This window comes from Adiantum capillus-veneris, chromosome 13 (assembly GCF_014529385.1).
Source record: "Adiantum capillus-veneris isolate H3 chromosome 13, ASM1452938v2, whole genome shotgun sequence".
NCBI classification, from domain to species: domain Eukaryota; kingdom Viridiplantae; phylum Streptophyta; class Polypodiopsida; order Polypodiales; family Pteridaceae; genus Adiantum; species Adiantum capillus-veneris.
The window spans coordinates 59617139-59905496 of record NC_140943.1 but is presented as its reverse complement, the minus strand read 5'-3'; the positions used below and the strand labels follow the sequence as shown (position 1 = coordinate 59905496).

The 288358-nt window shown below is 42.6% G+C and overlaps 2 protein-coding genes and 2 pseudogenes across 18 annotated transcripts in view; 3 read left to right on the top strand and 1 right to left on the bottom strand.

The window, feature by feature from the left end:
- Window positions 1-11321, top strand: part of LOC147444093 (serine/threonine-protein kinase UCNL-like) — a 13206-nt gene extending 1885 nt beyond the window's left edge. The window contains exons 2-3 of one of the 2 annotated variants that reach the window (XM_086526825.1): window positions 8596-9496; window positions 9604-11321. In XM_086526825.1, the coding sequence (XP_086382951.1) occupies window positions 9063-9496; window positions 9604-10960 (1791 nt within the window). In that variant the 5' untranslated portion in view covers window positions 8596-9062 and the 3' untranslated portion in view covers window positions 10961-11321. Of the gene's footprint in view, window positions 1-8520; window positions 9497-9603 lie in introns of those variants that run through there. The other variant, XM_086526824.1, reaches the window with a different exon arrangement.
- A 75954-nt stretch (window positions 11322-87275) lies between these two features.
- Window positions 87276-198044, top strand: LOC147444092 (uncharacterized). 16 transcript variants are annotated; one of them, XM_086526822.1, is made up of 8 exons: window positions 87276-87450; window positions 110585-110703; window positions 119716-119851; window positions 120788-121057; window positions 132693-133446; window positions 133560-133716; window positions 133899-133994; window positions 195504-195867. In XM_086526822.1, exons 5-8 carry the CDS (start codon window positions 132762-132764, stop codon window positions 195544-195546), a joined length of 981 nt encoding a protein of 326 aa, XP_086382948.1. In that variant the 5' UTR covers window positions 87276-87450; window positions 110585-110703; window positions 119716-119851; window positions 120788-121057; window positions 132693-132761; the 3' UTR covers window positions 195547-195867. The 16 variants fall into 16 exon arrangements, 7 of the variants coding, with proteins under 7 accessions (XP_086382948.1, XP_086382947.1, XP_086382945.1 ...); XM_086526821.1 differs by having other exon boundaries at window positions 119709-119851; XM_086526819.1 differs by lacking the exon at window positions 119716-119851.
- A 4394-nt stretch (window positions 198045-202438) lies between these two features.
- LOC147444091 (uncharacterized) lies at window positions 202439-203036 on the bottom strand (annotated as a pseudogene).
- Window positions 203037-203358: 322 nt separating this feature from the next.
- LOC147444090 (uncharacterized) lies at window positions 203359-203990 on the top strand (annotated as a pseudogene).
- The last annotated feature ends 84368 nt before the right edge of the window (window positions 203991-288358 follow it).

Below are 288358 nucleotides of genomic sequence, written 5' to 3'. Positions count from 1 at the left end.
TGCTTGGAAAAGAATGTGTCAGTATGTGCTTACAGCTCCTTATTTGAAGTCTGGCATGCCTAACAAGAGCCACAACCCTTGCTTTCCTTGAACGATGACATGGTAGAACTACATATATAGGCTACAAACTGGTTCCCTTGACACCTTCAAAAAGGCTTACTACATAATGTGTATAGTAAATCCTTGGATTTTCATTAGAGTCTATTGATTGAAACCATTCAAGAGCCAAGTGTGTTGTGTTTTATATTGCACATGCGAAGTGAGTGAGTATTGAAATTCCTTTGAGAAGGTTAGAGGCTCCCCATAGGCCCAAGTAGGTCCCGAAACAACTTTTTCACAAAGGCATTAATTAATTAGTTTTGGGGAGGGGGGGGAAGAAAGGAAAAGGGAAGGGTGGGCGGGGGGGGGGGGGGGGGGGGGGGGGGGTAGGGTAGGGTAGGGCAGGGCAGGGGGTGTGTGTGTGGGGGGGGGGGGGGGGGGGAAGGGGAGGTGGGGCATATTTGTTTTTTAGTTCTTAAGGGAGACCTAAGGACAAGCAAGGCGTATAGCCTAGTGGTTTAGCTTGAGTTTCATAGTATCTACGTGATGAGTTCAAATGTTACTCATTCAGATTGGTTTTAGATGATGACGTGCATGAACATGCTAATTGGAGATCCTAAAGGATCTTGAAGAGATTCTAAGAAGGAGTAGTAAGTAAGCGTCCCCAATTTTGAGCCCATTTGTTTTAATGAGAATCTTGGGAGATGCTTTGGTTTTGAATGAAAGAGGAAAGGAAAGGGAAGGATAGATTTTAATAACGCTTATATAGTTACACTCAAAATAGTCACTTTAGATATTTTTAGTGATAGAATTTGGTCCTTCACTAGCCCAGGTATCATGGAAAGTAGGTGACATCCTTAGAGAACTAAGGAGTACAATATTATGCACAGTAAAAACTAGCGTCCATAAATTGACCTTTACAATCCTTTGGAAACTTCTATGAAACATCCAAATTAGTCATTCATCAATGAAAAAGAATATTCTATTTGTCGCATCTTTAGCTATGCAGGATTTTACATGCAATAAAATCAAGAGACAACGTGTTGTCAGAGAGAATCTATGAGGACAAATTAACAATGCATTTCAATAAACATGCATAATTCTTCAAAGTGTATTTACTATAATGTTGTTAAATTTGTCAATCAATCCCCGTGCAAATGTTTGTATTTAAGTCGTAACTTGTAGTTTCGAGGGGCTTTTAGGAGGGTCACTTAATAATTATGTGATTATCACGTGAATGCAACAGAAGGGATAATTTATTTTATTTTTTTCTCACATTTTCACATGCGAAAGAGTAACGTAAAAATGTAATTAGAAAACAAATTACATATTGTAGGTGTAGTTTATTTGTCAAAAATTCACAAATAAAGAGTTTTATAAATAGTCTTTGAATGCATTCGACACACACAATTTATACATAATGACCGTTCCAAGTTTATAGTATGAATATTCTCTACGTCTTATAGCCAATGACACATGTCCAAAACTACTGGACCAAAACATACCACTATAGGGTAACGGGGTCAGTAGCGAGACAGTCACCAAAATGAGGATGGATATTCTCTACGTCTTATAGCCAATGACACATGTCCAAAACTACTGGACCAAAACATACCACTATAGGGTAACGGGGTCAGTAGCGAGACAGTCACCAAAAGGAGGATGGACCTAGCCCCAATTTAGAGGCAAAAATATGGAATATGTTGAGAATTTCGTTTATGTGTTCATTTGTAATTTGCTAAAAATCATACTATATTTGGTGTTGGTTCGTCTCCATGTCTCAGACCTATTTTTTTGCATTGGGATGCACGCTTCTTTGTCAGACGAGCGCTATGGTTCAATGTTGGAGGCGTCGTCGATTTCGTTGAGAAGAGCTCACCTTTGCGTCTCTCAATTGTCGGAGCCACCAAGGATTAAGCTTCTGTTGCTCTGCACATCTTATATGGCCCGCTAGTGACCCTTCACCTTAAAACATGATGGATTTTTCTTCTTAAGGTGGTATAATTTGCAAATCTATGAAAAGTGACAATAAATGAGCACTTTTTTTTTTTTTTGTAGAGAGTAGAACTTTGAAATTACAACACACACACCTAACCCCTGTAGGTGGAGGCAACCAGACTCTTAAGGTGAGTCATCCTAGCTGGGTTAGGGTGGCCAATCCATCATTTGGACTAAGGGTACAGTCCCTAAGGGTTACATGTCATACGAGCTGTAAGGGGGTTTGAACCCAAGACCTTTGACACAAGGGGCTCTTGCTCTACCAAGTGAGCTAGCTCTTGTTGACAACACTTCTTTTTTGACACAACAGTTGGTTGAATTGGTTGAAGGTGTAATTCATAAGCCAAAAAAACAAAAGCCCAGGCTCATTTAGATTTTAGGCCAACTTTGTGATTAATATCCAAAACTTCAAAAATCATTATGAGATCTCTTACAATAGAAGTGCAAAGCATCTCCCAAGACTCCCTCTAATAGAAATGAGGTCACAATCATTATTATGATCACCCTTACCAAAATTGAGTGCCTACTAGGGACACTTCCTCCATTAATCCGCTTTTCTCTAAATAAAAAACAAAAAGATGAGGGAGAAAACCATTTCCATACATGTGTTTTGCTTAATATGTGGGACATTGTTCCGTTATATGACATTTAAAATACTTTTTCTCTAAGATATAAAACTTTTTGTGTGATTTAAAATTAGAATTGATTTATTTGTTTAATCAATGTGTTGTGCATGTCATAGATACGAAGAAAACAAATTAAGACCACGTACATTTTTATCAAAGTTATTTGTAAAAAGTTACCAACTCTAGTTATCGCTTTAATTTGCACACTAAATTGAGTTTTTTAATCAAGAGTATTCTAAATCAATATCTCATGTCAACGTATCAAATTTATATAATCATAATTTTTTAATATAATTAGAGATATAATTTATTTTAATTATAAATCATAACTATAAAAAGTGACTAGAGTCATATTTACTCTATGCAATTATAGATGGGAGTGTTTTGAGGGACTCTTTTTGTGAGTGACATGTCCTTTTCTATAGAGAGTGAATCTCCCAAGCTCCTAACAATACTTGAAGTTGGCTGGTCAACGTAAGCATTCAATTATGAACCTTGAATAAGAAGGTTGACAATTGTGATGATTTCCATTTCCAATATTTTACAAATGAAAGTTTACAATCACTAACACTTAAGTGCACACATAGCCCCAAAGACATTGGAAATGTGGCACTAGTGGGCACTCTGGTTGTCACTACATATATTGATGCCACCTTTTGAGACCTTAGGCTATGATCGGTACCAATAAAAAAGAGTTTTCTTTTTTTTTGCTTCAAAAAGGCCTTAGTATCCATATGGATGAAGGTAGTCCAATTTTTGGTGTTTGAGAAGTGTCCCTCAAAAAGTTTTGAAAGCTTTGAAGAGCATTGAAGAGAAACCCTTTCCCATGATCTTTTCCAATGCTACATTTACTTTATTTTGAAAAGGATGCAATAAATGATTTGAAGTTTGAACATAATATTTTTTCAAAAACTTTTTGATTTTTTAAAACCACAAATCATTTTAAACTTAAGAACAAACCTTGTCAAAATCATTTTTCCTAACCAAAGAAATTAAGGGCACACTTGAAAGTTTGCCGGTTATTAAGTTATTAAATTTGTCGATTTTTACATTAAAACTTATAAGTGTTTGTTAAGGCCATCTCATAATCTAGCTAGGATTTTTACAAATCTAGCCCGTTAAAAATGCAATAAATTTCGATTTTTTTGAACGCTGCTTAAGAAGTAAACTGAATTCCACAACTTTACATTAAGGACTAAATTGAAGGTTTCTTTTGAACAATACCTTCTCTCTCTCTCTCTCTCTCTCTCTCTCTCTCTCTCTCATGGAGATCATTATGAACTTTGACCTTTTTAATATAGATTTTAAACTCTGATCATGGCCCCTCAATAGTCACCTTTTTACCTTTTGAAGGCCGCTGTGAATACTCCACCTTGCTTGTATAGAGAGTACATAAACTTTGAACCACACGCACACATCTTATGTACAACAGTTTCACCGGTGAAAAAAGAGACATCCCATCACTCGCACACATCCAACCCCCATGGTAGAGTCATATCCTATGTGTCCAAGGTCTTGGGTTCAAGCCCCCCTTGGCTATCCGAAGACTTTTAAGAGTTGGTATGGTGGTGTGCATGATAATATGTAATGACACATAACTCACTTCAATTTTGGTTATCTAGAAGCCTAGGTAAAGCATTTGAGGAGCTCAAGAGATCAAGGGCTAATATTATTTTATTGCCTCACAATGTACAAGTACAAGTACATGGGTTATTTTAATATCATTTCAACGCATATGATACAAATAATTTCTTATAAGTGCACCCTCACGTCCTATAGCCCCTCTTCCTCTAGCCTTTATTGTGTCCATAGAGTGGGTATTAATTTCCCCAAGTGTATGTCCCCACAACCCACAATTTTGCTAAGCACATGAATTAAGGGGCATCTTGGAAGATCCCTTGGATTGCTTGGAAGGGGGGGGGGGGGGTTTGTCACGTGGAAGAGAGAGAGAAAAAGAATTGCAGGCAATATGCCATGTGCAAGCAGGGCTTGATATTTTTTCATGTGATTTGGTGGGGCGCGAATCAGTCGAGCGAGCAAGGGAAGCAGGCGCGATGGAGAGTAGGTCTTTGGGAGAGTCGTCCACGAACATGAGTAAAGATGTGCAGGTCTGTCTCTCAAGCAATGGATGTGCACGTATGTCTCTCTCTCTCTCACTCTCTCTGTCTCTCTCTCTCAGGCAATGTAGGCGTAGGTGTCTCTCTTCGTCTCTCTCTGAGGCAATGGAGGCGGAAAACTCTGTCTATCTCCCTGAGGCTAGATTACGATCGCGGGAGAAGGATGTCTGCATGCACAGGAGAACAAAGGAGGACGCACGCAAGAACCGGGACGAACGCAGATTGCTTACTTTGAGAGCAGTAGGAAAAAGAATCTCGGGTTCTAATTAATTAATAGTATGTCGATTTGATCCAGTATGACAAATATATAAAGTACTAGTGCCATGTTGATGCCTTTTTTATGCGTGTACGACATAATGTTCATTAAAATAGTCTAATTCCTTTATTAGAGAGTTTTTCAATTGCTACTTTTACATTGTCAAAAACATGAACCTCACACTGATGGAACATGTTTATAGGAGTGGGCTGCAAACCGAATCACAATATATATGGTTGTCATAATTGTTGTCTAATGGTTTGTAGCAGGTGGGTCTACTATGTGTGGCCAATTTGAAAGCATTTCTTTAACTAAAATCTCTAGAGATGCTTTCTTTAAGTTAAAAGATAAAAAAGACATACACGATTCGCGAGGGGTGCGAGCAAACCTACAACAGAGAGGTGGCGTTGCAAGAGACAAGGGAAGTGTCGCGAGTGCCATTGAGGGCCGCAAGAGGTGGCGGCAAATCAAACAGGTTTTGCGGCACAACATTGGAGGGGGAAATGTTGGCATTTTTATATTTAAGGCCACATCTAGTGGGCATAGATGTGCGATCGTCTAGATAAATTCTTGTTGTGCTTTGCTCGGATGGAGCTCCACCTCGTGTGGGAGATGCAAAGTAGAAGAGGCGACACAAGAGATGGTGTGTGTGTGTGTGTGTGTGTGTGTGTGTGTGTGTGTGTGTGTGTGTGACAACACACCTGCGAATGAGCAGGGCATGAAGGTCGCACCCGAGCAGGACATGACGAGGGGCTGACAAGAGGGGTGTTAACTCATTTGGGAAAGGGGGGAAACGCTAATGGAGAGATTTGGCACAAATGTCAAGGGGCCATCACTCTGTAGGCAAGCTGCAAACCAGGTCAGGGCGGGACAAAGCAAGAGGGTGGACGCACAATCTCTCTTGCCATGCTACCCTCTGTAGATCACTCTCTTTGTTTCTTACGTGACATGCAGCAAGTGCGAGCAGTAAGTTGTATGGGCCAATCGACAGAGGGGGAACTAATGGAGACGAGGGTCGAACGGAGGAGAGGGGCGACGAGGGGAGGCGTCGATGCATGCCAATAAAGGGCGGGTCGGGGAGTTCAATTTTTTGGAATTTGCAATAGATTTCGTCTAATCTATAGAAAATAGAGCCAGTACGAGTAGGTAGTTTTTATTTCTTAGAGTGAAGCAGTTCTTAGTTCTTGGGCTTGGGTTTCATTAGGTAGAATGTTGGGAGATTCGATGGCCAACGGTCTCTTGTCCCTAATCATACCAAGCTTGGTAGGCGATCCTCAACACTAAAGGGCACGGGAGAATAGAGATGGGATCCGCGGTGGGGGTCCAAAGGGGGGATCTCGAGACGAATGGATTGCGGAAAAAAATGGGCACCGATCGCAGGCACAGAGACTCGAACCCTCGCCACGACCATGAGAGCCCAATGCTCTAACCGCTACACCCACGACAGGGAAGTTGACATATGGGCAAACTATATAATGATAAGTAAAGTTGAACAGTTCCCCCCTGCTTGTTCAAGTTTACCTTTTCGTGTCCTAGTTTACCTCGGCATCGTACGGTTGCGTGCGTCTCAATCGCCGTGTCTTGGCTTCGCTACGTGGATCCCACTGCTTGGGCTTCAATAAATCTCCCGTGCCCTTTAGAGCTGAGGGTATGCGATGCCTCCCACACAGAAGCTCATGATGTTATTCATTATATGAAAAACACTCGAAAAGACTTTGTTTTCCTACATTATAAAATTTCTAAATCTTCTTGTGTTTAGGGAAGGGAAAGGCAACTCGTGAGCAAAAATTAAAATCCAACTGTTGAGTTAATTTATGTTAGGATAAGGCATGTGTCACATATGGGTGTCGGATAAGCTCAAAGAGAGCATGTGTGGACGCTTGTAGTGTCACACATAGGCGGATGTTTAATTATATATAAAATTTCCACATTATCAATCACGAATAAGACGTGCTATATTGGCGGAAGTTAAATGCTGTTAACGATCGTGTGTCCAACTCAAAACCTTTTGCGTGCATTTTTTGCGCATGTCCGCTACTTTTTCATGAAGGGCGAGGGGTTGATCTCGGTTGCCTTTGCACTTTGACGGACACTGCAACCAACCAATCTTCTTTTGCCAACTCATTTGCACACATGTCAACACGGATGTGTGTGATAGGGTCCTAAGTAAGTGGTGAGGCAGGTCGTGGCAAGTATGGTAGCCCACAACCTCCACACACTTGGGATGCCATGCTAGAGAAGGGTCATGCATTGCACTCACGGGCTCTCCCGTTGGAATGGTGTAGGCCATGGGATCTCTCTAAAGCGCGTGATGATGGGATCGATTGTTGGCTTCTGCTGCAAACTTCGCTCAAGGATGAATTGACAATGAATTTAGTTCATCAAATAGGCATTCAAGAACAGATAGAATCTTTAGAGATTCTATTTGAACTTGGAACTTGGCCTTAAGGTGAGAAATTGTTTAAACTTCATATCGTCAATGATGATATACATGAAGTCAAAAAGTAACTTGAAAATTTAAGTGGATCTACGGTTAGATCATGGGATGAATGAGCATTGTGGATGCCACCCCCTTGCTTCCTCCTAACCACCTTAGAGGATTCAACCCATACCTTGGGTATTGCCAGAAGAAGATTTATAAATTTTCTCATCTAAACAAACAGCCATCGGGATGGCGGTCCGCTGTCCCCAATCTTAAGCTTATGGGGTAGCCGCGTGTTCGAATCACTCCACTACCACCCACAGGAAGTTTTGGACAGATTCTCACATTGTGACTTACCTCAATATCATGAGCTTCTGCGAAGGAGGCACCGCATACCTAGCTAGGTACGATTGGGGGCAGGGGACCCTCGGGCCCCCCAATCGTACCTAGCTAGGTATGCGGTGCCTCCTGAACAGAAGCTCATGATGTTATGCATTGTATGAAAAACACTGAAAAAGACTCCATTTTCCTACATGAAAAAATTTCTATACCTTCTTGTGACCAGTGTTGCTTGCACTTAAAGCTGTGAAGGGCTTGCTTGCATGAAGCAGAATATGGAGCACGCAAGAATATTCCTTGGCCTGCTCCAATTATTGTGAATATATATATACGTACAATTGCTCCACGCCCTTTATTAAAAGTAGTAGTCCCCTTGAGTTAACTCAAGTCATGAGCCCAACGCAACTTCAATAAGTAAATCGCAGTTGCAGGCAAGCCCTCGTGTGTGTGCACTGCCGTTAGGGTACTGTCAGAATGTGTGATGAGAGAGAGAGAGAGAGAGAGAGAGAGATCTCCCCTGCGCCCTCAGTCCTGATTTTACCGCTAGCTCATCACAAACGTAAAAGTAACGCGCCGGTATTTACCTGCTAACTACTGTGGATTGTGGAATCGTGGATGCCTTTTTGGCTGGAGGAGAGTGAGTACCCACGACGTCGCACTAGTCAGCAGCAGGAACATTATAGAGAGGGGGGGGGGGGGGGGGGGGGGGGGATGGGGGGCGTACGTGCGTGCGGCAAAATGAAATGATCACAATTTTTAACAAAAGAGAAAGTGTGATTGATGTTTTTTGGTGTGCAGAGCCTTCTGCAGACAGCAGCTGCAACGGCCGATCATTTGATGAGCCACAGGAAAAATGAGCGAATGCTGGCGTGGGCGGAAAAGGCAAGGGCCCTTGCTGCAGCCTACGCAGACTCATGAAGAGTACAGTACTGTACTACAGTCGCTGGGCAGAGACCTAGTGGAGGCTCTGCAGGAACATTATGATGCTCTGCACTCATGAGCAGCGGGCGTTAAGCAGCAGCAGAACACAAGAAGTCCTACTGGGCATCTGCTGCCGCAGCAGTACAGTACAGTCACAGATGCAGCATGAGGAGGGGGGTCAATGGGTGCTCCTAATTATAAGCTGGCGTGCCTACAGTGGTCTTCGCCGCTGAACGCTGAAGCTGTCTGATCAACCCTCCGCTCTTTCTTTCTTGCAGTCCGCCTCCTCCTCGACGTCACATGCGTAACCCAGACGCTACCTCTGTAAACTGCTGACGTCCACCATGCAAGTCCCCCACCTTCTGCTGTCTTACGAGGAAGAAGAATTAGAAGAAGAGGAATTATTTCCTACGCCAGCCGCCGCCGCCCCCTTGCCGCCGCCAAAAATGCTGTCGCCCACCAAATTTCTCCACCACTTGGACGATTTCACACCCCTTGGCTGCCTTGGCCGCGGCAATATGGGCACCGTCTTCCTTGTCCTCTCCCACTCCAACCCCTTCGCTCTCAAGATCACCCACTCTCTCCCTTCCAAGAAGCAGCGCTCCCACGTTGAGCGCGACATCCTCGCTTCTCTGCATCACCCTTTTCTTCAAACCCTTCATGCCCACTTTGAGTTCGGCAACCACTCCTTGTTCCTCTTGGACTTCTGCCCCGGTGGCGACCTCAATGTGCTACGGCACAGACAACCGGAGAAGAGGTTCTCGGAGACAGCAGCAAGGTAATTGTGTGTATGAGAGTTGGTTTTGAGTACTAATTTAAGCTGGTTCTAATTTGATTAATGTATAATTTCATCCATGAGAGTATTAAAGATGGAACTTTGTGTAGATTCTATGCTGCAGAGGTGCTGGTGGCCTTGGAGCATCTACACAAGCTCAGCATTGTGTACCGAGATTTGAAGCCAGAGAACATTTTGGTGCAAGGCAGTGGCCACATCAAGCTCACTGACTTTGACTTGTCCCTCCCCTTGCAGCAGCAGGCAGCAATTAAACCAACAGCCATTAATGTGTGGCCGGTAGCCACTGGCACTTTGCGGCAGCATATCCTCGCAGAGGCCCACTCAGATTCAAAGGCTCAACAGTTATGCCTGCATCCACTTGCTAAGAAATTATGGAAACTCAGGAAATCAACAGAAGGTTCTAAAGAACATATAGTGTCTGTAGGTGCAGCTGCTCATGAGGGCAATGTAAGTATAAGAGCAAGCACTACAAAGCAAACCTGTAATTTGTGTAGATTGCAATGCCTAGGCTTGAATGGAACTGTGAGCTTAAGGAGAAGGAAGAAATGCTTTAGTAAACAAGGGTACTTAAGCAGAGGATCAGGAGACAAAAAAGCTTCTAAAGAGAGATCAAAAGCAAAGAGAGTGAGCAAACTGCGACGGCGCACACATAATTCGGTACTGTGCTTTCCCCACTTGAATTTGAGCAGGCCTTGCAAAAATATGGAGGAACGGTATGTGTGTGTAGTGGGCACTGATGAGTATGTAGCCCCAGAGGTGCTAAGGGGAGAGGAGCAGGGTTTTTCTATGGACTGGTGGAGCTTTGGGGTCTTCCTATATGAGATGATATATGGTGACACTCCATTTAAGGGGCCAAACAGTCAAGAGACTCTGTGCAACATTCTAGAGAAAGAGCCAGAGTTCCCAGGCATGAAATCTCCTGCAAAGCATCTCATAGCTCAGCTCTTGGTAAAAGACCCTGCCGCCCGTCTCGGCACAGTCCGTGGCGCCCTTGACATCAAGCAGCACCCATTTTTTAGTGGCTTGAATTGGGACTCTCTCCCTTACATATGCAGGCCACCCTTCATACCGCGCCCTTTATGTCTCTCGGAGCTTGAAGAAAGATATAACTCTTCAGCATGCAAGCTGAAGTCAGATCAAGGAGATCATGATCAAGGTATGCATAATTATGAGGGTACTGAGCAAAAGCTGACACCCAAATTTTGGCTTGATGAGGTGGTAGCTAGCATAGAAGCAGCAGCAGGCAAGTATAAGAATGGGCAGCATACATCCTCACAATACAGTCCCTCGTCGTCCTCGGCGGGGTTTCAGAGCAGTAGCGTGGATGGAGTGGATCGCGAGCTGCAAAGAGATGGTGAGGTGGACCAACGATTCAGCAGCGCGGACTGGAGTAGCGAGCTCGAGGCTGCTGGCAAACGTACGCCACCAGCCAGCAGCCTAATGTGATCATGTGCAATATCGTCACGCAGCTAATTAATCAAATTAACCTAACATAATTATGACATGCATACATATTGATTAACGGCGCTAACCTTAATTAGTGCAGGCATAATTATTGTGAACCAAAAGGAAAATTGTACATTACCGAAACAGCTGAGACTCGTGAGAGAACTAACCCCACTGTGATCTGCAGCTGCAGTACTGATCTTCTACTTTGTACTCACTTTACTATTTGCAGTACTTACAGTAGCTGCGCAGTGCGATCACTCGCGAGTCCCTTCCATCATTCCTTCATTTTACTTTGTAATTGTGCTCATGTACAATCACACGGACTTCACCGTTTAAACGATGGATGCACTATTGAAAGCATGATTGTTTTTTTTTTTTTTTTTTTTTTGAGGAAAGTGGAATAGTATTAAAAAAAAGAGATACAATGGGGAGAAGAAGACCCACAGGTAGGGGGAGGGTCAGCCCCAACTACTACAGACAATTACAAGAGGTAGAGCATTCGGAATCTGGCAGGGTGGTAAAACATAGGGTCTACTGTACTCCATTTTTGCCATCGGGTAGACTTTAAGACAAAGGATAAAGATAAGCCTTGTGGTAAAGCTTCTTTAAGTTTATTGCACAGCTTGAGGGCAGACTGTTTGAGATCAGACTTAAGGAGCCATAAGGGATAGGCTGATGGGCTATTGAACAAAACAACATTCCTATGGTTCCAAATAAACCAAAGTAAGTACCCTCTCCAGATGGACCATAGGGGGATGTCAAGACCCCTGCAACAACCCAGTAACAAGTCTTTGAAGTCCAAAGCTTTGAGATTTATTTGGCTGGTTACATTCTGGATGGCTCTTAGTATCCCCCCATTAGCTTTACAATTAAACCAAAGATGTAGATTGTCTTCCACTGCTTTATGGCATCTGTTGTAAATACCATCACTAACTCCTGCTTTGAGTGCTCTGCTACCAATCCAGATGCCATTATGGATGATTCGCCACATGATGGTGGAATGTTTAATCTCCAAAGGAAATGCCCAAAGACATTTAAACCTGTAGGTCCATTGCTTCTTACTCCAGCCAATCTTCCAAATTTTGTTGAGTCTTTTCTTTATGTCCTCTTCTACACCTGGCTTAGGGTAGAAGTGCTTGTAAACATCTTCAGTAAGCTTGCCAATCATGATTGCTGCCTGGTTATCTCTGAGAGCGACAGTGAATTGTCCTAGCTTCAAGTTGGAAGACACCAGACACCACTTGGCAAGGGAGATTGGGATTGAGAATTGAAGGTGAAGCTGTCTTTCAGTCTTCAGTTTGCCCTGGTGGAGAATGTCTTCTCAGTACCTAATGCCAGCTTTATGACATTTGTGAGCTTTTTTGCAAGGTAGTACAAAGGATTTTCCTGCAAAAAAAACAAACCATATAGATTCTTGAAGAAAAAAGGACTGGTTAGAGAAGAGTTCAGTTGAGGGATTGCACTGAGCTTTGACTGTATTCCGGGCCAGCCACATTCAGCTAACTAGCTTAGAACCTACTGGATGCAGATTGATAGTTGACAGCAAGATCTCCCTGAGATGAAAGTTTGACCAAGATTTATAGTTAGCACATCTGAATTTCTGAATATACCTTTTGATAAGTGCAGCCCAGTAATCCTTTGAGTTTGAAGATTTGAAGATCCACTTGGCTGCAAGCTTGGTGGAAAGTCTCTCAAGGTTAAGTAGTCCAAGCCCCCCTTTATCTTTTGGGAGACAACAGATTTCCCATGAAACTTTGGGCAGCCTTTTGTGAGCATTATCACCTCCCCACAAAAAGTTCCTTGCCATAGAGAAGATTTGATTAATCTGGTACTTAGCTGGAGACCAGCAAGACAAAAAATAAATGAGTGAGGGAAACAAGTAGTGCTTTAAAATAAAAACTTTGGCTGAAATGGAGGAGTGGGCTTGCTGCCATTTGCCCAGCTTTTGTTTGAATTTATCAATGACCCAATCCCATCTCTGAGCAAAAGAAAATTTGAACCCCATTGGAATGCCAAGCAGCCTAAAGACTTCCCCATTCTTAATTTCTTGGCAGCCAGAGGTAGTAATTACCTGAGGAGTAAAACCATTAGAGCTTCTGTAACCTGTTTTGTTGTGGTTAATTACTAATGTGTCCAAACACAACCAGAACTGAGTAGCTGAAGCACTATCATTAGCAATTATGGAGTTGGTGTCATCTGCAAACTGTTGCAGTACAAGATCTCTATCCATCCCTGGGATCTTCAAACCTTGCATAGTACCTTTGTCTAGTGCATCTTTCACTAACCATCCAAGAGAGTCAAAGCATATAGCGTACAATAGAGGAGCTATAGGACAGCCTTGCCTGATAGACCTCTTTAATGTAAAAATCTCAGATAAATCTCCATTAATAGCAATTATTGCACAGGCATTACCAAATAGAATTTGAACAAATTTGATAAAGGGTTTCCCAAAACCAATGTCAAACAGGGATTGAAAGATGAAGTCCTACTCAATTCTGTCATAGGATTTATCAAAATCTATCTTAAAGAATAAGAATTCTTGATCACTGTCTTGGGCATATTCCATAGCTTCCCATAAAGTAATGATTGCATCCAAAATGAACCTGCCCTTAATAAATCCCTTCTGCTCTGGCAGAATGATGTGTTTCATGTGATCACTCAGCCTTCTAGCTAGGGCCAAAGAGAAAATTTTGTAAATGGAAGTCAGATAGGTAATGGGTCTCCAGTTGCCTAGGTCCTCCTTTTCCCCTCTTTTATGAATGAGCTTGATGACACCAGTGTTCATAGAGGTAGATATAGCTCCTATCTTTAAAGCCTCCTTCCAAATGGACAAGAGATGGGGCAAAAGAAAATTCTTATAAATTTTAAACAACTCATAAGGTATGCCGTCAATGCCTGGAGATTTACCATCTTTTAAAGCATCTATAGTGTTTCTCAGCTCCCCCTTTGTTAGGGGCTGATCCATCACTTGAGCTGTAGCCTCAGGCACACTTTTTTTCCTTGCCTTAGCAATAGTGGCTCTGGTAGCTGTGATATCAGCCCCTCTTTTGGGGGGGGGAGGAGAAAATATCACCAAAATATTTCGTGGCAAACTTTAAGTTATCCTTATGAGATGATGTCTAAAGACCATTCTCATCCTTGAGTAGTGGGACAAACTCTTTTATTTTCTTTTTCTTAAGAAGATTAAATATTTGTTTATCAGGTTTATTGATTTTACCTGCCCAAAATTCTCTTGTCCAATGGAGTGAGGCTTTAGCAGCTAGGAGCTCCTATTCTCTAAGAGAGACTTTGAGCTCATCTAGGAGGGGAGATGGAGGACTACTAGGACCAGACAGAGCTTCAAGATCTTCTATATTTTTCCTGATCAGCATCCTTCTTTTCTCTCTAATGGCCCTAGCTTCCTTTTTAAATCCAGTAAGAAGAGTCTGAGTCTCCCTAACTGCTCTATCCCAGGCTTTGAATGCAGAGACATGAGAACATAATGCAGATTCAAAGATATTCTCAACTTTACTTTTGACAATGTCTAAGGCAAGCAGAGATTGATCCAGATGCGGCCAGCCTGCCTTATAAGTACATTCCTCTTTCTGAAGTTCAAAGATAACTGGCAGGTGATCAGACAGAGCAATAGAGTTATCTTTATAACAAATGACCTTCCAATATTCCTGCATGACACTGGAGCTCATGTAAACCCTGTCCAGTCTGGCAGCTCTATAGAAGGAACCTTTTTGTTTATTGCTCCAAGTGTGACCAGTGTTCTCTGAGATATCAACAAGGTTGTGCTTCACTAGGACTTGTTCCCATTTGGCTTTTTCACAGCATCTCAAAGGAGGCCCCAATTGATTCCATCTGTCAAGAGAATACTCTACCATATTAAAGTCTCCTACAATCATACAAGGCCCTGAGAGGTTAGAGATCTCTTCCCAGGCATTAGCTCTTTCCACATAAGAATTAGAAGCATAGACAGAGACAAGAGTGAAATTCAAAGGTTGGCCAAGGGATACAACTATCCAACTACCTTTTTGGAAAGAGTGTTGAGCTATCACCAGATGGTTGTACTTTTCTGTAATGTCCAAGGCTGCACCACCTTTGCCTTGTGAATGTTCAGTGTAATACCATTTATAACCAGAGCCAATCCTGTGAAGGTTAGAGATAAGGTTTGAACCAAAGACCTTCAGCTCCTGTAGACAAAGGAAATCAGGATGGAGATTAGTATCAAAAATCCATTTTTTAATGATAAGGGCCCTTAGGGGATCAGTGAGCCCCTTACAGTTGTAGGTGAGGGCTTTTATGTTGGGACACTTCATTTTTTGCTATTCTTTGCAGGTTTTGACAAAGAGACTGAAGTCCTTGTGAATCCTTGGAGGGTTCCTTTTTCCTTTTATCTTTTAGGGACTGAGCCATAGGAAGTCTCTCCTCTTCTGCTTGGGTCATGAAGATATCAACTGACTTGTCAGGGTCACAGCTCAGTTGTGCTTTGGCAGCCTTGTCATGTTCCATAAGCTGAGCTTCAAAAAGGTGATTGTCCTTGAGTTGAGTACTAGGAATTGAAGTCCCCTCAGAATCAGACGAATCTGTTGAGGATAAGCCCCTGGCTTGACTCATTGGACTTTCAGGGGGAGTGGGGTGCCTTGTGCTAGGGGCTCCATTCTGATTTGTTGGAGGGAGTCCTTTCTCCCTTGGATTCTCTCTTTCAACATTTCCCTCATGATGTGGTGAAGCATTAGCTTCTTCTTCTTGCACGTCATAGTTAAGAGGGTCAAATACTTCTTGCAGAAGGGAGATAAAGCTATTTTTATTTCTGTTGTTAGGCTGTCTGCTATTTTTAGCATTTCTGGCAACTTTTTTCCTCTGGACAGGCTGAAAAGCTTCTTTCTTCTCTGGCTGCTTTTCTTCTTGAGGAGGATTGGGGGGGTTGAGGTCAGGGCAGTCTGTAATGTAATGACCCTGTCTCATGCAATGAAAGCATGCATTAGGCAGGTTCCTGTAGAGGGTAGTTTGAAGGTGTAGAAGGCTACCTTCTAAGTCTTTGATGGGGATAATAGATTTCAGCTTTGCCTGCAGATCAACTTCTACTAGAGCTGAGGGTCCCATTTGGGATGGATTCCAATCCTGGCTCTTTGACCTAAGACTCTGCCCACATTGGAACATATGTTTTTAAGCCAAGAAAAAAGCTCAATTGGTAGATCAAGGAAATCAATCCAAACAGGGGCTTTGGTTGGTTTAGGCCCTCTAGGGTTAAAGCCAGGAAACCAATTAAATACTGAAAGGATAGCATTTCTGATGAGCCATTGACCTTGGCTGATAATCTGAAGTGCAGAGCTAGGGTCATCACAAAAAAACAGGTAGTAACTGTTAGGTAGGTATTGGACATGGGAGACCTTGATGTCTCTATTAGTCCAATTGACAGACATCCAATTTTTAAGGGATTCCACAGAAGGTCTAGAACCATGGAGTAAACCTATGACAACCGTTTCCTGAAGTTGTGAGTGCCAGAGCTCCAATTCTTGCTTAGGGATGATCACTGCCTCATCAATAGGCATAGCTTGAGAAGGGTCAGCAGTGTTGACCTCAGCCTCCTCTTGAGGAAAATCACAAGGAGTAGGGGAATGCTGGATAGGGGTTGGTTCCCCTGCTATATAAGTATTATCTTGCATCACCTTATTAACAGACTGACCCTGTTGGAGCTTCCCAGAGAAATCTCTAACATTTTCTGACAGAATACCCACCATAAATTCTGCGTTAAAGTGATCATGAGGGTGAAAATCATTACCTGAAAAGAGGTGCGGCGGGTGAAGTAAAGACATTGGAGGTTTGAGTTCTGACATTCCCACTGTAAAGTAAGCAGGGGTTTGAGGTTTATTAACCATATCCGCATATGAAGGAGGGTGACGCCCCAAGGAGGCACCACTGAGATTCGTGTTGACTGCGCTGGCATTCGGTATACCTCGAGGTAGAAACCGAAACAGAGGGTTCGGTACAAGGTTAGCCTGTGGAGGCTGAGAGGTAGGGCCTTCTTGGAGTGACTTGCCATGGTCATTGTGCAGGGCTTCACCCCCCCCCCCCCCCCCCCCCCCCCCCAGGAGGAGGGGGCGAGTTCGAAAAGGGGAAGAGTAAACAGAGGATAAAATTCAGAGGGGGGAGAAAGGGGGAAGACGACGACTGAGCATGCAGACCATACGGCACATGAAAAGGGGAAAGATAGAGCTGTCCCTTCACCTCTCTGCTTTTCCTCCTGAAGACTCAGTCTTGAGCAATATCGGGAAAGCCTGATTGTTACCTTGGATGCTTGAGTTCAAACTTGACATTGAAAGGTTGAAAGTTGAAACACAAGAGCACCTTGTCTATATCTATAATATATATCTATATTGGTCCTACGGTTGTGGAATCATGGATCATCTATATCTATACTAAGGATAATGGGGGAGGGAATTCCGGTTCCCTCCCACTGCCATGTGTCAGAAGCTCCTTCAAGCGACGGGTGTGGCCTGCAGCTCCGGGAGCACATCGACGCAAAGAGAGAGAGAGAGAGAGAGAGAGAGAGAGAGAGAGAGAGAGAGAGAGAGAGAGAGAGAGAGAGAGAGAGAGAGAGAGAGAGAGAGAGAGAGAGAGAGAGAGAGAGAGAGAGAGAGAGAGAGAGACGCCGGCCTTACTAGTATATAATTATGTTTGTGAAAACTTAATCACACGAGCACTAAAACATACTTGATTACCTTGGGGGGAGAGAGAGAGAGAGAGAGAGAGAGAGAGAGAGAGAGAGAGAGAGAGAGAGAGAGAGAGAGAGAGAGAGAGAGAGAGAGAGAGAGAGAGAGAGAGAGAGAGAGAGAGAGAGAGAGAGAGAGAGAACTGAAGCACTTATGACACTAAAACTAATACAAATGACTAGATGTGCTCAATGTTAGAATGAGCATGCTAGGTGTGAAGCTCAACAACCCTTATATAGAATGAATATGATCAATCAGTACCTAAATTATGGGTGATTGCTAAATCTATGGTAGGTAGCTAAATTTGAGGTGTTGATTGTTAATTTTGTGGGAGGTTTTGAATTCACCCTAACAAGGTTAAAAATATAATTTTCCTAACATCCCTCCTTAAGGGTGAATGAGCTATTGCCAAAAAAATCAAAAATCCCCCAAAAGTTTGTGTGTAAGGTGTGAGGGATAACCTCGGACAGGAAGCAGTTTGCTTTGCAACAGCCATCGATTTTATAAGACAAACGACCCAATGTTTGGGGGTAGGCAAATAGTGGTCACAGAAAACCTTCAACAACGATTTCCTTCAAAAAGTGAAAGCTAATGCGAACATGTTTGAGCTTGGAGGAGAGACCGCACGATGTAGTTGTTAAGGCAATTGTTGATTGATTGTCGTAGTAGAGTAGCAATGGTTTGTCGAAGATAGCATAGGGCAAGCAAAATTCTTGAAGAAGTTATTTCGGATAGCCAAAGTGCTTGGAGAGCAACAAGAGCAACAAAAACATATTTTTTCTTGGTAGATGAGAAGGCAATAGAGACACGACACCTAGTTTACCATTAAATTGAACCTTCGATAAGTAGAAAGATGTAGTTGTCGATAGAGAAGCAGCATGGGTCATTTCCAACCCAATTTACAACCACATAGCTAAAGATTGAGAGTGACATAGTAGGATCAAATTGATATGTGATGGCGTAGTGCTTAGTGGTATTTATATAGCGAAGAGTGTGCTTAGTAAGTTGCTTATGAGCTTTGCAAAATTTAACCACAGAGGGAAAGAGAACGTGTCTTGTGTAGCAAAGATCAAAGCGAGTGCAAGAGATTAAATAACGTAATTTTCCATAGAAGCGTGGGAACTAAACACACTATAACATGTTGCAAGAAAGCCATCGCTAATACCGACAAAAATAAACGACTTCTAAAAATCTAGGGCATCGGTATAGGCATCGATAACATACTGTTGATATAGACATTGGTATATATAGTGTCGATATATGCACTGAAATCGTAAATACACATATTGATGGACATATTGACTAAGGATGCATATACCGACACCAAAACTTGCAAAAAAAAATTGAGCAAAGAGGGATGGGGGCTAGTACTGCATGCACTGCAGCATCAACAACAATCCTCTTTACTCAAAGAAAAAAGTGTAAAAGTAACCACATTCCTCCTTCATTTCGCCTAAAAATTGAGCAGATGGGTGAGTACATATTGACCATGTCGAGATTCAAAAAACATAACCATAACAATACTCGTAAACCATAACCATAACCATAATTTTAACTATAACCATAACCAAATTTTGAAACCATAACCATAACCTTAAGCGGATTCCAAAAGCATAACATAACCAAGTTCTCAAACCATAACCATAACCTTAAGCGGATTCCAAAAGTACAACCATAACCTTCAACGGATTCCAAAACCAAAACCATATCCATAACCATAACACTAGATTTGTAACAAGACACTTTATCCTTAGACACTTTTATGTCATGTAACATGTTAACCAAGCAATTTCCTAGAATTATTGTAGGAGATGCTAATTTGATTTTTGAATGTTTGATATTCACAAAGATAGCTTACATTGAGCTGAAAAAACTTGAAATTTTTTTGGGCTATCGATTTTGGCTCTAACATTGTGTTTAACAAGGATTTGTCAACCTAAACTGTCCCAAAAAACATATGTTGTTTTCTATTCTTCATAAAATTGGCCATAAACCACTCTAAAACGCCTCTAAGTGGATTTTAGGGTACCACATAATTAAGTCTTTGGTATTCTAAAGGTTTTCTAATGCTTCTAAGGCATGACAAGCGAATATATTCAAAGTTAGTGCCTAATTATAAAAGAATTATAACCATGCAGATCTATGGATAAATTTTACACTTTATGATTTTTTTGGATATGTTTATGCCATACAAAGGTATTTTTGATTGTGCATATAGTCTCATAACTATGTTGTGTCTAGAATAATAATAATAAGACATGTTTGCATGTCTTTGATAGTTTTTGGGTCTCAATAGGAGGGTGAAGTACCAACTTATATCTATAGACAAGTTAAATAGTGTATAATATGGGTGTGGGCAAGCAAACATGGACGATAAGTTAGCATAATGCAACAAATACTACTTTTTATATCTAATTCTACACATAGTATAAGAAATTTTGTGGCTATAGCAACCATATACTAAGACTAGAAACCCATTGAAGTTCATGGGAAAAATAGGTTTGTAGCATGAACAATTTTATATATGGTGTATCATGGGGGTAACCATGAAAGTATGTTGTAAAATACAGCACTACCTTTGCTTTGGAAGCTTCTCATGACCAAGAAAACAAGAGATATAAGACATGTTTCTTATTTCATGTTTCTTATTTCTCAAAATTGGAATAGGTTCTTTACTTGAAGCTCATATTGTAAGTATTTTTGAAAATTCACATATATACTATGAGTATTGGAATTTTTTTCAAAACCCTGAAAGGACACTTTTATGTCCTAGTAGGTTACTAAATTAGTGTTAAGCGGATACCAAAACCATAACCATAACCAAATTCTTAAACCATAACCATAACCTTAAGCGGATTTCAAAACTATAATCATAACCAAATTCTTAAATCATGACCATAACTTTAAGCGGATTTCCAAACCATAACTATAACCAAATCCTCAAACTATAATCATAAGTATCTTAAGCGGATTCCAAAACCAAAACCATAACAAAATTCTCAAACCATACCCATAACCTGAAGCAGGTTTTAAAACCATAACCATAATCATAATCAAATTCTCAAACCATAACCATAACCTTAAGTGGTTTTCAAAACTATAACCATGAACTAAGTTCTCAAACCATAACTATAGCATTATAAGGGAATGCCAAATCCATAACCATAATCAAATTGTCACAACCATAACCATAACAACTTTGACCATAATCAAAACCAAAACCAAAATTGAACATACTTGATTATATCTAGAACCATGACTACCATCTAAAAATATAGATGAGCCAGAACATAATTAGCTATATATCAACATGTCTCGATCAAAATATATACATAGAACATACTAATAGGTGAGAGAACTAACCCACTGTGATTTGTTGCTGCAGTATTGATCTTCTACTTTGTACTCACTTTACTATTTACATTACTAACAATACTGATCTTCTACTTTGTACTCACTTTATAATTTATACATTACTAACAGTAGCTGCACAATGCGATCACTCGCGAGTCATGCGTCATCATTGCTTCACTTTATTATGTAGTTGTGCTTGTGTCCAAGTTTCCCTCTTTTTTTACCCATTTATGAAAAAAACCCCAAAAGTTAAAAAAAAATAAAAATAAAAATCAAATCTTATCTTCTTAATAGTACCCCTCTAAACTTATTTTATGGTCAAAAAAACATTTTTTGACCTTTAAAGTCAATACCTGCACCAAAAAAACCTAAAATTCAAAAAAATCAAAAAAAATTGGAACGTCATTTTTTACTATCCAAAGGCCCCCCAAAACTATTCCATACCTAAAAAGTTATTTTCTCTCTCTAAAATCGCTTTTCTAATCCATCCTTGGTTGCAACCATCACACTCACTTTCTACTACAACACTCTCTCTTTACTACAATCTTCATTGTTGTAGCAAGGAAGATCCTCTCTCCTCCCCTCCCACCTCTCATTGCCACACCAAGCAAAGGTCTCCCACTCCCCCCCATGCCACCACTATAAAAATCTTAAATTGTTTACCGCGGTCATTTTAGCGCATTTTGTAGAGAGAGTCCAAAATGGGATGACAGGGAAGTGAGAGGAGAGCGCGGGGGGGGGGGGGGGGAGGAGGGGGGGTGGTGGGGGGAGAGGGGGTAACTTTTGTATTTCAAACATTACTACAGGTATATCCGCTATTATTACCACGTTTATTACTGCTACTATTATCGCTATTATTATGTGTTGTATTACCCAACCTAGATCAGGTGTTCAAACATTCAAATTTTGGTGTTTCCCCCAGTTTTTTTTGTGAAAAAAGTTTAAAGAACATTATACAAACTTTCAAAAAAATGATATTAACACATGAAACAATATCTATGTGGATATACATGAAACTACGAAGAGCTTGGCTATCCTAAAGTTATGTACGTGTCTCCATGTAAAGCAAGCAATGTGAGAGATGAGAAGCCAAACATAGAGGACATCTTCTGTTGAGGCATAAGGATGATAAAGTGAAGTGTGTCCCATATTTTACCAGATGGTAGCACCTATGTTAGTTTCTTGAAGCATTAAACATTCAAATTTTGGTGTTTCTCCTTGTTTCTCTTGTGAAAAAAAATAAAAAACACTATATAAACTTTCAAAAAAATGATAATAAAACATGAAACAATATAGCTATGTGGATAAACATGAAATTACAAAGATCCTGGTCCATCCTAAAGTTAAGCACATGACTCCATGTAAAGCAAGCACTATCAGAGATGGGAAGCCAAACATAGCCGACATCTTCTGTCGAGGCATGGGGATGATAAAGTGAAGTGTGCTCACATTTTACCAGATGGTAGCACCTATGTTAGTTTCTTGAAGCGCTATCTTGCAACAACATGCATGCTTGAAGCCAAACATGGACGACATCTTTTATGGGGATGATAGAGTGGAGTGTACCTACATTTTACGAGATGGTAGCTAGCACCTATGATAGTTTCTTGAAGCTCTTGTTTAGAGCACTCTCGCACTATACACAACACAAAACACGCGGTTTCACTTGCACCCATAATGCTTTATTTCATCAATAATCACCTCAAAAAATTATAGATATTTTGTTATCAATTAAATTAATCACTCCCACTTGATTAACTTAATCTAGCATTCTTCGAGAGAGAAAAAGAGGGGAAAAAAGAGGTGAATGGACGACACAACAAATTTGTTTCTAACTTAAAGTACAAAAAATGTTTATGAATCATCTTCCAAAAGATCTCTACAAGAAGCGTCATCCAATTATAAGCCCATGGCTCCTAAATTAATAAAGAGAGCAATAGAATTGTCGTTTGTGGATGTGTTGGCTTCATCATCTTTGAATTCGCCATCCTCCATCTCATCATCATCATCATCATGCCAATCATCCTTGCTAAGACGTGTGACCAAGGGACTTGAATCATCGATCTCTCTCTTCTTTGTCTCTCTTTCATCAAAAGTAGTTGGTGGAAGAGGGTCGAAGATGGTCTCCAATGCAATAGTGGCAAAAATGGTTCTCCTCCGAGGTGTTATGGGAACTACAAATCAAAGTTTTGGTTGGCGGATTGCTGGGATATAGATGACCTATAGAAGAGAAGCTCAAAATGAGTAGCATTAATTGGTATAATTAATGCGACAAACAAATAAGGGTAAAGAAGGTATTACTCACTTGCTCACGATTACTAAATTGTCCTACCTCCCTGTGTGATGCACACTGGAGTCCACCATGTAGAGGCCATTCTCATGCAGTCTAGACTTATTTGCAAACCACTTGCACTTGAAGAGAAGGTATGAAAGGTTCTAAAACTAACCTTTAGTATCCTTTCAATAGTCCCACAGTACTTGGCGTCATCAGCATATGTGTCAAAGTTGCCCATGGTTCCACAGTCCATGGTGGTCCGCCGCTTGCCAATGTGGCATGTACGAAAGTGTCGAACCTTTGATCACATACAGTTAAAGGAAAGGCCCTACAAAATAAGATATATATTTTATCATATACAAAGATAAAATCAAGAAAAAACTATACAATATGGTTTAAGTATATGAGTACTCTACCTTTGGTACGCAACCTTGTGCATACTCCTATTGTTTATCGGTGATGGCTTCTCCATGTGCTTTTGCTTCAGTCATGCTCTCACGAATCCACTCGGCACTAATGAGAGCTAGAAAAACATGCAAGGGGTCTAGGCACTGGTGGTGCCCTCTGGCCTCCATGCACTTGCTTCCATGCTTCTCTCTCTTGCAAACACCTTGCCTTTTCCATTTTCCACAAGTCCACCCACTTGGTCATAACCTTTACATTGAGGATACTAAAGTTATTGACCACTCAGCATAGATTTATATCCATGTTAAATAAATTTTCCTTTCCACTTGGCAAGTGTGAAGTCATCCTTGCATCCTCCTCATCTGATCACATGCGAGGCATTGAGGGATCAACTTGTGCCAAATACTTTGAGATGTAAACAAACTCCTCTTGCACGATCCACCCTTTGGCCATACATGCCTCTGGCTGGGACCGTAGTTGTAAAGAGTATTTAAGAACCTCTTTAACAATAACACACTACAAGAGGTTGTGTGCACTTGTGACGCTGTTAGCGATGGAAATACATTGGGTTTTTATACTCCCTGGCGTCGCTAAGATTGTCACTAAAAGGGTTGATACGAGATCGTCGCTATGAGTGTTGCTATAGACATCGCTATATAGCGACGCCTATAGCGACGATCATAGCGACGTTTACACGCCACCTATAGTGACGTTTATAGCGACGCTGCAGAACCTTATCATAGCGACGCCCGAGAGATTTTTTTTTTGGTGGAAGAGCATTGAATGCCCTACCACCCATCAACCATATTGAATGTTTCATTAATTGATTCACTTTTGAAAGAAAGTGCAAGCTTAGATATAGACCCAAAGTAGTCACCCACAAGACAATATAACCATTAATCTACATCATCCATAATATTGTTTGCAGAATAAAGATATAAAACACCATTACAACACCATTGTCATTATTGAAACAATATACATGGTTTTCAAAAAGACGTATAAATATCATCTCATGATACATATGCTATGAAAAAAGGAAACTAATGCTATCTAGCTACCGCTAAACTGAGGTCGTCTAATCAGACGTCTCATCGCGTCCAGGCAACATATCTGTTGAATTCTGCAAAAAGAAACAGTAAGACAGCTTTCTGTAAGTATAAACATATAGCGACGTTTATAAAACAATACAAAAAATAGAAAAGAGTAAACCCTAATACTAACCATGCCGCCACGAGAACTCAGAATGTCCATCAGGGCATTTAAGCCCTTCTTGCCTGCGTACTCACGCTCGTACGGTGTGGGGTCACGTCCTGTCATCGACCACTGTCAAAACATACAAAGAATCCATTATGTTAGAACTTAAAAACCCTAATACTAACCATGCCGCCGCGAGAACTCAGAATGTCCATCAGGGCATTTAAGCCCTTCTTGCCTGCGTACTCACGCTCGTACGGTGTGGGGTCACGTCCTGTCATCGACCACTGTCAAAACATACAAAGAATCCATTATTTTAGAATTTAAAAACCCCTAAACCCTAAACTATCAAACCTACAGAGCAATGCGAAAACACTTACAAAATCGTTCTCAAATGATGCCCACCCGCCACTCCCCAAGTGGTGCGAGCTCCCTGCCTCTGCTCGCACTCTCGCTGCCTCCTTTTGTTGCTTTCACTTGTCGAGATTCTCGTGCGCTGCGTTCTTCGCATTCTTCCAATTTTCTTTGGCCAGCCAATCTGGTCTGTTCCACCCATTCTTAGTTTCTTTTTGCATTTCGGAACGCTTGTGCTTGCAGTATTCGCGCATTCGAACCTTCATCACGTCTTCCTTGAAGTGGTCATCCCGTGTTGGAACGGGAAACTCGTCATGAAGCATGCTGATGACTCTGTCTTTTAAATCACTTGGTACTTCACTCTAGGTGTTTAGTATGTAGTGTTTAAACACCTGAGAGCAAAGACCGCGCATGCGCAAGATCACCTTCTTGCCTTCATCATCCAAGATGATGCCGCCGTTGAAGTCGATGGAGTAAGGCAAGCCCTCTCACCGATGACGCGTGAACCTGGGTGTCATGTAGGGGTCTCTAGCGGTGTGTCGATGGGGGTACGGACGTCAGGTGTCTCCACTGGAGTCTGGGCACCGAAGCGAGGAGTGTCAACTGGAGTGACTCTTGGAGGAGTAGCTAGTGGTGTGTAGCTGCTAGGAACGGCTGTCAGCCGCAAAAAACTTGGTGTAGATGGCGATGCCGTGGTTGGTGTCGGGGCGGGCAAAGAAGGGGAGGGTTAAGAGCCTCGTCGAACATGAGGCGGTGTTGAGGCATTGGCGGCAGCATCCCCACAACAACCGCCGCCGCCACCACCAGAGCGCCGGCGACGAGACAAGTGTGAAGATCGTCTCGTCGACACTGAAGTTTCGGAGCGTACTGAATGCTCCGAAACAGAGGGGGATGTGGCAGGAATAGGAACACGCAATGGTGCATCAGAGCGATGACGCTCCACGTATCACTCTCTCTGCTGGGGTGACAAAGAAGAAAGAAACTCCTCATCATCCATACTTGCATTAAACACACGAACATTTAAACTTAATATTGAATGAATGGAGAAGAAAACATGGACAAGTAGAGAGAGAGAGAGAGAGAGAGAGAGAGAGAGAGTGGACTCATAAAGGGGGAGGGATTCTTGTGTAGACAATGACGCATATAGGCAGAATGGACAAAAAGCCACGTGAATACAATATACATTATAAAACGGAGCTAGATTGTTCAAATACAATATTTATGGCTTTAAGATGTCTCTCTTTCATCCTCGCAAAGCTCAGCATAACTTTCTATATCTATATAGAGCTCTCCGTTTAAACACATGTACTCCGTTTCATTTTGTAGATCCTCTGCATGTATCCCATAGAGAGTAGCAACTTGATGCTCGTCTGGCACCACCTCAGTGCCTTCTGACTGAACATCTCTCCGATCTCCTCCATTGATGCCACTGTGATTGGAACATGGTAGCCTTTATACGTCCATGCACTACGAGGGGCTACCTCTATGACGTACCACCAGTTTGATGCAGACTTTGTAGGATGAAATATCACCTGCAGAGCCACATAACTTACATGAGAGCTTCCAAGCACATAGCTTCTAAAAATGGATGTTAAATATTTACATACTTACTTGTTCACAATGCTCGGGTAGTACGAAAGTGTCTCTTAGTTCAGTCCATTTCTTAGTTGAATCCACCTCAAGAAAACCAGACTCTCCTCTACAAACAGTGGCGTTGCAACCCTCCATGATTATCTTGAACCATTGCACGTCGAACAAGTCGACAAAAAATCCTCTATAATCAATCCTCAAAATCTCTTGTAGCGTGCCGAAGTAAGTGAGTTCCACCACCACAGGATCTGCATCAGAGGACCGTCGTCGACTAGACTGTTCACATTTTTCCATGATTCCACAATCTTGAGTAAAACGCTTTTTGTCGATCCATTCCATCCTAAAATGTTGACCTTTACACCATGCTGCTGTGTATGACTTATACTACGACCAACAAGATTATGAGTGGCCGTTCAAACATCTAAAAAGTCACTAGTCGTACATTGCAAACTTACCTTGGTTGCGCAACCCCGAGAGTACTCCCACTCCTCCTCAGTCACTTCTTCATCGCACTGTTGTGCGCTTTTCAATTGGTTGTGCAACCATCTTAAGCTCATGAATGTTGGTAGGCTCTCCAGACCCATCGGATAGTGCATCGACGGTCGTCTTCCCCGTCTCCACTCGATTCGTGCCCTTTTTCGCTCTTGCTTTGCATCCTCATATTGTGAAATCCACTTTTGCATCATTACATTGTGAAGCATGCAAAATCGGTTGATTTTAGCCTCTAGATCTTCCATCATCTTCTTCTCAACACCAAGATTACACATGACAATCTCAGATATACGCTCATCATCTATGGTTCGCCATAGCGTGTCCCGGGCTTTATCAAATCCGTCTAGCCACTCTCCAATGTACACTAGGGACTCTGATACCAGCCACCGTTCTTCCATGCTACCCTCCGGACATGCCTTCTGACGCACATATCCCTTGAGCGTTTTCATGAAACGTTCTAAAAATAACATCCATCTGGAATGTACTGTGCCAGCTATTTCCACCTCATCAACTATGTGAACAAGAAGATACACCTGAATGGTTAGCATGGTAGTAAGAAAGTGTTTCTCAAACATGCACACAACCTCCGCAGTGTTTAGTTTGGCGAATGGTATGGAGTCTACATTGATCTCCTTTTGTGAGATCCATTGCACCAACTTCGTAAGTTTATAGATTTTGTTACGGACGTCAAGAGACAAACATCCCTCAATGGCCACCGGTAGAATAAACTGCAAAACACGTACAATAATGATATTAAAGTCCACACACGAATTTGTTACACAATTCCCACTATGATAATGATTCCATTATGAACATACCTGACACATTTTATGCCAGTCGTGTGACTTCAAACCGGTAAGCTTTCGTTCTTTAGTAAAACACGTTCGGAGCGAGTGCATTATGCCAGTGGGGGTCCGCAAAGATCAAATGGTCTCTTTTACTTTGCGTTCTTGGGCTCATGTGAAAATCCATGGCGCTTTAGGGAGTTTTATTGATCCATCGGATGCTGTCTGCGGCCAATATTGCTCCATACGATCCACATTTCTAAGGTTAACCGTGGCTCCCAAAGTATCTTTCTTGCCGGTCAGATGGTCCCATAGTAGATTACCCACATTGTTGAATATGTGCATTGGATCGAGCAAGTGATTGATCATGAGTCGGGGCCAATATGGTAACTCGTACCATAGAGATAGTCTCTTCATCCCTACGGACAAACCGTCATCACACATCTCCTTCTGCTCTAACCATGCTTGTGTAGACATCCTCGGTGCCTCTCTTCCCAAAAAGCCGTCGCGTAACACATGATTCTCTGGAAGATACGCTTGATGACCTTCTTAGATTTGCTTCTTCAATGAGGGCACCCGACGTGCATTCAGTCTAGGTCCACATGTGACACATGCTCTGTATCCGCTTGTTTGAAGCCCTGCATGTATACACATGATAATTGATAAGCTTGAGAAAACCAAGATTTATAGTGTTTGAGTTTAAGTGTAAATCACCTGAGCATTCTGTTAGTCCGGGATAGTCATGCATGGTCCACATTAGCACTTCTATGCCAATCCACAATTGTTCTAGCTCTTCTAATAGTGGATGAAGATACACATCCATATTCTTCACTTTATACCGCCCGGGCACAATCAAGCTTAGCCATAGGTGCCCCTTCATAGTCAACCACGGGGGAATGTTGTAGTTGACGATGACAACGGGCCATACACTGTAAGATGTTGATCTTTGACCAAATGGATTTACGCCATCCATAGCCAGGCCTAGATGCAAATTTTGAGCTTCCTTGGCAAAATCCAACCATGTTTCATCTATATGTTTCCAGGCTGCGCAATCTGTAGGAATTCGTAGCACACCATCTGAAGATTTATTCTCCTCATGCCATGATGCTAGGGTGGCCATGTACTTACATTTGAAGAAATGCTTGATGCGAGGAAGCAGAGAAAAATATCGCAAAATTTTGTGGAATTTTTGTTCCGTGGAGATCTACTCGATATCTCTCGGAATCACATTTCGGACACTTCTCCATGTCTATGTATTCCCCTCTGAAAAGAATGCAGTTGTTAGGACAAGCGTGGATCGAATTGTAATCCATCCCCAAGTTTCGCAAAATCTTTCTTGCTTCCTCTTTGGAATCTGGCATCACATTATCAACTGGCAGTATGTGCTTTTTGAGCAACCTAGACAACCAAAAAAACACGGTATAATTGTGTAAAAATCTATCAGATCATTATACATCTAGAGTTTGTTATTAAAGTAAACTAATTGTAATAGATCACCTGAAAAGCACTGTGATGCTAGTGTCACTCCATCCAAACTTTGTCTGCATGTTGAGAAGAACCAGGAGTACCTTCAATCTAGACACATGTGTTGCATCATACAATGGCATATCGGCTTCACTTTTCATATCATCATAGATAAGCCTTTCTGAATCCATGATCGTCTCGATCATTTCATCGATCTCGGGCTCAAACATTGCCTCGTTGGGAATGTGGTCTACATGATCATCCCCTGAGCTGTCAGAGGCTACATCTTGTGGATGTGACACATATGCTGCTTGACTAAAGCGCCTGCAAACACGTCTATTGGGTTGCAAGATTGCTTCCTGTTGGCCAGCGTCAGAGTCCGACGAGTTATAATTGGCAACAACTCGATCTATAATAGATGGATCGAAATCGCAAATTCGCAAATGTGCTGCAAAGAAACGTGTCTTGTTTGTCGCACAGCGTGCTTGCATTGATTACAAAGACATAAGATCCTCGTTGAGAGATAGGTGTTTCGGTTGGACGGCCCCACATCCTCGTCACTACTCATGATAATGAGGGAAAAAACCTTATAACTTGGACAACAAATTTAATCTTCTATTGGCATTCTTCATCTTTTCTCTCTCTCTCTCTCTCTCTCTCTCTCTCTCTCTCTCTCTCTCTCTCTCTCTCTCTCTCTCTCTCTCTCTCTCTTGTCCACACTATAAAGTACCTCACATTCTCTAGTCATGTCCAATCCCCGCACACCTCGGTCTAGAGGTGCACGGAGATCAGAACCACCGGGTTATAATCTCGTCTTTATTGGTCAATGCCTATATTTGTGGGTACAAGAAATCTACACACCCACGTCTACATGATAGTGCATGTAGTGGACAAAACCCCTTTGCCTCTTCTCTAGCTATAGCATTTCACAGCATCTTAACATCTTTTCACAGTAGATATTTTCACCGTTCATCTAACTCAATTTTTTAAACCGTAATCTTGAAGTTAGACTCTAATATAAAAACTCAATCCAAAATCTAATCTTAAATCTAACCTAATTGAACATGTGGTGATTCGCTCCATTGAAGGGTAAAAGACATACCAATGGGGCTACTAGCTGCGTAGGTGTGAATGGACCTCATATATACAAATACTTCAATGCAAGAGTTTAATAATCTCACCTCTCCACCCCATCAATCCATGACCCACTCCTCTCTTTCAAGCCAATCTGTCATCCATTTTCTCTTTGTACATCTCAAAAGAAAGAACTCTACACCTTCTGCATTGCCAGCTTCTGCATTGCCAGCGTCTGCATTGACTGCAAAGTTATCACCTTCAATGAGATACTCACTCAGCATATCCTGGGATCCCTCAAACATTGCAGCTTCATCTTCTAGTACCTCAGTCTCTTCTGCTACCTCAGAGAGTGGTTTCAATGCCTTATGTGTCCACTTGCCTGCATATGATTTGCTGGAACAAGTCCTCCAATGGCCCTTCATGCAAGCATCACAAAAACAAGAAAGCCGCCTGGTCCTTAATTGAGTAGGATCATGACGACAAAATCCTGAAATGCAATGGAGTGATCGAGATCCTGGTACTCTCTCACAACCCCATAGATTAGACCTGTCCACTTCTGTCTCTTTTACTAGCCAAAATTTCCTGTTTATAGTAGGACCTGCTTTAGTGGATTGTGCATAAGAGCTACATGTAGCATTGGACATTGTTCTCATAAAAAATGCAACCATGTCTGCAGCTTTCCTAAGAGCAACTCCATTACTCTTGAGTTGTTCATGTGTAAGGGCTCTCTTTATCACAGCGCCAGCGCCATCATGCTCCCCCTTGCCATGGCCAGAGCCAAAAAAATTCCATGTCATCTCTGTACCTGTTAGTTGGTAATATCTAGCAACAAAGTAAAATGGCCTTGCAGCCTTGAATTGCGAGGCTGCACCGTCTGACCACACCCAGTGCTTCTTGAAATTCAGCCCCTGGTCTTTAAGCCACTGGTCACAAAGAAGAAAACAATGCTAGACAAATAGCGTATCATGTTGCCTATCATCGGAGATGTAGAAATGCATATGCTTGATAATACTGTCATCTTCGTTGTCACGCATGTACGTTATGTGAACAAGGATGGTGCATTGATCTGTATACCAATGCATGGATGGTACTTCATTTTTCTCTTTGAACGAGTAATTTTCAGCAAAGTCTACTACAGATATAATGGTATCTGAAGGAAACACCTTCAAACATTCTCTGTATTGATGTGCCTGCCATCTGTAAGTGAAATTGTGCTCGATGAAGATTCTGATGTCGTCTTTTATCCTCTCTGTCAGCTCACTTAAAGCCACCTATTTGAGTGACAACATATTTCTCTTACTTAGACCATGCTTAGTTTGAACTTTAATGTCCTCGAAGACTTGCAGTGGAACTGTCTTTGTCATCTCTGCAAGTTCTCGTGGACAAAGGCTGAGCTTTTCCACACCACAGTTTTTGCATTGGCCCATCAAGCAGGTGTGTTTATGGAACATATCCCCCTCAGCCTTTGTACATACGCATGATTCCCACAACTTCGTGATCCCTGAAAACGAGTGCTGAACGGCAAGACATTCTGCATTCACCCCATCTGATTTGCAAACATTGCATTTACATGTACATGACCTCCCATGAAAACCAAAAGCAGATGAGCGCATAACATTAAATGCATCTTTGAGATACATCAGTTTGATATGATAAACACAACAGCAAGTATTTCGATCTTTCAACTTTTGCACGAACCAAGGCTTCAGCTTCTCAAAGAACCTTTGCCCAATTGTCACAAGTGGGTGGCTATCTTTAAACTTCAAGAAATACTCTGTCTGCTTGAAAAAAAAAAGCATTAGAATTACATTTTTCTATATATCACACATAATAGCATAGCTACAGATGCATTGGTATAAATACACATAGCTATGCTACATAGCATAGATAGATAACTCAGCTTTCATTACATGCTCAATTTTGTTATATAACACATAATAGCATAGATAGGGATTTTTAGCTGTTATTACACACACATCACACACATCTGCTATATAGCACACATAGTGCTCTCATATTATAACACAGTTCTTCTACATAACACACAAAAGAGCATAGACAGGGATATTGTGCTATTATTACACATATCACACTCTGCATAGCACACATAATAGCATAGACATGGATATCGTGCTACTATTACACTAACATCTGCTATGTAGCACACATAGTGCTCTCATAATATTATAAAATCTGATAGCACACATAATACCATAGATAGGTATATTGTGCTATTGCTATATAGTAGACATGATATTGTCATACTTTGATAGAGTCCTGCTACATGGCACACATAATAGCATAGACAGGACCATCGGGCTATTATTACACATAGCTATGCTATATAGCACTCATACTGTAAGAAATACTATGACATAATAGCATAGATAGGGACATTGGCCTCTTATTACACACACTAACGCTATATGGCACACATAGTGCTCTCAATATGTAATATAGCTCTTTCACATACCACACATCATATAATAGACAAGAACATTGTGCTATTCTTACACACACTTTTACTGTATAGCACACATGTTGCTATCTTACTACAATAGAGTCCTTTTACATGGCACACTTATAGCATAGATAGGGACATTGGGCTACACTTGTGCAATATAGCACACATAATAGCATAGGTAGAGACAATGGACTATCTTGACACATTACTTGGCTACATATCACATATAGTAGGATGTACACAACTCCATAACACGCAATGGGTAGCTATTCATAAGAGTGAGATGTTTCACTTGAGAGTTATTCATTGTAAGAATGAGACATGTTTACCTGGGATTCATCAATTAAGTGTATGGGATGCTCTTGATAATGTTTTCTGCCTAATCTTTTCCGACAAATATCTTTCTTGTTTGGAGACACCCTACTGTGCTCTATCCAAAATGTAATAATTGTCTGCTTCAATTCCTCCGATAAGGACCCAGCATTTCTAGACTTCCTTTTGCATAAGTCGAACCTCAGCGTACTTGACATAGGATCACTGTCAAGTCTACCCAAAGTTGAATATAAATTCCTTGGATGAACATTTAATAGCTTTGCCACTTTATGTAGAGTAACACCTCTACCTTGGCTCCCATTATCATGCAGTAATCCATTCACCAGCATGCTGAATGTGCTTAGTTTTAAAAACATCTCGTCAGCTGATTTTGGAATCTTTAATTCCTGTAAGGAGACCTTGAGTGCAGAAATAAGGCCATTTGCAAGAAGATACAAATCTTCACAGAATGGCAAGATTCTATCATCATTGAAAACACCTTGAAGAATTGCATTCTTATCTTCTTTCCCGTAACTATGCAACTGTCTCACAATGTGCTGAACAATATTCTGAATACTATGTTGCTTCTTGTCTTCCTTTGTGTGTACATCGACGTCCTCCCTATGACAATATTCCGCTCCAATGTTGACGCTTGGCTATACTTGCTTTCTTGCACGACATCGCTTTCTGTACTCATGTTTAGCCTGTGCTTCATACTTCCTCACTGCAATAATTTCATCCTCATTTAGACAAGACTTTCTCTTGGAGTGCACCTGCATATGAATGGTGTCTATTCCATGTGCCTCATCATAAAATCCGTCGTCCACCATCCTGGAACAGTCTGCAGTAGTTTGAAATGAATGAAGTCGTACAAAACTTCCTGATTGTAATAGTGAACTGAAATCCAATTGTGCTATTCAAGAAGCTCCATTGCTGCTTGTGAGGAGGTATGAGCTGGAACCAAAGCAAGAGGAAGGGAGTCTCCATCATCCATATTCTGAACAGGAGAGTAGGAGAGAGAGAGGGATGGAGATGGGCATTGGAGGCCAACTGAGAGAGAGAGAGAGAGAGAGAGAAAGGGAGAGAGAGGGAGAGGTCCATGCATGCTAACCGCTCCATGTCTTTCAATCCGAGTAGTGGAGTTGTGAAGTCAGTTATCTTACCTATTCTTTTAAAAATTATTGACTTAAAAGCCCAGCTATGGTGCCATCCATAGCATCTCACCATTCTATGCTTTCACCCTGGCATCTGTGCATCTGACCTCCGATGCTTCATGTAGTCACGCATGCGTCTCCTCATCCAAGCATCGTCAAATGTATTCTCCAGAGAGGGAACTGGAAACTCCCGATGCAGTGTAGCAATAATATAATCCTTGAAGGCTTTATCGTGAGCCCTCCAAGAGACCATGACAGACTAAAGTGTGTCAGAAAACCTGTCTACACAACTGTCGTATGCGGCCCATCACCCGCTTCCCCTCAGGGGTCATAATGATCTCATCGGACGTACGATTGATGAGGTAGGCGTATCCCTTTGGCATGTCCCTCCCGTGAACTATAGCAAACCCTGTCCGGTGAATGCTCATCGTCCAGGCCTATAGGCGACCGCGATGCAATGTTCGGGTCACTCCTCATCATCTTCGATGTAGTGGCCGGGACACCACTCACAAATGCATAGGCAGTATAATCCTTCGTTGTAGTTTGAGCAGTCTCACAAGCAGGGACACTCATTGGTGTGTCCTAGGGACTCTGCAACACATGAGCTCCAGGAACGACGTGCTCCTCGCCACAACAACCACCACCGCTAGACTGTCGTGGAATTGTTGGTCCGCATGGTCCATCGAACATAAATCTAGATCTAATTTAATCTTAAACTCAAAATAAACCTAAATTTAATCTAATCTAACGTAAATCTAAATCTAGCGCGCGTAAATAAACCTAAACTAATCTAACATAAATCTAACTCACAATAAACCTAAATCTAATCTAATCTAACCTAAATAAACCTAAATCTAATCTAACGTAAATCTAAATCTAACCTAATCTTAAACGATAAAAAGAGGAAAATGGTATAACCTTTCTATCACCCAACTGTGGTAGATTGGTTATGCCATTTCCCTCTTGAATAACAGGTCTTGAGTTCAACTCCTCATCGACTAGATCTTTAAGGTCTCTTGGGATAGTTTCCTACGACGTTAAAACTTTCTTCTTCTCGGGTGTGTGTGTGTGTGTGTGTGTGTGCGCGCCAATAAAAAGAGGAAAATGATATAACCTTAAAGCTTAGATATGAGATCTGAGTTCTCGGACGCTCTCGGTTATTTTTTTACCCCTGTCGGCGTTGCTATAGGCGTTGCTATGAGCGTCGCTAAGTTACAAGTAAATTAGCGACGCCGTGGGTTTTCACTTTTGAGTGTCGCCCTGCGAGCGTCGCTAATATGAAGTACCTCTTGTAGTGAACATCCATTATGCATGCACTACTCCACATATAGAGATCTCCTCAACCACGTGAACCAAGAGGTGGATTTGGCTAAGAAGAACTGATCGAGGAAATGCATCCTCAATGACACACACAATTTCCAATGCAAGTGTCTGACGACCATGCAAGGAGGTTTGTATCTCTCCGTAGGGGTCGTGGTCTTAATAGAGAAGACGTTTATTTGGTACTCTTTCCATCTACCTTGGATGCATGGCTTAGAAGATAAATGGTATAGCCAGTTTGCAGAGAACCATTTTGCAACTTGGGTAGCCTTAAGACAACAATTATGTGCAGCATTCAGGCCAGGTGACTACCAGGAGAAGGTTTTGGATGAGTTGGCCAACATGGTGCTCCAGCCAGAGGAGACTTTTGCAGAACTTATGACTAAAACCAAGTCTCTGGTTGCCAAGCTTATCCAGCAACCCAGTGAATTTATGGCTAAGAAGTGGGTGGAGAAGGCTCTTCCCAAGACTTCTCAGCAAAAACTCCAAGAGAGTCTCTGACCCGACGCCACTCTAGAGGAGTTCATCGCATCTGCTACTAGGATAGAGGGGGCTAGGAAGCTGTTCAACAACTCCCCTCACATAGAGACCCCCTCTGTGTTTTTGGAAAGTCCTGCTGATCCATTGACTTCTTTACGTAGAGAACTTGAAGCCCTAAAACTACAATGCGCTCTTCAAGAGGAGAAATCAATCTCTCTTTGCTAGGAGACACCACCACATCTTGAGGCTTTGGATCAAATCAAGAGAGAGCTAGAAGAGTTTCGGTCTCAGAAAGAGACTAAGGCTATGGTATGGTGCAGCTCGTGTCGCTCTCCAGGACATCCTCCACAGGACTGTCCCCTTCGGGCTTATTGCCACTTTTGCGAGAAGTCTGGGCATGAAGACAAGGATTGCTACTATATCAAGGAATTACGGAAAATACAACAAAGTCTAGGTCCTTCTCTCCAACTAGGACTAGCACCTGCATCCAACATGGTGTCACCCTATAGCCATCAAAATCCGATGCCACCTCTGCTGACAACATCTCCTATGCAAGGTATGCACAGCAACTTTGCATCCCCTAGCTTTTATCATGCTAGTACTCCTTCAGTTCCCCAAAGCTTCTACATGTCAGCATCCGGTCCCATGCAGCAAGGGTCGAGACCACCTTGCCCCTCCAATAGGCCAATTTTGTGCTACAAGTGCGGGGAGTATGGACATTATGAGAGAAAATGTCCATTGCCAGAAGGGTCCCCTCCTTGCCGCGACACTGTCCTGAAGCTAAGGATCACTATAGTAAGGATTTCCCAAAACAACGAGCATCCACATCTTCAAGCACAAGCCAGAACCAACAGGAGTTTACATTCCCAAAGCTTAACCTCATCACAGTAAGCACCATTCCACAGGCCCCGCCTTCCACTCTTGTAGTTGCCTCTCGAGATGGGTTGAAGCAAGTGGAAGAGCCGGCTGGTGTGCTCACACGGGCACAGAGAGCTACTCCTGGTCTTAGTCTCCTTGGTGGTCCAATTTTTTCATCTCCAATCACACAAACGAGTAAAACTCCCTTAGTAGCTGACAAACTAGCAGGTAGTTCCAAGAGCCAACCTACCTCTCTTCTATCAGATATTGATGGTGCTTTCATAGAAGCAGTAGAGGACTTGCAGAAGCCTAAGATACCAGAGCAATATCTGATCAAAAGAGAGAAGCCTATAGTAGAGTTTATCTTGACAAACACCTTTCAGCAAGTGTCACTGCACAACATGCTTCGACTTGATGCAAATTTTGGAAGTAATACCCTTTCCATCATCCAGTCTCTATATCCTGGTGCAGGGCCTAGTGGCAGGCACCTACCTGTGCAGCCCTTGGATTCCTACATGATTTCTTATCTAGCTGCTCCCCTCACTGAGTAAAAAAGTCCTTGTCTCATGGTGTCTATTCTTGGGCATCATTTCTCAGGCGTCATAGTGGATGGTGGATATGGGATCAAACTGATGCAAGAATATACTATGTTGGCCTTAGGTCTGCAACCTACCCACCCTGCTCCATTCACTGTTACATTGGCGGACCAGAGGATAGTCTACCCTGTGGGCATAGTAGAGAGGGTGCCTCTGAAGGTACAAGGATTCACATTTAACTTGGATTTTGTGGTGGTCAGTCTTCCTCAGGTGGAGGGAGGATTTCCTTTGCATATTGGTAGACCATGGTTGCAGCATACTAAGACACTTCATGATTGGGGAAACGATGCCATGTGGATACATACTCCTGGATCCCCCATGCAACCAATTTGTCTTGAAGGAGGTATGGATCCAGTGGTTCATCACAACTCATTGTCAGTACATTCCAATCCCGACCCGGAGCAGCCCATTCCACCTGGCGGGTCTGACGAAGACCTGCTGCAGTGGTTGGAAGCTACCACCTCGATGCCATGCTATGTGGTCTCTATTCAAAACCCACCTGTGCCGGTAACACTCTCTCTCCCAGCTCCTCAGGCGGACGCCAATGTCCCAAGCCCTACAGCAGAAAGTGTACCATTCGAAGAAGTAAGTGTGTTAGTCCCTAATTCCCATGATTCAAATGTACCTCTAATGGAAGCCGTCGGCCTTGGTGAACCTATAACACATCACCAAAGGGGTAAGAAATCTCCTCTGCATGAACTCGCCAATGATTCCCCCCTTTCTCTAACATCTCCCAGGTCGGACGTCCCGCCCCCTCAAAAGAACTCTGCTATGTCTGTGTCTGAAGATTTACCCTTCGAGGAGCTTCCACCAGGATGGTTACAAGAAGAGTATGCAGAGTTTCGAATCGATCAAACACCAGCACATGATGTCTCGAAGCTCCAAGAGGCAACTCACTTCTCACTTCTGAAGTACCCTCCACAACTACACCTCCTGTTCCAGTCAAAAAAGTCAACCTAGGTGACCCTGACAACCCTCAGTACGTCCTCTTAGCAGCTTGGTTATGGGAGCATCCCGCATTACTTGATCAGGTAGTTTCTTTTATACACTCTTTTAAGGATGCTTTTGCTTGGTCCTACAAGGATTTGGAAGGGATCTCACCAGAATTGGGTCACCACACTATCCATCTGGTTGAAGGGGCTAAGCCTGTCAGAGGCCGAGCTTACAAGCTCAACCCAAAGTATGCAGAGGCTATCAAGTCAGAGCTCAAAAAAATGCAAGAGGCAGGGATCATTGTACCTGTGGAGCACTCTGAGTGGTTATCACCCATGGTGATAGCACCTAAGAAGCAGTCCACTAAAATCCGTGTGTGCGTAGATTACCGCGCTCTGAACAAGGTAAGTATCTCGAATGGTTTCCCAACACCTTTCTCTGAGCGTGTGCTCGAAGATGTAGCAGGGCATGTATTGTACAGTTTCATGGATGGGTTCAGTGGATACAATCAATTGGGCATCCATCCAGGTGATCAACTTAAAACGGCCTTTGTGACGCCCTGGGGTATTTTTATCTACACAAGGATGTCATTTGGGTTGAAAAACGCTCCACCTTCCTTCAATCGAGCAGTATATCTTATATTTTGTCCTTTACTTATTACGGATCATCTTCGCATCTTCATGGACAATTTTTCAGCCTTCTCAGGTGCCCAATGTTCAACCCCATTGGAAAATCTAGAGGAGCACCTCGCTTAGATCTCTGTTGTCTTCCTCAGGTGCAGAGAAGCACGGCTAAAGCTCAATCCTAACAAATGTCACTTTTTGGTCATTGAGGGCACACTTTTAGGCCATGTGGTGTCTGCTAAAGGTTTAGCACCTGACCCAGAGAAGATTGTGGCCATCTTGAAGTTACCACCTCCCATCAACCCGAAAGGTATTCAGAGCTCTGTAGGCACACATGCTATCATCACAGGTTTATATGAATGTATGCACAGGTGGCTCAACATTGACCCGACTCACTAGTGCTAATGTACCCTTCAAATGGTCAAAACCTGAGGCTAAAGTATTTTCATACCTAAAAAAACTCCTCACTGAAGCACCTATCTTAGTAGCTCCAAATTGGTCACTCCCTTTTCATGTGCATACCGATGCTAGTCAACTGGCTGTAGGTGCTGTGTTGACTCAGTCTAGTAAGGAGTACAACCAGGATTGCCCTATTCACTATGCAAGTCACCTGCTCACCAAGGCAGAGCGCAACTACAACACCACAGAAAGGGAAGGTTTGGCTATGGTGTATTCTTTACAAAAGTTTCATCATTACTTGTTAGGGGTTCACTTCACTATCATCACGGATCATCATGTGCTACGCTATCTTCTGAATAAACCCCATTGCAGGAAGAGTCTGGAGGTGGCTATTGATATTCCAGGAATTCCACTTCAAAGTAGTTCTTAGTCCAGGCAAGCGGCATGTCATGGACAACCATCTCTCTCGCATACATACAGGTGAGCTCGATAATGAGGTTGATGATGACTTCCCAGATAGTCATCTCTTTAAGGTCGACACTACCCCAAAATGGTATGGAGATGTGTTACATCTTCTCTCTACTGGCCTATATCCTGAGAATGCTCCTCCCTTGCAAAAAAGAAGACTCCTAAAGTGTAGACTCTTCTCTTTGATTGGGGGACAGCTCTACAAATCTGGGCCAGATGGTGTGCTGCGTAGGTGTGTATCTCCTCATGAAGTAGATCACCGTTCTGGAAGATGCACACAGTGGTCCTACAGGTGGCCATTACCCTGGTCACATCACGGTGCAAAAAATTTACAAGCAGGTTTGTGGTGGCCCTATATATTCAGAGATGTTATTGCTCATGTCAAAAGTTGTGATGTCTGTCAGCGATGTGCGCCCAAGCCTAGCAAGAAATCCAATCGCCCTCTGCAAGTATCTATGGCATGGTTGCCCTTTGAGCGATGGGGCTTGGACTTTGTTGGTCCAATCACTCCACCTGCTCAACCCGGCAATCGTAAGTATCTCCTGGTAGCAACGGATTATGCAACAAAGTGGGCCGAGGCGGTGGCTACCATGGACTGTACAGTCGCCACTGTCGCAAAATTTTTTATGAAAATATTTTTTGCAGGTTTGGGTGCCATCTGGAAATCACCAGTGATCGAGGTAGTCATTTCATCAATGAACTAATCTCCACACGGGTCTCCACACTCCTCACGAACTACAAGATTTTTCATCGCAAATCTTGCTCTTACTATCCTAGAGCAAATGGGCAAGCTGAGAGCACTAACAAAGTGCTAATCACGGTTCTCAAGAAAGCTTGTCACCTGCATCCAGCTTCTTGGGCTCAGGCTATCCTCAGCACAGTTTGGGCTTATCGCACCTCCTTCAAGGCAACCACTAACTACTCCCCATTCCAGTTAGCTTTCAGTCTTGAAGCAATTGCACCATATGAGTTCAACTCAGGTTCAGCAAGAGTGGGAAGTGTTCGCGTCACAGCGGGATTGCTTCCGCAAACCTCTCTCATCTCTCACTTTAGAAGAAAGCAGGATGTTAGCTTCACATGCTCTCCAAGCCGAGCTTCTTCGTCACAAAGCGTGGCATGATCGCCATCTTAGGAAGCCGAAAATAGCACAGGGAACACTGTTGCTACTCTATCAAGCTAAATATCTGAAAAAAGCTAAAAGCTGGCCCCATCTTGGCAAGGGCCATTCAGGGTACATGAAATTTTGTCACAAGGAGCAATCTAGTTAATAACTTTGGACGATGTTCCATTGCAACTAGTAAATGGCTCCAGAATCAAGTACTATTACTCCTCTGAGTAAACAGTCTGCAACTATTTCGCCGTCTGTAGGTTCTAATCTGCCATCTCTCTCCTCCCCACTACCTTCCCACCAGAACGGGTGTTTTGTCCTGTCTCAGTCTCTGCTATGCATGTAGAAGTTTCCACCTTTCCTCCTAAGATATCCTTTCTCCACTCAGTAAACTCGGTAATTGGGTATTGTCTTGAACTTCTTACAATCCAATCACTCTTTCGCTAAGTGTTTCTATCATCGATGTTATTTGACGTTATTACTAAGGTCTTTCAAGTTAAACTCCTATTCTGTTTTGTGATAGTTTCTTTAAATTTACACGCTACAGAGTCTGTCTCTATTGTAGGCCCTTGCCATCTCTACTCTCTAAAGCCCAAATCAGGTGCCTTGGCCTTGGTGTTTTCAAAGCACATCCTCGGCTGTCTTTAAGACAAACTTCACCTCTACTTAGTTCAAGGTACTATAGTTGCAGTCTCATCCCAACCGACTAACAGGCTCTGATCCTCCAGAAGAATAACCACACCTGCAAGTTTATCATCCAGTCTACCTCTACCCTCATATGTATAGCAACATATCCACTATCATGCCCATCAACAGGCTGCTTTAAGCTCTCACAATGATGGCCAAGCTCCCACAATTATGGCCATCGCATTCGTGGTTACAAGTAGCATTTTGAGCAAGAAGATGCTACCTTGCATTCACCTCAGTGAAGTTCAACACCTCCATAGCACGGGTAGCGTCTGGTATGTTGCTGTAATTCACATAAGCATAACCAAGGGATCTCTTTGTTAACAAGTCCCGGCAAACCCTGATAGACAACACTTGCCCCTTGTAAACACGTCATACAATTGTGCTTCATTGACATTGGGATCAAGGTCTCCCACACATAAAGAGTTTTTCATGTAAGGACTTGGGGCAGGCATTGCCATTGCAGGAACTTGTTGTTGATTTTCCCCGATTCTTCCTTCTCCCAATTCGTCCCCCTTCTCCTCACCAATTCGCCCAGCCTAAAAACTATTCGTCCTTTTTCCCCTTCCTCCCAGCTCCCCCTCCCTCCCAATTCGTCCCTCTTCCCCTCTCCCAGTTCGTCCCCCTCCCCCAACTTGTCCTCTTTCCCTCTCCAAATTCACCCCCACCCCCAATTCGGCCTAGTTTTCCCCTCTTTCCAAATTTTCCCACCCCCCATTCCCAAGTCGGCTTTTTCCCAACCCGTCCTCCTCCCTCTCACAAATTTGCCCCTCCCTGTCCAAATTCGCCCCCACCCCCCACTTCCCAATTCGGCCTACTTTTCCCCTCTTTCCAAATTCGCCCACCCCCCATTCCCAATGTGGCTTCTTCCCAATTCATCCCTTCCCCCCTTTCTCTGCCCAATTCGTCCCCTCCCAATTCCCAATTCACCCTCGGCCAAATTCGTCCCCTCCAACTTCCCAATTGGCCCTCGGCCCAATTCTCAATTCACCCATCTCTCTCCTCTCTCTCTCTCTCTCTCTCTCTCTCTCTCTCTCTCTCTCTCTCTCTCTCTTAATTGTCATTTGGTGTTTTGCCCACCACCTCTTCCACATGGATACAATGGCTGGAGCCTATATGGATACCCTAACTATCCGGCTAACCATCCCCCTCTAGTTTTAGACATTGGTTTCAATGCTTTGTTATTTACTCCAAGGTGCAATATTGTTTTGTATTGTCTGAGACTTTACCCCCTACTCCTCACTCACTCACTCTCTCTCTCTCTCTCTCTCTCCCCTCTCTCTTCCTCTCTCTCTCTCTCTCTCTCTCTCTCCTACTTCAACAAACACTTTAAAAATACCTCTCTTGGTGGAATTAAATTGAATGAAAACGCTTTAAGGAGCTTTGCACCTTGGTTGCAGAGGTTGTCTCGGAGGTAGGTCTTTCTCTCTCTCTATCTCTCGCAGAGGTCGTCTCTTTCGTTATCTCTCTCTCTCTCTCTCTCTCTCTCTCTCTCTCTCTCTCTCTCTCTCTCTCTCTCTCTCTCTCTCTCTCTCTCTCTCTCTCATCATGAATCCAAGTGTGATTTGTTACCATAAATAGTACACGTATTTTTTGGTTGTTAAAAAATATTTGTTGTGGTCGTACCACCCATTTAATGCATGTCCTTCTAACACATGTTCAATAATATTCGGCTTGCTTTGTTAAAAACGCTAACGGTAATGTCTATTATTGTATGAAAAGGGGGGAGAGAGAGAGAGAGAGAGAGAGAGAGAGAGAGAGAGAGAGAGAGAGAGAGAGAGAGAGAGAGACTTAAAAAGGCCTTTGCCTCCTTCAAGGTGCAGGAATCAGAAGCTTGAAGTCCAACAACAACATTCCCAGTCTTGAATCTTTACTCCAAGAGCAATGTCTAGTAAATTCAATCTCTTCACTTTCATTTGGTCCATAGTTTAGTTGTGTCTAGGAATTGTGCTTCAAAATGTAAAAGACCATTTAACATTTCCCCAACCAATATTGGATCACGGCCCACCAGTAGTGTTGTGGACGTTCGTTTACGTACTCCGCACGCTGTGATCCACTTTTGAAATCGTATAAACATTTTTTTGTGAGAATAATATTCTTTGATGTTTTGGTAGCTATTCCATTGTATAAAAGCCCATCAAGTGGATCACCGCGTGCTAGTAGCTCTGTGGATTTTGGTTTATGTACTCTGTGCACCGTGATCCACTTGTATGGCTTTTGCTCTTCACAACTATAAAAGCCCATCAAGTGGATCACCGCGTGCTAGTAGCTCTGTGGATTTGATCCACTTGTATGGCTTTTGCTCTTCACAACTATAAAGCAATTTTTCAATATATCCATGCTAATCATCTTATGTTATTGTCTATATGATTAGGTCGGAATAATTGTGAGATACCTAGCTATAGTTTGTTCAAAACTTATATGATCATGTGGTGCTCTTTTTTTTATTTATGTTTGATGAAACTTATATTTGTGAGTATGAAATAAATGGCAGGATTAAGATCACATAGGAGGAAGAGGCAGGAAATAGATCCCGAGCGTATCGTTGGCCAAGCAAACGTTCCGAGAAGACTGTCGAAGCTGTTAAAAACTTCAATGAAGAGGAATGCAGACTTCACAGATACCATTGATATATCTGGTGCAGAGCCTGCCATGAGTTTGGAGGAGCTTCCCTGAGTTTGGAGGAGCCTGATACTGATCCATCTGTCAAAATGGAGTCCCCTTCTACTCCAAAATTTACTTTACTGAACTCATTGAAGAGAAATGTGGATTTTTCAGCACCTACTTTGCAGAGTGCCCAATGTGTTGCAACAATCCAAAAGAAAAAAGAGGCAGTTATTTATGAAGACCCTACAGTGACTGATGAAAGGCTTTTAGATTTTGCAGTTTCATCTGGGACTGGTGATAAGTTTGACTTGGTCTTCTGCATTTTTAATGCTCCATTTAATCTTGATGCGTTTATAGCTGAACGGATTGAACCCTTGAAGCTAGAACGACAGAAGTTTGAGCTTCACACTAAAGAGGGCATGGTTAATGTTGGTGAAATGGTGGTAGTCCATTTAAAAGACTATGATCCTGAAAGACAGTGTTACAAGAAGCACAATCAGCTGCCTCTTATGTACATACCCTATTGGTGCAGCTTACACACATTGAATCTGCAAGTTTCTTGGAACAAATGTCTCTACGCTCACAAGATCAATGTAATATGGCAAGTAGAAAATACAGCTCATGTGGTTCTCCTCCAGTGCCCCACAGGCCGTATGAACCCTGTCACCTTGCACCAGGCAAGATATCAAGCCGTTTCGTGGCCCTGTGTGCCATGGAGCGACTTTTGGCAGTTTGACCTAGCCGTGTTCATGCGTGAAAATTTTCAAATAAGCATGTACGAGGTATAGTACGACCCGACTCATTAGCATCTATGTACATGTTCTTTTCCCTGTAGGTGAAATAAATTCTCCTTTCAGGGCATTTCATATTGGCAGCCATGCAGTTGAACCATGGTGCCCCTAAGATACATCTTCATGTTGGAGAGGGGAGATGAAAATTTCCTCTTTGTTCATGTAGCTTTGGAGATGAAGCCTCAATTTTCCAATTAAGGGAGTAACGAAGGCTTATTGTCCCTTGAAAGAACTTTGAATGATGCACGCACTACATCTAGCAATGCAAATACATTGAGGACAACACCGATACAATAGCAAGTGAATATGGATCATCTTGCTAATGAACTTATGAAGAGAATGGACCAGACTTTGAGAGTTCAGAGTTAGACTATAGCCATTGCTTGACATGTAGACGAGATCATCCGATGAAAGTGTTACTTTTACTCTAATCATATTTCTACTTAAGGATAGGTATGCCAGGTACTCTCAAATGACGTTGACCTCTTGAATCTTCCCCCAGAGGTGGAGAAAAAAAACACAAGTTGAAGCACCTCGTACAATCACCTGGCTCCTATTTTATGGTGAGTTTCTTAGTTATTGTGCTATAGGGAGAGAGATACTGCATCGATTTCTCGAGAAAAGAAAAGGAAAACATGAAGGAAGAGATGGCCAAGAGAATAAACAAGAATAGAAAACTAACTAAAAGCATTAACGTACTATTTTTTTTAAAATATGAGCTATTAACTTCAATGCCTAACTAGGTGTGGTCGAGGTGTCAACACTCCCCTGCCCCCAACCGCACCTAGCTAGGCATGTGGTCCCTCCTAAGCAGCGGATCATGAGGTTGTTGCAACATGTAATGTGGGAATTTTTTGAATACTTCTTGTGATTTAGAGGGTAAGTACATGCTTAGAGCAGAGCTAGAAAGTGCAACCCTTCCCGTCAAACTGCCAAAAGTCACTCCGTGGCACATAGGGCTAGAGAACCACTCAATATCTCGCCTGGTGTAGGGCGACGGGGTTCATACGGCCCATGGGGCTCAAGAGGCCAAGAAAACACCATGTTAATATGTAAATTTCACGTGACGCACATGGATCAAGACAAAACTTCATTTAAGCTGATAATTTTATTAGTTTTAAAGATACATCGAGACGTGCAATGCACGTGGCTAAGATAGCCTTATTATAAGCTCATTGAAAGCATCTTGACCTAGGCTCCTAAAAGCTGGTTTTTCACCAATGCGTGATACACTATCTTCCTTGCTTGTTATTCCTTGCCCAAGGCAGAGGCCGCAATATCCTAAATGGATTTCGGCCCCTTTCTCACCAAAACTATGGATTGCTCCCTCTCTACTTACAAGAATACATTTGTGGGCATTTAGGGCTATATGACACTTGGCCAAAGTATAGCTTGGCGATCTACACTTGTACATCTCTCTTGATACATATTCCGTATACTCATTGTGGATGACTCAGATGAAGGAGTACGAGCAGGAGTGCAACGCGAGAGAGAGTGCGAGAAGAAGAGCACGACGATATGGTGAACTCGCTCTACTGTAAATGTGTAGAGCATAGTGAGTTCTTATTAGGTTTTTACAAAATAATATGTGTACATACCTGGCGGCCCACCCACTTACCTGGGCGACCACATTGGGCTTCATACCCCAACAACCTCCCACTTAAAGTCCAATGTGGTACTTTAAGTGTGAGAGAAGCTACTATACAAGCTAATATACAAGAGATGTAGAGAAGTGATGTACTACCCTACACCTAACTGCTTGCGAAAATGCGCAAAGCTCTCTGAGGGAAGTCCTTTTGTAAGTAGATCAACAAGATTTTCTGTGGTGTGAACTTTGACAAGCTGAAGTTGCTTATCCTCGAGCATTTCCCTGATGAAATGATACTTCACATCCACATGCTTTGTCTTTGAGTGATAAACTGTATTGCGAGCCAATTGTATAGCACTTTGACTATCACAATATAACACAGGCATCTCTTCTTTGATTCCCAAATCTGTTACTAATCGATTAAGCCAAATTGATTCTTTGCATGCCTCTGATGCTGCAACATATTCAGCCTCTGTAGTAGATTGAGTAACACAATCTTGTAATCTAGAACGCCATGATACTGCTCCACCAGCCAATGTAAATACATACCCTGACGTAGACCTTCGGTTGTCTAAGTCACCTGCATAATCTGAGTCTGTAAAACCCTTTACACTTAGCTCCTGAATCCCATAGCATATACGCATACTCTTTGTAGCTTTCAGGTATCTCAATATTCCTTTCACTGCCTCCCAATGTTTCTTGCCTGGGTTTGACATGTATCGACTTACTACTCCCACTGCAAATGCAATGTCTGGGCGAGTAGCAATCATTGCATACATCAAACTACCCACTGCAGACGCATATGGAATCTTATCCATTTCAGCCTGTTCTTCCTCAGACACAGGACAATCTTGTTTGCTAAGTTTCACATATGGTGGCAATGGAACACTCAGTGCCTTTCCCTTCTCCATATTGAAACGTTGCAAAACCTTGTCAATATACTCTGTTTGAGATAACCAAATCAACTTCTTTGATATGTCTCTCTCAATGCGCATACCAAGTATATGACTTGCCTCACCCATGTCTTTCATGTCAAACGATTTTGCCATCTTTGACTTCAAAGCTGAAATTTCTTCCAAGTGCTTGCCAGCAATCAACATGTCATCCACATACAAAATAAGGATCAGCCAACTACCATACTTAGCCTTCTTTGTATATAGACAGTGATCGAACTCACTACGTTTGTAGCCTTGAGAAAGCATAAACTTGTGGAATTTATGGTACCATGCCCTCGGTGATTGTTTTAAGCCATAAAGACTCTTTAACAACTGGCATACCCAATCTTCCTTGCCTTTCTCAACAAACCCTTCTGGCTGATGCATGTAAATTTCCACATCTAAATCACCATGCAAGAACGCTGTCTTGACATCCATTTGGTACATTACCAAATCTAATATGGAAACCAATGCAAGAAAGAATCTCAATGTAGTCATCTTGACCACCGAAGAGAAGACTTCATCAAAGTCAATGCCCTGTTCTTGCTTAAAGCCCTTGGCAACAAGCCTTGCTTTGTACTTTGGCTGACTATCATGAGCGATGATCTTATACCTGTAAACCCATTTACAAGGTAGAGCCTTTTTGCCCTGTGGTAATTTAACTAGCTTCCATGTCTTGTTTTTATGCAGAGCTGTCATCTCTGAGTGCATGGCCAATTGCCAATTCCCGGAGTCCTTCATTTGCATTGCTTCCTTGTAACATGAAGGCTCATTGCAATCAGTCAACATGACATAGTTCATAGATGGAACAAACCTATCCGGAGGTCGCGTGACACGTCCAGATCTACGCACAATAGGTGGCTCAGGCTCAGCCACAACCTGTGGTTCCACTCTATCCTGTCCTTGCTCCTCTTGAGCCCTGACATTTTGTCTTGCACGTGCAGGTCCATCTTCTTGGAAGACAACTCTTCTAATCTCCTCAACCCTCTCTGGTTTAGAATGATATTTGGATTCATTAAAGTGAATATCATTGTTGCGGACAACCTTTCTGGATTCGGGATCCCAAAGTATGTACCCCATCTCACCAGAATTACCATAGCCTAGAAAGATGCACTTTCTACTCTTTGGCTCAAGTTTGTTCCTAAATTCCTTTGGAACGTGAGTATATGCCTCATAGCCAAAGACTCTAAGATGCTTGTATGAGGGCATTTTGCCTGACCATACCATCTTTGGCACTGAATCCTTCTGCAAAACCTTGCTAGGAGATCTATTTACAAGATGAACAGCTGTTGATACAGCTTCAACCCAAAACCCATTTGGTAGTTGTGCATTAGACAACATACTTCTGACCTTCTCTTGTATGGTCCTATTCATCCTCTCAGCAACACCATTTTGAGGAGGATTGTAAGGAGCAGTAAGTTCACGTTTTATACCTTTTGACTCACAAAAGTCCTGAAAGGCCTTTGAAACATACTCTCCACCATTGTCAGTGCGTAAGCATTTAAGCTTCTTGCCACTCTGATTCTCCACAAGTGTCACAAACGTTTTGAAAACACTAAACGCTTCATCCTTGTGCTTGAGAAAGTAAACCCATACTTTCCTCGAGTAATCATCTATAAATGTCATAAAGTAAGAAGCTCCCCCTAGAGATAGGTTAGTCATAGGTCCACACAAATCACTATGAACAAGTGCCAACTGTGTATCTCTTCTACTGCTTCTATGCTTATGTGGCTGCTGTGTTTGCTTACCATACATACAATGTTCACAGAATTCAAAATCATTATATGACAAGCCAGGCAAATAACCAGAACGAGACAAGATTTCCATTCCCTTCTTGGACATATGTCCTAACCGGCTATGCCACAAAGAAACGTTCGGCTGCTCGGTTACATTGATTACATTTTTAGAGACATTTGATACATAAATCAGGTAAAGTCCTCCATACTTTACTCCATGTGCTACTGTCATAGAACCCTTGGATATCTTCCACATGTTCTGTCCAAAAGTGGTGACGTAGCCAGCATCATCAAGTAAACATGTGCTGATCAATCTCTTTGTAATTGCGGGAACATGTCTCACATTCTTCAGCGTGAAAGAAGAGCCATTCTGAAACTTCAATTGAACATCTCCAACACCTAAGATCTCACATGTCTGCCCATTGCCTAGCCGAACATGATCTTTAGTGGTCACATAACAGATAAACCACTCCTGGTTTGGAGACACATGAAGTGATGCCCCTGAGTCTATAATCCAGTCACTCAGTGCATTTCCATCAGATGCTGTAAGAAGATCTGAGACCATTGTATTCTTCAAGAAGTAGATGTCTCCTGACACTAGACTGTCATCCTCTGCAACAGTGTTTGTCACATTTATTTCTTGAATCTTCACTGAGGACTTGTTCTTCTCACCATGGTCTTTAGCTTTCTCTTTGCCTTTTTTTGCTTTCCATTCTCTGCAGTCTCTTTTCATGTGACCCTTCTTGCCACAATGGTAGCATTCTATGTCATTCTTGCCTTTAGCACTGCGGGACTTGCTACGAGACTGATTCCTCTTTCCACCTTTGTACTTTTCTTTGGTCCTTCCCCTGACAACTAAGGCTGTTCCTTTGCCTTTGTCCATTGTCTTTCTATTGGTTTCTTCAGTAAGCAGACTTCCTTCTACACCTGCTATGTTCAAACCATCTGGAGGTGCAGAATTACTCAAAGCTGTGCGAAAAGTGTCCCAACTTTTCGGCAATGTGATCAACAGGAACATTGCTCTAACAGGTTCATCAAACTTGACACCTTGAGCTGATAGCCGACTATAGATTGTGTTGAATTCATTCAGATGATTGGACATAGGTGTCCCTTCTTTCATCTTCAAGTCAACAAGCTTCTTAAGCCAGTATACCTGTGAAGCTGCACTCTGCTTCTCATAAAGATTACTCAGCTTTAACCATGCTTGATAAGCCGACATCTCGTCTGCTACATTGAAGTAAACGCTTTCTGCCAAAGTCAGCATAATGGTGAAAAGTGCCAATTCATCCATTTCGCTCCATTCATCTTCGTCCATATCTTTTGGTTTTATCCCCTTGAGCTTTATAGGTTTTATCTACTTCTTTTGTACCAACACGTGCCAAATCTGCTGCTTCCACAATGGGAAATTGGTTCCATCCAGCTTCTTGATATTGTAAAGAGCAGTGTCCTGTGATCCAACCATAGCTACGCTTCACAGTAGTTTACTTTCCTGGGAAAAATTCGGCAGAGTTTCCCTTGTCAACTGACCTCTGAACCAATATCAATATGTCAAATGAACCAAGAAAGCTTCAGATTTTGCATAAATTTCGGCAGAGTCTCCTTTGTAAAATGGCTCTGGTGTACTCAAAAACAGACCAAAAAACAGCTCAAAAACACTGTCTCTCTGACACTGTAAGCTGTGGGTAAACCTGTCCTGCACCTGTACTGTCTCTGACTGTCCTGTCACTATCCTGTAAGCATAAACTGCGACAATGCCTCAACGGCAGTAAAGCAAAGATGCAATCCCAACTGTCTAACTCACAGTCAATACATCCTAGCTGCCTATCTAAGAGTGCTCGAGGGATCGCTCCAAGACCTGTATCACCGAAAGGATCTCAACATTCGAGAATCCCCCAGCTCAATAAAACCTCACTCGACCCTCAACAAAGGCTGCAGTAAATCTAACAGTACATAGACTTCCCACAAAGTCATACATCCACAAATTTCCCACTATATGTTGTAACCGTTGCGGCGGTGGTTTGCTGCGTGACTCACAGCCAGCAAACCCTCAACAGACATACATCATCTCTGACAATACATCCCATGTGGAAGTACCTGCAATGTCAGGATGAAATTTGGAATATCAAGCAGCAAACACAAGCTACCTGATGAACTAGTGGATGTCGCCTACAGTCTGTGTGTAGATGCGCCCGTGTCGTATGTGACACGCCTCCAAGAACTGTGAGCCGTCCTTCGATGTGTAGACAGCCACAAATCAACACTCTGGGAGTGTCGATATCCTTAGCACCTGCAGTCGTAGGCCGAAAACCCCAAATTTGCAGAGTCGGATATGCACCCGCTGAGACCACGTAGTCGAAAATGGCCTGCGCAGAACTTTGTCGAAGCCGAACGGTGACCGAGATGACCTCAGAATGAAATTCTGAGAACACCGAGTCCTTCGGGCTTGCCCACGAGATTTGGGGCCGTGTCTTCGCCTGTCGAATTTCACTCCAATCTGAGTTGGTGACTCTAGCCTCCTGCAGTGCTGCCCCGAGCCTCAATCTGAGCTCTGATACCAGTTGAAGGAGTACGAGCGGAAGTGCGACACGAGAGAGAGTGCGAGAAGAAGAGCACAACGATATGGTGAACTCGCTCTACTATAAATGTGTAGAGCATAGTGAGTTCTTATTAGGTTTTTACAAAAGAATATGTGTACATACCTGGCGGCCCGCCCACTTACCTGGGCGACCACATTGGGCTTTATACCCCAACATCAGATTGGCTGTTCATTGAAGCTTGGGAGATATGCCACAGGGCGGCATCCTTTGAGTCATCCTCCACGCAAGATCCACCTTTTCGTTGGGCAAACTGATTCATCTCCAAAGTTAACTACAAGGAAACATCGTTGGATTATGATTTTAAGAAACAATAATGATAATTGAGAAGAATTAAGTACTTACTAGTGTCGCATTATCTTGCTCGCAAAGGTTTATGTTGGTTATGTCAATTGTTCCAAGATCAGTGCACTCGGAGCACATTAGCCGTTTGTGGGGAGCAAAGCTACTCTCGGGAACACTCTCATAGAAACCTTTCTCTTCATCAAAGGTTTGTAGAGCTATTGCCACAAGGGAATCCATGGAATTATGTTCCTCTAGCAAGGCTAGCGTGTTGATGAGGGGAGCAGAGAAGTAGTCCACTTGGAACTTGGTCTTCTGATTGGGGTTCTTTGTATCACAAACCACCCCAATATATATTTCAAGAATAGAGAGGCCTTCATCTTAATGCATTTCAAGTAAGTGGGTAACATTGTCAAGGAAGAGAAATTCTTAACCATTCACTATAATTGGATGCAGGGTGCACAGAGCAGCGCTGGGATCTCATCTTTTACATCCTCCCCTTCTAGGTCTTGGTCACCTTCTTCCAAAGGAGGCTCCCCTTGAAGACATAGGAGGGCCAACGAAGCCTCTTCTTGGCTAGACATCTTCTCCTCTTTGGGCTCTGCCTCCTTTACAAGCATCCTCGAAGACAGCTTGTTACGGTCACTTGCTTTACCTTTTCCCTTGCTGTTTTCAATTGCCTCCATCACCATCACAACAATCACCATGTTCCACCTCATAAATCCCGTGTTCATACCTAGGTCTATGAGGTTGTCCTCCTCTTCCTGTCGGTAGTGTGCCTTGTTGAGCCCTTTGATCACCCTACCCAATCTGAAGTGGAAACTACTAACTTCTTTGAAGGTGTGCTTGAGGAGATCTACTGGCACCCACAAACCTTCTTCATCTTAAAAATTGATGGATCACTTTGCTATATGTGTCTCCATGTAGGATGTAAGCACTTTGCATGCATCAGCATGCAGTGCAATGGGAGCCTCCATGTCGATGGATATCTAGAACATGGCACTAAGCTTCTCCATCATGTGTCCTAGGTCATAAGCAAGGAGTTGGGCAATGAGGGCTTGATTAGCAACAACCATTCTTACTGGCAAAGTGCAAGGGACAATGGCATGTTCTTGGGGATGGATATAGAAAGGAAGCAACAGAGAAGAAGAGAGAATCTCAAAAACAATAAAGTGACTTCAAAATGGGCCTTGCAAGTCACTTATAAAGGAGACAATTAAAAATAGGACACTTTTAAGAAACTTAAGACCTCAACGATGATGAAAATTTAAAAGTTCTCTTTCGCAAAAATTCCGAGATATAATGCATAGTATTGATATCCAAACACCATAGCTTGAAACACCATAACTTCACCACCCACTTCAACTTGAAATTCACTTAATGCCTTTAAAATTGATAATTACACATTCTCAAATCACAAAAATGAGAACTGTTAATATGAGAGTATTACATTGCAACCGTAGTTGCTTGCTTGATATGGATACATCTAGGGAAGGGGATGTTAAGTATGGAGCCTGATTTACCCCTTGTAAGTTTTTGTGGTAAAAGCATACATTTGTAAGGCCCCCATTATGAGGAGAAGCCATCGTGCGTGAAGGAAAATCACTCGCCGAAAACCAAAATTTTCACGGCCAAAAATCAGGGACAACTTTAGGGGCCTCGGGGGCAAAAGCCCCCGAGACCTTTTTTTTTCCCTTTGCCGGAATATTCCTTTTTACCGGAATATCATGGCCGGACGGCGGCCGAAAAGTGGTCGGAAAACCACCGATCGGTTGGCCGGTGACCGGTAATCAATGGCCAGTGGCCGGTGGTCGGAAGTCAATAGCCGGTGGCTGGTGACCGAATTCAAAACTGGACTCGTCTTCTCAAAGGCGGCCACACATGGGCGGATTGGAGGGTCCAATTTGGACTTATCTACACAAGGGTAGCTACACATGGCTGCCTCTCATGAGAGAGGGCAACCCTTTTGGCCTATAAAAGGAGGCCATTTCTACACACATTTCATGGTGTGAAGTTGATGGAACAAGGTGAGTGTGAGGTGGTGAGAGTGAAGCAAGGCGGGAGCTCTATTAAGGGTATAATCCCTTTGTAAACTACTTCTTCTTTTGAAGTACTAAAACCATTGAGTGGCTGCTTTCCCATGGACGTAGCCCACATTGGGTGAACCACGTATACCGTGTGTACTCTCTCTCTCTCTACTCTATAATCTCGTGTGTTTGAAATCTATCTCTCTCCATTAAGTAATCTACTCAAATATCTATTTAGCTACGTCATATTTCCTAATAGGGGATGCTCTTACGCACAGGGTTGCTACCAATTACAAACATGTAGTCCATCTTGAGCTCAAACCTAATCGCCAAATACTCCCTTAGATTTGCCATATTCCAATCAGCATTGACAGCCACGTCTCACACTTCCTCTTGCTTTCACACATGCACTTCAACTTGCTCCATATCAGTGATTTCTAGAAGGTTGATAAAGCTGAAAAGTGGATCGAGGATGCAAAGAAAGGGAAAGATAAGATGCCTCAAGTCACAACGACATGACAATTGAGGAGGAGCAAAAGAGAAAGACTAGAGCCCTTAATGTGCGTGTTACATGTTGGGTGCGGGCATTGTTGCACCTCAAACCCATGTGAAAACCCTCTTCATGTCATTTACTTATGTGGCAGCCTTGTTGCCAATTATGATGATGTGTATGCATAGGTAGAAAGTTTCCTAGTCTCATCAATCCTAGTTGGAGGATAGGATTCCATGATGTCATCTATGCTTATGTGGATATGCTCTTTTTTTCTACTTAAGAGCACTCTTGTACTCTTTTCTTTGTGTGCAACAATCAAGTTATTTTGCAACTACATTGCGTATTGGCTCTCTCTCCTGGTGATTAATCTAGTGCTACAATTGTTAGTCTCCCTAATTATGATTATTCCATGAATGGTTCATTGGTGCATCCACCATAAAACCTTTCATTACATGTCTCAAAGACACTGGAAAAGTAGAAGAAGAGGTGCAAGAGCTCTTGAAGTGCATAGGTGTTTCTGAACCCACACACACAGGTACTTGGAGAGTTGGCAATAAGGGAAGTGATGAGAAAGGAAGGCCCAAGGAAAGAACTCTCATTATATGTTTCCCTATGCTGGAAGCTAGGAAGGAATTCCTAAATAAGAGACCAACACTCCAACAAACTGGGATATTTTTGGGTGATGACCTCACTATAACACAGGTAGCACACATGCACAAGTTGATGCCAGAGAGCAAGGCGGCAAGGGAGAAAGGGGAAATTGCTTTCTACAGGCGAGGGAGAGTAATGGTGTTGGAAAAATGCACAACATGACGGTGTAAGACCTATGGGACCACCTTGAAAATGGTAGCATGGAGCTATAATAGATCAATGAAGCTAGATGTAGGTGCATTTGAGGATAGCTTTAAGAGAAGAGACATTATTTTTACTCGGGAACGCATCAAATTCTTGGCGGCACATTACCTAGAGTGATGGGATACCATTGAGAGACTACTTCTAGGCAGGATGTGAGATCGACGCATAGAGGATGTGGGTTAGGAGGTGTGGCAATCCTATTCAGGAGGAAGCTTCAACCCCTTATTCGTCTTGTTTCAAGAAATGAGCAGGCTAGATATATGTGGGTCAGAGTGAGAGTAGAGACAAGGAGTCCATTCTCATTGCAATATGCTATTTTGCCCCCATCACATCTCATTATGCATCACCCAAGGTGTTGAAACGACGCCCTTTTAACAACGTTTCCATAAAGATTCCATTAAAGATTCCTCAAAGATTCTGTAAAGATTCCACGTGAAGATGGTGATGAAGTAATGAAGATGAAGATGGATGTTGCAACATGAAGATACGAGTTCATGGACGCCATCGAATATCCCGTTATTATTATTTTGAGCCATTACAGCCACTTTTGTAATGTTTATGAGAACCTCATATTTTAAGTCGGCACTTGTATTTTGGCCGCAAATGCTTGTATAATGAGAAAAGCCAACTCAGTTTCTTGTAATTAAGCTCTGTAGAAGCCTAGGGACAATTCAGGTCATTTGGCCGGACATTAGGTTTGAAGGCTTTGTATATAAGCTGGAACCTAAGGCTTTGTAAAGAACACATTACGTTATCTCAATTAATATACAGTCGTGGGTTCTGTAGCACACAATAGTGAGCTTCACACACACACACACCGTCTCGCACACTAATCACATTGCAGAAATGAGAGTAGGAGCGTGTTAGCATCGAGGAGCTCTCCGCATCGACGCAAGCAATGCAAGCCGAGGACCACATCGCGAACCCGCCTGCTACGAGCTATATTTGGTCGTAAGTACCACAAACGACATCCGTTCTGAATGATCGAGTAGTCGTTAGAATCAGGGCGAGAAGCGCTTCGTATTGATGTCTTTGTATATCAGTTTCGGACACTTTGGAAATTGCTGTTTTTAGTCTATCGCGACAGCGATTAGAGGTCTTACAGTTATGGTTTTCAGGGTTTAGGTGTTTGGCCACATAGGATATGTCCTTGTGAGTCTTGCCCTCTGATTTCGAGTCATTCCGATATGATTTGAGACTGCTTCGAGCTTGTAGTGTTTCGTAGGATGCATTGTCTGTTTCTTTGCTTTATGGTAGTGTTGTGGTAGGATTAGTGACTGTAGAGTGTTGTTCGTGTCTAGCTCAGGGTTGACAACCCAGAGATTGCCTCCATGCCCTAGTCGGGTCAGCTACGTCCTCGGATTGACAGTTTGTTGGTCTGTGTTCTCGCTGTGCTCCATCGTTCGTCCCGGCGTACCTGCTAACACAAGGGTAGTCACCCTACATGATATTTTCCTAGAAGCAGAAAAATTAAAGAGGATACAGACAGGTGCTGCTGATGAAGAGGCCCAGAGGAGAAATTATGGGCAAGTTACCATAGACTTAAATGAAAGAAACAATGACATTTTACATTCCATGAAAGGACAATTAGCAACCATTCCCCTTGTTGATGGTACTAGGCAATTAGCTCTAGTTTTTGTTGATATTGGGATTTTGAAAGATCCCAATGCACAAATTACAGACTCTATTGTTTATTTATGCATAAAGTAAGTGCTCTTCTCTACCTTTAAGATCCTTTTATTTTTGTATTTGGTCTCTAATTAAATCCTTGTTTCTTATTGTAGCTTAATAAAGAGCCAACTCCCTCAACAAACCCATACTGAAATATATGTTTTAGATCCACAGTTGTCTGTGTTGCTCAGAATAAAAAACACCCCTCATGGCACATTGGAGAGATGGTTTGTCCAGTGTCCAATGCTTCAGGTCACAACTCTGGTGTTTCCATACGAATCAAATAATCATTGAGCCTTGTATGCATTGGACTAGAAAAACAAGTGTTATGGACTATCAACTCCATACAAGGAACACATTCAGAGATAAGAGTGTGAGTGTTGGTAAAACCTTGAGTGTTTATTTGGGCTATGGTTGATGACCTAAATATTGTTAATAACAAATAACTTTCACTGTTCATAGATGTGTAAAAAGATTGCTTTATGTCTATGGAAGGCTTTGTGGAAATCATGAACTCTACAAGGCAACCTTTAAAGCTGTCAAAGTGCCTAATCAGACAGATCCAAATTAGTGTGGTTGGAGATGTCTTCTCCATGCAAAGTACATACTACAGTGTTTTTTTGCTTTGAATCCATTTATATCAAAGGTATTTTCGTGGTATGGTTTGGACCAACTTGGTGCTACTATTAATTAAAGTATTGACCACAAATTAACCTAATTTTACACAATGCTATGGAAAATTATACCTTGGAATATTTACAAAGGTACTGTGCTTCAATGATTCAACATCTACTATCTCTTTTAATTCCAAGATTTTTAGATGCAGAAGACAATTTTGTCAACGACCATCTAATAACTTTAACAATGACCGGTGATAAGAAAGTCATGCCAATTTCCACCACTGGAAACCAAATCCCTAAAACTGACCCCATAGTAGAGGAACAGACACCGGTATGCTTTGCATTTGGAGCGGATGAAATGGAAGTTGGGGTTGATCAATGTGAAGTAGACCAAGCCCTTGAAGATGCAGATGTAAAATGCTCCTCAGAGCCGAGGAATGCAACAGATGTTCTAGGCCAAGTAGAGGAGGATAAGGGAGTGCCTATTATTGTGGCACAAGATGCAGCACATGATCAATATGAGGGAGTCCAAGCTCCTCAAATTGATGATGTGAAGATCTCTTCAGAGCCGAGAGAAGATACATAGTGTCTTGACCATGTAGAGGATCGAGGAGGCCAACATTGCAAATCAAAGCCAGGAACAGATAACAAAACAAGTTAGCCATTCGGCCATGGAAACACAAGAGTCCTGTACTGCACAACCACAAGAGGTGGATACCCTTGGCAATACAAAAGGGAACATCGATACTCAACAATAGAATGTGAACATTAGAAATGACCAGTATGGACTCTTGCTTTAAGTAGATATGGTTGTTCCGGTAATATCCATTGTACTTAAATAATATACTCTTTTTTGTTTCTAACAACTTATATGTATGCACACAATGATTATAGAGACTAATTATCTTGGATCTCAATGGATTGTTGCTGCTACAATTACAATGTACATACATAGTTATCCAATTTATGTAGTTTCTGTTTGGGAAATCTCATAGTAGTAATTCGACCAAGCACAAAAGAATTTTTGAATTTTTTGATTCCATGGTTTAGGGTTTCTATCTGGTCTTCAATGCAGGCCCAAAACTTGAATCCCCTTGTTACCATAGTTTGCAATTTGTGTATAGTCAAAGAAATTGTAATACCATTGCGGGACATTTCCACCCAACTAAAGCTAATGTCCCACTTTTCTACAAGCCCTTTGAACAGATCAATGTGCCTTATGCTCTCAATAACTTGTTGATTGATGACATACCACATAAGGGCTTACTTAATCCACTCGGCACTACAATTTCCCCACCTTCATTTGAAGGGCATCTTTACGATTTTTACCTAGAGGACATTTTGGTCCCATACCTGGAAGGAATGTACTTAAGCCCATTGAGCACATCGGAATTTTTACTTACAAATGTACTTAGTAATTCATTATTTATACCTTAAATTGATACTATCTACCTGTCTATGTGTTTCAAATACTCAGAAAGGGAGAGAGAGAGAGAGGGGGGGGGGGGAGAGAGAGCCTTGAGCAAACACTTGATATTAAGATTAAACTAGTCAAAAAAGCTACATTTCGTTGAAGCCATTCAAGCTAGATTACATGGGCACAATTTGAATACGGACAGAAAGATCTCCACACAGAAAATGCTTCTCCCTTCGTTGCATTACTCTTCGTCCGCCCAACAAGAAATAAAAGTTTACGGAGTCAATGTCGGCAGTCTCGTAGACTATGTCATGTCGAAGTTGGAAAAGATTGCATTGCTGCCTTATTGTAATTATTGTCATAAAATTTAGGTCTTTGTCCACCACTTCCACCTCTATGACATCATTGTTTGCCAAACTTACTGCCTCTTGATCCATAGGCACATAGAAACCTTCAACAATGTGAGAACACTTGTACCAAAAGGAGATTATTAATGTCTGTGTCGCAAGCATATACTTGGCAATGAAAGTGTCAAGAGCAATCTTGCAACATATGCCATCTGTTTCTTTCACATACCACCCTCAATCAAGAAGCTTATCACACAAGAGGGAATCAAATGATTTGCAGAGCAGCATAGTTTTAGCAGCATGTACTTTGCAGATATGAAATAACTCAACAAAGAGACCAACAGGATAGAAATTTTCAAGTTTCACCAATTCAGTGGGTACATAGTTTCGGAGAGACCTCTGAACATCCCTATAGAGTCTGCTCCTCAATGCGTCACTCAATGTTGTGTCAGGAACGGGCCAATCCACCGAGTTCCAGTTGGTTGGTAGTGAAATTTTCACCAACACTCCTCTCTGATTCCTTTGAATGAGTTGGTAGAAATGGTCATAAAAGAATATACCCTCGTTTGCAAGGCTTTTGCTAGTTCTGCCTGCATATTGCAAGACCCCAATATGATCATGGGTCACATAGATGAGACCTATAATGCACTCCAGTGGCTCCCATTCCTCATATGAGGAAGGATAAACATCTGTGAATGTAAGAGAATATAAATAATACAAAAATCTATATAAGCTAATTAAATATCTTTAAAAAGAGAAGAAAAAAACAGATTCACATTTGAAATGTAAGATAACATTTATAAAGGAGTGCTAAATAATTAACTCACTTGCACCATGGATTATGCACCATGGAGACATCGCCGCCATTAGCAATCACATCAGAGTGAGTGCAAAAATGTTGAACAAGGACTTCTTTCACTGTCTTCTTACCAACCTCGACTTTGAAATCCAAAACTCTTGCTTTCCATGCTTTCGAGATTTTTCTCCTTCTTGGCTACATAAGAAACCAAGAACCTTTGCTTATCCTCTACTCTTGCCACCTATTATCTGTAGTAAGAGAGTTTGAGATTGAGATAGTGCTTATGCTACTACATGGTCTTCTTGGCACACTAATGGTGAGGTCAGTTGGGGACAGTGTAGAGCAACCTCTAGAACTTCTTGGGCTAGTAGAAGATGAATCCATAGGTATAATGGAGGGAGAATGAGTTTTGAAAGCCTTTCATAAAGGTAGTGGATATCTTTTAATGAAGGGAGAGAGTTAGCTATCAATCAGTAGTCAGGTTTCAGCAACTTGAAGGCTACTGGCAGTGGGCCCTACTTTGTGAGACGAGAAAGTTACCTTATGAAAATGGGACAAATTTCAAAAAAAAAAATCTTTAATTTTTGTGTTATTTTCCATGCATTTCTCATTACGTAAGGTTGCTGCTCATTGGTTGAACCTACTTTTCTCTCTCTTCAATAAGGCCCTCTAAATTACCTCCAAAATTTCCTAATGGATTGCTTGGTTTTTGTGGTCCTTTGAGAGGGTCGCTTCACCGGAGTGAAGCCCCACTGATGACAAAGTCGTTTCAAGTGCGGGAATGCACTCCTGTTCCCACGACTCTAGCTCCATGTTCCATGCATAATTTATGTGGAGCATCAGCAAGTTGTTCAAACTTCTAAGTCTCAAATGCAAGGAACACACATACATTATGATTAAGGGAAATTGAAAGAATGGGATACCCACGGGGGATTCACTAAGGGCTACCATATGGTATCGCGTGAGTGTACAATAGGGGGGTTTTCTAAGGCCAAATTGATAGATTTTACATAGGAGGGTCCCGTATGTAGGGGTTAAAAAGCCAATTTTGCTACACGCAGGTGGCGTCCCCCTATTACTACTAGTGAATCCCCCGTGGGGATGCCAATCTGGATCCTCCTCTGCACGAGATGGTGGCTTGCGTTGGTCGCAAGTCATGATGCCATTGAACCACATGTGCCTCCCACTTGCCTTTAATTATCGTTCGGGCTCTTAGCCCCTGCTTGCTTGTAGAATTTTGATGTCTTGACGCTTGTGCCCTTCCCCAATCCATCGTTAGGCATCTTTGCATGTCAATAGAAAATGCATGGAAATAAAGTATTTGCACCGCCCTTAGTACCCAACATGCATTTTAGGGTCTTCAAGTCGCCACCAAGGTACCACTCTATTCAAAGTCACCAATGCCAGAAACATTGAGCAGTTTCCCATTGCATTGTGGATCTATTGCCACTTGAATACCTAAAAGGTTGAAATACCACCTCAAACTATCATGGTCCTCGTGTGGGAGTGCCCAGACCGCTTGCCACCATATGTTATTCTTTGATTGCACCCCATAAAAATCTTGCCTTTGTTGTCTCCTACCAAGCGACTTGGTCGCCTCTTCACATTCTAACCCCTTTCCCACCAGTGCCCTGCTCATTAATGTGAGGCTTGTGCCCTCCACCCTTTGGAATTTGACAACCTGACATTCATCTAATTCTAACACAAATATAGCTTTTCCACCTGTCTCCTCTATTGTGATATCATAATATTGGATCATATCTTGTTGCATGGCTTCTACTTCAATGTAAACATTCTTGAACCTTTTGTAAACAAAACTTGCTAAGGACATTGGCAATTTGCTATCCACCCACTTGTACCCACCTAGCAGGGTTGAAACGTCGTTGTTTGCGGTTTTTCATGCGATATCCATACTGTATGGGGTTGGTAATATTGATCGAGCCATTCCCTTGCTGCATAGATGCTCTGTTATGCATGTATACAATGCTTTGTACCCCTTATCTCACTAATGTTGCAAGGGGGAATAATATTATGAAACTCCTTCAACAGTATTTTTTGAAGGGATTGTTGCAATGTAGCATGCGCGGGCTTAGAGATCATATTCAGAATTTCTTTCTCATCAACCATGTGACAAAGTATGGACGCTTTGACTGACTTCTCAATATTGTTGCAAACTAGAATTTATTCTGCACATTCTCTGCAAAAAGAAAATAGTAAAGGAGTCAATCACTAAATTCTACTAACAAGTTACACTCTAAAACCAACAACTACCTTGTTTGGAACACATGTCTCTTATGAGCACCTCCAAGCTTAACAAGGAGCCCCATAGCCCTGCGCTTTTGTTGCCTCTTTTTGAAACCCATAGGAAGGTGAGTAAAGTGGTCATCGTTTCCTCTAAGATTTTGAGTAGAATGCCAAAGACACATGTAATTTTTACTTTTAACCAAATCATTGTCAAGCTTCACCTTCTGCTCTACAAGTTGCTTCCTTAATTTCGCTATTTGCACCTTGAATTCTCACTTGCAGTCAAGGTTGATGCTCGAAGTTGTTCCTTTCAGCTAACCTTGCAATTTGCAGCATGTCTAGGTTTGTTTGTATCTGATTACGGGTCGAGAGCTCTTGCAAGTACAAAGTGTAAAGCCTCTTGCCATAGCCTAACAATCCGTCGTATCTGTCACCCAAAAAGCATAAGAGCTACCTGATGTTGCAAAATGGTGGAGATGCACCTATCTAAGGATCAAGGGGATAAATTGCTCCATCCATCCAAAGGTCAATGGCTTTCCTCCCCTACAATCATAGCATGTCCATCAAAATAGACCCACTGACTCGATTACTTTGCAAAGTTGAATACTCTTGCCCAAAATTGACATGTAATTTGAACTTTGAAGGCTTGTTGGTGATGTCTCGGATAGCCATTGTAGCTGGAGATGGAGATAAAGATGGACATGGTGATGGAGATGGAGATGGAGGTGCAGGTGCAATTGGAGATGGAGATGGATGTGGAGGTGGAGCTAAAGATGGAGGCGGAGGTGGAGATGCCAATGGATATGGAGATGGAGCTTGCAAGGATGTGCAGGTCTACAACAATGCACATTAGATAGAGAAGCAACTATGGTGAGCTATTACGAGAGAGAGAGAGAGAGAGAGAGAGAGAGAGAGAGAGAGAGAGATAGATAGATTTTATTATCGTCCTCGGAGGTCAAATATGACCTATGGGACCAAAGTTACATGTGATGTAGTATGTGTATGGCTGATGAGTGACTGTCGATGCTCCAAAATTGTAGTGATGAGAGTCGCAATGGAGAGCCCACACTTTGGTTGGGAGAGGAAAGTGTGTAGGTCTAAGTTATGGCTGAAAATGTGAGAGAAGCAAGTTCGGATGTGATCAAAAGCTGAGCACTCTAGTAGTGTGTGGTACTCAGACTCTCGAACTTGCAATGAGCATAATGTGCACAATCTATTTGACTCTTCTCCATTGCCCCAACGCCCTATCTCGCATCGAAGGAAATGGGAGCTAAGCCGAATTGCTGCGATAGTGCGTATCGCGGACAAGGGAATAGGCTCAAGCATGTAAGTGTGAGTACGGTTTCCTCTTTCAACGAAGAACACGGTTTTGTAGTTGGGGGCAATATAGGTGGTGTAATGTATGAAGCGTGACCCACCGGATTTCTCCCAGGCCATAATACATTGGCGTTGTAGAAAAGCTTCATTCACTTGAGAGTCAATTGAAGCATCATGTAGCAAGTGTAATGCATCCCATCTCCCAAACCACTTCTTTATGTCTTGCATCCATCCCGTGCTCAAGATCTTGCTTTTATGCGTCTTTTGAACTTTTTTGCTTGCTTCCCATGCAATTGTAGGAAGTCAATGTGAGGGGTTTTGACGCATCTTTATCATGTACTCCACAACCCTTTCCATGCCCATAACCTCAATTGGAAGAGATCCCGACTCAAGAAGTAGGAGCATATATGGTGTTTGTGTCTTAACTTGGAGAAAGTTTGTAAGAAAACGCTTTTGGACATTCTCAAACTCTTTCCAAGTAGACTTTGAGATGCTCCCACCCCACACTTCAACTCCTTAAAGAAGAACCGGTGTCACCAATGCATCAAAAAGATACTTCTTGAGAACCCAACACTTGATGTTTCCCGCATTACACATGTTCTCAAATGCATTATATGCTCTCTTTCCCGCTTCCAAACGACGCATAGCACATTCATGCCACTTGTGATTGGATGGAACCTGAAGGCCAAGGTACTTAAAGCTCTCAACAACTTCAAGTGTCTCGTTGTTGTACACAATGCATGGCTTCTCCTTATGTTGGTTTTTACAAGCATAACCTTTGTTTTGGATTCATTTACAATCAGCCCACTATGCAAGCAAAAGTTCTCAAGGACAACCATAAGCTTTTGTGCATCTTCTAAAGTGTGTGCTAGAAGCACTACATCATCCGCATACAACAAAAGCATGATTACCGCATTACAAATAGTGACCTCTTCAATGCCTTCTTCTTGCATAAAGGATAATCTTTCGCTTGGTCTCATCCGACATGGTGCATACAATTGGCCGTTCTCCCGAGCGAGGAGCTCCTTGCTTCCCCACTCTATGTGCTCCATAGACCATAACTCCGGACATGCCAAAGTGGGTTTTGAAGAAATCTTCAATAACAATGGCAAGAGAAGGAGGTGTCTCTAACTTCTCTTCGGGAATTCCACGAATAACAATGTTCTTGGAACGTCGCTCCCGTTCCTTCAACTCCTCCACATCCACATTCTAAACATTCTTTGTTTGAACCATAGCTTGCATGAGTGAGGAATTAGAAACCACATTGCTACCACATACATCAGCCCAAAACTTGTTTGTGCATACATTTTTCATGTCGCATACATCCCGACTCATACTGTCAAATTTCTCCTCTTTCAATACATGGTCATGCTCGACTTTGCTCATCCGCTCCTTCAAAGCATTCAAGTCCACAAGAGAGTGTTTACATTCCTTGACTTCCTCTTCAAGTTGCATCAAACGTGTTTTTTGCATCTCAAGTGTCCTCTTGAGATTCTCATTCTCAACCACAAGTACCCTTAGTGTGCCATTCTCCATTGCAAGTGCTCAGAGAGAGAGAGAGAGAGAGAGAGAGAGGGGGGGGGGGGGGGGGGGGGGGGGGGAGTGAGTGAGGGAGGTAGAGGAGCTTCATGTCTGTAGGCTATGGCTTCTAAAGAGGAAAAAAGAAGCTTAAATCTAAGCATAACCACCCAAACTTGTTTTAGAGAGAGGATGTAGAGAGAGAAGGGCATTTGTAGCACCTCCAAAAGAGAGGAGGATAAAGTGACAAGAAAATTCCAAATTCAAAAGTGAGGCAGTGGTATGTGGGGATGCACTAACACCAAAAAAGCTGAGAGGATATGGTGACTAGATATGACTAAGACCTATTTTCTTTTTAGAAGAAATGCAGATATGTATTTTCAGGCCTGTACCATTAGCTTGGTCAAACCTTCATTAGCATTTTAAGCACTTCACTGAGCGTCCAATTTAAAGGGTCCAAGAATACCCCAAACAAGTCCTAATAAACAACAAGCTCCGTCAAAAAGTGAAAGCTAATGTGAACATGTTTGAGCTTGGAGGAGAAACTAGGCGATTTAGTTAAGGCAATTGTTGATTGATTGTTGCAATAGAGTAGCAGTGGTTTGTCAGAGATAGCATAGGGCAAGCATAATTCTTGAATAAGTTAATTCGAATAGAGCCAAAGTGCTTCGCGAGCAACAAAGAGCAACAAAAACATACTTTGCCTTGATAGATGAGCAAGCAATAGAGACATGATGCTTTGTTTGCCATAAAATGCGACTTTTGATAAGTAGAAAAATGTAGCTACTGGTAGAGAAGCAGCGTGGGCCATCTCTAGCCCAATTTTCATCCATATAGCCAGAGATTGAGACCGGCATAGTAGGATCAAAGTGACATGTGATGGCATAGTACTTAGTGGTATGTAAATAGATAAGAGTGTGCTTAGTAAGTTTCTTATTTGCTTTGCAAGGTTTATCCATGGAGGGAGAGAAAATGTGTCCAGTGTAGCAAAGATCAAAGCGATGCAAGAGATTAGATAGTGTAATTGCTCGTAGAAGCGTGGAAACTAGATTCACTACAACACGTCGCACGAAAGCTGGTGTCTATATAATAACAAAAAAAAATGGCTCATAAAAATCCAGGGCATCAATACCATTTTGTCAATATAGGCATCGATACATATATCGGCAGTATATGCACTAAAATCATAAATGTGTATACCAAAGCTTATATCGACGGGCATATCGAGGCGTATAAGGATGCATATACTGATGCCAAAACCTACAAAAAAAATTTGAGCAGAGAAGGCTAGCAGTTGCAGAACCAAAAGCAATCCTCTCTACTCAACGGAAAGAGTGCAAAAGCAACCACAGTCCACCTTCATTTTACCTTAAAACTGAGCAGTACATACTGACCATGAGGAGATTCACAAAACATAACCACAATAATACTCGCAAACCATAACCATAACTGAGTTCTCAAACCATAACCATAACTTTAAACATAATCATAACCATAACCTTAAGAGGATTCCAAAAGCATAACCAACCAAGTTCTCAAACCATAACCATAACTTTAAAGGGATTCTAAAACTACAACCATAACCTTAAGCAAATTCCAAAACCATAACCAAAACCAACTTCTTAAACCATAACCTTAAGTAGATTCCAAAACCATAACCATAACCAAATTCTCAAGTTTTTGAGTCTCCACTAATCTACTTTGCATCCTATCTCTCTCTACTCTCCCCGCTACTAGATCCTTATTGTATTCTGCATTTCTTACAGTAATTTCTCATGAGAAGTTTGAGGCTTTTCGCAAAACTTTGGGCTTACTCCCCTTTGTGGACTTATCATTTTCTCAAGGCATGGCACTTCCCTATACTCTATGTTCCAGTTCTCATTCATCCCATCACTCCTAGGGGGATTTGTTACCATATACATATGGCGGTGACGTGTGTGAACAAACTTAGGAATGTGCGGGATTTTTTGCCCTCACTAGGAGGTTATTTTTCCTGTGCATTGTATATATGCCCATCTATCTTATCTTTCCATTGCACACTAAGTAATAAAATCTCTGTTGTGTGCCTTCAGCTTCCTTCATCTTCTTCAAGTTGTGTGTGTTTCCTTGCAACCCTAATTCCAACAAGCAGGCCCCCACATCACACCATCTATGGATCTGGTGTTTTGATACCATGTTATCAAAGCTACTATAGAATTGCACTTAAACATGTTCTTTATTCTTGGAATGATTGGAAAGTGTCACAGAATCTTTGCAAGGACAAATTTCCCTTGTGTGTTCTCTCTATACCTATTTGATCCGCATTTGGGACATTGTTCCAAATACTCATACTCATTTCAAAAGAGTCCATACTCATTAGTACATGCATGGATTTTATTATAATCCATCCCCAACTTCATAAGCACGACTAGTTGGGTAGGAGACATGTGATTGCCTTCTGGTAAAATCTACTCATTGAGTAATCTGTCAAAACCATTTAAACAATTTAAACAAGAACTTTTTCTTTTTAGGTAAATTAGTATGACAAATATGTATTTACTTGAAAAGCTTGGTAGAACTTGTGCCGGTCCATCCATATATAGATTCTAGGTTAATCATTGCCAAAGTTGGACACATAACATAAAATTTTGCACCGTTGCAAAGCAACATGCAAGATTTGATACTTACATAGCATACAACGGCATGCCATCTTATCGTCCATTAGTAATCTAAAGATTGAAAAAAAAATCACAAGTAAGTGAGTGCACACGGCGAGACTTTTATTAGAGCTTATAACATGTGAGTTAACACATAAATTTAAACAAATGGCTATAGCTAGCTAGTCCTAGCAGACCACCAACCAACCATAAACGTCTTTGCACGGCCACCCCTTATGGCCATACCAAAAGCTGCTAGCCCTAATCATCCAAACCATCAACATCTTTGCACGCCAAACTCTAAATCGGCCAAACCATTTTCCACTAGCCCTAATCCTCCAAACCGAATAGAAATAGATAACAATGTAAACTACTTCACATTCTCTAGCCATGCCCGATCCCCGCACACCTCGGTCTAGAGGTGCACAGACATTATGACCACCGGGTAATACTTTTGTCTTTATTGGTCAATGCCTATATTCATGGGTGCATGTAGATCAAGGACAAACCCTAATATTGTAACACTCTAACCTAAAACTTCTAGTGGCTTGAAACAACCAATTTAAAGCGGCCAAATCAAAAGTAAATCAAAAGCAACACTTAGCCAATTTAGAGCAAAAAAATCAAAAGCTGCTAACCCTAAGCAATTAGCATTAAGCGGCCTCAAATAGCCAAATTACAAAGAATTAGAACCTTAGTGTCTAGCCATAAGCGGCTAAACCTAAGCGGACTGAAACAGCCCAATATCTTATACTAAGTGGATAACTCTAAGTGAATCACTGAAATGGCTAAACTAATGCGACACTAAGCCGATTTAGAGTGGCCAAATCAAAACCACTAACCCTAAGCGGCTTGAAATAGGAAAGTTGCAAAAATCTAAAACCTAAGCGTCTAGCCCTAAGCAACCAAACATGTCCAACCCTAAGCGCCTTTACAAGGCCGACTCCGAGTGGTTGGCATAGCAAACGTCGCTTCATCTAAGTAGTTAACCCTAAGAGGAATAAAACAACTCAACCACATTACCCTAAGCGGATTATTGAAATGGATAAACTAATGCGACACTAAGCCAATTTAGAGTGTCCAAATCAAAAGACACTAACCCTAAGCGAATAGCCCTAAGCGGCTTGAAATAAAAAATTTTACAAAGAAGTAAAACCTAAGTGACTATCCCTAAGCAGCCAAACACGTCTAGTCCTAAGCGCCTTTACAAGGCCAACTCTAAGCGGTCAGTAAAGCAAACATCGTTTAACGTAAGCAGCTAACCCTAAGCGGACTGAAACAACCAATTTAAAGCGGCCAAAGTGGCTAACCCTAAGTGGATTACTAAAATGACTAAACTAATGTGACACTAAGCTGATTTATAGTGGCAAAATCAAAAGCTGCTAATCCTAATTAACCTCAAACAAGAAAATTGAGAAGAACTAAAACCTAAGCAACTAGCCCTTAAGCGGCCAACGCTACAATCCGAAATGGCCAAACTACATAAAATTTCCTAAATTGGTTTAGAGCGTCTTTATACGGTCAGTTCTAAGCGCCTTTATAAGGCCAAATACGAGCAGTTGGCAAAGCAAACATCGCTTTATCCTAAGCGATATAATACATATCGTCATTTATTAGCGGCTAAATCAAAGGCGCCTTATCCTAGGCCTAAGCAATCTAACAGGGACCTAGCGGCCAAATCAAAAGCTCCTAACCCTAATAATCTAACTTAAACGTATTAAAACGACCAAACCCTAAGAAAAAAACCTAAACCTAACATTATGACCTAAACCTAAACCGCTAACTCTAATAATTTAACATAAATATATTGAGACAAGCAAACATATGATAATCAAATCTAATTAAAATCTAACACTAAAAGCTAGCTATAACATTCTAACACTAACATTTACAACACTTACAATAGGCCACAATTTAAAAGTACAACATAATTTTTAAATAAGATTGCATAAAAGTTTAATTTTTTTATAAATTGATCTAAACCAAAATAAATCATGCTTTAAAAAAAATTTGTTTGATTACCAAATTTCATTATGTTTGTTTGTGAATGATAATATTTAATTAAAATTTAAAAATTGATTTTTTAAAAAATAGGGGTGTGTGTTTGTAATGTCTTTAATTATGTCTAAATTTATGTGCATTTTTATTTATTTACGTGTTTATGTGCATGTGTGTGATTATGTGTGTGTGTGTGTGTGTGTGTGTGTGTGTGCATGTGTGTATGTAAGAGAAGAAAAGGATAGGGCACTCACATGTGGCCTATGTGAGCATAAAACACTTCAGAGAATGCTGCCAAATCTGCACCAAAAAAAAAAAAACACACACACACACACATACACTATGTCACACACACAGACAAAAACAAAAAAATCTACCATAAATCTCAAAAAAAATCTTACCTTCTTGTTGCAGGGGAGTGTGTGAGTGGTTTTTCCAAGCTCGGCAAGCCCCCAGAACAGCAGACCTGAAGCAAGTAAGAAGGAAGAGAGCAAGAGAAAAAGAATGGGGTGAAAATGCAGAAGAGAATCCACGGTTCTATATTTGCAGGTGACATTGGTATGGAAATCGGTGTCACCATCGGTATCACCGTTGGTATGTGTGTCGTTACCAATGTCGGTATGCGCGTTGGTATCATTGTCGGTATATGCATCAGAATTCAAAAAATTGATTTTTTTATAAATGGGTCTCCCTTTAAATTTAGCAATGCATATACTGATGCCCACAAGCAATGGCGGTAATTTGCGTCGATTTTGAATTGATCTTTTGTACTGAAGGAGGGAAAAAAAGATGAATCACATTGTGTGTAGGCGTGATATTTAGGGGCTAGGTTATGCTTTAGCAGAAAAGGAGTGTCTTCAAAAGAGCATGAGCTCATACCATAATAAATTCCTTGATGTATTATAGTTGAGAAAGCTTTATCCACTTACCTACGAAGTCCCTAATTATCTCAATACCAAGAAAGTACTCCATAGGGCCTTTATTGGTGATGTAAAATTCTTGTTGTAGGAAATCAATTGCATGAAGGACCATAAAAAGGTCATTGGTACATGTACATGGAATGTCATCAACAAATAAACCAAGTAGAGAAAGGCCTTCAGGACACTACCATAGATGAATGTTGTAATCAACAGATAGGCATTTTCATCCTCCACAACTCAAAAGATATTCATGTATGTGATTGTATCACTGATGAGAGGACTACTTCAAACCATAAATTGAGCGCTCCAATTTGCAAACCTAATGTGGATACTCCGAATGAGAAAGTGATCAAGGTGGCTGCTTCATGTAGACAACTTCAAACAAATAACCATGTAAAAATCTTCTAATGATATAAAGGTAAACTAAATTTAGCGCCAATGGCCACAAGCAAATGGAAGGATTCTATAACTAAAACTGGTGAATAAGTGTCAAAATAATTGATGCCATGACACTGAGTGAAACCGCGAGCAACGAGACGCACTTTGTAGTGGTCAACGCATCCACAGGTTTATATTCTTCTTGAATGGCCATTTACAAGTGACAATATTAAAGTGTTTCGGCGGGGGAAGTAGATCCCACGTATCGGCCATATGTAGGATGTGAAGCTCTTCTAATATGGTTGCATGCCATAATGAACGCTCATAGGAAGACATAGCATCACCAATTGAAAGTAGTAATTTGTCTTCAAGTGGTTGTGTAAACGGATTTGTCGAGAATTCTTCCTCCATCACTACGAAAGAGCTAGTAGCAGCATAGATGTTGCTAAGAGAGTGAGTGCGAGCGTGATGACTTGTAGCAGAGCTGTCAAGGTGTGGATCCCTCAAAGAAAAAGCAATGGAGGATATTGTAGCCGAGGAAGTGACTGATTGAGAAGATTGGGATTCAACTTTATCAATGTCGCAGGGGATGCCATAGTTGATGGGTGTACCATGGGAGTTACCATGGGTGAGGTGCATGCATTTAAATTTTTTACAAATATTTATGAACTTCATAAAATAGCTCTTCACTAGAAATTTCTAAATCTTTGATGTCCTTGAAGGTTCTTTGAAGCAACTTTTTTTAATGTGCAATTTTAAGGATACTTAAAGCTGAAGATTATATTGAAGGGCACTATTGAGATCCCACATCTTTGTTTGATGCCTACACTATGCTAGTAATTCAAACATGCATTTGTATTTGAGGAGTTGAATGGACATTACAAACATTGTCAAGGCATTTGTTCTTAGCTCATATCAAAGAGAGATTATTAACTATCACAAAAAAACCATTATCTTTAAAATTGTGGTTATGGTACAAATCTCTTGAGACTAAAATCCAAGTTCACTCATGATCGATAACTTTTTCCTTTTTTTTAACATGAAAATTGGCAAGCAATAATTATATCTTTTAGAGAAAAATATGTTCCCAAATTTTCAACTTTCTAAACTAGTATAAAGTTCCTATACAATTTTAAAATGGAATGTTGCTTTTAATGTTGCCACCTTTTGACCTTCTAAAGGCACAAACTCATCATTAATGTTTTCAATCAGATCTTAAAATCAAAATTTTGTGTAGAAAATGAGCAAGATCTTTCATGAAGAACCTTGTGTTTCTCCCGTGTGATGATATGGATATTGCAAGCCATATGATTAGGATCCTCTTTGAAAATATGAACAAGACTTTTTATTTGAAATGTGATACAAAAGTTGTTTAAACCTTGTTGAATTCAAGTTCTTGGCAATCATGATTACCAAATTCCTAATGGTAATATAAAAGATGTCAAAAGGATTCCCTAATCTCTCAAAATAATGAGTTGATCGAGGTATACAGATCAACATGTATACACATTACGTGACCAAGAGATTGAAAACTTTCTTCATTTAAATTTTCTCAAACCGTATTTACTCCTTAGGCTTATAGCACATGTAGAAGACTCATGGTTTTTTTTAGCCCAAGCTAGACAATGTTGCTTTAAAGGTTTATCTTGCTGAACAGAGTGTCCAACTTCTCAAAAAGCCAATGGTTGCTTGCTGACATGGTTTTCCCTTTTTGTGTGTGTATACAAAAGACTTCCACCGGAGCTTCAATGGACCTTGTGAGCTTTCATGGGACTTTCATATAACCCCCATCTCTCTCTCTCTCTCTCTCTCTCTCTCTCTCTCTCTCTCTCTCTCTCTCTCTCTCTCTCTCTCGTTGTTGGGGAGAGAGAGAGAGAGAGAGAGAGAGAGAGAGAGAGAGAGAGAGAGAGAGCTAGAGAGCTTTTCGACACCCATCTCTCTCTCTCTCTCTCTCTCTCTCTCTCTCTCTCTCTCTCTCTCTCATTGTTGGGGAGAGAGAGAGAGAGAGAGAGAGAGAGAGAGAGAGAGAGAGAGAGCTTTTCGACACCGTAGGAGCCGTCCCAAGAGACCGCAAAGATCTATGTGACAAGGCTTGAACTCAAAACTTTTTATTCAAGAGGGAACTGTGATAACCAATCTACCAAACTTCAGTGATAGAGAGAGTGAAATCAAATGAAATGTCATATTAAAGTCTTCAAAAGGCCAAAATGACCAATGAGACCAAATGGATACATCCATTTGTGAGGATACTTAGAGCGGGTACGTATGTATGTAAGCCTACCCTACATCCTCATCATCAGCATCACATAATATATCATCTCCAAACATACAGGGAGGGGTACAATCAAAGAGGGCTATAGAAGTGCACAGTGGCGCGTTAGCATGTTCGGTTCTGGTATATGAAAACCATGACCAAAGAAAGGCATCAAGGCCTTCTACACTTGCTCTGGACTCATTCTCAATCTGGAAGACGTCTATATTAAGAAAGAATAATAACAACATTTATTGAAAGCTTGTGTGAAAGGCTTTATGCTCCCACAATAGAGACTCTAAATCAGCACGTTATTAATCATGTAAAGTGAGATGGGTAGATATGCTCTCTCTCTCTCTCTCTCTCTCTCTCTCTCTCTCTCTCTCTCTCTCTCTCTCTCTCTCTCTCTCTCTCTCTCTCTCTCTCTCATGGCCATCTAAGAACAAAGTAGACACACAAAATTGCTGAAAAGAGAAAAATTCATAAAACCTTGACTGATGAGCGTCAAGCATAGTTACAGGTCCCCGATTCAAGTATCATGTTCAAATGAGTCTTCCCAAGACCTTGGAGTCTATAACCATGCAGTTCGGTCAAATTTCTTCGGTGATCGTCAATCTTCGGCCCCATGTAGGATCTCCGAAGTTCCAATACCTGCCAATATTCAAGCTATGAAAACTCTTGTAGGGAAGCAAGTTTTGTATTTCGCATTTTAAATGCCAACGGGTCTCAGTTTATGAGTTAAAACATCCAGAAGCTGGACTCACTGCTACTACTTAAAGCGCCCCCTCGTTTCCCTTTGATCTCTTCCTACAAACCCATCCGCTGCCCCTCAAACCAACCCGTAAGAGTCCACTAATTAACTTCCAACTCCGTTGGAAAAGTGCAGTCAATCAAAACAACTGATGGAGGTCTTCCCTCCACACTATCTCGCACGGGCATGCTCAAATGGGATCGAAGGCTGTGGTGATCCGGGCCGTTAGATGCGCATTTGGTGAATTCGGGATGTTTGGTAAATTCGGGTCAATCCGCACCCCATGTCTTGAACCCCGACCTCCCCACCACGAGCCATGTGCACTAACCACTACGCCCTCATGCGTACGTTGAAATATAGGGGATTCAAGTATGTCATATTGTAAATGTGGGTCGATTAGTAAATTCGGGGCAAATTTGTAAATTCAAGCAAATTGATAAATTCGGGACAACCTCAGATCTGACGGTCCATGATTGACGCGCCCCGCCTTTTCCTCCTCCACCATTGATCCCATTTGACCATGCCCGTGTGATATAGTGATGAGGTAAGATCTTCCCTATTCTGCCTAGGTTGATAGTGTTCTAGCAATAGATGGTTAAGGCTCACAGACCGACGGGGCCCCCAACCCTCTTATCTACCTCCACCGGCAAGGTGCTCTGAGGGGTCGCACAAACCTGTAAAGCAACAAGGAAGATAGTCTGTGTCTCTGTGGGACTACTAGAACTATATCCTTATGTAAGTATAGGAGTGTGACCAAGGAGAGTCGGTAGTGATCACATCTGAGAGCGGTACGAGGAAGATGCCAGCCCCTAGCATGGTGAGCTCGAGAATGTCGCCCTTGATCCCTCTGAGAGCAAACTGGATCCACTCTCGAAGGGATGAGCGAGTGGGAAAGTGGTCGACCAATGTTCGAGAGCCGAAAGTTGGGAGAGAGTACTCACATTGGTTGGGATGCTTGGGACCACGGTCCTGCTATTTTGCTAGCTCAAGGGCGATAATATTGCATTGTAGATGCTCAGTTTAAAGCTGACAAGTTCTTGGTTTCTCAGGGTATTGTTACACGGATCACGGAGACTGATGGCACTATTCCCCAGGCTTGGAGTGATGCCCTACATGGTCATGCTGAGCTTCCGGAGCATGAGGGCTGGTGGGGATCCTTTGAGGAATAGCTCTGGCCTAGAGCGGCACGATTTGGTAGAATGTCGCTTATAGTCACTAGAGATGGCCCTCATATGCGGCTGGTCTTTGATGCCTTATAGCAGGTGATCTCTTTGGAAGGATGGGGTTCAATCGGAGTAGTTGGTTCTTCAAGCCGACGTAGAGTTGTTGATCCCAACTTTTCCAGCGATGAAGTTCATGCATGGCACTGCTTGTGGATGTGGGAGTCCTGTACCGTTTCTGAGATATTGTGGGACCTTGGAAAGTGGTGTTCACCTTTTGGAGGTGATTCTTCTGACGGTTTGCTTCTTTCAGTACTCTGCTAGAATTGGTCATCACATCTTGTTACATCAGCAGAGCTATGTGTGTTGTCCCATGCAGCTTGACCATGGGTTGGGCTCTCATATCTCCCATGCATTGATGTCACAGTATTGGTCCTTCAAGATTTGAGGATCAACCGCAGGATATTGTACTTCATATGGATGCTTGTGCATGTTGGTTTGCCGGTTGGGACTTCAATAAGAAATGTGGGACATGAGTGCTTCTCAGCTGGCTGCCCCCCTCACCCCAACTCTCTCCCTCTCTCTCTCTCTCTCTCTCTCTCTCTCTCTCTCTCTCTCTCTCTCTCTCTCTCTCTCTCTCTCTCTCTCACACACACACACACACACACACACACACACACACACACAAACATCGTGAGAACAAAATGATAAATGTGGTTGTGCGAAGCACCCACTGCAACAATGAGCTAACCTCTAGTAGTAGCTCCTTCGTCGTCGTCAACCATTCCCTCGCCGTTTCCGTGGTGAATGCCCGGGGTACCATCAGGGGATGGCCAATGGGGGACGTCAAGAGAAGGGACCGTATTTGGGCTTGATGCCTCAGCGGGAGGATCCGTTGGGAGGACATTTCCTTTCTTCCAAGCTTCCTGCATCTGCTCGGCTAGGCCCTGGGGCTGCACAAGTTAGAAAAGTAGAAAAGGACCTGGAAAACAGGGCGCTCATCGGCCTGGTGACGGGACCACGACCAACTATGGAAGTGCTCAGAGCATGGGTTCGGAACCAATGGGGCAACAGGGGGTGCAAGGTGGAAAGCATTCAAGCCCTACCTAAAAACCACTACCTCTTAATGTTCAAAATCACAGAGATGGCTTTCGAAATTCTGAGTTTGGGACATTGGGTGCTCAAATCCTCACCCATCTGCTTATTCAAATGGTCTCGCAGCTTCAACCCTGAGAAATTTGCCCGAGAAATTTGCCCTCGAAAACTACCCCGTGTGGGTAGAGCTACGCAACCTACCGCTCCATTTTCAGCATCACCTCAGGCAAATCGGGGGAAGGATAGGTAAAGTCCTGGGGGAAAGCCCCAAAGGGACTTCAACCCCTCATGGCACCCCCAGATGCTCATAGAAATGGACCTCTCTAAACCCCTTCCCGATGCTATGACCATAGCAACTGATGAAGGAGACTGCTGGGAACAACCCAACGTTTACAAGTACTTGCCAAATGCTTGCTTTAGTTGTGGGGGAACATGACATTTTGTCAGGAACTGTCCAGCTAAAGCTACTCCGACGCCAGCCCCTAGTCAATCTCCCCCTCCCAACAAGGAAGGGGCCAAGCAGAAGCCCTCCCAGAAACCTGAAGCTTCTATAGCCCCTCCTGCTCCCCCCCCTAGCAAAGTGTCTAGGGACTCCAGAGGAGACACGAGTAAACCAAGGAATCACAACTGGTCTGCCCTACTAGCCGATATTCCTGACTGGGTGGAATCAGACGTCTTCGAATCGGAGTCAGACACCGAGGTGGAGGATATAGGGACCACTCCAAAGGAGCAGGCCAAAGGCGTCCAAGAGGAAGATAGTCACATGCAAATTGAAGTAAGAAACAAGGTGCTTGACCTTAGCCAAACCACGCAAGCTCTCTTGCAGGCAGGTGATCTCCCCACTAAGCCTATGGAAACCCAGAAGCTCAACAAAATAACACACGACTCAGTAGCAAAGACGCCTACTAGGACCCTGCAAAACAAGGGAAAAAAAAAGACCAACAGATGAAGCTCATCTCTTGGAATGTCAAGGGGATCACTGACCCCAACAAAACAAGGAAGCTTAACAAATGGCTCAAAGATCAAACATGGGACATCTGCGCTCTTCAGGAAATTAAAGCTGAAGGAGATGATCTCCTCAGAATACTCAAGGAAGTACACCCTGAGTTGAGGTGGTACTCGTCTTCCCACAACAGGGACTTTGGAGGGACTGCCATTGGAATCAAGAATCATCTAGCAGATGGGATTTCAGCTAGTCGAAGCCACCAGTATTGGTGCTCGGTGCTCGGTCCAGCTTCCATCCCCTTTCAACTGTGAGCTGGTCTCTGTCTATGCTGGAGGAACCTCAGCCGACAGGACTCCGATTTGGGAGGAAATATCTGCCATTCCAGGGCCGATTATCCTCCTAGGGGACTTCAACATGGTCGAGTCCAGGGAGGATAGATTTCTCACGAAGGGGCAAACCCTCCAAGGTAACGAGAAAGCAAAATGGGAAGCATGCAAAGGGAAGCACGACCTTTGGGACTCTGGCACTAAGGGCTGCTTCACCTAGCAGAACTACAGCAAGGGGGATCTTGCAAGGAAGGCTAGATTGGACAGGTGCTACTTCTCCCTCTCAACTGGCAATATGTTCAACAGAGTCAAGTCCAAGCCCAAATTCACCACATGTGCCTCTGACCATTATCCACTGGTGATCACATGTGATGACAAGTCTTCCAAAATGAGGAACAGCTGGTTCCACACGGATCCCCATTTGTTTGCTCTCACTAAAGTCCAAGCAAAAATGTCAGAAATCTGGACCAGGGCCTTCACCAACAAAGACACCCCGGCTAAGAACTGGAACAAGGCCGTGAAAGATACTCAACACTTTCTCATTGCCACCAGAAAAGAAGCCACACAAGCTAGAAGGGTAAGGGCAGAGGAAATGTATGCAGAATTGGGTCAGTTGGAAAATTCTCACACCATGACAGCTCTCACTCAAAGCAGAATCTCCTCCCTCAGAAACCAGTTAAGAGTTGAGGAGGACAAGGCCTTGCAACACACCAAGCTTTTCTTCAAGGAATGGTGGGCAGGCCAAACAGATAGACCCTCAAAAGAAATGTTCAGAAGCCTCAAAAAAAAAAACACGAGAGATATTGTTCCCATGCTCAACATCGACCAGGGGAAAGCCATCAATGAAGCATAGAACTTGGACTTCGTTAGGTGCCACTTTGAGAAACTTTTTAGCCCAAAGGAAGTCCTCACCGAGGAAGTTACCACCAACAGGGAAACCATCTGGAAGTTCAGAAAGAAGGTCATCCCACAGGAAGACCTAGCACTCCTCGATTGCCCCGGAGGTCCTAATGCATTCACACACATCACTACCACATGTATTGTAACATGAAGGGATGCACACACACACACACACACACATTTTTTTTTTTTGTAAATCGATTGATTAATTTACTAGTGGGAAACCTCAAAGCAAGGAAAACCCACTGCAAAGATCATAGACAAGGGGAAAAGCACATAACTACTCAACTGTAGAGAGTAGCTAAAAACATTCATATGCAAGCTGATGCATCTCTAAGGTGATATCACCAACTTCCAAAGCAAACTGTATCGATTGCCTAAGAGAAAGCCCGAAGAGAGGGAATGGGTCCGCATGAGTACGATGGAACATATAAGCATTACGCTGACTCCACAAGGTCCAGTAAGCCCAGTATCTGACCCACATAAAGAAGACCGCAAAACGCTGTAGTGTCGGGGAGAAAATGCCAAATGCCCAGAACCTTTTGTGAAAGACAACCCCATGAAAACGGAGCCGCATACAGGCGTAGAGGAGGTAGACATCCCCATCTTCGTCTGATTTTCGGGTTTGCGGAGGGAGTACTTACCACTTTTGTCCAGGATGGGCTCAGCCATTGGGACTGTCCTGGAGACACCTCGCATGGCAGCCTCAGTAGCTGCCAAGGTGGCTGGCATTCCCTTAGTTCGCGTTCTGGTTAGGGACACTCACACGCTCCCGAAGGTCATTCTTCTGCCTCGGGTGAGTGGGGGTTGGTTTAGACAGAGTGTGGAGTATTCGGGCCTCTGGAACCAGTGCTTCATTTGTCGATAGATGCGCCATCTTGCGAACGCCTGTCCACGGAGGAGGCCTTGACCTACACCACAGACTTAGCCCCAGCCTGCAAGGGCTGGCCAGCAACCAGACAGAGACACAGCGCACACATGCAGAGCCACCCCTGAGCCTGGGGCTCCAGCGGAGAAGGGATGACAGCAGGTCTGTGGTCGACGACGGTAGGGGCCACAACGACAGCCTGGCACTCAGAGTGGTCCTCAGGCGCCTACTCAGCAGTAGTGGGTTCCCATGGGAAACGGGTTCGGTCCTCTTGAGCAGGATGAGGTCCTTGCTCCAACCAGCCCCCACAGCTTCACCCTCGACAGCCCCTCCCCCCCAAAGTTCCCCCCCTCCTCATCATCCTCCCCCCCGCCTCCTGCTCCCGCCGCCTCTTCCCCCTGCCCCTCTACCTCTGCCGCTTCCCCCCCCCCCCCCCCCCCTTCTCCACCTCTTCCCCCTACTCCTACTCCTCTCCCTCCCACTCCAGTTCCACAGTCGACCCAGGGGGCAGGGCCTTCTCCGGCTGCTAGGAGATCTCTTGGCAACACCTTTGCCACGAGTCGCTTGGCGAGAGAGGGATAGCCTTTCTTGCGACCCCCTCTGCAGGTACAGACGTCTCCCCTTGCAGCTATCCCTTGTGGTCTGACGAGCATCGACATCCGGCGCCGATGGGACTTCTTCGACTACGACTTTACCCGTTTTCTCAGTGACCCCTCAACAAACCATGAGGCAGCCTACTTCAGGGTCCATGTTCTGTTCCTTGCAGCTAGGGGGACAGAGGCCTTGGACTCAGCAGTTGTCTTCTCCTTTCCCCTTTGCGGCAAGGACCAGACTGAGTGGACTCTCGACTCAGTGTTGGGATGGTTGCACACACAGGTCCTAGAGTTCTCTCACGACATGGGAGAACTAGGAGTTACAGACATGCTTCAAACTTTGTGGCCATTGGCCAAGTTTGCGGTGACACCTCCAGATACAGCAGGATGTAGACACATTGTAGTTTACTTCTTTGCCGATACACAATGCTTGCCATGCTATGTACACATTCATGAGGACTCCTGGACAGAGGAGATTGCTTTATGTACAGCTCGCTCTGCTTGGGCTTGGGCCAGGCACTCGTTGCAGTCACACCTATCTAGAGGAGGCTCGGATGCGGATTACTCCCCATCCAAGCCAACCTCGAAGATAGCCCGTTTAGCTGCTGCGGCAGCATCTGTTCTCTCTCGCTCCCCATGAGGATCGTCTCATGGAACGTGCAAGGACTTGGTGGGCCCCAGTTTCAGCGTCAGCGGGGCCGACTGCGTCAGGAGCTTCAGCACTGCCTTGTGGGAGGAGAGATTGATCTCCTTATGCTTCAAGAGCACCATCTTTGTGAGAGCCGCATTAGACGTTGTGGTCAGCTCTTGCGTGGATGATATGATACTTTTTGGTCAGCTGCTTTTGGACCTGGAGGCATCCAAGGTGGGGTATGTATGACTATTGCGGACTCTTTGCAGCAGGCCATTGTGGGCAGAGGTATTATTGTGCCAGTCAGGGATCAGTGGATTACTATGCAGGTTCAGGGTTGCCTTGTGGGTTTCCTGAACATCCATGCGCCCAATGTGGCGAGTGGTCGAGCAAAGTTTTGGTCACAAATAGTTGGGTTTCTGCCGCAGGTAGAACACTGGTGCATAGGGGGGGACTTGAACATGTTGGAGGACCCTTCTGACAAAATTGGTGGTAGCCATGCTATTGTGCATGGAGTTGAGCTGGCAGCTTAGGAGAGGTTTTGTATGACTATGAGGGTCTCGGATGTTTGGCAACGCTCTAGTTTTGTGAGGGCCCCAGACAGCCTTGCCTTCTCTCGTTCGGACTGCAGAGTGGGAGGAGTGAATCTATCGCGGATAGATCGCTTCTACACTAGTGAACATTTCAGTGACTTGGGAGGGATAGTTGGCATTCTGGCAGGGACTTCCTTCTTGGAAAATGCACCAGTGATCCTCACAGTGGTAGACAGGCAGAGGAGAGGGAGCACGATGCTTCGCATCCCAGAGAGGGTCTTGCTGGACTCTGCACTCAATGAGTGAGTAGAGGCTCTCTGGACAGAGAGCTTGGACAGGCAAGATTCTCTTGCTGACAGAGTGGCCTCAGGACTAGCTCAGATTAGTCGTTTCTTTCTCCAGGAGTCTTTGGCTCGCCGGGCTGCAGCGAGAGAGGAGGAGCAGCGTCTCAGACGCGACATTGCTTCGTTGCAGAGGATGCAGGAGCAGCATCCAGACAGTCCTTGGTTGGAGGAGCAGCTACAGCAGGCTCGCCAGGAGCTTGCTAGCACAGAGGAGCGACGACATGAGTTTGCTTTCCATCGACAGGCATCTCAGTGGACACAGGTGGGCGACAGAGTGACTGGTGCTTTCTTTGAGGCAGTGGGACTTCGGTATTCGCATGCTAAGGTCAGTCAGCTGAGGAGGCCCGACGGGTCAGTTGCTTTTGAGCCTGAGATATGCGTGCATTTGCTACTGACTTTTACCGTTAGTTAGTGTCTCCAGAGCCTCAGTCAGAGCGTCAGGATGCATATAGGGAGGAGGTGTGGGCACAGATGCCTTGCCTTGTGACTGAGGAGATGCGTCAGAGGCTTGAGCTGCCACTTCAGCTTGAGGAGCTGCACACGGCTCTTAGGGCCCCTCCCCCATGGTAGCTGTCCAAGTGAGGATGGGTTGACTCTCAGTTTTTTCTTGGAGTACTGGGACCTGCTTGGCCCAGATCTCTGTAGTGCTTTTCATTACATTTTGCACACAGGAGTGATGCCTGACAACATGAGTGAGGGCTTGATCTACCTCATTCCCAAGGAGGGTGGCTCCTTGGATGAGATTCGATAGTGGAGCCCCATCACCATCCTCAACTCAGCCTACAAAATTCTTGCCAAGGCTCTGAGTTTGAGGATTAAGCCACTTCTAGAGAGCCTTATACATGGGTCTCACACAGGTTTTGTCAAGGAATGCAATATCCTTGACAACATCTTTACTTTTGGGGAGGCTTCTGCCCTAGCGCGGCTCTGTGGTGAGGACCCGGTGATTCTTCTTCTCAATTTTGAGAAGGCATATGACAGAGTTGACTTGGACTTTCTAGAGGACACTCTACGCAGGAATGGGCTTCTCAGATGCTTGGATCAGAGGGGTGTTAGCTTTGTACAAACAGGCTCACAGTCAGGTACTTTTGGCAGGAGGTAGAGGTAGAGGTGATCGCTTCATGCTCACACGTTCGGTCAGACAGGGCTGTCCTCTTGTCCCCTTCCTCTTTCTGTTCTATGCGGAGGCGATGAGCAAGTTTTTGGTGTCGCAGCAGGTTGCTCTACGGGGCTTAGCACTCCCTATTCGGGGAGATGAACTACTGAACGCTGAGTTTGCCGACGACTCAGCCTTGTACTTAGATGGCCAGGAGGCCAACCTTCACAGGTGTGAGCAGGCTCTAGAGACCCTGTTGTGCATCGGGCGCACTGATCAACTGGAGAAAGACAGTGGCTTTCTCGGTTGGTAGTGCTCCTGTGCCCGATTGGATGCCAGGAGAGGGTTTTAGGTGGATTCCCCTAGGGACTGCAGTTCGGTACTTGGGTTGTCAGGTTGGTTTGGACTTGTCTCCCGAGCAGTAGATTGCTCCCCTCCTCCTGTCTATCAGAAGGAAGTTGTTACAATGGAGCTCAGCACGACTTTCTTTGGTTGACAGAGTAGTAGTGGCCAATCGGGTGTTGTTGGCAACTATGTGGTACATCACTTCTTGGTGGATCTTCTCGAGTTCTTGTATCAGCCAGGTAGAGAGGCTGATCAGGAACTTCCTTTGGTCAGGACGTGACACTCAGATAGCCCAAGCCAAAGTGGCTTGGCAGGTCATCACTCTTCCCTATTCACAGGGAGGGCTTGGGATCATTGACCCCAGCACAGCAGAGCAGAGCAGAGCCCTTCTTGGGAAGTTCATAGTCAAAGAACTTCTCCAGATGAGGAGCCCTGGAAGGAGTTCTTGCTACAGTGGCTTCGTGCTAGGGTGCCTCAGGCTGGAGGCCCCTAGCAACCTTCGACCAGATGGATCTTCACAGAGATGCGCAGAGTTGGTTTGAGCAGGAGACTGGAGGACCGCTTCGCTGTGAGTTTGCTTCGATCTTGGGAGCTCTTGCGGAGAGGCCTGGAGCAGCAACAACCTACTTGCACGGAGGAGCGCCTACGGCAGCCCCTTGTTTGGAGTCCCATGGTTAGCACTCAGAGAGGCCACTTGGTTGGTAGTCGGTCTCATGTTTCCTGGGGTCCCATGGCAGCGGGTCCAGTGCGCTCTTTAGGTGACTGGCTAGAGTTTTTAGGCTTGTCAGAGGAGGTGCAGGGTTTCCAGCTACATGGCATGAGAGGGGTGCAAAGCATGTGCTAGGACATCTCAGAGGCAGTTCCAGCTGAGTGGCTCACGCCTCCCGAGCCAGTAGCACCCAGGTGGATGGGAGCCTTCACACGACTGGAGGTTCTCATCTCAGTCCGGGCCTGCTCAGAGACTGTTCCATCCCTTTTCTTCGAGCTACAGGGTGAGGGACGCTTACAGCGAGTTGCAGTAGAGGCCCCGCAAGTGGTAGAGTGCTATTTTCAGAGGATCCGAGTGGTGGGCATCTGTGGGAGGACTTGTGTCAGCGATCCTGACCCAGCAGCTCTCGAGACTGGACACTAGAGGCTGTGGGCTTGGGAGTGTTATCCACTGGCACGAGTACAGTGGGATCCTGGTGAGTGGCTTTGGAGGGACCCTTTCTCTTCTGCAGACCACCCAGGTGTTCCGTTCTTTCAGTACACTGTTCGACTGGGACGTCATATACTAGCAGCACAGAGAGAGGCCCGCCTCGCTGCAACACCTCATTGGAAGGAGTGTCTCACAGCTGAGTTCTTGACAGCCTTATGGGAGAGGTTGTGGGACTCGAGACAGTCGGGGTGAGTCACCTTGTTTCAGTGGCTGGTCGCACACAGAGCTACAGCAGTTGGGAGCTGGCTAGTGCATAGTGGTCTCTCGGCCGCATGTGTAGCTTGTGACCATCTTGTGGAGAGTCAACGTCACTGTCTTTGGGACTGTCCTTTGGCACAGCAGGTGTGGCTTCGAGTTCTTTGGCTGATGCCTGCTCTTTCCACGGCTCGATAGTACACTTGGGGAGCAGCGGCTTGGTCTACCCTCACGGGCCCGGCACTTCAGTTTGAGCTATCTTCCACCAGCAGGATGATAGTGATGCAGGAGGGGCGACCTACACTTCAGCCTGCCACAGAGCTTACTCCACAGGAGTGGTGCAGTGAGAGAGAGGAGTGTTGGGAGCTCATCAATGGCCTGACACTCTGGTTTATCTGGCGGGCCCGTTGCTTCCGCATCTTTGAGGCTCGCCCTGTGCCACCAGCAGAGACTGTTCGCGATCTTTGGCTAGAGCTGATCCACACTCTCAAAGGACAGCTCGAGAGACTACAGGGCAGCTCCGACCGCATGCCGGAGCGCAGAGAGGCTTTCCTTCGACTATGGCGTCCTGGGCCTTTCTACACCATGGTCCAGGGTGTACTCCGATGGCACTACCGACCACCTATGTGGATTTTCCCTCCCCCCATTTCTTGATTTAGCCCCATTGTACATTTGCTGTTTTTTTCATTCGGAGAGTCTCCCCATCATGGTTGTTGTAGCCCTCTCTTGAAGAGGTGGTTATAGCCCTATGGGCAGTTTCATTAACTAATAGAAGGAGCTTTTTCTCGGGAAAAAAAAAGTCATACTGGTTGGCTTTATAAAAATTCTTCTTGTTCGCATAAAAGTTGCCATCATCAGAGTCTGAACTGTCTGTAGACGAGTCCTCTGTAGAACTATCACTCACTGGACGAGATTTAGACTTCTTTGCCTTTTTCTTGCCCTTTCTGAAGCGTTGTTTCTTGCTTCGCTTTTTGCCTTTTCTGTCTTCTTCGCTCCAATTTGAAGAGCTAGAAGAACTGTCAGAAGAAGAAGAAGAAGAAGAAGAGCTGAGTACTCCTTCAAATTGAACACGCTTCTTCTGTTTCTTTGCCTTATCAAATGTCCACTGACGACCCAAATAACCCGGGAAGTCAGTGCCTTTCTTCTGCTTTTTGCTGTGCTTTTTAGCTTTGTTCTGCGCGTCAAAAAGCTGAGCAATCCGTGCATCAACCACCTCTTCTAATTCCTTCTCTGAATATGTCTTGTGAGCAGAAGGTTTCTTGAGAGCGGGTTTCAGGGGTGGTGTTGTGGTTTTTTGCCACTGCTCATGCACTTCCTGAAAAGAAGTCTCGCTCATATATTTTACCAATTTTGGGTCCTTCGCAAAACTGATCAATTGTTGCACCGCCGATCAATTGACGACGCTTCATCTCTCGTTGCTCCACTTGAGTAGGCTGAGGCGGACCATACTCTCTACCGGAATCTTCGTTGTGATCCCTACCCACATCTCCGGATGCAGAGGGAGTCGATTGATCCTTGCGTGAAACCATAGATGCCGCGGAAAAAAAATTGGGATCGGATTTCCCATAGAAGAGAAATCGGCCGTGTTCTGATACCGCTGTAATAGACTTGGACACTCCAAGTCAAGAATCAATCGCAACAGCACCAAATAACCACTTCAAAATAGTTCACAGTTCACAATAGATTTGCACTGACCCGGCGGAGTTCTGTGCCTAGAGATATTGGCCCCAAAGACTAGCGCCCCTTTCGGTATTTCTTTTTGTATTAATCGGTTTCAAAGTACAAGCGTGGTTGGGTCTCACTCTCAAACTCTGCGTCCAGATGCTCTGTGAATGTTACCTGGGGCGTCGTCACCCTGCACATCCGAGCTAGAGGAGTCTATGGCGAAATCTGGTGAAAAACTGAAAATTTCACGCGAGAACAGAACCTTTCTACACTTTTCGATCACGAAAAGTTGAACTCTAAGGAGCTGTACGCGTCGGTGTGAGCGCGTCCGAAGACGAGCAGCTGATGGTGGGAGCACAAGAGCGCGAGCGGGTGAGAGAGAAGGAGCAAGCTTGAGAGCAAATTCTCTACAAACTTATTCACTCTCTGTAAGAGGTTTTTATCAACCAACAAGTTTCATACTTATTTTTAAGAAAACCCCAAAGTGACCTGGCCGTTAACAATAAAAAGGTCCTTATCAAATAACTTAAGGTAGAAAATCGACCTGGCGTTTAGAAAAAAAACCAGCGAAGGTCCCAATACTACAAAACCGTGGAAATCTTGGGCTCGTGGACGCTTGTGTCCAGCACGTGAAAGGGACGCCAACTAGGAGCCAGGCTAGAGAGACCAGCACACGCTTCTTCTCCTCCCTAACGCTTCTCTGCAGACTGCAAACAAAGAGGTAATTCTCTCTCTCTCTCTCTCTCTCAGTCAGATTTGGATGGGATCAGTCATGTATTTGTACATATTCTCTGTTTTAGCTTTGTAGATTCAAACATCACTATGATGTTGAGTAGATCTTTTTTCTGTTTCAGTAGACGAGAGATGTATTACCAGATGTATAGTTTCTTGTCTCATGGGCCATTTTGGCTCTTTAGAGACGTTAAAATATCTTTCTCTCTCTCTCTCTCTCTCTCTCTCTCTCCACACCATGATAGACATTTGAAAGGATCTTCCCCTTTTTCTTTTTTCCGCGATCCGGAATGGCCTCCCGCGCCATCAAGGCCTCTTCCTTGGCGAATAGGGTGAACAAGGCCACATTGATGGCTACCAACAAGCGTCTCACCGCCCTTGAAGAAGAAATGCAAGCATAGAGAAAGGAGATGAACGAATGGCAGAAGGAGAAAGCGACCATCCTCGAGGAAAGAGACATCATGAGGCAAGAGATTAGCATCCTTAAAGTGTAGGTCGCTTCTTTGCGAGACCGGCCATTATGCGAAGAAGGAGAAATTGTCGAAGTGAAGGAAGCAATGAAGGAGGAGCTCACAAAGACCATCACCGAAGCCATCAAGATAAAAACAAAAGCCATGGCCGACTCCATTGAGGGAAAGATGGATGCTAAGAAGGAGGGATGGGTGGAGGTAGTGCATAAGAACCTCCGGAGGGAAGTCAAAGAAAAAGCCCAAAAAGACGAGCATCTCATCATACAAACAACAATTGAAGAGGAAAAGATGAGACAAGCACAACGTCTCAATGTCAGAGTGACAGGCAGTATGGAGACAACAACCTCTACTCCCGAGGAGGATGCCAAAGCGCTATGTCTCAAGCTTGGCTACAAAAGCGAATCTCTCCCATTTGCCAAGGTTTGGAGAGTAGGGAAAGATACAACTAAGAAAAGAGCTCTCATCCTCCACTTCCCCAACGAAGAGGAGAGGACCACTTTCATGAGAAAGAGGGTAGCATTGCGTACTCTACAAGGGCCGCCTATATACCTTGATGACGATCTCACACTCATGCAAGTTGAGCATCGACGAGCATGCATGCCTCGAGTGCTACAAGCCCGCAAGGAGAGCAAGAGAGCTATCTACGGAGACGGCCGTGTCATCATTAATGGCAAGGCTATCGACTAGGGATTCACAACCTATGAGACACCTCACTCAGAGCTACACATGGCGGTATGGAACTGCAATGGTTCCTTGTGGACGCATGTGGGGAGACTAGAGGAGGTGATGGAGGACCGATATATCATACTTCTGACAGAGACACATGAGAGACCAGAGAGAGGATTACCGAGGATTCAGAGATATGTATGGGAGTCATCGCGTAGAAAGAGCATGCGTCAACATACTTCCAGAGGCTCAGGAGGGGTAGCATTATTATATAAACGAGAGCTACAGGGAAGGATACAGATTGTGGCTAGAGATGCGGAGGCCCTCCTCATGTGGATCGGAGTGGAGCTACATGAGGGGAGTTTTATCTATATTACCTTATGCTATTTCGCCCTATCAGGATCGAGGTTTGCCACAGTCAGTGTAGACACAGAGTTTCAAGAGAGAGACGGAGAGGCAGGGAGAGATACAGTTTTGCCTTATGTATGCCTCACAGAGGGGATCACAGAGTACTCTAGTCTTGGCGAAGTCTTTCTCATGGGAGACTTCAACGGACGGACACAGAGCAGACAATGTGAGACCTATGACTTTGAGAATTCTGAGCTTCTACATCCACTAGATGAGGCAAGAGTAGAAAGGACATCAGTAGACATAGCAACCCCCACACTCTATGGGAGACATCTACTTAGACTAGGCTCACAGCATCATCTCGTTATCTACAATGGGATGATCCAGTGGCCGAGCTCAGGAGGCCTCGCATGCATCCTCTCATCAGCACCTCAGGGAGGGAGTACAGTGGACTATGTATATCATTGAATCTAGAGAGGCCACACACTAATCACATCCCTTACCATCCCACCTATACCCATTAGGACGGACCACACTTACATCTCACTCTCATTGGATAGCACACCCCCACCACACACACTAGCCACCCGGACACCTCACACCACTATCTACTTCACACATAATCTCTCTGACATATATACTCAACACGTTTATAGTGGCATATATCAGCTTGATCCATCTGCACCCCTTTACACACTTACTGTACAACTCTCATCTGTTCTACATGGCTCATCACTCATCAGATTTCCACATCACACACACTGGTAGCACCACTCGATCTGGGACCATGCCCTAGAACAGATGGTATGATGACGAGTGCAGAGAGCTATACAGACACCTACGCGTGCAGCAAGCTAGAGGCAAGATCACAGAGAGGAAGGCTCGCAGACAGATGAGGACCCTCACCCGCCGTAAGAAGCGAGAGTTCAAGGAGGCACAGGAGCTAGATGAGCCAGGATTCAACACTAGCCTGGCGCCGATTATGGGAACCCCGCCCATCCACCCCCATTGAGGATCCCCAGAGATGGCATGATTATGCTCAAACGCTGTATGAGATTCTAGGGCAACCACCCATAGCAGAGCCCCCAAGACCACGCCCGATAACATCTACTTTCTTTATAACAGGTATAGTGGAGAGAGCTATACGCCACCTACAACATGGGCGCTCCATGGACCACACAGGTATGCAGAGTGAACACATCATATATGTTGCAGATACACTTGCCCCTTTCATCGCAATGCTCTTCAATAGGGCATTAGCAGAGGGATTGCCTTCAGAGTAGACTATGCACACTATCATGCCTATCCACAAGTCCGGGGATCCATTTGACCCGGGCAACTACAAGACTATCATGATTGGCAACACGTTGGCCAAGCTTTATGGAGCAATATTAGAGGCAGAGCTGAGCTCATATGCCGAGTGTGAGGGTTTACGAGCACTAGGCCAGGCTGCTTCGAACGAGCTTTCTTCACCATCAACCACATCTTCACTAGGCAAAGGCACGGAAGAGACGACTATAGTGTTGCTTTGTGGATTTCTGCAAAGCTTTTGACACAATCCCCTGTGTCATGATTGTGACATATTCTTTGTCTTGTATTACCTTCTTCACTTGATTCTTTTGCAGATACGAAGATGCACCAGATCCGAGACCCCAATTCTCCAAAGAACGTCTCTTCGCCCAAGAGTCGAACCTGTTCGATGAATAGTCATGCTTCTTCAACAAATGGCTGCACCTTTTCGCCAAAGGGTCACGACTCTATAGCAGAGGGACACGACTATTGGTTGAGATGCTCTCATAGAGAGCGAAAATTCCCCAAATCATCTCTGGAGGAACTCCTAGTATCTGAAGGCTCTGGAAGAGTCTATTGCAGGGTGTAAGAAATCTAGTTGTTAATCCTTTATTAATTACTTAAACTCATGATTAAGACCTAAAAAACTTGAACTGTACTCAGAAACAAGACTCAGCGTCCGAGCATGTAGGCGTGCACTTGTAAGACCGAGCGTCCCATACCACCCGGCCTCACCTCCTCAAGGTGACCTCACGTACTCCTAGCCTCACGGGTGACTACTGGCACTCTGCTAGTGGGGCTCGATAACTACAAATGAGGCCTTGGCCTCCCTTTTATAATAATGGCCAGCCACAATGGTTGGGTTCAGACTACGTCCGTCGCACACCCATCTCTACGGCGTCTAGGCTAGATCCTCTCTCCTGTTAGCAGGACATAACATCAGCCCAGCAGCGTTTTCTACACCCTAGATGGCCATCCCTCAGCCAGTAATTGCGATCCTGTCTGCTATCCCATAGCCTCTAACTGCTGGTCCTTAGCGTCCCTTTTCCAAGTCCATGGAAGGGCTAAGGGCTGCCCAAGCATAGGCAGCCAGGACAGCCCCCATTGAGAGACCATCGGCAGCCCCGACTTGCTGCCCATTCTAGCCTCTACATCACACCCATTCTGGCCTTCATCAGAGCCAATCCCTGGTCTCCACATCAGGCCTTACTCAGCCAGGTTTACAACCTCTATCAGCGAAGCAAATTCACCCCGGCAATTCCCCATCGGCGCCATTCCCGGCCCTCTCCATCGACTCATGGCCTCGACCATTCATATCAGCCCCAGAGCTACTTCTTCTCGGAGAATAACCAGTGCCATCTTCCCAACTCTCTTCCCAACTCTCAACGTCTGGAGAGTCTATGCATATAGGTATCTTTGCATATATTCTATACATTGCAATAGAAAGCAAATACCACATTGGCAACGGTGTGGGGGGGCCTTGGGAGGGTTGGTTGAGACCCAATCGGGTGTTATTCTCTCTCTCTCTCCATCTCCCACACACATACACAAACCTGGTACGCATCTCTAATATACTCTAAATTCTCAATAGCATCTCTCCCCCATAAAAGAAACATAAAGAACCATAAAGGAATCAACCAATTGCACAATAAAAAGGATTCACGGATTGGTCAAGAGAAAAAAGGTAGATCTTGTCAGCTATTCTATCCGTTGCGCCTGACAGTATTGTAGGTCAATCCCCCATGCGAGCAGATCGACGTTTTTGGCATTGTGTTACAATGGTATTAGAGCATTGTAGGTTGAGCGCCCGTGCACGCAAGCGGCTTTTTCGACAGTTTTCGGGGAGAAACTAGTTTTGTGTCACTACCCCACACTAATAAGTGTTGCTTTCAATTAAAAACCACTCCACCCTTTCATCCATCAGGCATTGGGCATGCTGCCATCTTCACGGCCCACTGATCCTCAGTTTCGGGAAGACGAGCATTTTTGGAGTATTTACTCTGTAATGCCTCCATTAGGGCCATCTTGGGGATTATTTGCATCCCACTACATAACAAATTTATAATGCACTATATATAACAATCTCCTAGTCGCCACTGGATCTACGGGTGCAACCTACGTTTTTCTCCAAGGGTGCCACTCTCCTATGGCAATTGCGATGGTTTTGCAAATTTCAGTCGACAAAACCCCACATCAGCCTTTGTTCTCACATTGTACTAAGACTCCGCATCGAGATTCTAGTTGACTACGGGATCTACTGTGCGACAGAGGGGGACATACCATGACGAGTTGCCTTTGAATATCTGTTTACACCGCTTCCTACATGAGTTCCACAATTGACGACAATACAATGATATCTTTTTGCCTTACACACTGATTTCTCTCCATTTTCAGCCTTCCAAAGCTGTGCACACAAAAGTCTTCCTTTTTGACGTCTGCACCGCTCCAGTATGGTTCGGTAATACAAGCACGTCAGATTCAAATGTTAAGCAGAGTTTTCAACACCTCAGCATGTGTTTCTTAGGCAGATAGCGGGCTGAAACTTTACCACCTTGTCTTCCCATCGCCACATGCTAATAGGACACATTTTGATGGTGGTGGTCCGTGCAGTTTATTGGTGACCACTCGGGTATAACTTGTGGTTTGATCAGCAGATACCATATAGAGTCACATTTGCTGAGAGCTATGGCCATGTATTTGGCGTAAGGAATTCTTACATCATCCCAGAGACGACACCACCGTCTGTTGATGGAGAGAAATTGATCATCATTGGACCATTGACAAGTACATTGCCAACAGAGCAGGTTATCATTACCTCGTATACGCATCAGAGTGGAGCTCATGGTCTTTGGCCTTCTTCTATGGAGTTTACCTCCAAGATGCAAGGGATCACACAAGTTTAGACAGCATTCATGGTTTAATTGCTCTTGTACACTCTTTAATAGCTTGATAGCTTCCCCAATTACCCTCGGTAACCTTACAGCGTGCTACATCCCTCCGCCTAGGCAGCTCTATTCTCCTGGCTTGGTAGGAAGCTTTCTCTCAGCAAGAGAGTCAATCTAACTTGCAATCTCATGGCATTGTTAGTGTAGATCATGTTTTGGTTGATACCGGAGGATTCGTGTCACATGACACATCCAACCCTATGTGTCCGTGGACAAGCTACTTCATGACTAGGGTTCTATTCAGTTCAATTAGCTTAGGAAGTGTTCTGGCATTTTTGTGACTCTGTTCGCAGACCGTGCATGTCCAGACACTTAGATTAGCTGCATATCCTTTGGTTGCACACGGCATGATCATCAGATTTTCATCAGAACCCATCAAGAGCATTTTTACCCCTACTTTTGACATTTTTCACTTATTATTTTTAAGTGACTTTTGTTGGAAACTAGGTAGGGCAATTTTGCTAAGTTTGTATAAATAGAAACCTAGCGCTAGCACTTTCTGGTAGAAGAGGCAGTAGGAGCACTTGCTCAACAGGCACCTTCTCAGCAAGACCCCCAACAAAGAAACCCTAGCATTTTGCAACAGGCAAGACCTAGCGTTTTTAGCAGAAGACAAATCAGCCAACGTTTTGCACTTGCAGTTTCCTGGCGACAGCAGTATCCAGATCAACCTGGCGTTTTTGCATTGCAGAGCAGCCCGGCAACAGCAAGATAGCAGATCCCTAGTGTTTTTGCGACAAGGACAAGAATTCAGTCCCTAGCGTTTTTGGTTTGCACATCAACCTTAGCGTTTTTGCAGATCTTCGCGATGGAATCAGCCCTAGACTCAGCGTTTTCAGTTTGTAGCAGTCAGACATCGCAGAAGAAGTCCCGAACCTCGCAGATCTCACATTCCCGCAGCAGATCCTCACCGCATGATCAAATCCCGCAAGGTTTGCAGATTCAGCCCGGGAAAAGCAAATTTCAGCATCTGCGTTTTTAGCGAATCGTCGTCGCGTCGTTGCCACCGACATCGTCACCGAGATAAAGTCAGAATTCAGCAAATAAAGATTTGCAGATTTTAGCCCTTAGCATTTTGAGATTTCAACCCGTCTCATCGTCGTCGACATTGTCGGCAAGTCCAAGCATTGTAGAGATTTGTGCAATCATAAGTAGACCGCTTTCGCCATTGAGAGTCGGGCCTTCGGAGGAGGGTTTGACAACATTCTGGTGTCGTATTCTTCTCTCTATCTCTCAGTCTCATGTACCTTCATTCACAGTGTTCATCCACTTTGTTTGTGTCCATTGCACTCTCTCACTAAAGGAACGGAAGGCTCTCCCTTCTGTAAGTAAAAGGAACCCTTGAGCACAGTTCGGAGCACTCATCTTGAGCAAAGTTCAACATTCACTTGCGCTTCACCTTACAATTGGAGGTAGAAGATGCAAGAACTTGAGCACAACTTCACACTCTCGCCATCCCTCTTCCCAGTGGATGAACCTTGGAGCGACGTGATTCCGCATACTCCTTGTCTCAGAGGATGACCACACCGCAAACAACTTGGTATGTACTATGTACTATGGGTACCCCTCTTCCAAAGAAGCTGACTACAATGCAGACACCTCGTCTTTCGATCCCTCTTTTCAAAGGACGACCATTACATAGAGAAGAGCATATCATCTTGCAATACCCTCGTCTTGGAGGGACCCTTCGCCTAATAATAGAACACCATCCGGTGGTGGTTTGTACAATCTATAGATGGTTGTTGCAATACATAGCGTAAAGAAAAATATAGATACTTAACACTAGACTTGTAATGAGCCACAAAACTGGCTGAAGCCACAAAAATGCCTCACATCAAGATTCCAGTAAATGAAACATAACTGTTATATATGACATAAAAATTTCATGAAACTTTTTTTTTTTTTTTTTTCAAAACTCACAATTGTGAGTGAATTATATTGACCATCTCATGAAACTTCTTAATTATGGGTCCAAGATATGAAAAAAAATTCTAAATACACAATTTATATGAAAAGCTTAAAAATAAAAAAATTATTTTTCACGTAAAATTTGCACTTAACTACTTAACTTGGAGAAGTAAAAAATATCGGGAGCTTTTGTATATGGGTTAAAAAAGCTTGGTATATCTATTGTTGGGGTTAAGGCCTATGTGCCTTGACCGGTCGCCCAGGTCATGGGCGCCCGCCCACTGTTACCCTATACTTATAGTGAGTATACTGTATAGGGGGAGCTGCCACTTCACAGTCTCCCCACCCACATCGTGTGTGTGTGTGTCTCCTTCTCTCTCTCTCACTCTCCGTCTGTGGTGCTCCCCGATCCCCTTCAATTGGTATCAGAGCTATGGTGACCGCGGAGAGCACGACGGCTTTGAGAGCTTCGAGGCGATAGCTCGCTCGCTCTCGACGGTAGAGAGATTAAGAAAGCTTGGAAGCTTTGTGAGAATGCAATGGGAGCTTGTGAGCTCAGTTGAGAGTGATGCATGCTCTTGTGGAAGCTCAGAAAGGAGTGTGAAAGATAGTGTGTAAGTGAAGGTGCTGCCCTAAAACTGTGTGCGCAACAGCACTGTTTTCAGATTCGTTTTTCTCCTTGTAGAATGCAGATCTGAGAATTCTGTCCGGCATGCCCGTCCGTTTCGACGTGGTCTACAACTTTGCAGAAGAAACTTTTTGTAAATTCCTCACCGTTTTGCTGATATTCAGCTCAGACTGACTATATACAGAAATTCCAGATTTTCTGTTGTCGCATTGTGTACGAGTTTGATGCACTTTTGGAAGCACGGGAGATGCTTGAAGTTGAGTGCATAAATTCTGAGCTGAAGATGCAATTGCAGCTTGTGTTAAGCTTGTGGTTTGAGGGTTTTTTGGTAGACTTGGGCAACGAAGTACGGAGGCGTTTACACACCACCGAAGCGGTCTCTTGAGAGACGCAGTTTTTTGGAGCACACAGGTGGAGCTTCTTTCACTGGTTTTCACAGGATACTTTGGCAGTGATTTTGTGCTTGGATTCATGGTCTTTGCGGATGGTTTGCATATGGTTATGGTGCATGGTTGATGCCCATTATACATGCATTTTGGCGAGCACTTTCAAGTGCCGGTGAGCTCTCTTGAGAGCATTGTTTTCGCATTGATCAAGTTTCCGGATTGCAAATCTTTTGGCGCTTGCTTATGCGCGGTCACTCCGTTGATGTACGTTGAGTGCGGATTGCCATTGTATGTGAAAATGTGGAGCCATTTTAGCATTTCTACTCATTGGCATTGAGTAGTGTTATGGTTTATGGTAGAGATTGTACTTGAGTTTTTTGCTTAGTTTTCAGGGGAAATTCCGTCGGATTTTTCCCAGATTCTCGCCATAGTTTGTGATCGAGTGTTTACTCTCACTTTGACAGGTTTTGTCAGTTTGGACACAGTTTTGTGTTTTTGTATCCACTCTCGCAAGAGTGAGGAGTTGTGTATCTTTCTTTGCTTGAGACAGTGGTTTGCTCTCGGGTGGGAGAGTCTTGTGATCTCGAGCATTGTTTGCCATAGTTTTGCAGAGCTTATGCATGTATGTTGAGTGTAGTTTGATGCGCATTGATTGCTCATTGTATTGAGCTTACAGGACAATGGTTATTTTGTGTTGATAGCCATTGTGCGTCGAAACTCTGGCGAAATTTTCCCAGGAGTTTTATGCGTATCATTTATGTGATCTAGGTAGAGATTGCGGGTTGCACTCAGCATTTGTGTGCGGTGTTCTCTACAGGTGGGAGATTTGTGCGTATGTATGCATCGATACCGCACAGTGTGGGCTTGGTGATTAGCTCACAGATTGCAGTGTGATACTAGAGCATGCGAGGCTTGTATTGACATTGCGGGAGCTCTATTTTGGAGTGTCTCACAGGTTTTACATTGTGTTTCTGGCCATATTTGTAGACAGTTTCCAGGTGTTGTTGGTGAGGTGGTTTTGCTATCTAGCTTGCTACTTGTGCTCATGGCAGAGACAGGTGATCGATCAGATTGTGATCTCTCACAGATGCGCGTGTTTGATGGGTCAGACTTTGCGGCATGGAGAGATTGTATGCTTGATGCACTGACACAGCGAGGGTTGCATCGACCATTGAGTGGTGATGCAGGTAGACCTTCAAACATGTCTGACGATCAGTGGCAGGAGCTAGAGGAGATGGCACTATCTACACTCTCTTTGCACCTTGCGGAATCTGTATATGCTCTTGTTATGTATGAGACTACTTCGAGAGCACTTTGGCGCAGATTACATGATATGTATGATAGATCTAAGTCATCAAGGACTCGTGTGAGACATGTACATTCACGAGTACGCCGACAAGTGACATGTTGGTATTGTGGTCATTCTGGACACGTTAGACGGCGTTGTTTTCGTCGTATGCGACATCGTAGGAGACATGGCAGTCTCAGAGATGTATGTAGTGATGCCATGGACTCAGTTGCTTTGACAGTTGAGGCAGATGTAGTGTCGGAGTATACTAGTGACGGGGATGTCACTTTTACCTCGAGCTATGCACGAGATGCTATACATGTGGATAGTGCACTCCCTTCGCAGTGGTTGCTAGACGCAGATGCTATGTTTCATGTCACGCCGCATCGAGAATGGTTTTGTAGCTATTCTAGCGGGATGCTTGGCAGTGTACGTTTGACCGATGGATCGGTGCATGCGATAGCAGGTGCAGGAGATGTGAGACTGTCATTACCGAGTGGTGCATCTTACTTGTTACGACATGTGCGCTATGTACCAGATTTGACAGTGAGTTTGATCTTGATTGGTCAGCTTAGAGATTGTGGATGTTAGATTTCGCTACGAGAGCGAGATTTTGTGATGCATTTGGGTTCGCTAGTGATTGCGAGAGGTGCCAGGAGTGGTACAGGTTACCCATTGCATGTGGATCACGAGAGAGACGGGGTTGTCTCTGTGATCATGCAGCCAGGTAGAGAGCGAGAGAGCAGGCGAGTCTCTTTTGCTTGTGGGTTGCAGGATGCTTTGCATGGAGTGCAGAGCAGTGACCTTGTTGTGCAGGTTGCGTCTACGGATGCACAGGTAGAGCGGGACAGCTCTAGTAAGTCACAACAGGATGAGTCATCAGAGGTGATGACAGAGATGACTCACATGGATGCTGAGATGTCAGCTATTGTGGAGTCATTTCTTGATATGCTTATGCCAGAGCTTGATGCAGATTCAGGACAGATGGATACTCTTGGTACACATGTGATATGTGGTGGGCACGAGGAGTCACTCCAGAGCTCGGAGTCAGAGTGCCACGGTCTCTATGATAGGGGACAAGATTGCCATGAGTTGAGTTCTGAGTTGGAGGTGGCAGAGGTTGCCAGGGTTGCATCAACGTTCGGTGTCCTCATGTACGAGATGCTGATCTCGAGGCCCGACATAGCAGCTGCAGTGGGAGCATTTGCAGCAGGGTTGATTAGTTGTTCGATGACTGATCTTGGCATAGAGCATAGGGGAGGTTTGCAGGTATTGGACCGATACTTGCAGGAGTGCATGAGCTCTTATAGACTATTTGCCGAGCTTGGAGCTAGCTCTGTGTGGCTTCCGCAGCGGGATGTTTGTCTATCAGTAGAGCCGGATGCACTAGCTCATCGAGAGTCAGTGGGTATAGGTTGAGAGAATCTCTCACCTTCTATTAGTTGTACACTAGTAGATCTTGCTTAAAGGCACATTGGCCTTTAAGTGGGAGGTTGTTGGGGTTAAGGCCTATGTGCCTTGACCGGTCGCCCAGGTCATGGGCGCCCGCCCACTGTTACCCTATACTTATAGTGAGTATACTGTATAGGGGGAGCTGCCACTTCACAGTCTCCCCACCCACATCGTGTGTGTGTCTCCTTCTCTCTCTTTCACTCTCCGTCTGTGGTGCTCCCCGATCCCCTTCATCTATCATATACCTATTGAGAAAATTTTCAAAGAAGTTTGGGCCTGCTTAACAATAATTTGATTTACTTTTAAAAGAAAATAGAAAAAATTTGTCCATCCGTACAAATTAGTTGTGGAAGATGGCAATGGAAAGACACATTTAGACCTTTATTTAGGTCTGTACTATTTTTTATCAACTTATATTCAGTGTTGGTCATAATTTCCTGAAATCATTTTCTATTTAAATAACTAACACAGTGTTGGATTTTTTTTAGAAAAGTCTTGAAAAGCCACAAAAGGTTTTTATAGGACTAGTGTTGATCTCACCATTCTCCACAAGATTGTAACCTTCTGGACTCGGTGGGTTGTAAGTTTACTTATGAAAAGTTTTGTTTCACATACACAACGGTTTCTAAGCTTCATCATACTTAGAACCTATAGACACCGCAGATCTATATCTATAGAATTGAACATTTGCAAGCTTTTCAGCAATTCTTGCACAATCCTTCAGTATGCAGGAGTTGTTTCTACACACGATTCAAGACCTTTTGCCTTGGAGCAGTATACACACTTTGCAAGGATGAAGACTCATGGAGTACAATAGTCCCGGGAAGTTCACCTAATAAAAATGTAACCTATCACGTGAGTTCAACAGAAGGGTATTTAAAGTTCTTGAAACTTACAGAAATATATACAGAAGGGCATTATTTCTTCAAATTTGAAAAACACTTACATATTTTAAAAGAAAATGGTACATTATATTCTTAACGAAATTCATAGATAAGGGGTTTTACAAACATGTCTTGAACGCACTTGATATGATAGTTTTACACATAGTGAACCCTCCGAGACAATAGTTTCTACAGTACTTGTGACACTTTCATGGAGGTTTCTTGCCAACTAGAGTTCCTTAGACTGTTGTTTCACTTGTGCAGGACTGTCCTGTGGTGGACAGCAGAGCAGATATCTTCATTTGCAACCTCACATTGATGGGTTGTTCAACATTAAGAGTCAGAGAGGGGTTGTGAAGAGTTTACACTAGTTTGTTGCTTCATCTAGATTAGGGTCAGGCATAGTTGTATGGCTAGTATGCACCGAAGCTGGCCACCCTTGCATTCATACCTTTTTTAGGCTACATTTTAAAGTAAATACGATCCTGACACCACCCACCGAGGCTTCATTAAGAATGGGTCCATGGGACAAAATCATTATCTCGTTCATCCCCTCTCTTTATGAGTTGCCCTCTCCTCTTGCATGTCGTGAGTGTGGATTGGTTGGCCGACCAAGGCTTGTTCCATATTTATGAGAGAGCACCCCAACCTGTGTATCCGGCGTGTCTCTTTGTTTGTTATAGTGTTTTTGGCCCATGGAGACATTCTCTCTCTCTCTCTCTCTCTCTCTCTCTCTCTCTCTCTCTCTCTCTCTCTCTCTCTCTCTCTCTCTCTCTTTCCACGGAGGACAGCGAACTGTCGGTAAATTTGGGTAAAACCAAAGTTATGGTGTTTAACACCACACCGCAGTGGGTTAGGAGATCGGCACCTACATTTGCATATGGCCAGGATACAGTAGAGTACACAGATGCATACACATACCTTGGTGTGGTATTTACAGGACCGAAGTTTACTCTTAAGAAAGCAGCGGATGGTATATTGTCCAGAGCCTCTGTGGCTTTGGGAGGGTTGGAGAGGATGTGTTCACAACTGCAGTTTCAGGAACCACGAACAAAACTTTGGCTCTTTGATACTATGGTGGCTTCGGCTATGCTTTATGGGGTCCAGATTTGGGGACCATATGTGGATCAGGATAATTGGAAGTCAATGGAGAGACCTTTGGTATCTATGATTTTCCGAATGATTAGAGCCAAGGCCTCCGTACCACACGCGATTATCCGAGCGGAACTAGCTGCCCCTCTGATAGAAATTGAAGCTCTTACCAAATCAGTGTCCTTTATACATGGTTTATGGGACACAAATAATTGCCGATATACTAGATTGGCCCTCCAATCCTCTCGACAATTAGCAATGAATGTAGATACATCATGCTGGTATGCGCAATTGTCCTCGTGGTTTCAGAGACACGGGTTTAGTATGGAAAGATTACCCCCCTTCCAATACTCTCTTGAGGCTCCATCACTGGCAATCACACAAACGGAGATTAATAAAATCATCCGCCAGGATCTTATACAGTTTGACACTGAGAGGACATGGGTAGACCCTACACAAGAATTGGGTACGAAGATGGCCAGCTACAAAGAAAACTTCCTACAGCTATCTGAAGATGGTTTTGTGATTCGCCTGAGCTACATGGATACCCACCTGTCTCATGGTTTGAGATGTGCTATTGGTCAGATTCGTACATCCTCACACCAACTGGAAATTGAATTTGGTAGTTTTAGGGGAATCCCACCTGAGAGCAGAATTTGCAAGTTATACGGAATGGAGCCGGAGACAGAATTACACTACATATGCCATTGCACCGTATACTATGAGATACGTGGGCGTTTCCATTGCCTATTTAAAGAAGGCTTTGGACCTCTAGATAGAGTCATGCAATACCAAGATCGAAGGTGCTTAGGCCTGTACCTACTGGAACTACATCGGCACAGGGATAATCTAATGAGAAGACAAAGAGCACTACAGCCTCAGAGGCAGATCACAGATTTCTTCGGATCGAGAGAAGCAAGAATGGAAGGAGAAGCAAGAGGCCAACAGCAAGCACAAAGGAGTACCCACATTCATACCAAAGGCACCCTCATTGACAGAGCGATTGAGCTTAGGAAATCGAGACGACCACAACCGAGATGCAAAAGCACACTTCATCGAAGGAGACTACAACAAAGGATTAGAAGTATTCTAGCCAGACACCGAGAATGCTCCTAAGAAGTTTATCTAATACTTTGTATTTAGTTTTTCGCATTTATTTTCACACTTTCACACTTTTCAGACTTTGTAACAGATTCACCACTTTTGTATCAGTTTGGTCTTATAGGTCACTCTGGCCTTTTGAAGACGTTAATATAACATTTCATTTCTCTCTCTCTCTCTCTCTCTCTCACACACACACACACACACACACACACACACACACACACACACACATACGTTCACCCACACATGGTATATGGGGATGCTTGGTCTGTTTGTGTTTTCTCAAAGCTAGGTAGATTTGGAGAGGATATGCAACAATCTATCACCTTAACAAAGGGTCACCCCCAAGGAACCAAATCGCCATGGCTGGGAGAGCACCTAGTGCTTGACAAATATCACAGAGATGCCTTGCTAGAGATCAAGGATATCATAGAGATGCCTTCCTAGAGACCAAGGACGATAGATGTCATTCTGCTGCCCAAATAACGTCAGACAGAGGAGTCGAAGCAACTGAGTTTTCTACTGCTTCGCCTCTTTCTGATGTTGAATATCATCAAAAAGTATTATACCTCTACCTGCCTCTTTAATTTCTATTTACGCTTCTAAATTGACAAAATTATTAAACCTTTTAACTATAGTTTATATCTAACCTTCTAAATTAAAAAGCAACCTTGTTAAAATAAAAAGACTGTTATATAAACTTGAAATACCTGGCATCGTATACCATTCACTCTCAAATTTAAGAGAGTATATAGTCTGTATCAATTCTTCTTTTGGTTTTTTGAAATTTTCAACTTTTAAATTTCCTTCCATTCTTTAACTCTCTTCAAACTACAAAGAGTGTACTCATCTAACAAAAAGGAGAGTCCATATGAGAGAGGAGAGAGAAAGAGAGAGAGATGTGTCATTACCTTTACTTTTGTCACCACTAGTCAACTGTCCACACCATTGTGTTTGCTACTAACAGAAAGAAGAGAGAAGAGTGCTACCTACATTGCTCTATCTGTTGCCCACACAAAGAAGCACGAAGAGCAAAGTGACAAGGTCGACGCCCAACATCTCTCTCGTTCATCTCTTCTCGTCGAATAGATCTTTAAGGTCTCTTGGATAGTTTTCTACTACGTTAAAACGATGTTCTCCCTCTTCTTCTTTTATGTGTGTTTCTATTGTGGACAAGGAAAATCTCTCTCTCTCTCTCTCTCTCTCTCTCTCTCTCTCTCTCTCTCTCTCTCTCTCTCTCTCTCTCTCTCGTCGCATGACCTACGACACTGGTCTCTCTCTCCCCCCGTTTATGTGCAGGCTGTGAGGGTAGGCCTTGACCTCTCTCTCTCTCCCCAGTAGGTGCAGGAGGGGGAGCCTCGTCACTAATTGATACCCTCATTTTTTTTAGAGGGGATCTACGACTGAAAATCGTCGTCGCTTTTCGGCGTAGATCAAGCCGTTCATTCTGAATGTGAACGATGTAAACTAGATGTAAACTCGAACGAATGTGAACTCGATGTGAACTTGCATGCAAACTTAGTGTGAACTAAGATCGTGACAGGCAGCTAGGACTACACAATATAATGCTATCATTCTCCATGCCTTTCAAAATGTGTGCAATAGTGTAGTGGTAAAGTAGTGACATTGGGAGGGGGAGGTTTCGAGGTCGAATCCTATCACCACACACCCTTCTTTTTTCCTCCATATAAATTGGACGGCCCACAATGAACAATCATTTGGGACGTAAATCCCCTCTTAAAAATGAGGGTGTCAAATAGAGATGTAGGAGAGGGAGGTCGTACAGGGCGGCGCTGAGATGAAGCCGGCAGCAGAGCCTAGGGCTAAGGCTGAAATTTTGGGGCGGGCATATCGGTCAGTTTTTATCCTCCAAGCCAATATGCAGGGTCAATTCGTATGTAGGGTCAATTCTAGAGAAACAATTATTAAGTGGTATCTCGTTCGGATACTTTAGCTTTGGGGGGTATGTTCTTTTGTTTTGCACGAGTGCAACTGGCGGGAGCAGGTTCGAGAGAGAGCCCAATGTCAGTATCTTGATAGGTGGCTCGGGAAGGCTCTTTCCAGGGCAACGTGACGGTTGGCTTGGGCGGTGTAGCCGACCTCCCTCTCTCTCTTATACTCTCTCACACACCAGCAGGGCTCTCTCTCTCTCTCTCTCTCTCTTTGTGTCACAGGCCTGAGATGAGCGGCCAGAGATGAAGGAGCTCTCTCTCTCTCTCTCTCTCTCTCTCTCTCTCTCTCTATGTGTGTGTGTGTGTGTTGCAGGCCTAGGATGAGCGGTGAGGGTGTCGAAGGAGCTAGCCATTGGTATATTCATTACTATATGGCAAAATCTTGCTCCGTTATTTAAGTCATATATCCCCTTCAAGCAACTTAACTTTTTACCCCCTCACACATGAAATTTGTTCCGACATTTTCATGCCAAGCAAACCATAGGTGGTCCATCAGGCCTAGTTTGTATGTTGCTATCCACCACGTGGAAATGCAGAAGATGATATGTGTAAAACCAAAACCATTGGCAAACCAAACCTTTGGGGTGCTTGCAACACCCTGAATAAGGGAGCCAAAACTCTATTGTTGAAGCCTACAATGAATTGGCCGCATCTTCTTCCTCCGTTAGGTGAGCCATTGTACATCACCTTGCTCCCAAGGTGTATTCGTCTAGTTGTCCACATTGCCTCATTTATTTTTTTCTCCCAATTATGGGCCAAGCATTTTTCGGATTTCTCTTGAGAGTTTCTGGACCGCCACCGTCTTCAAAGTTGATTTTTTGCAACCATCTACCCTTTTGTCAATTGATCTTTAGCGGAACAAAGTTGTAATTTGGCCAATACTTTGAGTCGTCCTCCACATTGATCACCTTTGTTGCTTTCCTCTTTGTTCTACAGGTTTTCTTGCTAAAGCGGTGTGGGAACTCGTGGCATGATTTCTTTTGTGTAACCTCATGTATCATTTGGTCAGTTGGTTTAGCAAGCTTTTGCAAAGATGTTCCCTTTGCTATGTGCTTGCCCTGTGAGTATGATATTGCCTTTGTGCTATCTACAATTACATTTTTCATATCTATGGTGCATGCATTGTACAATGATACCCGCTTATTGAATCCCTCCCGTATGAGAGCCAACTGCCATGCGTGCTTTTGGGCAGGTTTGTGCTTAGTGTGTTGGGACCCTCAGTTATCTTCTCTATGGTTGTCATAATGCCCCCAAGTGGGCAATTCAAACCTGCTACCAACTAAGTCACAAGTCCTGGGATTTTCTTGTCCATGTAGTGCCCATTTTGCCACCATTATCATAGTACATGCACTCATGCAACAACTTCTACATATGGTGCCTATCTTCTTCCATTTGCTTATGGATTTCTTGGGAGGATGACACAACATACTTGGTGGTGTGTTAAATCATTTTTGTTTCTAATGAAAGAGACTAGAACACTCTCATCCCTCCATCACATTATTGTTGCCGCCATTGAAGACACATTGCATTGCATTCTAGCTCGCCCAAGCTTCATCCACCATGAAGATGGCAAAATCTACATTCTCGTATCCATGCTTGCCCATAAATTCATTTATACAATCCCAAAACAAGCATTGAGACTCCATGTCCTCCTCTTTCATTTCGTAGGTCGTTATGGTCAGGGGATCATTCTTCTCTCTCCACCTCTCTCCTTGTGTTTTCCCCTTATTTCTTCCCAATTAGCTCACATGGCAATGTCTTCATCACAAAAATTCACTTTGATTAAAAATGCATTTCAGTCAGCAAAGATGACACTTGAGCATGAGTGATGAAATGTGTAGAGAACATCTGTTAATAAATAAATCCCTCGGCCATTTTACATTTGCACAAGGTTTTAAAACATATGGTAAGTTTCATAGAAAAGATTTAGGCATCCATTTAGCATCTTCTCTAGGTGGCCTTTAAAAGTAAAAAGAAAACGATTATAAACCATGCCACTGTGTGTAGTGGTGGTTTCATGATCAACTATTTGGTCAGGGATGAGTTGCTCTCCTTGATCCGCAAGTGTGGGTTGTTCCTCATATATATGATGTGTAAGTAGGGGTCCTTGAAAGGGGAGTATTAAAGTAATGTGAAATGCACTGTGAATATGCTAGTATGAAGGTATTTAGCTATTAAAGTACATTATAAGGTTAGGTATCATGTCTAAATATGGACACTACACCATGACCCAGAACATAGTGACTATCCAAGCATGAGCTGAGGGCACGGAGAATGGACAAAATTTTAACATTCTTCTTTCCAGCATATCTTGCATTCAAACCATAGAAGGGACACAAAGACTGTCCACAAATGGAAATGTCGAAAAGAAAAACTTCAGCCAAAAATTTAGTATCTCATGCGGCTAGTAGCCCGATGTTACAATGTAGCGAATTGAAAATTGTGCAATATCCTATTTTCTTATTGAATTGCACTTTTTAGGAAAATACTTAAATGAAAATATTGGTGTATTGCATTAGGCACACGGGTTTTTTCTCTATTCACAAATTGAGTTAGCATACTAGCTGTAAATAAATTAGTGATACAAGTCTAGTAGCAATTGAATAACATGGCATTTTCCTTTTTCTCCAATAAGAGTTCAAACAATTGGAAATTGAATACTTATTTTGAGTTTATTAATTCGGAAGTTTAGAATGCCTCTCACCTGCACTGGAGAGGATTGCTTTTGGGGTCTGTCAACAATGGAATTAAAAGTGGCCTTCGTGCCTTGATTAGTAGCATAAAGATTGAAAAACAAATAACATGGAGTTGTCAATGATAAGCCACAATTGTCAAGTAATTATCTAAAAATGATAGAAAATGATTCTTTCCATGACTGAGTTGGTTGCCATTGGCTAATAAGCATTGTGGATGGAATAGTTGGAAATAATGACATTAAATTTAAATGAGTTTTTCTCTAAAGTGATAGAGAAGAGAGAGAGACTTTTACAAATCTAAGCAAGTATATGTGGAGATGATCCTTGGCATGGCATGATTAAACTCGGTGGCCATGTTCAAAGAAGATCCAGAGAGTTGTTCATTAGCTTCAATTGTTAGAGAGAAGTGTATACCACCTGTCAAAAATAGCTTTGAACAAGATTTCTTGGTCTTGATTAGCAATTATATAAATTTCATTATAAAGGAGATCAATATTAACTATAATAAGTAAAAGAAATTTTTTAAATATTAACTTGCTTATGACAGATGAGTGCCCATCTCCATGAACCTTTATTCATTATTACGATTTATCCATGCCAAATTGAATTTATATATATATATATATATATATATATATATATATATATATATATATATATATATATATATATATATATATATATATATGTGTGTGTGTGTGTGTGTGTCGTAGTAAAAATATACTATAATGTCTCATGCATAAAATGTAAACTTTGGGATTTTATGTAACAATAAAGCTTGAGAGCTAATAATCATGAAAAATATATGAGTAATCAAACCAAAATGAGAAACTTACCTTGTTGCACCTGATGGTTGATAAAATTTACTAGTCAACTTCACGGGCTTGAGTCCAGGCAATGCTTCCTTTATTTATGTAGTCATTATCCCAAGAGCTTCATGGAACTAGCTATCTCAATTTCAAGGTAGAGTGCACCCCAATTTTTTTGGTTAATTATAGCACAATAAAGCAAAATTAAAAAAAACATTAAATTTGATGTTGTCTAGAATCGAGCTCGTCAAGCTGGATGAGTTTGGGTGGATCGATTTTGGGGAGAATCAAAGTCTTCATTCATATTTGGGATGAATATTCAAAATATGCTTGCTAGAAAAGCCACTTCTTTTTTGGGGGTGGTGTGTGCTTTAAGCACTTTCCTAGCCAAGATGTCCGTCGAGAGGGATATCTAGTGTGGTCGGTAACTCAATAGAGAGGGAGGGGGAATTGAAAGGCTAGTGCGTGGGATGAGGTTCTTAATATTTGTGGCTAATGGCTATTTTAGAATAGAACTCACTTTTTGCATGAGAATCAGGGGTCGTCAGCTCGATTAGTAGGGGAAACACTACCGTGAAGTCGACGTGACGAGGAGGCTGTGAATGCACTTGAGAGAGCAAAAGCCTTATGAGGCCTAGTCGACACCTTGAGCATAGAGACAGAACTATGGCAATGGCTAACTTTGGCTTGTACATGCTGGCAGCAAGGTCAAATGGTGAGTTGGTTTCACCTAGAGCCGTACATAGCATCCTACCACTCTTTCTCAGCCTCTTCTTCTTGAATCTTGATGCACTGGAAAGTTGGCAACTTGGAACCGATGTGTTCTACGAGCTTCACAGCTCCTACTCCAACGTATGACAAATGCTCATGTAATCAAGCTCAGGAATCATAATTTATTTTTTGCCTACTTTATGGCCTCCCTTTCACTGTAAATAACGAACGGCATGTAGACTGCAATGTGAGGAGTTGGGGAGGAGATTACCCGCTTGTAGAGGCCTTTTTTGATGGTGACAAAAAAGGGAAACTCTTCACAAGCCTTGGGCAATTTAATTTGGCATGATTTGCAGTGCTTTAGGGTGATGGAGACAACATGAAGTTGCCAACTTGCACAGGATTGCATGAGGCTACTCCACTCGAGGATGTGAAGGAGATTTTACTCCTTAGCCAGGGGCAATGTTACCTGGAACAATTTGCTAGCGCTACATTGGCTAGCCCAGTAGATAATGAGTTTTGTTTACATGTTGATTCTAGGTGGACTTTGTGTATAGGAGCTTGTTCCCACGGCCAACCTCTTTTTCCTCAATTCAATTCTCTCCTTCAAGTGATTATCCCTCCACTAGGAGGTCTTGAGTTCAAAACTCGTTGAGGGATATTGAAGCTTCTGAACTCATTGAAGGATATGAAGGCTTTTCTTGAGGTTAAGGGTTTGATTTCAAGCTCGGATACAACTTTGAAGTCTCTCAAAACCCCTCTTTTTCAACCCTTGAAAATTTATCTTATTGTCTTTTTTCCTGAGCCGATTCCAAGAGCCTCAAAAATTTGCTAATCTCAAATATTAATCTCTCCTCTTACTCTCTCGACCACCTTCTCTTAAGTTATCTACAATAAGCGCTTCTCAAACCACTTCTAAGAGTTTCTAAATTTGTCAAACTGGCTTCTTCTTAGTTGACCTCTATGTTCTCGTTCTCACATGCTTGATGAATTAGAAAAAAAAATAGACATGGAAAATAGACAGCTTTCTTTTTCTCCCGATGGTTGTCAATCCAACTCAACCAAGGCTCTAGTTTTGCATCCTTTCATCTTGTCCAGTAGATTTTTGATTGGAAAAATCATATTTACCTCAACCTTCTTAACATCAACTTCCAGGTTGTTGAGAGAGATGATGGATATGGAGTTTTTTGATATTCTCATAATAGAAACTGACATGGTAATGCTTAGACATGTGCATCAAGTCCTTATGGATGATGCGGGGTGGTCCTCCAGGAGTTAGAGTCAACACATCCATACGTGACTAGTCCTGCTAGTGATGATGTACTTGATGAAAATAGCATTGAGGTGGCTATTTTCCCCAAGGTCACATATTTATCATCAACGTTTGGGAGTCTCATGTATGACCTTTTAGTGACAATTTTTGAGAGCTCCCTCTCTCTTGAGTGTTCACTCTATGGCATAGCCTTGAGCTTAATGTTTATGCTTGAGAGGCTAATGCTAACCATTGTAATTAGAGTAAGATCTTCTTGATTAATCTAATTCTTATTTTCTCATTAGTCTACTTCTTCTCTATATTTCATCTTGTCATGAAGTAGTATTACACTTTCATTATTCTACATTTGAGAGATGTATGTACTTCTTGCTAGTAACCACTCTTATCTCTCTACGAGCAATTGATTGACGATATTTAGGATCACAAATTATGTTGATTAAGTTGGGTCTTAATCTTGTAATTTGCATGTGTGCCCTATTCTTTGCTTGTGTGTAGATAGGTTTTATGAAGCTCTAGCACCATTCACCTCGTGTGTAGCTATTGATGAAGTGTTGTAATTGACATGAGGTAATTATTGTGTGCTTATCATTAGTGTGCTTGGGGTTTCTAGTCTATGGCAAGTCGGACTTTGGTGGGCTTGATGTGTGTAGGAGTTGTTTGATTAGTGATTATAGTAGGTTTAGAGTTAGTCTTGCCATGGCTAATCTCTACTTGCATTGGAGAGGTGATCTCTTGCATCCTCTATTCCATTCATCCGAGCTCGTGTTTCCATGCCCTAGCCGGGTTGCCGATCCACGGATTTGATATTTGTGTGGGTTGCGATTAGGTCGTGCTACAATGCCTCCCTACATTTGGCGCCGTTGTCGGGGATCGATAACCTAAGCTAGTGAGTTTAGGATCTGTAGAATAGAGTAATTTCATTAATTATTTCTCGGTTTTTGAGTGTGTAACTCAATTTTTGGTTTGATTTGATGATTTTGTGCAAGAAATTGATGCTAATGTTGAGTTATGAATACTACAAACCCCAATTTCACTAATTTCATGCTAACCCTTACTAATTTCGCTTCGTTTCCATGCTAACTTCTACTAATTTTGACTAACCTTGCTAACCTAACCACTAACATTTGAAGTGTAAAGTATGTTAAATCCCCTTTCAAGAGGTGGAATCATCACTCTAATCAAGTTAATTGTGCTAATTTATGCCTAATTTGATGATTTAAGTGTTTGATTTTGACCTACAAATGGTCAATTTTGGAGCCGATTTGATGGTGCACACACTTGGGTGTGCAATGATGCGACTTCGCGTGGAGCAAAGGAATAGCTTGGAGTGTAATTACGATGTAAGTGCACTCACTTGTTATGCCAATTCTTGATTGATTAATGAGGTTCAATGTTGTTAATCATTTGTTAAAATTAGGTCTGTAACACAAATTGACCTACACTTTGTACCTAATTTGATACACTTCGAATGAAATTGATAATCAAATTGTGACTAATTAACTTTGTGTGTATCCAATAATGCTTAATTCTCATCAAGAATTCATGTGTGTGCATAAAAATCATTGTGTGTGTGCATATACCAAAGAGGATAAAAACTGTCAAAAATTTCAAGTGTGTGTGCACCTAATCTTGAGTCTTACCGTAGCCCGAGCGAGATTTTTCGAGCGACCTAAAACCCAAGCAAATTTTTAAATGGTTAGGACCCAATTTGTGTTATGTGTTGCACTCTATATTGTGATGGGTGAAATGTTTTTTCCTTTTTTTCCTTATGCTTGTCTTGTCCACAATGACCCAAGTGTCTAAGAACCAATATCAAGCCCTTGCAAAGGGAGAATTAAGCCCTTGCCACCAGGTGTTGTCACGTGGTGATACATGGAACTACATAGAAGTTTTTTTTGCCCAATTCTTCTCTAGTCCAAAAGAGCCAAATATCTTGGAAGAGAAAATTATACCCTTTTCAGAGATGCTTGTAGTATCGTGTGTTGGCACATGGTGCTATATGAAGCTTTGCAGGGGCTTTATTATGATAGGGTAAAGGTGGGTGCCTTACCCCGAGCCGAACACTAGATCTGGATGCCCATTGTTTCACCTTATTGATTGAACATATACAAGCAATAAGGAGTACTCTCACTTCACTTTTGAGAGGTCGCCCATCCACTCCCCATGTCATCTCTCCTCTTCCCCTTTATGCACCGTGCATGCAAGCATCGCGCACTCACAAAATGAACCCTCTGAAGATTCCTACATCACCATGTGACGACATGTGGTGCTATAGCACTATGGGCAAACACATGGTGCTACAAGAATTTCCACAAATTGCTTAAATGAACCCCTTTGAAGCTTCCTATAGCAACAAGTGCCGACACGTGGTGCTGTAGGCAACTCTACAAAGCGCTTAAATAAGTCCCTTTGAAGCTTCCTATAGCACCACATGACGGCACATGGTGCTACATGCAGCTCCATAAAGTGCAAAAAATTAGACCTTATGAAGCTTCCTATGGCACCACATGCTAACACATGGTGCTACAAGAAGCTCTTGGTATCCATCATTTTTGGTGTGGCTTTCCAGTGAGAAGGTACCACTCTCACCTCCGATTTGTTTCGAGTTCTTCTATGAAAGATAGCAAAGTCTGTAGAGCTCTTCAGATGCTACAAACCCGACATCCCCATAAAAAGATCGTATATCACCTAGAAATTTTTTTTAATCCATGTTTATCTCAGGGATATGTGCTGACTGTAAAGTTGCACTACCATCCTTTTGGTTTCTGATCGATTACCATAAGGATTGTGGCCACGGTTCTTCTACCTCCGAAATAGGCATCACTGATTGTGATCCCAACCCATTTGTGGTATTGGCTACTTTCCTTGTATCTAAAGGTGCCTCAACTCTTGAATCTTCTTGGTCTCTGTTTACAATAACATGGCTCTTCATTTCTTGGATTGTTTTGCAGATTAGAACCTCTATTTTTTGAACATCTGGAACATGTGGTTCCGTAAGAGCTTGGGCCATTTGGATGAGCTCCTTATACATTTGCAACCTCTCTTTTTCATACACTGGACGAGGATACGTCAGCCATCTATGCTCCTGGGTTTGATTGGGTTTTAGCATAGCTTCATAGACCTTCAAAATTGCATCTAAAGGCTCAAAGATTTTGTCCACCAATATTAAACCACCTGAGTCAGTCTTTGACTCTTTAGGTCCTTTTCCATTTTTCTTGCTTTCTTGCTCTCGTCTAAGCTGTTCTTTTGTTTGATTCAGTTCAATTTCCAAAGTAGCTTTCTCTTGTAGCTTCTTTGCTTTCATTTTTCCCCATTTGGCTTTCCATGATTTTCTTCTTATTCTCACCGATATGTTTTTTATTTCTATTTGGGGTGGCAATGTGGGTTCCTCAACAACTGTGTTTTTGGCAGCTTCTTGAGCTTGAGCTCTAGTCATCACCTTTAAAGGAATGGTGGGTTCTACCTTGGATCCGCTTGAAGAAGGCATCACTCCTACAACATTCATTGTTGCTTTCCCTTTGTAGTCTGGATTCTTAGCACAATGTTGGAGTAGATGGTCTCTCCCACAACCATCATAGAATCCAAATAATTCTATTTGTGGACCATTGTTTGGACAACCTCGTGCCTAATGGTCACATCCACATTCATAGCATGGACCTTCTTGTTTCATAGCTGGTGATCCAGCCAATGGTTGCTCTTGCTTGGTAAGAATGTTCTTCGAAACATACTCCTGATTGGCTATGAACATGAATGTATTTGTATCCATGGATTATTGATTTTCACGTGTTGTGTCACATGCGTTGGTTGAGTGTAGTTTAACTACAACTCTACCATCATTCAGAAGAGGTGGTTGTTGCTCTAACATTTGTTGCAGTTTTGGTTGAGTGTTACACCATGGAGTGGGACGATCCCCTCCACAAGTACTGCATCTCCTCAATTGAGGTTGTCATACATTCAGGTTTTGTTTGTAGCCTCGGTTTATTCTTCTCATCACCTCCTCAACCACTTGGTCAAAGCTCGGCATTGTACGAGTTTGAACATATTGCTTTTTTATGGGCTTGCTCTTTGTAGAAGAGGCACTACTAATCACGCTTTCTACATCGTCCGTCACCTTTCAGTAGGCCTTACAATTGTCAACTAGATATAGAGCTTCTGTAGTCACTTGCTCAAATGCCGTGCATCCTTTCAAATGTAGGTTTTTTTTGAGATTTTCATTCCTCAATCCCTTTATGAAGAGAACTGATAATCTCTTATCTTGCAGTAGCTCTCTCACAAGACATCTATCTATGTACTGTTTGAAGCGGAGCAGAGCTTCCTTCACTTTTTCATCCGCTTTCTATTTGAATATGTAGATTTGTGACACCGTGTTTTGTTTGATCCCTTTTTTTGAGAACTCCTCTACAAATTCTTGTAAGAGTTGTGCTATGTTTGGAAATCGAATCTGTTTAGTGGTTGGAACCACGTCAAAGCCATTGCTTCTAATGTCAATCCAAATCCCTCATACTGAGAATGGAAATCTGTAATCTGTTCAGCTCTCAAAACTTGTTTAAAAAGTGAGACATGAGCATATGGATCCCTTGATCCATCATATTTTGTTTTGACACATTGGGCTACTTTATATGGTCTTAATTGTTGTGTTTCAGTGGTCTCTTGCAAAGACATCTCTCGTTCTTTCCTCTAGTCTTGGAGAAAATCCTGGTGGAATCCTCTATGTTGCGTGTTCTGGCATAAATTTTGAATGAAAGTAAGTAGAGATAAAAGTACCCTTGATATCTCTCTAGGTCAGTTGGATCAACAAGTTTGTCCTCTCTTCCATACTTATCTAACGTCAAAACTTGCACTCCGTGGGCATTGGTATACATGAATGCATAGAGGTTCTTATGGGTGGTCAACTCTCTAGAATAGGGCTCTAGAAACTTGTAAAAGATATATAAATCCCCATTTGTGAATCTATATAATCTCTCATAAGTGCAATCCATGAGAAGTCGCATGGCTTCATTGGTTCTAATGAAATATCACATTCATTTTGTTGATCAGAGGATGCCTCTCCTCTAGGTGTTCTCCCAATCCCATTGTTGTTAGCATTGAGGGGTTCTTGCGTTTTTCATGTCTTTGAGTTCTTTGAGTTTTTCAATTGGCCACAAGCTCTCTTCCTGGCTTTACCTGACTCAATTTGGAGTTGTCTATTAAAAGTTAGAGCACGTTTAGTAGTATTTGAAACAACACTCAAAACATTTCAGGACCAGAACACATGAACTTTGGCTTGTATCTTGGTCTGTAGAAGGTGTTTTTATCTCAAACTTGAAATTTGAGACAAGTATGTCTACAAGATCATCAAGTCAGATATCCCCACTATGCTGAGGTACATGGACGCAATCCATGTTCCTCTGTCAAAAATTTTCCAAAATTTTTACAAATTTTGACTTAGACAAGGTCATGTGCAGGCTATGTGCCAACTTTCATCAAATTTCGAGGTTGAGGTACATGGATCGCGATCCATGTTCAACCATATCTGGACTTGATCTCTTAGGAGTTTGTTCCTGACTATGTCCACAAGCTACATCTCTAATCTTTTGGATTTGGACTTGTTTTGATACGTCAAATGCCCAATACTAGGTTTGCATTGCGGTTTTTAGTCTGTTACTTGTTTTGATCTCTTTTGACCCAAATTTGCTCATTTTTTTTCAAAACTGGACTTGGGGATATGTTTCCTTGTGTATGCACTACTGATCTGGAAAATTTCAGGTTAAGCTGTTACTATGGGTACATGGATCACGATTCATATTAGGAGACCAAATTTACTTTTATTGGTACCATCAGAATCAGCATGATTAGTAGGTCCTATTGTATCAATTTTTTTGAAAATGGACCTCTGGATTGAAAGTTAGGTCAGTTTTGACGCTTTGTCAGAGTACTTGGCAGTTATGGGCTTTTGACTTGGTTTTTCATATCCAAATTCAGTTTTGAAAAGACCACTAGACTCCTTGTGATGTCCTCTAGCTATACTGCAAGTTTGGTATCAAATCTGTGAGACAGAGGAACATGGATCGCGATCCATGTACCTATTTGTCAGATTGCAGTGAAACTTGGCACACAGCTTGCCCTTGGTCCTTTTCCCTTGGTCCGATGATCCCTGCTATATGGTTTTTGTATGATTTGGAATTGTTTAGGTCAGGCAAAAGTCAATACCTAGGTTTGTTTAAGGGTTTTCGCCTTAAACTGCTTTTGGCTCTTTTCACCCACTTTTTGATTATTATTTTTTGACAAAAATTCTTTGGGGACTTTTGTTCACAACGGTCTGTGCTACAGGCTGGAAAAGTTTTTGTCCAAAAATTCCTCTGGGGTACATGGATGCGATCCATGTTCCACCACTTTTGGACTTGATCTTTGGTGTACTTATAGCTTGTAATGCTTGTAGCTTGCTCCACAAAAAAATTCTGAATTTGGATCGGTTTTGCCCAACCAAAACTAACTTCTAGAGTTTGTTGTGACAATTTTGACAATGTTCTATTTTTGGCTCTTTTGACCACTTTTTACAACTTTTTTGCATATGATTCTTTTGGGAAAGTTGTTTGTCTTTGTCTTAGCTACCCACTGCTCAAATCTCAGCCAAATTTTTTGATGAGGTACATGGATCGCAATCCATATTCCATCACACTCCAAATTTGGCCTGATGATTACCTGTAGTGTCAATAGTCTACTCCACCACTTCTTTTTGTATTTGGACAACTTTTTCCCAGTTAAAAGTGAGTTTTTATGTATGCCCTATGGTTTTTGACTATTTATTGTGTTTGGCTATTTTGACCAACTTTTTTCAATTTTTTGGCATGGTGCCTTTTGGGAAAGTTGTTCCACTAGTTATCATGGTTGTACTTGTCAAATATCAGCCCCAAATGTCAAAAGATACATGGATCGCGATCCATGTTTAACAACATTTTTTCATGAATTTTGTTCTACTGGTTCTTTATTCCTTGTAGAAGCTGAAAAATCCCAAAATTTGTGTCTAAAATACTTATTTTATTGTTTTTGCCCTAACAACCAATTTTGATGTGATTTTTGAGTGTTTCTTTCAAGAAAATTTGATGAGAGCAATGTCCCACTAATGCCAAAAAGTTGAAAAATCCAAATTTTGTGTCTAAAATGCTTATTTTATTGTTTTTGCCCTAACAACCAATTTTGATGTGATTTTTGAGTTTTTCTTTCAAGAAAACTTACTGAAAGCAATGTCTCACTAATGCATAGTGTCACTAGTCAATTTTTTGTCAAAATGGTCTCTGGAGTACATGGATCGTGATCCATGTTCCTCCTTAAAATCTGGTCAAACTTTCGAGATTGCTTCTAGAGAGTATGTTGTTGCCTTTGATCCACAAATTTTTGAATTTGTATCACTTTTCAGCTCTCTACCATCAAATTTTTAGAATTTCAGAGTTACGGTTATTTCGGCCAAAATATGGTTTTCACCCTGTTTTCCCACATTCTTTTAGCCCAAAATTGATGGTGGTAGTTTCTACTTACCCTACTCTTACGTATTGGAATGAAACATGAAAAAAAAACAAACAGAACGGTACAAAATAAATTCAAAACAAAAAATGGAACAGCACTCTGAAAGCATAGAGAAAATCAAAGAATGAAATGCTTTTGGCTATCTCACTCACAACCTACTTTACCTCTTGAGAATAGATCTAGCAAGTCCTTGACTTCTAGAGTCTACCAACCACTAAACCCCATGTCTAGCTGCTTCACTGCTAAGGTGTAAATGAAATGGAGAGACAAATCTTAGAAAAAGAATGCTCTAAATACGCACTAGGTCACTCACCATCTAAGGATCATATCCCTGACAGCGGCGCCAATGTTAACGGGCTGTCGTGACGGACATCTGTAGCATAGCAATCCAGCACTAACATAATGTCAATACTCAGGGAAGTGACTTGGATGGGGCACGGAGACTCTTTGAGATCTTCAATCTCAAGAAGTGAACCTTTACAAGCAAACACACTAACTCAACAAGCAAACCAACACTCAATGATCAGAGAAATCTGTTTATGTCCTTTCTCATAGCTCTAAGTCATCAACAATTTTGATGCTTGAACGGACTCGAATTGCAATGAAACTTTGGAAGAGGTCTAGGATACCTAGGGCCACTATCCTACCAAGTCTCGTTGCAATCCAAGAAGGTACCAAAATCACGAATTATCGTGAAAAAGATCTTGAAAACTGCAACAGATCGGTCCAAAAAGGTCGCCCTATGGTCTAGGAACGCTCTCCTATGGTCAAAACGACTAAAAACAATGATTTAAGCACTCAAATATTCAATTAAGGCTAATAGACACGTAATCGTGAACCACATCAAAACTGATAATGCTTACACTTAAATGAAAGAGAAAAGAGAGAGGAACACAATGCAATTTTTGGAATTGAAAAGTGATTACCAATCGTCAAAAAAATTGATTACAAGTTGGAGAAGCTTCGTAGCTTGAGCGTACGTACATCAAAGCTCCGACTCATGAGTGTGTGTGTGTGTGTGTGTGTGTGTGTGTGTGTACACTACCACACATTCAATTTCAGCTCGTGAATTTGCTTCGAATTCTAGATCGCGACCACTTCTGGGAACAAGTGTTTGCACACACTATAGTGTGTCAAACAAACAAGCAAAATTCGAATTTCAAAAAAATGATGATTGCCTGCTGGAGAGAAATGCCGACTGTGGGGGGGGGGGGGGGGGGGGGGGGGGGGGGGGGGGGGGGGGGGGGGGGGGGGGGGGGGGGGGGGGGGGGGGGGGACAGAGAGCGACGAGGTGGGAGGGAGGGTGTGTGTGTGTGGTCTGCTCTCAAAGCTTGCAACCAAGATCAAGCCCTTCTTTGCTCGACTGTGCTCCCGCTCCCAAAGTGGCTTTTGATTTGCTGCCTGACTGCAATTCCAGCGTTGCCTTGCCTTTTACGAGTTGCTGTGTATGTGTGTGTGTGTGTATGTGTGCACGTGTGCGTGCATGTGTGTGTGCGTGTGTGTGTGTATGTGTGCACGTGTGCGTGTGTGTGTGTATGTGTGCACGTGTGCGTGTGTGTATGTGTGCACGTGTGCGTGCATGTGTGTGTGTGTGTGGTCAACACACAGACTCCCCTTTTCTATTCTATTGCTAGCCGATTTTAGCATGCAAATGCCCCCCCCCCCCCCCCCCCCCCCCCCCCCCCCCCCCCCCCCCCCCCAAATGTTAGAAGTTTGCTCACAAGCTGCTGCAAATTCCTCCCAATGTTGAGGTTCATGTTTGACATGCTGTTAATTTCACAGTGTTGCTAAATTGCCAAACTTGTGTGCTTGTGTGGGCACACACACACACACACACACACATTTCCCATGACTTTGCACTCGCTCAGCTTCTCTTGCATCTCCTGCTTGTTTAATTTAGCATTGCAGAAGTGCTACCCAAATCTACTCGGTTTACGGCTAAGATCTGATTTGCAAACCAATGGCTTATTGCCCCCATGCTCTAGCTTTGCAAGAAAAGTTGAACTCGCTGCCTGAGCTCAAGATCTCTTGCTTTGCTTTCCTTAAGCTCACAAGGGCTCCAATTCTCCTAAGCTCTCCAAGGCTCAACTTCAAGCTTTTCTCTGTCGCAACTTTCTTTGCTCTATTGCAAGCTCTCAATTCTTTGCAGATTCTTGAGAAATCTTCAAGATTCCATCTCTTCAAAAGAGGTTGCACACGCCGGGGAATCCACTCAAGCTCTGATCCATTTTGGATCTATTGTCTCCAAGCTCAAGCTGCGATGGTCAAGCTCCGTCGCTCCTGTGATGATCACTGAGAAGCCGTTGCACGCGCTGGTCGTGTATGCCTTGCTCTAATACCAGTTGTAGAGTGCACGTGCGTGCGAATGCATGTGTGCGTGCACTAGCAAGGGAGAGTGTAGAGGGGGAATTGGGGAAGCAGGAGAAGCACAGATAGTTGCTTAGGTAAGTGGAGTAGAAAGTGAGACTGCTAGCCAACTCTCACTTTCTCTCCCTATATTTCATTATAGAGAAAATGAAGTTAGGGGTGGTTCCCATGGCCATCTGGCCTACACCCCAATAGAGCTAGGTGATAGCCAACCGATGACCATTACATAGAGAGCTAGAAGATTGAAGATTTTACTATTTGAAGAGAGTTCTCTTATCCCTCCTAGTTGCACTAGACTCTTGACTTGTGTAGATTGACCATGGTGCACTAGACACATGCACGTATATTAGAGGTACTTTTTTTCCCTTGGGTTTTTTCCCTATAGGCATCTATGTATGAGACCTTAGTATAGAATTTGTTTTTATTTTCATTTTCATAATAAAACTTTCGTTTCTATGCTAATACGCCTTTCTAGGTGGTAGTGTTTTGTTTATGATTTTGTAGCATAGATAGACTTGGGCATGGACTTGAGCTTTTACGTAGCATGGATAGATCGAACTTCAACATCACATGTTTGCTTCCACAGCTATCAAGGAGACACATCCTATACCTCCAAGTGTAGTACTTCCTATTATTCATGTTGATGGACATTTATATTTGTTGATTGTGGTTTTTCATGGTTCAATTGAGTGTATTTAGTTATGTTCTGTTATCTTCCATCAAAGATGTATAAACTTTCTTTGCTTTAGTTAATTGACTTCAAGTTTAAGGCTTATCGATGAGCCTTGAGGTTAGGAGGCCGTGACTTTAGGTTAACTCATTTACTTGATCGCTAGTCGTAGTTAGTAAAATTATTTGAATGTATGACACCTTAGGAGTGTTTTAGGCATAGAGAGGCTTGCTCACTTAAACAAATAAAGAACAATAGTGAGAATACAAAGGAAATGGAAGCTAAAAACAAAAGTGTCACAAATCTAAAATTTTAAGTTGGAAGAGGAATTATGGCTTGATTTGGTACTTTACTTGCATGTATTGTCTATGGTACTAGAGCTCTAGAGGTTCCCAATGTGGGCGCTTTTTTTTTAGAAGCAAACAACCCCAGGCATACAAAATAGGCACACACATCACATGAATTTGAATCAATGTGAAAAAAAAGAAAATGAAAAAAAGAAAGCAAGAAGAATGAAGTAAAAGACTTCCATTGAGCTTCAAGTAAAAAATTCAAGCTTTTGTTCGGAGTTGTGAAAGTTAGTTAGCTAATCGAAGCTGAAAGGCACAATTAGGATCTTGTATTTAGATAATCTTTCTAACTTAATTAGTGCTAGAGTGAGTGTTTTAACCTTTAGTCATAGCTCACTAATCAAGAGACTCATCCATAAGCCTAAAACTCCTGATTGATTACTTTCACCAAAGTGTAGTTTATTTGTCCTTAATGGTAGTGTAACATTTCATAATTATTTACATTTAATCATTTCCACATGTGCTTTGCATTCCCCTCATGCTTTATTGCCATATGATTTAGCTTGCTATCTTATCGAGGTTTTTCTTTTGCAGGCACATCCTTCCTCGAGCGTCTATCATGACATGGCTTTGTTAGGGATGACAAAGCTTAGGAAGGGGGGGAATGTTAGCAGTATCCAACAACACCGACAGTTTTTTACCTTCTCTCCATGAGCATATTTTTCATTTACCATGTATAGGTTCACAGGCTCTTTACGAGTTTCAGATTGTATCTATTATTTCATTGTATGTGCCTTGGGCAGCTGGGTGGATGCATGAATAGGTGGACCAAAAACCTTGTCCCGGACAGAGGTTTTATAACCGGTACATAAAACCATCTCTATTAGTTCAATTTGATATATTCTTTTGAATAGCTTTTTAAATAAATATAGAATTTCCACAGCTTTTTATTAAATATAGAAGACGGCTCTGTACCTCTTAACTATGCACGTCAGCCAGCTCTTTACACCATTACTATTTCCACGTCTCTTTTTCAAATATAGAAGACGGCTCTGTAGCTCTTAGCTATGCACGTCAACCAGCTCTTTGTCTTCTCGCTCTCTCGTTTTCCTGTCTCTCTCTAACTCTCTGTGTAGGAGCACAGATTGTTGTTTTACTTTGTAGGCCTATCACACATCTATTTTTGTCATATACTGCTCTTGCTCTCTGTAGGCCTATCACCTCGCTCAATCTCTCCCTCTCTAGCATGGAGCAAGAATCTCACACTGTATGTGACTGCTCTCAGCCTCACTGTGAACTGTGTGCTAGGTATGTTGTTGATGCGGTCAAGGAATATCATGCTAGGAGAAAGAGGGAGCAGCGTGCTAAGAACAAGCTTGAGCAGGTAGCACGTGAGGAAGATAATGATCAAAATGGTGCTGATGATGCAAAGCGTCAAAGACTTTGCAATGACCTTGTTATGCTCTTCAATCGGCGTACAAAGGCCCTCGATGTTGCATCACGCTCATATATTTTGTGCAAGTTTGTCAATCATCCTTCTCTTGGAGACCTTGAAATGCCCAGGGCAACACAATAGATGCAATAAAATTACCCAAGAGCGGACAGGAGCTCTTTCTTAAAAGGTTCGTCACCACAATGCTTATGAATGTTGAGTGTACATCTACCTCAAAAGTGAATGTTTCAGCTGCATCTAAGTTGCTAAATTTGCACAAGAGGAACTTCATAGCTGCAAAGAATCGGTTGAGGGCAGCAGGTGATGGCAATTTGCCAATCTCTTTGTGTGCTCGACAGCCCATGGATCGTGGTTTCATAACACCCGATGAGAAAGAGTTGATCTTCTCTTTTTGGATGTCAACACTCGTGTTTCACCCAATAAGAAGGATGTGTGCAGAAAGCGTATTGGAAGAAATTCATATGTCAAACATCCTGTGCATCTTCTTGAACAATCTCAGGTAATAACTTGCTTCACTATATCCATTTTTGTTTTCTAATATTTGCATTCATGACCTATATTCACTATAATTGGGTTGATAAGAGTAGATATGAAATTGGATATGAAGGAAGTTATAAATGGAAATAAGGGGAATCTGTATTTGGTCCTAGACTAAGAGTAGATAAATATTGGATGTGAAGGAGAATATAAATGGAAACATAGTTTTTATCATATGCGTATGTTTGCTGAAACATACGTTTGCAGATGCATACTTTCACACGCATATGATATGTATAAACTGGTTAGGTAAAATACTGGTTTATATAACCAGTAAAAATCTTTTAACACTTATTTCTCACTGGTATACATAGTGGTTAAGTGTTCATATGTACTCGTCAAGTGTTCACATGTACTGTTTGTCATGTCAGATAGGTAAAAAACATATCTGGTTGAAAGGAAAATACTGGTTTACATATCTAGTAAATTTTTTTGTACACTTATTTCTCACTGGTATACATCGTGATTAAGTGCTCACATGTACTGGTTTGGTAAATAACATACCGGTTTTAAATGAAAAGACTGGTTTACATCAGCAGTCAGAACATTTGAACTGGTTGACACTTATATACCACTGGTACGTACCAAGGACATGTGTTCATTTTTTTTAACACATTTTTCTCACTGGTATACATCGTGGTTAAGTGCTTACATGTACTGGTTAGGTAAATAACATAGCGGTTTTAAATGAAAAGACTGGTTTACATCAGCAGTAAGAACATTTGAACAAGTTGACACTTATATACCACTGGTACGTACCAAGGACATGTGTTAATTACTTTTAACACTAATTTCTCACTGGTATACATCGTGGTTAAGTGCTCACTTGTACTGGTTAGGTAAATAACATACCGGTGTCAGGAGTTTTTTGGAGCAAGGGATTGTGCATATGTACATACACATGCATGGTGCATCAAATAAAGGATTGCCCATTTTCCTTAGCCAGGTGGTTATGTGGGGCCCACATGTGTACAGGTAGGACAGGGTGTACATAGTGCATCGATTTTCGCTATTACCAGTACTACTGTGTTTTTCTACAATAATGAGGAGTTTATAGCGTGTAAAACTTCTCGAGGAAGCTATCCGCGGGCCGACGACATGAGGTCAGCAGGTGCGTCAGATGGCATCTAGTGGTGTCAGGAGGGCGAACGAGGTCAATATTTGCACGCAGATGAGGACGGACACAACGTGGTGTTTTCTTGTGAGAGTTACGCAGAAAGGTCATCATTAGGACCACTTTTTGGGGCCACTTCACATGGTGGCGAGATGCATTATTGGAAAAAAGCTGAGTGCCAGGTGTGCGGATGATGCAAAAAGGTGAAAACTATGCACTGCGAGGTAAGTTTTTGGCCTGTTCGGGGTCCGTTTGAGGTCATCTAAAAGGCCAAGGGTGCCCAACTAATAAAGCTAAGTGTGGGAACTAAAAAAACTGAGAGAAGACCAGAAAAAACGTGGAGAAGAGAGGAGGAACAGCCGCAGCTGTGTTTTTGCTCATTTTGGAGCCTGTTTTGGCCGTAAACTGCTCATCCGAGGTCGGATTTGAGCACTTTGACATTGTAGACTGGGGTTTTGAGCCGTTCCGGACGCGATGGCGCTGTCCATTTTGCCAAATTCCTCACTCTTTTCCTGCTGTTTTTCTGTGTAAGTTTCTCCTATGAGCGAAGTTTCTGCTCTAGTTTGTGATTGTATCTGGCTTATTTTACCCATATTGTGTGAGCTATTTGCCCCATTGGTGTTGGCCCAAGCTCAATTGTATCTAAACATCAGAAATTCTCCTCTTTTGAGTTGAGTTTTTTTTTTTTTTGTGTGTGTGTGTGTGTCTGTGTGGAGTGGACAAGTGGATAGTCTCTCTCCTCTCACTCCAGAGGTGTGTTCCCTGTCTCGGCCAGGTGTGTTGTCTAAGCCGAGTGGTGCCCCATAGTGTGTGTGTGTATCTTCCCAAGAGTGTGTCGGGTCGTTATAGAGGCGCTGTGTGTTTTCATCCCGCTCACATTCTTTTGGCGCCCCCACGGAGGATCTTCTTCGAGTACCTTCTGCTTCGAGGTTCGAGCTTCGAGCTTCGAGATTACAGGTTGCAGGTTGCAGATTACAGGTTACAGGTTACAGGTACAGGTGATTCACACAGGTACAGGTAGCTGGAGTACAGTGATATACTGGCAGTGATATCACTTGCAGTTGTTGTGGGAATGCATCACTTGGCGCCTATTTGAGCGTATTGTCTATTGGATTGTACGTTACTTGTGGAAACTGCCATTGTACGCATTTGTGGAGCCATACTTGGTTGTATTTGGCAGTCCCAGCCATTTCTGAGACTTGGTCTGGAAGATAGTCATTTCTGAGACTTGACTATATGCGATTTGCATTAGCGTTCGTGTGAGGGTCGATAGCGTGAGGTTTTTATTGAGCTGGGGGATTCTCAAATGTGGAGATCCTTTCGGTGATACAGGTAGCTGGAGCACCCTTTTTGTGACCTCGCCATAGGCTATGTACTAGTGAGTCCTACTTGATGCTCGGGTTCTATTGTTGACAGTTTATGCATACATAGACAGTCTATATTCTGGGTTCCTACTGCTCTACTTCTGGAGAAACTCTGTCGAAATTTTCCCAAGTTATGATGGCTGGTTTTTTGGTATTTTGAGCCATTTATGTTGTTATGCTGCTGAAATTTGGGAAAAAATCAGAGGATAAGTCAGGTGTGCCTTCTTGGGAGCTTCATGGTTGGCTTTAATGGATGATCAAAATGGCCCTCAGTTCACTCCTTTTCATTTAACTCAAAGAATTCAGATTAATGTTCATGTGTCCAGGAAGATCTTTTTCCAGCAGCGCATAGTCTTTATGTTTGGGCCAAGAAGATTGAGGGAGATCCTGGAATGTCCTTTGCCTGTTGTCATTCCGATGATTAACTATGAAAACTCATTTGATGTGCATGTGTTTGTCCTTATCTAAAGCTGAGCTCCATTGAAGTTTCTGGGGATTGGGTAGTGAAAAGTTTTGGGTTCTTGCACGTGTGTTCGAAGGGGTTCTCAAAGCATCATAATTTGGGTAGCCATGGCTTTCTCTTATCCGGAGTTTCATGGAAGAAGTGATGAAGATGTGGAAGAATTTTTAGAAAAGATGGAGGTTGCCTGCATTAGCAACCAGATTCATGACCCTACGCAAATGTTACGCCTTCTCCAAATTTGTTTGAAGAGTGATGCACGAGTTTGGTCTAAAGCATTTGAAGAGGAGTTGCGTGTAGCAGATCCACCTATAAGATTGAGTTGGGACAATCTAAGGCATGGATTGGAAGTGGAGTTTGTGAAGATAGAAGATCCTGACAAAGTGTGGCAAGAAGTACAAGGTTTGGTGCAGAAGGAAGGTGAGCCAGTAGATGCGTACATACGTAAGTTTTCATTGGCATGGGAGCGAATGTGCAAGGCTTTAGCACCACAGGTACCCCCGCCTGACATGATGAAGAAGGACAGGTTCTTGGCTGGTCTTTGGGAGAATATACGTTGGAGAGTGGAGCTAAAGAAGCCTAGGACATATGAGGATGCACTAGAGGTAGCAAGGAACAAAGAGTGGAAGCTGAGGAAAATGAGCCAGTTAGGGGTGGAGTCTTTGCCAATGAGGTCTGAATTTCAGCCTATAGAGTCTTTACAAGGGCGCATGTCAGTGGTTCATCATGAACCAGTGGTTCCTGTTACTACTCAGGTTATGCCAACAGTGGTCACTACAGCAGTGCAAGATGATGGGCTAAGGCAAGACATGAGGCAAATGGTAGATTTGATGAAGAATCTCAGCCTAAACATGCTAGGTCAAGTGGGAAATAATCGAGGTCGAGGGAGGTTTGCAAATCAGCCAGGAGGTGAAGAAAGGCCTAGGAATGGTGTTGGACAAAGCAATGGTAGGTTTTGGAGGCAGACGCCCACATGTTATAATTGTGGAGAGTTGGGTCACATCAGCCCGCAATGTGATAAGCCACCAAGGATGGGGGGAGACATGTATCCATTGCCAAGACAGGTGCTAACTAGGTCAAATGATTATGGCATCGAAATTAAGGGAGATGAAGGAACCAGTGGACTGACCCAGGAGGAAAAAGGAAAGACAAAAGTGCTAAGTGTAGTCACCTTGGAGAAGGCATCAAAGCTAGAGGATACATTAGTGATGCCTATTGGGAAGAGGACCACAGAGGAAAAGGAAGGAAGAAGTGCCCCAGGTCCTAGTAAGAAGAAAGGAAAGAGCCATGAAGGCGAGGATGTCAAGGCCAAGAGGAAAAGGAGAGCTCGTCGAAAGTTTCATGTTTCAGATTTTTCACTAGGGGATGGGCAATTAAGCTATGACTTGAGGGAGGATCTGACGAGCAAGAAGGCAGATGTTACTTTTGGGCAGCTTATAGAGATGGTGCCTAAGCTAAAGCGACAGTGGAAGAGGATGGTTAACCCAATGGAGAAAGAGCCAGAGAGAGGTTCAGTACAGGTGTTGGCAATGGATGAGCTACCAGACATTTGTCCAATAGTAGATGTGTGGCATAAAAGGAAAAATTTGGGACAAGGTTATGTGGATGGCGGAGCCCAAATATGCGTCATAACACACTCATGCGTTGAGAAGATGGGTCTTACAGTGGCTGGGGTGTCAGGGTTTCGGATCAGATTGGCAAACCATCAAAAAGTAAAATGCTTGGGTGTTGTAAAGAGCTTAGAAGTGGAGGCATATGATGCAAAGGCAATGGCTGATTTTCATGTGATGCCAGCAGGGTTGGGAGCATATCCTATTATACTGGGCAGACCATGGTTACGTGCAGTGGGAGCTGTTCAGGATTGGCGACATGGTACGATTAGCCTCTATGGAAAGACAGGTACCAAGAAGCTTTATAATATGGCCACAAGGAAACGATTAGAGTAGCTTTATGAAGATGAGGATGAGTCTAGTGATGAAGACTCTTCCACGGTGACAGATGAGGACAGTGATAGCACTACCAGCAGTGATGAGGATGCTGATGTTGCATTTCTTTTGATGGACAAAGAAATCCAGGAGATTGGTTTAGTTGCATTTGCGAATGAGGTTGAAGATGAAAGTGAAGGGCCTTATGAAGTGATTGAAGGGCTGATGCAAACCAAGGTTGAGTTGTCAAAGAAGCAGGAATTAATGACGCAAATGATTAGTGGAGACCTCTCAACTATGGAGAAGGATATATATTTGCATATGCTGGCTAGTTTTCCTGATTTGTTCATTACTTCATATGAAGAGATCAGAGGGTTCAAGGGTGAAGAGATGCATATAGAGCTGAAAGAAGGTGCTAAACCAGTGCGGCAAAGGCTAAGAAGGATGGGTCAAGAGCAAATAGAAGCCTTGCGAGAAGAGGTGGACAAGTTATTGAAGGCAGGGTTCATAGTTCCAGTGGAGGCCACAGAATGGGTGAGTCCAGTTGTAGTCAGTCCAAAGAAGGATGGGAAGTGGAGAATTTGTGTAGATTTTAAACCCTTAAACGCAGCCACTAAAAAGAACCCATATCCTCTTCCATTCATTGATCAGATCTTGGATTCAGTGGCAGGTTATGAGAGGTACAATGTGTGTGATGGTTTTTCAGGCTATTTTCAATTGAAGATTGCTCTTAAAGACCGCACAAAGACAACTTTCATTACTCCATGGGGCTGCAATTGCTACACAGTATTGCCATTTGGGTTGTCAAATGGACCTTCCTTCTATCAAGAGAGAGCAAATTGGGTGTTGGAACCATTCATTGGTAGTTGTGTTAAAGCTTTTATGGATGACTTCTGTGTCTATAGCAGTAGGGCTGATCACCATGAGAAGCTGCAGATGGTATTGGCTCGATATGATGAATGTGGAGGACAACTAAATCCAAAGAAATGTCATCTAGCACAGCCAAGGGTGAAGTTATTTGGCCATATGGTGTCAGAAAATGGCATTGAGGCTGATCCAGATAAGGTGAAGTCTATTATTCTTCTTCCATCACCTATGAGTACGAAGCAATTGGCAACCTTTATACACAAAGTGAAGTACATGGCACGGTTTATTCCATTGTCTTCGCAGCTTCTTTATCCATTACAGCAAGTGGCAAAGCATGATCCATTGCAATGGGATGACAAGTGTGAAGAAGTGTTTCAAGAGGTGAAAGAGGTGTTAGGGGGGTTGTCAGCCATGCAGGCTCCTGATTGGGAGAAAGTTTTTTATGTAAATCCATCAGTAGGGGATGATGCCATTGGAGCCATGCTATTGCAAAAGGGGAAGGGCAGCCATTATATGAGGCCAGTGTATTGTGCAAGCCGAGTGAAGTTGGTAGCGGAGAGAAAGTTATCGGAAGTAGAGCTAGTGCTAGCCAGTGTAATATTTGCTTGTCGACGATTTCGTCATTACTTGCTACCACGGCCTTTTGTTTTCTTGACGAGTTATGCCTTTTTGCCACAGTTAATTAATGGTATTAACATGTCAAATGTGGTGAAGAAATGGGTAATTGAGCTGCAAGAGTTTGAGTTCTCTTTTCTAGTGGAAGATAGTACAAGGGCTACCCTAGTTGATTTGTTGACCTACAAGGAGAATCCCCTTATTGTTAAGGAAGAGGTGGTGAGAAAGGTAGTTGAAGAAGTGCTACAGATCAGCAATGCACATGTGTTGTTCTTTGATGGTTCATACAGAAAGAGCCATGATGCAGCTTCAGGGGGTATAACACTTTATGATCTAGAGGGGAAGCTAGTATGCAAGAGAGGGTTCAAATTGTATGCGCATAGTAACAATGAGGCTGAGTATGCTACATTGGAAGCCGGATTACACATTTGTTTGAAGCATGGGGTTCGAAGGTTGAGCATAAAAGGTGATGCCTTGTTAGTGGTGAAGCAAGTGCTGGGTGTGTGGAAGAGCAAGAACACCTCATTGAAGGAAATGTGCTTTAGAATTAAAGGCCTGTTAAAAAAGTTTGAAGCATGGAGCATCAGACACATTGAACGTGCTCTAAATGGAGAGGCACATGAAGCAGCTCAAGGCATGATTGGGGAGCTATTCGTGTTGAGGACCAATTTACCTCTTTATCATGGCCGGGAAAGTTTGGCTCAAGAAGAGGAGTTTTTGCTAACAGGAATCATTCCAAAGGAGATTCAGAAGTCTAAGAAGTATGGCTTTGTGCGTAGAGCATACAGGTACAAATTGATTGTTGATGTCTTATACATGAAAGGGGCTGATCTCGTGTTGAGACGTGTACCTTGGCGGGAGGAGCTTTACAGAGTGTTGGAAGAGAATCATGAAGGCGCATGTGGTGGCCATTTTGCTCTAAAGATCACCTTGCATAAGATTTTGCAAGAGGGGTATGTATGGCCTAGTTTGCACAAGGATGTTCACCATTGGTGTAGGTCTTACAATAGGTGTCAAGCATTTGGGAAGAGAGTGTTGAAGCCAGAGCTACGAAAAACCATTATGGCGTTTGATGTGTTTGAAAAGTGGGGGATTGATGCAATAGGCCCGTTACCTATCACAAGCAGGGGCAAAAGCTATATCTTGACGGCAGTGGACTATCTCTCTAGATGGGCAGAGGCTATAGCAGTAAAACAGATCACTGCAAAGGATGTGGCAAAATTTGTGTATGATGAAATATGTTGCAAGTTTGGGGTGCCATTAGAGCTACTTTCAGATAAGGGGCCATGATTTAGAGCTAAACTGCTAGACTTCTTATGCACAAAGATGAAGATTAGGCACCAGCATACCACTCCTTATTACCCACAGTGTAATGGCTTAAATGAAAGATTCAATGGTGAGTTGGTACAGATTCTTTCGAAAGTGACAGAGCACCAAGGAAAGAATTGGGATTTGGAATTGCCTAGTGCATTATGGGCTTACCGTACTTCGGTGAAGACAGGTACAGGGTTTACTCCATTTCATTTGGTGTATGGAAACGAAGCACTATTGCCTGTGGAAGTAGAGTTGCCTGCGGTCAAGATGTTAGAGAAGTTACTTGGGCCGCCTAGTGATGCATTCGAAGAGAGGCTCTTACAACTACAAGAGGTCCAGTTGGATAGGATGAGCGCATTGGAGCATTATGGGCAGATGCAGGATAAGGCTTTGGCAAAGATAAATGAACAGGTCAAAAGTAAGGGTATCAAGAAACATGACTTGGTTTTGCGCTACAACAGTAAGCTGGACAACACCTTCCAAAAGAAGTTTCAAATTAAGTGGGAAGGCCCTTTCAAGGTAGTGGAGTGTTTTCCAAATGGCACATATCAGCTGGCTAACCTAGATGGGATTCTACATAAGTCAAGGGTAAATGGATTGCGTCTTAAATTATATCATGCCACGTTAATGATGGTGGAGCAAGATGAGCTGTCTGTGGAGCAAGCAATGTTGGTATGAGGAGACCTGTGATGCGGCGAGTCTCATATCTCTCTTTGCTGCTGCTGATCATGAATGATCTAGCAGGCTAGGGGGTGGGTAAATTATGTCAGGAGTTTTTTGGAGCAAGGGATTGCGCATATTTACATACACATGCATGGTGCATCAAATAAAGGATTGCCCATTTTCCTTAGCCAGGTGGTTATGTGGGGCCCACATGTGTACAGGTAGAACAGGGTGTACATAGTGCATCGATTTTCGCTATTACCAGTACTACTGTGTTTTTCTACAATAATGAGGAGTTTATAGCGTGTAAAACTTCTCGAGGAAGCTATCCGCGGGCCGACGACATGAGGTCAGCAGGTGCGTCAGATGGCATCTAGTGGCGTCAGGAGGGCGAACGAGGTCAATATTTGCACGCAGATGAGGACGGACACAACGTGGGTGTTTTCTTGTGAGAGTTACGCAGAAAGGTCATCATTAGGACCACTTTTTGGGGCCACTTCACGTGGTGGCGAGATGCATTATTGGAAAAAAGCTGAGTGCCAGGTGTGCGGATGATGCAAAAAGGTGACAACTATGCACTGCGAGGTCAATTTTTGGCCTGTTCGGGGTCCGTTTGAGGTCATCTAAAAGGCCAAAGGTGCCCAACTAATAAAGCTAAGTGTGGGAACTGAAAAAACTGAGAGAAGACCAGAAAAAACGTGGAGAAGAGAGGAGGAACAGCCGCAGCTGTGTTTTTGCTCATTTTAGAGCCTGTTTTGGCCGTAAACTGCTCATCCGAGGTCGGATTTGAGCACTTTGACATTGTAGACTGGGGTTTTGAGCCGTTCCGGACGCGATGGCGCTGTCCATTTTGCCAAATTCCTCACTCTTTTCCTGCTGTTTTTCTGTGTAAGTTTCTCCTATGAGCGAAGTTTCTGCTCTAGTTTGTGATTGTATCTTGCTTATTTTACCCATATTGTGTGAGCTATTTGCCCCATTGGTGTTGGTCCAAGCTCAATTGTATCTAAACATCAGAAATTCTCCTCTTTTGAGTTGAGTTTTTTTTTTTTTTGTGTGTGTGTGTGTGTCTGTGTGGAGTGGACAAGTGGATAGTCTCTCTCCTCTCACTCCAAAGGCGTGTTCCCTGTCTCGGCCAGGTGTGTTGTCTAGGCCGAGTGGTGCCCCATAGTGTGTGTGTGTATCTTCCCAAGAGTGTGTGTCGGGTCGTTATAGAGGCGCTGTGTGTGTTTTCATCCCGCTCACACCGGTTTTAAATGAAAAGACTGGTTTACATCAACAGTAAGAACATTTGCACTGGTTGACACTTATATACCACTGGTACGTACCAAGGACATGTGTTCATTTTTTTAACCCTTATTTTTCACTGGTACACATCATGGGTAAGTTCTCACATATACTGGTTAGGTAAATAACATACCGGTTTTAAATGAAAAGACTGGTTTACATCAGCAGTAAGAACATTTGAACTGGTTGACACTTATATACCATTGGTACGTACCAATGACATGTGTTTATTTTCTTTAACACTTATTTCTCACTGGTATACATCGTGGTTAAGTGCTCACATGTACTGGTTAGGTAAACAACATACCGATTTTAAATGAAAAGACTGGTTTACATCAGCAGTCAGAACATTTGAACTGGTTGACACTTATATACCACTGGTACGTACCAAGGACATGTGTTCATTTTTTTAACCCTTATTTTTCACTGATACACATCATGGGTAAGTGCTCACATGTACTGGTTAGGTAAATAACATACCGGTTATAAATGAAAAGACTGGTTTACATCAGCAGTAAGAACATTTGAACTGGTTGAAACTTATATACCGCTGGTACGTACCAAGGGCATGTGTTCATTATTTTTAACACTTATTTCTCACTGGTATACATCGTGGTTAAGTGCTCACTTGTACTGGTTAGGTAAATAACATACCGGTTATAAATGAAAAGATTGGTTTACATCAACAGTAAGAACATTTGCACTGGTTGACACTTATATACCATTGGTACGTACCATGGACATGTGTTCATATATACTGGTTTACCTAACCAATTAAGTGAAAAAACATAGTGGTTTGAAATAAAAATACTGGTTTATAGTAATGTAACAGTTTTCCTCAAAGATAATAAAAACCTGTAGTTTTCTTCAATGTTCTTTAACCATATATGTCTTTCATTGTAGGTGGAGCTCTTTCTCAACTTCAAAGAACAATACCCTGAAATTGTAATAAAGCAGCGGGCGTTTGAGTACATGAAGCCATATTTTGTGCGGAAATTGAGAGACCGGTATACTTGCTCCTGCATTTCACATGTTCAAATGTCCTTCCTAAAGGATGCCATAAATCACATGCGAAGTTCTGTATTCGGTCTGCATGGAAAAGCTTGCCAATGTCAATGCAACATATGCAAAGACAATGGTGGATACAAGGCACCAAAAAAACCTATCAAGAGTGTAACAGCCTTATTGGACTCTATACTGTGTCCAAAATCAGATACGTCCACCTTCCATGCCCTTCCCTGCTTGAGTGGTCAATGTAAAAGGTGTGGCCCGGATAAGTTAGACTTTTGTGCTGCAGAGGCTGCATTTATTACTAAAAAGATTGTGCTGAAGATTTTTGAGGACCTAGAAGGAGGAACTGCGCGTGACGGTCTAAAGAAGAAAAGGAAAGTCTTGTCGCATAAGGAAATATCATGCCAGGATCTCTCAGTCATGTTCAAAGACCATCTTAAGAAATACATAATGCATAATTTTGTGTATAGATGGCAAGCAGAACAATATAAGGAATGTATACAAAGCTTTCTAGAAGATGTTGTTGTGTCAGTTGTTGACTTTGCTGAAAATTATAGTTTCAAAGAACAAAATGAGATTCAGTCCATGCACTGGTATTCAAATCAAGTAACTATTTTTGTGCACATAACATATTTCCGAATTGCAGGTAATGACATCACCCTAGATCAGTATTATTTCTTTTGTATTAAGCCTTCAATAATTTTTTATTTTTATATTATGCATGTGACATCCACAAGACAATTCACTTCTTCATTTCAGATGACAAGCAATATGAAACACATTTTGTTCAACACTGTTTTCTGAAACATGCGGAATGGCTAAAGCAATTTGGTCTAAACATAAGGTGTCATTGGGTATGGTCTGATGGAGCAGCTTCACAATTCAAAGCAAGAAGACCATTCTATTTCCTTGCCAGGTATACCATGCTCTAACAAACATTATCTGAAGGTGGTTTTAATATAGAGACCTATAATATTGGCATTAAAGTTGTAATAAAATGCTTGTCTAACGTCAGTAATATTATAATATATGTTTTTTTTGTTAATTTTATCGTGCCAAGAGTATATTAATCTCTTCTATCCATTGAATAAATTGCAGATACAGTGTTTTTACGGGATGGAAAATGTCTTGGAACTTTTTTGGATTCGGCCATGGTAAGGGAGAACACGACGGTGCGGGAGCAGTGATAAAAAGGTCTTTAACTCAATACCAATTGTAGCCAAACTGCCCAAAGATAGACTGTGCTGCAGATGTTGTGGCATTAGTGAGACGGACCTTGTCAGATGGTGCTACAGCCACCTATGCATCCCAGGCCCGTTATGTAAGCATGATTTTTTGGGTGATTGAATTGGGAGATATCGAAAGGGGAAAAAATTGGGATGTGAAGGCTGTAAAAAATACCCGCTCAATGCACTCTGTTTCTGCATATTCAGAGCATGATACAACTGCTTTGAGAACACGTTCACTGTCTTGTTTCTGTAGTGTATGTAAACAGGAAAAGTGGAGGAGATGTGTGAGCAAGTCACATGTTCCTTTCTGGACATACCTTATTTTGGAGCCTACAGAAGAAGGGGAAGACGATGACAACGAAATAAATGAGGATGCAGCGTATGAAGGACACTATGACACCTTTAGTCAAGCTCTTATTGTTGGTGATAATTTTGCTGTTCCCGCACCAAATGACAATGAAGAAAAAGTGGATTTCTATATAGTGAAATGCACTGCAGCTATTCATGAGTTTCATTCAGACGCTGAAGATGACTGGGGCAATATCATTGGGCGAGGATTCTATGCTATCAAAGGGTTTTACTATTGTATGATAAATGAGCAGACCTATGAGCTTTTGGACAAAAAGCCAGAGGTGTTCATATATTCACATCTTGTTCGGGCAATCAAAATCCCCATGATACCCCATCCCAGCAACTCAAAACTATATACAATATCACTTGATGTCAGTGAGTCTATCTACAATAGTATGCCTTTTGAGCTGGAACCATATTAAGAAATGCATAATGCATAATTTTGTGTATATCTGCCTTTAACTGTAAACTGAACTGTCTCCCTCTCCCCCTCTCTCTCTCTCTCTCTCTCTCTCTTTGTCACTTCTCAGTATCATTTCTGTATCATACCAGTTACTTCTCAGTATCATACCGGTATCATACCAGTTAATTCCCAGTATCATACAGGTATGATACGGTATCATACCAATCATTTCCCAGTATCATACCCATATCATACATTCCCTCTCTCTCTCTCTCTCTCTCTCTCTCTCTCTCTCTATATATATATATATATATATATATATATATATATATATATATTATATATATATATATATATATATATATATGTGTGTGTGTGTGTGTGTGTGTCATTTCTAAACATCATACCAGTCACTTCTCAGTATCATACCGGTATCATACAAGTCACTCCTCATTATGATACCGATATTATACAAGTCCCTCTCTCTCTCTCTCTCTCTCTCTCTCTCTCTCTCTTTGTCATTTCTCAGTATCATACCAGTCACTTCTCAGTATCATACTAGTATCATACCAGTAACTCCTCAGTATCATACCGGTATCATACCAGTCCCTATCTCTCTCTCTCTCTCTCTCTCTCTCTCTCTCTCTCTCACTTCTCAGTATCATACCGGTCACTCCACAGTATCATACCAGTATCATACCAGTCCCTCTCCCTCTCTCTCTCTCTCTCTGTCACTTCTAAGTATCATACCGGTCACTCCTCAGTATCATACCGGTATCATATTAGTCACTTCACAGTATCATACCGGTATCATACCAGTCACTTCTCAGTATAAGACTCTCTTTCTGTGTGTGTGTGTGTGTGTCACTTCTCAATATCATACCGGTCACTTCTCAATATCATACCAGTCACTTGAAAGAATCATACCGGTATCATACAAGTCACTTCTTTGTATCCGACTCTCTCTCTTTCTCTCTCTCTCTCTCTCTCTCTCTCTCTCTCTCTCTCACTCACTTCTCAGTATCATACCAGTCACTGCCCAGTATAATACCGTTATCAGACTCTCTCTCTCTCTCTCTCTCTCTCTCTCTCTCTCTCTCTCTCCTTTTATTTGCAAGATACTTCAAATATAGAATACAACGTATTTCCGTGCAACTTGCTTGTAAATGTATTATACATGAATTCTGTTACATTGATTGACAAGAAGGCTGAATAATTCTCCATTTACATCCATCGACAAAAAAATACATCGACAAAAGTCGCCCACTTCACAGACTTTATGAATCTTTCTTTTTATATAAAAAATCTGTTCCTTTCTTATTGAAAAAGTCAATCCGCCATTTCCAATAAAAACGACGCACATAGGTGTCGTCAGGTTGTCCATCTGCACAAATTACAGTCCTCTTTGTATACTCAATTCTTTCCTTAGAGTACAACCAGTGTGCCAGCCAGTTTATGACAGCGGTTGACAGAAAACAGGCGCGCACTTCTTTAGATTGCTTTTCTAGCTTGGGAAAAACAAGAAATGACCCCAATGGATTAAACATTAGCTTATATCCAGAATCATCAAAGATAAGTGTGTCAGGTGGTAGGTCAGGAAAATTTTCGATATTCTTGTGGAACACAGGTTTATCTGTCGCGCCCAATTTAAAAGGGGCCCTTGTGCACTGCGCCTGACTTACCACTCTATTGAATCTTTTGTGGTGGTCAGGGAACACTGTCTCTAGCATGCGTTTGAGCTTCTCAAACTCACAGCAACTCCATATCCACACTTCGAACCATCTGAAACAAAAATTCAGAAACACTTCTGCATCGGGCCTTACCCGAAACTGTGTATCCCCTTCAACAACATACCACATTTCTGGCCAGTGGGGCAATTCTTCACCATATTTTCCATCAAATTTCTTGAGCAGTAATCCATTAAGGTCCAAAATGAGAACCCTACGCTGGACGCTCAACGGAGGTGGTGGCCTTGGCCATATCAGTGGGATTCTTTTAATTAGTCTATACCATAGAGGAAACACGAGCACTGCAAGAGACAACACGCAATTCCATATTGCACGAATGTTAGCCCTGCCATTCTGCTTGTCAGCCCTAAACCTATCTGCAAGGCGCCATTCTTCAACTGAAAACATATCTGCAGATGCAAAATTACACAAGACTCAAATTTAAATATGCAATTAGGACATATCTATAGATTGAAATCATACAATAAAAACACACAATGTTCAAAAATCAGGCACAAGATGAAAGAGACGTCGAATGGGAAAGAAAGTTATATTAATTTCAGAAGTGGTTACATAAAAAGAAACATAGGGGGGGAAAACTATAATCTCTTGCAGGCTGTGGGTTTAGGGTCAGAACTTGTGCCGGTATTCTGCATCTCCTTAGTGTCTTCTATGCCCATCTCTTCTTCTGGCTACCCCTGGGTCTCTTCCTCTTCCTTGCTTTTTTGCCCCATTTCAGGCTTCTCATCTCTAGTCTTCTCGATTTTTTTTCTTTTTGCCTTTCTTATATGCTGAGCAAGGGTCTCCTCGGGACTTCCCTCCAGCATCTACACGACCATCAGCTTTAGAAAGCTGTGCAGCAAAAGATCACTTATTAGAGCCATAATCAATGAAAAAACTTACTCTTGCCACGTTGGCCTCGTTTTCTCGGGATCTTTGATCTTGTCACCCGCACGCCAGTGTCTAGCAACACATCATCTTCGTCATTCTGGGTTTTCCCTTCAGCACCAGTTGTACTCTGCTCCTTTACCTCAAAGTTTTGTTCTTCTTCTGTTGTTTCCGAAACAGGTTTCTCAGCATTACCAGGGACATTTTCATCAAGCAATACCTCCACAGGTGTCTTATATGCAGGCGTCACTGCATCGTTCCCTGTGTCTTTACCGGCAGTAGTTCTAAAGCAGCTTGACTCTGAAAAAACATCAGAGAAGAAAAAAATCAACCACTTGATTACCCATTGAAACAATTTTCTCACTTGTTTTTGGGCATGGTTCAACTGGCTTCTTCTTTAGAAGGGATTGGTCTTCTGCAGAAATAACTCCGGGGCAATCCTTAAGCATGCACTTTCCTTTCTCAGCCAAGTGAGCATAGCAGAATGCATGGTATGCATGTGAACAAGGCAATAGAACAACATGGCTTGAGCGATTGTGATCATGAATTTTTACACCACAAGCATTGCACACATCAATGAGAACAACACTATGTCCAGGAGCTGAAACTTGTGCAGGCAAGACTATGGTTTTAGGTAGCATTGGTTGACTAATCATGTCTGTCACAAACGTGACATAGAGACCAAAGGTTTCCTCATGGTCCAAGCATTTGGATAATTCTTCCTGTAGGCAAGAGACCTCTGTTATCAGACAATGTCAAACAGGTTTAAAATCGGTATGAATGCTTGAAAATCGGTATAATGATGTTATCATACCGGTATGATTACATCCTGCCGGTATGATGTTATCCCACCGGTATAATGTTATTATACTGGATAGTATAAAATCATACCGGTAGGATAACATTCGGTAACATCATACCGGTAGGATAACATTATACCGGAAGCATAACATCAAACCGGTTGGATTTTATCATACTGGTTGGATCTAACCATACCGGTAGGATGTAACCATACTAGTAGGATGTTATCATACCGGTAGGATTATATCCTAAATCCTACCGGTAAGATAACATCCTACCGGTAGGATGTAATCATACCATTAGGGTATAATCCTACCGGTATGATAACATCCTACCGGTATTGTCATCTACCCTTACCGAATATGATATAATCCTACCGGTATGAAAAATCATACCGTATGGTACTTTGCAGGTATTATACTACAATCAGATGGAGTTAAAAGCATACCTGTGCCTGCTGTAGGGTGGCTTTTGCTTGGTCAAATTTTTCTTGGAGGCTGTCAAGCAAGCCTGTTGGTACATTGGCATGGTCAGGGAAGTGCATTCGGATGGTGTCAAGGGCACCCTCGCAACGGTGCACATCAGCAACAGATTTGACCACTGAATCCTTAGCCTTCTGACACTCGGCTGATACATTGTCATGAGATTTTCTAACCTCAACAAGAAGTTCTTTCAAGGAAGTGGATACTTCAACACTAAACGCAAATTGAGTGGTCGCAAAAAGTCCACTTCCGACTAGTGTACTTCCGGATGGGGTATTTACTAAGAAGATGACAGAACCACTTGGGGTTCTTGTGGATACTTGGGAAGTCTCTAACTTCCATTGTTCTCTTTTCCTATCTAAGTGACCTTCATTGGTCACATTCTTCACCACCTCAGATGCAAACTCAACCACTTTACCGGACCTGTGCATACGAAATAAACATATCCGCGTGCAAAATTGACTCCCAGCAGATAGTTTGGTGGTTTGGATCAATACACCTGCTTGTAGAGCTGGTAGAGTGCCTTGTAGTGATCCGGCCTTGCTGTTTTTATCGGCACTTTTTTCTCCTTCACTGGAAGACACGTGAAAACTTTCATCCAATCGGATATGGGCACATCTGCATCTGTCAACTTCCTAACATCTTTCCCCTCAAGACATAACCCATATTCTCTGTGAAAATCCTCCTTTGTCGTGCAGAATGCCTTTAATGGCACCTCCACATCCTTGGGGTGAACAAAGCGGCTGATTTTGGGAGGAGGCTGTAACTTCTGTCTCTGAAAGGAAAAAATCCATATTCATTACTCAATGTATCCACACCTCAGTACTCTACTACACATACAGGTCCGCTGTACACAACACACAGAGAGACAGAGAGGTGACATACCTTCGTGGGAGAATGTCGGGTCTTTGTGGGGGAGACCTGTCGGGCTGCATTCCTTGGGCTCTTTCTTAGGTTGCTATCCATAGCGAAGGATAAACAACGTGCACAGGAGGCTGTAGAGTGAGCTGAGAAAGGCGCAGAAGGAGAAAGGCACAAAGATACAGAGAAGTCACAGTCATGAAAACATTCGACTGAACATTCGTTTTGACGTGGGCTCCACACGTGTTTTTGAATCCTCCACATGATTTTTAAGATTTTGTATCCTCCACACGATTATTTAATTCAAACAATTCTTGCCCATAACACCAGTTTCATACCCCCTAAATTATAAGCCTCCAAAAGAAAATTTCAACCGGTTAAAATCGGGCCACCTATTCATGCATCCACCTAGCTGGCCATTTGTTTTTAAAACCCTAGGCATGTAAGTGAATGGTAGGTCATGTGAAAGGGGAGATATCATTTTGAGAGAAAACCTAAAGTAGAGAGGAGGAAGAAGGAGGCTATGGAGGTGGAGGCTTGGAGCCACATGTACTCTCTTCACAAACTAGTTAAGCATACAATGAAATTGGGTCCTATTGCTTCTCTCTTTGCTTTTCATTCAAGCTGTGTATTAGTGTCTTGATTTGTGGGTGTTAAGAACTAATCGCCCTCTAATTATGTGAAAAGGAGGGCGCACATGATATTTTCAAGATGGAATCTCATGGAGATGATAGCCATGTGGGAAAGTATGAGAAGCACATATGTATGGAGCCAATATGTAGCTGTCCAAAATCCACAGTGTTTGTCAAAGAGTCAGCCCTACCTTGCATGCTCATGCATTTTGTATTTCTTTGTGTTCTTGGCCAAAAATGAGAACATGTTCATACATCAAACAATCATTGGGGAGATGTGGATCTCTTCAATGCACTGACAAGGTAAAGAACATATCCTTGCTTTTTGAAATGTAGGTCACATTAAGAGACATGCAGTAATTCATTTTTGCTGCAACAATTGTTTTTATAGATGGTCTCATATCTAGGATTTAGTGTCCTAAGAGTGCTTCTATGCTATTTATCCTTTTGAGAGTTTGGAATATTGAACTGCATCCCAGTCCTATACACCCCAGTCCTATACACCAGTAAGGCAACAATGATGGAATACTTTTGATGCAATTCCATATTAACAAGCGACAAAATACTATGGGTCATCCTTATTGCACACCGTAGCCTTTATGTCTTGTGAGTTGCAATGTCTAATATCATTTATTTGCAAATCGTGTCATGTTTATTTATTGTAATATGGAAAATACAAATGTGGCATTTTCCTTCCTTGGCTTGCCTCCACATGTTATGCATCACCTATAAAAGGGACCCTCTTTGTCTATCCAAACATAGCCACTCTTCCAACAAATTTGGTGTTGGGTGAAGGTGAGAACAACACATCATCTCTTTTTTCATACGTGAGCTTGGTTTATTTGCATGCCAAGGTTGTTTTCTTTGCGTAAGAATACTCTAACTCACAAATAGCATGAATGCTATCTTGCTTTGTATTTTGCACTCTCATTCTTTGTTCTAGCACCACATTTGTTTTAACACACTTGTTTTTCTAGCATAAGATGATTGTTTGGCTTTCTTGGCTTGGCATAACAAAAGTGATTTTGGATGTTGCAAGTATCAAATGAATAGGTTGAAGAATGCCTTATATAGTGGAAAGATTGTTCTTGATGAAGCACTAAAAGAAGACATGTTGGACCAGAGACACAAGAGACCTCGCCACCATTAGCATGTTTGAATTGCATGGGAAGTTTACTGTAACATTTGATGCACTAGTAACTTGTGTGTAGCAGAAAATGATAACATAGTGAGCATTTCATTAAGGACAAGTTCCTAATGAGCATAGAGAGATTACTTAGTTGGAGAAAGCAACATACAAATCTGCACCTAGTTAGTTTGGCATAGACAATACTTGAAAAGAGAGAGAAATAGATTAATTGACAACAATTGAGGACCGGATTTACATGGAGCCGGTCCCCCCTCCAAAAAGTCTTTGTATTATAGCTTCTCCCATCAAAGGAGACTTTTGTAAAATACAATCTTTGTGTTCCTTGATAAAACTCGTTGGTGCAATGAAGATGGAATCTTCATGCACCAAAATATGCTTGAAAAACACACCTAGTGGGCCTAACTTTAGTCCCAAGACCTCACACACCTTCAAAGATGGTGAGAGCTAGAAGGGAATGACGAAAGATTGAGAGGACGAAGATGTATCTTACGAGAAAGAAGTATTCTCCTCACATAATCACTCTAATAGCATAGCTTAGCTTAGTAATAGCATGGTAGAGGAGATGAGCATGCCACTGAAGCTTGGCTCTTGGTTGGATTTGCATTCCATAGCCAAGAGGAGTTGGTGTAGGCGTCTACTTCTCAATGCTTGGAGAAGGAGATGGAGTTCTTGCTCAACACATGAGTTGTGTGTGTGTGTGTGTAGCAAAGTTGGTTAGAGTAAAATTCCATGCTCTCTCTCTTCTTGGTCGACCCTCTTCCCAAAAGCTCTTGCTGGCTTCCCATTGGTTCCTGCAAAGCTTAGCCAATAGCAATTAAGAAGCATAGTTGATAGCCTTGTGACAAGTGTCCCCCTTTCCCCTTTTGTGAGAGCTTTAGGTAATTAAAATAATTTATTAAACTCTCATTGGACCTTTTAGTCTTCGGGCCAATAGGAATCAAGCAAGCTATTGGGCTGCTAGATGCTCATTGGACCCCTTGGTAGACTGTCGAACCAATAGTCTTCTAGGGAGCTTAATTTCTATTGGTTCTTTTATCAAGCATTTTTAAATTGATTAGACTAATTTTACTCTAGCCTAATTCTCATTGGTCCACCTCTACGGCCATCCAATAGGATTTGAGGGGATATTGGGGGCAACTGGGCTAGGAACCTGCCATGTGTCCATTCTTAAGTGCGTGTGTATTTCTCTCTCTTCCCCTATCATTAGGACTCGCCCCCTCCTTCCTAGGGATGTGGGAAGACTTTTTAGTCTTCCCATAACCATCCATTTTTTCCCACTTTTGGCCATTGGACTTTTTAGTTAATTTTTGGAACTTTAGCCTATGGAAGTCTTAATGGAGTTGAACCTTAGGTCTTTTAAGCTCTACTAATGTACATTGCTCATTTGTAGTCTGTCCCCCTTTGGATCCCTGCTGAGATCGGTATGGCAGCCTTACCAATATTGTAGCTTTTACTCCCTTGGTACCTCCCCATATTAAATGATTAGTTTAACATGAGAAAAACATTTGGGAGAATTAGATATTAGTTTTTATGACATTTACAATCTGTGCATGGCATACAACATTATCTCAGATGAGGAGATGACCTTCCTCTGTAATGAGTTTGACAAGGAAGTAAACAAATATAAACCTTCCACAACAAGCACAAGCGTAACAGGCACTAGCAATGAGGGAGAGGAGGGGGTGAAGAAGAAGGAAGGAAAGAAGAAAAGGTCCAAAAGTAACATGTGTATTGTTATTGGAAGATCTTTTGTAATAAATGAATTGCGATTTTAGAAAATACCTCTCTATCTCTCTCTCTCTCTCCCCCCCCCTTATCCCTCTCTTCTTCTTCTCTCTCTATGTTTAATGATTTGTACATGTCTCTCTCTCGAGTCTTTGTATGTATCTCTCTCTCTAGAATCTATCTTTGTATGTGTCTCTTTCTCTAGAATCATTTTGGAATATGTTCACCAAATTACTCACACAAGGATTTCTCTAAAAAATGTAGCGATTGATGATACACACAACAAGGTAGAATCGAAAGCATTCGATTATTTATAACGAATGCAAAGTGAAGTTTATATTTGAAATGTAGTAATCCCATGATATGCCTATATAAGGCTATATAAGGCTGTGTCTGGGAAGCATAGAGTGGACTTGAGAAAACATGGAGTGTTACTCTCTGTAATGTAGCAATTTCAAAAAATGCCCAACAATCTATAACCAATTGAAGGCTTGTCATGTTCTTAGTACACCTTTAAAACCCGTTCATGGTATGAACATAAGACCCTACATTGTAGGCCACTCAGCTTATAAGCCAACAAGTTTCTTGTTGAAAGCATTTAAGTTTAACACATGGGAGAATTTGGCAGCAAAAACTGAATTTGATAGACAAATTGCAAAAGCAAGAGTGAAGGTTGAAAATGCAGTTGGATTATAAAAAAATAGGTGGCGAATCCTTAGAGATTTGAATGTTGCATGGCCTTTGCTCCTTCAAAGTCCTTGCATGTTGTGTGTTACACAACTATGTCCAACTCCAAGGGGAAAGGGCTTAACCTACCCACTACCTCAACCCGACTGATGCCTTTCTTACAAAGAACAAGCTTCTGTTGATCTCTAGCGTCTCATATGACACTAAGTTCTTTTTGCTATGCATATAAGTCTTAATGTTCTTCAATTGGGTATTTATGAAGGTACCATGTTCAGTAGCAATTTTACTTCGCGTTTTTATCTACTTTCAGAGAGGTTAGATTACTTGATTTCCGCATCCTGTGAAGCTTCCGTGCTCTTGCTAGTTCCTTAGTCTGGTTGCTTGGTGCTTCTGATGTCCTCTCACTCATGCTCCTTCACTTGTTCACCTTGCAAAAAATTGGTTTGCCCAACAGCCACCCCATGGCCTAACCTTTGCCTTGCTGCCCTGGCCCTCGCCACCAAGCCTTGCTCTCCCCCCGCACTCTCCCTTGCCCTAGCCCTCACCCCTCGCTCGTCGCCATCCCCTCGCCCTCTCCTCTCGCCCTTGCCTCTCGCCCTCTGCCCTCACCCTCGCCCTCGCCCTTGCCCCTCCCCTCGCCCTCGCCCTCGCCTTTTCCCTCGCTCTCCCCTTGCCCCTCGCCCTCGCCCTTACCGTCCCCCTCTCTCCTCGCCCTCGCCCTCGCCCTTACCCTCTCCCGTCGCCCTCGCCCCTCCCCCTCCCCTCGCCCCTCGCCCTTACCCTCTCCCCTCGCCCTCCCCTCGCCCTCCCTCTCGCCCCTCACTCTTGCCCTCGCCCTCATGCTCTAATTTCTCCCTGCGAAAAGCCCTCCGGGCCTGGCCACTCGCCGTAATGCTTTAATTTTTCCCTGCGAAAAGCACTGCCCAACGAAAATAAAAAAGAAAACGTAGATAAAAACAAAAGCAGCGCTTCCTTCAGTCAAGTTCTCCCTTCAGTCAGCTTTCATCGCCAACATCTCTGGCCATCGCCAAGCGCTCCTCCTCCATCTCCAGGCGTTCCTCTCTCTCCGTGCTACTCGGCCACCCATAATCTGGATAGTATTTGATGACGGCAGCGTGGTCTCGACCTTGCTCTTGCTACAGTGAGGACTTAAGAATACATCAGTTGCAGATTCTCGGGTATATTTTATCAAGATGATTCATACTCGGAATCGAGAGCAGCACCTACAGTCTGAGGAGAAGTCCTCTGCCTCCTCTGGGGATAGCTCTGACAATAAATCAGCCTATACTCGTGGTTCGGAGCAACTTTCAGGAGAATCTTCTAAGGAAGATTCACCCCAATCAGTCACTGCTGGCAAGGTCACCACTCTCCAGGTGCCTCGCCCTTCTGGTGCCATCTCGAAGGTACCCTTACTAATGATCCATCATTTACAGGCGCCAAACCCGGCACTCAAAGATGTGTTCTCTCGGCAGCAAATGATACACCTGGGTCTCCAGAATTTGGCTCAGGCCGATTTGTCCTGCACAATCTCCAGTGCCAAGCTAAGTGCCCTCTTGCTTACTTTTCCAAAGCTAAATGGAATTACACTTACAGTGGAGGATATCGGACATCCATCGATCGCTGAAGATGGCTGCACACTTCCCTTTGCATACTGTCATAGATAGCGCGATGCAGACCGTTGGTACCTTGCAATGAAATGGCTGCATCCATAATCGTCGAAATGGCTCTTCTGTCCGCATCTAAAAGTCTATCAGCTTGAGGCGCAAAATTGGCAAACATGTTAGGTTTCCCAGATGTAGGTTCCCAGAGCTAGATGCCCCTGCAGGATGTGCCCCTGCACTAAGAGTAGTATGTGGTGCTGCCGACACAACTGGAGGGTGTGTTTTGGTGCCTGCAACACTACTCACAAGAGGTGGTGTAAAAGTAGAGGTGGCCATAAAAGTAGTCATGCCCACTCTTGGTGTTGCAGTATTGACGTCAGAGATTTTGACCTGTGATTCAGAGAAGGGTAGTGTTGCTAGCTGCTCAGTCGAATCTTTCTGTACTTTTGTCCTCTTGCGCAAGGTACCTTTCCCTTTGGCCATTTTGGAACGGCCTTGTTCTTGTTCTTTGGCTTCATCTTGTAGGGTGAGAAGAGCGGTTGCATCTGCCTTTTGCTGCATAATTTGCACTACCCAATACATAATAGGGGCTGCATAGCAATTGAACCTCCCGCTTTCCCTTTACGTTGAGTCCGAAATCGCTTTTCCCTATCCTGTAGTGCTCTAAACAGCAGATGGTGAAACGGATATGGCAGGTAATGGTAGAAACAAAAAAAAGCATCGCATATTCCTAGAGAACCTGGAGAAGATGGAACTACTGCTCTTTCCGGTGCGCGCAATAAAAAATAATACTGTAAAATTGAATACAGCTGCTGACTCCTGTGATAGTCTGCATGTGAGTGCAGCAACATTTCTTGGCACGCATTTGCAGTGTCTTCTGGGGAGAGATTCAAGAAGGTTTTGGTGGCGGGCAAAGGTGCGAGCAATTTCAATATCCCCATAGCATGTCCGATATCCTCCACTGTAAGTGTAATTCCATTTAGCTTTGGAGAAGTAAGCAAGAGGGCAGTTAGCTTGGCACTGGAGATTGTGCAGGACAAATCGGCCTAAGTTAAATTCTGGAGACCCCGGTGTATCATTTGCTGCTCAGAGAACACATCTTTGAGTGCCGGGATTGGCGCCTGTAAATGATAGATCATTAGTAAGGGTACCTTCGAGATGGCACCAGAAGGGCGAGGCACCTGGAGAGTGGTGACCTTGCCAGCAGTGACTGATTGGGGTGAATCTTCCTCAGAAGATTCTCTTGAAAGTTGCTATGAACTAAGAGTATAGTCTGATTTATTGTTAGAGCTATCCCCAGAGGAGGCAGAGGACTCTTCCTCAGACTGTAGGTGCTGCTGTTGGTTCAGAGTACGAACCATCTTGATAAAAAATACCCGAGAATCTGCAACTGATGTATTCTTAAGTCCTCACTGTAGCAAGAGCAAGGTCGAGATCACGCTGCCGTCATTAAATACTATCCAGATTATGGGTGGCCAAGTAGCACAGAGAGAGGAACGCCGGAGAGAGAGGAACGCCTAGATATGGAGGAGGAACGCTTGGCAATGGCCAGAGATGTTGGCGATGGCAAGAGATGTTGGCGATGGAAGTTGACTGAAGGGAGAACTTGATTGAAGGAAGCGCTGCTTTTGTTTTTATCTACGTTTTCTTTTATTTTTTCGTTGGGCAGTGCTTTTCGCAGGGAAAAATTAAAGCATTACGACGAGTGGCCAGGCCTGGAGGGTTTTTTGCAGGGAACAATTAGAGCATGAGGGCGAGGGCGAGGGGCGAGGGGAGGGCGAGAGGAGGGGCGAGAGGAGGGGCGAGGGTGAGGGGAGAGGGTAAGGGCGAGGGGAGGGGCGAGGGCGAGGAGAGAGGGGAGGGTAAGGGCGAGGGCTAGGGTGAGGGGAGGGCGAGGGCTAGGGTGAGGGGAGGGCGAGGGGAGTGAGGGCTAGGGTGAGGGCGAGTGCGGGGGGGGAGCGAGGCTTGGTGGCGAGGGCCACGGCAGCAAGGCAAAGGCTAGGCCATGGGGTTGCTGTTGGGCGAACCAATTTGATGCAAGGTGAACAAGGTGAAGGAGCATGAGTGAGAGGACATCAAAAGCACCAAGCAACCAGGCTAAGGGACTAGCAAGAGCATGGAAGCTTCACAGAATGCGGAAATCAGGTAATCTAACTGTTGGGGTATAAAGCCCAATGTGGTCGCCCAGGTAAGTGGGCGGGCTGCCAGGTATGTACACATGTTCTTTTGTAAGAACCTAATAAGAACTCACTATGCTCTACACATTACAGTAGAGCGAGTTTACCATAACGTCGTGCTCTTCTTCTCGCACTCTCTCTCGCGTCGCACTTCCACTCGTACTCCTTCAACTGGTATCAGAGCTCAGATCGAGGCTCGGGGCAGCACTGTAGGAGGCTAGAGTCACCAGCTCAGATTGGAGTGAAATTCGACAGGCAAAGACACGGCCCCAAATCTCATGGGTAAGCCCAATGGGCTTGGTGTGCTCAGAATTTCATTCTGAGGTCATCTCGGTCACCGTTCGGCTTCGACAAAGGTCTGCGCAGGCCATTTTCGACTACGTGGTCTCGGCGGGTGCAGATCTGACTCTGCAAATTTGGGGTTTTCGGCCTACGACTGCAGGTGCTGAGGATATCGACACTCCCAGAGTGTTGATTTGTGGCTGTCTACACATCGAAGGACGGCTCACAGTTCTTGGAGGCGTGTCACATACGACACGGGCGCATCTACACACAGACTGTAGGCGACATCCACTAGTTCATCAGGTAGCTTGTGTTTGCTGCTTGATATTCCAGATTTCATCCTGACATTGCAGGTACTTCCACATGGGATGTATTGTCAGAGATGATGTATGTCTGTTGAGGGTTTGCTGGCTGTGAGTCACGCAGCAAACAACCGTCGCAGCGGTTACAGCATACAGTGGGAAATTTGTGGATGTATGACTTTGTGGGAAGTCTATGTACTGTCAGATTTAATGCAGCCTTTGTTGAGGGTCGAGTGAGGTTTTATTGAGCTGGGGGATTCTCGAATGTTGAGATCCTTTCGGTGATACAGGTCTTGGAGAGATCCCTCGAGCACCCTTAGATAGGTAGCTAGGATGTATTGACTGTGAGTTAGACATTTGGGATTGCATCTTTGCTTTACTGCCGTTGAGGCATTGTCGCAGTCTATGCTTATAGGACAGTGACAGGACAGTGAGAGACAGTACAAGTGCAGGACAGGTTTACCCGCAGCTTACAGTGTCAGAGAGACAGTGTTTTTTGAGCTATTTTTTGGTTTGTTTTTTGAGTACACCAGAGCCATTTTACAAAGGAGACTGCCAAAATTTCTGCAGAATCTGAAGCTTTCTTGGTTCATTTGACAGGTTGATATTGGTTCAAAGGTCAGTTTACAGGGGAAACTCTGCCGAATTTTTCCCAGGAAAGTAAACTACTGTGAAGCGTAGCTATGGCTGGATCACAGGACACTGCTCTTTACAATATCAAGAAGCTGGATGGAACCAATTTCCCATTGTGGAAGCAGCAGATTTGGCACGTGTTGGTACAAAAGAAGTAGATAAAACCTATAAAGCTCAAGGGGATAAAACCAGAAGATATGGACGAAGATGAATGGAGCGAAATGGATGAATTGGCACTTTCTACCATTCTGCTGACTTTGGCAGAAAGCGTTTACTTCAATGTAGCAGACGAGATGTCGGCTTATCAAGCATGGTTAAAGCTGAGTGATCTTTATGAGAAGCAGAGTGCAGCTTCACAGGTATACTGGCTTAAGAAGCTTGTTGACTTGAAGATGAAAGAAGGGACACCTATGTCCAATCATCTAAATGAATTCAACACAATCTACAGTCAGTTGTCAGCTCAAGGTGTCAATTTTGATAAACCTGTTAGAGCTATGTTCCTGTTGATCACATTGCCGGAAAGTTGGGACACTTTTCGCACAGCTTTGAGTAATTCTGCACCTCCAGATGGTTTGAACATAGCAAGTGTAGAAGGAAGTCTGCTTACTGAAGAAACCAATACAAAGACAATGGACAAAGGCAAAGGAACAGCCTTAGTTGTCAGGGGAAGGACCAAAGAAAAGTACAAAGGTGGAAAGAGGAATCAGTCTCTTAGCAAGTCCCGCAGTGCTAAAGGCAAGAGTGACATAGAATGCTACGATTGTGGCAAGAAGGGTCACATGAAAAGAGACTGCAGAGAATGGAAAGCAGAAAAAGGCAAAGAGAAAGCTGAAGACCATAGTGAGAAGAACAAGTCCTCAGTGAAGATTCAAGAAATAAATGTGACAAACACTGTTGCAGAGGATGACAGTCTAGTGTTAGGAGACATCTACTTCTTGAAGAATACAATGGACTCAGCTCTTCTTACAGCATCTGATGGAAATGCACTGAGTGACTGGATTATAGACTCAGGGGCATCACTTCATGTGTCTCCAAAACAGGAGTGGTTTACCTCTTATGTGACCACTAAAGATCATGTTCGGCTAGGCAATGGGCAGACATGTGAGATCTTAGGTGTTGGAGATGTTCAATTGAAGTTTCAGAATGGCTCTTCTTTCACGCTGAAGAATGTGAGACATGTTCCCGCAATTACAAAGAGCTTGATCAGCACAGGTTTACTTGATGATGCTGGATACGTCACCACTTTTGGACAGAACATGTGGAAGATATCCAAGGGTTCTATGACAGTAGCACATGGAGTAAAGTCTGGAGGACTTTACATGATTTATGTATCAAATGTCTCTAAAAATGTAATCAATGTAATCGAGCAACCGAACGTTTCTTTGTGGCATAGCCGGTTAGGACATATGTCCAAGAAGGGAATGGAAATCTTGTCTCGTTCTGGTTATTTGCCTGGCTTTTCATTTAATGATTTTGAATTCTGTGAACATTGTCTGTATGGTAAGCAAACACAGCAGCCACATAAGCATAGAAGCAGTAGAAGAGATACACAGTTGGCACTTTTTCATAGTGATTTGTGTGGACCTATGCCTAACCTATCTCTAGGGGGAGCTTCTTACTTTATGACATTTATAGATGATTACTCGAGGAAAGTATGGGTTTACTTTCTCAAGCACAAGGATGAAGCGTTTAGTGTTTTCAAAACGTTTGTGACACTTGTGGAGAATCAGAGTGGCAAGAAGCTTAAATGCTTACGCACTGACAATGGTGGAGAGTATGTTTCAAAGGCCTTTCAGGACTTTTGTGAGTCAAAAGGTATAAAACGTGAACTTACTGCTCCTTACAATCCTCCTCAAAATGGTGTTTCTGAGAGGATGAATAGGACCATACAAGAGAAGGTCAGAAGTATGTTGTCTAATGCAGAGCTGCCAAATGGGTTTTGGGTTGAAGCTGTATCAACAGCTGTTCATCTTGTAAATAGATCTCCTGGCAAGGTTTTGCAAAAGGATTCAGTGCCAGAGATGGTATGGTCAGGCAAAATGCCCTCATACAAGCATCTCAGAGTCTTTGGTTGTGAGGCATATACTCACGTTCCAAAGGAATTTAGGAACAAACTTGAGCCAAAGAGTAGAAAGTGCATCTTTCTAGGCTATGGTAATTCTGGTGAGATGGGGTACAGACTTTGGGATCCCGAATCCAGAAAGGTTGTCCGCAACAATGATGTTCACTTTAATGAATCCAAATATCATTCTAAACCAGAGAGGGTTGAGGAGATTAGAAGAGTTGTCTTCCAAGAAGATGGACCTGCACATGGAAGAAAAAATGTCAGGGCTCAAGAAGAGCAAGGACAGGATAGATTGGAACCACAGGTTGTGGCTGAGCCTGAGCCACCTATTGTGCGTAGATCTGGACGTGTCACGCGACCTCCTGATAGGTTTGTTCCATCTATGAACTATGTCATGTTGACTGATTGCAATGAGCCTTCATGTTACAAGGAAGCAGTGCAAATGAAGGACTCCGGGAATTGGCAATTGGCCATGCAGTCAGAGATGACAGCTCTGCATAAAAACAAGACATGGAAGCTAGTTAAATTACCACAGGGCAAAAAGGCTCTACCTTGTAAATGGGTTTACAGGTATAAGATCACCGCTCATGATAGTCAGCCAAAGTACAAAGCAAGGCTTGTTGCCAAGGGCTTTAAGCAAGAACAAGGCATCGACTTTGATGAAGTCTTCTCTCCGGTGGTCAAGATGACCACATTGAGATGCTTTCTTGCATTGGTTGCCATATTAGATTTGGTGTTGCACCAAATGGATGTCAAGACAGCGTTCTTGCATGGTGATTTAGATGTGGAAATTTACATGCAGCAGCCGGAAGGGTTTGTTGAGAAAGGCAAGGAAGATTGGGTATGCCAGTTGTTAAAGAGTCTTTATGGCTTAAAACAATCACCGAGGGCATGGTACCATAAATTCCACAAGTTTATGCTTTCTCAAGGCTACAAACGTAGTGAGTTCGATCACTGTCTATATACAAAGAAGGCTGAGGATGGCAGTTGGTTGATCCTTATTTTGTATGTGGATGACATGTTGATTGCTAGCAAGCACTTGGAAGAAATTGCAGCTTTGAAGTCAAAGATGGCAAAATCGTTTGACATGAAAGACATGGGTGAGGCAAGTCATATACTTGGTATGCGCATTGAGAGAGACAGATCAAAGAAGTTGATTTGGTTATCTCAAACATAGTATATTGACAAGGTTTTGCAACGTTTCAATATGGAGAAGGGAAAGGCATTGAGTGTTCCATTGCCACCATATGTGAAACTTAGCAAACAAGATTTTCCTGTGTCTGAGGAAGAACAGGCTGAAATGGATAAGATTCCATATGCGTCTGCAGTGGGTAGTTTGATGTATGCAATGATTGCTACTCGCCTAGACATTGCATTTGTAGTGGGAGTAGTAAGTCGATACATGTCAAACCCAGGCAAGAAACATTGGGAGGTAGTGAAAGGAATATTGAGATACCTGAAAGCTACAAAGAGTATGCATATATGCTATGGGAGTCAGGAGCTAAGTGTAAAGGGTTTTACGGACTCAGATTATGCAGGTGACTTAGACAACCGAAGGTCTACGTCAAGGTATGTCTTTACATTGGCTGGTGGAGCAGTATCATGGCGTTCTAGATTACAAGATTGTGTTACTCAGTCTACTATAGAGGCTGAATACGTTGCAGCATCAGAGGCATGCAAAGAATCAATTTGGCTTAATCGACTAGTAACAGATTTGGGAATCAAAGAAGAGATGCCTGTGTTATATTGTGATAGTCAAAGTGCTATACAATTGGCTCGCAATCCAGTTTATCACTCAAAGACAAAGCATGTGGATGTGAAGTATCATTTCATCAGGGAAATGCTCGAGGATAAGCAACTTCAGCTTGTCAAAGTTCACACCACAGAAAATCCTGCTGATCTACTTACAAAAGGACTTCCCTCAGAGAGCTTTGCGCATTTTCGCAAGCAGTTAGGTGTAGGGTAGTACATCACTTCTCTACATCTCTTGTATATTAGCTTGTATAGTGGCTTCTCTCATTCTTAAAGTACCACATTGGACTTTAAGTGGGAGGTTGTTGGGGTATAAAGCCCAATGTGGTCGCCCAGGCAAGTGGGTGGGCCGCCAGGTATGTACACATGTTCTTTTGTAAAAACCTAATAAGAACTCACTATGCTCTACACATTACAGTAGAGCGAGTTCACCATATCGTCGTGCTCTTCTTCTCGCACTCTCTCTCGCGTCGCACTTCCGCTCGTACTCCTTCACTAACCTCTCTGAAAGTAGATAAAAACGCGAAGTAAAATTGCTACTGAACATGGTACCTTCATAAATGAGGATCAACACTTGATTTTAGACCGTTGATCGTCAGCTTAAGTATGATAGCATTTGATCCTAGATCCATTGACTAAAGGCAACGGAACTCCTTCAAGGGTGGCTAATTGTACGGCCCCTTGGGGAAGAATCTCCATCACCTTGTATGGTCCTTGCCATGCTGGGACCAACTTCTTTGCTTTTTTCAGATACTTAGCTTGATAAAGTAGCACCAGTGCTCCTTGCGTTATTTTCGGCTTTCTAAGATGGCGATCATGTCAGGCTTTGCAACGAAGCTGCTATGCTTCGAGAGCCAGAGAAGCCAAACTTCGGATTTCATCCAGAAGGAAAAGACGAGAGACAAATGCCGACCCCAAATCTCCATTGGCACGCAGACTACCGACTCGCGGAGATCCTGAGTTGAATTCGAAGGGTGCTATCGCTTCCAAACCGAAAGCTAATTAAAATGAAGTGTGATTGGTTGTGGCTTTGAAAGAAGTTCGGTATGTCCAAAGGGTGCCGTGGATAGCTTGAGCCCAAGTCGAAGGATGAAGATGACATGCTTTCCGCAGAAGTGCTATCAGAACCTTATTAGTGCTCTCGGCCTGCCCGTTTGCTCTAGGGTAATAGGAACAAGATTTTCGGTGAAAATCTCACCGAAAATCTTGTAGTTGGCAAGCAAGGTTGAAATCATTTCATTCACCCCTATTACTGGTGATTTCCAAGGGACATCCAAACCTGCACAAAATATTATCGTGGAGAAACTTAGCTACCGTAGTGCTAGTGCAATCCGTTGTTTCCAGTACCTCTGCCCACTTTGTTGCATAATCTGTAGCCACTAAGAGATACTTCCGATTGCCTGCTTGGGCGGAGGGAGTAATTGGACCTACAAAATCAATGCCCCATCTCTCAAAGGGCTGCCATGCCATAGAGACCTGCAGAGAATGGTTTGACTGCTTGCTTGGTTTAGGGCCACAGCCCTTACACACATCACATACTTTTACATAGGCAATTGCATCCCGAAAAACATAGGGCCACCATAAGCCACACTGGAGAATCTTTTGGGCAGTAATATAACCAGGGTAATGGCCACCGGTGGGACCACTGTGGGCATTCTCCAAAATATACTTGACTTTATGAGCGGAGACACATTGCCTCAGAACACCATCCTGACCTGACTTGTATAGCTGGCCCCCAATCAGAGTAAATGGCCTAGACTTCAACAACAGTCGTCTCCTCTGCAGCGGAGATGCGTTCTCTGGGTACACGCGAGTAGAAAGAAAATGCAAAACATCGCCATACCATTCCGTAGTGTTATCCACCTTAAAGAGACTGCTATCTGGGAAGTCGTCAGCAACCCCCGTTGCTTCTTCACCTGTGTGAATGCGAGAGAGGTGGTCGGCAAGGACATGATGTTTGCCGGGCCTGAGTACCACTTCGAAATCAAATTCTTGAACTAATAGTAGCCATCGCCATACTCGACCTGCAACTTGCGGCTTGTTGAGCAGATAGCGCAGGGCATGGTGATCAGTAATATCTGTGAAGTGGACCCCTAATGACGTTTGCCGGGCTTGAGCACCACTTTGAAATCAAATTGTTGAAATAAAAGTAGCCATCGCCATACTCGACCTGCAACTTGCGGCTTGTTGAGCAGATAGCGCAGGGCATGGTGATCAGTAATAACTGTGAAGTGGACCCCTATAAATAATGCCGAAATTTTTGCAGAGCATACACAATAGCCAAACCTTCCCTTTCTGTGGTGCTATAGTTGCGCTCTGCCTTGGTGAGTAGACGACTTGCATAGTGAACAGGGCGATCCAGGTTGTACTCCTTACTAGGCTGAGTAAGCACAACCCCCACAGCGAGTTGACTGGCACTAGTATGCATATGAAAAGGAAGAGACCAATTTGGAGCTACTAGGATAGGCGCTTTAGTGAGGCGTTTTTTGAGGTATGCAAAAGCTTCAGCCTCTACATTCAACCATTGAAAGGGAACAGTAGCACTGGTTATGCGGGTTAGGGGTTGAGCCACCTGTGCATACATGCGTATAAACCGGCGATGATAGCCTGTATGGCCTACAAATCTCTGCACCCCTATTGCGCTGATGGGAGGTGGTAACTTTAAGATTGCCACGATTTTCTCTGGGTCAGGCGCTAAATATTTAGCAGACACCACATGGCCTAGAAGTGTGCCCTCAGTGACCTAAAAATGGCATTTGTTAGGATTTAGCTTTAGGCGTGCCCCTCTGCGCCTGAGGCAGACAGCAGAGACCTGAGCGAGGTGTTCCTCTAGATTTTCCACTGGGGTTGAACATTGAGCACCTGAGAAGGTCGAAAAATCGTCCATGAAGATGCGAAGATGATCCGTAAGCAGAGGACAAAAGATGAGATATACCGCCCGATTGAAAGAAGGTGGAGCGTTTTTCAACCCAAAAGACATTCTAGTATATATAACAATACTACAGGGAGTCACAAAGGCCGTTTTTAGTTGATCACCTGGATGGATGCCCAACTGATTGTATCCACTAAAGCCATCCATGAAACTGTACAATACATGCCCTGCTACATCTTCAAGTACACGCTCAGTGAAAGGTGTGGGGAAACCATCTGGGATAGTTACCTTATTCAGAGCGCGGTAATCTACGTACACGGATTTTATTGGACTGCTTCTAAGGAGCTATCACCATGGGTGATAACCACTCAGAGTGCTCCACATGTACAATGATCCCTGCCTCTTGCATTTTTCTAGCTTTGACTTGACCGCCTCAGCATACTTCGGGTTGAGCTTGTAAGCTCGGCCTCTTACAGGCTTAGCCCCTTCAACCAGAGGTATAGTGTGGACACCCAATTCTCGTGGGATCCCCTCAAAATCCTTGTAGGACCATACAAAAACATCTTTAAAGGATTTTATAAAAGAGACTACCTGATTGAGTAACGCGGGATGCTCCCATAACCAAGCTGCTAAGAGTACGTGTTGAGGGTCGTCATGATCTCCCAGGTTGACGTCTTTGACCGGGTCAGGAGGTGTAGCTGGAGAGGGTGCTTCCGAAGATGAGAAGTGAGATGCCTCTTGGAGCTTCGAGACATCATGTGCTGGTGTTTGATCGATTGGAAACTCCGCATACTCTTCTTGTAACCATTCTGGTGGAAGCTCCTCGAAGGGTAAATCTTCAGACACAGACATAACAGAGTGCTTTTGAAGGGGCGGGGCGTCCGACTTGGGAGATGTTGGAGGAAGGGGAAAATCGTTGGCGAGTTCATGCAGAGGAGATTTCTTCCCCCTTCGGTGATGTGTTATAGGTTCCCCCAAGCTTACGGCTTTCATCAGAGGATCATTTGAATCATGAGAATTAGGGGCTGACACACTTACTTCTTCATTTGGTCCACTGTCTACTGTAGGACTACTGTCTGCTGTAGGACTTGGGACATTGGTGTCCGCCTGAGGAGCTGGGAGAGAGAGTGTTACCGGCACATGTGACTTTTGAATAGAGACCACATAGCATGGCATTGAGGTGGTAGCTTCCAACCACTGCAGCAGGTCTTCGTTAGACCCGTCAGGTGGGATGGCTGCTCTCCTTGCGCTCTCCTCTCGCCCTCGCCCCTCGCCCTCGCCCTCCCCTTGCCCCTCGTCCTCGCCCTTACCCTCCCCCTCTCTCCTTGCCCTCGCCCTCGCCCCTCCTCTCGCCCTCCCCTCGCCCCTTGCCCTCGCCCCTGCCCTTGCCCTTGCCCTTGCCCTCGCCCTCGCGCCTCTCCTCGCCCTCGCCCTCATGCTTCGATTCTTCCCTGCAAAAAGCCCTCCGGGCCTGGCCACTCGGCCTAATGCTTTAATTTTTCCCTGCGAAAAGCACTGCCCAACGAAAATAAAAAAGAAAACGTAGATAAAAACAAAAGCAGCGCTTCCTTCAGTCAAGTTCTCCCTTCAGTCAGCTTCCATCGCCTACATCTCTGGCCATCGCCAAGCGTTCCTCCTCCATCTCCAGGCGTTCCTCCCTCTCCGGCGTTCCTCTCTCCGTGCTACTTGGCCACCCATAATCTGGATAGTATTTGATGACGGCAGTGTGATCTCGACCTTGCTCTTGCTACAGTGAGGACTTAAGAATACATTAGTTGCAGATTCTCGAGTATTTTTATCAAGATGGTTCGTACTCGGCATCGAGAGCAGCACCTACAGTCCGAGGAGGAGTCCTCTGCCTCCTCTGGGGATAGCTCTGACAATAAATCAGACTATACTCCTAGTTCAGAGCAACTTTCAGGAGAATCTTCTGAGGAGGATTCACCCCAATCAGTCACTGCTGGCAAGGTCACCACTCTCTAGGTGCCTCGCCCTTCTGGTGCCATCTCGAAGGTACCCTTACTAATGATCTATCATTTACAGGCGCCAAACCTGGCACTCAGATGTGTTCTCTCAGCAGCAAATGATACACCTGGGTCTCCATAATTTTGCTCAGGCCGATTTGTCCTGCACAATCTCCAGTGCCAAGCTAAGTGCCCTCTTGCTTACTTTTCCAAAGCTAAATGGAATTACACTTACAGTGGAGGATATCGGACATGCTATGGGGATATTGAATGTGCTGGCACCTTTGCCCGCCACCAAAACCTTCTCTAACCTGTCCCCAGAAGACACTCAAAATGCGTGCGAAGAACTGTTGCTGCACTCACATGCAGACTGTCACAGGAGTCAACAACTGTATTCAATTTTACAGTATTGTTTTTTACTGCGCGCACCGGAAAGAGCAATAGTTCCGTCTTCTCAAGGTTCTCCAGGAATATGCGATGCCGTCCATCTCCTTACCACCTTTCTACCAGCCTCCTCCTCCTCCATCATCCAACCACCAACAGTAGATATCACCTTTTGGAGCTTTACCAGTAGTAGATCTGGTTGCCGATCTTTTAGTTCTTCAGTTCCGCTCTCCGGGATGCGAAGCGGTCTTGTAGCGGGCAACCTGTATGAGGCTACAGTGTCACTTTCACAAGACAGTTAGTACAGTTTGGACTTTACAGTTGGTCTTTGGTCTGGTCGGTTCACACTAGACGGACTCGTTGGGCAGTGACACGTGGCAGGGACACGGTGGTTTAGTGGACATGGTGGCTAGGTCACCACCGCCACCTAGTGGAGATAGACTTAGGTGCTGTCATTTATGAGCCGTTGGTGGCTCTTTATGGTTGTATATATGAGTAGTAGCGGTTTGGTCAGGATTATCTTTTACTTAGTCGTCTAGAGTGAGTCTATATACAGAGCACATCTTCACCATCCCGGCACATCTGAGCCTCGACACCCCCATTGTACCTGTGAGTCCTGGGTTGGAGCTGAGTGTGCTGCTATGCGAGAGTCTGTATCAGTTCTTTGAGATAGTCGAGTCATATGTTCTAGTCTGCTGTTGTGTCTTTGTGAGCTCAGTTGATGTCTATTGTTTCCTTTCTTTTTAGTCTGTTTGAGTGAGATTTTCATGCACATTGCACTGAGGACCACCCACTGTAGAGAGCACGACACATTATCCGTGCTACAGGTAGGAGACAGGATCGCAATTGCTGGCTGAGGGATGGCCATTTAGGGTGCAAAAAACGCTGCTGGGCTGAGATCATGGTGGCTGGAGAAAACACCAGATCTGGCTGTGGCTACAAACCCCAGATATGAGGATACGGGGACGCCTCCAGAACCCGCTGAATAGGAAAACCAAGGGCTGCGTTTATATTAACGTTAAAATGAGCTAGGGTAGCACCCAGTTCGGGATTTGACATGAAAATCTCAATAAATAAAACCTTCTATTTATATGTGCTCATTGGCCCCAAATTTGGGACGTAATCTGGTCCCTAACCGGTGGCCAGGTGATCCGATGGACATGGGAATTGGACCACACTTGACTCCTAGGTGGGAGTTATTAATGGATTTCCATCACTAGAAGAGCAGATGGCCGATATGGTTGAGCCAAGATGTTTTGGGGGCCTTGTCAAAGGTCATTGGAAGCCAGATTGCACAAAGTGGAAGGAAAGACAATAAGCCTCCACTTCCTTAGTGCATCAAACCGAGCTCCAACGACACCAACAATTGAGAGTGATGAGTGCGCAGTAGTGTGTGCAAGTGATAGAGCACGAGGAGAAGTGCAGGGCTTGAGGCTTGGAGAGATGGTGATGGCCTGCAGAGAAGGGGGCGTGAGAAAACGAAGGGGAGAGAGGAGAGAGCACTACACGTTTTTGAGGGGAATAAGTGAGTGAGAAAATTGGGCTCACATTCCCTTTATTAAAGTATAGGACCATTTTTAAGTTAGTGGCGAACTTGGCCAAAGGTTAGTAACCTTTAAAAATATACACTAAAGGGGTCATTTGGGCCTTTAAACCCAACAACCTCCCACTTAAAGGCATAAATGGCGCCTTCAAGCTATGTGACTCCCACCATCTGTATGCATAGCTGATGTTGTGCTTTGGGTAAGCACTTAGTGAGAGCATCGACTGGATTTTGTGATGTATGGACTTAACCAATGTAATAAGGCCATCCTCAAGCACTTCTCGAATGAAGTGATACTGCACATCAATATGTTTTGTGCGTGCATGAAACATGGCATTCTTTGCCAGACATATGGCACTCTGGCTATCACAACCAAGCATAGGTGCCTTGTTAGGCAAACCAAACTCACTGCATAGACATGCTAACCAAATGGCTTCTTTGGAAGCCTCAGTGGCTGAAATATATTCAGCCTCTGTAGTAGACAATGCAACGATCTTTTGCAATCTAGAACACCATGAAACAGCACCTCCTGCAAGAGTCAACACATAGCTACTTGTGGATTTCCGTGTATCAACATCACTAGCCATGCCAGAGTCACAAAATCCCTTCAACTCCAATGGTCCTTTTACCATAGCAGAGGCATTTTTTTTTAGTCCCTTTCAAGTACCTCATAATGGACTTCACTGCATCCCAATGCAACCTGCCTAGATTGGCCATAAACCGGCTCACAACTCTCACTGCATGGGCTATGTCAGGCCTAGTAGCAACCATAGCATACATAAGTGAACCACAAGCTGAAGCGTACGGCACACTTTGCATGTCATTGGCTTCTTCCTTTGACTTGGGGCAATCATCCTTGGAGATTTTGACATATGGCTGTAATGGCACGCCAAGAGGCTTTGCTTCAGCCATGTTAAATCTGTCCAGCACCTTTTCAATGTACTTTTCTTGCGACAAATACAATATGCGTTGGTCCCTTTGCCTTATAACCCTCACTCCAAGTATATGTTCAGCTGCCCCAAGGTCTTTCATTGAAAATGCAGATTTCAGCTGCTCTTTAAGAGCATCAACAGTGTTTCTTTTCTTTGCAGCTATCAACATATCATCCACATACAGCACAAGAATGATAGGGCTGCCATCCTCATCATGTTTGGTATACAAACAATGGTCTACATGGCTTCTTTTGTAACCATGTTTGAGCATGAAGCGGTCAAACTTCTTGTACCATTGTCTACATGATTGTTTCAACCCATACAAGCTTCTATTGAGCATACATACCAAATGTTCCTTGCCAGGAATAACAAAACCCTCGGGTTGCTTCATGTAAAGCTCTTCCTCCACGTCACCATGCAAGAAAGCGGTATGTACATCCATTTGGTCCATTTCCAAATCAAGGGCAGTCACTATGGCAAGTGGTCATCTTCACTACAGGAGAGAACACTTCTTGAGAGTCTATGCCCTTGGTTTGAACATATCCCTTTGCAACTAGCCTTGCCTTATACTTGGATTTTGCATCAACTGTCTTGATTTTATACACCCATAGCCTTCCTTCCTTTGGGCAATTCCACCAAATCCCAAGTATGATTGGTATGCAAAGCTTTAATCTCTTCCTGCATAGCAAGCTCCCACTTGTCACTGTGCTCACATGTCTTTGCCTCTTTATATGTAAGAGGCTCTCCCTCATCTGTCAACATAATGTAATGCAAAGAGGGATCATATCTACTCACAGTCCGGCTTGGACGAGTAGACCGCCTCACCCAATGATCCACATTATCCGGTAATGGGTCTACATCAGGTGGCATGATAAAATCATCAACAATGGGCTATTGTACATCATTTTCAGCACCATTTTCAACATTGTTTTGTGGCTGCAAATGCCCTTCAAGAGCCTCAATTTGCTGCCCAACATCTTCTGGCTCAAACACCACTGGATCATCTACATTTTCGGCCATATGTGGTGTATCCTGAGGGTCAAGAATAAGCCTAACAGGTGGCTGGTCATGCTGAAATTTGACCCTTTTATGGTCATGCTTTGAGGCACAATTGTTTTGAAGCACCCTTGCCTCATTAAAAACAGCATCCCGGCTGCGCACAACCCTTTTGAGCTGAGGTAACCAAATCTTGTAACCTATTTCGCCTTCTTCACCATATCCCATGAAAAGGCCTTTAATGGACTTGGCATCTAGTTTGCTCCTCAACTCAGGTCTAACATGCACAAAAGCCTCGCAACCAAAAATGCGTAAGTGATCATATGAAGCAGGCTTGCCAGACCAAACCTCTTCAGGGATGTCACCTTTCAAAGACATGTGAGGGGATCGATTGCATATATGCACTGCAGTTTTCAAAGCTTCTCCCCAAAATCCATGAGAGAGATTAGCTGTGGACAGCATGCATCTCACCCTCTCACAAAGTGTCCTATTGAATCTTTCAGCCACACCATTAGAAGAGGGGCTGTATGGCATAGCAAGCTCCCTCTTAATGCCCAATTTTTCACAAAATTTGTTAAATTCAGTAGTTGTGAACTCCTCCCATTGTCCGTACACAAGCATTTCAGCTTTCTACCTGTTTGGGTGGTCACAAATGCATGAAATTTCTTAAACGCAACAAAGGCTTCATCCTTAGATTTAAGCAAATAAACCCAAATTTTCCTAGAATGATTATCAACAAAGGAGACAAAATAACATGCACCTCCCATAGACTTAGTAGGCATGCTACATACATCAGAATGTACAAGATCAAGCACACAAGATTTACGAGAGACACCGGAGTAATAAGAACGCTTTACTTGCTTGGCGTATTGACATTCATTACAAAAGTCAAGCTTTGTGTCTTTAGCATCAAGCTTGTTCAAAGTACAACGCTTAGAAAGGCCCTTTTGGCTCATATGGCCTCTTGTGCCATAACTCCATGTGAGAGTTAATTTCAGCCAACGTAATAAACTTGCCCAACACGGCCTTTCCATGCATGCAGTAAAGTGTCCCTTTCTTTGTGCCCTTTACAATCAACCTTGAGCCTTTAGTCATTTTCCATGATCCTCTCTCAAACAAGATGCTGTAACCATGCATATCCATCTGACCAACAGAAAGCAGACTCTTCTTGATTCCCCGCACATATCTAACATCATGCAAGACAAGCTCATTTGTGCCATCTATGGAGAGATGCACAGTGCCAATACCCTCAATGGAACATGCTTGATTGTTTCCAAGGTATACATGGCCATGCTTGCCTGCATCAAAAGTAGAGAAACACTCCTTGATAAGAGTCACATAAAATGAAGCACCGTAATCAACTATCCAAGTCTGGGATAATGCATCATTGACAGTCAACAAAGCATCATTAAGATCATGTCCTGTGAATGAACATTAAGAGAGGCATGAAGGTCATAAGCATCATTATCTGACAAAGTGACACACAAGATGTCCTCTACATCTGACAGCTTCTCAATCACAACACTAGAAGCCACATTGGCCTTCTCTTTGTCCTTTGAGTTGTCCTGTGCATCTGTCTTGACTTCCTTCTTCTCTTTCTTTTTGTCTCCGCCATTCTTTTCCCGTTCTAACTCGGCTTTGTAGTACCTGCAATCGGGTTTCTTGTGACCTTTCTTGCCACACTGATAGTAACTCACATCACCCTTGCCTTTGCTGGCATTTCTCCTTTCCTTACTCTTCCTCTTACTCTTTTGTGTATAGACATTCTTCTTCTCTGTCCTGCCTCTAACCATGTTGGTAGAGTTGCCTCCCTCTCCACCAGCTTTCCTCCTGATTTCCTCATTCAAGATAGAATCCTAACACCATCAAAGGTCAAATTGGGGTTATTTAACAATGAAACCACCAATGTTTCCCATGAATCAGGTAAGGTCATACGCAAGAAGATAGCTTTCAGCTTATTATCAAAAGGAGGCAAACCTGAATCTTGTAACTGCGACAAAGTACCTGTGAACAACGACAAGTGCTCTGCAGCGCTCTTGGACTCATCTAGCTGCATGCCAACAAGTTTTCGCATCAAATGCACTTGGTTGATAGGCGTTGTATTCTCATACATCGCCTTTAACTTCTCCCACACATCGAAAGCATTTGTGAGACCTTTCAAATCAATGACTGTCTCATCGGTATTGGGCATTTTAATGTATGTAACTGCCTTCCTGTTCAGGTTAACCCATGCTTCATCCGACATATTCTGTGGCTTTACCTGTTTAAGTGCCCCTTCACAATCCTTAAGAAATAGGATTCACTGGATCCTGTTTTCCAAAGGTCGAAACCTGTTCCATCGAACCTCCTATTCTCGAAGAGATTCTTCACATCCGAAGAAGACGAGGCCATAGTTGCATGAATAAGAGGGCTAATACGCTGAATTTTTGGGCAAAATGCACCAAAACCGGAGTATAACCTCACAGAAGTGTACACTACAGCTCCAAATGGTCACAGGAGCAATTTGGGGCAAAATGGGTCAATTTAGGCACAAAAAACAATTTCTGAAATTTATGCGCAGGAAATTTGAGCGAGTGAATTTGTGCTCAAAAACAACAATTTTAGTTGTGTTTAGCCTCACAGAACATACATAAGGCTAATGCATAGCCTTTAGAAGCGTGTATGAGCAAAAGCCTCAATTTGTAGCATCAAATTGCAGAAATTGAGCCACAAATGGTCATACATAGTCAAAACTTGTCAAATGTGCATAAATTGCATCAATTTGCACTTTCCCCAATGTAGATGCATCAAAAATACACTTGCAAAAACCTGCGTAAATCTGGAATTTGCTGAAAACACCTGTTTTGAGACTTGTTTTTTGGCAATTTCTTTGTTTTCGGGTAGCGGATTCCTAGTAAAGATGTTCCCACACCTTAATACATGATTTACAAAACCTATATTTTGTTGTCATAACCTGTAATTTGCTGATTTTGACCTAATTTTAGCCTGTTTTAGGTCAATTTGACTAGCCGGGAGTCCTCTACTGTCCGGGAACGAGTCTTTTGGCGATAAAATTGCAAAATCTCACGTGAAAGTTGACCTCCTTGGCTGAAAATCAGCGTTTGCAGGTTTGGAAGCAAACCCTAACCTGGCTCTGATACCAGTTGATGAGTGCACAGTAGTGTGTGCCAGTGATAGAGAACGAGGAGAAGTGCAAGGCTTGAGGCTTGAAGAGATGGCGATGGCCTGCAGAGAAGGGCAACAGAGAGTACATCTTGCACCAAGTCTTTTGCAATCCCAGGTTTTGCTTGAAACAATGCTCCCACATCCTTCAGGTTATTGTCAGATTTACACCACTCTGCTGCTTCATAGGTCTAGGGCACTTCCTTGTACAGCTAGTGTCTCCGGGCTGGCCACCCATAGCATAGGTTGTACCTTGTCCAGCCGCCCACTTGAGTTGAGCGTCCACCTTGGGTACTCATATATATGAGGCCAAGGAGGTACACATTTCATTATCATCTAATCATTGTATGGGTCTTCTGCTCTGGTAGTCATGGGGGACTGATCGCTCCCTCTTCCTCATATCAGCGTTTTGTCTGTGTGTGTGTGTGTGTGTGTGTGTGTGTGTGTGTGTGTGTGTGTAAGGTGCAGCGGAATGAATGTTTGAACTTTGCTCAAGATGAGTGCTCTGAACTGTGCTCAAGGTTCCTTTTATTCTTATGGAAGGGAGAGCCTTCCGTTCTTAATGAGAGAGTGCAATGATCACTAACAAAGTATATGGACACTGTGCTTTAAAGTGTATGAGACTGAGAGATAGAGAGAGAAGAGAATACGACACCAGAGACGTTGTAAAACCCTCCTCCGAAGGTCCCACTCTCGTTGGCGAGAGTGGTCTACTATTGATTGCACAAACCGGTACAAAGTGGATGCATGTGACTGATGCAAATCTAGTCTAGGTCGATGTCGACGACGGGGATGATGAGACCGACGTTGTGGCTGAAATCTGATGCTCTTTATCTGTTGTCCAAAAACGCTACTGGCTGAATTCTGCTACTGCTGAAAACACTATGGAAAAACGCTGGTTTTCTGGTCTTTATCGCTGAAATTCTGCTGCTGTTGTTAGGCTGAATTTGCTATGGACAGAGGGCGACAATGGCCAGCTGAAAACGCCCAAGTGCTGAGCTTTGTGGCGATGGGTGCTTGGAGGAAAAACGTTAGGCTGAGAAGACTGGGTGATGGTGGTTGCTTGCTGAAAACGCCAAGGGTTGAAGTCTTCTCGCAATAGTTGCTTGCTAATGAAAACGCTAGGGGATGCTTATGGCGATGACACCTTGTTGAAAAACGCTAGGTGAAGGGAGGTTCTTGCTTGGAGGGAAAACGCCACCAAGGGGGATCTTGCTGAGAAGTTGCCTGTTGAGCAAGGTGCTCCTGCTGCCTCTTCTGCCAATTAGTGCTAGCCTAGGTTTGCTTATATACAAACTTAGGATGCTCTCTTCTGCCAATTAGTGCTAGCCTAGGTTTGATTATATACAAACTTAGGATGCTCTCTTGTGACATTCTCTCTACACAAACTTAGGATACGACAAGGGAGATCTTATATGACACATTCCATGTCTCTTGCTTGATATGACACATTTGTCTTATATACATTTGTGAGGTACTGGTACTGAACTGTATGGCGCCGAGGGAGATTGCCAATAGCATCCGGAATCCTGGAAGGGATTCGTCGCCGGCCCATTCTGATGTGTGGGTCGTGCAGTACTTGAACTTCATAAAGATTGGCAACGCGTGCTTCTTTGGGCCGCGCCGAAAGCGACACAAAGTCTTCTGTGGCTCCTTCGATGCTTCAACTTCGTCTAGAGTCATGCTTCTTTCTTCTTCAAGAATCTCCATGGCTGAAAATTCCTGAAACTATTTCCAACACAAAACCATGAACATACCTATTCCATGTAAAGTGACTGGAAAAAATCTTGTCTTCCTCAAAGACTGTGCATGCAATGTAGATGAACAAATAGACGGAGTGCCAAACCGTTCATCAAACACACGCAAACAATGAGATCGAATCTTTCTCTTATGATCTAAAGCAATTAACTGTGGCAATTCACAACGGAAATGCCCATGCTTCATGCTCTTACTTTCATGTGCTCTCTCTACAAATGTGTCATATCAAGGAAGAGACATGGAATGTGACGTCCTTGAATGCATACTTTTCAGCTTTTCATGAAAAATCCGCATACATTCGTGCTCATTCATGAGTGAAACGTGGTCAACGTACAATATGTCATGCCTAGGAAAAGGGATCACATAAAGACGCTGACGAAAATATAGGAACCGATCACGAATGAAACACTCGAACAATGCGTGCGTATGAATCATGTAATATTTCCTGCGAGGGTTCTTTGGACCGACGCTCAAGAGCCAAGATCGGTTCTTCTTGAAGGGGTGCTTTGGACCTCGACTCGAAAGCCAAGATCGGTTCTTCGTGATTGAACGAATGTGTAATGAGGTTAGCTTCACTAGAAAAAGTATCAACTAAACCATCATCCTTGTGAACAATCACATCGTGATCATACAAATCATCAATCTCGTGAGAAATCACATCTTAATAATGCAAATCATCATGCTTGTGAGAAATCACATCTTGATCATCATGCAAATCATCATGCTTATCATCATGCAAATTCTGTGTGTCATGGTTTGGAGAAGAAGATACTGAGAGAATCTCCTTCTCCTGAATCCGTTCAATGTTCGCCTGCACATTTGCAATGAGAGAGGGAGAATGAACAACTTCCTCTCCACGAATGACAATGGGAGAGTCACTTTCGGCATTGAAAGTGAACGTATTTTCCGCCCAATCAATGAGAGGGTTATGCTCACGAAACCATTGAATGCCCAAAATCATATCACATCTTGAGAGAGGAGAGACAAAAAAATTTCTACGGAAAGCAGCTTGTTGAACTGTAAACAGCACATCAAGGTACTCTTTCGTGATGAGAGAGTCCATACTGGGAGCAAAGCCAGAGACCTCGAGAGGAGATTTCTGACTAACCTCTAGGCGGGCTTTCTCAACAAGAGAGGGACTGATCACATCATGCATACTGCCTGGGCCAAACAATATGACAAAACGCTGCCCCGTCATATGACCATAACATGAGAGACTCATCAATGGGAGGGTCAGGAGAAACTTGGGGTACACTCGTTTGGTCATCGATTGCATTGACAGAGAAAGTGGGTTCTGTGGATTCTTTAGATTCATTAGAGTCAAGATTAGGACATGTTCTTTTTATGTGGCCCTTAATGTGACAATAAAAACAACGACCTTCCTTAGAATAAGTGCTTTGCTCTTCCGACGTGATGTATCCTCCTAAAATTCCTTGTGCTACCTTTTCATATGGAGTGAGCTTAGGTTTAGCAATTGTGTTAGCCTTACCCTTAGGTTCATTGGAAGAATTCTTTTCTGAGAGACTATTGGAAGATTGGTTAGAAGAGTTACCGTTCTTACCATTCTGAGGGTTCTGTGATGTCACGTGACACATCCCAACCCTATGTGTCCGTGGACAAGCAAACCACAGTAGGGTTCAATCAGTTCAGTCAAGTCTAGATTAGCAGTGATCTGGCACTTTTGTGAGTCTATTCGTAGACCGTGCATGCCCAGTCACTTAGCATAGATGCATATCCTCCGGTTGCACACAGCATGATCATCGGAATTTCCATCAGAATCCATTAGCATCAGTTAGGGGAATTTTCCAGTGCATTTAGCCTATTTTCCTATTTATTGGGATTTTCACTTATTATTTTTAAGTGACTTTCCTACAAAAGTAGGTAGGGCAATTTTGCTAAGTTAATATATAAGCAAACCAAAGTTCACACTTTCTGGCAGAAGAGGCAGCAGGAGCTTCCTGCTCAACAGGCAACTTCTCAGCAGTACCCCCCCTCACGACCCCATCACCATAGACGACCTCTCCCTCCCTGGCGTTTCCAAGATCTGCCCTCTCCATCCCCTTGGCTGCCCTAGCGTTTCCATTACCCATTGGCAGCAGCAGTAGAAGATCACTAACGCTAGCATCTAGTGCAGATCTGCAGCGTTTTTCAGCCCTTGCAGATTGCATCAGTAGCAGATCCCTAGCGCTTGTAGTCATTGTCAGCATTCCCCAGAAACCTCATCAATTTCACTAACGCTAGCAGGAACCACCAGCGTTTTTGATTTTAGTCCCAACGTTTTACAACAGGGTTTTCAGCCATGAAGAAAACGCAGAATTCAGCCATGACTCAGTAGCTGATCAGCCCCAACCCGGTTGCAGATTGTTCCCCCATTTTCAGCCATCAAAACGCAGCCAAAACAGTCCATTTTCAGCCTTGAAACAGTCCTAGAAATTCAGCATCTAGAAGATCTCAGATTTCAGCCCAAGTCGCCGTCGTCATCACCGTCGTCGTCATCGGCATAGTACCTGTCACCAGAAGGTGTATTTTTCTTGTTGCCTTCCGTAAATAAGTACTAGATATTTTTATTTATTTTTATTTTTACTTGTTTTCCCCGGAACCCTTGAAAAGGTGCAAGTGGACATTGCATGGCCAGTGTGAAACGGCTGCGACCGAATAGGTTTCTCATAGCGGGAGTCTGGGTTGGTCAGTCTGGGACTGGTCGGGCCAGTTAGCACTGAATTCTGATGAGTATGGAAGCCTGTGTGCGCCAAATGAAGTCTAGGCCACTCGGAAAGTGACTTATAACTTTATAAGTCAGTGGGAATTAAGGAATTAACTCAAAAGGGGCAAATTGGACACATGGTGGCTCCAGGCAGTTTTGCCACTTCGAGCATGAAGAGGGGGCGCCCAATTTGAGAGAGGAGGCTGATTCTTGAACACAAGTGACCTACAGTGTGTGTGTGAGTAGTGGGTGCAGGTCTATAGCTTTAATGGAAAGCTTGCCTTCTCCTCTGTCTCATGTAGCGCGATGACTTGCTCTCGTGCATCTCTCCCCCCCCTTCGGCACATATGGTAATGCCCCACTAGTTGGGCTACTCAGATGAACATGTACAGTTCTGGGGGTTTATGCGCGTTTGCCAAGGCAAGAGCCTTCTGAACAGGAATTGGATTAACTAATTGCTAATCCCCCATAGGTATGCACAATTCCATCGCGAAAGATTGCGAGTTCGGAGAGTTTTCTCGCGTGAAAACTCGTCCAATTCACAGGGGAACTGTCCCATTGCGTGCGGGAGCCCTTGGGACACACGTAGGCGTGTTCGCTCCGCTAAAAACGATCCAAAACAGCGAATTACAGCCTGCTGTGTTTTTTTGCAGGTTTAGGGTTTCGCACCTAAACTGCAAGGGAACCCGGGGGAGCCTCGTGAGAGCCTTGGGATGCATGTACGGGCTTTTGGGCACCCGGCAGTGAAAAATAGGAAATTACAGCGCGCTGAATTTCTGTGACAGCTCACCAGAAAGCTTCCAGATAGTGAGGGAATCCGTCCTAGACAGGTGCTCTTGACCTACAGGGGTTTTTCCGTCGTTATGCTGCCAAAATCAGGTCGATAACCTATGTTTTCAGCCCTCGCCAGGTTTGGACAGCTTTGTGAAAGCTTGTGCTAAGTGGCCGGATCGTCTACCTTAATTTGAATAAAGAAATACCGAAAGGGGCACCAGTCTTTGGGGCCTACAGGGTGTCAGTCTCGTGTGCGCAGTGACATTCTAGTCGCTGGACGCAACTATGTTCTCTTCCCTTCTCAGTGCTCTGTGTAAAGTTAACAGGTAATTGAAATAGTACCGTCCTCTACGTTGTACAGGCCGGTTATAGTACCATTGCATCTGCAATGTACGCATTTGTGCAATCAAGTAGACCACTCTCGCCGACGAGAGTGGGGTCTTCGGAGGAGGGTTTTACAAACCTCTCGGTGTCGTATCTCTTCTCTCTCCTTCTCTCAGTCTCATTCACTTGCACGCACAATCCACTCACTTTGTTCGTGACCACAGCACTCTACAAGACGGAAAGCTCTCTCTTTCCCTAAAGAACTAAAAGGAACCTTGAGCAATAAAGATCACTAATCTTGAGAAAATACAGCATTCATTCCGCTGCACCTAACATGTGAAGTCTGGGAGGTACTTGTCGAAGTCTTGTTCTCCTTAGGCTTTCCCTTGTTGTGCTTCATCTCCTGTGCGAGAGCAATCGCTACCGCCTTGTTGAGACCGATTGGATCGAGCACCTCAAGATCGTACTTGATATACTCGTCCAATCCATAAAGGAATGCCTCTTTGCGCTCATCATCTGACTTGCGTAATTGGGTACCTAGCTGCAAAACATGAAAAGACATAACCGGCATACCATTTTGCTTGAGAGCGTGCCAATCGTCCTTGAATCGTGCGAGGTATTGACGTGGCATAAACCGCGCCTTGAGCTTGTCTTGGAAATCAACCCAATTGAAGGAAAGGGGCGTGAATTCGTCGGCTTCCTCTAGGTGCACGGCTACCTATGCCTCTTGCCATGCGTGGTACCAATTGATGGCATCACCGGCAAGGTACATAGCTGCCGTCAAAACCTTGCTATTCCCTGTCTTCTTAGTTGTCGCAAAATAAGCATTAAATTGATGCAACCAAGAATGAATAACCGTAGCATCCATCTTACCATCATACTTACTGAAAGTCAACTTCTCTGTGATTGGGTTGTTGGAGTCCATATCCCGGTTTGTGCCACTTGAGGAACTACCAACATCTTTGGCTAGTTCAGACTTCGAGGTAAGAACTTGTCGAACCAATTCTTGAGTGCGGAGGTCTCTTTGAACCTCACGATCAGCCTCCAAGGCCACTTGTCTTGCTTCGGCTTCTTCCTTTCTTTGTGCTTTTCTTTCTTTTCGTTTGTCGCGCTCGCGTTCCAAGGCAATGCGAGTCGCTTCTTGTTGTATTGCATTTCTTTCGTTTCGTTCTTCGCGCTCGCGTTCCAAGACAATGCGAGTCGCTTCTTGTTGTACCAGTGCAACGCGATTCGCTTCTTGTTGTGCCAGTGCAACGCGAGTCGGTTCTCGATTCGCTTCTTGTTGTTGTGCCATCATGTCCAACATCCTCTTGACCATCGCCTCCATAGCATTTGGTACAATTCGTGCCGTACATGGAGAAGGGGGAGGGTCGGAAAAACCTCCTGGTGGGAAAAATTCTTCGTCGCCTCTCTCATGCTCATCACTTGTATGCGAAGTATCCATTCCGCTTCGGGTGATGACCATGCACTATGATCTTTGGTTCTTAAGTTCACAAGGAACTTGGGTTCTTGAGGGTCTTGGGTTCTTGGGTTCTTGAGGGGCTTGAGGTTCTTGAGGGTTTTCTTTTGCTTGCAATCTGTGTTTGAGAAGGATCTTCTCTTCGTCCGAGTTCTGCTCTTTTCCGCGGGCGCACCCCTTGGCGGCCTTGCGCTCACACCAAGGTCGCTTTTTCCACCTCACGTCGATTGGCCGGCCGCTAAGTGCACGGTCCGCTCTCAATGAGTGAAAAGAGGCACAGGGGAGGCTGGACAAGCCCTTCTTTTCGGGGATTCCTGTCACTCTTAAAAAACACGATTAGGAATCGACACGTCCAAGCGAACTTCGGTTCGTGCGACCGCAACAAGCAAAAAATTCTTGTGATTCTTGTGGTTCTTTCCTTGAGTGATACAGAACACTGCCAAAGCTTTGATACCAATGTAAGGTGCAGCGGAATGAATGTTTGAACTTCGCTCAAGATGAGTGCTCCGAACTGTGCTCAAGGTTCCTTTTATTCTTATGGAAGGGAGAGCCTTCCGTTCTTAATGAGAGAGTGCAATGATCACTATCAAAGTGAATGGACACTGTGCGTAAAAGTGTATGTGACTGAGAGATAGAGAGAGGAGAGAATACGACACCAGAGACGTTGTAAAACCCTCCTCCGAAGGCCCCACTCTCGTTGGAGAGAGTGGTCTACTATTGATTGCACAAACCGGTACAAAGTGGATGCATGTGACTGATGCAAATCTAGGCTAGGTCGATGTCGACGACGGGGATGAGAAGACTGACGTTGTGGCTGAAACCTGATGCTCTTTATGTGCTGTCCAAAAACGCTAATGCTGAAAACGCTAATTTGCTAGTCTTTATCGCTGAAATTTTGTTGCTGTTGTTAGGCTGAATTTGCTATGGACAGAGGGCGACAATGGCCCGCTGAAAACACCCAAGTGTTGAGGTCTGTGGTGATGGGTGCTTGGAGGAAATACGCTAGGCTGAGAAGACTGGGCGATGGTGGTTGCTTGCTGAAAAACGCAGAGGGCTGAAGTCTTCTGGAGATAGTTGCTTGCTGATGAAAACGCTAGGGGGTGCTTATGGCGATGACACCTTGTTGAAAAACGCTAGGTGAAGGGAGGTTCTTGCTTGGAGGAAAAACACCACCAAGGGGGATCTTGCTGAGAAGTTGCCTGTTGAGCAAGGTGCTCCTGCTGCCTCTTCTGCCAATTAGTGCTAGCCTAGGTTTGCTTATATACAAACTTACTCAATTTGCCCTACCTACTTTCCAACAAAAGTCACTTAAATTAATAAGTGAAAAATGTCAAAATAGGGAAAATAGGTTAAATACACTGGACAATTCCCCTGAAGGATTCTGATGGATTCTGATGGGAATGCTTATGATCATGCTGTATGCAACCAGAGGATATGCATCTACACTAAGTGTCTGGGCATGCACGATCTGCGAATAGACTCACAAAAGTGCCAGAACACTTGCTAATCTAGACTGACTGGACTGACGGAACCCTTGTGGTGGTGTAGCTTGTCCACGGACACATAGGGTTGGATGTGTCACGTGACACTCTCTCTCTCTCTCTCTGTCTCTCTCTCACGCTTCCGCTCACGCGCACTCTCACATGGTATCAATAGCTTCAGGCTCTCCATGGACCAAGCGCTTCTGCAAAGGTTCTCCTCCCAAGGGATCACATTTAGCGAGCGTTTTTTGCACGATCTGCGTTTTTTGCTGGGCTGCTTGCGTTTTTGCATCAGGCTGCCAGTGTTGACCTTTTATTGGGCAATTTCGTCATTGGAAAATCCCTTCCCCTCTACTTGCGCTTTCAGTATGATCTACGTTTTGGGCTGAAATGCCTTCGTTTTGGACAGCAGGGCAGCGTTTTTTGCAAGAGGGGGGTAGTGCTAGCCTTACCCCACTAGATCTTGCCTCCTACACGGCTCGGCATCCGGTGCCTTGCCAGTGAGAATCCTCTTCATCATCTGCTGTTATTCTCCACTGCTGTTTTCACACACTTTGGGTTGCTACATTGATTCCCTATCCTTCCTACACCCTCTGCACTGCTTCGGACCCTGCCGGGAGCGTATGAGCACGCTGTAAATCATTGGACAGCGGCGCTCTCATCACCTCGCAGTTGCGTTTTTGGGTGGACAACTACCTCTTGGTTTGTGTTTTTCACAGAGGATGAAGTTACCTCCTGCCAAGACACTATCCAATGGTGGTCTGTGCGGTCTATCAGTGACTGCTACAGAAACGGTAGCCTCGACATTGGCTTGATCATCTACGGGTGTACGATCCTTGGGAAATCCATTCATTCTAACCATGATTGGCAGTTACGCACCTATGCACACATCAGACGAGTTCACACGAGATATGGCCATGCTCATGGCATTTGGGATTCCTACATTCCCAAAGAAGACACCGCTATCTTGGGGTGGACATACACTTACCACTTGACCTCGACACTTAGATCACCTGCTTACACAGGAGCATCTACATGGACTTAGGGAGAGGATCTTGGATCTCTTCTGGGACAGGTTCATTGATTGGATCTATAGACCGAAGTGGGACTTTAGTGCTTTGGACTCTCCTAGAGAGTTTACCCGCGAGATGCGGGAGATTAGGCATCCCACAACTACATTCAGAGTCACTCGGAGCTTGGCTTGGATGGTAGTGCAGTTGCTCTTCTACACTCCTGATCATTTGGATTGCTACCTTCAGAGTAGCTTACACTCACCCTCAATAACCTTATAGCAGACTTATCCCCCGACCTAGACAGTAGGCCACTCCCAACTCATTCACATTGAGAGCCACACCGAGTCGCGGTTTGGTGGCGTTGTTGGCGTGGATTATGTTTTGGTTGACACTGAAGGATTGGAGGCATGAGATACAGTCAAGACGGTGCAGACAGATTGTTTTGACCTTTTCTCTTCTTAGAGGATCCTCACAGTGTAGATTGCTTAGTCTGGTTCCCTACTTATACAAGATGATTACGGTGCAGACAGCTTGGTCTGACCACACCTCTTCTCAGAGGGCCTTCACAACGCAGACTGTTGAGTCTGCCTTTCCCCTCATCTTGAATTACTCTACCTACTGACAGGACACCATCCGGTGGTGGTCCGTGCGGTCGATCGGCCGCTACTGCAGCTTAAGGTAGCTTCTACAGTGCAGACTGTTTAGTCTGGCTTTCCTTGATTCAGAGGAGTTTCCGGTGCAGATTGTTACATCTGGGCTTCCTGGAGTTTCACACAGCTTGGCCACCTGGTTACATTGGGTTGCAAGTTCATGCATTGACAGGCTTTCGATCATTCTCATGACGATTCCTGGGCTTCTCCATTTTCTCCAGACGGTTTGACTACAAACACCATAGATCCTATTGGGGAGGACACTTGCAGGTCTATTGGTACTTCTTTTATGACAAGGAGTTGTTTCACACTCAGTATGGGACGTTCACGTAGTATCTTCACCCTGTGTCGACGGAGTAGCTCTTCACTTGTAGCTCTTTGTGTCGGATGTTGATCTCGGTTTACACCTTGGATTCGCACACAGATTATTGAGAAGGCAACGCAAGTGCAATTTTGGGTTTAGCAAGTGAAATTTGAGTGAGATTTCCCTTACAAGCTTCTTGAGAATCTTGCTATTAATATGCCGATAATAGATAGAAAGTCAGTCGCATTGTTCATCGCAGAAGGTGTGCCTTCCTGAATCACTCTCACTGTTGACTGAAGTATATACTAGATATCCACTTATCTTGCGCTTGCAGGCAAAGCGAGTCATCTAGAAGGGAGCTGAATTTGCATTATTATTATATGTTTGGGCTCCTTCAAAGCATTCTGCATCTTAGAATCCCATGCAGGTTAATTCCATTCTTCCATGGAACTGACACCGCCTTAGCTTAGCCAGATTGGGACGGAGGATGTAGGCACTTATCGATCGATATCAGCCTATCGTGCTGAGAGATGGGCTTCCTCTGACGCTTCCATCCACTAGAGCAAAAGAGCATCATATCGAGCACATTCTTGTTGTAGAATCACCCAGCCAGTTGCCTATTGTATATCAGAGGCTTTAAAAGGAGAGTTGGAGACACTGATCACAAACCTCTTATGGTCTGCATTTATCCATCCATCATAGTGGCCATTCGCAACACCCGTCCTCTTTGTCATGAAGAAGGAAAAGTTGGTGTCGATTGCAAAGCATTAAACAAGTTGACGATCAAGAACATGTTCTCAATGCCTTGCATGTTGGAGTATACAACACTATGTTGCTTCATCTAGGTTAGGCTAGTGCATGGTTTCTTGTATTGCTAGTGTTTTCCGAGCTGGCCAGCCATGCATTTGCATCACATAGGCTGCATACCTTAGGCCTAGAGACCGCTCAAATTACGCCTTTGAGACTTGGGTTCCATGGTGTGAGAAACACAATGATCATATTCCAATTACCATGTGTGAGTGCACGGGTGTAGGGGAGAGATGGATAGATAGATAGATTGATTGATTTATCGTCCATGTAGGTCAGATATGACCCATGGACCATCACAAAAAACATTACATCGACTCGTTGCTTCTAAGTGAAGCCATCGGATACATATTAGTTAAGGACTAAGGGTCTAATCATCAGGGTAAAAGAAAAGAAAAAAGGAAACAAGATCTAGGGAAGGTTAGACAGAGCCTTTTTAGGGGCTCGAAACTCTTGATGATGGCTTTACCACCTCGATATATTGCCCATTTATCTTGCTTGCAGGTTACGTGGATCTTCTTGAGCTCGCTCTTTTTTATCTTTAGTCGATTTGTCGTCAGCTCCTCGTTGATCCAAATCTGTCCCTTTGAGGAGTTCAGCTTGTCGTAGTAACTGCATCTTATCCTCTTTGTTTTTGAAAGTGAGAAGACAATGTTTGGGTGGCACTTGCCTATGTGTGTTGTTGATCGAAGAAACCGTTTCGGGTTTGATTTTAAATGGTTGAAGGATTTCGTTGAGCTTGGTGATTGCTTCTTTGAGAGTGTCCTCGATGATGGACCATGGCGAGGGAAGCCCACCAATGCGAATCTTGAGGGTATTTTCTTCTTGGAGTCTTTGTTCCGGAACTCTATTGTCACGCAAGTCTGTACTTTGGCTCGAAACTCTTGATGATGGCTTTACCACCTCGATATATTGCCCATTTATCTTGCTTGCAGGTTACGTGGATCTTCTTGAGCTCTCTCTTTTTTATCTTTAGTCGATTTGTCGTCAGCTCCTCGTTGATCCAAATCTGTCCCTTTGAGGAGTTCAGCTTGTCGTAGTAACTGCATCTTATTCTCTTTGTTTTTGAAAGTGAGAAGACAATGTTTGGGTGGCACTTGCCTATGTGTGTTGTTGATCCAAGAAACCGTTTCGGGTTTGATTTTAAATGGTTGAAGGATTTCGTTGAGCTTGGTGATTGCTTCTTTGAGAGTGTCCTCGGTGATGGACCATGGCGAGGGAAGCCCACCAATGCGAATCTTGAGGGTATTTTCTTTTTGGAGTCTTTGTTCCGGAACTCTATTGTCACGCAAGTCTGTACTTTGGCAAGGGTACATGAAAAGCATTGTGAATCTTCCAAGTATCGGGCAGCTTCAGTCTAAAGGAGACATCATTCATCTTTTCTTTTATCCAGAAAGGGCCATATTATCTCATGCTAAGCTTTGGAAAAAGCCGCTCCTTTCCCTTTTTCTTTCTTAGGCGTGCCTTCTCAAAACGAAAGAGCACCCACTCGTCTTTCTTTAATTTCAAATCAGGACGGTGTCGATCTGCTGCCTTCTTGCGTTTTTCCTGAGATTTAGCTAAAGCCTCCTGGACCTTGGCAAAAGCAATGTCCAAGTTCCTCGTGTACTGGTCGGTTTCAAAAATCTTATCTTGGTGGAACCTTCGGAGCACCTTCAATGATCTCAAATGGCGCCTTCTCCGTCGAAGAGTGGATCGTGTTATTGTAGGCAAATTCCACCAAGGGCAATTCATTGAGTCTTCTGATCAGAAATGTAAGACTTCAATAAATCTAGTACGACTGAATTTGCAATCTCAGATTGCCAATCTGTTTGCGGGTGGAAAGATGACGAGAACTGCAACCGTGTGCCAATGGTCTCCCAAATAGCCTTCCAAAACAAACTCGTGAATCGAGGTTTCTGTCAAAGACTATTGTCTCTGGCATGCCATGTAATCTGAAATCTGTGCAATGAACAGTCTCGCTAAATGATCCGACTTGATTGTTTTCTCCACTGGAATGAAGTGAGAGCTTGCTTGCTAAATCTGTCGATGAGAGTCCAAATGCCATCATGCCCACTCTGTGTCTTCGGGAGATAAAAAATGAAATCCATAGCAATACTTTCCCAGGGGCGAGTGGGAATAGGTAAAGGTTGTAACAAACCCTGTGCTTTATGCCTGTCAAACTTTTTTTTGGCATACCAAGCAACTGCGTACAAAGTCGTCCACATCCTTCTTGAGAAGTAATGCTCCACACTTTTCAAGGTGGTGTCAATGCCGCGGTGACACGTAAAAGGTGGACAATGGAACTCTGTCAAAACCTTTTCCCTCAACGGCTATTAATTCACAACATCGTTTTCTTCATCAAGTAGCCATCCCGCATGGAATGTCCCGCTACTACCTCCCGTTTCTGTATACGGGTGAATATATATGGAAAATCCGTATTTGTGGTGTACTGATCAACCATGTCCTCGAAGCTTCTATAATGAATCGCGGAAATACCCAAGACTAACGGCTTCCGGGACAAAGCATCTGCCACCAAGTTCTTCTGTCCCTATACATAGACAATGTGGAAGTGAAACTGTGACAAGATGTTAGCCTATCGCATCTGCTTTTCCAAAAGCTGCTTCTTTGACAAGAAGTAGCGTAAACTCTGATGATCTGAAGACCGTAAAATCGGCTCCAAGTAGGTAATGTCGCCATTGAGTAAGAGCATGGATAACCGCCAAAAGCTCTTTCTCATAAATTTTTCCTGTCAATTCCGGCCTTGAAAACAATCGGCTCTCATAGGCAATGACATGGCCTTCTTGTATTAAGACCGCATCGAGACTACGACCACAAGCATCACAATATACTTCGAATGACTTTGGCAAGTCCGGCAAAGTCAATATTGGTCCCGTATTCAATTTCTCTTTCAATGTCTGAAAGGCAGTTACCTCTGTGGGTCCCCACGAGAAAGAGACTCTTTTCTGTGTCAGAATGTGCAAAGGGGAAGCTACCTTTGCAAACTTTCGAATGAACCGTCGGTGGTAAGAACATAAGCTCAAGAAGCTTTTAACTTCATGAACATTCTTCAAATCGGGCCAATCACGTATAGTCTCAATCTTGGCCGGGTCCATCTGTACTCTTGCTGCTGAGACGATATGTCCCAAAACTTGTATCTTCGGCAAGAAAAATTCACACTTTTTGTTATTGATAACTAACTTGTGATCTCGCAATGCTTGAAAGACCTCAAGCAGATGGTATCTATGTTCTGCTTCATCCTTGGAGAAGACTATAATGTCATCAAAGAAAGTACCGACAAACGATCTGTACTCTCTGAAAATCCTATCCATCATTTGATTGAAAGTCGCTGGAGCATTGGTAAGGCCAGATATCACCAAAAATTCATATAAACCGAAGCTCGTCCAAAAGGCTGTCTTGTAGACATCTCCTAGCGCGATTCTAATCTGATGATATCCGCTTTTTAAATTAACCTTGTTGAAACAGGAGGATCCTTGTAGTGAGTCAAGAATATGATCGATCCTTGGAATCGAAAATCTGTTCTTGATGGTGATTTTATTGAGAGCTCTGTAATCAATGCACATTCTCCAAGACCCGTCTTTCTTTAAAACCAACAACACCGAAGAGCAGTAGGGTGGAGTACTCGGCTGGATAAGACCCTTTTCCAAAAGGTCTTTCACTTGGTTCATAATCTCTTCATTCTGGGCTCGGCTAACACGGTAACGAGGCCGGTTCGGTGGTGTGCTTCCAGGTATCAGATCAATAGAGTGATCCTCAGGACGAGATGGTGGCAACTCGCCTGGCAGACTCTCAAAAAAGCAATCGGCATTAGTGTGGAGAAAATCTTGGCGTTCTTTGTCAAGTTCAGACATGTTCGTTCTGTGTTCATCATTTAACTCTTTCAAGTAGATCGAGTAAACAAAGAGACTGGATTTCATTAATTTGGAAATGGCTGAAGCCGATACAATAGGGACAGACTCTCCTTCAATTTTACATAAGTACAAATTTTCGGCCCTTTTCATTTGTCAAAGTCGCTTTCTTTGCTCGATAATCGACCACGGCATTGTTCTTAAGGTACCAAGGGACTCCTAGGAGGACGTCACAACCTTCCAAGGGTATTATGTAAAAGTCCTCGTGCCCCAAATACCCCTGACAATGCAACCGAAGTTTGCCAATGACAGGTATAATGGCTATGTCCCGTCCGGGTGCCGCTAAGACTACCTCTTCTGGCGGTCCCATTCTATCGGGTGTAATCTTGAGCCGCGCCGCCAATTCGGGTGAAATGAAGTTGGCCTTGGCTCCTCTATCAAAGAAAATCAGGACTTCTTGATGTTTCACTTTGCCCAAGCTTGGCAAAGTTCTGTACTTCTATCAATCATGCTTGGGTCAATACCCATGCAATCTGGAACCAGTCCTGCTTTCTCTTGCCTTTTCTGCCACATTCCTCTGCTGCTCTTGAACTCTCTGGCCTGTCTTCATGTTGTTCTTGCCGTACCTTTTTGGGGCACTTTGCGGAGACGTGCCCATGTTTCCCGCAGCCAAAACACTTCCCTTCTTTGATGTAATTGACTCTCTCTCGAAGAGTGAGCCGGGGTTGTGTATCCTTGTCTTTCTTTTCTTGGAAACTGTTTCTTTTTCTACTTCCATTGTGAGAGGTCTGTTGGGTTCTCTGAGTCAAGATCTCATCAGTGGAACAAGTCAAATTTCCCGAATGTATCGCAAAACCTCGTTTCGCATGATCCATCAATTCTTGAATAGAATTCGACTTTTGTTCCAGGAAGTAGTCTCGGATCTCTATAAGGAGTCCGTAGCTAAACCGCTCAATCTGTTCCTTAAACGAGACCTCTTAAATGAAGAGGTTGGTAGAAAAGAGATTCAAAATCTCTCGCAATAAGCATCCAAAGAATCTGCCTTGGTTATCCGAAGATGATTCCAAACGGTTTGTATATCTCATTCGTACTCCCGAGTCAGCCAAGAAGAAATAAAGAGCCTTTTGAATTTCAACCATTTAACTGGAGCTTCCTTCTTCAGAAGAAGAGTGGACCACCATGTTCGAGCATTTCCTTTGAAGAAAGATGTAGCTTTCCTGATCTTGGAGTGCTCTGAGTAATGCCCTCCAGAGAAGGCTATGTCAAACTGCTGAATGAAGGCCAAAGCCCTCGAAGCATCTCGGAACCCAGAAAAGGATTCAAATTTAATCGACTGTCCACCTTCTTTCAATCCTTTTACTTTCTTGCTTTTGTCTTCGAGAAAGTCATATTGGTTGGCTTTGTAAACATGCTTCTTCTTTGCATAAAACATGTGGTCGTCGGATTCCGAATGGTCAGAGGAGGACTCCTCTGTAGAACTGTCAGAAACTGAGCGAAATGTGGGTTTCTTTGCCTTTTCCTTGCCCTTTCCGAAGCTTTGCTTTTTGCTTCTCTTTTTGCCTTTTCTGTCCTCCTCGCTCGAGTCAGAAGAGCTAGAAGAACTGTCAGAAGAAGAAGAAGAAGAAGAAGAAGAAGAAAAGAAGAACTGGGTAGTCCTTCAAATCGTACACGCTTCTTCTGCTTCTTGCCGATGCAAAAGAAGATTGACGACCCAAATAACCCGGGAAGTCAGTCCCCTTGTGCTTTTTCTCTTGCTTTTTGGATTGGTTGTTTGCGTCCATAAGCTGATTGATCTGTGTCTGAACCACCTCTTGTAATTCTTGCTCTGTAAACCTCCTCGGAGAAGGACCTTTCTTGATTGCCGGTTTGATAGGTGGTACTGTGGCTTTTTGCCACTGGGTGTGCACTTCTGCGATGGATTGCTGAGACAAAAATTTTGCAAACTGTGGATCCTTCGCAAATTTAATCATATGCTTTGTGCACTCGTCAACCTGTTGTTGACGTTCCATCTCTTCAAACTGAGTAGGCTGAGGTGACCCGTACTCTTCCTCTGTTTGATCATCAAGTTCTTTCTCGTGATCTCCTCCCGCAGACTGATTCTTGTTGGAATCCATGGGTGTCGCGAGAAAGGGATCGGATTTTCTGGTAGAAGAGAAATCGGCCGCGCTCTGATACCACTATAACAAACTTGGACACCCCGACTCTAGATTCTACAGCGACCCAACAGAGATTCACTTCAAAATAGTTCACAAAAGACGACACGGCCCGGCGTAGTTCCATGCCAAGAGGTATTGGTCTCAAAGACTGGCGCCCCTTTCGGTATTTCTTTTTATATTAATCTTTCTGCAAAGTACAAGAGAGTCAACGAGTACTCACTCGTAGACTCTGCGTCCAGATACTCGGAGGAGTGAGTCCCCGAGGACTTATTTATTCTTACAAGGGATGCCCCAAAAGCAAAGCCCCAAAAGCTTTTAAAATTAAAAGCAAAAGTTTTCAAAAGCACTAAGTTAGAACAACTAATAGGGTTGCCATGTCACCAGAATCCCCAAGCTTGTCTGCATGGTACTCAATAATTCTTGTGTTTGTCCCTTGGTGTACTTCGTTTTGGCAAAATTTTCCACCAAGAATCTGTCCAAATCTTCATTCTTTTTTTCAGTTCCCGTGCCGGATCTCAACTTTTCTTTTGCTTGCCTACCTAAAGGTGTTATCTCTGTCAAATTCTCTGAGAGAACCCATGAGTAATTTGGAATTCTTATGGCTTATGCCCTGTAAGATAGAGCGATGAAGGTGGGAGTGTGCCCGATGCGTGATGTACGAAGGGTGGGAGTGGCTAATAAGTCCGAAGATTCTTTAAAAAAAAAAAGAAAACTGCGTTTGCGTATGCTGCAGAAAAGGATCGCATCCTTGCATCCTTCGTAGAAGAAGAATCTTTTTGTGCTCTGATACCACTGTATCCGACTTGGACACTCCAAGCGAAGAAAAAAAAACTGCGTCTGCGTGTGTTGCAAAAAAGGATTAGATCCTCCGTAGAAGAAGAATCTTTATGTGCTCTGATATCACTGTAACCGGCTTGGACACTCCAAGCGAGAAATGAATAGCAACACACGAACAAAAATCAATAGCAACACCTTGCGTTCAAATGCTCTGCAGAGTGAGGCCCCAAGGGCTCTTATAAATTTATAAGGGATGTTCCAAATGCAGAGCCCCAAAAGCTTCTAACCTCAAAAGCAAATAGTTCCAAAAGCAACTGATCAAAAATCTACCAGCAAAAAGTACTAGCGCAAAAAGCGGAATTCCGTACAGATCTGACACGTCAGCATGCTATCAACGCAATTCGCGGAATTGCTACATCATCAGCCTGTTAGCGCATTTTATGGCCGTCCGTATTGTCTTGCCATGTCGGCAATTCTGTCATACTGCCACGTCATCTGTCTGGCCGGTGTGTGTGTCCAAGTAGCACTACCGCGTCATCAATTTGTGACTTTTTTTTTTCCCGAGAAAAAGATCCTTCTATTAGTTAATGAAACTGCCCATAGGGCTACAACCACCTCTTCTAGAGAGGAATACAACAATCATAAGGGGGAGACTCTCCCAATGAAAAAACAACATATGTACAATGAGGCTAAATCAATAGATGGGAGGAGGGAAAAGCCACAGAGGTGGACGGTAGTGCCATCTCATTACACCCTGGACCATGGTGAAGAAACGCCCAGGGCGCCAGAGTTGAAGGAAAGCCTCTCTAGCTCCCGCATGTGGACGGAGCTGCCCTGGAGTCTCTCGAATTGTCCTTTGAGAGTATGGACCAGCTCTAGCCAAAGATCTCGAACAGTCTCTGCTGGTGGTACATGGTGAGCCTCAAAGATGCGAAAGCAGTGGGCCTGCCAAATGAACCAGAGTGTCAGGCCATAGATGAGCTCCCAATACTCCTCTCTCACTGCACCACTCCTATGGAGTAAGCTCTGTAGTAGCAGGTTGGGGTGTAGGTCGACCCCCCTACATCACTATCATCCTGCTAGTGGAGGACAACTCAAACTGAAGCGTCGGGCCCGTGAGAGTGGACCAAGCAGCTGCCTCCCAAGTATATTGCCGTGCCGTGGAAAGAGTTGGCATCAGCCGAAGGACATGAAGCCAAACCTGCTGTGCCAAAGGACAATCCCAAAGACAATGGCACTGACTCTCCACAGGATGGTCACAAGCTGCGCATGTTGCCGAGAGACCACTATGTACAAGCCAGCTCTCAACAGCTGTAGCCCGAAGTGTCACCAGCCACTGGAACAAAGTGACTCGCCGCGGCTGTCTGAAGTCCCACAACCTCGCCCAAAAATATGACAAGAACTCAGTTGTAAGACCCTCCTCATGCCAATGAGGTGCTGCAACAGGACAAGTCTCTCTCCGTGTTGCTAGTATGTGACGTCCCAGACGAACAGTGTAGTGAAAGAAAGGGACATCTGGGTGGTCAACTAAGGAGAAAGGGACCCTTCAAAACCACTCCCGAGGATCCCACGGCACTCATGCCAATGGACAACACTCCCAAGCCCACAGCCTCCAGTGGCCAGTCTCAAGAGCTGCTGGGTCAGGATCTATGATGCAAGTCCTCCCACAGATGCCCATAGCACGGATCCTCTGAAAACAGCACTCTGCCACCTGTGGGGCCTCTACTGAAAGACGGTGTAAACGACCCACACCCTGTAGCTAGAAAAACAGGGAGGGGACAGTCTCCGATCAAGCCCGAACTGCGATGAGGACCTCCAGTTGTGTGAAGGCTCCCATCCATCTGGGCGCTGCTGACTCGAGAGGCGTGAGCCACTCAATTGGTACTGCCTCTGTGATGTCCTGACACATGCTCTGCACCCCTCTCTTGCCCTGAAGCTGGATGCTCTGAAGCTCCTCTGACAAGCCTGAAAAGTGTAGCCAATCACCTAAAGTGTATGCTGGATCCTCTGTCATGGGTCCCCAAGAAACATGAGGCCTACTACCAATCAAGTGGCCTCTTTGAGTGCTAACCATGGGGTTCCAAACTAGGGTTTGTCTCAGGCGCTCCTCCGTGCAAGTAGGCTGATGCTACTCTAGGCCTCTTCGTAGCTGCTCCCAGGAACGGAGTAGACTCACAGCAAAACGGTCCTCCAGTCTCCTGCTCAGGCCAACTCTGCGCATCTCTGTGAAAATCCATATGGTCGAAGGTCGCCAGGGACCTCCAGCCTGAGGCACTCTAGCACTAAGCTGCTGAAGCAAAAACTCCTTCCAGGGTTCCTCCCCTGGAAGTAATCCTCTGACAACAAACTTCCCAAGAAGGGCTCTACTCTACTGTGCTGGGTCTATGATCCCCAACCCTCCTTGAGAACAAGGAAGGGTGATGACCTGCCAAGCCACTTTGGCCTGGGCTATCTGGGTGTCACGTCCTGACCAAAGGAAGTTCCTGATCAGCCTCTCTACCTGGTTGATGCAGGAACTCGAAAAGATCCAACAAGAAGTGATGTACCACATAATAGCCAACAACACCTGGTTGGCCACTAAAACTTTGCCTGCCCCAAAGAAAGTCGTGCGGAGCTCCAATGTAACAACTTCCTCCTGATGGATGGGAGGAGGGGAGCAATCTGTTGCTCCGGAGACAAGTCCAAGCCAACCTGATGGCCCAAGTACTGAACTGCAGCCCCTGGGGGAATCCATTTGAAGGGCTCATCTGGCAGCCAATCATGCATCACTCGCACTGATCAACCGAGAAGGATCACCTGCCCATATGAGAGAGAGAGAGAGAGAGAGAGAGAGAGAGAGAGAGAGAGAGAGAGAGAGAGAGAGAGAGAGAGAGAGAGAGAGAGAGAGAGAGTGTCTGGCTTGGGATCTGGCTCTGGCTCTGGAGTATCCGGAATGATAATCACTTTGGGTGCAGGAGGATTTTTCGATAGAATCTCTTCGAGGATCTCGCAAATATATGAGAGATATAGAAGAGGCACATCGAGAACCTTGTTGGCCATTGCGCGCGTAAGTTGAATATTGCTGAAGAGCCAACACCGGAGGAGAGAGAGGGAGCCACCGAGAGCAGCCAGGTTGATCGCACGCCATGCTAAGAGTTACGATTTTGTTTTGTTTAATTGACGTAGGTTCACACTTCATTAAGTGAAGTGGCCGGGCCAAATTTGTTGGCCGGCCACTGAACTTAAGTGGCTTAATTTAAGGAATATTAAATCGATAGCGGGGGTGGATTTTTTGACGCACGAGCAACATACAACAACCAAACGGTGCAAGAGAAGGGGCAGCCCGTGAGTGATTTGATGAAGAGGCACGCGTGCCGGGTGTTACAAGGGGTGAAGGGTGTTGCCGGCTTATCTGATCACCTGTTCGCATGAAGGGGGTGCGAACTCGTGCCTGAAAGGGCATGACCTGATGAAGAGGCACACGAAGCCTGAGCAGCATGAAATCTTCAGCACATGTCACAAGACGGGCACCACGTGCCAATAGAAAAGAACAGATTGAATAGACTTTTAACACTTCAATAACAACTAAACTGAGAGAGAGATGACACGCGACACGAAGTAGCGGAATTCCACCCCAGAGAGTATTGGCCCCAAACCTTGGTGCCCCTTTCGGTTTTATATTGCATCAACACAGTACAAGTCGGTACTCCAGTCTTTGCACCTATCCAAGAAACATGCCAGAGAATGAGCCCTAACCTCGTAATTAAAGGCCCTTGGCCTGAAAAGCAGTTACAGTGAAAAGCCTTAAAAACTCAAAAGCTTTTGGTCCAAAAGCAATGCCAAAAAGCTACCAGTGCGTTTTGCGGAATTCCGTACAGTTGTCACGTCATCAGTTTTTGTGTGAGTGTGTGTGTGGGTCCTGCTTTATTCTACTTCCTTTATGTCATTGGGGCCCTATCGGACGGGGTCTCCATAAGTTGGTAGGACTTCTTCTTCTGTTACTTGTTCTTCTTAGGATTTAGGCCCCTCGGTCAGGATATGCAAGTTGGCTCCATTCTTCAGGGCTTTGACACGTTAGCAATTTGTGACATCCCCCCTTCTTGAAAGAAAGTAATCGTCCGCGATTACAGCATATCTGCAAAATAACTCAAGTTAGCTCAAAAATTTCCGAGGGTCATTCCGAGGGACAATCAGTTTTTCCTTTTTGATCAAGGAGTTAGCTTCTTCTTTGGGCTCTTTTGATCAAGGAGTTGGCTTCTCCTTTCGTCCAAATCGGAACTGTTGATATGCTGACGTTGTAAAATTAGCCATCACACCCAGACCGCATTGATCTTCCACGGGTGTCTTGATGCACTAAAATTACATACCCAGGCAATCTCATCCAGTTAGGAATATTCAATAGTTGGCACATCACAATGCAACACAAATGCTTACATATGCATGTTACAAGACACAACAAACAGCGCTGTTGAGCACTCCCCCGAGACAAACGGTCTGCGGTATGAAGCTACTCAACGACTATCTGGTCACTCCCACCGCAAATAACCTAAAAAGGTCCAGGCCATGGGTTTAGAGGACTGTACAACCAAACACTCCCAGACCGCGGTATGCGTCGCTTGGAGGTTCAAGCATACAACCAAACGCTCCCCAGGCATCGGCCTGCGTCGTTTCGAGGTTTTTTAGCATACAACGGAACACTTCCCCAGACATAGGCTTGCGTCGTTCCGAGGTTCTCAAACATACAACGAAACGCTCCCCTGGCATCAGCCTACGTCATTCCGAGATTCAAACAATACCAAAACAGTATTTCTCACTTCTCCACTTGGGTTAAAATCACCAATCATTGAAACTAGTATTTAAAACCAGAGTCAAACAATTCAAATCGGCACCAAGACAGGTTTAAAACATATAGCATCCATTTCAAACAATACTTTCTCAAACAATGTTCAAAATTGTATCTAACTAGAAAACAACTAGAGAGGTCATTCAAGGCTTTGTTCGGACAACTGAACTTTGAGGACAACCGGCTTGCCCTTCAGCATCACGGTGATGGTTCGGTTCCGGACCTAGAGAGTTGCATCATTCTTGTCGTGCTAGGGCATGCCCAAGAGAACGTCACAATTGCCCAACTTCATAATGTGCAAATCGGCTTTTCCATGATAATCTTGTATAGTCATTGGAAGTGCATTAATAAGTAGTACAACTTTTTGAGTTTGCCTCGTGGCTAGATCAGCTTCAATTTCTCCACCCTTTGTATCATAATCAAAGTGCGTCTGCTTCAAGAATTCTAGATGGATGAAGTTCTTCATAGATCCGGAGTCAAAGAAAATAAGGGCTTTCAAGCCGTTTAAGCCCCGCATACTTCATTAAAACTCTCGAGGTGTATACCATAAATATCGGGTACTAGTCAATAGCAAGTCTAGCCTTCTTGGCCGGAGGTGGCCCCGGGGATCTGTTTGACGTGGGAGCAGAAGGTTGCACTGAGGACATCGAGGCTTGTTCAGGACATATATTAAACGTATGCCCTGTTTGAAAACATTCGAAGCATTGGCCTTCTTGTAATAAGGTGTCTCGTTGACGTGTCAGACGAGGCTGTTGAGGTTGGTTTTCACGGGATTCCCAAGAATTTGTTCGTTGTTGCCGGGAGTTCTGGTTAGTGGCCGGAGGTTCTTCTGTGGTAAACTCCAACTTTCCTTTCATGAGCTTGTAGCCAACCGTGGCACGGTCCATAAGCTCTTGCATGGTAGAGACTTGCTTGGAGAGACAATATTCCTGCAATGGTGATGGTAGTCCAATGATGTAGCGCTCGCACTGGTCTTCTAAGGAAATGAACTTAAAGAAGGATACCGGAAGGTACACGTCGAGAAACCTTTGATTATAGATGTCCATGGTTTCGTTGACAAGCATTTTCAAGTTGTCCCACTCTGCTGAATCCGGACTTCAAAGATCGAAGTCATGTAACTACGTGCGAAAACTGCCTTGAAAGCTTGCCAGGTGCTTGGAGCATGCGGTTGAGTGGTGATTGAACTCCACCATTGCCATAGCATTATCTTTAAGAAATCCTTTGCTCGAGAAATCTTGGATTCTTTTGTATAGTTCCCCAAAGCATAGATGTTGTCGAATTGCTGTAGGAACTGCAATGCTTTCTTGTGAACTTTCATCCCAGAAAAAGTGAAATATTTGACTGTCGTGCCGCCATCTTTGAAATCTTTGGGTTGGTTAGGCGCATATCCCGGGTATGGATAATAAGGGTATCCATTTGGGCTCCAACCATTGTAGCCTGGTGGCGGCGGTGGTGGCAATGGTGGTTGCACTCGATCAGGGTTAGATGGCTGCACCATATTCCTGAAGACTCCCCCGATTGGAACAGATGGCTGAGAAGGTTGCCGGTTGGAAGCTCTCGTACTTTCTGATGCCGGAGGAGGAGGTACCATCCGGGGCATCAGAGTAGGTAACATGTGGTTCAAAAATTGTTGAAAACTTTGCAGTGTCGGAAGATTCTACTAAGGATGTCGCAAAAGAATGTCGTGAAGCTCGTTGAGCAGAAACTGCAAATATTTTGCTGAATCCATGAATTTTATGGATTGGGTTCTTTATGGCTTATGCCCTGTAAGACAGAGCGATGAAGACGGGAGCGCGTCCGATGCGCGATGAAGTAAGGGTGGGAGTACCTAATAAGTCTGGGGTCAAGACCCGAAGATACTTTTAAGTAAAAATTCCAACAGCTCTGTCTGCTCTTTTGTAGGACCGGTGTCCTTTCAGAAAAGCACACGCCTGATGCTCTGATACCACTGTCACAAGATGGGCACCACGTGCCAATAGAAAAGAACAGACTGAACACACTTTTAGTACTTCAATAACAACTGAACTGAGAGAGAGAGAGAGAGAGAGAGAGAGAGAGAGAGAGAGAGAGAGAGAGAGAGAGAGAGAGAGAGAGACGACACGCGACACGAAGTGGCGGAATTCCACCCCAGAGAGTATTGGCCCCAAACCTTGGCGTCCCTTTCGGTATTTCTTTATATTGCATCAACAGAGTACAAGCCGGTACTCCAGTCTCTGCATGTTGTCCAGGAAGCATGCCAGAGAATGAGCCCTAACCTCATATTTACAGGCCCTTGGCCTGAAAAGTAGCTACAGTGAAAAGCCTTTAAAACTCAAAATCTTTTGGTCCAAAAGCAATGCCAAAAAGCTGTCAGCGCGTTTTGCGGAATTCCGTACAGCTGCCACGTCATCAGTTTTTGCATGAGTGTGTGTGGGTCCTGCTTTCTTTTACTTCCTTTATGTCACTGGGGCCCCATCGAACAGGGTCCCCATACGTTGGTAGGACTTCTTCTTTTGTTACTTGTTCTTCTTAGGGTTTAGGCCCCTCGGCCAGGTCTGCAAGTTGGCTCCATTCTTAAGGGCTTTGACACGTCAGCAGTTTGTGACAGCACACACTTGGGTACGCCACTCGCACATCTGCATCTGTCTTCTATACTCATAAAATTCAGAAAGAAGGTTTAGGTTGCCTCATACTCGTAGGTGTGTATGTACCATCTTTCTTCCGCTTCCATGCAACTCCGAGAGAGGGAAAGGAGAGAGGCTCACAATCATCGGGTCCCGGGAAAAAAATTTGCTCCAATACCACTGTGAGGATTACTATTATTAATTCGTATTTATCCTATTTATCTATGTGTTCTTAAGACAGAAAGCTGAAATTAGACTTGAGAAAATAGAACACAGATGTTTGATCGATCGATTGATTGAAATTGTGATACAATAGGCTCCTTATATAGAGACGAAGAGACAAATGAAAAGGCATGTCTTATGGTGAATAGACACGAGTGTAGACTAGGAGACACATTCTTTGGACGAATAGCTGCAACCATTGGATGAAGAGTTGCAACCATAGAGCGAAGGGACATGACCAATCGTCGAAGGAATGTGGCTCTTGATGAAGCGGCATGTCTCTAGACTGAAGAGTCGTGGCGTAGGGGTTCTTCCTGATTAGTTATAGGGGTTCTTCTTGATTAGTTACTTCTTGTATTTGCAACCATGAGTAAGTGTAGAATGTGTAATTAAGTCACAATCGTGACATGGGAAGGTGTTGCATGGTTACAACAGTATCCAGGATTGCATTTGGTTATGAGGGATCATCGACAGACCCTGTCTTCTTCCTTACGGTGATGGGCTATAGACGGGGCACACTAGATATATTACCAGACACTATGCGTCTTTTTGACTCAAAATCCATGAGACATTAGATTTGTTACTATATGTTGCATCACACTCTGGTTCATTTGGAAGGCTCGTTGTACACGTCTTGAGGTAGGAGCCTTCTGTTGTGCGGGACACATTGATTGCTATTTGGTCAGAGTTGCTACATACTCTTCGTAGCCATTGGGACACTTCAGCTGGCTCCTCCCGGGTAGCGAAGGAGCGTAGACGCTCTTTTCTCAGACATTAGTCTCGCACTTCAACACTGCTTACTTTGGATAGCGGCCGCATATCGTGGCATTATGCACCTCCGATGGTTTATTTTGCACTCATCACACATCCCACCTTGATGTTGCACTCATCACTCATCACACATCACACATCCCACCTTCGTTGTTGCACAATTCTGTACTTCTTTCGGGATCGACTACACTGAGCATCTCTGAAAGCCTTCATGTACAAAGTATATAGAAACTTTTTCAGAGAGAGAGAGAGAGAGGGGGGTGGCGGGGGGGGGGACGAGGGAACCACCTCCATGTGGTGGTCCTGGAAGCAGTGGCTTTGCTAGCTGACTAAGCTCCCCACCCTAAGCAGCCACCGTACTTCTCAGTGCGATGGTTGCTTAGGTTTTCCACTCTCTCCTCCCTCCTCTTACTTTTGGCTCTTCATGTTACTTGTTATGCCTGCAACACCTTTTTCTTTCTTGTTGTTTTTTTAATTTCGACGTAGGTCTTTATTTTCTTGCTTTGGTTTTTGAAGTATGTTTTGTTTGCTTGTGTTTTTTGTTTTGTGTGTGATGCCTGGTGGATTGTGCGTCTTTGCTTGCATTGCTTGCTTGTGTTGGGTGGGCGTGTTGTTTGATTGCTTGTTGCTGCTTGTGTATGTTCTTCGTGTTTCTCCTGTTTTTGGAGTTGCTTGCAGGTGTTTTGATGGAGGGGTTGGGATCTGGTTGCTGGAATTGAGCCTCGTCTACAACTCTTGCCTCCGACATCTTTCCTTTCCTTTGCAGGTTGTAGCAGCCATACCTCTTGGATTGCTGCCAGAGATGGTTAGAGGCATCCTTCGCCGCCTTGTCCTGTTTCTTTAAGATGATTTTACAAGTTGTGAGGACGGTCTTCTTTGAGTGTTCAAGATTTTCAGTCTCTCTCTCCCTCCTTCCCATCTCTCTCTCTCTCTTTTGAGTGTTCAAGATTTTCAGTCTCTCTCTCCCTCCTTCCCATCTCTCTCTCTCTCTCTCTCTCTCTCTCTCTCTCTCTCTCTATCTTTCGGTTTTGTTCTTCATGGTGTAGATGATGAATTGATGGTTGGCGCCATCAGTCATCTGGGGAAGCCTTCGAGCATGAAGACCTACTTCAGTTTCCTCCATGTGTCCCTTCTGCTGATATTTTTCCCTCCCTGTGACAGTGGTTTTTCCCCTCAGCTTTGTATTCCTTGGATATCTAGAGGGGTTTTTTCACCATTGTTTATCTTGTCATGTAATGCCTTCGGGCTTTATGATTTTACATTGTAATATCAAGGGTCAAGCCCCACTTTTGTTTCAAAGAGAGAGAAGAAGAAGAAGAAGAGAGTTCTACCTAACCTTCGGCTTCGGTTGCCCGTTCTTCGTCGGCCTTCATCCATGGCAACTACCAATCAGGCTCAGGGCACCACCACTCCGGTAGCCCGTCAACCCATTACTTGGATGTGTCAACCCATTACTTGGATGTATGACTTTACGAAAGCGGATGAGGCAGCCATCCATGTGGCCACCTAGATCCGCCATAGTGAATGCATAACTACAAAACACCTAGAGCAAGACATGGGTGAGTGTAAATTTCAATCTGGCCAGTGATGCTTTGCAAAAGCCCTATGGTGAGAACAATGGTGCCGACAACATGGTGCAGAAAGGCTTTCCAAGGCTCCCTATCCGAAACAGACCTCGGATAATGAGCTTGGAAAGCAAGGGAAAACTTTGCATCTCTGGGTCTATGATCAACTAGCCTCCCTCAGGACACTCATTATCTCTCTCTCTCTCTCTCTCTCTCTCTCACACACACACACACACACACACACACACTTTTTATTGTAAATCTAATTTGATTAATTTACAAGTGGGAAACCTCAAAGCGAGGGAAACCCACCAAAAAAGATCAGATACAAGGGGAAGAACACAATTGTGTTCTGCGGTGTAAAATCGCTAAAAGCAAACATAGAAGAGTTGCAAGATTTCTAGGGATATGTCCACAATGTCAAAGGCAAAATGTAACGATTGCCTAAGCGAAACCTTGAAGGATGGAAAAGGATCCGCTTCATGACGGTGTAACATATGGAGATTGCGATGGTGCCACAGAGACCACCATGACCAAAATCTGATCCATGCGAAGAAGATGGCAAACGTTGGAGGGAAGTTGGAAGAATGCCAAAAAGCCAAAAACGTTTGTGGAAAATCACCTCTCTCTCTCTCTCTCTCTCTCTCTCTCTCTCTCACACACACACACACACACACACACACACACACACACACACACACACTTTTTTGGGTCAAAAAGTGGCTGTATACTACCTCTATGGATGCTAAATGGAGCCTATCTCCTAGAGGAAGTAGAAGCCTGTTAGTGTGCAGTAGGATGTGTATATCAAGGTGGAAACTGTGAGGAATGGTGGATGAACCACCATGGAGTTGCATAATGCCATGTAATAATGCCCCTATCCATAATGAAGAGAACTGTGGTGCTTGCCCTTAATTTAAGAATTGATATTGACGCCTTTGTTGCCCTAGAGAGGCCAGCTGAAGAATCCGATTGACTGCTCAAAGTATGCAACAACTTTGATGAAATAGATGCTAAGGGACCGGCACATGGGAGGATCGAGCACCCGAGCAGAGTGAACCCATATAATCCACAACTAGAGTAGCAACTAGAGTATCGTGGGGTTACATAATAAAACATGCAGCAATGAAGGCAACATATAGAGTGTACCCCGTCTATATCCTGATGTTGTAATAAAAAACATTGGATATGTGGTAGATCCCTCATACATAGTATTTGAGCTCGGATATTGCGAAAGCCGAGTGACAATCCTGCACGTCTCAAAGCCCTCATGAGCCCTTCATGGTCATGTTGAGCTTCCGGAGCATGATGGCTGGTGGGGATCCTTTGAGGAATAGCTCTGGCCTAGAGTGGCATGATTTGGTAGAATGTCGCTTATAATCACTAGAGATGGCCCTCATATGGGACTGGTCTTAGAGGTGATCTCTGTGGAAGGTTGGGGCCCATCAAAGTAGTTGGTTCATCAAGCCGACGTAGAGTTGTTGATCCCAACTTTTCCAGCGATGACGTTCATTCATGGTGCAGCAATAGCACTGACAGAAGTATATAGTTCGGTAGTCCCACAGACTATCTTCCTTGTTGCTTGACAGGTTTGTGCGACCCCTCAGAGCACCTTGCCACCTCCTTGCTCTTTAGTGGGTTCGAAGCGTTAGTAGATAAGAGGGTTGGGCTCCGTCTGGTCTATGAGCCTTAACCATCTATTGCTAGAACACTATCAGCCTCGACAGAATAGGGAGTATATTCATCAGTTGTGGGTGCTTGCTTTGGTTGACTGCACTTTAACAATGAAATTGGAAGTTGATTTCTGGACTCTTAGGGGTTTGTTTGAGGGGTAGCGGATGGGTTTGTAGGACGAGATCAACGAGGGGGCGATTTAAGTAGCAACAGTGAGTCCAGCTTCTACATGTTTTAACCTCATAAACTGAGACCTGTTGGCATTTATAATGCGAAATACAAAACTTGCTTCCCTACAAGAGTTTCATAGCTTGAATATTGGCAGGTATTGGAACTTCGGAGATCCTACATGGGGCCGAAGATTGACGATCACTGAAGAAATTTGGCCGAACTGCATGGTAATAGTCTCCAAGGTCTTGGGAAGATTCATTTGAACATGATACTTGAAACGGGGACCTGTAACTATGCTTGACGCTCATCAGTCAAGTTTTTATGAATTTTTCTCTTTTCAGTAACCTTGGAGTATGAGATTCTACATGGTTTTTATTCGGGCTTCAAGTATCATGTTCAAATGAGTCTTCACAAGACCTTGGAGACTATAACCATGCAATTTGGCCAAATTTCTTCGGCGATCATCAATTTTGCATCCCTTGAAGAGGCATGCAGAAAAGTGGGGTGCATTTTAGTGGAGGTATGTCAATTTTATTGAGTTTTCTTTAGTATTTTTTGGGTGCAAAGGTGGTTGATTGATGTTTATCATCTTTTTGTATCTTTTAGGATAATCGAGGTGGTTTTTTTTTTTGTTTGTCACCTTTTTCTAGGCCACTAGTGATCTCTTGAAGGAGATAAGTTGCTGGCATCACCAAATATGAGGTTTATAGAGTATGGGGAGGAGAAGGATTATAATGAAGAGTTATATGTATGGGAGGTGGGGGTGGAGGTAGACCCCGTGTCTCCTCGAACCCTCGAGGCATGTGACTTGACACCATAGTTACCCGGAACGGGGAATGACAACATGCATGAAATGCCATTCCCTGTTTTGGATACTCACGTTTGAAACACAGAACAGGGATCTGGGACGGGAAATTGGGATGGGAAAGGGAAACGGGGACCTGTAACTATGCTTGGGGACCTGTAACTATGCTTGACGTTCATCAGTAAGTTTTTATGAATTTTTCTCTTTTCAACAATTTTGTGTGTCTACTTTGTTCTTAGATGGCCAATTGAGAGAGAGAGAGAGAGAGAGAGAGAGAGAGAGAGAGAGAGAGAGCATATCTACCCATCTCGCTTTACATGATTAATAACATGCTGATTTAGTCTCTGTTGTGGTAGCATAAAGTCTTTCACACAAGCTTTCAATAACTGTTTTTATTGTCCTTTCTTAATATAGACGTCTTCCAGATTGCACGAGCATGAGTCTAGAGCAAGTGTAGAAGGCCTCGATGCCTTTCTTTGGTCGTGATTTTCATATACCAGACATTAAATGAACCGAACATGTTGAAGGGCCATTGTACACCTTTATAGCCCTCTTTGATTGTCCCCCTCCCCATATGCTTGGAGATGATATATTACGTGATGCTGATGATGAGGATGTAGGGTAGGCTTATTTTGAGAGATTAGGGAATCCCTTTTGACATCTTTAATATTACCATTAGAGATTTGGTAATCATGATTGCCAAGAACTTGAATTCAATCAGGTTTAAATAGCTTTTGCATCACATTTTCAAATAAAAAGTCCTGTTCATGTTTTCAAAGAGGATCCTAATAAGAAGGCTTGCAATATCCATGGGAGAAACGAAAGGTTCTTCATGAAAGATCTTGCTCATTTTCTATACAAAATTTTGATTTTTAGGTCTGATTTAAAACATTAATGATGGGTTTGTACCTTTAAAAGATCAAAAAGTGGAATGTTTTAAAATTGTATAACAACTTTTTGCTAGTTTAGAAAGTTGAAATTTTGGGACCAGATTATTCTTTGAAATATATAATCATTGCTTGCCAATTTGCATGTAAAAAAATGGGAAAAGTTATCGATCATATTGAGTGATAACTCGGATTTTAGTCTCAAGACATATGTATCATAACTACAATTTTAAAGATAAGGGTTTTCTTGTGATAGTTAATAATATCTATTTGATATGAGCTAAGAACAAATGCCTCGACAATGTTTGTAATGTCCTTTCAACTCCTCAAATATGAATACATGTTATAGTGTAGTCATCAAAACAAAGATGTGGGATCTCAATAGTGCCCTTCAATATAATCCTCAACTTTAAATATCCTTAGAATTTCACGTTAAAACAATTTGCTTCAAAGGACCTTCAGGGACATCAAAGATTTAGAATTTTCTAATGAAGAGCTATTTTATGATATTCATAAATGTTTGAAAAAAACCATAGACATGGATTTTCTTATAAGGTCCTTTGGAGATCCAATATTGTACTTTTTTAAGATTACAATTTTAAATTAGCATGTTTGAAGTTTTCCTCATGAATTGTGCTTATAGACCACATTGTCTAAAAGAGCTCGAGTTTGAATTTTACTAAATGGAGCAATCTCTATATTTTGTGTACTTAATATTGTGTTGTTATTCATCCATATCAGTGTTTTGGAAAACATTGTAGCTCTCCAACAAGCCATGCCTTTATTTGCAAAGAGCAAAGAAGAAAATAGCGTAGATGCCACTGTATCCATTTTTAACATGTAATCTGATAGAATACAATAAACTATAACAAATTAAAAAATCCAAACCACTTTATCACCTTAATAAAACAGGGAAGATTTGCATGAAACGACTGAGAGTGAAGGGGGATAGAGATGATGGGGGGTGCGGGATACCCTTGCACAAGACAACATCGAGACTTGAATTGGACACCAACCCCAAAGTGTTGTTTTATACTAAGCAATGTTATCTCATATTCACATGATCAAGGTGTTTTTTTCTATGATCACAAGTGGTTCTCACAACATAAACATCAATTTCATAGTTCAGACCATGCCACTTGCTCATGTGACGTGGTGACCTCCAAATAGTCCAGTGGGTAAATCTATTACCCTAGTGGAAACTAATAGCCTAATAGGCATGCCTCAGTGCGGCCTGGTAGACTATTGAACTACATATATTGGGGTCTTTTCTCCCACAATTCTCGGCAAAGATTGATTCAAATTGAAGATTAATAGTGGTTTGATAGATAAAAGGTACAATGCAATTTATTTCTTTTCAATTTTTACTTGCTTTGGTTCTAAGCTCTAACAATTTATTTGTAATTTCTATTGCATTGTCGAGTTAATCATTTGTTGAGCTTTCGGCAAATGGTCGTTCACTCGACTAGATTTGTCATTACGCAAGACAAATGGTTAACTCAAGCTTTTAGTGATCCTTTGGCAAGATTTCAATATGTGGTTGTTCACTTGACTAGGTCTACCGTCACACAAATTAATGAATGACTTGTTTTTTGGTAAGCCTTTGGCTAACCTTCAATAAATGTTTGTTCATTTGGCTAGGTCTTGCGTCATGCAAATCAAATGGTGGATCCATGCTTTCTAGTTTAACACAAGGCAAGGCTTTGATAGATGGTCATCTTTTAACCTGGTATTTAGCTAAGCTCTATGTTAAACTCTTACTTGTAAACTCCACCCTTGGAGATACTTTGATAGATGGTCGTTAAATAGGCTAGGTTTGTCGTTTTCGATCCAATTGGTGGTTTTCTTCATAGTGCTCTTGTCATCATGATTTGACAAGTGGTAGGCGAATCCTATCATTGCAAAGGTGACAAGAAACACATTGAATGCTTGCCATTTTGCTGCATGGCATAATTAGTGTAGAATGTGTCGATACTATTTGATGATCTCGCATGTGTACCCAAATTTGACGGATGATTCTTTACTTGACTAGGTCTTCCATCTTCAGAGCACATATTCATCTTGTCTTTTGAATGCTTCCAATGTGCAAGAACCATCAAATGGTCTAGGTTTGTTGTCACTTGCACATCATGTAGCATATGTTTTACTAGAATTAGTGTAGCTTGTATGTAATGATTATAAATGTGGCGTATTAAATTATTTGAAATTCCCTTTGCATGCAATAAAACCTTTGTGTTGCACATCAATGGGAAAGTTTGAGCTGCCCCTTGATGTGAAAACAGCCATTTGCAAAAGGTTATTGATCTTCATGAATAGAATTTTGATCGATCACATATACAATATCATAGACACAAGAATTAGTTTAAGTAAGTGGTGACATGGGCTTAGTTACGCACCATCGACCACGCCAAGAAGGAGACCTGGTGTTTTTGTTTCTCTACTTTAACCGAGGAGGGGAGGGGGGGGGGGGGGGGGGGGGGGGGGGTCTTCCTGCAATGATGGAGGAGTGTGTGCCACCTCCTAAGCACCCTGAGTTCCTTGCTAGTTGCTAGTTACAAAAAGCCCAAGAAGTTAATAATTCTTTTCAAGCATGAGATGGAACAAATAAAAGGTCTAATACGATTTCCCCCCTCTTCCACCCATGCACTAGTGTGCACAATGGAGTTCACCATGAGGAGGGGGTCATCTATAATGACATGCATGCATGGAATCTCATGCTAGATGTCACTAGAGAGGGGGTTTCATGAGCAGGGAACATTGTTTGGGGCATGACATTGAGAGATGGAATTGATCACAGGCTAATAAAAATCACAACCAAGGAAAATCATGAATTCCGTCCATTGAGGACACCTCAATTTTTGGTCTGTTTCTAGAGCAAGGCATTAGATATCTATGCCCTAACATGGGTTCTAGAAATGTTTTGTAGATTCTACTTAAATTTTGTTGACTTTCACAATGTGCCTTGGGATGGCAAGGTTTCCATAAAGATAGGACTGATCAAAGATTGGATGGATACTTATTTGGAAAATGAAAAAGAAGATAGAAAGACAATGGTAAACTTGGATGAGCATCTCACCAAGTTCCGTCTATTGCTCAAGCGGTGTCTCCACCCTCTTTTGGAGATGGCGCCTCTTATGATGTAGACCATATTGATACAATTTTTACTTATGAAAATCAATCAAGTTGTATTGCACCATATTATCATTATTTGAGTTTTTCAATACAGTGCAATACAATTCTATGGAGTTCTACCAAACATCGAGCGAACTTATCCGAGCAAGTTCAAAACCGAGCAAAGTTGCCAAGTGAGTTTCTCACGTATATATATACTTCTTTTCTAAAAAGAGATATCACAGAGAGAGAGAGAGAGAGAGAGAGAGAGAGAGAGAGAGAGAGAGAGAGAGAGAGAGAGAGAGAGAGAGAGAGATAGATAGATAGAGAGAGAGAGAGAGATAGATTTCTCTAAATCCAATCAATAAATGTCAGCACCATTGCTCCCCAATCATGATTATACAAATCTAGTCGTCCTTATACATGTCACCATTGTTGGCAAAAACATGTTTTTTTGGAAACTTAAATATAGATCAATTGAACATCTTAGTTCATAAAGATGGAAGATGCAACTCCTTTCCATTTTGGATCATTGTTTGGAAAATCTAGCAACTATCTAGAAGGCAATTATTTGTTTGCGGCAAATTTCAATCTCTTTTGAGCTTGTGTATGCTCAAGTCAAGGTGGTAAGGAAATCTTGCTAGTTGGATGAGGAAAAGGGTTGCATCGTATTGACATCCCAGTTTTTGGAGATGATAGAGACTTGCCAAACCAAGAGCTACCATGTATGTCCACTAGGAAGAGCGCTATTAAGTGAGAGAAGATGCTTCGATCTCTCTCTCTCTCTCTCTCTCTCTCTAAAAAAAAGAAAAGAGAAACAATCATTATCACCAACTATTTTCATCATATACAAAACATCTTTACAACAAAATGTTAAGCTTGGAGAATCTACAAGAAAAAGTCTTTTCACTTCCAGGGGCCAAAGCTAACCAAGTCTACTTCGATCTTTGACTTATCTTTCTTCTCTTTCACTTCAACTTGCACATTCTCCCACTTAAGTTTTAGTCCTCATGAAAACCAAGCCAATGTGTGAGCACAACCAAATTACCTTGTAGGATCCTCTCTCTCTCTCTCTCTCTCTCTCTCTCTCTCTCTCTCTCTCTCTCTCTCTCTCTCTCTCTCTCTCTCTCTAGAGCCAATTGAAAACTCAAAACAACTGATTGAAGGGAGGGAAAGAGGATAGAATCCGGTTTGAAAATTCAAGAAATAAGGTTTTTTCATGTTCAAAAGCTAGGCATCCTAAAGTTTCAACACTTTGCTTTGTGAAAATTAACTCATCATAAAATTAGGTTTTATGTGTGCTAATCATAGGTAATTGGCCTTGACCTTAGATTAATGTACGTTCATTACTCATTAGTCCTAGACTCTTAGTGATAGTCTTAATACTCCATTAATTTTTAACATGACCTAGGGCTATGATTAGGCTTTAGTCTCTTTAGTCCAATTTCCATACACATCTCATAATGGAAGAAATAAAAATAGAGTTTAATTGTAAAAAATGCCGTTATTTTGAGAATTTTTCTCTATGGATGTTTGTGAAATCGATTTTTCCCGGAAACACTGTCTTAAGCATGTGAATTGGTGCTTGCTCTCTCTCTCTCTCTCTCTCTCTCTCTCTCTCTCTCTCTCTCTCTCTCTCTCCACGTTAATCATATACTCATTAGAAGTATAACAAGCTGACATTTGTCCAAAAATGATTTGCAAGAAAAACCCAACAGCAGTACCAACAAAGTGAAACTTACTTTAGCAGCGCTACATTCTAGAGAGGCACCTACCTAAGATTAATTAAGCTAATTCTATGGAATCTCAACATCCCCATCGTCAATCTCTATTTGCAAATCCTTGGGATCCTTCCCATCCACAGAGCAACCAACAGAAACACAGTGCCAAGACTTTCCTTTACTGTGCCAGCAAGCTCCTTTGCCATTGAACATGGACGCATCAAATGGGCAGTCTCGATCAAATCATCAAGAGAAATGTTGCCATTGTTCTTGATGTTCTTAAATATATAAGGAGAAGGAAGAGGAATCTGCAGGTCGGAAACCACCTAAGAGCTCATGTGGAACACTAGCATGGAGCAAAACCCTAACGCCAATGCTAGGACTGAGGCAAGCAGAAGAAGAAGAAGAAAAAGGCAATCGAGTGCTGCAGCGGCTTGCATGGTCAGATTAATAAGAGGAATTGTGACAATACAATTATGAGAGTAGCCACTGGCCACCAATCATGAGGAGCACCTGCAGTATAACAATGTCATAAATGCAAATGATGGCATCTCTGCTATTTCTGTCAGTCGGCTTCATCATTGTGGTATTGATTATGCATTAAATGGATAGGAATCTGATTGTCAGAGCTCACCCTCTTCGAGATTAGAAAGGGAGATAATTAGTGCACAAAACTTAGAGCGGATTAACAAGGCCCTTAGCACTAATCATGAGCAGCTCCAGTTGTCTTCAGAGAAGGCTATGTGCACACCAGAGCATAGGCGCCCACCACAGTAGTACTCGTTCTTGAGCAACGATTATAACACTTTTAGCTACTATTTCAGACCTGCGAGGAGCAACAACTGTAGCAATGCATTCATCTTCTTCCTATCGCGCTCGGGCTCCTCGAGGGATTTGATCACAAGGGCATCGGCGCTAATTTCTCTCTTACTTCTAGTCCAAGTCCAGTTCAGAGTCACCATTGAGGGAGCCACCCGTAAACTCCACTAGACAGTAGACATGAAGCTGAGTGATGCATGTTTTGCACCCACGATGAAGATGCAATGCTGATAAAGAAAGGGCGACAAGAATATGAGGAGGTGGTTTTTGTTTGTTTAACAGGAGCAGAAGTTGGAGATGCCTCTTCATTGGCACCCAATATCGGGCCTCTGAGCCTGTCGCCCAAGAAGGTAGGAGAGGACATCTCCAAGGAGACTGCCAAGGACTAGAAGGGCATGTGCATTATTGTCAAGCTTGCTGTCTAGAATTGTCAAGCCAAGGTCGCTGTCGTCCCTTCCACTATCTACGAGGGATCCAATTTGGACGGCATCTCTGTTGGTTTCCTCTCCTTTCTTTCTGTTTCTTCTGCTTCTGCTCTCGCAACCTTGTGTTGCCCTCACTCACTTGATGATCTCTCTCTCTCTCTCTCTCTCTCTCTCTCTCTCTCTCTCTCTCTCTCTTTCTTTTTGTTTGTCTATCTGAACGAGTGGAAACCTCACAAATTAAAAAAGTGTCATTCTTTGCACTCTTATATATGCAAGAACATGCCATCATAGCCCACAATAAGCATGACATATTTCAGCTGTATGTATGCAGCACCCCCCAACCTCATAAGGCACGACAAAGAAAAAGGTTGCGAGCGTGCATTGACCTATCTTTTTTTGAAAACATACTTCTTATGTTCATAGAAAAAATTAGTTTTGGCACTGCCAAGGTTCACAATTTTGGGGCAACCATCTCTATCCTTGTCCTGTTGGGTGCACTCTTTACAGTAGTAAGCATCAAAAATGCCAACACCTCCGTAGATGATGCAGCACCCTTGGAAGGAGCCATAATTGCACTTATCGCACACTCAAACCAGAGTACAGGGGCGCACGTATGAATCGCAAATCACACACGGACTCCCATGTCTGCTACTGAGAGAGGAGGGAAAGGATGGAGGCAGTAGTTTGCCTGTGGGGTTGAGGGTATTTGAAGAAGCGCTGCTTGCAAGGGAGAGCACTCGGCAATTCAGTTTTCTTCGTGAGCAAGGACCTGATGGTGAGGTCACGAACAGGGGACATTGCAGAGGTTGTTGGGCTCTGTGGATAGCGAGTAATGGTGGGACCCAGACAGCGTAGCGCCCCTACGGCCAGACATTCCCGGGCTTCCCCTTCGCGCGCTTCAGTGATGTCCGTTTGCTCGTCGACCTCTTGGGTAGGTTGCCCTTGCGCTTCTTGCAGAGTCGCCCTTCGCCATGGCTACTCGTGAGTGCCCCATGTATGCTGAGAGAGAGTCTCTCTCTCTCTCTCTCTCTCTCTCTCTCTCTCTCTCTCCCGACGTGCGCTCTTTGAGAGAGTTGAGTTTTTTTTTTTTTTGGAGAGAGAGAGAGAGAGAGAGAGAGAGAGAGAGAGAGAGAGAGAGAGAGAGAGAGAGAGAGAGAGAGAGGTTTTTTTTTTTTTGGAGAGAGAGAGAGAGAGAGAGAGAGGTCGGGAGAGAGAGAGAGAGAGAGAGAGAGAGAGAGAGAGAGAGAAAGAATCCATCACTTGCATTTTGCACCTCTAGCAAAGTATTATGCACTATAGTACTGCAATGGCGAGCTCTTCTTATGTGGGTAGCAACACGGGTCTGGCATTGCTGCTTCTTGCCATGCCTTTGGTGATGGGAGTGGTGAGCCTCGCGAACGCAGTAGTAGCGATATTGAAGAGGATGCCGAAGAAGAGAGAGAGCCAGCTTTCGGCCTGCAACGGCCCTTGGAGCTGGCCTCCCCAGACACTCAGGCATGCCAAGAAGGCAACTATAACCCAGCGATGGCAGACCCGTATGAATTCCTTGTGAGTGAAAGCACGGTAAGTTCATCTCACGAGGACGTTTTGCAGCGCATTCCTGGCTGGGAAGAGAAGGGAGCGCCTGCTTTGTCGCCATCGCAGGAAGATCAACCCCTGGCTTTGCGGCACCTCTAGCAGCACGTGGGGACAAGGGCCACGTACGTATGGCGGGGTGGTTATATTGATTAGCATGGCGGTCAAGGTGGCAAGGGCGGCTATAACAACGACCATGGAGGCAACCAGGGCAAGGGCCATGGCGGCAGCTCCGATAGTCCTCTCTTGTATCTAAATTGCCAGGTCTCTTTAACAGGGTTGCGAGCTTGCGCTGCAGGTGATGAGCTAATAATAAGGGACTTCATATCGGCGGTTGAGTAGATTGTTCTCTCTCTCTCTCTCTCTCTCTGTGTTTAGTGATATCTTTGGCTTATTCTAATTAAACACCAATTTCAAGTGCTGTGCAGCATAATGCAAGTTTAATGTCTTATCATGTCAACATACGGTAATGTCTTATCATGTCAACTGCTCTCTCACAATCCAAGTTTAATGTCTTATCAACAAGATTAATGTCTTATCATGTCAACATAGGGTAATGTCTTATCATGTCAACTGCTCTCTCACAATGCAAGTTTAATGTCTTATCATGTCAACATAGGGTTCACTTATGCTGCACAACACTTGAAATTGGTGTTTAATCAGAATAAGCCAAAGATATCACTAAACAAAGAGAGAGAGAGAGAGAGAGAGAGAGAGAGAGAGAGAGAGAGAGAGAGAGAGAGAGAGAGAGAGGGAGAGAGATCTCCATGACGAAGAGGAAGTAGAAGCAGTTGCGGCATAAGTAGTCATGATGGTCAAGTGTCGCAACGGTGGGCGTAACAAGCATGGAAGAGGCCACACCAACCCCATCAGGTGCTCCAATTGTGGGTGATGTGTGCCCAAGGACAACGCTGTCAAGTGGTTTCTTGTAAGGAACATTGTTGAACAAGCTGCTCTGTGAGATGTGCATGATGCTTTTGTTTATGATGGGTATGCTGTTTCCAAGCTTTGCGCTAAAGTGCAGTACTGCGTTTCATGCGCCATTCAGTCTCACGTTGTCCGTGTGAGATCCCACACAACAAGGAGAGTTTGGGAGCCACCACAGAGGTTTAGATGCAAGGAGGATATGCAGAACCACAATCAACGTACCAATGTTCCAGGTGCTGTTAGGAAGTGAAGAGGTGTCTAATTAGTGCGTAAACTAGGAGAGGAAGAAGGCTCAAGAATTTTGACTTCTATCATAGAACTCTTAAAAGACACATGCTACGAGCATTGCCACTGTGGTTGAAGCCATCAATAAGATGGACGTTGAGGGACTTTTGAGTCTTTTGGACGGGCTTGTATCTGATGTTTTTGAAATGTCTTTCTAAAGTTTTTCCACACACACACACACACACAGAGAGAGAGAGAGAGAGAGAGAGAGAGAGAGAGAGAGAGAGAGAGAGAGAGAGAGAGAGAGAGAGAGAGAGAGAGAGAGAGAGAGCCTGACTTGCTTCTGAGACTCTGAGAGTGTGTGACAGAGAGAAGCCCACGAGTGAACAAGAGACACGACACTGAAAATTCACTAAACTCGGCCACTGAGAGTGAGTGACCACTGCTCGAAAAAAACTTTTTTCCAAAAACTTGTCAAACCTACATGTTAGATACAATAGAGGTAAACTCACTAAATCTGAAGGTTTTTATACCAATTTACACTAATTTTTTTTTCAAAATTTGGAGGTTTTCTCACCTTCAACTATAAAATTTAGAGGTAAATCTCAAAATTTGTAGGGTGGGTTACACTAAACCTAGGTTTTTCGAGCATTGTGAGTGACTTATAGAGGCGGCGCTAAGTCTGAGAGAGAGAGAGAGAGAGAGAGAGAGAGAGAGAGAGAGAGAGAGAGAGAGAGAGAGAGAGAGAGAGAGAGAGAGAGAGAGAGAGAGAGAGAGAGCGTAATTGGCTAGATTGGTTGAGAGCATGCACACCCCTTCCATGTAGAGCTCGCTGCTCAGTGGCGGAATCAGGCCTACTTTTGTGGAACTCTAGAAGAAGGTGGAGGTAGCGATTGTTGAACAAGTGTATGCGCGACTAGAAAGGCTGGTGTTTGAGAAAAGATTCCTCAGCTGATCCCGCAACTGAGGAAGACGAACCTCATTCTCTCTCTCTCTCTCTCTCTCTCTCTCTCTCTCTCTCTCACACACACACACACACACACACACACACACACACACACACACACACACACACACACACCCAAACTCTTCATCTTTGTTCTTGTTGAAAAATGGGGCCGAGGTGATTGTGAAGGCATTGCATAAGAGGTGATTGCCAAGCTGTTGCATGCAAGTGGTGATTATCATTCATGTTGACAGTACTTTATGATGTTCATCAGCTCTCCTGCCCTTGTCCACAGTGTCCTCATGATTGGGGCCTCCTCTTTTGCAACTCACCATGCAAACTCTAAGAGTGTCCGTAGTTCATGAAAACGATTATTTTCAAGTATGTGATGTGAGGGATATTTTCCTTTTCCTCTTCGTTTCTCAAGTGTCATGATTATACGCTGAAAGATCTTTTTGGCGAGCTAGACAAAATGGAGTCAGTCATTCAAAAAAAAAAAACTCCAATTTCAATAAGGTACAATCTAGCACCAAAGATTGCAAATACACATTGTTCATATTGGCTCCAACCTACCAATACGATCTACCAAGTCTACTTCTTCTATAACTTCCTTAGAAGCACTTGCCATAATAATATGTATTGGGAAACCCTCCTCCCCCCTCCACAACATTGCCCGCGTGCACACACACACACACACACACATTTTTACTTGTCCAAGCATCTACCATGGCTTTAATATTGATGACCACAAGGTGTGATTAAGAGGAGGGAGCATAACCTTGGATAATCAAGGAGTTAATATAAGGGTGGATGATTAAATTCTCCATAAGGAATGCTCTAGACGTTTAGAGACAATGATAGATAGATTGTAATATGTAATCTGATGCTAAATGTTTCTATTATAATTTAAGTTCTATGTACCTTGTGGGGTTTTGCTTCTTTTTTATGATTTCTCAAAAAGGTTTGCTTGGAGTTTGAAATTACCCATCCTGTAGTCAACCATGGCTAGACACATAACCATTTATGGACGACAATGTGGCCACAATATTGTTTTTATGTTTGACGATAGGATCTATGCACTTTCTATATTTTTTGTGATACAACGCTATGAAATAATAGTGCATTCAATTTGCATCCATTAACTCTAATGTGAGAGTAGGTGAAGATAAAGGCTATTGAACTTGCTAGTGGTGAACAAATCTTGCTTCTCAATCATGGCCAATGTCAATTCTAGAACGTTCGCATTGCTATTGAAAGTACACAAGGCATTCGAATGAAGGACACACTAGTAATAGTCCGATGGTCCCTCCAGATTAGTTGGTATACTACATGCAATGCCTTCACACAAAGCAACCTACACATGGCACTCAAGCAAGCAAAGGATATCATTCAAGTTCAAGAGCTACCTATGCATTATGATGGACATGTGGCATTTGAGTTACCATCTTTTGATCTATTTGTGCACAAACTTATAAAATTGCAACATGTGAATTTACCATGGAGAATAAGTTTGCACAAATAGAGTTTTGGAATATGCTCAGCAAGATGGTTAGAAGCAAGGATATGACTATGTATCAATGTGTGTGTGAACACATTAAAGGAAGAGTATGTCTCTTTTGTTCGAAACTATTTGAGATGCAACATGGTTACTTTGCTACACTATACTCTATAGAGTGACTATTGAGATCTTGATCTAATCTTTTTCATTGATTATGCTCGCTCGGTTTCTTGTCTGCTCGGAAGTACTCGCTCATGGATTGGGATTCCTCAATTCTAGATGTTTGACAACTTCAATGTAAAAAACATTTGTCGCTTTTTTAACGTGTGTCCCAAGTGTGGATCCATTGATTTCATTGTCAAGTACAAGTCTTTATTGAGTCAAATTATGATAGTCTTCTTATTGTTTCGAGTGTGTCTCAAGTCTTTAAGTGCCAATTCATTGTCTTGAATCTCGAACATGGCTCACTTAATTTTAGTATACTTGCTACTAAATGCTTGTCTTGAGCATGGCTCAATTAATTCATTGCAATGGAGGTGTGCATTGTATGGAATATAAGAAACTAGAAAATACTTGTGTCGAGCGTGGCTTAACGATAATCATCAATTTATTCCTTTGTTCACGTGGTGCACTACTAAAAAATGAACATAAAGTTGTTTACCATGCGAGCATTTTCTCACCATTTGTCATCAAGTTACTATTTATTTGACATAGTGCAATGCATAAAAGACTTGTTGGATATTTTAGATGGTGCAAACCAATGAGGATGCAAAGAAAGCCTTTGAGTTCTTAAAGTAGATGGTGTAACTAATCACCATCAATGATATTGATTGTCACTTGTCGATCGCTCTTCATGATGGGTATCTGCATATGGATTTCAATAGGGGAGAATCACCAAGGTAGCTAGCGTTCAACGACATCGCAAAGACCATATGGCCAAGCATTTTAACCACCAATAAAATTTAGAAGGGCTACTTAAAGATTTACACACATAATGTGCCACAAATAATCAAGTATTCTGTGTGCATATACGCGCATATCGTGGGAAAACTTATGCATCAATTTCAAGCCTCCCCAGCTTCACGTGGAGGGCACTCATAGTGAGTCCAGAACTATACCAAGTAATAAGCTGAGATTGGTCATGGTGAGAGCCCTTATGGAGGTTCACCAAAAGGTAGACAAATTGCACACCTAGATAGAGTAGCATGTAACCCAAAAAATTCAAGACCATCCTAAGAGCTTTTCATCAGAGATGTACACATAGTGATAAAAGAAGTAGATGCTTGAGACTATAGGAGATAGAAACAAAAGAAAAATCTCTATTGACCATGATTGAACATCCCGACACCTTGGAGCCCATTGCTACAACCAACTCATGGTGGCACATGCCCTATTTGTGGTAGTTTCTTTCACTAGTGATCCAACCACTACACTCTCCCCTAACGTGTAATGTAAGTGTATCTAAATGTGTACGCTTGGGTGCTCTTTGTAGCATTTTCTAACTAATGAACAAATACACATTTGGCAACAAAAATTAAATTGCAACTACGATACATCTTTGAAAATAACTTTTGGAATAATGATTACAAAATATTGATAATTACTTCAAACTATAATCAAATTTGTATGTTGCCACAAGATGTCTTTGTTCTATCTGATCTCAAAAAGATACAATTGCTCACAACTTAGTATAGCCATGCTCTACTGAGTGTTGGATACAAAGAAGTGCCTTTTGGTAGTACATGTCAATTCATGCCCCAATTGGAATCGTATTTTTAGAGTTGGATAAAAAAATATAGTGGATCTAAAGATCCATATGACCACTTAGCGAGCTTCAAGTAAGTGCTAAGGGCGGAGAGGATTCTTGACTTTCATACATAGTTTTTGGAATGACTCCAGAGGGTAAGGCTTTGACTTGGTTTGAGAATATACCTCTAAGAAAATTTATGGATTTAACCACATTGGCTAAAATATTTGTGACAACTTGTTCAAAAACAAGGATTAAGCACAACACCATGATACAAATCTACATCATTAAACAAAAACAAGGAGAATTTATGAGAGATTGTGTAAGTAGAATGAGACAACATATTGCTAGATGCCTAGAGTTGGAAGTTCTAGCTAATGAATGGTTGGTATCATGGAAGGACTACTCAACAAGGAATTGCATGCTATACTCTATAGCAAGAAACATACAACCTTGGAAGCAAACATTCTTGATGCAATTGACTTAGGGAGTAACTGTGATATTTTCAATGCAAAGAGTACTATAAAAAATACCCAGAGTGATAAAACTGCAGCTACTATGCCAACTCAAGTAGGAAAAATGATTACCGCTCCTCTAAACGCCATAGAAGATATGCTTAAACCAATGAATGAGGTGATGAGCAATATGAAAAAAATTGCCAGTGAGGGTTCTAAGAGAAGGACCACCCCAAAGGCAGCCAATGGTACCGACGAGACCAAACAAATGGTATACTATTGAGGGTAAATGGACAAACCATGATACTGATTATTGACCAAAATATAATTACAATGTTCAATATTTTTCAATGAGACATTAAAGGCAACCTATATGTAAGTATGCTCCTAAGATGGTTCCAATGCAAAATTCATCCATGGCCATGGAGAGACCACAACTTGTACTAGATCAACAACCACCACTACCAAGAAATAATGTAACACAAGTCAAATATATACATCTTAAGGGACAAGTGGATGAGCAAGCTTTAGTACTAGGTATGCCATTTATGGAAACTAGTTCTTCTACCATGGTAATTGAAGAAGAATGGTATAATTAACCACCACCTCCCATGGTTGCACCAGTTTATTATGAATCTCAATAGGAAGCACCTATGTATTTCATTGCAAATCCAAGATCTCAACCTCTTATTATGAAACCAATGTCCAAACCATAGGTAATGGTCATAGTTGTGGATTGAACGATCATTGCAAAAATGATTGCCCTAAATTAGATAAGAATGTATACTGCATGAAATGTGGAAAAAAAGAGGATCAATTTCCAAACAATTGTCCTAGAATTCCCATTACCAAAGGAAAAGCTAAAGTAAACATAATCTATGTTTTGCCTCTACAAGCTCATCAGATAGTCGCAACCAATTGTTTTGATAAAAGTTATCACAAGGACACAAGCCTAGATAAACAAATAAAACATTACATACAATTCTGAGAGCACTAAAAAATCCTAACAAGAATCCAAGAAAAGAAGATGTCAATTTCGTGAGCTTAAGAGACAAAAACAAAGAGAGATTGAAGGAAAAGCTCAAAACTATTTCAAAAAAGATTCAAGTCATCTTCAACCAAATTCAAAGAGTCCAAATCTAAATCAGGCAAGTCAATACTTATGGATACACTCTATGAGACCATCAATGCAACTTTGGAAGCATTCCAAGCAAGATTGAAAGTAGGCCAAACTATGGATTCTAAATGGAAAAATTATATGACCCCTGATTGGAAGTAGCAAAAACTAGAAGTCTACCAAAATTCGGTAAGAAGCAGTTAAGAAATTCTTGTAGAAACAAAAAGAAACAATTCAAAAACTTTTAAAGATAAAAATCGGCTCTATGAAACTAAATGATATAAAGAAGTCACAAGGTGAAGCCAAAAAACCTGAAATTATAATATTTGATAGTAAATAAGGGCTAGAGGGAACTCCCCTATTGGAAGAAGATTTTCCCAACTATTTATAGAAATGGTGAGAGAGGTTAATGATGGAACTTGATTGTAAAACTAGCTCCAATTGAAGAGGTATGGCTAGCCTACATCCTCCTATGGAATTGGCATTGGATGAGCAATCCTTGTACGAGGATTGTGGATCAAGATTTTCAAGTCTTTCCAAGGACCAAACAATGAGAATTTTTTTTTCTTAACTAGAAGACAACAAAGAGATATTCTTCGTATGCAAGACCACAAGTTAATCAAGAAAACAAGAAATATTGGCAACCCTAGTTCATTGTACAACTTGATGAGGAGGAGCATGAACAACCAAACATGATAGCATGCAAATTTTTTTTGATTACTATTACGATGCTATTAATGGGTTTGAAGAGAAATTGATTATCTAAAAAGAGTCAGACTCTAAAAAAGAGCAAAGTAACAAAAAAATTCCCTCTCAAAGGACCACAAGAACCCAACAACCACACAAGATGACTCTAATACGATATGTATGGGTGGTGCAGGCAAGACACTTGCTTTCAAACTATGGTGAGGCTCAAAGCGAGGCTCAAAGCCATACTCCTTTTTAGATATGGAAGCAGGTGTGTGACATAACAACCTGCCTTGGCAATGAGGCAGCCGCTAGGGTTGAAGAGAGTATGTGCATGCGATGAGATGATGAGGCTTCTTGAGTGGCCACACCTTAGTGAGATGAGGTACAATCATTCAAGGTGTCTATTAATAAATTCATAGAGCTAATGGTCGATGCATGGGAAGAAACCCATATCACACATTGCATGCATATCTTGTTCACCCACGGTCCGTACTTTATCGATTAGTATGGATCCCTTGTGATTTGGAGAAATCAAGGGATGGAAAGATCACACTATCAGGAAAAGGCTACCTATTGTAAGAGCACTCAGCATGGTGGTGGCAAGATCCGCAGCAACGCGTTTCATGAGATGTTCAACTGGTTCTACCGTGCACTAAGAAGTAGGAAGCAAAGGGCAACGAACAACTTGTCTCTTAGGCACCATATTATGAAAGTGGCGAGTGTTCAAAGAACACAAAAATACCATGGGTTGAATGCAGGCGAGAGAGCATCGGCAATGCGGAGAAATCGGTGAAGAGTAGGAATGTGTGGCTTCTCATATAGTAAAGTTTGTAATTTCCACTTTTTGGAGCATATTAATGATAAATTGTAATTTTTTGAAAAGTTGGGTCCTATAAATATCAAAGTGAGTTTTCAAAGTCTTTTATAAGTTTGTGAGATCTCTCTCTCTCTCACCTCTTGCCATGGAAACCAACAACCAGGAAACAACCAACTAGGAAATCAATAACTAGGAAACCAACAACCAAGAAACCAACAATCAAGAAACCAACAACATCACGGAAAACTTGGCCAACATCACAGTTGAACAGTTCTTTGATCATATCGATCCACTCCCACATGCTCAGAGGTCAGCGATACTCAACATTGAGTGACCACAATAGCTAAACAAAGAGGCAAAGCGCTTACTGGCCGAGAGCGAGATCCAAGAGAAAACAAACTTTAATCGAAATCAATAAGATACCTAGAGGTTAAAGGAGCATGAGTTTTATGAATAGGAAGAAAAGTATCTAAACGTAGAGGCAAAGAGGACTTACAGGGAACTCCAAGAGTGATGATACCCACATGACAATATTGCTAAGGTCTTAAACACGGAGATCAGTAAAAAATACAAGAGACATCAGGACCAAAGGCCTAATAAAGATTCACAACTACTCACGGATGAGAAAGTGGTCGAGATCATAGAGAAGGTTTGTAAATAACACGATTCAAGAAGTCTATGAGAAGTTCCTGCAAGACAAGAGGAGGAAGGAAGAAGAATGACGGAGGGCAAGGGTGGAAGAGGAAAGCTGCATTGCAAGGGAGGGAGAAGATGCAAAAAAGAGAGCGGAGAAGGAAAGGGATAAGAAGGCACCCAAAGGAGCCCCAAGAAGCCGCCCCAGAAGAGTCCAAAGAAGGCCAAAAAAACCCCAACTAAAGCAACAGGTGAAAGTAGTCATGCACCAAAAGGGAAGATGGTGAAGAAGAGGAATAATCCTCCACAAACTGTAGAGGGAGGCAAACTAGTGTGATGAGAGCCGCAAGAAGTCCTACAACAATAATGCCTCCTGGGCCCACACTGCTAAGACTCCACCACCACCACCATTTCTCAAGAAGAAGTGTTGCCAGAGACGTGGCACATGTGCGTTGTGTGAAATTTGCAAGTACCAAAAAAGTACAGAGCTTATAATCCCTAAGGCCCCATTTTCCTAGCTCGTGAAAGAGATTATGGACGAGTACTCAGACGGTGTGACCAAGGTGCAAGCAACCACACTAGGTGCATTGCAGCAAGAACAGAGGATATCATGATATCCCTCTTTTAAGACACTAGTTTGGCAATGGCCCATGCTAAGCATATGACTATCAAGCCCACAAATATGTCCTTAGCACCGCGCTTGGTGATGATTTTTTTCATAAAACCTAAATAGGAAAGCTGTTGTAACTTCTCAAGCGGCATTTTTGCCAACTTTATCATGTAACTGTTTTGACAATGAAATTATCATATCTATGTTCGGTAATTGCAATGTATTATTTTAAATATTAAGCTTCTATTGGTTTTGTATTTGATTTTTTTTACTTGGGTCCCCAGGGCGGTCACTTTTTAGAATGTGTATGCTATCACGTGAGTTAACCGGAGAGGATTATTAAAAGATCAAAATGTATCAAAATGTATACATACAGAGGGGGGTGGGGTTTTTTAAAATAGGCATGTAGTGTAAATATAGTATGTATATTGAGGTATTATTAATAACCTCTTGAACGCACGTGATATAGGAAGCTTTTGATAAGTGACCGCCCCGGGCTTGGGTCAATTTGTCTAATCAATCCACTCACGGGGTCCGTGTTAGCTGGCAAGTAGAAATAAGGGGTCATGTTGTGCCCATATTGATGTCCACAAGCCTTTTGTGCCCCACCGCTTTGATAATGCCGATTGAAGGAGCCATTTTGTGGCCTTGTGCACCAGGAAACGACTCCTTTGGTCGGCATTATCACAACAATGGGACACAAATAGCCTGTGGGGCTCAATTAGGGCAAGAAGACATCATGCATGAGGTTCATGTTAGCTGACAAGTTGTAATTAGGGGTCATGTTTTGGCCCATCCCGATCCTCACGGGAGTTTTATGCTTCACGGCCGTGAACATGCCACCAAAGGAGCTATTTCGTGGCCCCGTGTGCCACGGAATAGCTCCTTTGGTGGCATGTTCACGACGATGAGGCACAAAACGCCCGTGAGGATCACCTACGGCAAGAATACATCATGTTAGTGTGCAAATGGCTCGTGAAGCACATGGATCAAGACAAAAATTTACTCAATCTAATAACTTTATTTATTTTGAAGATAAATCGAGACGTGCAATGCAGGTGGCTAAGATAGCCTTTTTACAAGCTCATTGAAGGCATCTTGACCTACGCTCCTTAAAGATGGTTTGTCACCAATGCATGATATGATATCTTATTTGTTTGTTATTCCTTGCATGAGGCAAAGGCCACAATACCCTAAAAGGTTTTGGCCCCTTTCTCACCAAAACTATAGATTGCTGCCTCTCTGTTTACAAGAATACATTTGTGGGCATTTAGGGATATAGGAAACTCGACAAAGAAGTAGTCATTAGGAAAAGTTTGGACTCAAAAATGGGCCTTGTAAGAATTGTTGATGTAGCATAGCTTTCAAAAAGTGGGGATCGGTAAATTTTTTGCAAATAAGATCCAAACTTGTCAGAGGTTGGATATTTAGAATCTACTCTTCAAATGCTATCTATTGATATATAGCATGCATGTATCGGACATTGCCTTCATGTAGATCTAGAAAAAGGCGATTTTAGATTACCATAACTGTAACAAAACCTGGCTGATTGAAAAAAAATGGCATAACTTTCATAGAAGTCATCCAAACTTTTCGAACCTTGGCTCCTTAGAATCCATTTTTCAAGAACTTTCCAATGATAGGTCATATCATGGGGTTCTAAGCAATATTTAGAGGGGTCTACCGGGTTGCTTTCTTTTGTACAACTTTGATGATGTGGCACTCTTAAAAGGCTCAAAAATGAGTTCAAAATTTTCCTAATGCCACTTGAAACTCGGTCTAGTGACTGGGGTTCTTTGTATCACGAAACCCATCATATATTGCAAGAACAGAGAGGGCTTCATCTTGATGCATTCAAGGGAGTGGGCAATGTCGTCAAGGAAGAGAAATTCTTTGATTTTCCACTATAATTGGATGTAGGGTGCACAAGAGTAGCTCTGGGATCTTATCTTGAGCATCTTCCCCTTCTAGGTCTTGGTCAACATGTTCTAAAGAAGGCTTGCCTTGGAGACATAGGAGGGCCAACAAAGCCTCTTCGTGGTTAAAAATCATCTCCTCTTTGGGCTCCGTCTCCTTTACAAGAGTCCTTGGAGATGGCTTCTTACAGTCACTTGCTTTACCTTTTTCCTTGTTGTTTTCGATTGTCTCCATCACCATCATAGCGAGAGCCATATCCCACCTCAAAAATCCCGTGCCAATGTTCCCCATACCTAGATCTATGAGGTTGTCCTCCTCTTCCTTACTGTAGTGCTCCTTAGTGATCCCTTTGATCACCCTACCCAATTTGAAGTGGAAACTAGTGTCTTCTCTAAAAGTGTTCTCGAGAAGATCAACCAGCACCCACAAACCTTCTTCATCTTCAAAATTGATGGAGGAATCTTCTATGTGTGTCTTCTTGTAGGATGCAAGCGCTTCAAATGCATCAACATGCAGTTTGATGATGGTAACCTCAATGTCAATGGATACCTGGAGCACGGTGCTAGTCTTCTCCATGTCCTAGGTCATGCGCAAGGACTTGGTCAACGAGGGGTTGATTAGCAACAACCATTCTTACTAGCAGAGTGCAAGGGACAATGGCACGTGCTTGGGGATGGATAGAGCAAGGAAGCAGTGGAGAAGAGGAGAGAAGCTCAAAAACAAGAAAGTAACTTTAAAATGGGCCTCACAAGTCACTTATAAAGGAGACAATTAGAAAAAGGACACTTTTACAAAACTTAAAATTTCAACGATAATTAAAATTTAAACGTTATCATTCACAGATAGCTCAGTGATATGATGCATAGTATTGCCGTCCAAACACCATAGTTTTAAACACCATAACTCCACCACACCACAACTCTAAAGTCATTTCACAAAATTATCCCATTGATTTCATTACCTGATCAAGTTGATACATTTAGAAGGGGGAAAGCCTTATAAGAGATAGAAAACCCTAAAGCTTTGAAAATTAAAGGTTCCTAAACCCTAAGCTTGGGTAGCTAAATCTACCAAGCTCTACAAGATGTATGTGAGACCCCAAGATGAGAGTGGAGAATGGGTGCAATGATGAGAGGAAGGCCTCCAAAAAGGAAAAAATGTAATGTATTACAAGCTCTCCATAGCCAGAAGGGAGCCAAAACTAGGCTTGGGAGAAAAGGGGAAGGTAGATTGGAGAGAGAGGAGGCCATAAAGGTACTCTTCCAATAGGAGAGCGAGAGAGAGTGTGAAAATTGAGTTTTTTTGTTCTAGAGAGAGGAGGGGTCAGATCTGATATGTAGAGAGAGAAGAAGTGAGTGGAGGGAGGAAAAAGTAGACTTGAAAGTCAAATTAATGATGGGGGCATTTTTGGCCTAGCCACTTTTTGAGGGTGGCCCGTTTATTCCAGCCATCACAATTTAGAATTAAAAGTAGGGTCAAATATTTTATTTTTGAAATTTTTTCTTCTTTCCTATCCATTTGCAAGAAAGAAAAGCCTAGACTCCAAGACTAACCCCGAGAAATTAGGGGCTTACAAACCCAACATTTTTGTCCAAATGGATTCCTCCTATTGCTCCACTACTTAATCACTGTCATTAGGCTTGGGGAAGATTAAAAGGCCCAAGAAGACCCTAAACAAGTCCTAATGTTGTGCTGGTGCAACCAATGATTCCTATGGGAGCTGATGATAGAGTGGAAAGAGGAGTCCAAGGTCATGATCCAATCATATCAAGGGCTTTGCATGACCTTTTCAACCAACTGCAAGAGTTAAGAATCAATATGATGAATAGGAATCAAAGAGAAGAGCGGCCAGCTGGAAGGGGTAGGGAACAAAGGCTACAACGGAGACTATGTAATTGTGTGAAGAGGATCACTATGGCCTTAGAACCACCAAGAGAGAAGAAGGGATATATCCATGTTATGAACGTGGCGAAGGAAGGGTGGAGGAGATAATAAAAGTTTTTTGCTTTAATGATTACTAAAACCTTTCAATTATTTTAGCAAATTAAAGTATCTGTGAAAACTTCTAGGGATATAACGGGGTCGGTTTTTACCCGAATTCAGTTCTAAAAATTCCTAACTAGAGTATTGCCGTGCTTAGGATTCTAGAAATACCAACCTTTGCTATAATTGGGCAAGTTATCATTGTTTTTTGAACTAAGAATTTTTCAATAGGCCTTGTACATTGTTCCTTTATTACAGCATTTGAAAATCTTACAATTTGCATTTCAATTACATCGGTGATCATGTTATGTGAGCAATGGTGAAAATCATAAGTTCCTTTGTCAATAGAGGCTATGTTGGGGATATCAATGATGGGTGTGTGCACATGATTGAGCTTTTAGATTGATATATGTACCATATGCCTTTTAATTCAACGTTAAAAGTTCTCAATGTTTTCCCTCTTTGAAGTATGGTGAAGAGGAGTATGCGATGGTCTTCTCCATTTAGGGGGTGTTGGAAAGCGTTTTGCTGATCGTCTTCGTGGAACCATCTCCGCCGAGGTGCAAGAGAATCACTTCTTTCTTGTTCTTTCGGTGGGGTCTCTACTGTTGAAACTTGGGCTCTCCTTTGAGAGAGAGATGCCTCATCGCGTAGTAAGTTTTTGCGTCCTTCGTACGGATCCTCTTCTTCTTCCCTTATTGGAGAGAGTCCTCTTTTGGAAGTCTCATCCGGAGCTTTACTAGGTACTCTCTCTTCTTGGTGGGGAGTTTGGAGAATACCATGAGTACGCATGTAGCATTTAGTGGCCTAGTAACTTGTGTGTAGCGGAATATAGCATGAACATAGTGAGTATTTCATTAGAATAGATTACTAATGAGAATAACAAGAGTGCTTGGGTGGAGAGAGCAACAAAAAGTATAACACCTAGTTAGATAGTATGAAAAATACTTCAAAAGAGAGAGAAGTTAAGAAATTGACAACAGTTGAGGACCGGATTTGCATGGTGTTGGGCGGTTACGCCGCTAGCGGATGCTGTAATAGCGAGAACTCAACCAACAAACAAGAATGTCAGACGAGGATGGAGCTTGACCTGCAGGTGCATGGAAACAAATAGATGGGTGTTAATCACCTACTCGACCTTCTAGAGACAATCACTACCAAGGAAATCAAATCTAAGTTCTAAAAACGCAAATGAGTGAAATCCGTCCTACGAGCAAACGCTATCCGAAACATGATCAAAAGTCATCGAATCAGCCTCAAACTCAAAGGGGAGTCTATACACCACGTAAGGACAATACTCTATGAATTTACACTCTAATATCAACCTGCAAACACTCCGTGCGGTAATCGCGTATGAAGACAGGCCGAAAATTACAGGTCACCAAATCTCGACTTCGATGGTTCTAATGTGTAGTTCTACTTGCTGCCGTTCTATCGATATATAGCACGCTGAATTCCAACACACAGATCAAGAGAAAACTCACAAAGAAGCTCGTGGGAGCTTGCCTCGCGTAGAAGCTGAATGCACGTACGCTTGGTATTTGTGCATAGCCCTCGCCGTCGCTATCGCAATGGCAGTGTCGCTTCTCGAATGGCTGCTCCGTAGCTCGTGTAGCAAGAGGATAAGACTCTCTCTCTCACACTCTCTCTCAGACACAGTCACGGCGCTCAAAAACTCAACTTTTGATTAATGATAAGTCTCTCCTTAGGTTTACAAAAGTTGGCTTTTATACCTCAGCCTTGGAGGTGTGAAATCATCTCTACTTACAAATGTGGGCACAACTATCTTGCCTACTTGAATGGAATACAATCTGGAAACTCAATCGAGTCCCATTAATCACAAATGATTGGCTCAATGAAAAATAACGGCGGCAAGACATTTATTACAATGAATAGTTGCAAAAGTGTGGCTGTGTTGTCCTTCGGCTCAACACTCCCCCCCTCCACGTTCATGTCGTTCCTGACATGACGTCTTTGAGCTTTGCTTCAGTGGAATCCCGATGGCTGTTTGGTTGCCGATGGTTAGGATCTCTGAATGTCCCTTGATAAACCTTGATTCCTTGCTCTTCAAGGATTGCCTCTTCCATCCATGTCTTCGTAGGCTTCAGTGTTGGGTTCTGCTTCCGCTATTTTGTCCTTGAGTGTGGTTATTTTCCGCTTTGTAGGCAACTTTCCTGTATCCATAGCTTCTGTAACTCCAATTTCAAAAGTTAGCGTCTTTTTCGTACTGATTGCCGAAACTAAGCTTTTAACTATCCAAATGACTTCAAAATTGAAACATAAGCTATTCAGGGCCTAAGGATGCAATGCATATGGAAAAATATGAATTTTGGGTGCATTTTCATGCTAGAGACATCATATGGGTATGATGCCGAAGTGCTCAAAATCACTTGATATTTGATATGCATATAGTTGATAGCATGTACATCATAGATATATGCCTGATTTTGCAATTGGATCTCATTTGGTCAAGTTATGGCCACTTTAGTCCTAATCAGGCTTTTGTTGAGATATTGAGTGAGGATTGGATTTTGGGATGCAAATGGGATAAAACTTTGTAGATGGCTCTCATATCACATGTTGAACAATTCTATATGGTCCAAATAGCTCTGAAATGTGCCAAAGTGCCTTGGAGACATCATACCCATATGATGTCCATATGGCCCAATTTGGCTCATTTTGGTTTTTTGGCTTGGATTTGGCTTTATAATGGCTTCTGCAATGATCTTATAGAATTTGAAAAGAATTTGGGTCAAAATTGCTCCATGAGACATCATATGGGTATAATGTCTTTTGTGGATTTTTTGCATGATTTTGGTTCTGTGAGCTCCTTACATGGTGGTAAATTACTGTTTGTACTCAAATCATCATTTGAAGTTGAATATGATTGAATTTGGATAAAAATAGGTTTTAGGTCGGGATTTTTCCGCTAAGTGCACTAATGTGGCCATATACTTGTCCAAATGGTACCAAACTTGTTGTGTGGCTTATATTCTATGTGTATAATGAGAATATGATGAAAAACATTAAGTTCTGGCACAAAATGAGTGAAAAGACATCATATGGGTATGATGTCTTTTTTGGCCAAATTGCACTTTTGATATCCAGATGGCTTGTGCATGTTATTTACACCACTCCTACAAAGTTTCACTTGATTTGGAGCTATTTTTGCAAGTCTAGGGTCATATGTCGGTTTTACGCCCTTCTTTGCGGTTTTTGGGTTTGCAATCGATTAACTAGCTCCAATTCTCCTGTAACTTTGTATTTTGGATGGTCTTAGCATGTATATAGTGAATATGAACTCAGAAGTGGAGTGTTACGTGCAAAAATGCCATGAGACATCATATGGGTATGATGTCTGATTTGTCAAAAATGCTTTTTTCATGCAAGGCTTGTGTTGTGCTTGTGCCCTAAGCCCTTGTAGCTAGTGTTCAACTTTAAAAATCACAAGTTTAGCTAAAAGCCCCCTTTGTAAGCATTTCAGTCTTTGAGTCCGTCTTTTGGTTTCGAGTAGACTTTCTTGATCTTAGTCCTCGAGAGTTGTATCCCGAGCTTGTGTGAGTTGTTGGGAAGTCGTCTATGTGGTTCAGGTTGACCTTGATTGTTTTTATACCACTTTTTGCCAAAGCGTCCTGTGAAACCTGCGAAAGAAGCTATATCTATGTGTTTCGAAAACCGCGTCTCTTAAGAGACCAATGTTGGTGTGTATACGTCTCCGTGATTCTTTGCCCAAATCTACCACAAAATCTCAAACCACAAGCTTTGTGGAAGCTGAAATTACATTTTCAGCTCATAATTTATGAACTTAATTTTGAGCACCTCCCGTTCTTCCAAAAGTGCATCAAACTCGCATACTGCGCCAAAGCGAAAAACCTGAAATTTTCTGAGCTGAATATCAGAAAATCAGTGAGGAATTTGCAAAAAGTTTCTTCTGCAAAATTGTAGATCTCGCAAAAACAATCAAGGAAGGCGGGAATCAATCTAAATCGCCACCTTTTACTAGCTGAAAACAGATTTTTCTGGGAGTCAAAATCGGACTCTTTTTGCCATTTAGTTGCCTGAAAGTGTCTTTTTCCACATTGGTAAGTGAAATGGCTTCGCCTTGGATTTTGGTTGTAGACATTCGTCGTTGATGGTTAAACTGCTTGTGAAGTTCCGTTGCATTTCGAGTCATCATCCTGTTTTTGTGTAAGTGCATGGGTGGAACACCAAAGAGTGTCTGATGCATATGTCCAATGTGAGGACATCTATATGCTTGCACAGAGTTATGCATGTTAAACAAGATGCGGTGCCAGAGAAGAGTATTGAGGGGTTCTTCTTAGAGAAAGTGTAGCAAAACCTATCACTTCGCACAAGAAGGGTTTTTGTTGACGAGGTTTCTCCACTCTTCCTCACTGCATCAAGTACGTGAGTGTTTTTGGACTACTCCGTTTTCTCCACCATACAAAATAATAGACTTCGACTCTTATGCTCACCTCTTCCAGCATGAGCGACATGACTTTATGTATGCTCAACTCTCCAGCTTGAGCTTATATCTATTAGCTAGACTCATAAACCACAGAGAAAATATTAGACTTGAAGCTTGGGTCTGACATTTGCTCATTTAGTGGCTAAGCTGCCCGACTCTAGACTCTTATGCCATGTATTTTTAATGGCGACTTGGACTTACCTGATCACGTCCTGAAATCCAATTCCATATGTTATTGAGGTTCATGCCATTCTCTTTGGTTTGGTTTTGTGATGCCATTTTGTCAAATACATGCTCTTCATGCTTTGGTAGCACACTGATGTTGCATGGTGAGACAGGTTTTGAGGTTGAAGCAATGGTTGATGAAGTCTTCTTCCGGACTGTGTTCTTTAAAACTATGACTTATTTTTGTATCCTTGCTTTACCTTTGTTGATAAGAGGCTGTAGACTATTTGTGGGCCTCTGTTGTTGAGTTCCAGCTATAGGTTTTGGAATCCAAGTTGTCCTTGGTCCTTGTGTGACCTGCTTTTCCACTTTCCTTGTTGCTTGTTCGACTTGACGGTCCTTTGCTTCAGTGTCCAAATATTGTTGTTACCTTTGTAAAAGCCTTGCTCCTGTAGTAAATGACGAGGGATCCACCTTGGAGTTGTAGCACTCATGGTTGCGTAGTTGGGTTGTCGTTGTTGGACACGTTGTGATACATGAGTTTTCTTCATGATCTCAGGGGAAGCTTTAATCTTTGGCAACCAAATTTGAGTGTTACCTGTATAGTATCCTTGTGCTTCCAATAGCTTGACTGGGATCATTCGTTGCACTGCTTGCTGTGTGACCTTAGCTTGACTTTGTGGGGTATTTTCACCGCAGAGCTCTGACTTTGGTACTCACAACTGCTTCAATGTTTGTTGCTTGGAAGGTCTTTGCTTCTTCTTCCTGTACCTGTTTTTACTCCTGTATGAACAGTTAGACCTGCGCTTGATGCCCTGTTGATCTTGTTGTGAAGAGATACCACATGCTGGGTATGTCCAAGCTGTTACCTTTGGTTTTTTGACCCATACTTTGATGTTCTTGTCATAGTAGCCTTGAGCAGTGATTGAACTGTTTGATGCTATCCAACCTGTGAATTTTGCTTGTCGTGGTTCTTTTGATGCTGGTACCCAAATTGGATCTTTGTCCTTGATGTACTCCTTGGATACTAACACTTGGTTGACCTGTTTCTTTCTTTTGTGGAGGCTTTGTTGCGACAGAAACTTTGGTTGATAGATGTTGCGCTTTGGTTTCCATTGTGTTGTCGAGGGTTTGGCTTTTGATGTAGAGGCTTCTTCATGTACGTGAATTGGCTAGGCTAAAGACTTTGACTGAAGTTAAGGATTTTGGTTGCAGAACACTGTTTCACTTGCTTTAGCTTTTCCTTTGTCGATAGTGGCCGAAGATCTTTGAGTTGTCGTAGGCTTAACCACTATTGAAGATTCAGGTGCTTCTTCAAACATTTTCGCCCATTGCTTGGACAAAATCAAGTGTGTACTCATTTTTTGAGAGTCCACCACTAGGAATTTGTCTTTTACTTCTTTGGACTGTAGTTTAAGGGTCGCCTTTGCAATCCCCAAACTTATGACTTCTATTCCCGGTGAGATAAAAACCTTTACTTGAATTTTATAAAGCTTTGGTTTACCTAAAAGTAACCACATGCCATATTTCATAACATTCATCGTGGCAATGTGATCAATCTCTGCTGTGAAATTTAGCTTGACTCCTTCATGCGTAATTATCAAGAATTTGATCTTCTTGTTCACTACCAGGTCCTGTCCTCCTTGCATGCTTTAGTAATCTTTGATTCTTGTGCCTTGAATCTTGTGTCAACTTCTTGTAAATTAAGCTTCTCTGCCATTTCCCTGGGTTTAGCAGATTCTGCGCACTTGCTAAAGCTTTGTGTAAGCATCACTTCTTGAACTTCTTGTTGGTCCTTGACTTCGTCGATAGCTCAAGTCACTGACACCTTGATTGTTTCCTCTTGTGCACTAGAGTTGTTTGAAGACTCCTTGTCTGCGTCATTTCCCCAATCTAGACGATCCGAAATGTCGTGAGACATATCCTCTTCATTTATCTTTTCTCGTTCATCCTTTTTCGCTCGTGTATCACTCTAATCTGATTCTTTATCAATCACTACTCCCATCATGAAATACGGAACTACATCGTATCCGTCTTTGTCGCAAAACTTTGTTGTGGGACCATCTGGAATCACACAGACATCTAGTGTGGCGAGAATGCGTGTCCATTCTAATGGTTCAAGAACTTCCTCTGGAAAGGGTTCACCAATGTAAGTTTCATCCTCAATCGCCCTTTCTAAGACACATTCCTCGCGTTTCAGGCTTCCACAGTTTGAAGCTCCATACATCCATAGCTCTTTGGGTTTACCTAGCTAAGTTGGAAGTTCTGTTCCTGCTAATGTAGCTGAATAGAAATCCTCGATAGGTGTTCGATTCACGTCCTTGTAACTATGGTCCTTCAAGTTTACTCGTGTTGTGGTTTCCTTGTGTCTCAGGTATATGTGGTCGTAACCCCAATCCTGGACCATTTTAAGCTGTCTCATTAATGGTCTTCCCAGTATGAGATCATAGTTTCTCTCCTTGCCAAAATCAACAATAGCAAATGTATGCTCATACTCAATCCCGCAAGAAGTCACTATGAATTTCTCTAAGAGTCCCAAAGGTTTCTCCATATGTCCGTCAGCTAGTTGGAGTTTCAACCTTGTTTTCCTGATTGCCGGTTTTCCCCATTTCTTCCATATTTCTTTTGTGGCAATGGCCACCCCTGATCCGCTGTCAAGTATTACCATCGTTTTTAATCCCTGGAATTCAACTGGTAAAGTTGTATTCCTATCCTGTCCTTCACAATACTCTCCAACCTTGTTCAAAGGTACCGGTTTTGCGTTTTTTTTGCGGCTTATTCAACTCTCGTATCCCTTCTTGCACCTTTGAAGTTGGGTCTTTTACGCCAAACTTTTCTAAGAATTTTCCTACCGTTGCCCACATATTTGGTTGTAGTCTTAGAAGCTCAGCTAGGGTGATAGTGCATGTCACTGGAGTTGACAATATCTCTATCAATCCTTGCGAGTCCATGGATTTCTCTGAAGAGATTCCTCGTGAGGGAAGTGCTCGAATCTCGGATTTGGCTTCATACTCTCCTAAGTATGAGGGTAAGGTATTCAACGATTGAGGTTTACTCTCTATTGATCTAACAGAGCCTCTATCTCCCTAGTATGAGTGCATATCTAGGTCTATCTAAGATCCTGCCTCAAATTCCTCGATGGGTGGGTTCCTGATATCTTTTTCCCATTTGTCTGATTAGCTTGAAAACTTATCTCATTTGCTAAGTTTGCCTCTCTCACTTGTTTCCAAAACTCATCATAATCTTCGTCTCTTTTATAAGACCTCTGTATCACAGGATGAACACTTTCCATCTCCTGATCAATTGTGTTCATCACTATGTGTTTATCCCTATTCGTTTTCTCAGCTTTTTGCACACTTTTAGCGGTTTCAACTATCTTTTCATGTGGTGAAGGGATAGCATTTGTTTGAGTTGGGTTTCCGGTCTCATGCTCTAGTTTTTCGCTCGGCGGTTCTAATAGAGCTTGTGCCGTCTCAATCATTTTCTGACACATCTCTAGTCTCTGCTTTTCCAATTCTGCTTTCGGATACGTCAACCAATGTTGTTCCTGGGTTTGAGTGTTCTTTACTCTTGCTTCGTAAGCTCTCATTAGTGCATCCAATGATTCGTGTACCTTTTCAACTAACACCGACCCTTCCAAGCTCACACTTGTTGTTTCCTTGCCGTTTTTTGTCTTCTCCTTTTCAGAATCATCTTCTTGAATTCTGTTTTGACTCTCTAATTTCTCTAATATTTCTCTCGTTTGTCTTAACTCTTTTGCTAGGATTGCTTCCTCACGTTCTTTTCTCACTTTCATCCTTGCCTTCCTAGCTTTCCATGTATTACGTTGTCTTCGTGTCGCGCTTGGAATATCCGTTTTAGGCTCTTCACTTGACGGGGTTTCAACAACTTTTTGCGCTTTTAATCTCGTCATGGCTTTAATAGGCACAACATTATCGTGTTCGGAGCTGCTTGGTAGCTGTACGATAGACTCAGTATTTTTTGCAGCCTTTGCTACCCTATTTGGGTTCTGTGGACAATCACAAATGAAATGATCTGTGGCACAACTGAGGCAATAAACATTGATTGGCACAACTTCTGTGTGTGGACAATCGTTTATCAAATAGTTACCACCACATTTATTACAGCCTAACCTCATTTGTAAGGCTTCTGGTTTTTCTTGCTGGCTCTAAGCAGGTTGCCACCGTGCTATACCTCTCTCTACAATGAATCTCAACGTTTTTCTGTCCATGTTATACCTTTCCTCTGTTGGTTGGGCCGTAGGCGGTAATGGTTGTTTTGGCATTACCATTCCCTGTGCTCCATATCCCGTTTCTGCTCCTAAAGGATAGTATCTCCTAGGCTCATTGTAATACATTGGGGTCATTACTAGCGGTTGCATCCTCAGTTGACCCACCATTGTTGTGTTTCTCAATCCTATAGGTTTGACCTCTGACATAAGTTGTGGTTGTCCCCGGACGACTCGTGTTACTCTCTCAAAACCTAGGGGTACTGGCAATTTCTCGTGTGCATACCTTGGTGCTTGTATTGGTGCTAGTGGTCGTTCATAGGGTCTATCTCGCATGGACCTTGTGTAGTAGCACTCCTCTATTGTGTGATTGGTCCAATTCTGATCTTTCTCATACCACATGGGTTCCCTAAATTCTGGCTTAACAATAGGAGCAACTCTTTGAACCAACTCCTCTATTAGCTTTTCTTGATCTAGATCAAATCCTGTAGTTGGCTTAGTCGAGGACTCTGTTGTCTGTGATGAATCACTGTACTGAGAGAACGAGTCGGCCTCATGTATGTGGTCTCCTAAGTGTAGCATTTATTCTCCAAGACCTTTTGTAGCTTCTTGTCTAAGAGTTGCTAATGGATTTATCTCCATACGATCTCCTGATGAGACGTGTTCCCTTAATCTTTGTTGGTTGTTCTGGAGATATCTGCTAGATCTCGAATACATTACTCCTTCTCAAGGAGTCCGACTTTTCAGTCTTGGCAGTTTGGATCTCAAGGAGTCAAACTGAAGGGGTTTTTTCAGTCTCAAGGAGTCCACCTTTTCAGTCTTGGCTGTAATCAAAAGTGATCCAAACTGAATGACACTTGGTTAATGGGATTGTTTGATCAGATGGAAGACTTCTGTCAACTTCATTGAGAAATCTGTTCCAGATTTGCCAAAAAAGACTATATATGCATATAATGTCTTTTTTCACAGATTTTGGAGATTTTTGTTATGTTGATTCTTTGTGTCACCCCAACCCTCTACCAACTCACAAAAATCAATTTGACCACTGTTTGTGCAAGTTATGGCTAGATTAGGCTTTTCTTGGCAATTTCTGACTTTTGACTTTTTTTGGGGTTAAATGTGCTCCAAATGATATGAAATTTGAAACACAAGCTCTAAACAACAAGTCAAAAGGATCTGTGTTAGCAAAAATTCAAATTCCCAGATTTAGGGTTGAGACATCATACACGTATGATGTCACTTTGCCCAATTTTGGTCAAAAGTTGATATGTAAGCTGTTCACTATGTTTGTAAGAAACTTGTCAAGTCAAAATTTGAAAATCACCCCAGAGTTGCCAAAAGACATCATACGCATATGATGTCTTTTTATTTTTATTTTTTGGGCTCAAAATTACTGTTGAGATATCATACGTGTAAGTGCTCAATTTTGATCCAAACTTGATATTTGAGATGTGGACTATGTTTACAAGCTACCGGTCAAGTCAGAAACTAAGAATCACCTCCAGAAGTGCAAAAAGACATCATATGCGTATGATGTCTACTGGTCCATATTTCAGATCTGTTTCTGTCAAGTGTTCACACTGTCTAGAGTATCAAATATATGTGGTTAAAACAAAATTTGGAACACTTTTTGCTTTAAAACTCAGGTTTTTGGTTTTCAGTCTCCTAGGTTCAAATCACTCGTTCTCTCTCAAGTTAATTTTCCAAGCTCTTCCAATCTTGCTATGGTAATTGAAACAGTATGTTGTATCATCTTGCAAGGTCAAAAGTCAAAATTTGCTCACAAATACTCAAGTGGTCATCATACGCGTATTCTTAGCGTTTTTTCTCCTCTTTGACTTGGTCTTTTAGGTTTCAAGGTGTGTTATAGCCCTTATCTCAAGTCATTCTTAGGGTAAAACCCCCCTTCCGAACACTCTGGTAATGTCATATTTTCAGTTTGGGTCTCTGCTTAGCCCTCAAGACATCATACGCATATGATGTCTTTTTCACAGAAATTGGATATTTTTGCTTTGCTTACTCTCAGTATCACCCTTATCCTCTGTCCACTCACAAAATTCAATTTGAACTCTGTTTGTGCAAGTTATGGCCAGATTAGACTTTTCTTGGCAATTTTTCGATTTTTGACTTACTTGGGGTCAAATGTGATCCAAATGACATGAAACTTGAAATACAAGCTCTAGACAACTAGTACAAAGGATCTATGTTAGCAAACTATCAAAATATGCCCAGAATTAGGCTAGAGACATCATACCCGTATGATGTCTTTTTGCTCAATTTTGGTCAAGATTCAATATTTAAGCTTTTCACAGTGTTTGTAACAATGTTGTCAAGTCAAATTTGAAAAATCACTTCAGCAAGTGCCAAAAGACATTATACACGTATCATGTCTTTTCTCCCAGATTTTGCCAGTTTTCAATTTTAAGCTTCTCCAAGTGTTTATCTTTGAGTTTCAAGTGTTTTTACCAAGTCTAAATGCAAAAATGAGCTCTGAATCAATTTTCCCTCTTCTTTGCGTTTTTTGTACTTTGACTTGGTATTGTGAGTTTCTAGAAGTGTTAAAGCCCTTGTTTTATGTTGATCTTAGGGTAAAACCCCCCTTCTGAACACTCTGGTAATGTCAAATTTTCAGTTTGGTCTCTGTTTAGCCCTTAAGACATCATACGCGTATGATGTCTAAAGTTGCAGATTTCTAGTTTTTTTGGCACAGAACTCTTCCAATAGCTCTCTTAAGTGCTCAACAACACTTAGTTTCACAAAAAATTTCTTTGAACTTTGTTTATTGCATATTTCACTACCAAATCGTCTTTTTAATGATCTAACATGCAATCAAACGCATCAAGCTCTAGATCAAGATCAAATCAGGTCCTACCTAAGCTACTTCTAATCATAAAATGGGTTTTTGCAATGGAAAATATAAAGAGATTTACTGCCACACACGGAGGAGAAAATGCTTTTTATGTCAACAACCACTCAAACTCCAACAAAACCAATCTAATCTAAACTAAACTGTCTATCACGAAAGACCCAGGCAAGCCACACGCTCCCTAGAACCTCTCTAAGATCATAAGAGTCCACCACTCCTAGATCCTTCCTAACTAAGATATACAAAGTAAATGAACGAATCACCTCGTAGGATTAGTCTAAGGTCACCTACTTAGGGCTCTCGTCCCCGGCAATGGCGCCAAATATTGGGCGGTTACGTCACTAGCGGATGTGTAATAGCGAGAACTCAACCAACAAACAAGAATGTCAGACGAGGATGGAGATTGACCCGCAGGCGCATGGAAACAAATAGATGGGTGTCAATCACCTACTCAACCTTCTAGAGACAATCACTACCAAGAAAATCAAATCTAAGTTCTAAAAACGCAAATGACTGAATCCGTCCTACGAGAAAATGCTATCCGAAACATGATCAAAAGTCATCGAATCAGCCTCAAACTCAAAGGGGAGTCTATACACCATGTAAGGACAATACCCTATGAATTTACACTCTAATCTCAAGCTACAAACACTCTGTGCGGTAATCGCGTATGAAGACAGGCCAAAAATTACAGGTCACCGAATCTCGACTTCGATGGTTCTAATGTGTAGTTCTACTCGTTGCGGTTCTATCGATATATAGCACGCTGAATTCCGACACACACATAAAGAGAAAACTCGCAAAGAAGCTCGTGGGAGCTCACCTCGTGTAGAAGCCAAATGCACGCACGCTTGGTATTGGTGCGTAGCCCTCGTCGTCGCTATCGTAATGGCAGTGTCGCTTCTCGAATGGCTACTCCGTAGCTCGTGTAGCAAGAGGATAAGACTCTCTCTCTCTCTCTCTCACTCTCTCTCAGACACAATCACGGTGCTCAAAAACTCAACTTTTGATTAATGATAAGTCTCTCCTTAGGTTTACAAAAGTTGGCTTTTATACCTCAGCCTTGGAGGTGTGAAATCATCTCTACTTACAAATGTGGGCACAACTATCTTGCCTACTTGAATGGAATACAATCTGGAAACTCAATCGAGTCCTGCTAATTACAAATGATTGGCTCAATGAAAAATAATGTCGGCAAGATATTTATTACAATGAATAGTTGCAAAAGTGTGGCTGTGTTGTCCTTCGGCTCAACACATGGAGCCGGTCTCCCCTCCAAAAGGCTTTGTATTATGGTTTCTCCTATCAAGAGAGACATTTTACACATTTTACAATACAATTCTTTGTGTTCCTTCAATACTAGCTAGTGCAATGAAGATGGAAACTTCATGCACTAAGCAAAACACTTATCAAACACAACATCAATTCCCTCACGGTCTCAGACCCAAGACCTCACACACCTTTGAAGAGTAGATTGAGAGGAAGGAGTATTCTTACGAGAAAGATGTACATCTCCTCACATAATCACTGATATTAGCATAGCTTAGCTTAGTAATTAGCATGGTAGAGGAGATGAGCATGCATTGAAGCTTGGCTCTTGGTTGGATTTGCATCACAAAGCCAAGAGTTGTTGGTGTAGGCCTCCCTTCTCACAAGCTTGGAGTAGGTGGTAAGCTTTCCATTAAAGCTTGAGAAGGAGAGAGAGAGTCTTATTGCTTTACACATAGATTGTGTGAGTGTGTAATGCAATAATGCTTGAGAAAATCAGCCCCCTCTCTCTCTTGGTTGACCCCTCTTGCTATTTGCTCATGCAGACACCTCATTGGACCTCCCCAGGCTTAGCCAATAGGATTTTAGGAGCATAAGTGATAGCCTTCTGACATCTGTCCCCCTTTCCCCTTTTGTGAGAGCTTTAGGTAATTAATTAATGCAACTAAACTCTCATTGGACCCATTTGTCTCTTGAAAAATAGGGATCAGGCAAGCCATTGGGCTACTGAATGCTCATTGGACCCCTAGGGAGACTCTCCAATAGTCTTCTAGAGAGCTTAATTCTTATTGGTTCTTTTATTAAGTGTCTTTAAATTAATTAAACTAGATTTACTCTATCCTAATTCTCATTGGTCCACCTCCAAGGCCATCCAATAGGATTTGAGTACACCTTGTGGGCATCTGAGCTAGGGAGCTAACATGTGTCCCTCATTCCCTTTGTGTAAAGGGAGCTTGTGTGTGTGTGTGTGTGTGTGTGTGTGTGTGTGTGTGTGTGTGTGTGTATGTGTGTGTGTGTGAGTTTCTCTCTCATCTCCTACAACGAGGGCTCATCCCCTCCTATGTAGGGATGCATGAAGACTTTTTGGGACACACACAAAGCATCCAATTTCCCTAATGTTTGACCTTTAGACACAACCTTTGAATTTTGAAACCTTAGCATTTTGGAAGTCTTAATGGGTTGAACCTTAAGGTCTTTTTAGCCCATTGTTGCACATTGCTTTTTTGCAGATGCCCCCCCCCCCCCCCCCCCCTTTGGATCCCTACTGTGGCCGGTCTGCCAGCTTAACCAATATTCTAGCTTTTTCTCCCCTGGAACTTCCCCATATTAAATGATCAGTTTAACATGAGAAAATCATTTAGGAGAATTAGATATTAGTTATTATGACAACGCAATTGCTGTAGCACTTTGTCTTGGAGGGATGGATTGCCCCGGGCTTTGTTGAAGCCTAGAAACAAGATAGTTTACAAGCATAGGGGCATCATTAGTTGCTCTATCATTAGCAAAATCAGAGCTATCAACAATCATTTCAATCTCATTACCCTTGTCAGTCATACTAGCAAATTTTAGATGTCAATTTTTACTTGTACTTTGGCACTTCAAGCCCAAGTTGCTACTCCTCTTTAACTTCAAAGATAAGCACTCAAGCATCTATACCCGTGGCTCAAATATTATTAATTGCAAGGAATAGAAGAGAGGGTTTCATAGAGCCGAGAGAGCACCGGTTCCTGTCAAGATTATAATAGCTCAATATTGGTTAGCCGTAGGCAAGTCCTGTAGGACTTTATTATTAGGACCATAGCTCTCGACGGTATCCCCATTAACTGCATAAAGCAGGCGTGCTTCAAGGATGAAAAATCCCTATTCTACTTACACTTTTTCAATTAATAACACCAACCATTTTTAGCAAGCTTGAGGAACTCTCTTCTTGAGTAGGAAAAGAGAAACCAATAGCTATGATATGAATGTAACATATAATGCACTAGTAACTTGTGTGTAGCAAAAAATGATAACATAGTGAGCATTTCATTAAGAACAAGTTTCTAATGAGCATAGAGAGAGTACTTGGTTGGAGAAAGCCACATAACAATTACACCTAGCTAGTTTGGCATAGACAATACATGAAGAGAGAGAGAAATAGAATAATTGACAAAAGTTGAGGATTGGATTTATATGGAGTTGGTCCCCCCTCCAAAAAGGCTTTTTATTATAGCATCTCCCATCAGGGGAGACTTTTGTACAATACAATATTTTTGTTCCTTGATAAAACTCGTTGGTGCAATGAAGATGGAATCTTCATGCACCAAATTATGCTTATAAAACACACCGTTGGCCTAGCCTCAGTCCCAAGACCTCACACACCTTCAAAGATAGTGAGAGCTAGCAGAGAGTGAGGAAAGATGAAGAGGAAGAAGATGTATCTTACAACAAAGAAGTATTCTCCTCACAAAATCACTCTTAGAGCATAGCTTAGCTTAGTAATTAGCATGGTGGAGGAGATGAGCATGCCATTTAAGCTTGGCTCTTGGTTGGATTTGCATTCCATAGCCAACAGTTGTTCATGTAGGCCTCTACTTCTCAATGCTTGGAGAAGGAGATGGAGTTCTTTCTCAACACATGAGTTGTGTGTGTGTGTGTGTGTGTGTGTGTGTGTGTAGCAAAATTAGTAAGCCTAAGAAAACCAACTCTCTCTCTTCTTGGTCGATCCCTCTTCCCATTTGCTCTTTCTGGTTCTGGCTTCCCATTGGCTCCTGTAGAGCTTAGCCAATAGCAATTAAGAAGCACAGTTGATAGTCTTGTAACAAGTGTCCCACCCCCTTTTGTGAGATCTTTAGGTAATTAAATTAATTTATTTAAATTCTCATTGGACCTTTTTATCTTCTAGCTAATAGGAATCAAGCAAGCCATTGGGTTGCTGGATTCTCATTGGACCCCTTGGTAGACTGTCTAATAGTCTTCTAGGGAGCTTAATTTTTATTGGCTAATTTTTTATCAAGCATTTTTAAATTGATTAGACTATGTTTACTCTAGCCTAATTCTCATTGGTCTACCTCTATGGCCATCCAATAGGATTTGAGGGGAGATCGGGGGACATCTGGGCTAGGAGCCTGCCATGTATCCATTATTCCCTTTGTGTAAAGGCAGAGCTTGGGTGTAAGGTTTCCAGTTTTTGAAACCTTAGAAATTGTACAAAGCCAATCAAATTAACTTGGCTGTCGAGAAAACACTATAGAATGATCCAATTATAGAAAATATTTGTAATTTTGGAACCGTAACCAGAGCTTTACTAGGGTTAGATTTTTCAGAGTCAGATTTCGATAAAATCTGGAAAAGTTACGAGCTTTGAAAGGTTACACTAGGAATTTAATTAGTTAAGTAAAATTGGATGGTTTCAGTAATTATTATTAATAAAGACTTTCTTATCCTAAGGTTCTAGAAATTACTGATATTTCTAATTTTCATCATTAAAAATTAGAGAAATTAGTAAAACTCGATTCTGAAAGCTGGGGGCTGTGTTGAGCTGTGTGGAACCTGCCAGGCACTCAAATAGCAACAGAGGGCGCCATCTTGAGCATGGGGACTGCATGACCTGCAAGTAACTGCTTTTCTCAGCCTATGAGAGCTTGTGAGTGCCAGAAACCTATAAATAGGACCCCTTGCTTCACAATTTCAGACAGACTCGGGGCCTTGGTACATTCTCTCTCATCTAGAGGGACCTCTATGCAAAAATCACTAGAGAGCAAAGCTCTAGTTAGTTAATCAACGGTAATTAGCACTAACTTTTTTTAATTAGTAAAACTAGATTAACCTATTTACAATTTTTTAATTGATTGAAGATTAATCCTATGTATACTCAAAAATCCTCTCTTAATTAAAGATTCTTTGTTGATTATAGTGATTAAGCTTAGGGATACTAAGATAATTAATTATTATATCATATTAAGACTGAAATTATCCATTTTAACCATAAATTAATGGTAATTATACTAATTAAATTTAGATTAAGATGAGATCATTATCAGAGCTGTGTTAGACTGTCATTATACTAGGAAAATTATCTTGTATTTTTTTGAATAATTTTCATAATTAATTTAGAAGAATTACACTATTTTTAAAAGAAAAGTAAAGGGAGAAATGATCAAATTAATCCAAAATGCTTTGATATTTTTATCAGAGGTAAATCACATCTTAGGGAAACCGTGATAATTATATTAACCTCAGCTAATTAGTTTAACTAATTATCTTAGCAGAATTACACTCTTTTTAAGACAAATTAAAAGGGAAAAAATAGCAAATTGATCTATAATGCTTTGAGATAATTATTAGAGGTAAATTGCATCTTAAAGAGCTTGTGTGATTTATGTTAACCTTAGATAATTACTTTATCTAATTAATTACACTATTTCTAGGGAAAATTAAAAGGGGGAAAATAGTAAAATGATCCAAAATGCTTTGAGATAATTATCAGAGGTAAATTACATCTTAAGAAACTCGTGATAGTTATCTCAATCTTAGATAATTAGTTTACCTAATTACCTTAGCAGAATTACACTATTTTAAAAAAAAATTAAAAGGGGAAAAATAGCAAATTGATCCAAAATGCTTTGAGATAATTATCAGAGGAAAATACATCCTATCAAACCCATGATAATTATCTTAACCTCAAATAATTAGTTTAACTAATTATCTCAACAAAATTATACTATTTTTAGGAGAAAATAGAAAACTGATCTAATATGCTTTGAGATGATTATCAGAGGAAAAACACATCTTAGGAAACTCTTGATAATTATCTTAATCTCAGATTATTAGTCTAACTACTTATCTCAGTAGGAAAATATTGTTTTTAGGAAGAACTTAATGGAGGAAAATAGTAAATTAAACTAAAAAGCTTTGACATAATTATCAGAGGTAAATCACATTGTAACAAACTCTTGATAATTATTTTAACTACAAATAATTAATTTAGCTAATTACCTTAGTAGAAAAGCACTATTTTTAGGATAAATTAAAGGGAAAAATTAGTAAATCATGTGATATGATTACATGCTATTTATTAGAGTTAGATTACAAAATAAAGAGGCCGTGATAATTATGTCAATGCTAGAAAAATAGTATAGATATTTATCTAAGTCAAATTATACTAATTCTAGCTGAGAACTAAAGGGGGAAATTAGTAAAACATGTGATATGATTACTTCTATTTATTAAAGTTAGATTACATGATAGTGAGGCTGTGATAATTATGTCAAGGTTAGAAAAATAGTATAGATATTTATCCAAGTCAAATTATACTAATTGTGGCTGAAAACTAAAGGGAAAAAATAGTAAATCATGTGCTATGATTACATGCTATTTATCCCTGCTATATTACATGATAGAAAGGCCGTGATAATTATGTCAAGGTTAAAAAATTAGTATAGATATTTATCTAAGTCAAATTATGCTAATTTTAGCTAAAAATTAAAGATGGAAACTAGATAATGGAGTTGAAAAAATATAAGATAATTACCAAAGGCACAAATATCCTTACCTACTTGTGGTAATTATACCATAGTTAATTAGTGAGTTTAGAAAATTAAAATTGACCAAAAGTTTAATTTTTAGCAAAAGATTAAATAAAATAAATAGACTTTGTGGTCAAAAGTTTTTAGGAAAATGATAGTAAGTGTAAACCTATGATATCAAGTTAAGTAAATTAAATATTTAAGAGAAAATAAATAGAATAAATATTAAGCCCAAAATAAGTAGATTCCAAACTTAAAAGTCAATGAAAAAATTAGAAAAAAGATATAGAAAACTATAAGAAAATTAGGAGAGCTTAGAAAACCCTTAGGGAAGCTGTGGAAAAAGTTATCATGCCTATATGAGAAAATAAGAAATTACTAGGTCAAGAATTTACCAATTAAAACTATAAATTTAACTTAGATTTGGATAAAATTGGATACAAAGGTTAAGTCTAGCTTTCGGATAATTTACCTAATGATTAGACGTCCTTTTTATAAGGATAAGAAGCTATGGCACCTAAAAGGACCCGAGAAAATCCTACAACTCATGATGAGGACGTAGCTCCAAAACGAACTAGAGCGTCGCATGACGACGAAGCCAGGCCTAGTAGTAGGAATACAGAGGAGAGTCTTCAGGCGCCAGCACAGCAATAGACGACTAATCAAGCCTAGGTGGGGTTTTTATTATTCAATTAACTCTTTAAATAATTTAAGTTCTTTTATAAGTTAGCATTGCATACGTAAGGAGTGAGTAAAAATATGAAAAGAAATAATTGACCAAAAACAGAGGGTAACTTCAAACATGTATTGTTTATAATGTAGGAAAGAATTGTTTGGGTTAAAATTGGTTTAGGAAAGATATGATTGATCATCCTTAAGACAGCTTGTCTCAAGACACCTCCGACTCTATGGTATATTTGGTATATTTTGATGATAATGATGGCTTTCCATCCACGGATAAGTCGGTTACCCCCATGAACATTGAGTTTCTACTCCGTGTCATGTCTTGATATTTCTACATAAGTTAGGATAACGTCTTTTTTATCCTAGGAGAGACGTCCGGTTGTATGAGCAACAGGTTTGGTGTATGGGCACTCGGAACCTTGGGTGGGGGAATGGGTGCCGTTTTTTCACCCTTAGGTGGTTTTGAGACAAGAAGAGTACTGGTCATAGTTATTATGGACAATGTTTTGATTGACAGTACCATGTCTTAAGTTTAAAGATGTCTGTTTGCTAAAAGAATGTTTTCAATATTGTTTTCAAGGGCTGTTTTAATAAAATCCTATTATGAAAGAAAAAAGAAATCATTATTTTAATTGTGATAAGAACGTGGTAGTAATTAAATAACAAATGAATCATGTGTGAGTACGGGGTGGTAAGTGGGGATTGACTAAGGTTGTCAATCAAGGACGGGTGGACCTGATTAGTGAGGTAACTATCTTGGAAAACATCTTCACTTGGAAGAGGAGTCAACCAACGGCTGTGCCCTCACATATGTTAGGGGGGGAAAAGCGTTGGTTGAGGATACCTTAGCCCAATTTGTGGAAGTTATAGGGCCGAAATAGTTTTTTGGACTTTTAATACGTTGTCACGTTTCCGCTGCGAGACAGGACTAGGTCTTCTTCTAAGGCTATAGACCCAAGACATTATCAATGGTAAAGGTCTATTCCTTGGATTTTTCTTGTTTAGAGAGTCTGATTTTTAGATAAGACCTAGAGACCTGTCAAGGATCCCATCACAATCTTGGTATTGGCGGGTTGGGGATCTCACAAGTGGTATCAGATCATGTGTTAATTAAAGTCTTGGACCTAGGGAAATGTTTAAGGTGTTGGGTTGAAATAAGTGATCTTTGACAAATTCAATTAAAAATGTATTTAATTGAAAAGAGGGAGAGAAAGAAAGAGAGAGAATTATCCCGATCTTTGCAGGAATATTTTCATCAGGCCTACTGCAAATCCATGGATTTCAACATTAGGTTTATAAGAGCTTGCCTATCCCGACACTATTCAATGCAAAAAAGCGTAATGAAATGGCTAGATAAGAGATTTTCTCCTTCCACTTGGAGGATCAGCTGGTCAGGATCTGGTGGGATTTTCTTCATTGATGCGGGAGAGTTAGAAGGTTTAGAACTAGATATGAAGAGACTCAAATGGGCCAAAGATCTTCAAGTGATTGAGGTATACTTTTTCATTGGAACGGAGAATCTAGAGGAAACCCTTGTAATAGGTGATGTCCACGTATCACAAAATCAGTGGGTGTTTGATAAGGTGTCTAAAGTAATCTACCCAGGTAGAATTAGGCCCATAGGTGTAGGCCCTAGTTTTAATGGACCAAAAGATGTTGTATAATTTGATCCTATATCTGATCCCCCCAAAGTCCACAAGATTCCAATACAGGATTGTCGTCACCCTTGTACATAGTACATGACCTTTATGGATTGTATTAACTCTTGTACATACTATGGTTCTCATGGGTATGCTATAAGCATTTTTGTTTATGGCTTGGCAATTGTCTTCATCCTGTGTACAAATAAGTTAAAAGCATAAGTAAGAGAGATTTCATTTGGTATTGAATTCCGCTAATTTAATCTCAGGGAAATACTCGTGTAAATAGCCTTTACACTGTTCCTCAAGAGAAAGAATCACTACTAAAGCAAGTTCAACTCCCTACTTTCAAGGGAGAGGGACCCAATTTAGAGTGAGATGCCGAAGCATGGTTAGATGCTATGGACGACTATTTTAATACTTCAAAAACTGCTCAGGAAAACCAAACAATGTTGGGTATGTTCCGTCTCAGCATAGATGCCAAACTTTGCTGGAAGCAACACTGCAGAGACAATCCCATGAGTAGTCCATCTTGGGAGAAAATGAAGCAGGAAATCAAAGAACGTTATCTCCCTCTTGCACATCAGGCTATCAAGATGAATGAGTTCTTTGGTGTATGCCAGGTAGGACTTTCATTAGAGGAGCACTACACCAAGTTTGTGTCTTTACGACGCTATGCCCCCCAGATGACCATGGAGCAACAAATTTCCCGTTTCTGTCAAGGCCTCAACAAACCCTTGAGTACACGTCTCGAAGCCATGAGGCCTACATCAATACAGGATGCCCTTGTCAGGGCTAAGCCTCTTGCAGGTGAAGGAACCAGCTATACAAGGAACTATAATGGATTTAATAACTTTAAGGGAAGAGCCAGGGGAAATTTCAACCAAGGATATCAACAACGTGAAGTAGCTGCAGTGGTGAACTTGGAGCAGACCTTCCCAAACGTTAGGTGCTATGGATGCAATCAAATGGGGCACTATAGAAATAACTGTCCTGAAGAGAAAAACTCTCGAACTACTACTAGAGCCATTCCTCAAAATCAAGGATATAATCTAAGAGGAGGTAGAAATGGAGGACGAGGTAGAGGAAGAGCAAGAGGAGCCAGATCTTATGCAATCATGGGAGAACCAACCTTATGAATGAGGAAGATAAAAGAGCCACTCGCTTGGCCATATCTAGCAATCCTAGAGGCTTGTAAACCACTATAAATCAATAATGTAAAACTTTGAGTTACTTATCTAATGGTACACATTATTTTCTTTCCCAAATTACTTAAGGAATCTAAAAATAAATTAGCATCCAATCAAGGAATTAAGGATTGATCTAGCAAATGAGGCAGAGGTTCTTGATAGTATGAAAAGAATTTGAATCTTGAGTATGAAATAGTTATTAAGAAACCAACTCACATTCTTTATGCCCACAATAGCCTTCCTTGAAAAATGACCTAGATATGAAAGTAATAATGTACGAGACTAATAGGAAGCCGAAAAGAACTCTTGGTATGATACTTCTCAAAACCCTTTACATACTGTTGGTCAACCAGGTTAGAGCACAAAGCGGGTACCTCTGGTGCAATGGTGCCGAATGCAAATTGCTCAGAATCGCAAGAACACGCCGAGCGCGTTCAGATTGGAGAAGCTGAAATATATGATACTTGTCGAACGTTGATTGCTCTGAATGGTCTGTTAGACCGAGCGCGTTTATGTTGACAAGGTGGATATATGGATCTTTTATGGAATTGATTTAACCTGGTTTTTGAGATGATACAAATGATTTAACCTGGTTTTTAAGATGAGCTCAACACTGAGAGTTTCTTGAGGAAAAGTTGACTAGCAAGTAACTCTAACTAGGGAAAGAAGTCTACGAAACAGAGTAATCAGAGAACATTAGTAAAATGGAAGGACTACCCCACTGAAGACACCACTTGGGAGGATGAATTTCTCTTCTCAAAGATTTCTCCAAATTCGGTTGAGATGAGGACATCTCAATTACTTAAGTTCGGGTGATTGTAAGGTTTCTAGTTTCTGAAACCATAGAAATTGTACAAAGCCGATCAAATTAACTTGGCTGTTGAGAAAACACTGTAGAATGATCCAATTATAGCAAATATTGGTATTTTTGGAACCGTAACCAGAGCTTTACTAGGGTTAGAATTTTTCAGAATCGGATTCCGATAAAATCTGGAGAAGTTATGGGCTTTGAAAGGTTACACTAGGAATTTAATTAGTTAAGTAAAATTGGATGGTTTCAATAATTATTATTAATAAAGACTTTCTTATCCTAAGGTTCTAGAAATTACTGATATTTCCAATTTTCATCATTAAAAATCAGAGAAATTAGTAAAACTCGACTCTGGAAGCTAGGGGTTTGTGTGGAACTTGCCAGGGACTCAAATAGCAGCAGGGGGCGCCATCTTGAGCCTGGGGGCTGCTTGACCTGCAAGTAACTGCTTTTTTCAGCCTATGAGAGCTTGTGAGTACCAGAAACCTATAAATAGGACCCCTTGCTTCACAATTTCAGACAGACTCGGAGTCTTGGTACATTCTCTCTCATCCAGAGGGATCTCTACGCATAAATCACTAGAGAGCAAAGCTCTAGTTGGTTAATCAACGGTAATTAGCACTAAGTTTTTTTAATTAGTAAAACTAGATTAACTTATTTATAATTTTCTTAATTAATTGAAGATTAATCCTATGTATACTAAAAAATCCTCTCTTAATTAAAAATTCTCTACTGATTAAGCTTAGGGATACTAAGCTAATTAATTATTATATCATATTTGGACTGAAATTATCCATTTTAATAAATTAATCTTAATTATACTAACTAAGTTTATATTAAGATGAGATAATTATCAGAGTTGTGTTAGTCTGTCATTATGCTAGGAAAAGTATCTTGTAATTTTTTGAGTAATTGATTTAGCAGAATTACACTGTTTTTGAGAGAAAAGTAAAGGGAGAAATGATCAAAATAATCCAAAATGCTTTGAGATATTTATCAGAGGTAAATCAAATTTTAAATAAACTTTGATAATTATCTTAACTCTAAACAATTAGTTTAACTAATTATCTTAGCAGAATCACACTCTTTTTAGGACAAATTAAAAGGAGGAAATAGCAAATTGATCCATAATACTTTGAGATAATTATTAGAGGTAAATTGCATCTTAAGGAACCCGTGAGATTTATGTTAACCTCAAATAATTAGTTTACCTGATTATCTTAGCAGAATTACACTGTTTTTATGACAAATTAATAGGAAAAAAATAGCAAATTGATCCAAAATGCTTTAAGATAATTATCAGAGGTAAATTACATCTTAAGAAACCCGTGATAGTTATCTTAAACTCAGATAATTAGTTTACCTAATTATCTTAGCAAATTGATCCAAAATAATTTCAGATAATTATCAGAGGAAAAATACATCTTATGAAACCCGTGATAAATATCTTAATCTCAAATAATTAGTTTAACTAATTATCTCAACAGAATTATACTGTTTTTAGGGGAAAATAGAAAACTGATCCAAAATTCTTTGAGATGATTATCAGAGGAAAAACACATCTCAGGAAACTCTTGATAATTATCTTAATTTCAAATAATTAGTTGAACTAATTATCTTAGTAGTAAAACACTGTTTTTAGAAAAACATTAATGGAGAAAAATAGTAAATTAATCTAAAAAGCCTTGACATAATTATCATAGGTAAATCACATTATAAAAAACTCGTGATAATTATTTCAACCATAAATAATTAATTTAGCTAATTATCTTAGTATAAAAATCTTATTTTTGAGGATAAATTAAAGGGAGAAATTAGTAAATCATGTGATATGATTACATGCTATTTATTAGAGTTAGATTACAACATAAAGAGGTTGTGATAATTATGTCAAGGTTAGAAAAATAGTATAGATATTTATCTAAGTCAAATTATACTAATTCTAGCTGAGAACTAAAGGGGAAAATTAGTAAAACATGTGATATGATTACATGCTATTTATCAGAGTTAGATTACATGATAGTGAGGCTGTGATAATTATTTCAAGGTTAGAAAAATAGTATAGATATTTATCCAAGTCAAATTATACTAATTCTAGCTAAAAACTAAAGGGGGAAATTAATAAATCGTGTGATATGAATACATGCTATTTATCTCTGCTATATTACATGATAGAAAGACCGTGATAATTATGTCAAGGTTAGAAAATTAGTATAGATAGTTATCTAAGTCAAATAATGCTAATTTTAGCTGAAAATTAAAGATGGAAATTAGATAATGGAGTTGAAAAAATATAACATAATTACCAAAGGTTACAAACATCCTTATCTACTTTTGATAATTATACCATAGTTAATTAGTGAGTTTAGAAAATTAAAAGTGACCAAAACTCCTATTTTTAGCAAAAGATTTAAAAAAATAAATAGACTTTGTGGTCAAAAGTTTTTAGGAAAATTATAGTAAGTGTAAACCTATGATATCAAGTTAAAAAAATGAAATATTTAAGAGAAAATAAAAAGAATAAATATTAAGCCCAAAATAAGTAGATTCCAAGCTTAAAAGTCGATGGAAAAATTAAGAAAAAGATATAGAAAATTATTAGAAAATTAGGAGAGCTTAGAAAACCCTTAGAAAAGTTGTGAAAAAAGTTATCATATCTATATGAAAAAATAAGAAATTACTAGGTCAAGAATTTACCAATTAAGACTATAAATTTAACATAGATTTGGGTAAAATTGGATACAAAGGTTAAGTCTAGCTATCAGATAATTTACCTAATGATTAGACGTTCTTTTTATAAGGATAAGAAGTTATGGCACCTAAAAGGACCCGAGCAAATCCTACATCTGATGATGAGGATGTAGCTCCAAAACAAACTAGAGCGTCGCACGATGACGAAGCTAGGCCTAGTAGTAAGCATACAGAGGAGAGTCTTTAGGCTCCAGCACAGCAGCAGACGGCTAATCAAGCTGAGGTGGGTTTCCCATTATTCAATTAAGTCTTTAAATAATTTAAGTTCTTTTATAAGTTAGCATTGCATACGTAAGGAGTGAGTAAGAATAAGAAAAGGAATAATTGACCAAAAACACAGGGTAACTTCCAACGTGCATTGTTTATAATGTAGGAAAGAATTTTTTGGGTTAAAATTGGTTGAATTAGGAAAGATATGATAGATCATCCTTAAGACAACTTGTCAAAGAAACCTCCTTGGTATATTTTGATGATAATTATGGCTTTCCAGCCACGGATAAGTCGGTTACCCTCATGAACGTTGAGTTTCTACTGCGTGTCATGTCTTGATGTTTCTACATAAGTTAGGATACCGTTTTTTTAATCCTAGGGGAGACACCCGGTTGTATGGGCAACTGGTTTGGTGTATGGGCACCCGGAACCTTGGGTGGGGGTTTGTCCACTCCGGATTGTGAATAAGGAATGGGTGCCGTTTTTTCACCCTTAGGTGGTCTTGAGACAAGAAGAGTACTGGTCATGGTTATTATGGATAATATTTTTGATTGATAGTACCCTATCTTAAGTTTGAAGATGTCTGTTTACTAAAAGAATGTTTTCAATATTGTTTTCAAGGGCAATTTTAATAAAATCCTGTTATGAAGGAAAAAAGAAATCATTATTTTAATTATGATAAGAATGTGGTGGTAATAAAATAACAAATGAATCATGTGTGAGTGCAGGGTGGTAAGTGGGGATTAACTAAGGTTGTCAATCAAGGACGGGTGGACCTGATTAGTCAGGTAACTATCAATCCCCGCACACTGAAAACGTTTGGAAAACATCTTCACTTGGAAGAGGAGTCCACCAGCGGCTGTGCCCTCACATATGTTAGGGGGAAAAAAGCCTTGGTTGAGGATACCTTAGCCCAATTTGTGGAAGTTATAGGGCTGAAATAGTGTTTTGGACTTTTAATACGTTGTCCCGTTTCTGCTGCTAGACAAGACTAGGTCTTCTTCTAAGGCTATAGACCCAAGCCATTGTCAATGGTAAAGGTTTATTCCTTGGATTTTTTCTTATTTAGAGACTCTGGTTTTTATCAGACGTAGAGACCTATCAAGGATCCCATCACAATCTTGGTATTGGCGGGTTGCGGATCTCACATTGGGAGTGTGTGTGTTTCTCTCTCTTCCCCTACCTTTAGGGCTCCCCCTCCTTCCTAAGGATGTGGGAAGACCTTTTAGTCTTCCCCATAACCATCCAATTTGCCCACTTTTGGCCATTAAACTTTTTAATTAATTTTTGGAACCTTAGCCTATGGAAGCCTTAATGGAGCTGAACCTTAGGTCTTTTAAGCTCTAGCGCATTGCTCTTTTGCAGACTGTCCCCCTTAGGATCTCTATTTTCCCTCCTTTGGATCCCTTCTGAGACCGGTTTGGCAGCCTTACCAATATTCTAGCTTTTACTCCCCTGGTACCTCCCCATATAAGTGATTAGTTTAACATGAGAAAATCATTTGGGAGAATTAGATATTAGTTTTTATGACAATACATATGTAGCACTTAGAAGATTCACCAACAAATTTAATCAAAGGAAAACGCATGTTGTTGTCTTCTAGCAACTATGTATCAAGAGAACATGCATATTGTTCTCTTCTGGCATCCATGTATCAAGAGAACGTGCATTTTCACTTGAGGTGTTGATGGAGTTAAAATTAGGCACAGTTGAAAAGAAACAAATGCGATTGATTTCATTAGCTAGATATATAGTTTGCAATAAAGTTCATAGGTGGAGACTTGGATGCCTATACTCTAATAGCCATCTTGTGAAAGAAGTTCTAATGAATTTTGAAGATCTATAATATAGAGCTAGAAGCTAGAATGAGCTATTTTTAAAAAGTGTACTTAAAAGCAGAGTTTATCATCTACCTTTCCTAGAAGAGTGTTGAAAGTAGGAAAAGTTTGCTAAAGTCTTAAAGAGAATCTCCCTAAGCGAGGACTCCAACAAAAAGTTAGGCTTCTTCATTCATTGTGCACTCATAGTTCACAAAGGCCACATTGAATGTTCTCCTAGAGCAAGGGGTGCATTCCTCATCCTTTCCCAACTTGCCCCCAGCTAGTCTTGTTGTTGGTGTTGCTGATAGCGAGGCCAAAGTCTACGAGACTAGGAACTAATGCATGCAACTCTTCACACATCCATGCCATATATGGACCATGTCCTACTAAATATAGCCCCTTGAAGCACATGATCATCCCAGCCCTTGGCCTACTACCCAATCCTACCTTAGGCCTATCATTACTCTCCCCTTGGATAAGCGTTTTTTTTCGCAGAAAAGAAAGTGGTTATATCTTCATAAGAACACTAAGGTTCTCCACAAAGGCATCCTTCATGGATCAAGCTGTCCATTTAATTAATCAAAACACGGTTCAATAGGAGCTTCAATGAATTTGAGAAGAACATCTTGATTTTTCCACAATGTTGTCCCTTTGCAGTCTTCTTGTGTAACTAGCCCATATCCAACATAGCATATAAACTCTATTTAGAACTCACTAGAGTACTTTACATGATTTTCCATAGCTAAGAGGTGTCTAAATATTACCTCTTCTCACTTTCCATGAAAGTAACATGTTGGCATAACTCATCAGCAAAGATAACCCCACTATAACTGGTGAACGAGGTTGAGAACTTGAACTAAACATGAAGGGACTAAACCTAGTCACAACATGCTTTTACTTAGGGTAAGAAAACTCCAACTGGAGAGATAATTTGTCCCTTTGTAATTCTTTGTGCTAAGGTGCGTGCTTAGCATATCCTTTAGCACAGTATTAACACTTGTAATCTACCTATCCGTGTCTAGATGACTGGAAATACTAAGGTGTGTTTCCCAACCATTTGCAAACATCCTTCCCAAGATGATTGGTAAACTTGGGGAACAAATACTTGCAACATTACTGAGTAATAAACGAATTAATGAACAACCAGCTTGGTTAACTTTGAGATATTGAAAAGTAGATTAAATAAATTGTACAAAGTTCAGTCACTTATCTACAATTAATTTGGTAGATATATGGCACATAGAGTGAGAAATGATTCATAAGATACCAACTTTATGAATTTGCATATCGCTCAAAATAAGCCTTTGCTAAACACTAAGGCCCATAACGCCTAGTGTGCATGCATTTAGCAAAACTCTGATCCGAACCTATATTTTCATGATTATAATTGCCAATGTTGGATGTGATGCTCATAGCACACATGAAAGAGGAGGGTAAATAGTTCTATAAAAAAGACCTAAATACTTCCCACTGCAATCATTCACAAAAAATAAAGTGCCCTTGGCTTCAACAACAGTCCCAAAAATTTGGGCCAATGCCAAACATGCATTGCACAATTGGGACTGGCATTGATACATCACATTTGACGTTTCCAAACATAAAATGTGAGCTTATATCCGTATATTCCCAATACATCAAATTTGTGTGCCATTTTCCTTGATCCTAAGTCAAAGGATAGTACTTTGGCATGGATGGAAGCCTTGCTTCTTGCTATGTGTGACAAAGCACCTCATTTTTCACAAAAGGAAAATATTTTTCCAAATAAAAAAGACCAAAATAAAAAAAAAACTTGAAATTGTCTAACCTTGTTGCTCCTTTGAGGTTAGATGTTGTGGTTTGAATCTGACTCATAGCCAGGTAGACTGAGAAATAGAGTGTTGTCATATGAACCATGCATGCCCCCTTGGATTTGTTCTTAGCAATCTCTAACAAAAAAGCATTCAAACATGTTGCAAAGTTCTCCCTCAAGTTTGTATGTTGATGGCATATTCTAAACTTTGGAAACTTTTATGAAAATATGCCCTAAATTGAAGCCTTGCTTCTCATAAATATAGCAAAAAGATAGGACAAGATAGTGCCTATGCTCATAGATAGCGGATGCTCCTATTGACATACATATGTTATGGAAAATTAAAATCGACCTTGTTGATCATTCATCGTCGTTAATTACCCTTGTTGATTGTTCACCCCGATAACCGATCTTGTCAACTTGTGACAATAGATAGCTCAAGAAACATAGCTATCAAACTTCATCTGACAACCAAACTTTGCTTGACCTAAGAAATGTTTTCTTGCCAACTTGGCATTGTAAAATTTTTTACAAGATTGTATAAGTTTAGAATTTGAAACTTAAATTAACATACTTAGCAATTTTCTAGAATTATCACCTTGGGCATTGAAAGTCGTAGCACCATGTGGTGTGAATGTTGATGTTGGAGTCAGGGGCATGTCGATGTGATTTCAATGTACTTTGTGTACTTATTTTGCCTACCTCTGGCAAGCTGGAAATGTCATGGAGTGATCATGCACCCAATTCATATGTGTGTATATATGTATATATATATATATATATATATATATATATATATATACATACATACATACATACATAAATACATACATACATACATACATACATACATACATACATATATATATATATATATATATATATATATATATATATATATATATATATATATATATATATATATATATATAGTGCACGACTCCATATATATATATGGATGGAGCCATGCTCCTGGAAGCCTTGCGAGCCTTGCTTTTTAGTTAAAACATGATGGATGTACCGTGATGCATCTTATGGCATTGTCATACTAGACATAACTAAAACAAAATTAACCCCACAACAACTGTTGACCTTGTTGAGTAGGAGACTATATTGAAATTGTAACAACATTTATGATAATTTCATAAACAAAGTGTACTTGTCTTGTGCAATACATCTTGCCTGCACTCATTGCCAGTTACCCTAAAAAACTTGTTGGATCCAGCTTGCTGACAATGGATTAATCATGACCATTTTTTACTGCATTGAATTCAAAAAACTAGCGTGGGAGCCACGCCCAAGAAAATCCAAAACTTCAATCGCCCTGCCAAATAACTTTACCTTACAAGTCATAGGCTTTGCCTATACTTTCCTTGGCCAAGAAAATTTAGAAATGGCTCAATCAATGATCAACAAAGAATCACCCTTTGATGCATCACGTTCTGTTGCCACCTCTGCCTTGGTTGGACGATGTTGAATGACATAAATACTTTTGGAATATTTTTCACAGCAAGAATTAGCTTATAAAAGCCTCTAGGAGAGCTCCTGCAATATAAAACTATAAATCTATGAACCCCAAATAACATGAAATCTTAAACCTATTGAAGTTTCGGCCGTTATGCTTTGCCTAATGTCATGCATCGAGGAAAGACGTTCTTCTTAGGCACCAGGAAACAATTGATTCTTGTGAATTGTGCCTTTGATATTGTGAAGACTGAGGTGAGCTTTGGATCTTGAAACCGAGAAGTTCTCATACTCTTGTCACACCCTTGCAACTTGTTATAAGAGCAGCACTTGGTACCCTCTTTGCGGATACGTACCCCCTTTGATAGTAATTGTGACCAAGATAATGAATATATCCTGTATTGATTTTTGAGTTGGTTCAATATGTGTATTGAAGTGACTCCTTCTTTGCATGCTTGCCTTGGTGTGCAACATAGCATCCCGTGCACCTTTGCCTCAGCCTGTGACTTGGTGTCCTTTTCATTACCTATTTTGGTGTTTCATGCGGCCTTGACCAATGTGGCCTACCGTTGTTGTTGAAAAATATCCTAGGGTGGTCTTATAGCACCCTTAGGAAACCCACTTGATGCAAAAAAGTTTGATGAAAAATGATTTTAACATGTTTGGTGATGGCGGCCAACTACATAGGGTTTCATCCCCTCATAATGCACCATGCACTGTTCCCCTCACGCTTGCCAAGAAATGTTTTTTGCTTCTCTCCCAGTGCACATTTTTCAAAATTGACCTTGTCCAATTCGATGTAGGTTGGTTGAGCATGGATTCTGCCTTAAGAGATCATTTCCACAGCCTCTATCAGCCTTGCACTAAGATGATGGATCTTCTCATAAGGGGCCTTGCCCACACCATGATGGCTTGAAGAGAGAGAGAGAGAGAGAGAGAGAGAGAGAGAAGCCCTATCTCCATTCCCCTTCTTCCCTAAGCTCTAATACTAATGTAAGAGACTAGGAGATGATGCATGCAACTTGCCATCCATCCATGCCATATTTAGGACCCTAGCCTGCTAAATATAGCCCTTGAATTGCATGAGCATCCTGACCCTTGGCCTACTATGCAGTCCTAACTTAGGCTTGACACGAAGGCACTCACCCATCTATAGGCCTAAGAGGTGTGCATGCCTTTATGAATATTTCCAGCTTCCAGTATCTAGGATTCGATTTCTAAAAGAAGATTGTGGGTACAAAATTCGATCACATCTGTGCCACGATGCCCATTGAAAACTCCAAAAAATTATCATCTTTGCAAATTCATCTTCCCTGTGCTTTTTGTCGCTGATGACAGTGAGAGAATCCAAGTTGTAAAAAAAGAGCTCGAGCATGATCTACTTGAGAGATGGGAAGCTAAGAAACTAATAGCATAAGGAGTCTTGGATGTTAGGGATTATCCCATTTATGATGCTGGGGAATCTGGACTCATATATCAAAGATGAAGATGTTGAAGAGTATCTTGAAAGTGAGCTCCATGAAGATGAACCAACCTTCTTATGAGCACAAACAAGGTATTCCACTGATGTATCACCTATGAAAATCATATAAAAATGGTACACCATTGCACTAATGGTCTGTGCCCAGCACCTGCTCTCACTAATCAAAATCTAGACTATGATCGGATGCATTGGGGAGGAAACAAGAGAGGAAATTAATCATTGAGACAAGCACTTCCACAAGTTGCAGACCAAGGACAAACCAAAGCACACTAATATTGCTCCACAATAGGAGCAACTTATATCACGATTTGCATACTACCTTGAGATGGGTGACTTATAATTCTTGCGATGCGTGCCATAGAAAGTATATATACCCGCAAAAATGGACGTTTCAAATAGACTACATCACCTCAGCAAAACTACAAGATTTGTACTTTATTTGTATCCAATTCCCCATGCCTATACATTTGCTTGGACAACACATAAAGACTACGGGATAGGGTACAACTTCTGCTCCTTATAATTTTTGGGGAGACCACAATGCAGACTTTCCATCATACTTTTATATGGCATTGTTGCATGATGTGCACTATATGTTTTTCTTTTTTCCTCTATGCCTTTGTTACCATATACATGTGATCGTGATGTGTGTGAACACACTTAGGACCGCCGGGGCAATTTTTCCATCATTAGGAAGTTTTCCCCCCTGTGCATTGTATATACACCCATCACTCTAGGGCTAACTAATCTTTTTATTGCACACTAAGTAAAACACTCTCTATTGTGTACCTTGAGCTTCCTTCATCTTCTCCAAGTTGTGTGTGTTCTCCTGCAATCCTAATTCCAACAATTGGTATCAGGGGAGGTTGCATTCTCCTGGGCTTAGTCTCGCCAGTAGCTCCAACCCTGGCCTACTCACTTTCTTTGATTTCTATTTGCAGGTCGAAAAATATTCTAGGAGACTTCATAGTGCAAGGTCTGCTCAAAATTTTGATTTGGGCTCATTTCGGCCTCCGTTTCCACTACAGGCAGTACTGTGCAGGCTATTTCATCATTTTGTGAAGAAATTTTGTCAGTGTCGTTTTTTGCATAACAGTTACCTTGTAGTCTTATGTGGTTTGTGTTATATAGGATGTGATGTGCCCGCTTCCTTTCTCCTCTTTTTGGGCAATTTTCACATCAGGTGCAACATTTACAATGGCTAATAATAACACAGATGTGTTCAATATGTTTGCTATTGAGAAAAAATTGGACGAGAAAATTACCCTATGCGGGCTTATATGATGCAACATGTTCTTGTGTTGAAGGGAGTTTGGAACATTGTGCAGGGCATCGATGTACATCCTGGCTCTGAGGATACATGCAATGTTGAGGATGAGGTCTTGTTGCACGGATTGCTACTTTAGAGTTGTTTTTCCTACGATTGAGCAAGCTCATTGGGATGTAAACGATATGTAGGCTCATGCATCGATTGTGTTGTCTGTGAAGTGCACTATTACTCCCCACATTTGTTCAATGAAATTTGCAAAACAAGCTTGGGACATTCTGGCTGGTCTTTATGCAAGTCGTAATGAGGCAAAAATTGCATTGCTGCGTAAAGAGTTGGAGTCAAAGATTATGCATGAGGAAGATGACATGGACACTTTCCTTGCTGGTGTCAAAGGATATCAATGAGAAACTTATTTATGCAAGTGACGTCATTTTAGACAGTTCTCGTGTATAGACTGTTTGATGCCTTGCCAGATTCATATGAGACTTTTGCTAGTACTTGGAGACTTATGACCCAAGGAGATCCAAAAGTTGTCAAGTTTGATGCATTATGCACATTTCTATTGCAAGAGTCACTTTCCAAAAAAAAACAGGACTAGATAGCGTGCAACTGAATAAGCCTTTATTGCTACTCAAAGAAAAGGTGGTAACAACATTGTAGCCACTTCTCATGGTTCTTCTGTGAGTGGTAAATCACATGTTTATAATGCTTCTTCTGGGAAGTAATTCGTCTAGGAATTTGAGTGATAAGTGTAAAGAGAATATACATTTCCATTATCGTAAAGCAAATGATCACTTGATCAATCAGTGTCCTAAGTTGAGGCCAAAGAGACTAAGAAGAAATAGATTGGTTCCACTATTAATGTTGGTTCCACTACAAATGCAGCTATTGTTGAGTCTTGTGTGAAAGGATATTGTGATGCTGATGTTGATGCAGAATGGTCGTTTAGTGCAGATTGTACCTATAATCATGTTGTCCATGATGCATGCATGTCAGTTGTTGCAGATTCACATGTGTGGTATTTTGACAATGGTGCTACAAAGCACATTACCTTGTAACATTGTGATCCGTTCACCTCTCTTTAGTCTATCCCTCATGGGAATCTAGTTACTTGTGCTAACAATGCTTCTTATCTGGTTCAGAGAGTTGGAAAGATTGTGCCTACTGCTACAAATGGTAGTTCTTTCACACTTGTTGATGCATTCTATGTACCTGGGATTAAGAATAGTCTTTTGTCTGTATCTACACTTGCTAGATTTGAACTTGCAGTCAAATTTGTGGATGACACATGTACAGTACATGATCTTAGTTTTGGTGATGAAATTGTTGCATGTGGCATTTTATGCCATGGGCTATATAAGCTCACTTTGTATGACAAGTGTGGAAAATTTTTTGCAAATGCAGTTGTGGACTCAAAGGATATTTCAAATGCAAAACTTTGGCATGCACATTTTGGACATCTGAATTTTTGCAATTTATTGTGGTTGCAAAAATTTGATATGGTTGCTTCTTTGCCACTTCTTGAAGCACCTATAAAACATGTTTGTGAAGTCTATCTTTTGGGTAAGATGCAACATTCTAAGTTTCCAAAGGATGGTTCAGTTAGGGCCACATGTAAGTTGCAGCTTGTGCATAGTGATGTTTGTGGGCCCATGCAAACTCCGTCCTTAGGCAATTACCTGTACTTCATGAATTTCAATGATGATTACTCTAAGCATGCATGGGTATATCTTCTTAAAGCTAAATCTGAAGTGTTTTTGTGCTTCAAGAAATTTTTGACTATGGTTGAAATTGTCTCGAAATGTAATATAGGCACCCTCCCTTCTGATCAAGGAGAGGAGTATATGTCTCATGAATTTAATGCATTTCTAGCTAGTCGTGGGATAAAACACCAATGTAAAGTTCCTTATACAAAAAATGGCATTTCTGAGAAAAAAAAATAGGTCACTTACAAAAATGGCACGATGTATGGTCAAAAGTCAAACTTTTCCGCATTTATTCGAGTCCATCATGTGTGCCACTTATGTACTGAACAAGTGTCCTGCAAAAGCTTTGTAGTCTATGACTCCATATGAAGCATGGATGGTAGAAAGGATTCTATTAAGCACATGCGTGTTTTTGGTTGTTTGGCATGTGCTTTGGTGTCACAAACACAACGCAAGAAATTTGATGATAAGGTTGTCAAACGTATTTTTGTTGGTTATAGTGCTGAAATAAAAGGTTATAGGTTGTACATCCACAAACAAAGTGTATCTTGGTCTCACAGGATGTTGTGTTTGTGGAAGATTCTATTTAGCCCTTTTTTCATGTACTAGAGACAATAATGTAAGCGCACATGACATTTATGACACTTTGTTGCCTCTTTTCAGTGGTGGAAGTTTGAATGTGAATTCCAATGAGGAAAATGTATAGCCTATAGGGGTTTCTGAAAATGTTATATATCAACCTATTATTGATGTAGATGTACATGATGTACTTGATGAGGGAAGGGCTAAGATTAAGCAGGCTAGAGGTATGCCTAAATGGCTGGTGCATACTTTGGGTGACATTAAATTGGATGCACCTTTGTCTAGTCGTACTCGTTCAAGTTCTTGCCATGTATCTTTTTTTTCGAGAAAAAGATCCTTCTATTAGTTAATGAAAGCTGCCCGTAGGGCTACAACCACCTGTGCAAGAGAGGGCTACAACAAACATGATGGGAGACTCTCCCAATGAAAGAACAACATATATACAATGAGGCTAAATCAAGGGATGGGAGGAGGGAAGAGCCACACAGGTGGTCGATAGTGCCATCTGAGCACACCCTAGACAATGGTGTAGAAAGGCCCACGGTGCCAGAGTCGAAGGAAAGCCTCGTGGCACTCCCGCATGCGGTCGGAGCTGCCTTGTAGTCCCTCAAGCTGATCTCTGACAGTATGGATCAGCTCTAGACAAAAGTCATGAACAGTCTCTGCTGGCGGCATTAAACGGACCTCAAAAATGCGAAAACAGCGGGCCCGCTAGATGAACCAAAGTGTCAGGCCGCTGATGAGCTCCCAACACTCCTCTCTCTCACTGTACCACTCCTATGGAGTAAGCTCTGTAGCAGGCTGGAGTGTAGGTCGCCCCCCCTGTATCACTATCATCCTATTGGTAGAAGATAGCTCAAACTGAAGTGCCAGGCCTATGAGAGTGGACCAAGCCGCTACCCTCCAAGTGTACTGTATAGCCGTGGAGAGAGTAGGCATCAGCCGAAGAACTTGTAGCCACACCTGTTGGGCCGAGGGATAGTCCCAAAGACAATGACGCTGAATCTCCACCAACTGGTCATAGGCTGCACATGCCGCCGAGAGACCACTATGCACAAGCCAGCTCCCTACTGCTGTAGATCTGTGTGCAACCAGCCACTAAAACAAAGTGACATGCCTCGGCTATCTAGAGTTCCATAGTCTCTGCCAAAAGGCTGCCAAGAACTCGACTGTGAGCCCTCCTCTTGCCAATGACGTGCTGCACAGCGGGGCAGGCCTCTCTCTGTGCTGCAAGTATTTGACGTCCAAGCTGAACAATGTACTGAAAGAAGGGGACTCCTGGGTGGTCTGCAGAAGAGAAGGGGTCCCTCCATATCCACTCACCAGGATCCCATTGTACTCGTGCCAGTGGACAACATTCTCAAGCCCATAGCCTCCAGTGTCCAGTCTCAAGAGCTGTTGGGTCAGGGTCTATGATGCAAGTTCTCCCGCAGATACCCACAACTCGGATCCTCTGGAAACAGCACTTTGCTATCTGCGGGGCCTCTACTGCAACTCGCTGTAATCGTCCCCCACCCTAAAGCTCGAAGAACAGGGCTGGGACAGTCTTTGAGCAGGCCCTGACTGAAATGAGAAGCTCCAGTCGTGTGAAGGCTCCCATCCCCACTGGGGTGCTACTGGCTCGAGAGGCATGAGCCACTCAGCTGGAACTCACTTTGAGATGTCCTGACACATGCTCTGCACCCCTCTCATGCCCTGCAGCAGCTGGAAACCCTGCACCTCGTCTGACAAACCTGTGAACTCTAGCCAGTCACCTAGAGAGAGCGCTGGACCTGCTGCCATGGGACCCCAGGAAACATGAGTCTGACTACCAACCAAGTGGCCACTCTGAGTGCTAACCATGGGGTTCCAGACGAGGAGCTACCGTAGGTGCTCCTCCGTGCACATCGGATGTCGCTGATCCAGGCCACGCCGTAAGAGCTCCCAAGAATGAAGCAAACTCACAGCGAAGTGGTCCTCCAGTCTCCTGCTCAAACCAACTCGGTGCATCTCTGTAAAGATCCATCTGGTCGAAGATTTCCAAGGGCCTCTTGACTGAGGTACCCATGCACAAAGCCTCTGCAATAAGAACTCCTTCCAGGGCTCCTCACCTAGAGAAGTTCTCTGACTATGAACTTCCCAAGAAGGGCTCTGCTCTGCTGTGCTAGATCAATGATCCCAAGCCCTCCCTGAGAACAAGGAAGCGTGATCACCGACCAAGCCACCTTGGCTCGGGCCATTTGAGTGTCACATCCTGACCAAAGGAAGTTCCTAATCAGCCTCTCTACCTAGCTGATACAAGAACTCGAGAAGATCCAGCAAGAAGTGATGTACCACATAGTCGCCAACAGTACCTGGTTGGCAACTACTACTTTACCAGCCAGCGAAAGTCGTGTTGAGCTCCAATGTAACAGCTTTCTCCTGATGGACAGGAGAAGAGGAGCAATCTGCTGCTCGGGAGACAAGTCCAAACCAACCTGACAACCCAAGTATCGAGCTGCAGTCCCTGGGGGAATCCACCTGAAACCCTCTCCTGGCATCCAATCTAGCACAGGAGCACTACCAACCGAGAAATCCATTGTCTTTCTCCAGTTGATCAGTGCGCCCGATGCACAACAGAAGGTCTCCAAAGCCTGTTCACATCTGTGAAGATTGGCCTCCTGGCCATCTAAGTACAAGGCCGAGTGATCGGCAAACTCATCGTCCAGTAGCTCATCTCCCCGAATAGGGAGTGCTAAGACCCGAAGACCAACCTGTTGTGACACCAAAAATCTTCTCATCACCTCCGCATAGAACGGAAAGAGAAAGGGGGCAAGAGGACAACCTTGTCTGACCGAGCGTGTGAGCATGAAGTGCTCACCTCTCCCTCCTGCCAAAAGCACCTGACTGTGAGTCTGTCTGTACAAAGCTGACACCCCTCTGATCCAAGCATCTGAGAAGCCCATCCTGGGGAGAGTGCCCTCTAGAAATTCCCAGTCAACTCGGTCGTATGCCTTCTCAAAATCGAGAAGAAGAATCACAAGGTCCTCACCACGGAGCCGTGCCAGGGCAGAAGCCTCCCATAAAGGAAAGATGTTGTCAAGGATATTGCGTTCCTTGAAAAAACCTGTCTGAGTCCCATGTATAAGGCTCTCTAAAAGTGGTTGAATCCTCAAACTCAAAGCCTTGTCTTGCCATGCATCTTATGCATCAAATTTTTATGCTTTGGTTGTGTCTAGCCTACATGATGTTGAGGAACCTCTATCTTTTGATGAAGCACAGAATGCAAAAATTGGATGGCTACCATGCAAATAGAATATGATGTAGTTATAGAAAATGACACATGGACTTTATGTGATCTGCCTCCTGGAAAAAAGGCCATTGGTACAAAGTGGGTTTACAAGTTGAAATGCAAACCGGATGGTGAGATTGATTGCTATAAGGCTCAACTTATTGCAAAAGGTTATGCACAACAGAAAGGCATAGATTATGAAGAGACTTTTGCTCCCACTTTTTGTATGACTACTGTGCATTTTCTATGTGCATTTGCAGCTCATTTTGGTTGGGATGTACATCAGTCAGACATTGTTAAGTACTGCTTTCTTGAATGGTGACATATTGGAGGAAGTTTATGTAACGCAGTCTCGCGGTTTTGTCAAGAAAGGACAAGAGGATCAAGTGTGCAGATGTAAGAAAGCTTTGTATGGGTTGAAGCAATCTCTTCGAACTTGGTATGAGAAAGATGACACCCATTTGGTCAAACCAAGCTTTTGTAAATAGTCGAACAGAAAGCACCTTGTATATAAAGCGCGTGAGGGTGATGTACTTCTCATTGTGGTTCTTTATGTGGATGATTTTCCGATCACTGGACCAAATGAGAGACATATTTTTGAATTTAAGGCTGATTTGAATGCTAATTTCAAGATGAAAGATTTGGGACTGTTGCAATCATTAGGTGGGTATACAGTTTAAGCAGTGTGATGGTGGTATTGCCTTGTGTCAAAAAAAACTACATAGAGACATTGCTATGTAAGTTTGGACTTGAGGATTGCAAACCTATTGCCATTCCCATGGAAACAAGTTTGAAATGGATTCTTCATGGTGCTGGTGATCCTGCAGATGGATGCCTCATTTATGTATGCAACACGAGGCTCAATATTCAGTTTGGAGTCTCACAGGTCCGTAGATTTATGTATAGTCTAGGGTATAAGCATTGGAAGGATGTCAAGATGATTTTCTACTACTTGAGTGGCACTCTACATCTTGGCTTGTTTTATGCCAGAGGGGGGATCATTACCACTAGATTTACATGCTTTTTTGGACTCGGACTAGGATGGTTGTTCTGAAACACGATTGTCCACAAGTGGTTTTTGTTTTGTGCTTGGCATCTCATGCATATCATGGTTGAGCAAGAAGCAACCTACTATGGCCACTTCTAGTTGTGAGGCTGAGTACAGGGCAGTCTTTACAACTACAGTTGAGTGTGTATAACTCAGATGCCTTTATGGTTGATTTGGGTGTTGGGTAGGACACTGCCAACACTATCTACACTATCAGAGCGCATTGCCACTTGCAAGAAACCTAGCTTTTGAAGCTTTCACAAAGCACATTGAGGTGAATTACTGCTATGTTAGGTAGAGACTCTTAGTTGGAGAGATCAGCTTGGCTTATGTGTCAACACAGGACAACCTTGCAATTTTTTTCACAAAGGCATTGTCTCATGAGAAGTTGAAGCTTTCCGTAAAGCTTTTGGGCTTACTCCCCTTTGTGGACTGATCATGCCCTCAGGGCATGGCACTTCCCTATACTCTATGTGCCAGCACTTCTTCACCGCATCACTCCCAGGGGGGATTTGCTACCATATACATGTGGTAGTGATGTGTGTGAACATACTTAGGACCGTCGGGGTATTTTTCACTCACTACGAGGTCTTTTCCCCCGTGAATTGTATATACACCCATCACTCTAGGACTAACTAATTTTTCCAATGCACACTAAGTAAAACACTCTTTGTTGTGTGCCTTGAGCTTCTTTTGTCTTGTCCAAGCTATGTGTGTTTTCCTGCAACCCTAATCCCAATAGCCTTGTTGCATGACAAAATGTTTAACTATTCACATTGCTCTTATGTAGCATAACACAAACAACGTTCTCTTCCTTGCACACACAGATGACACCCATACACAATTACAAGGCTAGTAGTGCAGCTTATTTTTTAAAATTTATCAAGTATTTCTATATTTTCAATCTACAAAGTCTTCCTTTAGTTTAGTTTAGCTACATGTTTTAATCACTAGTAGATGGCAATGTCAATCATCACATATGTTTAATAAATACACATTCACTTCTTGTTTTATAGTTTGAGAATGTATCTTATATATTACATTAGCCACATGCTTATTTTAGTACTAGATTCTGACTTGTTTACTTTAGTACTAGATACTACGTGATGTCAATCTACATATGCACTGTCATTTTAAATTTCTCATTGATCGCTATAATGTCTTCAATTTCATGTGACATACTTAGAGCGCCAATCTCTACACATTACAATCCATTTTTGATAAACATAACATTCCCCATAACATCCTATAACAATGCCTACCAAGTGCAAGACTAGTTATTTTTGTATAACCATGATTCTCTAGAGCAGATTGGGTGGATACTGAAAGCTCAATGATCCACATGGTGCTACGTTAATAATCAATAATGCTAGCGTGCTTTACCAAAGCGCAAAGCTGGTGCTTTGCTTTTTAGTGTGACTATACTGTGGTGCAAAGCTGGTTCTTTTTACATGAACGTACCATAGTGGTGCTTCTGTTTCTTTTCACAGTAGTGGTACAAAGAGCAATGGAGGGGCTTGATGGCTTTGCGATGGCATTGTGCTCAGGGGCAAATGGCACTGCATGATATCTAAGGCTTAGGAAAAGGAGTATATGGAGATGGATCTGGATCATTCTCACCCTTTATGAGACATTTGAGAAGGAAAATTCTGCATAATTTTGAGGTTTTCAACTAAAAATCTTAAAATTTGAGCCTCCTTCAAATCCTTGTTGAAAAAATGTCTGACGGCCATTGCTACTTTGTTAGCATAACACCACCATTCAAAATTTTGGCACCTCATTGATTCTTGTGGCACAATTTTTGAAACGGCTATCTTGCTTTATTTATGGGCACAAGATACCATTATAAGAATAAAAATCTAGAACACCTAGCATTGCCGCGGAATAACAAAGGAAAATAGAAAGAGAAAATATAGCGTGTGTGGCAATAACAGTGGCAAAGGATGCGGTAGTGGTTTAACAACAATATACTTGATAATAGGAGCGGTAATATAGACACAATTATTATCGTGTATATTACCGTGAATATTATCGCATATAGTACCACGCATATTACCTCGCATATTATCGTTGTACGACTTTTGTTTTTTTTTAACCTCATTTGGCCATTCAATTTGGTTGGCCGAGATGTGCATCTTTATTATTTATCTGCATAAAGCCATCTGCTCTATGACTGTCTTCTTCAAGCACATAGTTCACATCAACATATATTGGTCACTTCTTCTTAATACTCTTCTCTTACAAGGAAGCTCTATTTATCTCAGGGGGTTTGCATACTCCTTTGATATTGAAGAGTGATTTGAATCAACTAGTGATTGGCAATTGATGATTGACTTAAGAACCTCTGTGCATGATCATTAATTCTACTACTAGGAGCATATCTATAACCTTTGAGATAAGCATTGTATTTGACACTTTATAGCATTTCCATTGCCATTGCCATGTTTGTGCCAATTGCCTCATACAAGCTAATTTTCTCTTCAATACATATATGCATGGTAGAATGTTTGGTCTCAAAAAAGTTTGAATACATGTGGTTGCTCTTTGCCTCCAAGCTGCCTAGGAAAAAGAACACTTTGAATGAGAGGAAACCTGCACCTGCTATTGAGATACAAGAAATCCTCCAATCCTTTTGCACGTATATACTTTGACCTCTTGGTAGAATCAAATTTCCTCTCTATTTTTTGCTGCATATTAAATCTTTTTGGAACACCCCTTTGGTGGATTGCATATGGGACCTACTTTGTACCTCATTGGGATATTCTCTATGTGCGTGTTGGCGTCCATTTGGCATTCTCAATGATTATGAATTTTGCTCATTATGAAATCTGTGATAGGTAGATGTGGATAGGCAAATAAATTGAATATTATCCACGAAGGTCAAATATGACCTATGGGACAAAGAAAAATGCTACAAAGTTCCTTCTGAATGAAGGGGTTGTTGGATACATCTCAATTAAGGAGTAAGGGTCTAGCAAGGTGTGGTAAAGGGAAGATAAGATGAAATGAAAAAAATATAAGAAGGGTAGGTGAGGAGGGAGTCAGTTTGGGAGTTCAAGACTCTTTAATGTCTTTACCTTCTCGATAAACTAACCATTTTCTTGTTGTGTGTGCTTCTCACATCTTTTCAAGTTCTTCCTTCTTCTTTTTGAGTTAGGTGGGTGTTAGATCTTTTTCAAACAAAAATTTGGTGTCCTTGAAAAGCCTCAATTGCTCAAGTAGTTTGATTTGATTCACCTTGGTCTTGAAAGTGAAGATTTTGACATGGTTGGTGCGATGTTCGTGTGTAAGAGAGGGGGTTATACAAATTAGCAAGCAAGTAGTTTTGAGCAACAAAATAATCAAGAAACTCCCTTTAGACATTGTTTATTACTTAGAGAAAATTGCAGAAGTGCAACACTAACCCCACAACCAAACTCAAATCCCATGATACTAATTGCATGGAGCCAAAATTGGAGCCAATTTCAAGGTTGCCTCTTTCCTAGCTGTGTGAGAATCTAATTCATTTAATGACCCCAAGCCAATGTCTGTGCTCTCAATCTCATCACCATGAAGATCGTTGTCATCAAAGTCCTTTGTGAAAGGAAATTGAATCTTTTACTTCCTTCCATAGTACTCTATCTTCAAATTCACTTACCTGACGACAATGCCCATGTTCAATGTGATTACCAAATGGTAGCTATTTGGGAGCTCTAAAGAATTTCTAAACTAGAAACACTATTTTCACTTTACTTATCAACAAGTCATCAAGAAAGAAGAAAAGATGTTGCATTACAAGATGTTGCATTCATAACATCAAAACATTCATCACAATCCCTTTAATCATAAAACAAAAAAAAGGCCTCGGCTTGCCGCAAGTGTCGAACGATTGTTGGAATCGTTTCGCATCGATGTGGGACTATTACAACAGAGCCATTCACCGAATTTGCCAAAAGGAAATTTTTACAACAGAGCCATTCACTGAATTTGCCAAAAGGAAATTTTAGAACATTAGGTTTATTAATGCGGGTGTTTACACTATTTTTCTCTACTTTGGGGTGAAATTTCTCTTTTTCCCTTGCTCTCAACCGATATTTTTGAAATTGAAAACGACACAATAATAAGCTGAGACACATTTTTTCCAAACACTGCTAGCTATATTTGAGCGTCTCCTAGCATACCGGGCCTCTTTTACAGAGCATGGCTGGCATGTCGTGTAACCCTTGCAAGTTCGTGTTGGGATGGAGCTCATAATTTTTTGAGGTTCAAGACCAAAGTAATGCATCATTTTGATGGTTTTTTTCTAAAGAACGACCCAATCCACAAACTCTACCTATCAATAGAAACTCCATGGTCCATTGCTACAACCAGTCTGTGCCAGTGCAGACTGGTTGCAGCAGTGGACCAGGGAGTCGCAAAGAAAGTGGTGCAGGTGACGGATTGTGCCAGAGGCTGGGGAGCTATTGTAACCTGTGGAGCCTGATAATGGTGATTGTCAATATTGTCATCCTCCTGGTGTTATGCCTAAAGGTTGCAACAACCTCGGAATTGGAGCGACAATGATGACATTGAACTTGTATTAGAGATAGGTGGCCAGATGATGGTGTCGGAGCTTGAGAAACATGCCAAAAACGGGCATTGGTGCCACAAGCTATTTATCTTAGCTTTGGAGGCGAGCTGGTGGCAATATTGGGTGCCACTTTGACGCGGGTGGAAGAAAAAAATCCCTGCTATGAGTTCAACCCTAGCCTCAACTCCTTCCTACCTTAGTTGATGTGAATCACCATTTGTGTGTGTGTGTGTGTGTGTGTGGGAGAGAGAGAGAGAGAGAGAGAGAGAGAGAGAGAGAGAGAGAGAGAGAGAGAGAGAGAGAGAGAGAGAGAGAGAGAGAGAGAGAGAGAGAGAGAGAGAGAGAGAGAATCACAACCCGAGTCCTGCATTTCACGCCATGGGTTTTCTGAGTCTTTGAGGTGATTCATGGTCAAGATCCTGCTATCAAACTTGGATAGCATGTACTTGGAAATGTAGCCAAGTCGGTAAGTACATCATTTTTTTCAATGGGCAAGACTTTTTCCCAAATAATACTCGGATGTCAAAATTTGTATGGTGCCTTTGTTAGAGTTTTTTGGTTTATCTAATCTTCTTAGCAAGACATAACACTAATGTGGAAAATGTGAAAGTTTTGGTGCTTTCATAGTAATAATTAGATTGGTAAAACTTGGCGTCACATTGGTAAAATTTGGCATGCGCATGGATTTTTGATCCAATAATCAAGAGTCATTAGGTGTTAAGAGAGAGAGAGAGAGAGAGAGAGAGAGAGAGAGAGAGAGAGAGAGAGAGAGAGAGAGAGAGAGAGAGAGAGAGAGAGAGAGAGAGATCTTGGAAGTTCAACTAAAATTGCATCTCTCTCCTCTTTTTTGTGTGTGTGGGTGTCTAGAGAGCAACCATAAAGATCTTTGGAAGCTGTAAATCGCCATTATGTAAGCTTGGACTAAAAGATTCTTTCAATATTCGCCTGGATATCATCAAATTAGATGATTCTCTATGTGTGCCATGACCTTGGGTGTTTTCAGCAGTGAGAGCACTCACAATATAGGAGCTTTTACAAAATTGTTGCTTCATGACTTTAGAGACTTGGGTCTTTCTTGTGCAAAAGAACTTCCATCTGGATCTAGATCGTATCATTTCTATTTACTGATCACGATAGACTCGTTAGGCAAGAAAATTGCACTTACAAGCTTCCGTTAAATAACATCATTGTCTGTAAATTTTTTGAATAAAGGAGGCTTTGGGAATCAACTTTTATTGCAACTGAGCAAAGCAATAGCTAAACACCTACTATTTAACATGAGCCTCATACAATGGGCCCTATTTCTCTTGTGTTCTTAGTAGATCTTAGCGTGGATTAATTTTGTTATGCAAGTCTGGTAAAAAGCAATAGACCAATCATACCTCGAGAATCTTGTTGACATGGTTATGAGGCAGTTGGATATGCTTGGACTCATCATTCATTGGTCATATCACTTCAGCATCACCACTTCATATGCCATCGATGTAGTTGCGGTGAGTGCATCCATAGCTTTTTGCTCTTATTTACTCCACCATTTCAGCTCCAAAATTTGGCAAGGGGAAAGGGATCAGGGCAGTATTGTTGCTCTTGTATCAATTTGCTCGGATTTGACTTCGTTTGATTTTTTTTGCTCGGTGATTAGAAACCCCCTAAGAGAGGTGATTGTGATTGTCCCCACTATACAATGTGGTTTGTTGTTTGGATGTGAGAAAAGGACATGTGGAACTTAAGGTCTCCCTCCCCTTTCCAATCGCTTGGAAGCCCGCCAATGCAAACATTGAAGGTGACATCCTCTTGGCTTTACGTAGCGTGGACACTACACAATCTTCAACCTTACCAAAGATGATATCTTGCACGTTGGAGAGGGGGAATGGGGGAACATGCCCGACACAAACACAAGGGCCTCTCTATAGCTAAGGGTATCCACAACACCCCTATCCTCTCAGAAAACACCTTCAAAGAAACACTTTACACTAGCAGACCACCGTCTGCTCGATTTGTATCGCTCGCACACTCCACAAACCAACACACAAGGCACACCTACTACCACTGCCTGTCTCCACCCTTACACATGCACACAGCCACTCAATCTCACTCTCTTACACAAAACACCATCGGTCCAGGGGGGCACACACATCCACACAACCGGCACCGAGGAGAACCATGAAAGCAGGAGAAAGAGAAGGGGGGAGGGGAAACAACAGAACGGGAGGCAACTGTGGCTTGATTGTACTTCAAACAACATATACACGGGTTTGCACTGCCATCACCATGGCCATTTTCAAGCAAAATTTACAAAGGGGCTAGCTTGCTAGAGAACTCCACTTTGTAGGCTTCAAACGGCACCCAAAGGCCAAGAAAAAAAAACCCTTAATTTGATCTAATTTTGACTTTTATAGGGGGGGCCTTTAATTTGGGAATTTACATTGTAATTGGTCCACTTGGCACCTTGAATTGGCAATTTTTGGGAAAAGGGAACCGCCTTGCTCTATCTGCTCTCTTCTTCTCTCTTTTACACTTGGGGGGGGGCATTAGCGATGTCGCTATTGCCCCTTAGCTTTTTTCTAATTTTTTATATTTCATTTTTTACACCTTTGTGGCCTCAACCTTGCACTGCTTGATTTTGACTTTTTTCCCTCTCTCTATGCGACTCCTTTGCTCCTTTTGCTCTTTGGTCCACTTGGCCTTCACTTTGCCCGTACAGCCCTTAGCTTGGCCCATTTGGCCTTGCTCGCCTTTGCCTTCAACTTATGCTCTTAGCTTGACGCATTTGGCCGCCATTGAGTTCATCCTCTCTCTCTCTCTCTCTCTATGCCCCCTATTGTGGGAACTTCTCCCTTTGCACCTAACCTCTTGGCCAACCGGGCCCTAGCTTCACCTTTGTGGGACCGACCTCTGTCATGCAAGGGGGGGGCAATAGTGAGGTCGCTATTGCCCTCCTCTTGTTGCTTCAAAAGATTGGAGAGCCCAACTAGGCCGTAGGAATTGCCCCTTACCGGGCCTGCCACATCATCAAACAGTGCCGCCCCCTTCGCCAGCGCGCCACCAGCGCATGGCACCTTCGCCAGTCTCCTCGCCCAAAACCACCGAGTGCACCATCGCGCAACCCCACGCAGCGCCCCTATGGTTTTTCCATGCGTTTTTGTGCATGTGGGCCTTTGTTAGCGCCACGTGGCCGCTGGTGGTCCATGACCTTCAAGAACTTTGAAAAACTGGAAAAACTTCCCCATTTTAACTTAAAAAAAAGCCTTTTTGGCCTTCCTTTACCCGGTCCGCATATCTTGCCCGCGGTCCGGAACTTCGTGCCACCAAGCCGTAGAGGTCACGGCCCATAAAAACCTTGCCGCCTTCGGATCCTTTCGAGTGTGCTGTTCAAGGTCGCAAAAATGATGAAGAACATCTGCCAATTCTTCTCTTGGCATCACCTTCCGACTTCGTCCTACCACATCTAGCTGACCAAGTGTCCGTTTGACGAACTGTCGATTCGTGCTAGCTCCACATGATGCACCCTATCACCAGGAACTTTGGCAAGGCCCAAAAGATGCCAGATGGCACATCCTCCAATGCGTCCAAGTGGGCTCAAACCCGGCCCCCGAGAAATCTTCTATTGGCCATAAGTTGCTATTCAGAGCTCTGATCCGCAATCCGAGAAGACCGACATGCTCCACAACTCAAGCACTACACATGTATATACTGATATCAGCCCAGGCCACCTGTCCCCAGCTGCCCTGTCCGTCGAGGATCTGCTACACACTCCAGCTTTAAACTTCAGTATCTTGCTCACCGGGGCTCCGTTTGACGTGCCGTCTGGATCGGCTTCTAGAGCACGCTGAACACTACATTCTAGGACATTGATTTGGCATTTTGGACACCTTGACGTGCCATCCCATTTGAACCATCCTGCAACACTTTTGGCCTAAAAAGTCACTTTAAGCATACATTCCCGTTGTCCTTTGGCTGCCCAGGTCCTTGACACCTGCCCTAGCCTTCTGCACTGCACTCTACTGCTACATTTGACTGGCATAGACCACCTGCTAGCTTTCGATGAACTTTGGCTGCACCATCATTGCCCAGCCCCCTCGTCGAACATTTATGTTCGACCAAAAGCATATGTACAAAACTTTGAAACTGGCACACCAAATTGATGATTAAAAGAACTCGCAAAACCATAACTGTATGTATAGGCTATGTACAAAAGCTTTATCTCCTTTCTCTCACACACTACATGCTCTAGGTGGGTTGCCCACCACCCTTGACTATAATTTTCTGCACTTCAGGCACTAGATCCCTCTCGAAATACAGTTTAAGCTACACACCATTCACCATGTTTCTAAGAAGCTTGATATTTGCTCTTACCAGCTGATAGGTCCCATTCGGAAAGGCATTCCGCACCTTATATGGACCCGTCCACTTCTTCTTGAACTTCTTCTGGAATGTGAAATCCAGGTAGCTTTCGTACTTCATGACCAAGTCTCCTTCCTCTATCCTCTTGTTCAGCAGGGTTTGATTGAACTTGGCAACCCGCTTCTCCCTCTGCTTCACATAGTAGTCTGCCCGCTGCCTCTCTATCCATCTGGAAAGCCTCCAAACTGGCTATCCAATCTTGTAGAACCCCTTGTTGAGTGGCATTGACACACCACATTCCCTTCAAAGCACCTAGCTGCACATGCACTGGAAACACCGCCTGCTTACCATAGACTAGGTCGAGTGGAGTGAAGTTTGTAGCCACCTTATAGGACGTTCTATACATCCACAAACACTTCTCTAGATTTGCTTCCCACTCAGCTTCCTAGTTATACACGTATTTCGTTAACATCTTGATGATTTGACCATTAGCACTCTCGACTAGAGCATTGCATTGGGGGGATAGGGCGAGGAAAGCCGATGCTGAATCTTTAGCTTCTCCACTAATGCGCTCATGAGTTTGCTTCTAAACCCCTGATCCCTATCAGAAACTAGCACCCATGGAACACCAAAACGGCAACAGATGTTATCAAACACAAATTGAGCCACCACATTAGCATTTACTTCCTTCACTGCTTTGGCCTAGACCCACCTTGTAAGGTAGTCAATGGCTACCACCAAGTATTTCTTACCGCTTGTAGACTTCGGGAGAAGGCCTATGGCATCTAGACCCTACTTTTCAAAAGCACTTTGTGCGATGATGGCGCCCTGTGACTTCGCTACCAATCATCTTTCACCTATAGTCTGACACTCGTAGCACATTTTGCACCAAGAATGTATGTCCTTCACAATGGAAGGCCACCAAAAGCCTGCTCTAAGCACTCGCAACAGAACCTGGTCTTTGCCTTGATGTGCGCTCTCTTCGTGGAATTGCTCCAGCACCATTCCTATTTCTTCTTTGTACATCACCCTTCTAAGCACTCCATCATGCCCATAGTTCATGAGATCCTCACCTACTAGTGTGAATTTGCGGGCCTTATGCACCACTCTTCTCTTTTGTAGCTTGGACAAACCTTCTGAACTTTGCAAGGTCAAAGCATGGTTTGGTGGTACAAAAAGTAGTGTCCTTGACACAACATATGCTTGGTGATTCTTGTGTGTAAAACCATGGGCATTTTTTTGGAATTGGGGAGGGCAAATAAACTTCTTTTTTAAGTGGACGTTTTTTTTAACTTTAGAAGCATGCAATCCTAAGAAGAGGTGGGGGTGACGGCGGGGCCGGGGGGTGGGGTTACAGTTGGGAGCTTTCACTCCAGCACCTCTCTCTCCCTCCCTCCCTCCCTCCCTCGCACGTCCCTCTCCCTGTGTGTCTCTCTCAGTTTTGAACCCTCTCGCCTTCCTTGCTGCCTCCATAGCCACCGAACTGCTGCTCTCTCTCTCTCTCTCTCTCTCTCTCTCTCTCTCTCTCTCTCTCTCTCTCTCTCTCTCTCTCTCTCTCTCTCTCTCTCTCTCTCTCTCTCTCTCTCTCTCTCTCTGCAAATGGATAGTAGCGCAGGAGATTACTGTCTTGGTGATGCTCAAAACCCTTCTTTCGATGACATAGAAGGTGATGCTCTGGACCTCTCTTTCAACGAGGTAGAAGGTGATGCACAGCTCCTCTCTATCGACGAGATGGAAGGTGACACACAGTTCCTCTCTTTTGACGAGGTACAAGGTGGCCCAAGCAATGTTCAGCAGATGCACATCAATTCCATTAGCACTAGTATTCCAGCCGGTAATCAGGATTTTCTTCGTGATTATTGGGCTGCAATGAAACGCGCACAGAGAAGCAAGGAAAGACATCCTATGTCTGCTCTTGGATTACGGGAAGCCAGGTCAAGAAAGAACATTTGTGCAGTGGTGGCTCGATGTTGGCGTAAGCAAACAGTAGGGATTGCAAAGAATGAGCAAAAGGAAATATTCCGGCAACTCCTGGACCACCAAACATTTTCCTTGCTGCAACCATCAAATTTCAGCAAATTCGAAGGCAATGTTGTATCGGGTGTGCGCAACACTTTGACTCAAATCAAGGTCCCTCATTCAGCAAGTGAACTTTTTGTAAAGAGAAGCTCTTTGGCAATGATTCTGAACAATAGTACAAACTCACAATCAGTAAACCAATCCAGAATGGCTAGTATCTTGGGGATTCATCGAAGGAATATAGCTGCAGCAAGCTCACGGCTAGAGAATAAAGATGAAGATGAAGTGTTTCCATTGAGTGCTTGTGAGAGACAACTGCCATGAGGAACCGTTATTACCAATGAAACAAGAGATTTGGTATATGCCTTTTGGACATCAGAGAGCAGAGTTTCACCCAACAAGAAAGACATATGCAAGATGAGAATTGGAATGAAAAGTGTCGTCAAACATCCTATACATCTACTCGACAAATCTCAGGTACCAACAACTTCTAGTAATTGTACATCTTGTTTGGTGCTACTTAAGGCTTATTTGGTCCAGACAGTACCAAATTTGGTAGTCTGTTGTACGGCAGAGGGTGTTTACAGTACCAAAGAATATCCATAAAGTACCAAATCCTAGCTATCGACTGCCAAAGCCTATCCATAGAGTTTAAAACCCTCTCTATAGAGTACCAAAACCTAATTATCCAATACCAATGCCTATGTATAGAGAACCAAAAGTCTATTTACAAAGTACCAAACTCAACGGATACCACCAAAGCCTCTCTGTAGAGTACCAAATCCTATCACTATAGGACCAGGATCTATTTACAGGGTACCCCACACTTCTGATAGTACGAAAGCCTATATGTAGAGCACCAAATCATGTTTATCGAGTACCAAAGGCTATCTATGGAGTAACAAAGCACATCTGTAGAGTACCAAATCCGGTGTATCTAGTACCAAATCATATGTATGGAGTACCAAAGGAGATCTGTAGAGTACCAAATCCGGTATATCGAGTACAAAATCCTAGCTATCGAGTGCCAAAGCCTATCCATAGAGTTTCAAACCCTCTCGATAGAGTACCAATACCTATTTATCCAGTACCAATGCCTATGTATAGAGAACCAAAAACTATTTACAGAGTACCAAACTCATCGGATACCACCAAAGACTATCTATAGAGTACCAAATATTCTCTGTAGAGTACCAAATTCTATCTGTAGAGTACCAAAACCTATCACTATAGGACCAAAGTCTATTTACAGGGTACCCCACACTTCTGATAGTACCAAAGCCTATATGTAGAGTACCAAATACTATCTATCGAGTACCAAAGGCTATCTATAAAGTACCAAAGCACATATGTAGGGTACCAAATCCGGTATATCGAGTACCAACTCAGATCTGTAGAGTACCAAATCCGGTATATCGAGTACCAAATCCTAGCGATCGAGTGCCAAAGCCTATCCATAGAGTTTCAAATCCTCTCGACAGAGTACCAAAACCTATTTATCCAGTACCAATGCCTATGTATAGAGAACCAAAGTCTATTTACAGAGTACCAAACTCATCGGATACCACCAAAGACTATCTGTAGAGTACCAAATCCGCTCTGAAGAGTACCAGATCCTATCTGTAGAGTACCAAAGCCTACCACTATAGAACCAAAGTCTATTTACAGGGTACCCCACACTTCTGATAGTACCAAAGTCTATATGTAGAGTACCAAACTCATCGGATACCACCAAAGACTATCTGTAGAGTACCAAATCCTCTCTGAAGAGTACCAGATCCTATCTGTAGAGTACCAAAGCCTACCACTATAGGACCAAAGTATATTTACAGGGTACCCCACATTTCTGATAGTACCAAAGCCTATATGTAGAGTATCAAATAATATCTATAGAGTACCAAAGCCTACCGACAGTACCAAATCTATGGTACCATATTTGGAACTTTTTGGTACTATTGAACTTGGGTGCACGTCTGTCCACTATTACAGTACCAAATTTGGTACTTTTGGGTACTGTTGAACTTGGGTGCACGTCTGTCCACTATTATAGTACCATATTTGGAACTGTCGAAAGCCAGTTTTGGCACTACTGCGGTAGTGAAATTTTACCAGTACCATGATGTTGGTTTTTTTCTGAATCATTTTGTTTTTGTGCCATAGGTTGAGCTGTACCAAAGATTCAAGAAGGCTCACCCAACAGTGGTAGTGTCTCTTAGATGCTTCGAGGCATTGAAGCCATACTTTGTACGGAAGTTGAAGGACAAAAATACTTACTGCTGTGTGGTTCATGTGCAGATGCTCTATTTCAAAGAGGCCCTTAATCAAATGCGGCAGAACAAGTTCGGGCACCATGGGAAAGGTCACCTTTGCACTTGCTCCGTTTGTTGCAGAGGTGATGAGAGAGGAACATGTTTTGCAAACCAAGCAGTGTGTCAGCACATCACCGTTATGTGGGAATCCATCATGTGCCCAAAGCCTCCAAATTGTGAATACCATGCAAAGAAATGCTTGATGGGGGATTGCTCACAATGTGGAGTACAGAGGTTGACATTTTGTCCCGATGAGATAGCAGAGGATAGCAAGGAGGTGTCTGTGAAGGTTTTCATGGAGGTTGGAACAGGACAGGTTCACGAAGGTGGGAGTGAGAAGAAGAGAAAGGACTTGATTGTGCAACGGATGACAAGTGGGACTTTTCTTAGCCTATTTTCATCCCATCTGATAGGCTTCATCAGGCACAACTTTGTCTTCCGCTGGCAAGCCCAACAATTCAAGGACTGTTTGCAGAATTTTCCTAGCAACGTTGTAGTATCTGTTATGGACTTTGCGGAGAATTATTCCTTTAAAGTTCAGAATGAAATTCAGTCAATGCATTGGTGGTCTACCCAAGTCACAATACTTGTGCACATCACTTATTTAAGAAATGCAGCAGGTGGTACACAGAAGACGCTACACTTCTACATATCGGATGACAAACAGCATGACACATTGTTTGTACAACATTGTTTCTTACTGCATGACAAGTGGCTGAAAGAACGAGGACATTCTCTGCAACAACATTGGGTTTGGTCAGATGGTGCTGCTTCACAATTCAAGGCCCGTAGACCTTACTATTTTGTGGCCAGGTACTATCAAATGACAGGCTTGCACATGATGCATAACTTCTCTGCATCCGGCCATGGAAAAGGTGAACATGATGGGGCAGGGGCAGTCATCAAGAGAACTTTGACGCATGAGGAATTGAAACCAGATGGCTGGCGTATGAAGTGTGCAGCCGATGTTGTCAACTTTTTGAAAGCAACTTTTCAGCCAAGAGAACAGTCTCAGAGGTGTAATACGCAAAGAGTCTTTTGGCTTATTGGCGCGAATGAAGTGCAGCGCAATCTGCAATGGGACTGTGAGCGCATCGTTGGCTCCCGCTCATTTCATTGTGCTGATGGCTATTCACAGGACAACCGCATCGCCATACGCTTTCGATCACTTTCATGCTTTTGTGATCCGTGTATGCATGGGTTGTGGAGAAGATGCAGGAACAGAATGCACATTGAAGAATGGAAATATGTTTGCATCAAACCCTTGCCAGAGTCCGGGGATACAATTAGGGATGACGAATCAAATGACGAGGAGGAGGGTGGAGATTCAACATCGATTCCGATGAGCCAAGTGTCCAACCTGCCACTATATGAAGGATGCCCTGAAATTTTAAGTGGCATGTTGTCCATAGGGGATAATTTTGCAGTAAAAGCAGCTGAGGCAAACGAAGACTTCTGCATTATCAAATGCACAGAAGTGTTGTAAACGGAGAAAGCACAAAAGGATAAGTGGCATAACAAAATTGTTAGAGGAGGGAAGGTTGTTGAAGGCTTTTTTTATGGCCAAGTTGAAGGAAAAGCTGATACATACCGGCTATTGGATCACACATCTCCGGTAATGATCTACTCACATCTTGTTAGGGCCATACGTTCCCGATGAAGCCTATTGCAGGATCCCTAGGTCAAATTTTACAATACAAGTTGCCTACTGAAGTATATGAGAGGATATACAATGACGGGAGCAAAGCGAACCCTGAACCCCCGACAGCCTCTAAAACACCGGGGACCGAATGGAGCGCCTCGAGCCTGTCATGGTAAAGAAAATAGGGGCACCACCTAGCTTTAGCGGCTAGGACGCAAACAACACACCACCATATCAAAGTTTTCATCCAAGAGAGATGGATGCTTGGGAGTAATGATGAAGAGGAAAGGGAATGAAATCAAGTGAGAGAGAGAGAGAGAGAGAGAGAGAGAGAGAGAGAGAGAGAGAGTGAGGGAGGGGGTATAGCGGCTTAGTACTTAGGCACCACAAAAGGATGGCGAATCTACACACCCTTCACACATACACAAGCTCACCCCAAACACAAGATTAGGTGGCGATTCCGCACACCTCACATGGGAAAAACATTGCAAGAAAAAATACTCACAAAACCTCAAGCTTTATTTAGAGAATAAGGCGATGAAATGGGGAGCATAGGGTAGGGGAATGAGAAGGGAGAGAGTAGTAGAGCACATGGCAGATAGGTGGGAGTTGATGGCGAAGACTCGCACAAGGGTTATGGCCATCATCCTTCATTTAGCTTCCCTTCATCTTCCATAGCCAAGGGTGTAGAGATCATGCTCAAGACAAGCATGGTGATTGCGGTGATGGTGATGGTGTGGGTGTGTGTGTGTGCACTAGGCACATACAGTGCATAGTGTGTTCTTTGGTGATGTTGTGTGTGTATTTAGTGTGATGGTGACTCCTCTTTATATAGGGGAGGAGGGGGGAGGAATTCTAGAATTTAGAAATGAAGAAATCATTATCTACATAGGCCATGTGACTGTGGGCCCCACTTGTCTGGCTGTGTGTATATGTGCCAAAATAGCAGTCTCATGAGAGAGAGACTAAGAGAGAGAGATGGGTTGATGAAAAAAAGTGAGAGGTGACATGGAGAATAAAGTAATTACAAGAGGGGAGAGAGGGGAGTGTGTTCAGAGGTGAATCTGTGTGCAGATGTGTGTGAACACAAGAAAAATCAGGTAACCACTGGGTGGGGATGGGTCTGTGGGCACCTTTTTCAGTGAAACTGAGTGTGTGTGAGTGTGGGGAAGGTTATTTAGCTACAAGACAAGAGATATGGAGCCCTTTAGAGAGAGAGGGGGGTATTTGGGTCATGGGATATGACAGGAGAGAGAAAGAGGGGGTGGGGTATACTATTTTGGAAGATAGGGTAAGTTGCATGTGAGTTAGGGTGCATTATTGGTGAGAAGTGGGGTAGCTTGAGGAGAGAGAGAGAAAGGAGAAAGGACAAGGGGAAGAGAGAGGGGGTTGACCTTTTGAGTGGAGGAGAGGAAAAGGGACACACGGCGGGGCAACAGTGAAGAAAAAGGAGGCAAGGTGGGGATGGGCTACCCCGCAGGCATGAGGTGGCCTATTTTACCTTTCTTATATATTTACATAATCATACTTTATTTTTTTTCTTACTTTTTCCAATGCCTTTTATCACTCCCTCCCTAAGAGGGGGTTTTCATGGGGTGGGGACGAGAGAAGAGGGGTATGGGAGCTTGGCTTATGAAAAGCCCCCATCATTAGCCCTCCCCTTTTGGCTAGAGGCATTCATGTCTCTAGCTCTTCTGTTTGATCATTATCGTCGGAGGTGGCGGCTGATGGTGTGTCCTCATCTGGAATGTCAATTGGTGGAGCCAGGTCAAATCGAAGAAAATAAGGTTTAAGTTTCCAACCATTTACCCTGGTTTTATGAAGTTTTCCATCAGCCTCCATAAGCTCGTAGCTTCCATTGGCATACTTTTTCCTGACGATGAAAGGACCTTCCCATCGGAGTAGGAGTTTTTATCCTTGCGCGTGTCGAAGCGATTGTCGTAGCGGAGCACCAACATTCCTTTCTTCAATTCTTTTTTCCGGAGATGCTCGTTAAAGCTAAGCCGTCTATGCTCTGCTTGTGCTGCATAATAATTTATTGCTTCTTCTCTGTCCAGCTGCAGTCTTTACAAGTTGATGATGTGATCTCTCAAATGCATGTTGGGCTGTTGAAGCTGGCTTGCCATTACTCTGAGACTTTGTAGTTGCACTTCAATGGGCAAGATTGCTTCCTTACCAAATACTAGATGATACGGTGTGAATCCCAAGGATGTACGAAATGAAGTTCTGTAGGCCCATAAAGTTGGTAGTAGATACTTATCCCAGTCTCCAGGATGATTGTTTACCTGCTTGGTAATAATTTTAGAAACCATTCCATTTACCTTTTCAACTAGGCCATTACATTGAGGGTAATATGGTGAAGAGTGCCTCCTTGTAATGCCCAGTTCTGCATTAATTCTCCTACCAAGTCTGCTCTGAAACCTGGCCCTCTATCAGAGATGATCTCTAAAGGTGTGCCAAACCTACAGCATATGTGCTTGTAGATAAATTTAGCTACCTCTACCGCTGTGATTCTAGTGGTGGCTATAGCCTCTGCCCATCTAGTCATGTAGTCGACCCCCATGATAATGTAGAATTTTACTAAGTTGGCCCTAGGTAATGGCCCAATGGCATCGATCCCCCATTTTTCAAATGGGCCATATGAGAGAATAGGTGTCTGTGGTTCAGGCATAAGTGACCTAGTGCCGGCCTTTTGACACAACTTACACATTTTGCACCAGTGGTGTACATCACGGTTGAGGCTAGGCCATATGAAGCCTGCCTGCAAGATTTTCCTACTTGTTATGTCTAGGGCTTACCCTTACAGTACAAACCGTCATTGATGATTCGATACCTTGTGGCCTTCCGCGTCAGCCATTGCTTCTGTCCCTTTGTTAAATCTGATGGGCATTCCCCTGTTTCCAAAAAATGCATGATGTCAGGCAAGGCATCACTTCCTTGAAATAGAGGGAGCTTTAGTTTTATTGCTCCAACCACCACTTCCTGTAGTCTTTCACTTGCTAGGGCATCTGCTTCTTGGTTTTGAGCCCTTGGGATATGGTGTATTTGAACTTCTTCAAACTTACCCAACAAGATTTTTACACCACTTAAGTGAGTCCTTAAACTAGGATTCTTGCATGTCCATGCTCCATTTACTTGCCTTACCAGAAGTAGAGCATCCCCAAATACATTAAGGCGTTATACACCTTGTGAGACGCACCATTGTAGACCCTTGGTTAGTGCTGCATACTCAGCTTCATTGTTAGAATGTGAATCTAACAATTGGCCCAACGAAAATACCTTTGTCCCTTTGTCATCAAAGACCACTATGCCTGCAGCTGCTTTGTCGAACGCTCGCTTGTAGGCTCCATCAAAGTAGAGAGAGTATGCTCCTTCTACCATCGGTGGTACTGGAGGTAATCGGACTTCTCCTTCCTTAGATTGCTTCTCCTTCCCTTCAAAGACTTTGTAGGTCATGAGTCCCCCCAAACTTGCCCTTGTCGTGCTTTCTACCTGTACCGTGTAGTCAAACTCTTGCAGACAAACTAGCCATTTAGTAATTGTAGCAGACACATCCATGTGTTGTACAACATAGGGAAATATTTCATCTGTGGTTAGAATCACAAATTGCTTAGGCAGCAAATATGACCTAAACTTTGTAGTTGCAAATCTAAGAGCTAGGACTAAGTGTTCCACATGGGTGAAACCTTTCTCTCCTGCTGTCATCATTCGACTAGAGAAGTAGATTGGCCTCATGAAAGATGTCGTCGTATCCTTTTGGAGTAGCACAGCCCCCAATGAGTCATCACCAACACTTGAGGTGACATAGAATTTTTTATCCCACTTGGGTGGTGAGATAGTTGGCAGAGTGGCTAAGACCTCCTTTACCTTGTTGTAGTGATGTTCGCTTTCCTCGTCCCAAGTGAAAGTTGATCTTTGAGTGAGTTGTTGCAGTGGTAGAACAAGTTGTGATAGTAGATGTATGAATCTACTTAAGTACCTCACCTTCTGTAGAAAAGAGACCAGTTGACGTGCGGTCGTTGGTGAAGGTAGGGCTATGAGTGCGGACACCTTACTTGGGTCGGCGTTGATACCTCTTGCTGAAATTTCATAGCCTAGTAGAATGACCTTACTCTCCCCAATGTGACATTTATCCACATTTAATTGCCCACCTAGGCTCTGCAACCTGGCCAAACCTTCAGTTACCTTTTCTAAATGTGAAATACGGGAGCTATATATACAAAAATCATCAATGAACACTGTTATGGATGTTCCAAAGAACGGTTGAAAAACATATGTGACATATCTTTGGAATGTGGCAGGTGCATTTGTGAGACCAAATGGCATAACCCTGTATGCAAAACAACCCCATGGCGTGATAAAAGTGGTTTTTAGCTGATCTTCCAAGGCTATGCGTATTCGAAAGTATCCTGAATAACCATCACAGACGGTATAGCATTCAAAACCCGCTACTTCATTCAGAATTTCATCCAAGAAAGGGAGAGGAAAGTGGTCTCTCTTTGTAGCTGCATTTAGTGGTTTGTAGTCAACACAGACCCTCCACTTACCATTCTTTTTAGGCGTCACCACTACGGGTGACACCCATTCTGAGTTTTCTACAGGATAGATGAATCCCGCCTCCAGCAGTTTCCTTACCTATGCCAAGAGTGCCTTTTCTTGTATGACCCCTAGTCGTCGTAGCTTTTGCACAACTGGTTTTACCCCTTCCTTCAGCTTAATATGATGTTCCACCACTGTAATGCTTGTGATTCTTTCATAGTTGTCAATGAACAGGTTAGGAAATCCCATCAACATTTGCAAAAAACTATCTTTCTCCTCAAGTGTTAATTCCGTAGACAGCATACCCTTCAACCTACTTCCTCCTAGGCCAGGTGATTTTCTCTCCTCTTCATTGGGTTGCCCTTTTGGTGATGGATCACCAGTTGTGCTTACCCTTTGTGGATCCTTCATAATGATACCCATCACATCAATGGAACTGTCACTTTCGTCGGTGGATGCGGTCTCCTCCTTAGAACTGGAAGATTCGCTAGTGGTTTCATCTGTCGATGTTTCCAGATTCATTTGCTTCTGCTTGCCAATCCTCATGTCGTAGTAGATTGTCTCCCCTTTCTTACCGGTCATGCGTAGAAGGCCAGTACCCCAGTCCTGTTTTGCCTTCATGGCCATCAACCATGGCCTTCCCAAAATTAGTGGATAGCCCTCCCCCTTAGTAGGCATTACAAAAACATCTACCTCTACCTCAGTGTTGAAAGCTTTTATTTTCACGGCACTTACCACACCCACACACTTTACTTTTGCGTTGTTTGCCATCTTTGCCTTGCATGGAGAAGGCCTGTCAACCTCGAGCCCTAATCGAAGCATCATAGCTTCGCTCATAACACAAATTTGTGCACCTCCATCAATGTAGGTGTTTCCAACCCTCTTTCCTTTTATGTTTACGTCGACAATTGGAAGGATGTCATCCATGTTGCATCCCGAAATTGCTCCGGCTACCTTTGTTTTGGAGCGTCTTGTACTTACCATTTTAGACCATTGTCGCCTTACTTTTGGTGCAAGATGTAGCAGCTGTGGCCATGTAATCTTCGGTCCTTGCTCTGCCACATCCAATGTTAGATCATAGGGCTTAGAACTTTCCCCTAGATGGAAGTCGGTGATGCCCAATTTCCGTCGTGGCCTGGATGGCCTCTTGCTAGTTTCTCCTCTCATGCTTCTCTCATCATCTGATTGTGTAGCTTTCTCCCTCCTAGCTCTTTTCACAGTCATGGCTTCAAGTGGTTCTAAAAAGGTTACCTTCTCCTTACCCTTGTCCCTCTCCTTTGCTCTGGGTGGATCCACTACTACGGCTTTTCCTTTCTCTTCTAGCCTTATGATGTTTACAGGGCGATCAGGTGGTGGGGCTGGTGGAAGAGGTGGGATGGATGCTTGTAGTGGTGTCTGGGATGGACGTAGAATTTGTGTTGGTGGGGGTGGTGCTTGGGGTGGGGGTGTTCTTTCTCTAGGGGGTGACAATTGGTTCCTCCTACCTCCTCTATTATAGTTTTGTCATGGTTTGGGACAGTAGTACATACCGTGACCGTCTTCTCCGCAATTGTAGCAATGATACTCCCTGTTTTGTCATCGTGCTCTTCCAGGGTCTTGATCTCTTTCTTGACTCCTCCCTTGCTGTATTAAGTGGACAGAAAAATTCTGCAATTGGTCAGTAATATGGGCCAACATATCTTGTTGGTCATCTCTTACCCCAAGAGCCGGTGGTGGTGGTATGGTGGTTGTCGTAGTTGCTGGTCGACGCGATGTTCCTGCTTCTGTTGACTCAGTTTCTTTGGCTTTCATTCACAGCGTCTTGTCCTTAAGGCGAGCAATCTCAACGGCTAACTCGTATGTAGCTGGGAATCTACCTTTCACCTTCTCCTTGAGAAGCGGCCATAAGCCATGCGTGAACCGATCTTTTTTTAGGAAATCGGGTGCGGCTTCCCCCCTTGCCAGTGACTCAACCCACCATTCCCACAAATCCACAAATTTGGACTCATAGGTGGCATATTCTAAAAGACCCTCCTGCTTCAAGTCTCTCAACTTGTCCCACAACTTTTCTGAAGTGGTACCTCCCCCAAAGTGCCTCTTAAAAGCGGTTTTTAAGGGTTCCCAGTCATCCTTGGTTGCTTGTGGAAGTGCATTGTACCATGATCTAGCTTCTAGCTTCATGAGATGCTTAAATATTCTAACCCGGGATTCATCCGTATCTTTGTTGCTCACTACACATGCTACTTCAAAGTCATCTAGGAAGTCTGTTACCAAATCCTCCCCCTTCTTTCCTTTAAATGTTGGAAATGCTACACTTGCCATGATTACTGAGAGAGAGCTAGAAAGACACACTGCTTAACTTGCAAAAGTTTTTTCTTCTTTACAAGGAGGCGTGTATACCCTCTTATACTAGGACATAGATTAAAACTTCAAACGGTACATTGCCTTGTACCAAAGGTAAGACAAATGGTTGATCTGATTCCAGAACCTCAAAAAATCGCTCCCCACCCAGCATGTTGTCAATGACGTGCTGGTAGTGAGCCTTCAAATCCAGTATTACCTTGATTGAGCGTACACGTGTTGGTATGTGTGATCTGTCTTGAGGTAGGTTGTACTGATTCATGTGAATCTTAGAGGTGCTTATTCACTGTCCAAGCTTGTGGGAGAGGGTGGTGTTCTTTCCTGAAACAAACTCAGTAGATCTCTAGTTTCTCTAGTGAGAGTGTGAGCCAATGATTCCGTTATCTGTGCTGCAGCATCAGGTGCGACTTGAAAACTGACTGTGATAATTACTTCGGTGACTTGAGTTACCCGATTCTCAAAGTAGAATAGTGTTGATTCTCTATTGTGTAGAGCTCCTTCCATTTTGTTGTTGTGGGTTGGTTGTAGGTTGCGGACATGGTTTCGACCTTCTCCTTCTTCTTCTTGGCACTTGGCCTATGTATATCCACTGGGTTTGGCGTGTTGGTTGACTCTCCCACTGCAAATCGATTACCGTTACGCCTGGCACTCGAGCTTCGATGGAGATGCGGAGTTCGTCTAGTTGTGCTTGGAGCTCTTCTTCTTCTGTCGTCCAATTAGCAAATCCTGCTAGCCATTCATCCATTCACAATAGTTTAGGGGTTTCAGTCTTGTAAACTGAAGGGTTTCATGAAAAGATCCTCAGTGGGGGCACCAAATGACGGGAGAAAAGCGAACCCTGAACCCCCGACGACCTCTAAAACACCGGGGACCGAATGGAGCGCCTCGAGCCTGTCATGGTAAAGCAAACAGGGGCACCACCTAGCTTCAGCGGCTAGGACGCAAACAACACACCACCATAACAAAGTTTTCATCCAAGAGAGATGGATGCTTGGGAGTAATGATGAAGAGGAAACGGAATGAGATCAAGTGAGAGAGAGAGAGAGAGAGAGAGAGAGAGAGAGAGAGAGAGAGAGAGAGAGAGAGAGAGAGAGGAGGGGGTATAGCGGCTTAGTACTTAGGCACCACAAAAGGATGGCGAATCCGCACACCCTTCATACACACACAAGCTCACTCCAAACACAAGATTAGGTGGCGATTCCGCACACCTCACATGGGCAAAACATTGCAAGAAAACATACTCACAAAACCTCAAGCTTTATTTAGAGAATAAGGCAATGAAATGGGGAGCATAGGGTAGGGGAATGAGAAGGGAGAGAGTGGTAGAGCACATGGCGGATAGGTGGAAGTTGATGGCGAAGATTCGCACGAGGGCTATGGCCATCATCCTTCATTTAGTTTCCCTTCATCTTCCATAGCCAAGGGTGTAGAGGTCATGCTCAAGACAAGCATGGTGATTGCGGTGATGGTGATGGTGTGGGTGTGTGTGTGTGCACTAGGCACATACAGTGCATAGTGTGTTCTTTGGTGATGTTGTGTGTGTATTTAGTGTGATGGTGACCCCTCTTTATATAGGGGAGGAGGGGGGAGGAATTCTAGAATTTAGAAATGAAGAAATCATTATCTACATAGGCCATGTGACTGTGGGCCCCACTTGTCTGGCTGTCTGTATATGTGCCAGAACAGCAGTCTCATGAGAGAGAGACTAAGAGAGAGAGATGGGTTGATGAAAAAAAGTGAGAGGTGACATGGAGAATAAAGTAATTACAAGAGGGGAGAGAGGGGAGTGTGTTCAGAGGTGAATTTGTGTGCAGATGTGTGTGAACACAAGAAAAATCAGGTAACCACTGGGTGGGGATGGGTCTGTGGGCACCTTTTTCAGTGAAACTGAGTGTGTGTGAGTATGGGGAAGGTTATTTAGCTACAAGACAAGAGATATGATGCCCTTTAGAGAGAGAGGGGGGTATTTGGGTCATGGGATATGATAGGAGAGAGAAAGAGGGGGTGGGGTATACTATTTTGGAAGATAGGGTAAGTTGCATGTGAGTTAGGGTGCATTATTGGTGAGAGGTGGGGTAGCTTGAGGGGAGAGAGAAAGGAGAAAGGACAAGGGGAAGAGAGAGGGGGTTGACCTTTTGAGTGGAGGAGAGGAAAAGGGACACACGGCGGGGCAACAGTGAAAAAAAAGGAGGCAAGGTGGGGATGGGCTACCCCGCAGGCATGAGGTGGCCTATTTTACCTTTCTTATATATTTACATAATCATACTTTATTTTTTTTCTTACTTTTTCCAATGCCTTTTATCACTCCCTCCCTAAGAGGGGGTTTTCATGGGGTGGGGACGAGAGAAGAGGGGTATGGGAGCTTGGCTTGTGAAAAGCCCCCATCAACAATAGCATGCCATATCATGATGATGAGAGTGACGAAGGTGCGTCCATGTTACTTGAGGGCAATGAGAATCCCTGATTGAACAACTGAATCCGGTAGTCAATAGTACCAAATCTGGTAGTCAACAGTACCAAGTGTATTCCGCATTATGTGCTTTTTAGTGACTGAGTCAACTTGATTTTTTGGCCCTGAGCTTTATCTGTTCTCTCTATCTAGTTCTGTGTTGGTATGTTACCTTTCATTACATTACTATTTCAGTTGTCCTCACTATATGTGCATTTGGTACATTTTGGTACTGTTGAACTTGGGTGCTTCTCTGTCCACTATTACAGTACCAAATTTGGTACTGTTGAACTTGGGTGCACGTCTGTCCACTATTACAGTACCAAATTGGAACTGCTTGAACTTGTTGTATCACTTATGGCTTGCTTTATTGCTCTATCTGGTTCTGTGTTGGTATGTTACCTTTCATTACATTACTGTTTCAGTTGTCCTCACTATATCTCTACTTTTTGGTACTGTTGAACTTGGGTGCACGTCGGTCCACTATTATAGTACCAAATTTGGTACTTTTTGGTACTGTGTTGAACTTGGGTGCACTTCTGTCCACTATTACAGTACCAAATTTGGTACAATTTGGTACTCCTTGAACTTGCTGTATCACTTATGGTTTACTTTATTTCTTGGTATTTTTCAGTTTGTCTATTCGTATTTGATATGACCACCTTGAGCAATGTCTAGAACTACGTTGATAACATGAAAGGTATGCCAAACATAGATGCTATCTGCCTCAAAAATTAAAATGTTGGTCAACCTGGTTAGCTCCAAGAGGTTTCAACAGAATTAGTTAGGGGTTTCAACAGTAGAGATCAAGATACCAAGACAGTCTGGACAAGAGAAGTGGTTTTCCATTATGTATAGTATCGGGTTTTAAAATTCCACTATTTACATGATTATGGCAATCTGCTACCTCGGGGGATCAAATTTATAGGATTACCCCTCCATCTGTATGAATTAATCAGTAATGTACCCAGAAATATCATCTTCAGTGTCAAAGACTGGGTTTTTGCGAGTGTACGCTGTTGGGTACCGATCCCTTATCCACCCGAGCAACCAAGGCAAAACAAAATCCAGCAAGTAAAATGGGTTATCGGTTCCTACTACCATGGGATCATATGATCGGATTGCCATACAGTTTTCATAGTCATTTTTAAGAGACTTGTATCTACAATCATCTACAAGAATAGTGTTGCTGGCATCGTACTTCGGGTGCCTTGCCCACAGCGTCCGTAGCTTCTTCAGGAAAATGGGCTTATCGCCCATGTGTTTGGGCACAACCGGCACCTCCGACATACGGGCCCGCCATATTTCACAGTCCTCTTGGGAGAGAATATCTGCTAATGCCAAAAAACGAGGTTAAGAGGTATGCGTAACTTATGTCCTGCAACATTCAAAGCGGGCATGCTTTACCTGCAAAATATTTTTTCCTTCTATGGTTTGGGAAGCACGCGTTCACCATGTGTAACAGTTTTTCCCTTCTACAGCAGGACCACAACACTAGGCTGTCTTTTTGTTTAAGCCGTAGGATGAACTGCTCCGCATCCGGCCTTACAAGACAAATTACATTCCCTCCGAGATGGACTACCCGTGGCGTGTGCTCCTTTGGCAGGCACTCAAGTTCCTCAGGGATTTCTCTGTAGCTGGTTAGTAGCACGCCATTAAGATCAAGCACAATCATCCGCCCGCTTCTAGCAGCCACATCAGGCTGCAACAATGTGCTTGCCAGTGTCTCGTCTAGCCACCAATTTACTACAGCACCAACAAACATAATGAGTGGGGACAAATATACAGTGCAAACATCATATCTAAAACAAAAAACTGGTCCAAAAACTACCAAATTTGGTACTATATTGCACAAGTGATAAGGACTATCCGAAATCGCAAGTTCAAGAAGAACCAAATTGGTACTGTAATAGTGGACAGACGTGCACCCAAGTTCAACAGTACCAAAAAGTACCAAATTTGGTACTATAATGCACATATAGTGAGGACAACTGAAACAGTAATGTAACTAAAGGTAACATACCAACACAGAACTAGATAGAGAGAAAAGATAAAGCTCAGGGCCAAAAAATCAAGTTGACTCAGTCACTAAAACGCACAAAGTGCGGAATACAATAGATTCTCACTGGCTACAGTTTGCATGCACGGGATAATTGATCATCGACGCAATTGCGCTTCTTTCTCTGCAAACAGAAAAGTTCCTGCAGGGTCACGGAATCAGGGGAATCACCTCTCCGCTTTGAAACAGCATCGGCAGCAGTAGAGTCAACGCCCCCGTCGGTGCTGTCCACAACAGTATCGTTCGCAAGTACTTCTTCTTGCTCATCCTCGGCCTCCCTCCGATCTTTGTTTCCTTTCGACCCCTCTTTGACCTCCCCTTCACTCCCCTTTGTGGTTTCCACCCCCTCCCCAACACCCCCCTTTGTGGGTTCTTCCTCTCCCTTCTTGGCCGTTGCTTCATCGAGCTTTGTGTTGGTAGCATCCTGGCTTTCCTCCGCATCCAGCTCCACAACAACAGGGACTTTACCTTCCTCCTTGTCCTTGGTCTTTTTACCATCTCTAGCCTCCTCCTCAATTTTCCTTTCACTGCCACCTGTCTTTTTATCATCTCTGGCCTCCTCCTCACTTTTACTTTCGCTGTCACCTGTTGCTTCACATCTTTGTCCCGTCACATTGTCTTTCCCTACAGAATTACCTTGCTTCAGATCGTGGAGAACATCTGATATCTCCCTTGTCACCTCATCCACGTCCCATATTCGACTTACAGCCGACTTTGTGGCGTGCTGGTCAGCAACTGCAGCATCCTGCTCCTCTGCAAACACAAAGAAAGACAGCACATACTAACTTGTATGAAAACCAAACTACCAAAATCCACTTTTTGAAGCACTTTCAAATAGTACCTAAAAGTACCAAAACTACCAAAATCAAACTACCAAACAAGCTTTTTGCATCACTCTCAAATAGTACCTAAAAGTACCCAAAACTACCAAAGAAGCTTTTTGCAGCACTTTCAAATAGTACCTAAAAGTACCCAAAACTACCAAAATTAAACTACCAAACAAGCTTTTTGCAGCACTTTCAAATAGTACCTAAAAGTACCAAAACTACCAAAATTGAACTACCAAACCCACTTTTTGCAGCACTTTCAAATAGTACCTAAAAGTACCAAAACTACCAAAACTACCAAATCAAACTATAGAAGCCACTTTTTGCAGCACTTTCAAATAGTACCTAAAAGTACCAAAACTACCAAAACTCCCAAAATCAAAATTTCAAATAGTACCAAAACTACCAAGACTACCAAAGAAAAACTTTTTGCAGCACTTTCAAATAGTACCTAAAAGTACCAAAACTACCAAAGCTATCAGAATAAAACTACCATAACACCTTTTGCAGCACTTTCACAAAGTACCTTAAAGTACCAAAACTTCTTCATAGCAACAGAAATACCAAACCATAAGACAGAAGGAAACCATAAACTACCTAGAATAAAAACAGTTCTACCATGAGTACCTAATACTACCAATCCCACCAAACCAAGCATAAACAGTTCTATCAAAGGTACCTAACACTACCAATCCCACCAAACCAAGCATTAACAGTTCTACCAAAGGTACCTAACACTACCAATCCAACCAAACCAAGCATAAACAGTTCTACTAAAAACTCCCAAAACTACCAGCACCTGTTGCTCTAGAATCTCCTTGTCGAGCAATGACGTATCTTCACTGATTCCGTATCGACGTAGCATCCTTCGACTGGCAGCCAAATCAGCTTCTATCACATTGATTTCTACGTCATCGCCAGTGTTGGCCTCTCTCAGTGTTTCCAGTTGGGTCTCATATTCCTTGATGTTGTTCATAATCTGCTTGACAAGTTTATTGGAACCCTCTGCCCTCAAGAGTGTTTCCTTCTTCTGCTTCAGAGACATTGTCAGCTCTTTTAGCCTATCGGCTACCCCGACACATGTCCGAGGGACTCTCCCAACCATAGCTTCAAGGTTCGCAATATAATCAGGTGTCTTCTCCTCATGACGCTGTGGGGGGACTTTCTGTGTAGGGGGCATACTACCGACTGGCGTAAGTCGGGGCTTCTTGGTATTTGACGGGTGGCCTCCTTGGGGCGCACCGTTTGCCTTTCGCCAATTCTCAACCTTCTTTTCCAAGCCTTCTGGTCGGGAGGAACACATGTTGAGTACACTTGCATGCATGCAAGTTAGCAATCAAAAGAGTAGCTTATACATGTAACTTTGTAACTTTCCTAAACCCTAAATTCCTAATTAGATCCCAAACATGCACATGTACTTGCTGCATGCAAAAAAAGCAAATGCATAACTCATCAGATAAAAGACATGCAAAAGCTTGCATGCATGGAAAAGAAAATGGTAAATCACCAGAAAACGCACAGCTCTCATAGCACCTACCTTTAGATGTTGTAGATGACCGTGGAGTCTCATCATCGGCAAAAAGAGGCCTAGGCTTAAATGAAGTCTCCATGGACACAGCAGGTTTCTCCCTCTCCACAAAGGAGGCCCCCTTGCTAGCCCTCGTATTTGGGGTGTCGATGTTCCGAGGGGATTTTGCATCCATTGTCCTCTTCTTCTTTTTCCCATTGTCCGGTGACGCTTTGGCTGTTGATTTCCTCGCTGGCGTCCTCATCTTCTTGATTGTGAGTAGCCGGGGAGCTTGTTACCTGCAACTGTAGTGGTTTGCAGAAGGCGATGTAGTAAGAGAGCAAGGCGGAAGCTGGAAAATGTGTTGAGCAACTTCGCCACTCACAAACGCAGTCTGTGATGGGACTTTTGGCACGGTTTCAAAACACCACTCCCATTACTTATTGCCCCACCCACGTTTTCTTTCACGGAAAGTTTAAATCATACAAATTTCCCTCCTACCATTCTTTAACATAGATGAAAAAAAAGGTTCCCTCCAAAGTGTGGACATATGTAGAAGTACCAACCAGGTAGAAGCAAAATAGGCCCCATTTTTGTACCACCAAACCATGCTTTCACCCTTCCCTGTACCCAAAAAACCTTCAATCTCCTTAAGCGTCTCTCTACCTGCATAAGTGGTTGGGGCCACATATAGACCTGCAACATGCACATGTACTTTGCTACTAGCTAGCTGATCCGCCTCTTGGTTTTGCTCTCTCCTCACATGCTTGAATTGGACTTCTTCAAAAGATTTCAAAATCTTCTTTTATGGAAAAGAACCAATGCTTCAAAGAATCGCGCTTTACCTGCCATTGGCCTAACAGTTGCTTGATGACTAGCAACGCATCTCCTTTCACCACCAACCTTGAAATGCCGAACTCTATACACTGCTTAAGACCCAAATGCAGAGTGAGATACTCCGCCTCATTATTGGTGTGGACATCCTCTAGATCATATGCCTTTGAAAATATAGATTTGGCGTGTGGGTCATATATCACCACACCTCTTCCTGCCTTCTGCACTACCCTTTGATATGCTCCATCGAGCCTCATTGTAAAAGCATCCTCCAAGTCGGGTTCCTCCTTAGCATCATCTCGCACCACTCTTGGATAGGCCGGTAAATCTATGGCCTTGCTGACAAGAATGTTTGCCAGGTGAGACCGACTTGTGTGATCTACCTTGAACTCGAACTCGAACTCGAACTCTTGTAGCTCTAACACCCACTTCATAATCCTCCTTCCTGGCTTCAAATGTAGCACTACCTCTGGCAGTAGATTATTAGCTGTCAACACAAAAAACTTACACACAATCAAATGCACCTTGAACTTTCTGCAAGCAAAGACTAGAGCCATCACCCATTGCTCCACCTCGGTGTAGGTAGCCTCTCCTGGGCTAATCACCCTGCTCTCGAAGTATATCGGCTTGTCGCTTCTCCCTACCTTTTGCAATAGAACCGCTCCAATAGAAACCTTGCCCACTGTCATAGAAACATAGAAGTCATCCTCTCGATTGGGAGGACACACCACTGGAAACTGACACAAAACCTCCTTGACTGTATCAAAAGCCTCCTTAGCTTCCCCATCCCACTCATAACCATGCACCTATTGAGCACTCTTTTGAAGAGGATGCACATATTGTGATAGCATCCAAAATAAATGTGATAGATACTTCAGCTTATGAACAAACGAAGCCAAACATTGAGCATCTGATGGCGGCTCCATCAACACCAATGCCTTCACCTTTTTGGGATCAACCTCTATACCATTTTGTGACACCACATGACCCAACAACTGTGCTCGAGGCTGTGCTAGCTTCACTTCTTGGGATTCAGCTGACCGCCTTCTTCATCAAGACTCTAAAAGCATAACTTGAGCTTTGATAGGTGCTCCAATCTTGAACTGTAGTAGCCGATATCATCCATGAAGACGCTAATAAAACGACCCAAGTATGGACCAAATACCCTGTTCATCCAACCTTGAAAGGTGGCATATGCATTCACCAATCCGAATGGCATCCTGCGGTAAGCGAAACAACCCCATGGAGATATGAATGTGGTCTTCAACTGGTCTTCAAGCACAATTTCTATCTGAAAGTACCCTGAAACGCCATCCATAATTGAGTATCTTTCATGCCCAGCCACCAGGTTTAGGATTTCATCTTGAAATGGTAAGGGATAGTGACCCAGGGGATTCACTTAAAATACAAAATGGAATGCCACCTACGGGCGGACAACTTTGATAAAACCCCTATATACAACTCATATTAGGGAATATGACCCCCCTTTCTACGCTTATACGACAATCAATGAAGAAAACTATCATACCCCTATCTTACATATAAAA

Coding starts and splice junctions, on each gene's coding strand:
- LOC147444092 (XM_086526816.1), top strand. CDS start 110,605: ATGGTCAATTTTGGAGCCGATTTGATGGTGCACACACTTGGGTGTGCA. Junction 110,704..132,692: donor GCTTGGAGTGTAATTACGAT/GTAAGTGCACTC, acceptor CTTTCATTGTAG/GTGGAGCTCTTTCTCAACTT. Junction 133,995..195,503: donor GCGGGAGCAGTGATAAAAAG/GTCTTTAACTCA, acceptor TTCTTAATATAG/ACGTCTTCCAGATTGCACGA.